Source organism: Tachypleus tridentatus, chromosome 7 (genome assembly GCF_004210375.1).
Source record: "Tachypleus tridentatus isolate NWPU-2018 chromosome 7, ASM421037v1, whole genome shotgun sequence".
Lineage (NCBI taxonomy): Eukaryota > Metazoa > Arthropoda > Merostomata > Xiphosura > Limulidae > Tachypleus > Tachypleus tridentatus.
This window is the reverse complement of record NC_134831.1, coordinates 134,783,515-135,071,872: the sequence shown is the minus strand read 5'-3', so window position 1 is coordinate 135,071,872 and position 288,358 is coordinate 134,783,515. Positions and strand designations below refer to the sequence as shown.

At 32.6% G+C, this 288,358-nt stretch overlaps 7 protein-coding genes and 1 long non-coding RNA gene across 19 annotated transcripts; 5 read left to right on the top strand and 3 right to left on the bottom strand.

Moving 5' to 3' along the window:
- Nucleotides 1–89,351: 89,351 nt before the first annotated feature.
- Nucleotides 89,352–99,293, top strand: LOC143256657 (metallo-beta-lactamase domain-containing protein 1-like). Of its 2 annotated transcripts, none has more exons than XM_076514155.1 (5): nucleotides 89,352–89,646; nucleotides 92,492–92,677; nucleotides 93,868–94,031; nucleotides 96,791–96,905; nucleotides 97,422–99,293. In XM_076514155.1, the coding sequence occupies exons 2-5, from the start codon at nucleotides 92,518–92,520 to the stop codon at nucleotides 97,643–97,645; spliced, it is 663 nt and encodes a 220-aa protein (XP_076370270.1). In that variant the 5' UTR covers nucleotides 89,352–89,646; nucleotides 92,492–92,517; the 3' UTR covers nucleotides 97,646–99,293. The 2 variants fall into 2 exon arrangements, with proteins under 2 accessions (XP_076370270.1, XP_076370269.1); XM_076514154.1 differs by having other exon boundaries at nucleotides 89,504–89,641.
- Nucleotides 99,294–101,745: 2,452 nt separating this feature from the next.
- On the bottom strand, nucleotides 101,746–139,571 carry LOC143256656 (LIM and senescent cell antigen-like-containing domain protein 1). Of its 4 annotated transcripts, XM_076514149.1 has the most exons (12): nucleotides 139,469–139,515; nucleotides 138,021–138,168; nucleotides 134,952–134,991; nucleotides 127,216–127,341; nucleotides 124,740–124,785; nucleotides 123,633–123,820; nucleotides 120,505–120,576; nucleotides 118,327–118,404; nucleotides 116,735–116,885; nucleotides 113,720–113,861; nucleotides 109,478–109,553; nucleotides 101,746–106,848 (listed from the first exon to the last, which is right to left on the bottom strand). In XM_076514149.1, the coding sequence occupies exons 2-12, from the start codon at nucleotides 138,055–138,057 to the stop codon at nucleotides 106,716–106,718; spliced, it is 1,089 nt and encodes a 362-aa protein (XP_076370264.1). In that variant the 5' UTR covers nucleotides 138,058–138,168; nucleotides 139,469–139,515; the 3' UTR covers nucleotides 101,746–106,715. The 4 variants fall into 4 exon arrangements, with proteins under 4 accessions (XP_076370264.1, XP_076370267.1, XP_076370266.1 ...); XM_076514152.1 differs by lacking the exon at nucleotides 138,021–138,168 and having other exon boundaries at nucleotides 139,469–139,520; XM_076514151.1 differs by lacking the exon at nucleotides 134,952–134,991 and having other exon boundaries at nucleotides 139,469–139,509.
- On the top strand, nucleotides 134,573–183,595 carry LOC143256655 (sodium/hydrogen exchanger 6-like). Of its 4 annotated transcripts, none has more exons than XM_076514146.1 (19): nucleotides 145,894–146,160; nucleotides 147,124–147,368; nucleotides 155,036–155,113; nucleotides 155,859–155,935; nucleotides 158,577–158,674; nucleotides 160,623–160,728; nucleotides 161,365–161,506; nucleotides 162,764–162,869; nucleotides 165,747–165,835; nucleotides 167,419–167,532; nucleotides 169,824–169,935; nucleotides 170,501–170,654; nucleotides 171,708–171,759; nucleotides 176,451–176,563; nucleotides 176,857–176,965; nucleotides 177,873–177,977; nucleotides 178,528–178,578; nucleotides 181,847–181,956; nucleotides 183,459–183,595. In XM_076514146.1, exons 1-18 carry the CDS (start codon nucleotides 145,920–145,922, stop codon nucleotides 181,946–181,948), a joined length of 2,094 nt encoding a protein of 697 aa, XP_076370261.1. In that variant the 5' UTR covers nucleotides 145,894–145,919; the 3' UTR covers nucleotides 181,949–181,956; nucleotides 183,459–183,595. The 4 variants fall into 4 exon arrangements, with proteins under 4 accessions (XP_076370263.1, XP_076370261.1, XP_076370262.1 ...); XM_076514147.1 differs by lacking the exon at nucleotides 183,459–183,595 and adding an exon at nucleotides 178,688–178,748 and having other exon boundaries at nucleotides 181,847–181,967; XM_076514148.1 differs by lacking the exons at nucleotides 145,894–146,160; nucleotides 183,459–183,595 and adding an exon at nucleotides 134,573–134,660 and having other exon boundaries at nucleotides 181,847–182,664.
- A 4,911-nt stretch (nucleotides 183,596–188,506) lies between these two features.
- On the top strand, nucleotides 188,507–218,998 carry LOC143256658 (eukaryotic translation initiation factor 4E type 2-like). 4 transcript variants are annotated; one of them, XM_076514157.1, is made up of 6 exons: nucleotides 188,507–188,573; nucleotides 204,137–204,206; nucleotides 209,010–209,141; nucleotides 212,883–212,987; nucleotides 213,894–214,046; nucleotides 215,361–218,998. In XM_076514157.1, coding segments are annotated over exons 1-6 (612 nt in total). In that variant the 5' UTR covers nucleotides 188,507–188,571; the 3' UTR covers nucleotides 215,511–218,998. The 4 variants fall into 4 exon arrangements, with proteins under 4 accessions (XP_076370272.1, XP_076370273.1, XP_076370271.1 ...); XM_076514158.1 differs by lacking the exon at nucleotides 188,507–188,573 and adding an exon at nucleotides 199,754–199,807; XM_076514156.1 differs by lacking the exon at nucleotides 188,507–188,573 and adding an exon at nucleotides 199,769–199,895.
- Nucleotides 191,981–192,868, top strand: LOC143256659 (uncharacterized). The gene is made up of 2 exons (XM_076514160.1): nucleotides 191,981–192,331; nucleotides 192,527–192,868. Exons 1-2 carry the CDS (start codon nucleotides 192,127–192,129, stop codon nucleotides 192,724–192,726), a joined length of 405 nt encoding a protein of 134 aa, XP_076370275.1. The 5' UTR covers nucleotides 191,981–192,126; the 3' UTR covers nucleotides 192,727–192,868.
- On the bottom strand, nucleotides 218,197–236,055 carry LOC143256660 (dynein light chain Tctex-type protein 2B-like). The gene is made up of 5 exons (XM_076514161.1): nucleotides 235,870–236,055; nucleotides 232,589–232,687; nucleotides 229,508–229,579; nucleotides 228,553–228,616; nucleotides 218,197–224,530 (listed from the first exon to the last, which is right to left on the bottom strand). Exons 1-5 carry the CDS (start codon nucleotides 235,938–235,940, stop codon nucleotides 224,483–224,485), a joined length of 354 nt encoding a protein of 117 aa, XP_076370276.1. The 5' UTR covers nucleotides 235,941–236,055; the 3' UTR covers nucleotides 218,197–224,482.
- Nucleotides 236,056–242,271: 6,216 nt separating this feature from the next.
- Nucleotides 242,272–271,042, top strand: LOC143256654 (ras-related protein Rab6). Of its 2 annotated transcripts, none has more exons than XM_076514144.1 (8): nucleotides 242,272–242,500; nucleotides 246,645–246,703; nucleotides 247,740–247,793; nucleotides 252,215–252,320; nucleotides 253,332–253,443; nucleotides 257,928–258,021; nucleotides 261,181–261,244; nucleotides 267,587–271,042. In XM_076514144.1, the coding sequence occupies exons 1-8, from the start codon at nucleotides 242,431–242,433 to the stop codon at nucleotides 267,652–267,654; spliced, it is 627 nt and encodes a 208-aa protein (XP_076370259.1). In that variant the 5' UTR covers nucleotides 242,272–242,430; the 3' UTR covers nucleotides 267,655–271,042. The 2 variants fall into 2 exon arrangements, with proteins under 2 accessions (XP_076370259.1, XP_076370257.1); XM_076514142.1 differs by having other exon boundaries at nucleotides 263,242–270,711.
- A 5,253-nt stretch (nucleotides 271,043–276,295) lies between these two features.
- LOC143256653 (uncharacterized) lies at nucleotides 276,296–282,168 on the bottom strand. Its single transcript, XR_013031430.1, has 2 exons — nucleotides 281,998–282,168; nucleotides 276,296–276,959 (listed from the first exon to the last, which is right to left on the bottom strand). It is a non-coding gene; the product is annotated as an uncharacterized LOC143256653 (long non-coding RNA).
- Between the last annotated feature and the right edge of the window lie 6,190 nt (nucleotides 282,169–288,358).

The window sequence follows — 288,358 nt, the reverse complement described above, 5'->3', positions numbered from 1 at the left end:
TGTCTGATATATTGACAATATAGTATTCAGAATATAACTATTAAATAGATAACCCAGCTATCTGATGTATTGACAATATAGTATTCAGAATATAACTATTAAATAGATAACCCAGCTGTCTGATAAATTGACAATATAGTATTCAGAATATAACTATTAAATAGATAACCCAGCTGTCTGATATATTGACAATATAGTATTCAGAATATAACTATTAAATAGATAACCCAGCTGCCTGATGTATTGGTAATATAGTATTTAGAATATAACTATTAAGTAGATAACCCAGCTGCCTGATGTATTGGTAATACAGTATTTAAAATATAACTATTAAATAGATAACCCAGCTATCTGATGTATTGGTAATACAGTATTTAGAATATAACTATTAAATAGATAACCCAGCTGTATGATATGTTGGTAATACAGTATTCAGAATACAACTATTAAACAGATAACCCAGCTATCTGATATATTGACAGTACAGTATGTTCATTTTTTATAAACTTTATTTCACAAAAACTCTAAAAGAACAAGCTGAAGCTGAATATTTAAAATATCATAAACAAGCTTTAAAGTTAAGATGAAACTATCAACAGGGCTTATTGACCGTTAATGTACGGTTATACATAACCTGTGATCTATGGCAAAATAGAATCTAAGCATTTTTTAACGTTGTGTCTTAATTTAATATTTATATAATGTGCAAAGGCCTTTTCCTTCTTTTAATGTAAAATCCTTTACATTAACTCACATTCCGATGTAAAATCAACGCTATTAACACCATTAAACACAAAATAACACATGCTGTGGTTTCTTGTTACACATTCTCCGGCGCTTCTTTTCAGATATCCTTTCACACTGTGTTCAATTCAATTGTTGTGTTATATACGCACATCACTTTTTATCGGTTACTTTTTATTAAAGATTCACATTTTTATTTTAAAATCACCTTGGCTAAAGACATTTAGCGGAGTCGTTTTCACTTCCGTATTATATTTTGGAACTCAATTCTATTTTAATTTCTTTTTTTTTAAAAATGATTACGATTTTACTGGATGTTTTATAGCCTTGTCGATTGCACTGTAATAAATATAGACATCTATCCGAATTGTTTGCTACAACATGAAACAAGTACAAAATAAAAACACATGTACTACAACAAGAATTTATCATACGTTTTTGGACGTGCTTACGAAAGAAAGACAACACAAAAGCGAAGAAGACACTACGTCTTCTACGAACGATCATAAACAAAGCCCACGTAGCGTGAAAACTAACCTGGCTCAACGAAACGGAACAACATGAATAGACTAAACAAATGTGCTTTACGATCCGTCATGTTGTTACCATTTCTATCCAGGATCATTAGTGAGGCTGGTATTAGATCAAAGGCTGTACGTTCGAAATTTAAGTGAAATGTACGGCATAAAGAAATCAATAAAATACGTACTTTCAACCTAATGGGTCACCCGCTGGTACAGCGGTAAGTCTACGGATTGTGTGTGTGTGTTTCCTTATAGCAAAGCCACATTGAGCTATCTGCTGAGCCCACCGAGAAAAATCGAACCTTTGATTTTAGCGTTGTAAATCCGTAGACTTACCGCTGTAACAGCGGGGAGCCATACAGAACCTAACGTACTCCTTGTGCGACAGAATAATAAGTGTGTCATTCTTGATTACGAGAAATCAACCTGAAATAAAAATGTATCTCAGAACGGCTGGTATGGGTATTAACACTTTTATTGATAAGGAGATAACAACGTTTCGACCTTCCTAGGTCATCTTTAGGTTAAGCGTATCAGTCATCTTCTGCTCTTACAATTTCCATCATTACTCTACTTCGAAATACATAAGCCACAGAGAAGACAGATGACTTAGCACACATGCAGCACATCTCGAAACGAGGGAAAAGATATGTATTGTTAAGTGTTATTTGTGTGTTAATATAAACGAGGGTGCTTTGTCGATACGAAATCACTTGTAGCTGACCTCTATGAAAAAAAAAAAAAGAAATTCATATCGTCACAGAAGCTTGCGGAAAATTGGATGAGGAAGAATCCGAAACTGGGTTTTAGTTATCGATATACCAATCTTCACACTGCGAAGAGATGATAGCACCGGTGAATTCTTTTACCACAGAATCTAGTTCCGTTCACAATAAGATTAGCTCTTGCTCTCCGGATAATTCTTTCCAGAAGAACCAATAAAAGTCTTGCTGGAGAGAGAATAATTGCCCGAGACTCGAAGTTAGAAATCATTGATACTGTTTATGATGCGTGTCGGTATTTTTGTTTGTTTGTGTCGATAGACCTTCTCTAGTAGGTTTGTTATCTACCTTCTCTAGTAGGTTTGTTATCTTACCCTCAGCTGAAGAACTTGTACATGTTCGATGTTTCAGTGGCTTCTTGGTGATACATATCAAACTTTTCATTAATATATAAAAACGTAATCACTCTTCACGTTTACTTCGTATAGATAACGAATTGTTACTACATTATTCTATGTACAGATGTAGGAAAAATCCTGTAGTTCTATACGGAAAAGCTTAAAAAACGATAAACAATATTATTAGGTAATACTCTGCTGGCCAAAATCTTAAGGCCAATGAACATAAAGAAAAAATATGCATTTTGCATTGTTAGATTCAACCTCTTATTTGAGTAGAGCTTCGAAAGATGAAAATAAGAAAAGGGAAAATAAAAAAAAGTTTTTTAGCATTTAATAGGGAAAATGTGAACACTATGAAATTAGTCTAAATACTAGCGGGTCAAAAGTTTAAAACCATACTGAAACGAAGCGTTAATCGGTAAACACATTCCGAAATTTAGTCATTTGTGTTCAAGCATTAGCGTTGTCAACATCTCCCACTGACATATTCTGTGTTATATTAGGTAACAACATGGCAAAGGCTAAAAAGTTGACAGAGTTTGAATGTGACAGAATTGTCGAGCTGCAAAAGCAAGGTCTCTCTCAACGTGCCATTGCTGGTGAGATTGGACATAGTAAAACTGCTGTTGCAAATTTCTTAAAAGACCCTGAGGGATACGGAACGAGAATTTCAAGTGGTCGGTCCAAGAAAATTTCGCCGGCATTGAGCAGGAGGATTTAAAGGAGTTGTACGGCAAGACACTAGCCGATCGTCGAATCAGATTAAGGCCCTTACAGAGGCATAATGCAGCTCAAGAACAATAAGACGGCATTTATGAGAGAAAGGCTTTAAAAACCGTAAACATATTTAAAGGCCACGCCTCCTTCCACACCACGAAACAGCTCGGTTAAGCTTTGCTGAGAAGCACCAAACATGGGACGTAGAAAAGTGGACGAAGCTTTTGTTCTCTGATGAGAAAAAAAAATAACCTGGATGGTCCAGATAACTTCCAACGTTACTGGCACGATAAGGATATCCCACCGGAGACATTTCCTACCAGACACAGTGGAGGAGGTTCCATCATGATCTGGGGTGCTTTCTCCTTCCATGGAACAATGGAGCTTCAGGTTATACAGGGGCGTCAAACAGCAGCTGGCTACATTGGCATGTTGGAGAGAGCATTCTTATTGACTGAAGACCCTCGCTTGTGTGGAAACGACTGAATCTTTCAGCAGGACAACACTGCAATCCACAATGCCCGCAGGACAAAGGACTTTTTGATGGTGAATAACGTGATTCTCTTGGAACATCCAGCGTGTTCGCCCGAACTGAACCCCATTGAAAATGTTTGGGGGTGGATGGCAAGGAAAGTCTATAGAAATGGACGTCAATTCCCAACTGTGCATGATCTTCGTGAAGCCATCTTCACCACTTGCAATAACATTCCAGCCAGCCTTCTGCAAACGCTAAAATCGACCATACCAAAGCAAATGTTTGAAGTTATTCGCAATGACGACCGTTCAACTCACTACTGACACCTCTTGTTGGGCATTTCCTACACTGTTTAGGACTTCTATTTTTATGGTATCAAACTTTTGACCAGCTAGTATTTAGGCTAATTTCATAGTGTTTACATTTGCCCCATTAAATGCTAAAAAGTTTTTTTTATTTTCCCTTTTCTTTTTTCATCTTTCAAAGCTCTACTCAAATAAGTGGTTGAGTCTAACAACGCAAAATGCATATTTTTTCTTTATGTTCATTGGCCTTAAGATTTTGGCCAGCAGTGTATAATACGCGGCCCGACATGCCCAGGTGGGTTAAGGCGTTTGACTCGTAAGCTGAGGGTCGCAGGTTCGAATCCCCGTCGCTCGCCCTTTCAGCTGTGAGAGCATTATAATGTGACGGTGAACCCCATTATTCGTTGGTAAAAGAGTAGTCCAAGAGTTGGCGGTGGGTGGTGATGACTAGCTGCCTTCTCTCTTGTCTTACACTGCTAAGTTAAGAACGGTTAGCGCAGATAGTTCTCGTGTAACTTTACCTTACGTACGATCTTATTACAGAGTTGAAAGAACTGTCTGTCAGACGGCAGTTTATGATACGTTCGTTAGTCTACAGGAATATTTCTACCATTTTATGAATTATATTGTTAAACTATTCAACTGGTTTTGGAGTCACAAAACTCTGGTCGGTAAAACATTATATAAATATACTTATTTCAGTAAAAATCATGATGACTTGTTTTCCGCTCAACTCAAGTGTGATATCACAATTTGTCTCCAAAAATAAAAACCATTTAGTCATATCACTTGGTTTTTCATCTCTTAGTTCGCCACTGTTGCCGTCCTTTTCTATCACTATAACGCTATCTAAACACCCATTTCTCATACTATTCATGACTTAGTTTGTTATTTTCTTCACGGAGTTACTGGTACGACTCATCTGTTCAACATTCCCCGACAATTAATTCGTGGCTTGGCGGAAAATGTCTGACATTAGGGAAGGCGCCCGGGAAAAAACGATAAGATTAATCCTTCAATAAAAACTTGTAAGGCGATGAAACTCCCAGCATCAAAAGCTTCCCAGGTTATTCGCAAAATTAAAAAGGATCTTTTGTAAAAGTTTAGTAGTTTCTTCACAAATACAGTTGTATTTAATTACTCAAAATGATTCAAGCCATCATCGAAAGTTTTTATTTTAATTTTAAGATTAATACCTTCGTAAAAAATAATAGATCTGAACCGACAAAAACTGTCAAAACTTTATCTATGGAAATCTCTCCTTAACAATTCTTGTCTTAAATATGACTATTTTTACGGTATTTCCTCCCACGTAAGTATGATGGTCTTTCAAACTACTTTCTCTCCGAAATTTCTACAACATTTCTCCTCCATTTTTCTCTGTATGTTTGTTTTGAATTTCGCGAAAAGTTACACGAGGAATATCTGCACTAGCCGTCCCTAATTTAGCAGTGTAAGATTAGAGGGAAGTCAGCTACTCATCACCACCCACCGCCAACTCTTAGGCTACTCTTTCACCAACGAATAGTGCGATTGACCGTAACATATAACGCCCCCACGGCTGAAAGGGCGAGTATGTTTAGTGCGACGGGAGATTTAAACCCGCGATTCTCATATCACGAGTCGAACGCCTTAACCCCACCTGGCCATGCCAGGGCCTCTTTTCTCTGTTACACGTTGTTATTTTTTTTTAAATAGACGTTGTTTTCGGATTGTATTTACTTATTCCTTACCTGCTACCTAGTGGCATAGCTGTATGCTTGCGGGCTTAGGACGCTAAAATCCGGGCAAAGCACTAATAGCCCTTTGTGTGACTTTATACTTAATTCGAAAACGTCTAATTTTAAACTGCACAAAACCACTAAAGAATGACTGAAACTTTAGAGATTATAACCACGACAGGTCAAACCCATTCATTGTTAAATCATTTCAATGACCTCGTTAGTTTCATTATGATTGAAATTAGGCATCTAATTATTAGTCATGCGGTTTGAAATGTAAATGACTTTCATTCAACTTATGCTGTATATAGTTATCTGACATAAGCTTGCATCATTTATTAATTTCAAGCAAATAACGAAAGCTAAAGCGCTTTAAACTATTCATAAATCATATTTAGACCTCAAAAATGGCATGTGGACGTTTCATATATGAGAAAACTCATAGAACAAATGGGAACTGAGAAATCACAATAGCTTGAAGGGAATTAACTACAAATGTTTTGGATGATCGTTAGCAGAATATAGAACAGATCTAAGCAAATAGTACAATTGCTTAGACATCAGTGAAAGATAAATCGACATCCACAACACAAAGCAGTAACTGCAATCTATCGATTCTAGATCGTTGCAATCGCAGAATACTTTCTCGGGGACTAAACCAAATGTTCGCAACCGCATCTAAATGCCATGTTAGCATAGAGGAGATTAGAAATAAACTTTAAAAGGGCTACTTACATGTCGGATATTTAATAAGAAGTATTTCGCTTAAAGCAATGCATAAATCGACTTCTTTGAAATGGAACAAGTTGTGGATAATACTATTCTCTAAACAGGTGAATTACCTTGTAGCCAGATAACAGACGTATATTTATTCAGAGACAGCCTGAAACCAGTTCGAAGTCCATTTTTATGCATGAAAGGGACACATACGGTGTCGTTCGAAGTGTGATTTTGGTAGAAAAACATAGTGGACTTATAAATCCCAAATAATACTATTCTTAATGCCACACATTATAAAGAACACATATCCTACGACTCCTTGTGTTTATTATATGCTGAAATGATAGGAGGCATATATAACCTAATGAACGATAACTTCCACCTAGTGCTTAACTAGTTGACACGTTCTTTGAAGAATAGTAAATTGAACACTTACAAGACGTTTTTTGGAAACTCGATGCGCTCTGTCAAGTGTCTGAGAAGTAAAGTCGAGGCCACTTTAGAATCTTACCAAAGGTTTTATTTTAAGCATGCCACATCGAAACCAGTATGTCCTTGCTGTTTATGTTTATCATACTCAGAATATAAATGAAATGTCAAGAATGCTATCAAATTACCTTTTACGAGCAGAGGCTACATGGCCAGTTACTTACATTTCAGATTGAATGATGAATTGTAAAATATCTGGTGTGTAGAAAACTACGCTACTGGGAGTAACGAATGCTATTCTACAACAGTGATTTTACATTGTCGTCGATAGAACATATGCGTAGAGGAGAGGCGTAATCAGAGGAAGGGTAAATGATCACACTAATATTTTAAAAAAGTCTAAAAAGATCCTATTTTCTGACCGCTCGGTGTGGATTTCTGTACGTGGTGAGGGTACCTCCCAGGAAAGGTTCTGTTCTTTATGGTTATCTCCTCTGGGATCTAAACACCCACTCACGAGTTTGCCGTGCGTGGCGACCCGTGAAGGGGAGGAGAGGATCCTGGTGGTTGAGGGGTCCAACCCTAACACACCACTTTGGCCTTGAATTACTGTAGACGGGCGGCCTTTGGGTGGCCCCCCTTGGGTCAATCGGCTGGTCCACTTGGGCTAGAGTTAACCATTTACGAGTGTTGGAAGTTCTCAACGGGTGTTGTGGACATTGCGTCTGATGCTAGTGTTTAGGTATAGTGCTCACGAAACTCTGGCGTTGCTGCAATGTTCTTGCATGACATTGTAGTGCGTCCCCTGGTAGGGCTCCATGGTGGGTGGGGTCAGTGAGTCCCAAATTTTCCTATTTTTCCTGTGGATCCTTCTACGAAAAATTTAAATAAAATAGTGAAAAAACAGTCAATAGGTAAACGACCACGCCTTGAAGACTCTAAGCAGCAATCTTCAATATCTGTAACACACGTACCTCATTTTCTTATATTACATTCTCTTTCAGAAAGACTTTTAGGGCAAATGTCCCCCTTTTTTATTCAGAAGGGGCTAGAGTGTCTTGCTGAGTCTCCAAAGTCAGTAAAATAGCTTCGATCTGGAGAAATATTGGTTGAAACATCCACATCCCAACACAGTAAACTCCTCTTGAATTCAAAGGCAATTGGGGATGTACCTATTGAGGTTACTCCTCATGCTACCTTGAATTCATTACGATGAGTTATTGTTGAGATGAATTTGAAGAATGTCCTCGAGTCAGAGATTCTCGCTGGTTTCTCCACCAAAGAAGTTTCTGCAGTGAGGCGCATCTCCACTCGCAAAGACGGAGTTACACTGCCGACAAATATCCTCGTTTTGACATTTACATCACCACGTGCATCTGCCATCATCAAGGCAGGTTATCTAATTTGCAGGGTACGGCCGTACATTCCAAACCCTCTCTGATGTTTCCAATGTCAGAGGTTCGGCCACTCAAAGACGGTTCCTTGACATGTGCTCCTTCTGGTGGCAAGGACCATGATGCCTATGAGTGTGACACGGACCCACATTGTGTCAACTGCAATGGTTCTCACCCTTCCTAATTTCGTTCTTGCTCAAAATGGTTGGAGGAAAAAGAGGTGCAGCGTTTGAAAACGACTCATAACATTAGTTATCCTGAGGCTCGAAAATTGCTGCTTCATCTCGGACATATGCTGCTGCACTTCGTTCCACAACTACAATGGGAGTGCAGACAGATCTCTCTGTGCCTCCAAGAGAATCGTTTTCAAAACAAATGAAAAGCCTTTTGACCTCCATGATTAAAAAGGTTAATGTATCAACTTCTACACCCATCTCTGTTCCTCCCATACATTCCAACAAACTCCAAGATCCACATCCTTAGGTCTCAAATACAGGCATTTCTTCAGATACATCTTTTTCTCCCACCCCAAGATGCAAAACAATCATTAGTTCGCGTCCTCAGTCACTGGAATCCCCTTCCAACAATAAAGACCTGCCAAATCGACCCATGGCAGGATCCATGGAGGTCGATAGACCTCCTCCGAATAAGGACAGTAAGGAAAAAGACGTGGTCGTAAACAGAAGGGTTCTCCAGCCACTTTGCCCGCCCGTCATTAAAAATGGCCACCTTGATACAATGGAACTGTCGAGGTTTACGTTCTAATCTGGATGACATCAAAACACTTATTGCTTCCTACCATCTGTATGTCTTTCCTTACAAGAAACATTTCTGAAACCTGCCGATACAGTCACCTTTCGGTAGTTTTCTCTGTACAGAAATGACAGGCTGTGTGATGGACGAGTAAATGGAGGGGTGGCACTGTTGGTTTATCAGCACGTGCCCACCCTGTCTTTGTCACTCAACACACCCTTGGAGGCCGCAGCCATCCGTGTTTCCCTGGGTCATACCATCACTGTTTGTTCTCTCTACTTGTCCCCTGGAGAGACATATAATCAATCGTACCTTGATGCTCTCGTTGAACAGTTGCTGTCTCCCTTTCTAATCCTGGAGGACTTCAATGGATATCATCCTCTCTGGGGAAGTGCTGTTATTGATAGGAAGGGTCGCTCTGTAGAACATATGCTCTTTGTTCACAATCTTTCTCTTTTTAATACTGGTTCTTCCACTTATTTTCACGCTCCTAGTCAATCCTTTACCACTGTTGATCTCTCGATTTGCTCCCATTCATTATTCTCCAATTTTTCATGGAGGGTTGACAATAATCCACTAGGCAGTGATCACTTTCCTCCACATTTGAGAGAGACTGGCTGTGGCCGATGCCACCCTACCCGCGTGCCCCATGGAAGCTGGATCAGGCAGACTGGTACACTTTGACTGCTGTCGCAGAACTTTATCGTGAGTCAGCCATCAATAGACGACTGTGTGGCAGCGGTAACTGACTGTATTATACAAGCAGCTATTCAGTGTATTCCTAAAACCTTGACACGTTTTCCACGATATCCTCGTCCGTGATGGAATCCTGCTTGCCACTTAGCACGAAAGGCTCAAAAACGGACCTGGGATACTTTCCGTAGATATCCCAAACTCTCAAACCGCATCGCTTTCCAACGGGCCCGTGCACATGCAGGGTTGGTAAGACGTCAAAGCCAGAAGGAATCTTGGATTAAGTTCACAACTAGCATATCTTCTACCACCAGTTCCAAGGTCATTTGGGACAGGATTCGAAAGGTCAGTGGGAACTACAATTCTGTCCCCTCTCGTTCTTACTCTCTGATGGCCAAGAGGTAGCTGATGTCCGGAGCATCGCCGATACTCTAGATGAAAGCTTTTGCCGGGTATCTGGCACTTCTGCTTGTTCCTCCACCTACTTGGCCATCAAGACTCGGGCAGAGCGTTCACCTCTTTCTTTTCAAAGTGACTGTCTCTTTTACTATAATCGTCCCTTTACACTGGTGGAACTGAAAATGGCCCTTCATCGGTCTGGCAGTACATCTGTTGGACCTGATGATGTACACTATGACATGCTGCGCTATCTCTCTCTCCTGCTTCTCTTGATATTCTTCTGATTGTTTTTAACTGGATCTGGCAAGAGAATGTTTTTCCTGATGCCTGGTGCCAGACTATTGTCCTACCTTTCGCTCAGCCTGGGAAGGATCCCAAGATTCCTTCAAACTACCGTCCAATTGCTTTGACCAGCTGTCTCTGTAAGACCTAAGAGAGGATGGTTAATGCTCTACTTGTTTGGTTCCTCGAATCAAACAACCTTCTCTCGCCCACCCAGTGGGTTCCGACAACAGCACTCTACCACGGACCACCTAATTCGACTTGAAACATCAATCAGAGAAGCTTTTCTCAAACGACAACATCTTGTATCGATATTCTTTGACATTGAGAACGCTTATGACACAGCATGAAGGTATGGCATTTTGCGAGACCTCCATGTATATGGGTTACGTGGCCATTTACCCATGTTTATTTAAAATATTTTAATCGACAGGCGATTCCAAGTTCGTGTTGATTCGACACTTTCCCGTTCTTTTCTACAGGAACTTGGGGTCCCTCAGGGCTGAGTTTTGAGTGTCACACTTTTCAGTATAAAGATAAATGCCATTATTAAACAACTCCGTCTCACTGTTGCAAACGGGCTCTATGTCAACGACTTTCACATCTCGTGTCAGTCGTCGAACATGAGATATATTGAGAGGCAACTACAAACTGCCCTCAATCGTGTACTGAAGTGGACCACGGCAAACGGCTTTAATTTCTCTCTCTCTAAAACCGTTTGCATGCACCTTTGCTGCCAACAGGGTATTCACCCTGATCCTGAACTCCGTATTGGTGAAGTTTCGCTGCCAGTGGTCCCTGAGACCAAGTTCTTGGGGTTTATCTTTGACCGTAAGCTGACCTTTATACCACACTTAAAGCAGCTGCGAGTCAAATGCACAAGAGCACTGAACATCCTCCGTGTCCTCTCTACCACCAGTTAGGGAGCGGATCGATGTTCTATGTTAAAGATATATCGTACTCTTATTCGATCGAAACTTGATTATGGATCAATGGTCTATGGCTCTGTCAGACCCTCGGCCTTAAAGATGCTGGACCCCATTCATCATCAAGAACTTCGACTCTGCACTGGGGCTTTCTGCACCTCTCCAGTTCAAAGATGATACGTAGAATCTCATGTACTTTCTCTACACCTTCTCCGTTTGCAACTGTCTTTACTATATTCTTCGAAATATCGTTCCTTACCAAAGCACCCCACCTGGGGATGTGGTTTCCTTCCTCTGTGGGCCATACTTTTTTCAGAACAGACAATCTGCCATTGCTCCTTTTGGCCTTTGCATCCAGGCACAATTGGATGAATTGGGCCTGTCCTTGGATAGCATTGCAGAATCCACTGATCAGCCCATCCCACCATGGCTTATTACAGTCCCCAAATGTGACCTTTCTTTAAGTCATCTGAGAAAGGCAGATACTTCTGATTGGAAGTCTTTTATTTAATGAACATCTTTCAAACAATCTTTCCATTCCAATTTTTACGGATGATTCCAAATCAGATAATTCTGCGGGCTCTTCCATGGTTTGTTGCGGTTCGGTGGTTGCGCGCAGAATCCCCTCTACAGCTTCTGTGTTTACTGTTGAACTGTACGCCATATCTCTTGCCCTGGATCATATTGAAGCAGTACTCCAACTGCACTATTTATATTGTCTCGCTTAGTTCTCTACTGGCCCTAGAATCACTTCACGTTGGTTCACACCCTGTTCTCACTGATATTCAAAACCGACTGGCCCATTTCTCATAAACATCTACTTCTATCCAGTTTTTCTGGATACCAGGCCATGTTGGTATTCACAGGAACGAGCTTGCAGACACGGTAGCTAAATCTATCTACTCTGGCACTATCACCACTGTGCCTATTCCGTACGTGGACTATGGTCCTGTATTCAAGGCTCGGCTCCGTAACAGCTGGCAGTCAACTTGGAGTGAGCAACACGAAAACAAGCTTTTCCAAATAAAACCCTATATTGGGCTTTAGCCATCCAGCTTCCGTAAGGTTCGGAAGGAGGAAGTTGTTCTGGCTAGACTACGCATTGGTCACAGTTTTTTAACTCATTCTTTTCTTTTATCCAGAACTGTTGCACCAGTGTGTAATTTGTGTAACACTCAGATCACTGTAAGCCTTGTTTTTGTTTGTTTGTTTTGGAATTTCGCACAAAGCTACTCGAGGGCTATCTGTGCTAGCCGTCCCTAATTTAGCAGTGTAAGACTAGAGGGAAGGCAGCTAGTCATCACCACCCACCGCCAACTCTTGGGCTACTCTTTTGCCAACGAATAGTGGGATTGACTATCACATTATACGCCCTCACGGCTGGGAGGGCGAGCATGTTTAGCGCGACGCGGGCGCGAACCCGCGACCCTCGGATTACGAATCGCACGCCTTACGCGCTTGGCCATGCCAGGCCCAGTGTGAGCCACATTTTACTTTCTTGCTATCGTTACGACTCTCAAGGACGGCACTATTTTAAACATGTTTTTTCCCAAGGTTTGTCCGTAACATGAGACAGTGTTATTGGTGACGGTGACACTGTCCACTTTGATATAGTTTTATTTTTTAATGGCCGTTAATCTTTTTAATCTCATTTAAGTGTTTGATATTTATTCATTACACCTTTTTAATTGTGGTTCCCTTTTAAAAGTTTCAAGCTCTCTAGTTCAATTTGACATTGTAAAATGGCCAGAACATTAAATAACTCGACACCAGGACTGGAAAGACCAACGTCAGGTGATTAACGCTGCTGTTTGAACTATCCATTTGAACTACCTGTTAGTCTTCCTGGCGGGTTATGATCATTACCATTTTGCTTGAGAAAGTCCTTTACAACTTCTCTTACTCTGCTTTTTCTCTTAACATTATAGACTAAGTGTCAACATTGGTTTTATGCTTTTTCTGTTTTTCAACGCTGTTTTGTTTTATCTTCATTTTCTTTTATGCATTTTACTACATTTAATTTATTTTTACCTTTTTTACCGGACGTTTGGCGCAGATAGCCTAGCTGCTTTGTGCCGTAAAACACTAAATCAACCAACCAACCAACTATCTTCTGATTTTACTTTTAAATAAACACTGGAATTTCATAAAAATGTCTTAAATTATTTGTATGAAAGAAAGTGTATACTAATTTTTGGAAGAGATCCCCACTCTGTAGTAACGGATGCATCCTTGCATCATATATGTAAATTAGGCAGACTTAAAGTAAGAAAATTCATAGATTCATATGACAAATTTTTATCACTTGTGTGAGTATCGACATTTCAAAATATGCCATTTATCTCACCTTCATCAGGTGACCCGAGAATATCAGAATAATTTACTTATTTATTTCAGATTTTAAATGCTAGACGAAATATATTAGGTCATTTTTATATATATAATATCCAAAACTGTTTAGTTTAAACTCCGTGGTTTAGCCAGTCAGATAACTTTCAAGATGGTTAGCTTTAGAAATATGATATTGTTTATAGGCACTCTATAAACTATTTAAAAAAGAAAACAATAAGGCATATTTTCCCAAAATTTAAATAACACAAAACGGTAGAAAAGAAAACTATTTATGATTCAATGGAATATTCCTGCTCGTCATTAGCAGTGAATGACTCTGCCCATATCACCATTTACGAAACTACTAGTTATTGTCTAATCTTCTGCATCTGCTCAAAATCCTATAAATCCTCTTGATTGAGTTAACAATCAGTAAGTCATTTTTATTGTTTAACTCCATTAGCGTAACTAAACTCACTTCCTAAGTCGTTCCAGGTTTTTCTCATTTTAATTTACTCTGCGTCTATAAATGATGATTCGTATACACATATACATAAAGACTTTTCAAATAAATATAAATAATTGCTTACAGAATTTATCCGCGTATAAACCATTTAAAAGAGGCCTAGGATCATTGGTAAATGCACTACTGCAAAATATTGTACATTTAAATTAAACTTTTAGAACTGTTAAGTCTTACTACTAGGTTTCATGTCTAGTAAAGATGGCTTGAATTAATGTTTGATACATTAAACAAAAATATTGTTCTGGCATTTCCATTCATTTCTAGGTGTTTTGTAAAGAGCTTGGCAATAGAGGCTTGAGATTCTTTGAGAAGTTTTGTAATATTTTATCTGACGTAAAGAAAACTCTCGAAGCTTTGCAACAGTGAGACGACGCTCAGGTCAAAAAAGAATTTTAAAATCTTCAAGAACGTAAGTGCGAAGAGACGACAAAACGTGTTTCTTAGCATTTCATTAGCTCAACACAAAAGGAACGTTTCAGTTGCTGTCAAAAATAGGAATAAAAGAAACGAAGTAAAAACATTCCTTTTTATAACTCTTACATTCTATTGAAGTGCGGATCTCAACTGGAGAGAAAAGTTCATAAAAGTTGTCTTCTAACAGAGACGATAATTTTTGACGAACTGGTGTGTTTCTTAATGTTTGTAAATGATTAACTATAGTACTTGGCAGTGATACAACCGGAGTTTCATACATAAAACATCTAGACAGACCGAAACCCACAGTTTATGAATAATAGAGAAAACAACAACTAGATTACGTTATTCCTTTTCTCTTTAAAATACTTCGTCAAAAAAGTTAAAATTTCCAAGTTTACTTTTATTGTTGTCAAAGAAACCATATTTCTTTGAAAAATGGAATAAAAATAATATATACATTTATTAACTTGTTGTGTGCTTGTTCTATTCTTAAATTAATTTTGCATTTGGATAAGAAGAAAAATATATATGTATATAATTATTGATTTTTATATAAGACAGTATTAAATAATATCTGCCCTTGGTATAGCGGTAAGTCTACGGATTTACAATGCTAAAATCAGGTATTCGATTCATTTCCGTGGACTTAGCAGATAGCTGTGCTTATTTATTTTATATTGAAATAACTTGTAAATGACAGAATACAAAAAAAATCAATATCTTTGTTCTACTTCTAGGAAGACCCGACATCGCCAGGTGGGTTAAGGTGTGCGACTCATAATCTGAGGGTCGCGGGTTCGCATCCCCGCCGCACCAAACATGCTCGCCTTTTCAGCTGTGGGGGCGTTATAATGTGACGGTTAGTCCCACTATTCGTTGGTAGAAGAGTAGCCCAAGAGTTGGCGGTGGGTGGTGATGACTAGCTGCCTCTAGTCTTACACTACTAAATTAGGAACGGCTAGCACAGATGGCCCTCGAGTAGCTTTGCGCGAAATTAAAAAACAAACAAAACTTCTACGATAGCGATTCAAATCAAAACACACCATACTTTCTATAGATTACCATAGATTTCCACTTTAAGTGCATTTTATAGTCTTCTTATAATGTTTTGTTATTTTGGCTTTACCACAAAAATCATAAGTAAAAGACATAAAGATGTTAATCGGTAAAAACTCGAAGAAATCAGCCTGTTCGATTTTTACCGAAATCACATCTCTCACGATTAAAGTAAAACCACATTTTTTAAAATAAATCATCATTATATAATAAAGGGCAATGTTTTATGTTCTTTATTTAATGGAACTATTTTCAAAAACAGTATAACCCCATTTTTATGTTGAGTTAACCCTAAACAGCATAATGTCGTCTTAAGCACTTTTGCTTTGATGCTGAAAAACATGAAGGAAGATAAACGATAAAAGTATCAGTATTTTAACCACTCTTATAAAACTCATGTCTTTCAAGCTATCACAGATATGATGTATTTTAATATAGTTATTGTTATTTTTAATTAGTGCACAGCTAAGTAATAAGATATATGTAGTCTATTTACCTTATGGAATCGCATCCTGGAGTTTAGTTTATAAACTTACCGCTGATCCACCAGGGCGCTTCAGTATAGTATATATAATTTATTACGTTAATAACATATAAGATAAGATTCCAAGCTAAATGTAATTCTAACTACAACCATCATGTATGCACTGTCTTAAGCAATTATGTCATTCCCTCATATTAGATTATCCATCTGTTTGGGATAGACTGTTCAACCACTGGCCTTAACCTAGTGGCTATGGAGAGCAATTTGCCAATAAGTTTATCAGAAATTATTAATGTATTTGCTACATTTATCAATGCTCTCTGGCTCAGGTCAATATTTAGCAGTGGCATTTTCGTTTCATGCTGGTCCTTCATTGTTTACTGCATTTCTTAATAACTCCTAGTTCAGGTTAACACATATCAGTGACATTTTCGTTTCGTGCTGGTCCTTCATTGTTAACTGCATTTCTTAATGACCCCTAGTTCAGGTTAACACATATAAGTGACATTTTCGTTTCGTGTTGGTCCTTCATTGTTAACTGCATTTCTTAATGACCCCTAGTTCAGGTTAACACACATCAGTGACATTTTTGTTTCGTGCTGGCATTCGTTGTTTACTTTATGTTGTCAACAAGGATAACAAAAAGAATGGTAATTTCTCGGTTCTTAACTATTATTCTTAATCTAAAATATATGAAGCTGTTGATTTTAATGTAAGAGGTTAGATGTGTACAGAAACAGTAATAGTACAATTCAGGTATTTGGAACTATTGTGTCAATACCCCAGATTTGGCCAAAGGTTCTATCTTATATATATCCTTACACATGAGGTATTCCATTCTGTTGGTGTATGTGGTGTATGGAACTGGATTCCTGCCTACTTATATCTGATGCTGTTGAATTTCCTTACTCTGTTACATCAATAAACATCAGTAAGATTCAACTAAAATATGAGAAAGCACTAAAATATCAGACTTTTCTCGTGTAATAATTTTTTGTCGGCTACGTGACTTTAAATGTCCTAAAGAATGTTTGTTTGTTTTGAATTTCGCGCAAAGCTACACGAGGGCTATCTGCGCTAGCCGTTCCTAATTTAGCAGTGTAAAACTAGAGTGAAGGCAGCTATTCATCACCACCCACCGCCAACTCTTGGGGTATTCTTTTACCAACGAGTAATTGGATTGACCGTCATGTTATAATGCCCCCACAGCTGAAAGGGCGAGCATGTTAGGTGTGACGGGAATTCAAACCCGCGACCCTCAGATTACGAGTCGAATGCCTTAACCACCTGGTCATACTTGGCCCCTAAAGAGTGAACTTTGAAGTCACTAAACCAATAGAATAAATCAATAAAAGCAAAGAAACAAAATATAATATTCCAGTGTTTTTTTATGTATTCATACGTTTCGAAAAGAAAACAGAACGAGAAGGTGATTAAAAGCTCAAGAAAAAAATAGGTGAGATAATTTCACAAAGTAAAAATGCTTAGTAGGTGGCGCTATTTGGAGGGCGTAGTAATAGATTTAGCCAAGGCTTAATAAAATCGTTTGGCCGAAACGTCGCCCAGTTAGTTTTGACTTTAGTCATTTAATGTCCTTATTCGTTCCTATTTGTAGAAGTGATATTCTCTGAACACTCGATACCAGGACTTATTCGTCCAACTTGCATGCCTTCCATTGCAGTATTAGAAAGCGGACACGTCACGACTCATATAATCTAAACAGTTATTAGGTATTCTTCAAATGGAGTAATAAATATCTTAACGACATTTGATATTGTTAACAACATAATTACGAGAAGAAATTATTTAGCAGCTTCGACATTAATCGTTAAACCTGAGTGATTTGTTTATTTGGTCAGATACGACAAATTTATGCAAATGATGCGTTTTTTTACCTGGAGTTCCGTGTTCGGTACACGTCCCCATTAATAATGCGTATAATGTCTTTGTCATTCAACAGAATAGCAAACGAACAAACAAAAACATACGAGGTGAGTTAACCATTATTGAATTCTCAGTTCAGTTGCCTGTTAATATAAATTTGTTTTTCAAAACTATAAAAACAATGCTATATGTAAATCATTGTTTTCAGTAAACTATATTATAAATCATACGTATTAGCAAAACCCTTTGTTGTATGTGTATGGTTAGCATGATTATATACGCATTAATATATCCAAAACACTACCAGTCATCTCAAGTAACCTCTTGCGTAACCTTTCGTACTAGCAATATATAGTTACTACTAAAGATATTTGTGTGTGTGTGTGTTTCTTATAGCAAAGCCACACCTGGCTATCTACTGTGTTCACAAGATATATGTTTGTTCGTGATTAAGCATAACGCTAAACAATTGGCTATCCGTACTCTGGTCACTACGGTTATCGAAACCCGATTTCTACGTTGTAAGTTGGCAGACATACCGTTGTACTTAAGAGGTACGGAAGATAAAAAGAATCATATAAAACGCAATTAAAAAGACAGTATTTGTGTACTGATTTGGTAGTGTATCTGTATTTAGAAATAATATTGCGTTTCTTAAACTTAGCTGACAGTTTCTTATAGAAGAAGGTTCGTTTCTGTTCATTGTGCATCTTTCTTAAACATGTGTACATATATATAGTTAGATTTAACTTTATGGAAAACAAAACTATAAAATAAACAAACATCCAACACCAGGATATAAACAATATGGCAGATCATTTTCTAATGCGCCTTAGTTTGTCTGTTGTTGCTATTTTAAATATTGGCGAGTGCAAGACCCAAATCACTGTAGCAGGAGTACCTCCTCTACTGGGTTTAATCTCAAGTTCGCTGCTCTCGCATGTTTATGAAAGAAAACAATACATCAATCGAGAGACAGTACAAATTTCGCCTTAAGTTGGCTTTCCTTCCGCTACTATGTTGTCTGGACATAAATACAAAATGTCATGATATTTATTGTTTTACATCCAACATTTTGCTTTTAGTATATCTTCACATTACTAGATTAGACAGGGTGTACAAGGTGCCTCATTTGAGTTTTACTTCGCCGGTACATTACATGATGACCTTATGATTTGTGACCTTTGATTAACATATGTTTTGTTACTGTGATTTAATTAATTTGTTTTTTTTCTACAAAATTAAATCTGTTTATACACGTAGAAATGTACGTGTTACATATATTACTTGCTGACCAATAAACAATATTCAGTTTTAAAAATTAACTGATTGCTATCTTCTCATTACTTAACTGGAGTTTATGTGCACATGATAATTATATGTATGTACATATACATGAATAAAAATATTGCACCTTCTTGTACACTATAAGATATACGTACTATCATATGCATTCTTCAATTTAGTGGTTAGAGCGTTCGATTCATAATCTGAGAGTCGTAGGCTGCAATCCCCATCACTGAACATGCTCGCCTCTAAAACCGTGGGACGTTATAACAATACGTACAATCCCGTTATTCGTTGTTAAAAGAATAGTCCAAGGGATGGTTGTGTGTGATGTTTACTAATTTCCTTCCTTCTAGTTCATCACTGCTAAATTAGAAACAGCTAACATAAGTAGACGTTGTATAGCTTTGCGAGAAATTTAAAAGAAACCAAACCTTCAGAGTAAGCAAGTGTATCAAACTGACAATGAATGGGTAAACGTCAACGTTTGTTCATCCTTCTCAAGCAAACATAGCTGTCTGGCGTATGTTAAAATACAAATAATATAATTCTAGCCAAAACATGATTTTGCTGCATTTGTCAGGCCAATACGGTGTAGAACTGCATCGTATTTGTTCTTTCATGTTGTGCTGAGAAATGAATCCGCTGATTGTAAACACGCTTGAATACAATATGTATATATTTAGGATAGTGGTTTCATTGGTTACCTACCAAACCCCCCTCTCCCCTGTTAGCGTACCAGTGACAACCATTTCTATCTCGAAGGAAAAGTTTCATTGAAAAACACATCAATTTTCTACGAGTTACAAAAATATAATACAGAACTATAGTAGTATAAGCTAGATAAATATTTAGATTTTCAATTTTTTTTACAAAATTATTAAACATGGGCAATACATTTGTTAAGAATTCGTGTATTTGTGCTTCGATTTGGATACAGCGTTATTTTGACTTGGTGTAAGTGTGTAACCAGTTTTCAGAATACGTCATAAACTCAACATTTCGATTCGAGCTTCATACCATTCGAAAAAGTGATATTGAATTTGTGATTTATTGGTCTTTCTGTTACAAACTTGTAATTCATTTCCTTCTGGCGCTAAACAAAGGTTTTAACAGGGTTGAACTTAAAGGTATGCATTACTAGTTTAAACTCAGTTAATTTGGGAAAAAAATTAAGCAAATGGGAACATTGCGTGCTTTAACCACCTGGCAAAGCCAGAACATAAGATATTTTCAAAGAGGTTTTTACCTAGATATGTATTTTAAGAGAGGTTTTTTTTTTACCTTGGTGTATATTTTTCAGCGAGATTATTACCTTAGTGTATAGTTTTAAAAAGGTTATTTACTTCGGTGTACAGTTTTAGTTTACGTTGAGACTCATTTCTCAACTCATGGTGGGTCAGGTGTTAGAATACCGAATTGTAAGTCTGAGAGATCAGAATTCGAGTCCTGTTGTCGCAAAAACGTCACCACACATTGGAACCTTGAGTGCGTCACAAAATCGACCGTCAAATCCAAACACTCGATTACAGACTCCCAAGTGTTGACTGTAAGAACTTATCACTCGCTACCTTCTCTCTACTCTATTACCTCAAAATGAAGAGCAGCTAGCTAACAGCCTTTGTGTGTCTCCGTTTTACGCTATTAAATGTTAAATATTGTTGCATTTTCTAATTTCTTTTATACATTTTGTATCTAATAGAGGTATCAGAACAATAGTATATTGTATTCTCAAGATGGCTGGTATAGGTATTAGCACTTTAATTAAAAAAAAAAAAGTACAGAACAACGTTTCAACCTTCCCAGGTCATCTTCAGGTTAACAAAAGGAGAATTTGCAATTGGTCGCTTTCAAGCACATGTCTTAGGAACGAGAGTGTAAACGGGTACGGGATTGTAGGGGGCGTTGCAGTTGGATGTTAGGTTATTAATTAGTATAGGTGTAAAGGTATTCCTTTACATTGGTTTAATTTTGGTTCAGTTGTTGTATAAGTAGAGCTTATTTGATTTTGCGTTTGTTTATATTTGTTTCCCTACTTAATATCTGGATGTTTTATATGGTTATGTTGTGTTTATTTGATTTGCAGCGTTCATAAACGTGTGAAGGTTTTGTGTGTGTGTGTGTGTATGTACGTTCTTTAAATCTGGTTTCCATTCTTTGCTTGTTTCTCCAATATAGAAGTCGTGGCAGTTTTTGCGTTATATTTTATAAATAATGTTGGTGTTGTGTTTGTCAGTGTAATTTTTACATAGTATGGACTATAGTTTTGTACCTAGTTTTTGAATAAATTTGGTGTTTACTGGAATGCTGTGTTTTGTTATAAGTTGTTTGTTTTTTTTCCAAATATTGGTTATGTCGGGAATATATGGTATGTAGAAGTGTAAGGAACACCTTTATACCTAGTGATGTCGAGAAAACCCACTTGTAGAGAAATATATATGTAAAAACGGCTCGTTTGGGTTGAGAAAATATTTTACATAGAGGAGCGAACAACGTTTTGACATTCTTCGGTTATCGTCAGGTTCACAAAGATTAATCAGTTACACAACCTCTTCCAAACATGTGGTCAGCTTTCGGTCAGTTACCTCTTTCTTTCTTTGTGAACCTGACGATGACCGAAGAAGGTCGAAACGTTGTTCGCTCTTTTACGTAAAATATTTTCTCAACCCAAACGAGCCGCTTTTGCATATATATACCTTTATACCTATACTAATTAATAAACTAGCATCTAACTGCAACGCCCCCTACAATCCTGTACCCCTTTATACTCTCGTTCCTAAGACACGTGCCCTGCAACGGTCAGTTGAAAACTCTCGCTTTTTTAACCTGGAGATGACCTAAAAAGGGCGAAACGTTGTTTTCTACTTTATTTTAATTAAAGTTTTAATACCCATACCAGCCCTCTTGAAAATACATTTTTGCTCTTAATACGAACGAACCATTAAATGAAGTCTTTACAAAGGGTCATCTCTTTGTTCTTCAACTTGGCAGCCTCCCAGTGGCTCACCGGTATGTCTCTGCACTTACAACGCTACATACCAGTGGTGGGCAAAGTACGGGCAGCTCCTTGTGTAGTTTTGCGCTCAACTACAAAAACAAGCAAACAACTAACGAGGCATTACCGCCACCTATAATGTATTTTTCTCAGCTGTAACCTTAATTTATTCTGTTCAAACTTCGTGAAAAAAATTTAATAAGCATTTGTAATATTGTATGTTATCTATTAATGTCAAGTTTTTGTTTGGTGGATGTATCATTTTTTTTAGTTTTCTTTTTATTAAATAAGGACATAAAATTATTTACAGCATGAATTAAACGTTACATTCACTAGTAACACTCTACGATTTTTTAATAAGTGAAAGTTTAGAATAGAAATATTCAAGATTTCTCTTTTGGCTATTTTCTATGTGTGCATGTATGTGTAGATATAACAAATGCTGAATATAAAAATATTCTCTTGCACCTAGAAACAAGTTATTTTGTTCATTGCTCTCCTTGGTGACTCAGCGATTAGTTTAAGGGCTTATAATGCTAAAATCTGAATTTTAGTACCAACAGTGAGTAGAACACAGATAGCCCATTGCGTAGCTTTCTGTTTAACAATAAATGAGGCCCTGTATGGCCAGGTGGTTAAGGCACTCGACTCGTAGTCTTAGGGTCGCGGGTTCGAATTCCAGTCACACCAAACATGTTCGCTCTTTAAGCTTTGGAGGCGTTGTAATGTTACGGTCAATCCCACTGTTCGTTGGTAAAAGAGTAGCTCAAGAGTTGGCGGTGGATAGTGATGGCTAGCTGCTTTCCCTCTATCCTTACACTGCTAAATTAAGGATGGCTAGCGCAGATAACTCTCATTATCTTTGCGTGAAAATCAAAACAAACCAAACAAGAAACGAGCCCATTGGTTTGCTTAAGTCTGTGTATCAATTCTGAGGTTCGCAATTCTCTCCTTACAGCCCGAACAATTAAATTATCAATTATGTCACATGTACAATCGATAAAAGGAAATGCGTCCATTTATGTGAAAAAATAACATTGATTTACTGAAGAGCTTTTCCAGGTGTAATTACATAGTAAAAACTACTAAATTCTTATTGGGCTTAAATATACCTGAATACAATAAAATGATAGGATACTTGAAGCTACTTCAGTTGTATTTATATTATGTGGAACAATGTTAAAGTGGTTTTGTGAAATCGATATACACGTGTATAAAATGTTTATTGTATATCACCATGAAATACATTTAAAACAAAAATATTAATAACAACTGTGATTGTGGATCGGTACTTATGTTACTTTATTAATAGTTAATGGGTTGGGCGTGGCTTACAGGTTAGCGTGCTCTAACTTTGAATCCAAATGTTATGGTTCGCTGTCTTTTGTAACAAAACACACGTTTCACAATTTGGGTTCGTACATGTGTCACAGGAGTGACGGTCATATTCGATCCCACAAAACTTAGCCTAAAGGTTAGCGATGAGTGCTGTTGACTAACTAATTTTCCTCTAGTTTATCAGTTCAAAATTGTGGACGACTTTGGGCTGATAGCTCTTTGTTTATCTTTGCACAAAAATTATAAAACAAACGAATTATTTTTTATAAATGGACTTTATAAGATACACCAACAAGTATTCTCCTAAACTGTTTTTATATCTTGTTTATTTATTTATTTAGGCAAACTCACAAAAGAAAATTATTTTAATAGAATTGGTCCATTTTTAAAGTCAAATGTAGAAGAAAAAAAAAAAGGCTTAGAAATGCCAATAACTTGTGCGCTGGAACTCAGCATGTAAACCGAGAGATGTGCTATATAATTAGACTGGTAGCGTCGAACTGTATTCGTTCTGAACACAGCATACGTACAGAAATATACCACATACGTAGACCGGTAGCGTCGAACTGTATTAACTCGGAACTCAACTAACATACAGGGACTCTCTTTACATACTTAGGTTAGTAGCTTTAAAGTGTATTCAGGATGGTAAATTGTCGTAAATTATGTTTAAGAAAGGAGAAATCATAGGCGGTTGGATGTGTGCAAAAATCGAGCCTTGAAATAGTGGCATTGCTTGAGCTCGTACGAGTTGAGACCATTCAACTGTATTAGTAACTTGGTAGTAAAAACCTATAAAAAAAGTTAAAGTGAATCAAAATTACTGTTAGAGCGTGAATTTCCTTGAAACAATCATTAAATCAAACACAAAAATGACTCTGCTGTGTTCGATTTGACCCCTGTGAACTTGTATACGACCTGGTAAATTGATTCCCTCTAGCGTTTTTAATGTGAACTTTGAAAACACTGGAACTCACAGATGGTGCATTAATAACCTTTATTTCACCAATAGCATGTTGTTACAGGTGTCAGTTTCCCAACAATATAAATGCTAATAGTGATTTTTTTTACACTCAGAATTTGATGAATGTCGAACTTATTGCAATAACATGAGCTCATATGAAGAAACTTTGATGATGCTGTCGATTGAGCACTTGAAAAATAAAAATGGTTGGTTTCCTTACCTCAGGACCAGAACAAATCATAGAACCTTTAATGCTGACATTAACTTGACTACACATTCGTGTTCTTTAGATTTTATTTAACCATACATGTGACATATAACATCCACCATCTGCTATAAGATTTGGTAAACGTGACAAACCTTAAGTAGATGCGAGCCATTGATCTAGAGACTATTACATGGTTAAGTGAATTCGAGAAAGGAAAGATAGGGCACGATGGGAAGAGGAAAAGCTTTGATGAATGAACCGTTACTTAGAGCTTACTTATACAAAGGTCGCTTCTAAAGGAAAGAACATTAACAAAAATAATAAAATATGCACTTGTCTACAATTTCATTCGAGAAAAAATGATAAAACATACAATTAAATATTGGGCATACTTAATGAAATATTTCCATATATTGTTAGTTGCAAAGATAACTTACAAACCACTTATTATACGATTTAGTAACACTTGTCAAGAATCATGTTTCAATAAGCGTTAAACTTATTTTATACAAGCCCCTAAAAACACGATGTATTATATAACTACTCAAAAAATTGACTAACACTAACAGATAAGATTGTGTTCTCAGTGCCTAACACTAAAAGACACTATGTGTTCTCAGTGACTAACACTAACAGATAAGATTGTGTTCTTAGTAACTAACACTAACAGAAGAGACTATTTGTTCCCAGTGACTAACACTAACAGAAGAGGGCCCGGCATAGTCAGGTGTATAAGGCACTCGACTCGTAATCTGAGGGTTGTGGGTTCAAGTCCTTATCACACCAAACATGCTCGCTCTTTCAGTCGTGCGGGCTTTATAATGTTACAGTCAGTCCCACAATTCATTGGTGAAAGAGTAGCCTACGAGTTGGTGGTGGGTGGTGATGACTGGCTGTTTTCCCTCTAGTCTTACACTGCTAAATCATGGACGGCTAGCGCAGATATCCGTTGTGTAGCTCTGCGCGAAATTCAAAACAAACCTACCAGAAGAGAATATATGTTCTCTGTCACTAACACAAACAGAAGAGACAACGTGTTCTCAGTGACTAGCACAAACAGGCAAGATTGTGTTCATAGTAACTAACACAAACAGAAGAGGGTCCGGCATAGCCAGATGGATAAGGCACTCTACTCGTAATCGGAGGGTCGCGGGTTCGAATCTCCGTTACACCAAACATGCTCGCTCTTTAAGCCGTGGGGCGTTATAATGTGACGCTCAATTCCACTATTCATTGTTAAAAGAGTAGCCCAACTGTTGGCAGTGAGTGGTGATGACTAGCTTCCTTCCCTCTAGTCTTTCACTGCTAAATTAGGGACGGCTAACGCAGATAGCTCTCGTGTAGCTTTACGCAAAATTCATAACAAGCCCCACACAAACCTAATAGGAGAAACTGTATCTTCTTTGTGACTAACAGAAGAGACTATATGCTCAAAGTGACTAACACTAATACAAGACACTATGTATTTTTAGCGGGAGAAGACAAATGCAAAATATTTGTATTAGGAGCTAAATTCGCCAAAAAGAAAATATCTATATGATGTATATATTCTTAAATACTGAGTTTTGTACGAGTAATTAGAAAATAAAAAACAGCGAATTACTTTTCAAAAACACTCTTGCAAAGAGACATGTAGTTCGGTCAGTAATAATGGCGCATAAATCAGAAGATTTGTTTTGATTTTCGCGCAAAGCTACACGAGGGCTATCTGCGCTAGTCGTCCCTCATTTAGCAGTGTAAGCCTAGAGGGGCGGTGTTTGTCATCACGAACACCGCTAACTCTTGGTTACCCTTTTTACCAACGTATAGTAGATTGACCTCACATTATAACACCTCCACTGCTGAAAAAACAAGCATTTGATGTAACAGAGATTAGAACCCGCGACCCTCAGATTGCGAATCGAGCGCCCCCTAATCACTTGGCCATGCCGGATATAGACAGGAGGATATAGAATTTATCACACAGGGGTTAACGAATAATATTATGATATTACTTCAATATTTGGCATGAGGTCTGAGTGGTAACAGTGTTGTTTACATTTAACAGTAAACAATGGGTAGGACTTGTTTTATTTAAACTTACAGTATTCAAACAACGACTACTTTTAACAAACAAACGCTGCGCTAACCAATCGATAATGCTACAAATTAAGAAACTGAATGCGTGTGTCACGCAACAAACTATAACATGTCGCAATAGTGACTTTCTCATTTTAATACAGAATTGTTACGGAAATGGTTCTAAGCCATTCTTTATACCAGAAATAACTGTTGAAATTAAAACACTGTATAAAAAGTTTTCAAAATTCCTTTTATTTAACCAAAGTCTACCACAATATGTAGTATAAAACTGACGCTTTATTGACAGGTTTATTTGTATGTAGAAAGACCTAATAAAAAACACAAAGTGTTAGTTAAACTTGTTTACGGAAGTGCATTATGCTAATATATTGACAAACAACGATTTATAAGCCTAATGGACATTATGTTATGTAAAGAACATTCTTCATGTTTCCACAAAACATTTCTTTTTTTTTGCTTATAAATCACTTATAAATTAATTTAGTATTTCTCAATCTTGTTTAGTTATTTCAAATATTGCTTTAAACACACAAGTGTATTACAAATGTGGAAAAAACTCGATTAATAAATTAATTAAAAGATAAATGGAACACTCCCCTATGTAATATATTTAGCAAAATTGAGCTAAACGTGACAAAAATATTCTTTATTCTTACTTTAACTTTATACATTGTGTATACAAGCAGAGCATCATAAAATATGGACCAGGCTTCATAGCACCATGACTAGTGCTCTAGAATCTCAGGTCCAATGTTCGCATCCCGTTACCGACAAATCGCACACTCTGAATTTAGTTTGTTTGTTTGTTTGTTTGTAATTAAGCACAAAGCTACACAATAACGAAAGCTTGAGTGATATTAATACCATAAAGTTATAAAATATATATATATATATCATTCAAACAGTATCTCGTACCCTCGTAAACCGTGGAACTGGTATTAAGTTATTAATTACGATAAATTTACATAGGTGTATAACTGTATTAAACGAAACAGTGTTTTATTGATTTTACAACGAAGAATAGCACTGTACCGAGAATCAATAAAATAAAACGTGAAGTAAAACGATTTTGTTTTCGAACGTTGCGTTCAAACTTTAGCCTAAACAAGCGTATGGAATATTGTGTTTTAAGTAGCTTGATTCTTCTAATTATCCTTGAAAACATCTAATCTGCAGAGTTTACGATAACACAAAGGTAAGTGTAGAGCATTAATACAAGTTTTGTTTTGAAAATGTATTCTTTAGTCCGAGCCTTGCTTCCAATATGCACGGGTGAAATAAGTTAATTATTGTTAATGCTATTCACAATAGAAACATAGTATGTGTTTTAATGCAGTTATACGGACTCTGTGTAAGAAATATATATATTTTACTGTCGTAGTGGAAGTTTCAACGCGTAAGATATTTCATACATACGTGGACTATTTGTTTCGGAGTTTGCGAAAAGTTATACAAGGGCTATCTGCATTAACCGTCTCTAATTTAGCAGTGAAAGACTAGAGGAAAAGAGCTGGTCATTACTATCCCCCACCAACTCTTGAGCTACTCTTTTACTAACAAATAGTGTGATTGACGGTAACTTATAGCGTCCTCATCGCTGAAATAACGAACAAGATTGGTATGACGGGGATTCGAACCTCAGATTGCGAGTTATTAAACTTAATGGCCAGCTTAGAGAACCCTAAGACTCAGGTATAACCGTTTCACTCATACGCACCTAACACACATGGCTGAAGAGACACGTGCTTCCAGTGTACCTTTTGTTTTTTCGGTTTGTGAACATACGCTCTACATTAACAACTACGTTAAACTGGCTTAGCTATCACCCCCATTCCTTCCCAGAAAAGGTAACCACACCATTTCTGATTTCAACATACCGATCAAATGGAAGGTAACTGGTGCTACTAGCGTTTTAAACCACTGTTAGCCCTTAATGATCGTATTGACTGTCACTCTTAAAACTCACCCACAGCTAAAAGTGCGGAACTTATTCACGTTTAAAACCCGAAACGAACCCTAAAAATTTCCAACAAACAAACTTTTATCATTTAATATTCGTATTTAGACTCCATCGAGATACGACATCATAACCAGATATTGTCGAATAATTATTGCTGTTGGCCATGTTTGTTTTTTATCGTGATTAACGACAATTGTTGTGTATGTTTGCTGATATTGTACTCATTCAGTTCGTAATTTTAACACTAATTTCTAAACGAGTATTTTTTTCTGTCTGCATCTGCCAGTTAATGTGAGCTGTTTGGCTTATTAAGGAGGCAACGTTGAAAACACGAACTTGGTGTAGCAACATTGCAACCACAATGTATATAATAACAGACAGTGTAAACGTGATCAGTGCAGAAGCAAATCGATTATTCGTGGCGAGAGCGTCATAATAACTTCAGCGCCTCACACGTGAAATAAATTTTGCCTGTGTATATAAATCTATTTTAATAACCTTCCTTCATATTTAATAGCACTATGCCGTGAGAATTTTATCGTTTGGACCATATTTCGTCTTATATTAGTCAAAGTCATTGATAATATAACAACCGTCCCGCCTTCTATTAATGTTTTCAAGCAATAAGTTTTTCTTATTTTGAATTACTAAAATGCTCTGTTTCTTTTACCCCCCCCCTTCCCAGAAGTAGATAAAGCATATATAGTTCGTTGGGTAATTTTTCGTTTAACAACAAACAAACTATTCGTTTAAAGTAAAATAAAGTCTGTCTTTAATTGTGTATACTCCTAGTTTAATTTTAAAAATTATACTTTTATGGTTTGTGCAAGAACGTTTATTATAGTTCTGTTTATATTTTAGTGATTTTCACTAAAATTACATTACTAGTACAGCGGTAAGTCTACGGATTTACAACGATAAAATCAGGGGTTCAGTTCCTCTCAGTGGGCTTAGTAGATAGCCCGATGTGGCTTTATTATAAAAAAACACACACACTACTGTTAAGGTATTTTGTCCCCACTAGTACAGCGGTAAGTCTACGGATTTACAACGAAAAAATCAGGGGTTCAATTCCTCTCAGTGGGCTTAGTAGATAGCCCGATGTGGCTTTAATATAAGAAAACACACACACACTAGTGTTAAGGTGCTGTACTTTGTCCCCTGTTGGTATTTACAACGCTAAAATCAGCGGTTCGATTCCCCTCGGTGGACTCAACATATAACCCGATGTTGCTTTGTTATAAGAAAAACATACCTTGAAGTTACACACATCGAAACGCTTGCATAATACTTATAACAAATAACAGGCTAAACAGACAACTAAAAATAATTAATTGCTTTTCCTTTCACCCATGTTTTTTCTTAAAAATCTCACGATGCATTCAAAAATCAGAGTGATTTGTTATCGAGTTATACCATATGAGTATATCCATATGGTACAAGGAATACGGAATTATTTCACCTAAGAATAAAACCCTGTGAGACGAAATGTTCTAATTAACAGTATCTAGTTCTTGTCACCAGATGGAAATCCGGCAGGATCACAACAACAAGATAGAACCCACGTGCAAGAAAGAGTATAACAAAATTCATTATATACAGGGGCCTGGCATGGCCAAACACGTAAGGCTTGCGACTCGTAATTTGAGAGTCGCAGGTTCGCGCCCACGTCGCGCCAAACATGCTCGCCCTCCCAGCCGTGGGGGCGTTATAATGTTACGGTCAATCCCACTATTCGTTGGTAAAAGAGTATCCCAAGAGTTGGCGGTGGGTGGTGATGACTAGCTGCCTTCCTTCTAGTCTTACACTGCTAAATTAGGGACGGCTAGCACAGATAGCCCTCGAGTAGCTTTGTGCGAAATTCCAAAAAAACAAACAAACAATTATATGTAGTTTAAAATTGTAGGGCGTGTTTTATTACCATGATATCTGCGGTGCACGTGACAGTGTAAACATGTAGGCGTAAGTATGTAAGAGGCAACTGTTTGTCTCTCTCACTTTAAGTACAAAAACTGCATAGTAGACTATTTGTAATGAGTGAACCCCCAATTTTAGTATTATAAGCCATGAGTATACAACTGAGTAAGATATGTTGTTGTCATTTTATTCATAACTTTCGTTTTATAATTGAATAGTTTTGGCTCACGCTGTACTACTTCCCTCCCGCTGGTACAGCGATAAGTGTACGGATTTACAACACTGAAATCAGGGGTTCGATTCCCCTCGGTGGACTTAGAAGATAGTCCGATGTGGCTTTGCTATAAAAAAAATACCCACCCACCCTCTGCTACTTCGATTAACGTTTACCAATTTCAAATATCTTTCTAATTTAATCTTTCATTTAACAATCTAGAAGCAAATGCATTAATTAAGTTATTTATATTAAAACATCTCATATTTTTAATTATTAGTAATAATAGCTGTTCATTTGATAAAAACAAACATTGACAAAAGGTAACCCTTAAGTATAGGTTTATAACTTAGGTAAAACTAGTTAACACACAATAGAAAAAAACGATGATCTTTTCTTAAGTTGGCTTTTTCTTATACCATTTAGAGTTGTTTGTCTACATACGGTTCTCGTTTCTTCAACTACTGTCATAATTCAGATTTGTGTACACAGATTAAATAAGATTTATGAAAACTAATATAGAAGAAGTGAACAAAATACTCTAGAAATAAGAGAGAGATCCATGATCCAGTTCTCTATTCCTGACAAAACATTCAAGCATTAACGTAACAAAAATGAAAAATTGACTCGTCTGCGCATGGAGACTATTAATTAACCAAGCTACGCCCCTGATGACGTCGTTACCCACTTAATTTACTCCTCTGACACATAAACCAGTTAGTTGTAATTTAAATGATACACTGCATTGAGAGCGTACACAGAGACACGAGAGAAAATAATGAGATTGGAAGAAATTCCAAATAAGCTATCTTAGTATACTCTTGATAAATTCGTCCACCGTCACACGCCATCTGTTTCACCATAGATACATACTTCTGTTACCATGACAACTATAACAAATATATACATTTTTTTTCTTTCCTGCGGTTTATTTCATCTAATACGTTTTCATCTTGAAGAGCAAAGTCGCCACTGATGCTTTTTTCTGCTGTGAGGAGATGGAAATGTTGTATGTCAATAATAGTTTACATGATTTTAAATGATACGAACATTTCAGTTACTGATTTCCTACGTACAAAAAAGTGATGTGCCCTTTAAGAAACTTAAAATATATGTTTGCTGTCGCTGCTTAAGGTGGTGTTTACTTTAAATAGTTATTAAAGACCGATCACTAGTTTCGGTGCTGTCAAAATAACGCGATAATTTTATGAAATAAACGCAACAGATAGAATGTTATGGAATATGCTTGTTAACAATAGCAGTTATGTTAAAAAACTGGTAAATCTTTAACGTATACGTTACTTACTTGTTAATAAAATAATAGCTTTTGTCTTCGTTACTAATATATAACAACGTTACTCACCTGTTAACAATAGCTTTTGTTTTCATTGTTGACATCTAACAACAATGCCGCTCACCTTTTAACAATAGCATTTGTTTTTATTATAAACGTATAACAACAACGATACTCACCTGTTAAAAATAGCTTTTGATTTCTTTATTAACATCTAACGATCGTGGAGTACTTGTTCCCTGGACGGAAGTTACGTAAATTCATGATTAATGAAAGGTTATCTCAAGACATGAAAAGTTGCTTTCCTTGTATGTAATTCTAAAAAAAAAAAGCCCGTCATAAAAATCGCAAAACATAAAACGTAAAATCGCAACTTTGTATGTACTCCCGCATGGTTATATTGAACCTCCACACCGATTTTGGTGAAGATCCACCCATACTCTGCGAAGTAGCCCCACCCAATGGCGCATTGGTATGTCTGCTGTTACTTCAACAGCATTCGACTGGTTGTCGACAAATCCAGACTTGTCTGTTGGATACATACGTTACATACCGCGATTTCTTCTGTAAGCGGTACACTGGGGAGGAGATTAGGGCGCTAGAATCGTAATCTGAGTGTCGCGGGTTTGAATCCCTATCACATCAAACATGCTCGCCCCTTCAGCTGCGGGGGGGCGTTATAATCCCACTATTCATTGCTTAAAGAGTAGCTTAAGCGTTGATGGTTGGTGGTGGTGACTAGCTGTTTCCTTCTAGTCTTACACTGTTAAATTAGGAACGGCTAGCTCAAATAGCCCTCATGAAGCTTCGCGAGAAATTAAAAACAAACAAACAAACCTTCTGCAGGTGATATATACCGTTCTCTTTCTTACAGACACCATTTCACTGGACTCTGTGCATTCAAGTTTAAAATATATGTCTCATTTGCAGCTCTCTCATATAAAACCTCACTCGTGCAGTTTCCATTGAATAGTAGCTCAACCCTCACACAACACAAGACAGTTCCAGTGTCTTCGTTGAGTCCTTCGATTGCGAGTTTAAAAATTAATGCCAAGTATGCGGTTACTGAACCACACGTTTTCCGGCTTTTCTGAGTCGCTCTGTTAATAATTTTTGCTTTCCTTCTCTAATTTTAACATTAGTATGACCTTTTTCCTGCTATACTTTAAGGACTTTACCCATAGCTTACTTCGGAAGGCTCGACTCGTATAGTGGAAATTAAGCGACAACTCATTCCACTCCATCTTCCACCAAACGTAAAACGTTAAAAAGGTGTGCATCAGCTACAGAAGCCATGAGGTAAACGTTAAAAAGGTGTGCATCAGCTACAGAAGCCATGAGGTAAACGTTAAAAAGGTGTGCATCAGCTACAGAAGCCATGAGGTAAACGTTAAAAAGGTGTGCATCAGCTACAGAAGCCATGAGGTAAACGTTAAAAAGGTGTGCATCAGCTACAGAAGCCATGAGATAAACGTTAAAAAGGTGTGCATCAGCAACAGAAGCCATGAGGTAAACGTTAAAAAGGTGTGCATCAGCTACAGAAGCCATGAGGTAAACGTTAAAAGGGTGTGCATCAGCTACAGAAGCCATGAAGTAAACGTTAAAAAAATGTGTATCTGCTACAGAAGCCATGAGGTAAACGTTAAAAAGGTGTACATCAGCTACAGAAGCCATGAGGTAAACGTTAAAAAGGTGTGCATCAGCTACAGAAGCCATGAGGTAAACGTTAAAAAGGTGTGCATCAGCTACAGAAGCCATGAAGTAAAAGTTTAAAAAAATGTGCATCATCTACAGAAGCCATGAGGTAAACGTTAAAAAGGTGTGCATCAGCTACAGAAGCCATGAGGTAAACGTTAAAAAGGTGTGCATCAGCTACAGAAGCCATGAGATAAACGTTAAAAAGGTGTGCATCAGCAACAGAAGCCATGAGGTAAACGTTAAAAAGGTGTGCATCAGCTACAGAAGCCATGAGGTAAACGTTAAAAGGGTGTGCATCAGCTACAGAAGCCATGAAGTAAACGTTAAAAAAATGTGTATCTGCTACAGAAGCCATGAGGTAAACGTTAAAAAGGTGTACATCAGCTACAGAAGCCATGAGGTAAACGTTAAAAATGTGTGCATCAGCTACAGAAGCCATGAGGTAAACGTTAAAAAGGTGTGCATCAGCTACAGAAGCCATGAAGTAAAAGTTTAAAAAATGTGCATCATCTACAGAAGCCATGAGGTAAACGTTAAAAAGGTGTGCATCAGCTACAGAAGCCATGAAGTAAAAGTTTAAAAAATGTGCATCATCTACAGAAGCCATGAGGTAAACGTTAAAAAGGTGTGCATCAGCTACAGAAGCCATGAGGTAAACGTTAAAAAGGTGTGCATCAGCTACAGAAGCCATGAGATAAACGTTAAAAAGGTGTGCATCAGCTACAGAAGCCATAAAGTAAAAGTTAGAAAAATGTGCATCATCTACAGAAGCCATGAGGTAAACGTTAAAAAGGTGTGCATCATCTACAGAAGCCATGAGGTAAACGTTAAAAAGGTGTGCATCAGCTACAGAAGCCATGAGGTAAACGTTAAAAAGGTGTGCATCAGCTACAGAAGCCATGAGGTAAACGTTAAAAAGGTGTGCATCAGCTACAGAAGCCATAAAGTAAAAGTTAACAAAATGTGCATCATCTACAGAAGCCATGAGGTAAACGTTAAAAAGTGTGCATCAGCTACAGAAGCCATGAGGTAAAGACATGACTGTCCTTTAAAGCACATACTGCGATGCATGTAGCAAAAAACATGTAAATACATTTTGTAAGACTTATTTTAAGTTTGGATGCACTGTACCAACACATTTCGTAATATTGTGTATGTTAGAAAACTATAATATTAAACACTGTGGTATTACAAGTCAGTATTGGAGTTTGTATAAGAAACTATAAACAACTAACGTCAGTGCTAATAAAGAGTATAATTTGAAGTATGTGTAAACCATTTACCTAATAGGGAATATCATGTTAAGTATGTGTAAACCGCTTAACTAATAGGGAATATCATGTTAAGTATGTGTAAACCATTCAACCAATAGGGAATATCATGTTAAGTATGTGTAAACCGCTTAACTAATCGGGAATATCATGTTAAGTATGTGTGAACCATTTACCTGATAGGGAATATCATGTTAAGTATGTGTAAACCATTCAACCAATAGGGAATATAATAAGTGTGTGTAAACCGCTTAACTAATAGGGAATATCATGTTACGTATGTGTAAACCGCTTATCTTGCGAACAAGGTAAAATAATGGGTCAAGAAAGGCATCTTTCACACACACACACAAATTCAAGAAAAGCTATTCTACTCTCATGTGTGTTAGAGTACTTGTTAGAGTATAGCATGTTCTAGTTTTTATTTACATACTACATTCTTTACGTTCTCTTTTCCTCCCTAGTACAGCGGTAAGTCTACGGATTTACAACGCTAAACTCAGGGATTCGAATCCCCTCGGTAGACTCAGCAGATAGCCCGATGTGGCTTTGCGAAAAGAAAAATACACACACATTCACACGTTCTATTTCGATGTGATTATAGAACTATTTCTTCCTTCCTTCTTTTATACCCTAAATTTTGTTTTGAACCACCGAACAACTACGTTCACGACAGTCGTAAATCTTTTTTTAGAAACCCTTGTCACTAACTTAACAGGCTAATGTTTGAACACAACATTCACTCAAGAAATATAGCTTCAATTCGGTCTTTTGTAACCGTTTCTCTGACAACGTTTATATTAACGTGTTACAACTGTGTGAAAAATGAAACGTATTGCTTGTTTGTTTTTTGAATTTCACACAAAGCTACACGAGGGTTATCTGCGCTATCTAAAGCAGCTAGTCATCACCACCCACCGCCAACTCTTGGGCTACTCGTTTATCACCAAATAGTGGAATTGACCATCACATTATAACATCCCACGGCTGAAAGGGCGAGCATGTTTGGTGCGAGGGGGATTCGAACCCGCGATCCTCGCATTACAAGTCGAACCCCTTAACCCACCTGTCCATGCTGGGCCAATGAAACCTATACCTTTCTCATATTGTTTTAACCTGCAATCTTTTACGTTATTTCGAGTTAATAATCGCTAATTATTTAGACAGTATTAGCTAGAGTTTAAAATTTCATATGCACAAATATGGTTTTTTTCTGAAAATAAGACCACTGATTTGAAAAATCGAAATAAATAAATGTGTTCGAACTAACTTTACTAAACGAAAGAATGGGGTCATGAGCTTACTTCTGACACGAGCTGAAAATATCCCCCAACCCCACCATTCTAAGACACTTAAGTGTTATATCTATTTTAATATTATTTCCAGATGAGTGGTCAGTTTGTTTGTTTGTTTTGAATTTTCGCACAAAGCTACTCGAGGGCTATCTGTGCTAGCTGTCCCTAATTTTGCAGTATAAGACTAGAGGGAAGGCAGCTAGTCATCACCACCCACCGCCAACTCTTGGGCTACTCTTTTACCAACGAAAAGTGGGATTGACCGTCACATAATAACGCCCCCACGGCTGGGAGGGCGAGCATGTTTAGCGCGACTCGGATGCGAACCCGCGACCCTCAGATTACGAACGCATGCCTTAACGCGCTCGGCCATGCCGAGTGGTCAGTAAGCGGAAAATGTTTCGTCAAGACAGGCTTAAACAGACTGAGTTGGAACAGTTTCAATTGCTCCTCGGAAGAGCTACTACACAAAGAGACCGAGTTAACCAGCTAATGAATAATACACAAACTTGTTCAGACTTGCGTCTATCTTATATAAGTTTATTCTTGTGTTAATGCCATAATTTTCATAAATATGTTTGTTCTAATTATTGTATGAAATAATGTTTAGCAATGTCACTGAACATACCCCACGCCTGTAGATACGGACGCATTAAACACGTGACAATTGGTTGCACTGTTCAGCTCAAATAGCTGGAAAAGTCTGTTTAGCCACAAATAAGATATTGTTTAAATATTTTAGTATGTACTTTTACACTTAATTAATATCTCAGATACTGTTTCACCTACATTCTTTTTTTTCCTAATTCAATTTGATACAATATCAACTTTTGGATTTTTTGTGTTTTGTCTTCAATGTTTGGACAGTAAAATATAATTGTTTTTCGTTTTTGTTTGGTAAACATATATAAGTTTGCTTTTTTTTTAATGTCATGCAGAGCTACACGAGGGCTGTCTGCTGAAGCCGTTCCTAATTTAGCAGTGTAAGAATAAAGGGAAGGCACCACCACCATCCACCTCCAACTCTTGGGCCACTATTTTATCAACAAATAGTGGGATGGACTGTTATTTTATAAAGTCCGCACGACTGAAAGGGCGAGCATGTTTTGGTGTGACAGTAATTCAAACATGCCAATCTCGGATTACGAGTCAAGTGATTTACCCATCTGGCTATGCCAGGCCTCAAATATATATAAGTATTAACATATTTTTGGCCAGGTTTATCTTGCTTCTAGTCCACTTTTTTGCCAATATTTCTGTAGCCTCGACATTGGATGTAGTGAAAAATTTATTAAATAAAGAATTTGTTGCGTGCTTTATACATATATATATATATATATATCAAGTTTAGCAAATTTGAAATGCGTGGAACTTTCAAGATGCTTTAAGTTGAAAACATTCAAACTGTCTCAAAATCTGACAAAGCAATCTTTGGAAGAAGAAAAATTACCTTTTTTTAAATATATATAGAAAAAACAAAACAAAATATAAACTCGCTTTGCTTCTAAGCTAACTCTGTGAGTTTAAAAAGTGTTGTTAACCTTACTTACTTCTGAAAAATAATAACTTCCCAGAATTCCATTTTTGTTACTGTTTTCTCATTTCATTCAAAATAAATATATACCTAGCATTAAAGAATATAGATAACATTTTATCTTTTAGTATCAGGATCATACCATCTGGTGTTTCTGGCTTTGGTTCAACAATAACCAGAGAAAAACTACATTATTTTCAAGTGATGCGTTCAAAGCGAGTGTACAGTTTTGTAGCCTAGGTCTTAAGAAACAGACTTTGGTTTTGAGCTGATGAAAATATTATATCGACAATGTACATCCTGAATCTCAAGGGGCTTTCTCTGAATTTCCTACAAACCAGTTTAAAATCATATTAAGATCACCATCATAAATCACATAAACATACTTAAACAAGGACTAACATTTTCTGAAATACTTGAAGCAATGGGCTAAAGTATTGACACCCGCATACTCTTAACGAATCTTCTAAGAAAATTATTTTTCAAAGTTCTGAAACGACGTTATATTTATAAAACAAATTCATGAGACAGATTTATCTGCATAAATTCTGACTGGAAAGCTCATATTGTGGTTAAACCACATCTAATACCTTTGTATCCGTCACTGCCACGTTTTTAAAAAAAAACACCACCACAACAATAGGTTGGTGCCACCACGAATAATGTCTAGAATGTGTTTAATGTAAATATAAAATTAACCAACTCTCATAAATCTTCTTACTATCGCTGTTTGGTAAAGTGTGTGTTTTCTTATAGCTAAACACATGGGGCTATCTGCTGTGTCCACCGAGGAGAATCGAACCACTGGTTTTAGCAATATAAATCCGAAAACTTACCGCTGTCCTAGCGGAGGATGTTTGGTATAGTAAGATGAAGAGAAAAAAGTGCGTTCTGCGCGTAGTAATACAAGCTAACTTTTAACGTGTTGAATTTATTTTCCCGTTGTTACAGTTAGCTAAACTTAAAGTCCTGGAAGCAGTCTCGCTTCTTGAGGCTAAAATATAAATTTCACTTATTATACGTCTTTGTTGCTGGCTGCAAATGGATCAAAGATACAGGCCACATTAGGCCTAGTGATTAATGTGTCGTGCTAAAAGCGTCACTCCATATCACTTAATATTTTTTGCAAGATAATGATACATTCTTTTTCTCCTTATATTTTCCTTAAATGAAAAGATTTCTTTTTAAAAACTGTTCAGTCATCGAAGATGTCTACAAGGAATTCCATGAAAGTGTGTGTGTGTGTTTGTTTTTTTTATAGCAAAGCCACATCGGGCTAGCTGCTGGATCTACTGAGGAGAACCGAACCCCCTGGTTTTAGTGATGTAAATCTTAAGACTTACAGCTGTACCAGCGGGGGTTCTCTCATGAAAGACAAACGGTAAAATGTGTAGGTCGCGATACTCTATCGATGACAGACGAGAAGGTCTTTATTTGGAATGACAATGTTACTGAAGTTTGGTACTTTGAATTAAATTACCGAATCTCCTGTCCAGATTTATCATAAATTCCCGGTGTGGTGTTGCTGTTGTATTCTTAACTATAAATGGTCACGACACATCGGTTTTTTTATAAGTTTTGCTTCTGTTATTTTACATTTTCCAATACCTATTTTTTTGTTATCGCTCTATTTCCTCAACTGTGCAAATAATTCACGGTCGCGAAAAGTTAATCAACTTTCGTTTAGTTTTTGTGATATTGAGCTGTTCTGTTTGTTCAGTGCTCTCCGTGTAATGGTTCAAATCAAAGACGTTCTTTGTTTCTATCTAGTCTTTTCACTCTTCAAATAACTTTTGTTTGCTTCTGACGATAATTTGTTTTCTCTAAAATCACTAAACGAGAATATTTTTCAGGAAAACAATCACTTTATAAAATTCAACTGATACAACATTTTCTACCAGTTATCGCTCTATAGGCACTCTAAAGAAATTCCTCGAAGTACTAGTGGTCTTTAGAAATAGCATTGGTTTTAGTGTAAATCAACAACAGTAACTTAACAAGAATAAGAAAATACATATATATCTATTAGTATTTCTTCACATCCACAATATCTTTTTCTTTTCTGACTGAAAGTTAAACATTTCTCCCATCTGAAACTATATCCATGCATTTCTCCAAGTTGAAAGCGTTTAGAACTGAGTTATTGTTGTAATCCCTGGTACAAGCAGTAAACAAACATCCACGCTGAGGATAAGGTCACCTCCATATGATTACCCGTGACAGTAACGTACCAGTGTAGACTGTTACGGCCGAGACCTCAGCTAACAATAATTTACCGCCTTATTCGCAGTTGTCTGGCTGTTTGAGCAGGTGGAGAAATGTTTATGTGTTATTAACATATACTCATACATCTAAAGTAAACTATTAGCACTATTTTCATACAACTGAGAAAATGTGATTCTGATGAGCACTTAAGACTGTTGTTTTGTTTTTCCTTTGAGTGGTTTAAAGTAGCATGCGTAAACAAATATTTCATTGAAATATTAACGATGTAATTTTATCAAAAATATTCAGTACGAGTTTCTTTTACTTATCTAGATTTTATGAATTTCTAACAATAGTTATTTCCATACTCTGTTTTTCCTAAACACACTTTAACGATAAACTATAATTCCAAAACAATTATTGTTTTAAGCAGTCGAATAATGTGAAAAATAAGTGATGAAGAAATATGACACTTACATACTGAAAAGAAAATAAGCCGTTTAGTATTATACAAATATGAATATGGTATTATCTTACCAGCGTTAAATTCAAAAGCCAATATATGCGTAAAACTGATACTGTCGGGTACGTTAGTTGTCAACAGGCGTTTAAATCGATATTACAAAACAATAATTAACTTAATATGAAACAAACGTTACAATAGAACTAGAATTAAACAATTATTTCCCATTATTAATCTTAGTTATCAACATTAAATCGTAACGGATAATATACGTAGTCATAGAAACCAAACGTGTTGGGAATGTTCCATCCATCACACAAAGTCCAGACGATGATGTTCAACTGGTCAACAGCTATTGAAAATCAGTTTAGGGTTAGGAGCTGAGCGTTTAAAGTACGAAACTAAGTAGTATATATACAACAGCTATAAGAAAACAGTCAGGACAGCGTTAAAATGTGTGTGTTTAAAAGCATCGAATTATTTCACTATGGAAAGACATGTTTTAAGCTACAACACTATTCCCCTCAGAATAGTTTTAGTACTTATATGATTGCCTTTTTTAGCAGAACTAATAAAAGATTTTTAAGAAAACATTCCTAGTAACATGTATAGTCGTATCCATCGTAAAGTTTCGGCTTCAATCGTGTACGTTTTTTACTAAAGAAAATTGAACGCTGCTGACAAAACAAAATGTTGATAGAAAAACATATAAACTGACCTAATACGGCCGTAAACAACGCTCATAAAGTTCGAAGTTGTGTAGAACTAATTTAATTGAGGAATGTTTTGTCATTTAGCGCCGAGTTTGTTTGTTTTTTGTTTTTATTAAAGTGCAAATCTCTATTTTACTGTTTTTGTCTAAACCCCTTTAAGAAATGTTTATTTCCTCAAAAAAATGTTAGTAGTCAACACAAGCACATAGAAAATATAATAAAAATTAACCATACTGAATATATATGTTTAAAAAAACCTTCACAACTATTCTAAAAAAATATATCTTTGAATGAGTACAGATTAAAAAAAAACATTGACACAAATGTAATAAAATTATCTGTGACTAAATACATATCAAAAAAGAGTTTCTGTGTATTTTCTTATAACAAAGCCACATCAGACTATCTGCTGGGTTTACTAAGGGGATTCGAACCCCTGATTTTAACGCTGTAAATCCGTAGACCTACCAGCGGGGGACGTTTAAAAAAAAAAGAGTCTTCTAAACAAATGTAATAAAATTATCCTTGACTGTATACAGAATTTTATTAAGACCCTTCACAACAAAAGTAATACAAAATTATCCTTGACTGCATACAGAATTTTATTAAGACCCTTCACAACAAAAGTAATACAAAATTATCCTTGACTGTATACAGAATTTTATTAAGACCCTTCACAACAAAAGTAATACAAAATTATCCTTGACTGTATACAGAATTTTATTAAGACCCTTCACAACAAAAGTAATACAAAATTATCCTTGAATGTATACAGAATTTTATTAAGACCCTTCACAACAAAAGTAATACAAAATTATCCTTGACTGTATACATAATTTTATTAAGACCCTTCACAACAAAAGCAATACAAAATTATCCTTGACTGTATACAGAATTTTAAACAAATCTTTCACAACCAGTGTAATAAAAATTGTCATTGACTGAAAACGTATTAAAAAGAGACACTTCACGACTAATTGGTGGTTAAGACACTCGACTCATAATCCGAGGGTCGCGGGTTTGAATCACCGTCACACCAAACATACTCGCCTTTTCAACTGTGGGGGCGTTATAATGTGACAGTGAGTTCCACTATTCATTAGCAAAAGAATAGCCCAAGAGTTGACGGTGTTGACTAGCTGCCTTCCCTCCAGTCTTACACTGCTAAATTAGAGATGACTAGCTCAGCTAGCCCTCGTGTAGCTTTGCGCGAAATTAAAAACAAACAAACTATCACAACTAATTTAATTGTATTAAGGATCATTTCTAATTGTTATAAATATTACTATTTGTAAATTGTCCAAAATATCTTTAAGATGTATCTTGTCATATTTTAAAGTTTCTGCAGAAACAATAACATAACTAACTTGAAACTAATCTAACTTAGATGTTTCTTTTTTCACCAACTCAACCCTGTATTACTGATCTTTTTTTCCAGTTTAAACGTTTCGAAGTTCTGGGCTCGTATGCTGTTCTCAAGAAAATTTTAGTTGTACACAATTTGAAAACGTAACACCATCTAGCGGATATCATAATAATTAGTATATTGCTCTACGCCCTCGAAGTCAAAACACGACATAAAATGAATTGGAATGTTGTCCATGTCATCAGTTTACCAGGTAAGGTGCTCATTTCAGCAACTATTCCATTCAACTACGAATTTCAAAGAAATTACATTTGTAACGACTGAACAAGAAAGAAAACCGGGTTAAAACTTTTCCCAATCTTCACCGACTTCCTCAAGATTTGGTTCTAAATATAATTGTTTCATTCGTTCATCATTTTTTTTTTTTTCAAGTGTGTTAAGCCACTAGTTTTTACAGCCATACACTGTGATAAAAAGACAAATATGTGTCGACGTGCTACCTTTTGTTCTTGTTACTGCTGTTATTATTGTTAATTTTAGTCATTTTGTTGTATATACTGCTGGAAACTGTTTCGATACTTGTGATGGGCAGAACATGGATAGCCCTTTGTTTGTGCGTTATAACAAATAACAACTATATTTTAATAAGTAAAAGAAAAAGAAGAGAGATTTATTCATTTTAAGTGCCCGAATAAGTAAATCTTTCTCACGGGGATAAATAACATAAAAGAAGTAACATGAAATATGCCAGATTTTAAAATGAACGCTACAGTAAGTTCTGAACGCAGGTCTATAAGTCCTCAATCATTTGTAAAAAGGTAGGCAATATAAACTACGTTTTACTCACAAGTAACTCATCTCAACTTCCGTTGTTAACTTCATAACTGATCAACAAGTTGCAATAGAATTAGTACATCAAGAAATAACTAAACAACAAAAACAGCGTAACTATAGTGGTCGTAAGTTAATACAAAAGAGTGATTTTGGATGTCCGTAGTTAAAATAAAATCCAATGAATCAATTAAAATCTCCTATTTAACACTGTGTATTGCGCATCAACTGAAAAATAAGAGCAAATCTCTTTCTCACCCTTTATTGACTACCGACCTCTACTCTAAGAAGTAGGACTTTTACGATAATTGGATGTGGGCTAAACTATCACGTCAGAGTCCTTTCTTATTTAATTACAGCTGGTGTGTTTAATTCTAAGTTATTAACAGAGAGAAAATAGCCAGTAACATCTTTCACCATAAGAAATATGTCCCGTTTTTTTTAAACTAAATAATTGAAATGGTTGCCATTTTATAGCGTACCCATAGCATGACATGTTAATCATGAGACCATGCCCAATCTATCTATTGTACAAATAAAAATAGTAAATCTAAGTTCCTTTGCTATGTTATTTTAAAGCCCTTTCAGTCATGGGGACGTTATGATAGGATGGCCAATCCAACTCCTCGTTAGAAAAGAAACAAAATAAGAGTTGGCAATAAGTACTTTTGGCAAGCTGTCTTTTTTATTTAGTCTGTCAATTCAAAATTAGGGACAGTTGTGCGTACATAGCCCTTTGTGTAACTTTCTAAGCAACGTATAGGGCCTATAAACAGGCACGTCATTATTTCTGATTGCGTGTGATATTGATAAATATCTGGCAAACTATATGGTTCCACATAGTGGAGTATTATTAATACTTAACAAAGAACGGGCACTTATTCCTCCAGTTATAGACTTTTATCACCATCCATAATTTTAAACCATCAACCACATGGGCATCTAATATTGATTGAAAACTAATAAGGGGAAAATTTATATTTTTCTAAAAGGGCGAGAATGTTTGGTAGGGTGGGACGGGGAATCGAACCCACATATCTCTAATTGCGAGCAGTGGAGGCGCCAAAGGGGGTTTGGGGGGCTCAAATGAGCCAAGCTCCCCTCAACCCCTCCAATATTGTTACCTACACATATTCATAAAATATGGAATACACAATCGTCGTTGTTGCTTAACAATTAACATCAAAGAGACATAGATCTGTAAAATTCAACGTCTTCATTAAGACGGAAGTATGTGTCATGCGTCCCATAGCAATGTACTGAATGTACTGAAACTCATGCACTGTATTGCCGCTCCCTGTGTAATGCCATTCTATCTTGAGCTTTGACGAAGATTAGACAACCACATTAATTTCAAGTTACAACAGAACAGGCGCATTGTTTTAAAGTAATATTAACTATAAACACAACAAGCTGAAAGATAATTAGCCTGATAGTGACCTTACTTTACCTCAGAGTGTATTGACTTTACATGAGATAATTCGTTTCTGCTATGTAAACTATGTCTTTATGTTATATTTCTTTTGATTTGTAGCTTTACTCTTAATGGTATGGCCCGGCATGGCCAAGCGCGTAAGGCGTGCGACTCGTAATTCGAGGGTCGCGGGTTCGAATCCCGGTCACGCCAAACATGCTCGCCCTTTCAGCCGTAGGGGCGTTATAATGTTACTGTTAATCCTACTATTCGTTGGTAAAAGAGTAGCCCAAGAGTTGGCGGTGGGTGGTGAAGACTAGCTGCCTTCCCTCTAGTCTTACACTGCTAAATTAGGGACGGGTAGCACAGATAGCCCTCGAGTAGCTTTGTGCGAAATTTCAAAACAAACAAACTTAATGGTATAGTAAATGTTCAATCTCAGCTAATCTTGATTTTCTTTATTATTATGTATTACCTTAGGTGGAATTTAGGTGAGCTTCCACTTTTACATATACTCATATTTTCATAAACAGATTATTTCTAATTTGTAATAATGACTTATTAATCAGAGTATGAGTTTCCAATGAAAACTGCATTGAAAACACAGTTCAAAATAGCACACCTTTCTGAAATATACCTTGGTATTTACATTATTATAATTTACCACTAATCACTTGGCTCTACCAAACCTCAACCATATAGAAATATAATAAACAAACATCAGGCTAATTCACAAAACACTGCACTATCCAAGTAAACTGAACCAATTTGATCATTTTATTATCAAAATGACTTCGATTTAATTCGGATATTTATAGTAAATTAAGAATAATATGCTTTTAATTAAAAATTAATAATCAATCGTCATTACTCTCTAGTGCTTTCTCGCTAAAATTTAATTTTAAAAACTTATATTAGTTTGGTTTGTTTTGAATTTCGCGCAAAGCTTCACGAGGGATATCTGTGCTAGCCGTCCATAATTTAGTAGTGTAAGACTAGAGAGAAGGCATCACCACCTACTGCCTACTCTTTTATCAAAGAATAGTGGGATTGACCGTAACATTATAATGCTCTCACAGCTTAAAGGTCGAGCAAGTTCGGTGTGATTGGGAAGTTTGTTTGTTTTTAATTTTGCGCAAAGCTACACAATTGCTATCTGCACTAGCCGTCCCTAATTTAGCAGTGTAAGACTAGAAGGAAGACAGCTAGTCATTACTGCCTAACACCAACTCTTGGGCTACTCTTTTTATATTGGAATAGTGGGATTGATCGTTACATTATAATGCCCCCACGGCTAAAAGAGCAAGCATGTTTGATGTAACGGGCTGATATTAGTAAAAAAGACATTATTGTCGTTATATAAGTGCCTTTCCTTAAAGATGTATGTTAAGACACTAGGTAACATCAAGATTTCTGAAGTTGGTTTATCTTCCATAACCATCAATGTTTGTGTGTTAAGAAGTAACATGGAAAAAGATGTTTTTTTTATAATCATTGCTATTTGTGATAATGTTTTCAAACTACATAAAAAAATAAAAAATAGAGAAATCTCACTCGTATTAAACCATTCTTTATATCCTTTTATTTCTGAATATCTAAATACTTAATAACATAGAAAAATCCTTCTTCCAATTTCTGTTGTCGACTCACCGTCAAGGTTTAATCTTCACTCCACACCATGCAAGATTTCCAAAAGTATTTTCTGCCATCAAAATAAATCTAGGGATTAATTCCTTCCCGAAATGCTTCATCTCGCCTCCAAACACAAAGCTTGCTGTTTGAAAAAAAAAATAGTCTTCAGAAATCCACTTCTGATGCCTCTTAGGAATTAGAATTTGATTTAAATTGATCCACTTAGATGCTGAGTTTGGAGGAAGAAATAACTCAAGAACTTGGTAAAATCTCACGTTTTCAGAACGCTATTTATTCTATCATTGGTAATAAAAATGCTTTAGGAAATGAATAAAACAACAAAAGTGATACCGACTCTCTTATAATTAACTCCTTTGTGGCTATTTTTTAGTTATTGTAGCGATATTCCTATTCACTCTTTTTCCATGTGTTACGTAACTTAAGCCTAAAAAACACCTAAACAAAGTTAGGCTTAAACATGCTTTTGCATAGATTAATAGATTATTAATGTAAATCGAAATATAACGATTACAAATATAAAATAAAGTATACATTAAATAATAAAAATAATTGATAACAATCCAAATTAATGCAATGAAGTACACTTAGGTGTAGTTTATCATACTATAATCCTGCTACACTGCATTAAGTGTTAAAATTTACTGCAATATGATATGACGTAACAAGTTGTGGTTTGTTTATATGTATATTTCATTGTAGGCTTTTTACTTTTATTTTTTGTTTGTTATTAAGGTGCTAGAAATTACTGTCACAAATCATTTAGAAAAACATTTACAAAATTAGCTTTTAATTATTGATTCTTAATGTGGTTTCAGAAAATGGTTCCCTTACCTTAGAAATCTTTAGTTTGTTTATTTTCATAGATCTCTTCAGACGAGGGCATCAGGTCGACCTTGTTTGCCATGGCTTTCAGAAAGTCTTCAGTGAGATATTTCATCAAAGGAAAAGCCAATAAATGGAGTAAGGAAGAAGGTAACAGTAATATTTGATTCTTCTAATGAAAAGAAAGTAGCTAGTGGAATTCCTGGGGTTGTGTTTTAGGACTTTTATTTTCGTTTTTATATTAATAACTTGAATGAATTTTCAAACACTAATATTTTCTAAATCTCTAGAAAAGTGTAGAACCATGCGCATGAGTTAGGGAAATTTTGAATTTCTTCCATCTTAAGTAAGAGAAAGATCGGAATTATGTGATAAAGAGAAGGACTTAAATGTGATTACTGATAAGTCTTTAAAACCTATCTTGATTGTTTAGTTGTGATGGAACTGGAAACCGATGTTTTAGTTGTGTTTTATAGGAATCCTAGATTTAAGAAAACTAAGGTTATTGTTGTCTCGTACAAGACCCTGATGAGGCTTCATTTGAAGCGCTCTTCGTAGACTTGCTCCAATTTCTCTAGGGAGGGTACCTACATGTTGGAAATAGTGAAGAAACGAACTACTAGAATTATACCCGATTTAATTTATTTGACCAGGGATTGAGAGGCTTCACTTTTTGGACTTTAGGGAAGTAAACTTGAATCCCGTGTTAGAAATTATTAAACATTTCATCATTCATTTTAGGGGTTGCGTGTTTGAGCGATGGAACATAAAGGATTTAGCTTTGGAAACCTAGATACAGATTAAACCTTATGGAATTGTTTACCTGATGGTGAAGTATGTTTCCTTAGTCCAATTTTTATGAATATGTGGGTGTAAAAGAGCTATTTATACAAAATTTTAATTTATGAAACTAATAATAGGTACTTGTTTTGTTTCACGAAGGACTGTCTTGACTAGCTAGCTGGTCGACTGTCTGTCATCTCGTCTTGCCACTCATCTTTTAATCTATGACACTACACATCTGTCTGTGCAGATACGATATATTTCCCGTATGGTTTTAAGTGCTGTCAAAGTTATGCTGATTATGAACAAAAGTAATTAATAGTTTATGGTATCATTTATGTTTTTGTCTCCTGCTGGAAATATATGGAAAGACAATGAGTTCTGCTTATATCAAAGAGCTGATATATCCGAGGACTATATATTTAAAACATTGGAGAAAAGCGGATTTTAACTTATTATTGATACAAAAATTAAACAAAACTCGGAGTTGTTTTGGTAGTTTGCATTTTGTAATGTTCGTAATAAAATTGAAAACTGCATCCACTAGGAAAATTGCATCTATGAGATTACATTTTCATTATCCTGTAACTTTGCCATATTATACAAGTGAAAGGAATAACCGAAGTTTTGCTGCTATAATATCTATGCTACAACTACATATATTAACTTTCGTATTGTCTTTCCTCAAAATTAAATTTTTATTTGCCTAAAGCTAAGGAAAGGTAATGAAAATGCAGTTAATTTTTGATCGTGATGTACATATATATATATAATGCGTTTTACAAACTATGTCACCTTTATCTTAACACAATTTATAAAGCTTAATAAAGTATATTAAAATGTTTATATGTGGACACTTAAACTTCAAGAAGCTTTCTTGTTTATTATTATTTATGTGTAATAACTTTCTTATCCACTGTTCTACATCGTTTGGTATGATTTGTTTAGAATTTAGCGCAAAACTTCACGAGGGCTATCTGCGCTACCCTTTTCTAATTTAGCAGTGTAAGACTAGAGGGAAGCCAGCTAGTCATCACCACCCACCGCCAGCTCTTGGGCTACTTGGGCTTACAACCAATAAGATAAATTTGTGGTGATTGCCAACTAGCAATAAATGGTTACAATGTCTTGATGTTATTTAATAATTATGTTTACTTTATGTTTCTAATTGATTTATAAGTGTATCTGGCTATTTTTGATGTTATTAAATTCTGAAAGAGAGAAATCTGGATCTTACGCGTCACGTGACGCAGAAAAAATGAAAGTCAAAAATCTTTTAAACACTTCCTTTTGAAACTAAAAACTTAAAACTTAGATTATATTGAAACCTGAATTAAAAATTTCGGTTTCATGCCAAGTTTATTGACAAACATTGATAATATAATTGTTTAATAAAGGTCCAGGTTGCAAAGAGTTAAAGTAATGATTGGTAGCCTAAAATACTTTCATCTTACAAACGATTTTGTCGTCAGTTTTTCGGTGTTTTAGTGGAAGAAAGTACGATCTTTCTTCTGGACGGAACACATCAATAACTTTCACTTTATTTGCCAGTGGTTGTCTAAAACTTTACTCTTCTGTTTCTTCCTGAAATAACTGTCAGACTTATGATTTATATTTTATATTTGTTTTCCATCTTCAAAGCTAATAAAGCAAGACGGTCTCTGTCTATTAATGTTTGTGTATGTTTGAATTATTACAAATACAGTTAACACCGTGCAAAGTTCAATTACCGCCCCATAAACGGATTTACAACGCTAAAATCAGGGGTTTGATTCCCCTCGGTGGATTCAGCAGATAGCCCGATGTGGCTTTGCTATGAGAAAACACCCCCCACACACACACACACACGCACTAAAAGTATGTTTTATGCTGAATGTTTGTCAACTTCCTTGTATGATGGCACGGTATTTGTATGAAAGTTACTGAGATATTCCCAAAAAAAAATTTGTCTGAAAATGTACATATTAAGATTATTTTTTTTCTAGCTACATCCGTTTTAACTTCGATTTTGAGCGACTGTAAATTTTATTTTTCACTGACACTTTACGCAACTCGACATCGGACACATACTCCCTGTAAAAATGTTACAGTATATTTTAGTGCGTAACAATGAAATATAAATAAATGAAAGACATTCATGTTTTCGATATCCATATGATATTTTAATCATTTGCATTTTTGCGTAATCTAAGTTAAATTTCGTAAAGTAAATTTTGAGCTCTCTGTGGCAAAGAATATATCTTGTGCCTTCACTTTGGTATTATTAGTAAAAACTGCTTAATATTAAAGACATTTTTTGGCAATTATAACGAAATTAAAATGTTATATACAAAATAAATCACTATGTGTGATAAAAAAGGATATGCAGTGGAAGTTAGTTTTATTCCCATACCTTCACACGTCTTCACAAACAAAATTTCGGGTTTGTGTGTTTTCTTATAGCAAAGCCACATCAGGCTATTTGCTGAGCCCACAGAGGGGAATCGAACCCCTAATTTTAGCGTTGTAAATTCGGAACATACCGCTCTACTAGGGAGAGCATAATTCGGGTTTCGAAACACCTGATGGGCAGAGCACAGATAGCCCACTGTATAGTTTTGTGCTTAATTAAAAACAAACAAACTGTTTTTTTTTCTTTATTTTGCAGCATCTGTTATGTTCAAAAACGTTTCTACTTCATGCATTCTGAAAAAATTAAATAATTATTGTTCGTAGGACTAAGTCTCTCAGCCTGTTAAATATTAAACATGAAGAACCAACTCCACAAACGTAGAGCCTTATTCTCACTACTAATTAAATATAAACTAGCTCCACAAACTTCGGATCTTAGTCGTTGTTATGTACTACAATTAATCTATGATGAATCTCCGATTTATTATGTTATGTATTACGATTTCAAATAGCCGAACATTTTAATTCAACTTTTGAACTTAATTGAACGTCGATATTATTCACGCCAACAAGATTGATATATACAGTTTTCTTTCTTGACACAAATATAATTTAATATACAAAAAACAATACAGTTTATAATAAAGGGTACAAATAGTTATTACAAATAATGGTTTATGAACAAGAGTTTACAAACTTACAAACTGTTCTGAGTCTTCTATATGGTCTAAAATTTAATATTTTATCGACCGTTTACGATGAGCGGATTAATTCTGTGTTGATACACAAATACCCTTTATTTGACAGAAAGCTAGATAGTGTCTTCACACGTGAGTTTTTCACCGACATATCTAATGTTCTCGTAGAAATACTAACGTCCGAAGTTAATACACTGAAGTTAAACGGATTGTAATGTTCGAAATATATAAACGTTCCTGGTCAAATTCTGTAGTTTTCCAATTAATAAGCGTTTATCACAGTTATAATTTCCAAGATTTATAGTATACGAACTATAGAAAACCAAGAATGTTATAAAACTTGTCTCTTGGCGAGTCGATTCATAAACTTTAGGCGATGTTCTCAGAAGTTCAGCTAACAAGAATATTTTACTTACACACGCAATACATTGTTGATTTTTTACGTTCAAAAATCTACAAATTTAGAGAATAGGCTGGAATTTTGCAACACGTATTTAACACTGTTAGTTACATGCATTTCTAAATATATACTAAACTAAAACAAACATCGATATTAAAATAAATATGTAATAGTCATATATTTGTCCAATTCTGTGTGTAACATTTAGATAGAAACTATATACAGAAATCATAAATGCTCACTGTATTCTCAAACAAATCTCCAACTGCAACTTAACATTTGCATTTCGAATTAATGTGATTAAATAGTCAATAGTTACAGTAAATCATCACGAACTGTATCAGCTAACCTCTAGTCATGTTTATTATCATTACAACCTATTAAGTTAAATGCCATATCAAATAAGCCGTTGCCATAGTTGAGCATAAAAAGCCACCAAACAAGATAAATAAAAAATCAAATGTAATTCTAGGCAATAGCACGTTGCCAAATTAGGGCTTTGTAGTTTGAATAAATAATGTCTACAGTATCTTCTCCAGCCTTGTTCGCTTACTTTTGTTTTCGCAATCCCTATTTGCAGGTTTTTAAATTCCCAATTCTTTTAATAATCTTGTTTTATTTAAGTTTAAAAGAGAAAAAATAGCAACCCTCTCCTACTGATTATTAACAGCTACTCACATTTGAAAACAATTGTTTGCAGCATTTTCACTTCTGGATGCATCAAAAAGTGGATCGAAATAATAAATTGCAATGAACGGCATGACTATCGTTTTGATAATGACCACCCACCGCCAACTCTTGGGATACTCTAACTGAATAGTGAGATTTAAACGTCACTTTTATAATGCACCAACAACCCCAAATGCGAGGGGTGAATTTGTGACAAAATGTATAGAAGCTTAGTTTAAAACGGTTCACAAGTTAATGTTCATTAAAATTAAACTATATACAAAATATTAACTGAAAATATTATGATCTTTATCATTTTTTTACAATCAAACATGTAAACATTTCGTTTTTGAATCACGAAAACATTGTCTAACATTTTAAAATATAAGCTTCCATTTAAGCCTTTCTATTGCCTGCCAGTAGTAAGTCTGAGGTTTCGTTGCTCGTAATGAATACAACACAAGTAGCTCCGAGCTTTACGGCAAACAAGCCTTCCACTGTTCAAAAATGTTAAAAAACCTGCAAGAAAACTCATCGCTACGTTAGATTAATCTTTGTAACAAACTTAAAACTCCCTGAAGTACATGAGAATTATACACATATAAACATCAATTTTAAGAGAAATCACATATTTTATCAATGTAGTGAAAATCTGATTTTTCAAACCGTTATTTAAATAATCTCAAAAGTTATATTTTGATCCTTAAAATCTTGTTCCTTTGGGTTTCTGCTTTAGTTGTTGATAGACTGTTTCGTTCTTCCAATGTTGTTATTTTTGTCAAAGTAATATAAAAAACACCGCATATGTAAATCTTTAAAAAGGTATCAAATATGAAGAAAGGCCTAACAAATTTTATATTATATGATGATAAGATCTATAGAAACAATAACAATGAAATCGCCGACTGCAACTTTGGGAAAACGATACACTTACTTTTATATTCTAAAGTATTACGGAGTCTTTTCTTTTTTAACTGCATGACTGAACGGTTGGTTAATATAATCAAACTAGGCCCGGCATGGTCAGGTGGTTAAGGCACTCAACTAGTATTCCGCGGGTTCGAATCCCTGTCACATCAAACAAGATCGCCTTTCAGCCGTGGGGGCGTTATAATGTTACGGTCAATCTCACTATTCGTTGGTAAAAAAGTAGCCCAAGAGTCGGCGGTGGGTGGTGATGACTAGCTGCCTTCCCTCTAATATTACAGTGCTAAATTAGGGACGGCTAGCGCATATATCCATCGTGTAGCTTTGTGCGAAATTCGAAACAAACCAAACCAAATGTTTCAAGTATAAATCCAAATGTTCATAACTCGTGGCTCATTACTGCAATAACGTGCTTTGGGGATGTAGGTGCGCTATATAAAAGTTATGACCAAATCCCATGATTGGATTAGACAAAACAACCCAAGAACTGACGTTTCGTGCTGCCTTCCAAAAATTCTACTACAAAGTTTTATTGCTCCATTTCTTATCCTTACAACGTTTAACTGCAAAAGTAAAATATTTATCCTAACTCTGCATTTTATGTATATCTGTTTATCATATTTCTGTATTATATAACACTTACATCCATTACATACAATTAACTAGTGCTTTTGTGAAATTCATTTTCGTGTTTGATTGTTTTTTTTTTAATTTTGCGCAAAATTACTCGAGGGCTATCTGCGCTAGCCGCCCCAAATTTAGCAGTGTAAGACTAGGGACACAGTAGCTAGTCATCACCGCCCACCGCCAACTCTTGGGCGACTCTTTTACCAACAAATAGTGGGATTGACCGTTACATTATAAGGACGAGTATGATTTATGTGACGAGGATTCGAACCAGTGAACCTCAAATTGCGACTCGAGTGCCCTAACCATCATGTCGGGACCAGAGCAACACGAATCACCAATCTTACCGGAATTTGTCACCAAGTACAATAACTATAACACACAAGTCAAAACTATGAAAAACCTTTATAGTTTTTCGTTTTATAGTCCGAACAGTGAATAATTTCAATTATTTTGGGATGAATAGAAACCCACTTGAAGTAAAAATGTATTCACAAGATGACTGTTTTGGGTATTAAACCTTTAATTAAAATAAAGTACAGAACAACATTTCGACCTTCTTAAGTCATCTTAAGAATACAATTTTAATTATTCTCATAATTATTATATCATATAAATTAAAAGTATCGAATCGCGAATACAAAATTTTTCCCTAGCGGGAAACATTGTAACAAAATAAAATCACTTGGAAGTTTGGAAATATAATTACCTCAAATTCTTCCTGGAAAGAACAATGTGGAAAGAGTGAATACAATTTGAGAAATACTTGCCATAGATTAATACAGTTTAATGGATTTATCCTCCCTTGAATATTATTAAGCATGACTATATAAGCACTGTTACGGGTATGTGATTGAACAGTCACTGTTGCCTGTATAGCAACGAAAGGGTGTTCAAAGAGTTTATAGTTTTGTCATGGAACAATGGAGTTGGGAATTTTTTCTTTGGTCCTGTTAACGTTATTTCAAGAATGAAAGTCGCCATTATACCAAATTAACACGCCTGAATAGTCCTGAATGAGTGAAGAAAAATTTCTACATCACATCTTTTTGTGATTGTACTTACCAGAGTTGATGCTGTATGCTTCTGGTCAACTTTATTACCGTGCGAATTTACAACTGGAATCGATTATACGTCATTGATAACTACAGAACCATATCAGAACAACTGAAGAATACGAATTCGTCGTAAGTTCGTTGTTCGCGTGCTATAAAGGGAAGAAATCTAACCAAGTCGACATCTAGTGGTGTGTTATAAAAAATTGTGATTGTACTTTGAAAATAGTTTTTTTACGGAGAAAAACACAGTAACTTACAATAGCGGTTTAAGTCACAGTTCACTATCGATTACACAGGCCTGCGAATTTAAATTTCACAAAAGTTATTTCGGTTTTAATAACGGATATTTCTATAATTCAGCTATGCAAATTTAGAAAATAATATTCCTTTTCTTATACGAGGTCTGTTCAAAAAATACGCGGACTGACATCATAAAACAAAATGTACTTTATTTAGAAGTTACAGGTCTGGGACCCCTTCAAAGCACTCTCCTCCCTAACGCACACACTTATCCCAACGGTGTTTCCACTTGTTGAAACAGTCCTGGTACGCTTCTTTTGTAATGTCCTCCAGCTCCTTCGTCGCATTTGCCTTAATCTCGGGAATCGTCTCAAATCTTCTTTCTTTCAAGGGTCTTTTGAGTTTGGGGAACAAGAAAAAATCGCAAGGAGCAAAGTCAGGTGAGTAGAGGGGGGAGAACAGTGATTGAGTGTTTGGGCAAAAACTCACGAGTTCTGAGGGCTGAATTTCGCAGCAACGCGGTGCATCTTCAATTTTTCGGTGAAAACCTCGTAACAAGATCCAACTGATATCCCATACTCTTCAGCAAGCTCCCTGACAGTCAGACGTCGATTTGCCCGCACCAGGGTGTTGATTATGTTGACGTGGAAGGACATCCAGGACGCTCATCATCTTCAATGGACTGTCGACCATCCTTAAAACGTTCATGCCACTTGAAACATGCCGTACGCTTCATAGCAACATCACCGTAAGCCGTGTTAAGCATAGCAAAAGTTTCAGTCGCAGATTTTCCAAGTGTAACACAAAATTTCACAGCAAGTCGTTGCTCCTTCAGGTCATTCATTCTGAAATCCGCCAAACGAAAAAATCGCACTTCACTTAAAACCGCGTAGCTAATACACAAATGAAGATATCTGCAATCGGAAAATGGCGTCGTAATCAGCTGATCTGTGCAAACCTAGCGACACCAAGCGGATATCCTGGAATCAACTGGAGCCGCGCAATTCAAACAGTCCGCGTATTTTTTGAACAGCCCTCGTATTATGTAATCTTTTTCTTGAGAAATTGGGAAGAAGAAAAAAAATCTCACTTAGATCAAATTATTATCTCATTTATCATAATGAACATTTTTTTATTATGTTTGTTTGTTCTGTTTGGATTCTAGAACGATTGGTAAGACTCTCACGTCGCGATTGGTCTGAAGAAATTTGTAACCAGTGATTGTCAATGTTTTAAACATAACAAAATGTGATCCGATTTCAATAACAAGGATTTACTTATGAAAAAGTAGATAGAAAGTTTTGCAAAAAACCTGCACGTGATGGAGAAAAATTGATATCATTTTTGGATTCAGCGTGCAGAAATTACTGTAGATGGAACATGAAAACTTTCGAGACAATAAAAACCATTGCAGGCTTATGTTGCTACAGTTTAATGTATTTTACTAAAACGTGGAGAAAAAAATTATACTTTGCATAATAAAGACTCTTAGAGAAATACAAACCTACTATGGTTTCAAATAAGAACCGCAAAATTTTCATATTGAATATCTAATTTTTAATGTGTCAAAATAAAATCTTTATTGATAAAATATCTCATTAGAATAACATATATCTAGTCTAAGCTGCTTCTTATTGTTTAAAACATTAATTGTGTATTTTTAAATATATTTTTATATTCACGAATTCCTGGTAAAAACAATGTCATTGATCAAATTATTGTTTGTTTTTTAATTATATCCATAGCTACTCGAGGATTATCTGCATCTGGTCTAGCCATCTCTAAATCATAACTAATAGACTAGAAAGGAATCAGCTAGTAACACAACCCATGCCAACTCTTGAGCAACTCTTTTACCAAGAAGAAATCGGATTGAGCGTAACATTATAATACCAAAACAACAGAAAAAACGAGCGTGTTTGATGATGGCACTCAAACTCACAACCCTCAGATTGCGAGGCGAGCATCCTAAGCACCAGACCAGGCCTCTTCGATCAATAAAACCTCTCTCTGTTCAATATCTTTACAGTGCTTACAATACAGATTAGGAATTACGTATATTTGAAAATCAGTTTCAACTGATACATTAGATTGGTTTTAAGTTTTCCGATAACTTTGTTTGATGGTAAATTTCAGTAGTTAAGTTTCATTATTTTTTGAAAGAAAAACTTAGCAACAAAATGAGGTTTCCTTGAATGGTAACAATTAAAATAATTAGTCCTAAGAACTTTCTTAAATGATAATGACTTCCACTGTAACCTGTAATTGTACCATGACCAGTAACATTTGATAAATTAATAGAGAAGCTAGATTATAAAAGTAAGTTTCTTGTGGCCAATAGTGTATTTGTGGTTGAACTTAATTCTATTGTATCAGACGTAATGTGCTTGAAATGTGTTAACTTTAATTGATTTGATACCCAGTTAAGAGTTTTTTGATCTTAATGTTGAATTCAGTGGGAAACTATTATCTAGTTAAACCGCTACCCATTACAGTAATGAAGCGAATAAAAGCTACTATTCATAATAATATATGTTTGTTTGTTTTATATTGTGGGTCGTTTTAAATAAAGAACTGATAAAATGTAAAGGTAGTTTGGGGGCATATAATAAAGTTTATATACTAATTTAAAAAGTTGTCACTGATTCATCAGCGGTATAGCGATAAGTCTACTGATTTACAACACAAAAATCAGAGGTTTGATTCCTCTCAGTGGACACATCCACAGCCCAATGTGGGTTTGCGATAAAAGAAAGACAACACGCAAACACAAAACACTAAAAACCTCTTTAACACGAATATTTCGGAATTATATTCAATTTTATCATCAGCGTTATAATTTTTTAAAAAGTTTGTTCATAATGTTCGAACTACAAAATAAAAAGGCTACTGAGCGAGTTTTCATATCCAATCGGAAGTTTAAAAACAACAGATTTAAATAGTAACAATATAATGGGATGTAAAATAAAAAGAACAACATCAGGGCCCGGCATGGCCAGGTGGGTTAAGGTGTTCGAGTTGTAATCTCAGGGTCGCGGGTTCGAATCCCCGTCAGACCAAACATGCTCGTCCTTTCAGCCGTGGGGACGTTATAATGTTACGGTCAATCCTACTATTCGTTTGTAAAAAAGTAACCCAAGAGTTGGCGGTGGGTGGTGATGACTAGCTGCCTTCCCTCTAGTCTTATACTGCTAAATTAGGGACGGCTAGCACAGATAGCCCTCTTACATTAGAGCAAGTAGCTTTGAAAATTAAACTAGAAATATATGTATCTAATTCAACATGTTTCTAAACACGCGTGTCAATCGTAAAGCTTCAGAAATTCCAGTAAACGTTAAAACAACCAAAACAACAATTACCTCGTTCGGAAACATGTGCTAGAGCTTCGTTGGAAGCCTACAACTATAAACACGTGCTGGAGCATTGTTGTAAACTTAAAACTATAAACATGTGTTAAAGTTTTAATGGGAATCTAAATTTATAAACGTTCATCAAAACAGAAATGTACCCAGAAGTATATGTTTCACAAGTGTTAAATATAGTCGAAAATATTTCTGTTTTGTTCTTTATCTATAAAAAAAAATATTGATCATACGTCACACATATAACAACATAAATGTGTCCTGTTTGATTACAAACCAAAAGAGAATATAATCTCTCCTTTAATAACATAAATTAAGAACTTACAACACCTCAGAAGTTTAGCAACAAAATCATTCTGTACAAAATGTGAAAACATACAAGATAAAATACTGAAGAGGTCATGTTATTCATAGATTTCACTTAAGAAATGTTAATGACGAATCAGGCAACGTTCATCGGCGGCGGACATGTTTCAAAGATGTGAATCTTTATACTTGTTATTCTCAAGTAATTTTCCTTATGTTGAGGTTATTTAAAAATCTTTAATCTAGTCGATAATTAAAAGAAAATAATATGTAAACCATACTTCAAAATACACTATTTTCTGTCTATTACTAATAAGTGATATCATTAGCCTTCCCTCTAGCCTTACACTGCTAGATTAGGGACGATTAACGCATTTCAACAGATAGCTCTCTTGTAGTTTTACGCGAAATTTAAAAATATATATATTTTTTACGTATTCTCCTTTAAACAACGATTCGTTTTCTCAATACAAAATAGTACCTCAAAAATCAATCTGCACATTCGCTACCGACAGAACGGTAAAACAACTGTTAACTATAGCTCGAAAATTATTTCTGTTACGTTTCTTATAAGCTCTTTTTTATTTTGCAGTTTTGCTTGTTTGCTACATTTTGTATAAAAATACTTAGACTACATGGCAATTGTGTGGTTTGGTTGAATACACTGGAGAGCAAAACAATGTCTTCTGACGAAAATTCGTGAGGATTTGATATCATCGAAATAATTGTAGTGAATTGGACCATTTTTGTTTCTTTCCCACGCTCACATGCTCCGCCCAGGAATCACGAAATCCTCAATTGTTCAGTTTGCTTCAACATTCGAGAAGTCCCTTGACTAACCTTATTGAGGCGGTGTCAGATGCCTCTCTCTCCTCTGCCTCTCACCAACTCAGTTGGTCACTTCGCCTCTCTCCTCGCACAGTAAAAACAAACTTCAATTTTTTTCTTCACATCATACCCGTGGTATAATCAAATTTTATAAAACTTTGTTTTTAATTTTTTAAACATTAGTTTTGTGAGCATGATTTTTTTTAGAAAAATCATTTGAAAGGCTAACTTCCTCCAGTTAAAATAAAGTCCAAAAGTGCAAAAATCACCCAGTTTCTGCTACATTTGTGAAAAAAAAATATTACAGTGTCACGAAGAAAGTCATCACACAAAAGTCAAAAGTAGCTTACTGCCACTATTGTGAGTGTGAAATTAGTGACCAAGAGAAAACATTGGGCTCTTCATATGTATTTCCTATAATACGACGAGAGTCAAAAGATCATCAAACTGACTGCTCTTTTTACGTAATTAATATTTTTAGATATTCAGGTAAAATTGAACAGTAAATTAATTATCCAGATTTTGCATCTTCAATGAAACTGGTACCTCATGGAGATGGTCTTCCAGTTCTCCGTCGACAAGCGAATTGGAAAACAGAATATTCATCTTGCAAAGAAAACAATGAATCATTTTCATTTTCTTCTTCTAGTAATCTGTTTGCTTTTGAAATTCGCGCAAAGTCATTCGAGGACTGTCTGGGCTAGCTATCCCTAGTGTAGCAGTGTAAGACTAGAGGTAAAGCAGTTTGACATCGAAACCCACCGCCAACTCTTGGGCTACTTTTTTACCAATGAATAATGGGATTAGCCATCCGATTATAACGCCCCCACGGTTGAAAGGGCGAGCAAGTTTGGTGTGACGTGGATTCCAATCCGTGACCCTCAGATTACACGTCAAGCGCCCTAACCACCTGGCTATGTTGGGTCACATCCAGTAATTCTTTGACACCTCAACATAAACCTCCTTACACGATCACACAAAAAAGCTAAATGTGATTCTTGACTTGTCTCTATCAAAGTAACATGGAAAACTTCTAGATTCTTGTTTACAACAATGTAATACATTAGCACCAGAAACAAGACTTCTAATTTACTGAAGGTGCCATCAAAGTATTTCTTATCAACAAAGTATGCAAGATATTTCGTGTTTTTGTAAAAAATGTTGATGCAATAACGAAAGGATTAGGTACTGACCATCATCCTCAAGAATGGAGATTGTTTTCGTAATTCATCTGAAGTTAACCTGAAAGCTGTACTTTTGGACAATGAGAACACTAAGCCATCGATTCCTGTTGCTCATGCTGTGAACATGAAATAAACTTATTAATGTACACAGATTATATTTGATGCCATCAGAAATTATCACCATAGGTGGAACATAAGTGGTGATCTAAAAGTTATTGCACTCCAGCTACGCCTGCAGAGTGGGTATAATAAACATTGTTGCTTTTTTATATGTCTGAAACATCCTAGATGATAAAAAGAGGAATGGCCAGTGACAGAGAATTACACACCAGGGAAACAGAATGTCGCATATTAATCTTTTATCCTTCAAATGTATTTTCGCTCCCACTTCATGTTAAAATGGGATTTATGAAGAATTTTGTAAAAGAAATTAACGAAAATAAAAATTGTTTCAGGTATCTGTCTGACAAGTTTCCAAAAATAAGTGAAGCAAAAACAAAAGGATGTCTCCTTGTTTGGGCCATATATTCAGGAAATGCTAATGAATGATGATTTTGAAACAGTACTCAATCAAAAAAATCATGAAAATCATTCAAATTTATTTTCAGAAAATCACAGAGATTAAAATTACTCTGTGATGATTGATGAAAACTGCAGGAATATGGGGCCTAGGATGTCATTAAAGATGTACTTTTTACACTCCTGTTTAGACTTCTTTCCAAATAATCTAGGTACAGTAGACGAAGAGCATGGTGAGCACTTCCATAATGATATTTCTTCAATGGAACAGCGATATCAAGGGTGGTATTATGCGTTGATGAGAGATTACTGTTGCTTCTTACACTGTAAAACTGAGAACATACACAAGTCAAGCAAGTATTTTGTAAACAAAAAACAGAACAACATAATACCATAATGAAAGTTTTGAACAGAACCTGAATGTATTTTCAGTATTTAGTCTTACTGTACTTTTCTAAACTGATGTTTCTATTATGTGTTTTTTTTTAATATTCTTGAATGCAATTCTCAATGACTAAATAAATACGTTGTTTTCATTATACATTTTGAACAAATCTATCATGACCTCGAAAGATAGAAGTGATCAGTAAGTTACAATAGAGTTTATAGAATCACCATCAACAAACTACGACACGATTTACAGAATCACCATCAAAAAAATAACAACTCGATTTACAGAATCACCATCAACAAACTACAACACGATTTATAGAATCACCATCAACAAACTACAATACGATTTATAGAATCAACATCAACAAACTACAACATGATTTATAGAATCACTATTAACAAACTACGACACGATTTATATAATCACCATCAACAAACTACAATACGATTTATAGAACCACCATCAACAAACTACAACATGATTTATAGAATCACTATTAACAAACTACGACACGATTTATATAATCACCATCAACAAACTACAATACGATTTATAGAATCACCATCAACAAACTACAACATGATTTATAGAATCACTATTAACAAACTACAACATGATTTATAGAATCACTATTAACAAACTACAACGTGATTTATAGAATCACTATTAACAAACTACATTAAGAGTTATATAATCACCATCAACAAACTACAATACGATTTATAGAATCACTATTAACAAACTACAATACGAGTTATATAATCACCATCAACAAACTACAATACGATTTATAGAATCACTATTAACAAACTACAACATGATTTATAGAATCACTATTAACAAACTACATGATTTATAGAATCACTATTAACAAACTACAACATGATTTATAGAATCACTATTAACAAACTACAACATGATTTATAGAATCACTATTAACAAACTACAACATGATTTATAGAATCACTATTAACAAACTACAACATGATTTATAGAATCACTATTAACAAACTACAACATGATTTATAGAATCACTATTAACAAACTACAACATGATTTATAGAATCACTATTAACAAACTACATGATTTATAGAATCACTATTAACAAACTACAACATGATTTATAGAATCACTATTAACAAACTACAACATGATTTATAGAATCACTATTAACAAACTACAACATGATTTATAGAATCACTATTAACAAACTACAACGTGATTTATAGAATCACTATTAACAAACTACAACATGATTTATAGAATCACTATTAACAAACTACAACATGATTTATAGAATTACTATTAATAAACTACAACATGATTTATAGAATCACTATTAACAAACTACAACATGATTTATAGAATCACTATTAACAAACTACAACATGATTTATAGAATCACTATTAACAAACTACAACATGATTTATAGAATCACTATTAACAAACTACAACGTGATTTATAGAATCACTATCAACAAACTACTCAGAAACAGTTACTTTTTTTTTCTAGCACTAGAAAATAAATTTATTTGTCCGGTGATAACAGCAAGTTACTTTTCTTTATGTATGTATCGATAAAGTTTCAAGAAGATAGAATTAAATTCAGCAGACTAAAACATTGTAACTAATTATTATATTATTATACACTTTAAACATTGTAACTAATTATTATATTATCATACACTTAAAATATTGTAACTAATTATTATATTATTATACACTTAAAACATTGTAACTAATTATTATATTATTATACACTTAAAATATTGTAACTAATTATTATATTATCATACACTTAAAACATTGTAACTAATTACTATATTATTATACACTTAAAACATTGTAACTAATTATTATATTATCATACACTTAAAACATTGTAACTAATTATTATATTATCATACACTTAAAACATTGTAACTAATTATTATATTATTATACACTTTAAACATTGTAACTAATTATTATATTATCATACACTTAAAATATTGTAACTAATTATTATATTATTATACACTTAAAATATTGTAACTAATTATTATATTATCATACACTTAAAACATTGTAACTAATTACTATATTATTATATACTTAAAACATTGTAACTAATTATTATATTATCATACACTTAAAACATTGTAACTAATTATTATATTATCATACACTTAAAACATTGTAACTAATTATTATATTATCATACACTTAAAACATTGTAACTAATTATTATATTATCATACACTTAAAACATTGTAACTAATTATTATATTATTATACACTTAAAACATTGTAACTAATTATCATATTATCATACACTTAAAACATTGTAACTAATTATTATATTATCATACACTTAAAACATTGTAACTAATTATTATATTATTATACACTTAAAACATTGTAACTAATTATCATATTATCATACACTTAAAACATTGTAACTAATTATTATATTATCATACACTTAAAACATTGTAACTAATTATTATATTATTATACACTTAAAATATTGTAACTAATTATTATATTATCATACACTTAAAACATTGTAACTAATTACTATATTATTATACACTTAAAACATTGTAACTAATTATTATATTATCATACACTTAAAACATTGTAACTAATTATTATATTATCATACACTTAAAACATTGTAACTAATTATTATATTATTATACACTTAAAACATTGTAACTAATTATCATATTATCATACACTTAAAACATTGTAACTAATTATTATATTATCATGCACTTAAAACATTGTAAATAATTATTATATTATCATACACTTAAAACATTGTAACTAATTATTATATTATTATACACTTAAAACATTGTAACTAATTATTATATAATCATACACTTAAAACATTGTAACTAATTATTATATTATCATACACTTAAAACATTGTAACTAATTATTGTATTATTATACACTTTCACAGTTTAGTTTATTTCATTTTTAGCTCTAAATATACTTTGAGAATTATTTTTTATATTTCTTTTGCCGTACCTCGCTAGGGTCTCCTGCTAGTACAACGGTAAGTCTACAGAGTTACAACGCTAAAATCAGGGGTCCGATTCCCCTCGGTGGACTTAGAAGATAGCTTGATGTGCTACAAGAAAACAAACACAAATCCACCTCTCGGACAGCGGTTAGTCTTCGGATTTACAACGTTAAAATTAGGGGCTCCATTCCCCTCGGTGGGCTCAAAAGGTAGCTCGATGTGGCTTTGCCATAAGAAAAAAATACCCACACACACATTTTTTATGCTGCCTAGCTTTAAGTGTACAGCCTTATAGTTTCTAATTTAAAAACTTGATGACCTGTTCTTTCATAAAATTAGCGAGTCTTTCACGTTGCCATTAAACTTGCGAACTACAGCCCAGCTTTCTCTAAATATTGTGATCTCTTCGTATAGTTTGTGCGTAGCACGTTGAATTAAACTACAAGTATTTTGTATAAGTTAACATCATTAAAGGTTCGACACTAACAAGAAATCATGTTATATTTAATTTGCAGCAACTGTTTTTGTCGTGTTTTGTTTCCCACAAAATAAGGTACGATATGTTGGTAGAGTAAAGAGGTTTTGTTTAGCATCACCCCACCTCCCCACCCCGCCAATACTTGGGATACTCTTTTACTAACAATCAGTGCGATTGACGGCTGAAAGGGCAGGCATGTTTGGTGTGAGTGAGATTCAAACTCTCAGCCCTCAGATTAGAAGATGAGCGCTCAAACCGCCTAACCAGGCCGGGCTTACTTAAAAAGAGTCAAAACTAACTGTAGAAGTTTTGCCTTTATTCCTCTAACGTTTATTCTGCTAATCGTATATAATTAACCATTATTTTCTCCAAGGCTCAGTTTGGTTTATCTTTGTTTAAGTATAATTTTCTTGTATTTATCTTTTTTTCATTAACAGCTCATCTGTTTCTAACTTTATCATAATGTAACAGTTAACCATTCCAACGATTGACCTTTGATCTTCTTCAGAAAATGAAACTTTTATTTCGATTCCAGTACTGGGTCATGTTTCTTTAATTTTACCTGTCCATTAACAAACAAATTCGTCGAATCTTTAATTGTTGCAGAGAAAAAAAAAAAAGTTAGATTTACCCTTTACTGCAAATACCATGTTGTTTGTCACCGTTATGAAACAGCGTATTGTTACGAATACAAACTCAGACACTATATAACAATAAAATATAAGGGTTATTAAAAGACAAGTGAGGATTTTACTTTGAGAAAGATTGATAAAAATATAAGTATAAATATCCATTTGAAATACGAAGATTAACAATATTACCATATCTTAATTTTACTTACAAAGTTGGTGTTAAAAGTTGCATGTGGCATAACCATCTAAGAAGTGGAACAATATATACAAACTACTAATGAAAATAATTTCATATAGGAGTCAGTCTACCTTCGAATACTTTTACCATATGACAACACACTCGTATTCTTATTGTTTGTTTTTTTAGTTTCGCAGAAAGCTACACGAGGGCTATCTGCGCTAGCCGTCCCTAATTTAGCAGTGAAGGAACACAGGGAAAGCACCTACCACCAACTCTTGGATTACTATTTTACCAACGAATAGTGGAATTGACCGTCACATTATAACGCCCCCACAACTGAAAGGGCGAGCATGTTTGGTGTGATGGGGATTCGAACCTCGGATTACGAGTCGAGCGCCTTAACCACCAGGCCATGCCGGGCCGTCGTATTCTGTAATGTAAAGATATTTATTCACGCTAGTATTGTAAAATAAATTTTATTATAGAGATGTGACTCCAACAATACACATAGTTAGCTCTCAGCTAACAGTAAATCACTGTAGGTTTAGTGACTTACGTTTACATTCGACGTTCAATTCCCTGTAGTGGAAAGAGCGCAGATAACACTCCGTAATTTTCAAACTAATTTCTACTATGTTCCTTTCCGAATTTTCTCGCAAAAGTACACAAAGAGCAAATTGCACATATCCATCCCTAATTTTAAACTAACAAACCAGATAGAAAGCAAGCTAGTCAACAGTACCCACTCTTGACATAATTTTGTCTGATTGAAAAATGAAATTTGAACATTACTTTCATAGTTCACCTATGGTCCGAAAGTGTTGAGCGCATTTTTGTGACAATATTCTAGCAACCATGAGCTCTCAGTTTTATATATACAGTCCGGTCACATTCACCACTGGAACATGTCCGACCTAATTATAAAGAAATTTATACTTTCTAAAGAGTGGAGTTCTCATCTTTGATTAAAGCCAAAAAAGATCATGATTTACCTCCATGTGGGCAGCCGTAATTTTACAATGTGACAACGCTAAAATCCGCAATTTGATTCTTTATGGTGGGCAGAACGCAGAAAGTCTATTGTGGAGCTTTGAGCTAAAAGAAGAAACGGTTCAGAATATGAGTTTCAGATTAAACCATTAACGAGCTAACTAAGAAAGAAGGTTTGATAAAAAGCTAGTTGAAATATTAGTAATTATTGACTTATACCTACCTGAATGTGTATGTTGATTAGTCAAAACTACTTTCTTAATTTTATTTCAAAAGCTGTATTAAATAAATTAATAATTGTTTTGTTTTGTTGTTTTTTTCATCTTTGTGACATAAAATACCCGCCCTCTACTGCTGGATTCAAAGACCCTTCATGACCTACAGTGGCCCTAATGTAATAATTCTAAATCCTCTGTTGTACCCAGTTACTTCTAAAGGTACAAAGTGAATCCCTACCCGAAGATAACTATGTTAGGACATCCATCCGTTATACCTGGGTAAGTGTACTAAGCTTGGTTCCACTGGCTTTTTAGTAGAGGCACGAAAGCAGTTTCACACATGGCGTCCCAGAATCCTGAATGGGACCGAGACACAATATTTAGTGTCATATTTGTGTTCACCAGCTTAAAAACCTACTTTCAGACCAATAGCTTCACTGTGTGACCTTAAGGGTGCGTTTTAGCCACCTTTGTAGCTATTTGATAAAAGACTACGCCATGTAAATAAGGGCACCCTCAGTAGACGCATTCGATAATCCATTATGGCTTTGCTTTAAAACATACAAAGAAACACTCCTGAAAGAAATAACGTTAAATTATAAGTACAAGATCAAGCAGGTATTTTCAATAATATATTTTAGCAATTCAAATTTTAAGGGAACACTTTAAAGTCCACTATCAGCTATTAAAGCAGCTTTGGCTCTGTCCTTAGCATTTAAAGATAGGTGTTAATATTCACTAAATAGATCCAGAGCACTGATACATGTTTCTGAAACCCTAAAATAATTTGTCATTTTCTTAGAAATAGGTACCGGAAAACGAAAAATGTTTCATCCACGTTTTCATGAAGCAGTTTGACTTAGGGGACAAATAACGATACGGTGGACTGAATATTGGTTTATCACTAGTACTTACAAGGCTTTGTTTGGCAACATTCGTAAGTAAACTCTTAACATTAAAAGTATCGCTACGATCAAAATCGGATTTGGAAAGCTGGGGAGAGCTTAAGAAAATACTAACTAACTTAAACCTGTTTGTGTTAGATAAAAACGAATTATTTCAAGAACTTTTCAGTAAATTTCAAATATAGGAAAGAGTGTATAGATGTTTATTTGGAAAACTGGAAAAATGCATCAGTTATGAAACCCTGAACACTGAACTATCAAAAGAGAACTATATAAGTGTTTGATATGTAAGTCAGATGTTCCATGAGGAGAGTACTTGAAGTTACATTATGTCATTTCTATTGCCATTAAATCTGGATTCACTGAGCAGCAAAAATAGGAGTAAACCAAAAGTTGCTCAGAGAGAAGTGTTCACTGGAAGTGAAAATCGTAGAAACAGCTTAAAATATTATAATTTACTAGAACAGGCCACTTATCTTGAAAATGTTGCATTAAGGCAGTGTATGTAAACAGATGGTGCACAGATAATAGACAACAATCAGAAAACGAGGAAAATATGTCAGAGAAAAGGGTTTAAATTCACCCTTAAGTAAAAATTGTTTCAAAATCACATTGGGACAATCAAACTAAAACCTAATTGCTGAATATAGCACATAAAATTAACGATACAGAAGCAGTGGGTTAAATAAACACTGGATCTGATTATTCTATTATAGATGAAAATACATGGTAACAAATTAAAATAAACGGCTCAACCTGGAATAAAGGATAATCGTGTCTTACTTATGGAATGACGAGTTGTCGACCTTCAATATAATTCATGGTTAAGGTACCATGGAAATGGTATTGTTGACTAAACCAAGTCTTATTAATTTAAATTTTTATCCAAGAAAAAGATTTCACTATGAACTTCTGACAAATTACTTTGAAATAAATGTACCTTCTTCACACCGTAAATTTAAAGCAACATTTATAATTGAAGTGCAGTGCTCGCATTTAAAAGGAAAAGGCATTATTGAAGTAACACTATTTTTTGTGATAACGCTGAATGTAAGAGATAGCTGCACTTGTTTACTTAGTGTAAAGCTACAAGGTGGGCTATATGCGCCCTTTCGTCGCTGGGGAATTCGAACCTTGGATTTTAGTGTTATAAATCTGTAAACTTACTGTTGATCCAGCAGAGGACCAGATACTATAAAACACAGCAATTGGTAAAATTTCGGTATTCAGTAAACCATATTGTCAGACACCTACTGAATTAAAGTGCTTCAAAAACAAGTGCATTAAATACTTTGTAATGGGTTGAATTCACTTCTTCTTGGGATTCTCAGTAATTGGCTTTAAGAACAGAGAAACAGTTTGAGGTTGTGGACTACAAAAAGTTCATATCTGCTACTTCTCTGTGATGTTTTAAGATAGGCAGTTGTTGTTGTTTCTGTTAGCCAATGTCTTAATGACGTAGGACTTTCCCGCCTCTTCACTTATATGTAGTTCTAAGTTGCATATGTGTAGTACAGTAAGGAAACAGTCTCATATTATTGATGTAATTTTCTTTCAATATAAGAGTCGAGGTTTTTCTCTACCAAGTAAGTTTTTGTATATTTTCAGTGATATCCTACAATAATCTTTCTTAAGGTTAAGTTGTCTTATTTTAATTTAATTTCACGGATTGTTTCATTTCAACATTTCCTTTTTCTTTTGAGATGGAGGTGAGAGTCACACTGCAATAGTAAGAGATTCCAGAACCATAAATCCACAGCAAATCTTTACCCTTGTTTTGTAACTATGTATCCTGTTCCTTCTTTGATTGTGTTTTGTGAATAAGTATTGTTAGGCTGTACATTTCGTCTATTGTCTCTTTCTTGTTGAAAAACTCAATTCGGGTTCTGAGAGAGACTCTTGGTGTCATATTCCTCGGTATGATATATTTCGAACCTTCAGTTAGTTGACCTAATTGACTGCTCTAAGTTGAAATCCAATGCAAACAATTTCTTTTGTACTTATGTTACAGAGCTTTATTTGAAGACTGAAACTACCTCCTTATTGGTTCATTATATTTTGCAAAACTCATTTATTTTATTTAATAAATCTCTGATTTTTCGTACCATAATAATAACGTGGTTGATTTGATAGTTACAAGTATTAAAAATATTATTATAAAATTGATGAGATAAATATCAGAAATTAAAAACCACATAATGTATATATATATATATATATATACATGTACCTCCACTCTGCGACTGCACTGTATGAATAGTGGAACATAATACATTCATGTTTCCACTCTGCTTGTGCACTGTATGAATAGTGGAACATAATACATTCATGTTTCCACTCTGCGACTGCACTGTATGAATAGTGGAACATAATACGTTCATTTCTCCACTCTGCGAGTGCGCTGCATGAGTAGTGGAACATAATACGTTCATGTTTCCACTCTGCAAGTGCACTGTATGAATAGTGGAATGCGGAAGTGAGTAATGCAGATTTTTCTTCCATCCTATTCATATATTTTTAATCTCTATATTCCATCAGTTTTAGAATATTTGTTGTTATTATTTTCTGTAGTTTTTTTACGAGTCAAAATAAATTTCAGGGGCTGTAACTTCTAGGTGGAAGGCACCATTTCACCAGCTTATTCAGTTCTGTTCTATAGGAAGCCATAAAATAATCTGTAGACGATACTTATTGAAGAAAGATGAGCAGGATACTGCGTGGCGCGGTATGGGGTATACAGTAGGCAGATTATCTACTTCATACAACACATGTAATGGTTTACTGATCAGAAACCGTCATTTAGTACCATAGGCTGCAATTAACACATATCTACACAGGGATCATTGCTGCGCTGCTTGATCAATGTTCAGTTACATGAAATAGTATATATTTAATACAGTGTGTCTTCATAGCCACGACATTAAAGTTTAATATTACGAGATATAAGCCTTTTCATCAAGTTAAAAGTTCTATATATTTTATTACTTCATTCCAAGTTAAATATTTATTTCATATCATAGTTACTTTTTACAACGTAGTTTTACCTTACAACGTTCGGTCTTTTCGACAAATTTCTTTCTCTTATCTTGTTTATTCTCTATTTGACTCTACTATAAGTTAATCCGGCATGACCAGGTGGGTTAAGGCGTTCGACTTGTAATCTGAGGGTCGAATCTCCGTGGCACGAAAAGTGCTCGCCCTTTCAGCCGTAGGGGCGTTATAATGTTATAGTCAATCCAACTATTCGTTGGTAAAAGAGTAGCCCAAGTGTTGGTGGTAGGCAGTAATGACTAGCTGCCTTCCTTCTAGTCTTACACTGCTAAATTAGGGACGGCTAATGCAAACAACCCTTGTGTAGCTTTGCGCAAAATTGAAAACAAACTTCCCACTCTCACCGATCTTGCTCGGCCTTTCAACTGTGGGAGCATCATAATGTAACGGTCAATCCCATTATTCTTTGGTAAAAAAGTTGGCAGTGGGTGGTGATGACTGCCTGCCTTCCCTCTAGTCTTACACTGCTAAATTATGGACGGCTAGCGCAGATAGCCCTTGTGTAGCTTTGCGCGAAATTCAAAGAAAAAATAAACAGACTCTAATATATCTGTCTAGTCATCAAAAATGGTTTCATCTCTCTTTCTTCTTCGATTGTGAGCAAGAGTAATATATTTCAAAACTCAAGAATTTTGTTAGACCCAGAACACAGACATAAATAAACGTAAGATCTCACGTGATTCGTGTTTGTCCTTCTAACACATAGAGGTCAAGTTCACGTCTTAAGCGACTGTATTTTATTTTTCTAATACACGAGGTCAACATTATATCTTAAGTAACTATATTTTGTTCTTCTAACAGCTGATGGTGAACATTACATCTTAAATGACTAGTGTCAGTAAAAACGCGGACAATAGAGTGAAATCTATGATGTAATTTTTATTCAGACACAAACAGAAATATGTGCTGACAGATTTCATAGATGTCCTTCTCGTGTTTGGTATCCGTATCTTTTTGAGCCGAACTATCAAAAACTCGATGAAATAAAACTTTCTACATGAGCAGAAATTTCTTAATACAAACGCACAACTTACATGTTTCTTAACTAGTCGAATGTGAGAAGATTGACCTTACCCGTAGCACTATCTATTGATATACGTGTTAAACAATCTGTATTATTTTATATATTTTGGGCTGCAATTAAACTCCCCGTGGATCATTTGAGGCTTTAGGTTTGAAAGGCAAATCCTAGGGAGCAGTGAAGTGTTTTGGTGTGTAGGTTGGAATTAAACACACTGTGATTTATGAGTCACAGCTGACAGAAAGATTATGAAGAAAGTCGAAGTATTTGCAGCCTTTTTTTTATATACATCAAGAAAGAGCAGCCGAACTTTATCTGCTGTTTTCTACTTAATTAGAGAATGACTTTTTTGTTGTTCCTTCGGCCATATTTTGTCGGTGTCCTAGCGTGCGTGCTGACATGTTCAAAATGTGCAGGTCTCTAGCTTCAACCATACTCTTCCTTACATAGAAATCGCTACCACAAAATAAGTAATGTATGAATTAAACATGTAATTACAAGGTATTTTTATATTGTTCCTAATTTTCAAATCTCCCATAGTGGGTGACAAAATTAAACATATATCAGAAATAATCAAAACAAAAGTATTGCAACATAACCAAGGAACTTGAATAAATTTTGTTACGTAAAAACGTGTCAGTACTGTTTTGTTGTTAAACAAAAGAATGCCCCCTCCCCTAGTACAGCGGTAAATCTAAGGATTTATAAAGCTAAAATCAGGGGTTCGATTCCCCTCGGTGTGCTCAGCAGATACCCTGATGTGGCTTTGCTATAAGAAAACACACACTCTATATTCAAATTTTTTTAAAAACTGATTTCATTCTTTTGTGTGTGTATGTTTTCTTATAGCAAAGCCACATCGGGCTATCTTCTGAGCCCACCGAGCGGATCGATCCCCTAATTTTAGCCTTGTAAATCCGTAGACTTACCGCTGTACTAGCGGGGGGCAAATTGAATTTGATATGATTGAACGTTATAATTGTAATAGTATTATGATTTTTGTTGTATTTTTCTGCGAAATTATATAGATTATTCAAAACTTACTTAATTGTAAAGAAATTGTGTTGTTATTTAAAGTGGTTTATAATAGAGATCGCACAGGAATTGCACAAACATACTTATTTATAGAACACACGGGCAAAACCCATCGTTAAAAGCAGACTTGTTCTCGAAACAACACTCAAGACCTTCTATCTCAATGGCTAAAACTGTTAATATATTGATAATAGCAAAAAATGTAATTTTCTTATTGTTAAAATTCATACATTTGTTCTTCATAGTGATATTGTTATACAAATGTAAAAAACACGGTTATAAATATGCTATTCAAAGCTTGACAAACCAATCAGCAAAACTCCTGTACAGGTTATAGAACTATCTTTTTGTTGTTGTTGATTTTTTGAAAGATATGGGGATATGTTTTCAGCTTTTCATTGGTACTGGCCAAGTTTTTCTTTGACGCCATTTAAGTGCCGAAGACTACAGTAGAAACGACTAGGTATATTACACCAACATTTGGTTGTTAAATTTCGCGCAAAGCTAAACAAGAGATATATACACCAGCCGTCCTTTATTTCGCAGTGTAAGACTGGAGGGAGGGCAGCTAGTCATCACCGCTCACTGCCAACTCTTGAGCTACTCTTTTACCTGCGTATAGTGAGATTGGCCGTCATATATAACGCCCCCACATCTGAAAGGGCAAGCATGTTTTGATATAACAGAGATTCGAACCCGCAACACTCAGTTTATGAGTCGAACGCTTTAACAATCTGACCATATCGGACCGATACTGCACCAAAATCTGTGTACAGTTACAAAATAAATTCCTACAAAAGTTGTTGGACTGTTTAAAAATTGATTCTTAAAAGTCAAAATTTCCACAGTCTAAAATTTTCTAATTTCTTCTTCGCTACTGATATAAGTTCTTCGAAGCTATTCAAACATCGCAGAAGTATAGACGCCATTTAAGCACCATTACACTAGTTGAAAACGCTTCGTTTTACTGGAGTAAGCGTTGTATATATTTATAAGTGTCTCCAGCGTCATTATTCTTGGTTAAACTTTTACAACCCGGTAAATTATAAATGGCTACAAATATTTCACTGAAACCTGAACAATGTTAATGAATGTGGTATTGACTATGTCATAGGGTAGCTTTAAAACTAATTCAAAGCCATCATGTTTTTGCTCCTAAGGAAATTCTCTAAGCCTTTCACTTTCCGTAATGCCCCCAGTAGCACAGCGGGATGTCTATGAACTCACACTGCTAAAAACCGGGTTTCGATACCCGTAGTAGGCAGAGCACAGATATCCCATTGTGCAGTTTTGTGCTTAATTCCAGACAAACAAAAAACTTTCCGCCATTTAAAAAATGTGATGTTTTAATCATGCGAATTGATTGAAATATAAATTGTTCAATTTATAGTTCATTAATTGGAAACTGTCATGTGGAGAATTCATCATTTCTTAGTTAAAATTTGTCTTCAGGTTATTTCTGGGACTATTTCAGTGAGTTTTAACAGCAGACGATTGCCATAGTAGATTTCTCTACCCTTGTGAATGGTGATTTAGTTTGCTGATTTCCGTATTTCGCTGAAATTGTGAGTGCGTATTTAAGTATTATAATTATGTATTATTTCCAGCCTAGTTTGTTCACTTTGGCCCGGCATGGCCAAGCGTGTTAAGGCGTGCGACTCGTAATCTGAGGGTCGCGGGTTCGCATCCCCGTCGCGCTAAACATGCTCGCTCTTTCAGCCGTGGGGGCGTTATAATGTGCGGTCAATCCCACTATTCGTTGGTAAAAGAGTAGCCCAAGAGTTGGCGGTGGGTGATGATGATTAGCTGCCTTCCCTCTAGTCTTACACTGCTAAATGAGGGACGGCTAACACAGATAGCCCTCGAGTAGCTTTGTGCGAAATTAAACAAAACAAACAAACAAATTGTTCACTTTATCAGAGTCCCTAGTTGTAGAGTTAAAAATATAGTCTTTGCATTCTGATTTAACTTGTTTCTGTACTTTTTGACAGTCCCTATTCACATTTTTAAACTAACAAGTTGAATTATCTTGTAATAAATAAATTTTATTTAATTAAAAGCTCAATATTGGATAACACAGACGTGATGACTTTGAAAAGTTTAATAAAAGTGGAGATATATATATACTCGAATTGCCGAATCTGGAAGATTTGATAGTTGTTTTCCCGTTCTGTTTGATATGCTCATATGTTCACAGTATAATAAGCGTATAGTTTCGCCAATGTAAGTGGTATTGCAGCCACCACATGCGTGCACCAATGTAAGTGCAACGGAGATCCGAACCCACGACCTTCGAATTACGAGTCGAGTGCCTTAACCACCTGGCCGTAGTTTAAATAAGCATAGGAATATATTTAAGTACACTATGGAACAAAGAGGTCACATGATTGGAGATTGCTTAACAGCATAGCCGAGGTATCTTGGCAATTTAATTAAATAAAATTTATTTATTACAAGATAATTCAACTTGTTAGTTTAAAAATATTTGTTTTCTTCAATTACGATAGTTTCCTTTACCTTACGCTTTTTCACCTTTGGTTCTTTATTTAAAATTACACTGATTTGTGTAAATATACTGTTGTTGTTTTTTTTAGTTATAAACATTGGAGTTTCTTTTCTATTATGTTTGGTAAAACTGTTTTTCAATTTTCTTCCGGTTTCTCCACTGTAAAAATGCTGAAGTTCTTGCGCATTACACATAATTTTTATTTAGTAATGATTTGAGTTTAGGGCCAGGATTTTGTGTGAATTTGAAATTGACAGGATTTTATGTTTAATGGTAAGTTTTCTCAAAGTGTAAATTAATTTTGAACTGGTTTCAGGAATGAACAGTAAATTTCGGTGTAACGTTGTGTTGTTTGGTGTACTAGTGTCAATGTTATTCGTAAGTTGAGTTTCGAGATTTTTGTGAAAATTGTTCAACAATAGTTGGTTGTAACTTGTTAGCGTGAATGAAGGATTGTTTTATAAGAGAAAAAAAAAGAAATCAGTTGTAAAAAGCTGTCAAGCTGTGTTTATAATATATTTTAGTATATATAATTTTTGTTTGTTTGTTTGGATTCATGGGTCAAAATCCAATGGAATTTGTGGGTGACTTTTCGGTAAATTTTGATTTTGAACTGTGTATCGAAATTAAGATTGTTTGTTTGTTTTGAATTTCTCGCAAAGCTACTCAAGGGCTATCTGCGCTAGCCGTACCTAATTCAGCAGTGTAAGACTAGAGGAAAGGCAGCTCGTGATCACCGCCCACCGCCAACTCTTGGGCTACTCTTTTATCAACGAACAGTGGGATTGACCGTCACATTATAACGCACCCACGACTAAAAAGGCGAGCATGTTTGGCGCGATGGGTTACGAGTCGCACGCCTTAACCCACCTGGCTATTCCGGACCTTCGAAATTAAGAAAAAATATAACTGCATGTTATTTTCTTCCTAAATGGAGTGAATGGAGTTTACATCTGTGAAGAAAGTGCATATGTATTCGATGAAAGTGAAATCAGCAAATGTGTCGATAAACATGTTTGTACCAGTATAGGGGGATCAGAGTGTGGAATGTTTCGATCGAGGTCATAAACATGTTGACGAATATACATGAAACAAGGTTACCCATGTTTAAACCATTTATTTCAACAAAGTCTTTGCTATTGAAAATTAGGTTAGTTTTTATTATTGCGAATCCTAAGAGGAAAACAGGAAGTGAACAAGTAAAAGATTAGGAGCATTATGGTAGAGTTCGAGTATAATGTTAGAAGCTTCCTTGACAAGACCTTGGTGGAAAGTGGCACAGCGTGAATGCTAGCCATTAACCAACAACAATTCAAGGAATTACCAAACAATCACTTTATCTTCAACGGTTAGCAACGTGACTAAGCAGGTGGCCTGAAAATGGGGTCACCTGTCAGCCCAACTCTCGCAGAGATATTTCGTTGTCACTATGGGGTTGAAGAGACGCCTGTCCAGCTGAGTACAAACTGGCCTAATGTAGAATGGACAGTAAAATAAACTCTGTTACTAAAACACAACGTTTCGATAGGTTTATGTTATTTCTTGGCAGGAGCTAATTTAGCACATAATTTGAAACTTATTAATTAAAATGGAGTAACGTTTATTTACTAAGTTAGAGTGGTTATGTAAGCTTATGTAATCATCTTGCACATTTTATAAGCAGTTTACATAAACATAGGAATATATTTAAATACGGTATGGAACAAAGAGGTCACATGACCGGAGATTGTTTAGCAGCTTAGCGACGGTATTGTGGCGGCCTAGAGTGTTGGTTTAACATTGAATTATTCAGTTGAGACGACTTCCTTTACTTAGTTCTTTGTTTACAATTACACTGATTTGTATAGATATATGATATTTTTTATTAGTCGCAATGGTGGTAAATATGGGAGTTTTTTATTATTATCATCATGTTCGGTAAATCTGGTTTTCAATTTTCTTCCTGTTTCTCCAATACAAAATTCTGGATATATATGTAAAAACGGCTGGTATGGGTAGAGAAAACTCTAGGAAGGTCGAAACGTTGTTCGCTTCTCTACATAGAGTATTCTCTTTCCATACCAGCCGTTCTTACATATATTTTTCTCTATAAGTGGGTTTCCTCACCATCACGGATTAGAATTCTGGATAGTTATTTTTTAACTATAAGTAATGCGTGATTCTACGTAATTTTTACTTAGTAGTGACTTTAGTTTACGGCCGGAATTTTGTATGAATTCGAAATCTACAGGAATTTTATGTTTAATGGTCAGATTTTCCCAAGTGTAAATTTATTTTGAATTGTTTATTTGTTTAAAATTAAACACAAAACTACACAATGATCTGTTCACCACGGGTATAGAAACCTGCTTTCTCGCCCACAGACATACCGCTGTGCCTATTTTGAATTGGTCTCAGGGATAAATACTAAATTTCAGTATAATGTTCTTTTTTTTTTTTGGTGTATTAGTGTCAGTTTTGTTTGTGAGTTCAATTTTGAGGTTTTAGTTCTTGTAATTATGTGAAAATGTTTCGATAATAATTGTTGCAAATGTATTAGTGTGAAAGAAGGATTGTTTTATAAAGTCGATTTCACCATTTATTATTCCCCCTCGAGAAACAGTAAAATTTTGCTAGAATCGTGAGATTAAAAGTAATTCCAAAGATAGTTCATATTTACTAGTTTGTTGTTAGAGAGTTTTGACTGATGTGCGGTGGTCCATGGGGCAGAGAGACGACCACAGCTGGTGACGACAGTGTTTGACAAAGCATGTTTCAATGAACGCCCTAAAAACAGGGTCACTTACTGGATCAGTTCCCCTCGGTGGACCCAACAGATAGCCCAATGTGCTTTTGCTATAAGAAAAAAACGCACACACCTAGTGGCTGGGATCAGAAAATACAAGAGTACTCTTCATAAACGTACTTAGTTCAGCAAAGACTTGATTCCGTATTTATAAGGTTGTTTTTTAATATATTGATTTTTTGTATAAATATATTCTTTGCTGTTTCCTGTTGAATGATAGATTGTTTCTTCTGTCTGAATTTCAATTTCAGTTCTGTTTCCAAAATACGACACAGATACGAATTCCTCACTTTAAATAACAACACAACTTTGCTACAATTAAGTATGTTTTGAATAACCTCAGTAAAGTCGCAAAAAACGTAACATTGTTACAATTGTAGCACTATCCTACTTTTCTTAATTAAATTAATTTTGTTATTCTACTTGTGTATGGTAATTTGTCTTTACAAAATGTTGGAACTTTAGACAATTTTTGCACCTAACATTTTACTTTATTCAATATAGTTTGTTGAATTTTTGTTTGTTTTTTAAATTTCGCCCAAAGTTACGCGAGAGCTATCTGCGCGCTAGCTGTCCCTAAAACAGCAATGTAAAACTATAGAGAAGGCAGCTAGTCATCACCACCCACCGCCAAATCTTGGGCTACTCCTTTACCCACGAATAATAGGACTTATCGTCAAGGTTGAAAGGGCAAGCATGTTTGGGACGGGAATTCCAACTCATATTCCTCGGCGCCTTAAACACTTTACCATGCCAGGCCCAGATTGTTGAAGATGGAATATGTATATTCTGAAACTTTCATGAAGTGAATATGTTTTTCACACATGTATCAAATGTTTGTTGTTATCGTCGTAATATCATTCATCACTAAACAGTCTGCCAATAAACAAAAATTTATGGGTCGCCTGAAGTTTAAAAAATACCCATTAAGACCTATTTAATCCAGCATCGGTTTCCATACTTCTAAGATCCATACTTATAAAGATCTTCGTTCCTGGCCTGACATGATTAGGTGATGCGGGTTTGAATCCTTGTCCCATCAAACATGCTCCTTCTATGGTTACTAAAAATGGAATAATTGTAGAAGTGGAATAATTCAATAATTTAACTTCTACGATCTTAAAAAATTATAAGCATAAAGCTTACAAACTGTAACTTTTTTCTTACATTCGTTCTTACAACCGTGGGGGCACTATAATGTAACGAACAATTCCACTATTTGTTGATAAAAGAATAACCGAATAGTTACCACTAGGTGTGGCCACCCGCTAGTACAGCGGTATGTCTCTGGATTTACAACGCTAAAATCAGGGGTTCGATTCCCCTCGGTGAGCTCAGCAGATAACCCGATGCGGGTTTGCTATAAGAAAAAACACAAAAAAAAACGCCAATGGGTGGTAAAAACTAACCGCCTTTCATTGTCAAACTAGGGACAGCTAACACAGATAGTTCTTGTGTAGCATTGGACGAAATTAAAACCTAGCCAATTCTTGTTCATATTCTAAATTTACTTACTTCTAACGAGTTCAAACTTTACCCAAAACATTTCTTAAATTACTAATGCTGATCAACATATACTTTCCAATTTCGACATTAAACTTTTAATAACTAATATCCCATTTGGGAAAACAATCAAATAATTCTAAAGAAAGTTTACCCAACAAAAATTAAAAATTTAAACAAGCTTTAACCGCCAACAGTTCAAAGTATTACTTTAATTTATTTATTTAAACGTGTTAGGAATTTTGTTTTAAAAGTTTGGTTTTTTGTTATTTTTTTTATTTTGCCCAAAGCTATACGAAGACTATCTGCGCTGATCGTGTAGGACTAGAGGGAAAGCAGCTAGTCATCATCACCTACCACTAACTCTTGGGCTATTCTTTTACCAATGAATAGTGGGTTTGACCGTCACCTTATAACATCCCCACGGCTGAAAGGACGAGCATGTTTGGTACGACAGGGATTCGAACCCGCAACCCTCAGATTACAAGTCAAACGCCTTAACTCACCTGGCCCTGTCAGAAAGAAAGACTCCTCAACGGGGATATTGATATCTCCATTCGTACGCTCGTGAAGTATCACATTCTGTGACAGTGACCCATCATTCAAGGTGAACTTTATCAAAATGAAGTTCGTAGAGTTATTTTTTTAGTAACTATGAATATTTTGAGGTAGAGATGGAGTTGAAAAAGCAGAGGCAAAGGTAAAAGGACCAGAAATCGACAACTTTCCACAAACCATTTGGTGGCCCGACCCTTTCGTAGGTTAGCATATTAGCAAACGTTATACACCTCGAAATTTTGTGCGAGGGGAAATGGGAGTAACCCGAGAAAACCTGTTTTCTTACTAGAAGGCGCGAAAAATTACTAAAACTTGTCCTTTGTCTTTAATGGTCAGCTACATGACCAAATAGATGGCGTGACAATGAGGTCACCTTTAGGGACTATTCTCGCAAACATATTCGTTTGTCACTAAGAGCATTCATGTTCAGATAGACAGTCTCCTGTTCTGCTGAGAACAAATCGGCTGTATACAGAAGGTATGTTGATGATACATTTTTATTCTTTAGAAACTCTAACAGTATGAACAATTCTTGGATTTTTTTTATTCGAAACACCCTTATATTACTCGTGAATTAAAATAAAATGGTAAATTTAGCTTTCTTGATATCCAGGTTGGTAGGTTAGATAATCAGTTTATGACATCTGCTTATCGTAAGAAAACATATACAGGCTTTCAAGTTCGTTTTTAGAGTTTTACTCCCGCCATTTTTTATATTCATTCTTAATATAGCACGTGACATCTGTTCTGACTATCTCTTTACATACCGAAATAACCATCTTACAAAAGAAACTAATAAACAACAACAATCGTTTGCATTTTATTCAATCTTTAATAAGTGAGTTCCTTTCTAACAAAATTGAGCCACCAAAAAGAAATGATATACTGTAGATAAATACATAAGACTGATCGTTTCTTTTTCAGATAAAGTTTCGTACTTAAACCAGAATAGTAATATTTTTATCCAACATGTTAAACTGCAACTGATATTTAAATCACCTCTTAAGTGTTCTAATAGTTCTAAAGACCTATTACTTAATCCAGGACCAGATTAAGGCGAGGAATGGTGGAGCTGCAACTCTAGGTTCCCCACGGTAAAAAACAAAATGGCGTACATTAGAAAATATACCCATTCTCACATTAATAATAGGTTTGAAGTTTAAACAAAAAATCTGAAAACACATGCAACCCTAGTCATTTGTGATAGGTCTACATTTATTACAGAAAAAAAAAAAAGTTACTAATTTGTATGCACAACTTCAAACGGTTCCTTAAATAAAATATTATTGATTGTTTGTTTGTTTGTTTTGGAATTTCGCACAAAGCTACTCGAGGGCTATCTGTGCTAGCCGTCCCTCATTTAGCAGTGTAAGACTAGAGGGAAGGCAGCTAGTCATCACCACCCACCGCCAGCTCTTGGACTACTCTTTCACCAACGAATAGTGGGATTGACCGTCACATTATAACGCCCTCACGACTGAAAGGGCGAGCGTGTTTGGCGCGACGAGGATGCGAACCCGCGACCCTCAGATTACGAGTCGCATACCTTAACACGCTTGGCCATGCCGGGCCCAAAAATGACGAAATCTTTCAGTAGTGGATACAGGAGTGGGGTTGCGGGGATTCGAACCCACCCTTTTCGATGCGAAGTACCCTTATTATGCAATATATTATTCAGTGTTTTTTCGATTTTCTAAAATCTGAGAAACTAATTATTATTGAAATTTTAAAACAGTTACTTTACACAGTGAAATTTAGTACAGTAATGCACTGTCTACATGTATATGGCTTTGGAAAAAGTCTGATGTACACGTGTTCGGGGTACAAGCCACGACACACACGTGGTAATAAACATAGTATTTTACCGTACTACAATACTGCACAGATTGTTCAGATACACGTAAAAATAGACTTAAATACCGATAAAGAATTGTAAAATTGCAAAATAAAATTCGCAATGGACAAAAACGAAAAGAAATATTAGGTTATTGGACAAACGAAAATTTTTCATGGATAGGCACTTTAAGAATAAACAACTATTAGATTTAAGGATAAGCAGTTGTTTCATATTACAATTTGACGCTCTGCTCGAAAGAGAAAAAGGTAATTTAGTTTATTTCGATTTGTGTGTATGTCTGTGTGTGGTTTCCAGGTCGGTCAATATGACCAATCTTGTATTGAGTTAAGGTAGATAAAATATAAAATTGTGCTGAAAAAAGTTTTAAATATACTTAGAATATTTTAAAAAATGCATAAATGACATGAGGGTTTGAAATGAAGAAAAGTATTGTTAATCTTAACATGGAATCACATTGCATTCGAATTGCTAAAAAACTCGATATATTCACGGCCAAATCTTCAGTAAAAAAATCCTTTCTTAAAAATACTGATGTTTGTGTATAAACGATTTATAACGTTTACTAAAAGTTTACAAATTTTGTGAAGATACATTTAGTGCATTAAAAGTTACAGTATTAAAAGTAAAGGCAAGTAAAAAAAATCACGTGGTCGATCCCTGAAAAGCTTAAACCCTTGCTCCCTAAGAATAAATAGATAAAGATACATATGTCACGGCCTTTTACAGTTACATTCAAAATGTAATGAAATTATTGCAAATATATATCAATAATAACGTTAGCATTAAATATAATTTATAGATCATCTCAATATGTATATATAAACACAAAACGTCGCTTTCTTTATACCGCATTCACTTTTCCTCCATCTAAACTATTTATTTCAACATTTCCTGATACTCTCTTAGGCATTGTACTTTTTCGTGAAATTTCACACTTACCTCATATATATCTTCGAATTAAACTCAATTTCCTGTGAGAACGTGCCATCCATAAATATTTTGCTTTCTGGAGATACCAACAATAAACTGCTGGTCAAATACCATCCCTTCCACTGAGCATCCTGTTTTTAAACCATGTCGTAAATTCTTCCTGTTGGTGGACACAGCAGATAGCCCGTTGTGGCTTTGCTATAAGAAAAAAGCACACACTTTTTGACGTTTGCTATCGTATTATTTATGAATAATAAAGCAGAAAGCTATAGCGTCCAAAGATCTGTGACAGTGGAATAATAATCTGTATATGTGATTGTCATTTTCTTCACTCTTAGGTCTAGCATGGCCAGGTGATTAGAGCGCTTGTCTCGTGGTGGCGTTATAATGTGACTGAAGGTCAGTCCCACTAATTGTTGTTAGAAGACTAGCTTAAGAATTGACGGTGGATAGTGATGAGTAGCTGCCTTCCCTCTAGTATTATACTACTAAATTATTGACAACTAGTGTAAATGTCCATCGTGTAGCTTTGTGCGAAATTCAAAACAAATTTATTCCTTTCAATCTATATTGTAATTCATTTTACAAATTGTTAAATGAAAACTTAAAATCAATTTCTAATTTGTCTTCAGTGAAAACTTTTCATGTTTGTTGTTGATAATTAGTGTGATTTTTCTGAAATATAAAGTTCATGATAGCTTGGTAGATTTAAAGCACGAATGACAACTTTATTTGCTTTGTATGTATGTGTTTTTTAAGCAAAGCCACATCGGGCTTTGTGTTGTGTCCACCGAGGGGGAATCGAATCCCTGATTTAAGCGTTGTAAATCCATAGACTTACCTGTGTCCCAGTGGAGGGCCTATATTTGCTTCTATTATAAACAAATGTGAGTAGCCCTAATGGAAGGCTTCACTTCAGGCCTCGTATACCCTTAATCCCAACCCTGACTTACTACTAGGTATTCTAGAATCATCTATAAATACGCACGTGATAATAAAGCTATACGCCAGTTCCACGTGTTAAAATACGAAAATTCAAGCAGAGCTGAAAAACAAATAAACTCACAATTGTATCTACCAACATCCGAGGTGCCCTGGCTTCCAAGAAACATGAGATTGAAGATATAATTTAACAAACTAATACATAAATTGTAATATTAAGTGGAACTTTATTATACAAAATCAATAGATTCAAAATACCATACTACACAACCATCAGGAAAGACAGATAGATAAGCAGGATAAAAACAAGAATGTTGCTGCTACACAAAACTAATCTACCAGTTACTGAAATTTAAATCAGCAGCAACAACGAACATGTAACTACCGATATCCTGTTAAATAATCGTTCTACCGTTACAATAATAATTTATTGCTCACCTACAAGACAAATAGACTTATATTTAAATAACATCTTTCCCCACACTCAAAACACCATTTTAATAGAAGATTTAAACAGTAGACACATCAATGTGAATGCAACTCCACAAAAGCAAATGGAAGACTCCTCTTCCAATTCATAGATGAATATAAGATAGCAAGCTCGTACAATATGAGCCAAAACCTAGTTACGTTTCATGTGGGAAACGATGTGGACAGTGATCACTTACCTGTATGGTGCATCTTCGATCTTACCCCACATAAAAATACAGTTTATCAAAAAGGAAAAATTGACTACAAAAAGGCAAATTGGAAGGAATACTCGCACAAAGCTCTGAGGATCTGTGCTAGCCCCCTAATTTAGCAGTGTAAGACTAGAGGGAAGGCAGCTAGTCATCACCACCCACCGCCAACTCTTGGGCTACTCTTTTACCAACGAATAGTGGGATTGAAATTATGCCCCCACGGCTACACGAAAGCGCGGATTAAATTAGGCCATGCCAGGAATACGAAAAAGAATTAGACCATCGGCTACCAAACAAAATTATGAAAACAGCTAAAGATAAAATAGATACCGATAATTACTTTCAAATAATCACGGAGTGTCTTCAAACAACAGCCAATAAAGCAATACCAAAACTACATAAAACCATAAACGATGCATAGAAACCGCATAAACAACTAATAACACTAATCAAGCTTAGACGTCAATTCATGAAGACAAGACATAGAGAATTAAAAACACAAATAAATAAGATAAGAAACCAAATCAGAGCAAAAGTAAAATTATTAAACCAAGAAAAATGGGACAATTTCTGCTCCCAACTAAATGAAAAAACAAATTCGAAACAATTTTGGATACCTAAAAGAAACTCACAAATGGAGACACAGCAACAAGAGAATGCCCTCCACTAGAATACAATAATACCACAGCACATACAAATAAAGAAAAGGCTGAAGAATTCAAACAACAACTTCAAAACACGTTTAAAACACACAACGACCCAGACATAAACACATACTTTTATAACAAGGTAAACAACTTTATAATGAATAACAGTGAATTATTTGAACCACTCTTCCCAGTCAACTTAAATAACTGTCAAATCAACAACACAAACACAATGCTAACAAGCACAATTTCAGTAAAAAAAAGTCATAGAAGCAATAACAAATACTAAAACTAAATCTCCAGGAGAAGATGGTATACAAGCCATCCTTCTTAAAAAAGGCACTCCAAAATTATTTAAACATTTAACAGCAATTTTTAACTTATCATTATACTCTGGTTTTATCCCAGTTTCTTGGAAGCATGCAAATGTATTAATGTTCCATAAAGAAGGAAAGCCAGCCAATAACCTAAATAGCTACTAACCAGCTGTGTAGGCAAAATTCTTGAGAGAATAATCAGTAACAGGCTCTCCACATTCCTGGAGACAACATCAAAATTACCAGATGAACAAAATGGTTTCAGAAAATTCAGACAAACAACAGGCCACTTAGTCAGATTAACCAAAGCAATTGTAAATAGATTTAATAAACGAGAATGCACTGTCGCTTGCTTTCTCGACATGAAGAAGGCTTTTGGCACTGTATGGCATAACGGTCTCCTGTTCCGAATGCAAGAAATGGGACTGCGGGAAATTATTCGCTGACTATCAAACTATCTGAAAACAGAATATGTAGAATCAATATTGAAGGGACCTTCTTAGAATGTTTTACTCCAGAAGTTGGCGTCCCTCAAGGAGCGGAGGTTAGCCCTATCCTATTCATCAACAACACAAAAAGATCCAAATAATGGATACTCCTTACAGTTCGCAAACGATGTGGCAATCTGAAAAAGTGCACCAACACCAGCAATAGCAGCCACAAACATACAACCACAGTTAAATAGAATAAGTGAATACTGTCAAAAATATTGAATCAAAATAAACACAACTAGTTAACTAAACACAAAAAAGCACAACTACCGATCTATATGAATGGAGCACTCCTCCAGACCCCTACATCTGTAAAATGTTTAGTACTAACATTTGGCTCTAAACTAACATGGATAAACCACACAAATAATATTAAAACAAAAATTTGGCGAAGAACAAACTGCTAGGAATCTAAATGGTAAAAATAGTTAAGCAACGGCAGATAACATCATAAAAATATATGAGACATACATTAGATCCGTTATTGACTATGCAGCCCCTGCATTGATAAATGTAAGTAAAAAAAAAACTACTACAAACAATACAAAACACATTACTTACAACAACTTATAAAGTACCCAGAACAACATCATTAGAATTCATGCATAAATACGCACACGTAAAAACAATAGAAGATAGACTCATAAATAGCACAATAAATTATTTTGATAATAATTGAAGAAAAAATGATGTTGTTTTGAAATAAGCACAAAGCTACACCATGGGTTATCTCGGCTCTACCCACCACGGGTATCGAAACCCGGTTTTTAGCATTGTAAATCCGCAGACATACTGCTGAGCCACTGGGGTGCAGGAGAAAAAAATGAACTAGTAAGCGAACTAAACACCTTTTCCCAATAAATATATATTTTCAAAATAAAATAAATAGGCCACCTATAAACTAGACTCCATATTAGTTTAGGGGTTAACTAATAAATTTTGAAAGGGTTTTATGTGAATGTTTTATAGTTTATAACTATCTAATGAAAGTGCAAATAATTATGGAACTATAAAGAGAAATGATTTATTTGCACCAAGTGTATGTGTACATAGTGCACGAACATTGCCCTGATAGGGGCCTGAGTAAGTGCGGACTATTCTGGCCCTCGTGTACAATATATAAATACACTTGACAGATGTTGAAACAAATATAAAGGAAGGAGGAACAGGTCGACGAAACCTGACCCTGGTGGGTATATAAACACAAATACCCAAGTAACTATGAGAGAGAGAGAACAAATGTCCATACTCCGCAATTCACATACTAGTGAAAACAGTAGACTCCCTTTCTTGAATAATATTTTATAAGTCCATTCATTTGGATCATCAAGTACTGAATCTCTAATTAAAGAGAAGTATATCTGTTATAAATGAGCTCCCAACTTTCAATAACAATAAAACTTCTATAATGTCAAGTCCCTTTTGAATAACATGTACAATTTCGCAAATAAAAGATGTTATACAGTCGTAAATGTAGTCCTATTCTATTTCATTCCGGCCCGACATAGGCAGGTAGTTTAGGTGCTCGACTCCTTATCTGGAGACACGAGTTCGAATCTCTCTCCCATACCAAACATGTTCGTCCTTTTAGTCTGGAGGTGTTATACCTTTACTACTAATCCCACTATTTTTTGACAGAAGAGAAGCCCAAGAGTTGGCAGTGGGAGATGATCAGTATCCTTTCCTGGAGACTTTCACTGTTAAATTAGGAATGGCTAGCACAGAGAGCCCTCGTCTAGCTTTGCTCGAAATTCAAAACAAACTTATTCCTTTTGTTTGTAATCCGTATTTTCATTCATTTTTATAAATTGTTAGAGGTGTTAAAAATTTATACTAAATATTTTATTTTGCTTTATATATATATATAATAATAGCTTGCTAAAGATAGATTATGTATATTTCAAAACATTCAAGAATTAAATATTGGTTACTGTCACACACGCATCATATGGCTATTATTGTTGCCATCCTACTATTTCTCATCATTAACAAAACACATGACAACAACAATCAAATTTTATATTTAACTTGAATCTCGGCGAACAAATCAAGTGATCTAAAAGGAAGAGTTTGAAATAAGTAAAAGTAACAAGAATGTTTTTAGTTCTTCATGGGGAGAAGCAATAACAGCAAATAATCATATTAAATCTTACTTGCCGTTGTAATTTATTCAGCAGATCTAAACACACCAGTTTTATAGGTTCTAGCATTTCCCCATGGTTTGTTTTGTTTGTTTTTGGAATTTCGCACAAAGCTACTCGAGGGCTATCTGTGCTAGCCGTCCATAATTTAGCAGTGTAAGACTAGAGGGAAGGCAGCTAGTCATCACCACTCACCGCCAACTCTTGGGCTACTCTTTTACCAACGAATAGTGGGATTGACCGTAACATTATACACCCCCACGGCGAGCATGTTTAGCGCGACGCGGGCGCGAACCCGCGACCCTCGGATTACGAGTCGCACGCCTTACGCGCTTGGCCATGCCAGGCCTCTCCAAGTGGTACAGAGGTATATTTACGGACTTATAACTCTAGAATCCAGGTTTCGATAACCGTGGTAGCAAAGCACAAATAGCCGATTGTATAGTTTTATGCTTAACTACAAATAAATAACATTTCTAGTACTCTGGCCTTACAGTAAAGAGAAAATCAAATAAATACCTGTTCTTAAACTTGTACTAAAATATTCTTTCACAGGGCCGTTCAAATGCTACTGAAAAAATAAGAAAAGAAACGTTAGACCCATTACACCATCATTTACTGTTTAAAGTTTGATGAGTTGTTTAAATTAGAGGACGCTTTTAAAGTATAGGTTGAACGTGGGGTGAGTTGTATTTTACTGAAATGTGTGAGAAGTGTAGCGTAAGATTAAGAAAGAAATATGTGTTTATGTATGCGACTTTTGTAGGATAAGAATTTATTTAGTATACATAAGTTGTGAGCTTTATAATTATGTGAACCGTTGTAATTTTTTTTTTGTACTTCGTTTGTTGAATTAGCAACGACAGATCAATCATCAAGCTATTTCAGTCTGAACTTTAAAATAGTTGGAAGTTCTAATCAGAACCTCTTCAGATTCGATAAGGTTTGTATAATAAATAATAATTGGTTTTGCTATAATATTTAATTCTTTATTATACTTAAAGTTCTAAGTTGCCTTTATTTGCTAATTAAATAGTTGCTTTTTTTGTATTATTAAAGACTACATAATTTGTAAATACTATCAGAAGAATCCTATGATTTAACATTAAAGGTGAAGATTATTTCTGAGATATGCAATTCAACGATATTTTATTTTTAATTTTAACACTGAGGTTGCAATATCTTTTGTATGGACACTTATCTACGACCATTTAAGTATAGAATAGGTAGCCCATTGTGTTGGTTTTTGCTGGACAACAGAATTTATCTAGAGAAAGTAAACGTCCCAGTTTGACCAAGACAATTTTGGGTTTTAGAATATTGGGCCAGTGCCCTGATAGATGTTTTTTTGGATACCTAAATATGGTCTTTAACATTCCTAGTAAATCAAAACCAAACTTGTGTTGTTTAATATAGCAAAGTGGTCTTAACCAACTCTGTTTTCTTGCTATGAACATCATTTTTCAAGTAGCATATACTGAACCTGTCTTATGTGTACATCTCCCAAGATTAGTATATTAAATGCATTAAACTGATCTAAATGTAAAGTAATAAAATTATCAATTATTATGAGAGTGATTAGAAATAAAATTACTAGTCTGAGAGCAACCAAATTTATGGGAAAGCATCCTATTCTCATCCAGGAAAACAAGGGAAGGGATAGATTTATTACCACTGCCACTCTCATTTCTTCTATATTCATTTTGTCTTCACCTCTGTATATTAGGACATTTTCTAGGGCAAAATGGGTTAAAAATGATTGGTGATGTAATCAAAGAACAACCTTCACGAGTTACTGAAAATCAATCTGATGCACAGTTGTTGCTTTGCACAAAAATTTTATTTCTATCCTGACACAGTTCAGTATGCCCATGATAGTCTTTGCATGTACTTCTGAAATTGGATGTAAGGCAAATTGCATCTGACAAAATATATATATCACTAACCACGTGATTTTGTACCAGCCAAAACAGAGTTGAATACAGTTATCAGATGCTGTTCATAGCCAATGTTTAATTTTCAAGTTGTGAAGCATTTAAAGCAACTCAAAAATGGACATTAATGGCATTTCATAATAAGAAAATGTTTGAAAAAATTCACTGTTCAAGGATGTATCTGTAACAACAATAATTCAAATAAAAATAATCTTTTCCCAGTTTTAAGAGTTGTTTTCCAGTCTTATAATTTGTAAATCTTGCCACTCTACAATTATCTATGCCCTCAAACTTATAAACTATTTAGTTTTAAATTTACCTTTTGATAACTGGTGGCTGTGTGAGATACTTTTATAGTATGACATTTTACAGTGTCAACAAATTATAAATGTATGAGTAGTAATATTGAACTTGTTTTATGTGAGATGTTTTAATGAAGTATGGTATGGAACATAATAATTTTAAAAATGGAATATGTAATTCATAGCTGATTATCACATATTGTTATATTAAGGAAGAAGAAAATTCTCCAATTAGCTGAATTATTAATACTAAAAAAAGTTTATGCTGTTATATACCATCAGAGCACAAGTCTATCAAATGATAAATTTAAACATAATGCTAAAAATCAAAAGTAAAAAATAAGACATTCTTGTCAGATTGTTACTAACACTATTGTTATTAATTTCTCCCTAATACCTAAATATATTAGCTTATTAGTGGTGAGTGAAGAACTACACATCAAAACTAATAAAATATTTGCAGTTCTTCAGAGAGTATTACAATCCATAAGACATTTATTGGTGTTTCTATGAACATTATTTATTTCGCACAAATTTTTGGATTTATTATCTATGTTGGCAATTTATAAAATTCTAAATCACCCATGTTTTTATTATTTTTTTTCTAGTCTTATTACCAAAGTGTCTGAAATCCCTCTAGTATATGTTACAAGACAAACTAATATAGCTGTAATGTTGTTTTAATTACTTTAAAATATTTTCCTTTGTATTGCTAGTTTGCCCAAATTATTCTTGATGATGAGAAACTCACTTGAAATAAAAATGTATCTCAGAATGGCTTTTACTGATAAGCAGAGAACAATATTTCGAACTTCCTAGGTTGTTCTCTGCTTATCAGTAAAAGCATTAACATCCACACCAGCCATTCTTAAATACATTGCCAAAATTATGTTAACACTTAAAATTAAAAAAAGAAAAATTGAATCTATCTTCTTTATGTTGAACAGAATATACAAAATTCAATTAAAATATTACTTGCAAATAAAGTCTAGTGTTTTTTTTGGTTTTAAAGAACATTAGGTTCAATTAATTCTTAATTTGACCAATTCGTGTATTTGTCATTTATGCTTATCTAAGTACAGTGTAGAAATTTTTGTGAGAATACTGTAATATATATTCATAGATTATATGTGCTACACTTACTGTTAGAAAAATTAAAATAGATTGTAGTTAATAACATAATCAAATTAATATTTGCAATAAGGCTGTTACACAAAGAGGTTTTATGAAATGGAAGCATTAACTATATATACATACAGTAGGAATTCATATGTAACAGTATGAAAAATATCACACACATAACTGCACTGAAGACAGTCCCTGTTATTTTTTTTTTTTTTTATCTACAATTAAATGTAAATTATGTAAAGTATGCATGTGTTGTGGGTTAAAGTGAGATTATTAATCTTATTTACAAAACTTCTTAATTCAAGATTGAAGTTGCTAATTATAAAAATGTATAATGAAAATATAGTTTTGTATTTTCTAATTTTAAAGGGAATAGTGTTATTATTTTATGATAACATGTTTTGAGGTACTAATTTATTTCTAGGCTTGTTTTTGCACATTACTGTCATAATGAACTACCATATTGAGGTCCTGAAAGAAGGGTATTCTTATCTGAGTCAAGATAAACAGTCCATGGTAGCAAATGGTACTTCAACACTTGTAAAAGGTCCTGGAGTCAATGTTCTGGTTGATACAATGAATGCTTGGAATAGCCAGTTTCTCATTGAAGGTACATATAGAGTTTGTTAAAATTAATTTGATTTAATCACTTGTTTTTGAAAAACAATTAACATGTTATTCCTCAGTGTATCTGTACTTTTATTGATACATACAGATACAAATATTCAGGAAATAGTTTAAAATATTCTAAATTTAAATATTGGATATTTAAAATTATCATCAGGAAAATTTTGATTTTACAGTAAAGTTTATGACATATCTTTCTAGTTTTCAAAATCATAAGTTGGCTTCACTAAAACAGAAAATATAAAGGTTATATACAAATTATTGAACCAGTTTACAAATTTAATAGAATGAGAACTACCTAAAATAAATGCTTGAGATTTTTAGCATAATGGAGAGTTATCCATGGCCAGTGGTGACATTGATGCACTTTGACATGGGTATCATTTATTCTATTGAAGGATGTCCAGGCTGTGAACAGTCTTTGTCCATGTATGTTCCAGTGTCTCTGGAGTAATCATTGTGGTTACATTACTTATTTAGGCACATGCACATTACCATTTGTGGCACCTTTGTCTTGCAGGCAGTGATCTTTACATACCCTCATATAATCTTGTTAAAAAAGAACTTCAGATATCAGTGTCTCATGTGCCAAAAACCACTTTTTATCTCTTGTTGTTCCTGTTCTTTTCATTTAAAAAAGTGGTTCAATAATTTTTAAATTCCCTTTATATTCTCAAAATAAAGAATCAGCAGTTCAGCTTTGAATTAAAATAAGATGACTTTTAAACCTGAGAATCTTTTGTAAATTTTCTTGAGTGTAGAATAATTTTGTTAAACACTATGAATGTGCATGGTACTTTATCATGTTCAATGTAGTGTATACATACACCTGAAAGATTTGGAAAGTATTGTGCATATACATGTGTATTTGAAAATTTGTAAAAAAGACAAGTGGTTTTCTGTCTTTTAGGTTATTTTATCCACAGCTTCTTGATAAAATATTTTGGTTTGTTAATTTAAACTTATTAAACCTTTTTTTTTACTAATGCTGTTATCCTCACTGTTTTAAAACAAATATTTCATAAACTTGAATTCATGCTCTGTGTTATAACAGTTTCAAAGAATATTTTCTTTAATTGACTACCCAGAGCCAAAAACAGTGTTAAGCCAACATGTGACAATTTACACTTGATTCTTTGTGTTATTTTGATACATTATTTAACACTTCCTTAGCCTTAAAAAGAAATGGATTAAGGTGCGAGAACATTCACTATGTTGTATGCAGTCATGGTCACTCTGACCATATTGGAAATCTCAACCTCTTTCAACGAGCAACACAGATTGTGGGCATGAGTGTTTCATCTGGTGATGTTTATCAGCTTCATCCTTTTGAAAAGGTATGGTTTCAGAATACATGGTTCATTTTAATGATAGTTTTGTGTTTGATTCAAGTTTGAAACAGTCATCAGTATTAAAAATGAAAGTTCTTTCACTTATTAAAATGTTTTATGTATCTTGTTAATTCTGTTAATGTACACATTTTCTTTATAAAATGTTTTTTGTTTGCTTTTCAAAAGTATATTCACAATTTCATTAAACACTATTTATCATGAAACCCCTTTCCAATACTAAGCTTTATACATTGGCCTCACTATCATTGTAACTTCTGTATTATTAGCCAGGCACAGTTTAAACGTTCATTTAACAATATATAAATATATAATGCTATGAGAGTTAAACTATTTAGTCTAAACAATTGTGTTTCTGTTTTAAATTTGTAGTAATTCTAGAACAGTTTTATATTATTGGAAAATGAGACAATTTATATTTATTTAACAATATATAAATATATAATGCTAAAATTTTTAAACAATTGTGGTGTAGTAATGCTAGAACAAAAAAGACAATTTATATTTATTTCCTAAAATTTTATGGTGGGTACGAAATCAGTCCAATTGACTGAACCCACACAGAGGTCACTGAAAATAACAGGTAAAATATACAATTTTTTTAAGAAACATTTGATAAATATTTAAACAAGGATTTTTAATATGAAATTTGAAAATTTTCTGATGCACAGAAGTATTATTAATGTAAAATAGGCAATATACAAAGAGAAAAACAAAAGGAACAAGAAAAATATTACATAACAATCCCTATGACTTAATAAAAAATAATTGATATTTTGCATATGAAACCATAATAATGTTTGCTAATAATCTAAAGGATTTTGTAAACTTGCAGTTACTAATTTAAAAGTAATAGTTTTAAATCTATGACAAGCACAAATTAGTTATGAGTTGGTCACAGGGAACAAGCCTATGCTGAAAGTTTGTTTTGGAATTTCTAATTGTTTACTTACATCTTGTTTTAAATTACATTAGCAAGACCTTTGAAAGTAATCATAATTTACAATTAATTGGACTCGAGCTTAAACAGACTAGTAAAATGGCAAAATATACATTGTTTGTTTGTTCGTTTTTGAATTTCGCGCAAAGCTACACGAGGGCTATCTGCACTAGCCATCCCTAATTTAGCAGTGTAAGACTAGAGGGAAGGCTGCTAGTCATCACCACCCACTGCCAACTCTTGGGATACTGTTTTACCAACGAATAGTGGGATTGACAGTAACATTATAACTCCCACAGCTGAAAGGGCGAACATGTTTGGTGCGACTAAGATTTCAACCTGCGACCCTCAGATTACGAGTCGAACACCTTAACCCACCTGGCTATACTGGGCCCTATGCTGAAATAGTTAAAAGGATGTGGAAGCCTTTAATAAGCATAACATTTAGAAAATTTTAAATCATACAATTAATTTGATGGTTTTTTAGCATACAACAACAAGTTGATTCATCATAAAATACCTAAATTAGAATACAGTTTTTTGTTTTGTTGTTTTTTTAAGTAACAAAGCTTAAGGTGTACAATTTTTTGTAGTAGAAAGGATTGTTATATTAGACTTGTTGCAATGATTACGAGATGTGATGTAACCATTTATCTTAGGGCATAAACATACTGAAACATAAATTCAGATTTTAGTTTTAGGAGGACAGTCAGTTATCTTGAAAGGTAAACTTGGATGTTGTTAGGTGCTACTGAACCTGTTAGAACTGGAACAAAATATAAGTAAGAGGCTTTGAAGTCTTCATCAAAGCAGTATATATAGCTCTTAAAATTTGAAATAGTATATCAGTTTCTGTTTGAAGAGAAAAGCTGGATAACTTCTTTGGGGTCAATTGTACTTTGTTGGAAGGATATTCTATATTCTCTGCTGCCCTTCGAACTATCGCTTCTATTGTCAGTTGTGCTCTCTTTCTGGTGACTTTTGTTATACACCATTGTGAACACTGTAACAAGTTTCTATCAATGATGGCAACATCAAACTCAGCATACAGACCTCTTTACTGTTCAGGTACAGTGGATTTTAAAAACACTAAGTAGACCAAAGACCATTGGAGCTGTGTCATGGAACTTGACAGATGTATGATTGAATATGATTCAGTTGTCTTTTATCATTTTTCTTACAGTAGCAGCCCTTGATTTATAAGTGTGGTTGGAAGCTTTTAACCTCTTCGTTTGTGATAAAACTATGCATATACTACTGGTATCATTACAAGATAATAACCAAGGATTTGAAGTTGAAGGGTTTACTTTACAAAAGATATTGTTAGCCTGATATGAATTGGGTGTTAAAATCTGTTTCAACTCTAAATGCTGTGTTGTACAGGTATTTTCTATGAGGAACACTGAAGTCTTTCTTCACAGTTCTGTGACATCCTTAAAATGGAATGTCATGACCTTTTAATGATGAGCATTATTGAATGTTTGAGATGTCACCATGAACTAATAATATGAGATAAAGTTAAGTGTGTTTTACATGGCATCACTGTTTAAGCTTATTAAAACAAAGTGCATTTAATATCCCTGTTCAAAGGTGTTAGTATAAGGAATTGTGAATATAGGTGATTGCGTGTCTTAAATATATCATAGTTTTTTGTACTATCTAAACTTATGTATTTGTCTTGGCTTTGTTGACCATTATTATTTTGGCAGTAATATATCTATTTTAACAATGCTATAGTTTGTCAAATAAAAGTGTATCTTGAGGTTATTTAACAATATTCACACAATTTGAAAACAAACTTTTTCAGGGTATACCATATAGAATAGCTAGAAATATTGAAGTAATTCCAACCCCAGGTCACACATTATCTGATGTTAGTGTAGTAGTCAAGTCAACTAATTGTGGAACAGTTGTTATAGCAGGTTGGTGTGATATTTGACATTTTTATTACCAACATTTAAATGTTGTGCTGAAATATAATTTGATTTGTGTTAACAAAGAATATTTTAGTGGGTTTTCTTTTTCAGTTTAAAAATATGGTATTTAAGTATAAATGAAATATGTGAAAACATGCATCACAATATTTTTTTCTTTGCTTTAATGTTTGTTTCTTGGATGGATGGTTTAATAAATTTCTTTGTTGGTTTTAGTATTGAACAAAATTTTAACCTTTCCAAAATTCATTACTGATTTATTGTTTGTTGTGGAACAACCATTTACTGTGTAGCAATTAAAATTATTTTCTTATCAACTACTTAAAATATCAGTTTTTCCAAATGCATTTGATCAGCAAATTGTGTCTCGTTATTTGTCTGTTGTTAATAATTGTAATTAACTTTTGAGTTTCATTCTTTTTTTTTAATACTATGCATGAAGCAGAAACTAATTTTATCTCCTTTGAAACAGGATATGTTTTATCTGTTTATATTCTGTGACAGGTGATTTATTTGAGCGTAAGGAAGATATTAAAGACATAAGTTTATGGAGAGATATTGCAGGAAGTGAAAACCCTACTCTGCAGCTACAGTCTCGAGAACATGTTCTGAGCTTTGCTGATTATATTATTCCTGGGCATGGACCGATGTTCAAGGTTACAAGTGAGCTTAGAGAAACACACACTTCTGTAGTGAAAACAGAGCTTGGAATAGCATTAAAAGCTTGATTACTTAGGATATAGTTATCTAATAAATCTTGTATATCTTCAGGTAGCTTGTAATGGACCTGGAACCAGGAAAAATTACTGTTCTTCCAGGTAAAACAATCCATAGCAACCAGGTATTAGAAACATTATTCTATATATGTTGTATTTAAATGTTGTTATTGTTATATAAAAACCCTATACAATACATTTTGATATTGTTGTTTTGAGCCTGAAACAAAATATCTTCCATACAGTGTTGTTTTTGTGTATTTTTTCAGCACTGTATTACAATTTCAGTTTTCTTTTTTCTCTGAAAAAGGCTTTTCATGAGACTTCAAGATATTTTGCAGAAGGTTTTTGTGGTGCTTTCAAAACTTGATTTTGCTCATAAAAATATTGTTAAGTTATTTTAAACTATTTAAAATAATGACACATTTATAGATTAACAGGAATATGACCTTATACTGGTGGTGTAGCACAAAAGTAATAAAATAATTAAACCACTGTGTCATATACATCACAGAAATGATACAATACTCTTCTCTTTTTCAAATAGTGCTTTATTATACAAAACTTAACATTTAGATTTTTCTAAATGTGGGTACGGCAATTATGCATTCAATACATACCAGTGATTGTATCAGAGGCATTTTACTATTACTGTCTTCTTTATATTGTGTATTACTTTTCTTCTTTATTTCTGGCAGCAGATATCAAGTATCTGAGATAGTTTTTGATACTTCAAAACAAAACTTGTCACACTTTCTGTACAGTTGGCCAGTGTAGTCATTTAGAGTACATATATATATTTTAATTCCTTTTATTTTAGAGTGAATGTTATAAACTTCGTCTTTTATTGTTAAGTTTTTCTTTTTCAGAGAAAAGTTTACATATTTTAAATTGCAAAACAATGTTACATTGTTACTTTGAAGGTTCAATATGAGACTTTAGTTTTGGGCCTAAGGTACTAAGAACATAAACAGTGATCTCTCTTTTCAGAAGTTTAAACATCTAATTTCTGTACCTATGTGTATAGGTAATTTATTAAGTTTATGCACCAAGGTTTAAGTATTAGCTTATCCATGTGCACTGTGTATGAAGAAATTATTTTAAGCAAGGATATACTTTTGTATAGTGTGAATAACCCACAACTAAATAATAATTATATAGGTATACTACACATTTTACTGAGGGAAACAAATTACCAATGTACCAGAAATTGTTACCACAATTAACTACAAGGAGATAAATAGGAACAATTGTCCTCTTATCTACCTTTAAAAACTTAGTTCCTAGGTCTATATAAAACGTTATGGAAAATGTAATAATGAATTGATTCTTCAATGTCCTTTTGTATTTTACCTTCCTAATAATACAAAATTAATGGCCTGCTAAAGTTACTTTCATTTTAGCACTGTGCAACTTCTGAAAGTATGTTTTTAAACAGGGTAGTATTGTTATTTTACCTCATTATGATGAATATGATTGTAGGACAGTGAACAGATTTTTTACTGAAGTATTGGGAGGGCTTGAATTGTCTCAGGTCAGTTGAAAAATATAGTTTGTGTTCCTCCCAGAGTTTGAGGTTTGTAACTCGTGTTTTTTCTGTCTTACCAGTAATCAGTTTTTGTAGTCGATAAATTTTTGTAATAAAAATGAAATAAACAGACTTCTTGTCCAGTATGTTTATAACCAATATTAGGCTAAGTAGTAGAAGGTAAAATTAAAAATTAATATACATAAATGACTTATGGCACCCTCATTTTTCAACAAAAACCAATATTCTCATTAGCCTAACAATTTTGTGCTGTATTCTTACTCAAGAAGGGTATATGGGTTAGTGAATGTATAAAAATTAATAAAAGGAAACAATGAAAAGAATACATCTTACTAAAGAAACACAAACACTAATGGTTTGAAGGTACATACCCTAACTCTTTCTTGTATTCTATACCTCTTAGCGGTGTGATAGCTTCCCAAAACTTAAGCAAAATTGTTTTTCCACAAAGTGCCCCATAATTATTTAAAACAGTCCACTTTTTGTATGACAAATATATTTGAGTTTATTCATCTAATTGTTTAATACTTAGAAATGAACTATTCGAAGTAAAAAGTAAAGAAGCTACAATTAAAGGGAGTTTTTCTTCTAAGGGCCAACTTTAAATTGTAGCACCATATTTAATAATCACTTAGTCATTTCCAGTCCATAAAATAAAGTTTGTTGTACATGTACTATTATGTGATGTGCAGAAGCTAACTACACGTAAAATGTGTTATTTCAACAGCTTGGTATCCTAACGGATACTGATCTCATGAGGTTCTATAACTAAAAGTTAAGTCCTAAATCTATATACTAAACTAACAGGGGCAGTGGTAAAAAAAAAAGTCATTAAGAACTGCAAACTGCAAATCTGAAAATATGTGTATTTCCCCATGGACCTACTGAACCTCCATGATAATTTTGGTGAAAATCTATCCACACCCTGCAAAATAGTTACATGGACATACAACAGACAGTATTACTACATTTATACAGATGGCACCAGTGTATAAGATCCATGTGTGATGTATTCATGACGTATGTGCATCCTGACAATGGAGGAAAATAGTTTACTGTAATGGGAAAGATGAGACACCTATTGCAAATCTACATACACACAGGATAAACATTTTACAAAGTTGGGAGTTGTACACTGCATAAAAGTTTCTCAAACATCACATAAGAGTTCATTTACTATATATATATACATTTATCACTCCAACAAGAGTTTGATAAAGTTTGGTTGAAAACAGAATACATAATGGGCCACATACTTGCAATATTTTAGTAAAAATACAACAGTTTAAAGTGGGGAACTGAACCCTTCATCATTACTTATTACTGTCTACAGATAAACACATTTATTTCATGTGACAATGATGAGGCAAAATGATCTTATAATTAAATAACTTCTGACCAAATGTAAGTTTGTGAAGCTGATCAGAATGAAAATAAGCTATAAATTACTGAGGCCTGTTCTGTAAAACAAACTAAGAAGTACTTAAAGCTGAAATCTTTAGTGTTTAGAATGAGCTGAATTACCTATTGGTCAAGTTCTGAGAGAGATATTGAAATTAACTTTTGGGAACTGACACCCTTGGTATTAGTTTGCCATCCAGGGTTCCCACCTGACATGTTGAAAACATACAAGATGGTCTTTAAGTTCTCTGAGGGATCTGTTGAACTTTAAGGTGGGGTAGAAGACCCCCTCGGCTTATAATTTCATGTATCAAGAATTATTTTCCTATATATTTTGAGGAAATGTCACAGGAAACTATACCAGTGGATAACAACTTACACTGGCATACCTAGTAAAATAAGTACCCATTCAAAAAGAGTTAAGACCACATACATGCAGTTAATTTAAAACTGAATAGTACACAATGTGCTTAAATATCTGAGGGGCAGGCTTTATCTAGATTTTTAATAGAGTTTTACACTCTATATTTAAAAATTAAATTATCAAAAAATACGAAACATGACACAGTAGGTTATTTATATATACTTGTACACTTAAAGGTATAATAACTGATTTTAAGCGTAGAAATTGTAATAGAAAAAAAACTAAACTCTCACACACAAAATGTTGTTTCAACATGTTTTCAACTCCTCTCCTACACAGAAGTATCAATAGCAAGGAACTTTGAATGTACTGCCTTTGGGATTTGCCTGAAATTTTCTACTGATATTTTTAAATAACTAATTTAATAAGGTGTGTGTTATAGCAAGTTACTGTTTTAAAAAATTAGAGCAACACCTTTACAAATAATTATATATTTTGTACAAGGATGATTACAAGTTATCCTGGCACTTTTTAATACTAACTGTTATATTGCAACTTAAATTCTTGAAGCAGCATAATGAAAGTAAGAGGTTGATAAACATTTGGTTCATACTTGTGGATTGCAGAGCTGCAGATCAGAATTATATAAAGTGCTATGTTTTTAAGTTGCACAACTCTATTTTTAATCTGTTAACAAACTAACAGTACCTCTACAATTTTCTTTCTGGTTGTATAAAATCACAAAACATTTTTTCCCCTAAATTTTGTCTTATTTTATTGATCAAAGAAAGCCAGACCTTTTTTTTTTTTTTACATTCATTTTAATTAAAAGTTTAGATTTTATTTCTTACAGAAGTTGTCAATAAATGGCTGTTAGAATGTAGGTCACTTATCAAAATGTGTATATATATATATATATATACACACACACATACAACATATAGAAAGCCCTGGTATATTTTGTAAAATGTCTAGTAAGAAACACCTTTTTTTGAAAGTTTCAAGAAATAAAAGGAAAAACTGTAGCATTTTTTTCTCTTTGGCACAAAGTTGACTTCTGATGCAAGTTGTACTGTTTTCAGCTGGATAATAGCCAATTACAAGTTTTTGTATAAATAAAAAAAAGACCTTAAGTGTTACAAAAATAGAAAATGCTTTGAAAAGTAGTTCAAGAATAATAGAAAATCAAAGCAAGCAAAGGTTTGTCCTGTGCTCATCCTTGAAAGCAGGAAACAGCTGCTATACTTAAAACTTTTATTTAAAATGTTCTTTCTTTTCTCTTATTATAAATCTCACTTTGGATAGACAAATTATAGTTGCATACAAAATGCTATAATATGGGCTTTTCTTCTCAAAATTAATTACAGGATGAATGGATACATATATATATATTCATAACAATAAGTAATGAAAAATATTTGCAACTTATTTGTTTATATTGTACACAAAGCATGAAACACCCATATCTGGGTGATAATAAGATAAAATTTGGTCATGTTTAAAAAAAAAGTTAAATACATATTAGTTCTCATAATATTGATAAACATTTAATATTAGGACCCCTGTTATATGAAGAGATATTTCTCTTTTCTGAAATTCAGAAAATTTTGCTTAGCATTGATGTATATAATTTTTCTCTATTAAAAGCACCAGTATTGTTTTTTTTATAAAAAGTTGCACTAATTTCCATGTATTATTCTTAGACTGAGATATAAAAAGCACAAAAAATGACACGTTATCAATATACTGAAATGCGTAAAACAAATTTCACAGAAGCAACAATTTCAGATCTTAACTTACAAAATAAAATGTAGATGTCAGCAATATAATAGTTTAAAATAAACTTAGAACCAGAGAAATACTCTTCTAATTATACTACTGAACATGTGACTTCATACAATATATTTTATTACATTTTAGCAATACTGGGAAGAAAAGGAACATGCTTTTGTCACATTATAATGGAATCTCAAACTTTAGATGTGAATTCAAACACAACAAAACTTTTTACACTTACAACTGACATCAAATACACAACAAAAATTTTTACATTTATAACAGATTTTCCAGTACCACACTGACTTCCAAACACAATAAAACTTCCTATACTTACACTAAAATCAAACTTCTTGCCCATCAAACAGTTTTTCATCTAACCTACTAACTATATGCTTTAGGTATTTCATTTCAAAACCTAAGCAGATTTATAAATCACCACCCTCAAACTAAATAAAATTCCATGCTTAATATTAACAATTTTTGTTAATTATTACAAATTTCCATACTAAAACTTAAACCTCTGAACAGAAAAAAAAAAAAATCAAAACATTTCTTCAAGCATTTCTTTTCACAAAAATACTGGAATTCCATCATGTTTCCAAAACTGTAGGAACTGACTTTAAAATTAGGAAAAAGAACACACCCTCAAGTCATATGACCATGTAAGCTCTTTGGTTATACATAAAAAAAAAAGGCTTTGGTTGTGTACTTAGTTATTTCATCACACACAAAACTGCACTTTGTATTTTGAACCTTAATTTTTTTTTAAGTGTCGACACATCGTTATATTCAAGTTACGCTAAGATGTAATTGTTTACATTCAAAAACACTTGTCTTTTGTTGACTATTCCAAATGCAGATTACAAAAAATAACTTTCTTTTTATCAAACTATATTGTTTGTATATAGAACTTTATTAATAACAGTATAGATGCCTGATAGAAATGTATTAAAAATTTATAATTCAAATGCTAGAATCTTCTATGAGCTAACCTTTGAGTTTATAGGTGGACAGTGTTTCAGTCTTTGCAGTGAAGTTTTCAGAAGAAAAAATTTTGCAAGTTTCAAGAGAGGAGCCCTCCACAGGAAACTAGTGACTAAAATCTTAAAGACAAACCACAAAACCTTTACTGTATCCAAATTCAAAGTAAAAAATGTACAACACACATCTAAAAAAACTGTTTGTATCTGCAAATATTCATAAAGGTTTTGTAATCCAACTTTTTGTTAATTATTATTATTAACTGAAGCCATACAGAACTAAAAACACACATCAATTATAAACTTGTTTTTTAGCATAAGTAGTTTTGGTCTTTTTTAAACACATGTAAATTAGGTCACACAGTCAGAGACTATCACAGAAGTCAATGACAGTAATATTTTTGGTGCAACTATGCTTCCCATAGTTATGGTTGAGTAAGCACTTTTTAAATTTAAGAACAGACTTTGCCATGACAAGAAGCTCAAGATGAATATATTAGAACTTAAAACTCAAAGCTATAATTCTGTTAAATATAACCACAAAGAGTTCTGCAGATTGAGGTTGAGTTAGTTTTTGTTTTTTAAACAAAAATTCATGCAAAACTAAGTATTTCTCGTGCACCAATACAACTTTGACATTTCATTAAGCATGCCTAACTTGAGCAATTCAATTAATATGCAGCAATATCATAAATTAATAATGTTCTTATTTTTGAAAAAAGTCACTAATAGTTCTAAGAAAATGTGTAAATACAAACAGGTGCACAGAAGTTTGTTGGACTTGAGTCACCATGCTATAAGCAGTTCTAAAATGATTATAACATATCTTTTAGAGTTTTGTCTGATGTTAAAATAGCAAATTATACAATTTTTAATTACGTGAGATTAGTCTAATATAGAACTAAACAAGATATCATTACAAAGATATGTGTAATACATAAACATGTGCATATAAGATTAATATGAACATACCTAAGATAATTTTTTATTAGAAAATATTCCATTAAATGAATAGACAGGGCCACAGCCAAATAAAACTAAGGATCAGGACAAGTCCTTTGAGATTGGACATCCAGCAGGTACACAGTGACAAGACTTGCACCGTTGACACTGAATTTTCGGGACTTGAAAACCACAAGTATTTTGTCAATATAACTTTTAAAAACATTAAAGTTTGTCCCAAAGCACAAGCCTAAGGCAACATTAGTTGTAGCTAATGGCACTCTTGTGTACAGTTTAAAAGAAAGGGCAAAATCAGGTATAGATTCTAGCACGTAATTATAGGTTTATTATATCATCAGTAGCAAAATAGTTGAATTAACTTCCTTCTCAGGAAAAGTTAACTTTCACACCTCTTCTTCACTAACATCTTATTAGAATAAAGTAGGTTAAAAGGCATTTTCTAACTTCTATCTTTCCCTACTCTTTTGGGAAAAATATGTTCAGGGAATTACCATCCCTCATCGACCATCGAAGGATAAAATGAAATGAGACACTGATCAAACCACAAGTTTAGGGAATTGCCATCCCTTACCAATAATTCTGTGACAAGATGAACCAAGACATGGACCAAGCCACAAGTTTAGGAAATTGCCATCCCTCACCAATAATTATGTGACAAGATGGAGACACAGATCAAGCTACGAGTTTAGGGAATTACCATCCCTCACCAATAATTATGTGACAAGATGAACCAAGACATAAATCAAACAACAAACTTACAGAATTGCCAACCCTCATCAATAATTCTGTGAGGAGATGAAATAAGACACAGATCAAGCCACAGAGTTAGGGAATTACCATCCCTCATCAAGAGTTGTGAGATAAAATGTAGCAAGAGATGAGTCAAGCCTTACTTTTAGCATCAAGGCAATAAAAACACCATCCACAGCCTAACTTGTGTACTTAAGTGCAGTATTAACCTGTCATGAAGTCTCAAAGATGGAATGTTCAAAAATTAAAAAACTTAGAACATTATCCAACAATAAGTACAATTAAAATGTATAAAATAGTTTTGAATTCATTTTTACAAGTGGAATGTCTCAAACTTAAACTGTAAAAAAAAATTAACATACCAGTAAGTACAGTATAAACACACTGACAAAATTAGCTCTCAAAATTACTGGAAACCTAATAAAAAGTTTGAACATATGTTCAGTATTTACTCAAGTTTTATCCCATCTGGTTAATGTTAAATATAGAACTTTGATAAACAGCTAACAATAAAAATTTTGGAATAGAAACTTTTTATCTACCATTAAATTTCAGTCTTTCACATGCTATCACAACAAAATACAAAAATCAATCTTTAGATAAGACAAATACAATAAGCAGTAAAACAAAAATGTAATTGTTCTTGCTTCTGAAAAACTCGCTTTTAAGTCAAGCAATCGTTACATCAGAATATCTTTCAAATTGTCTAAAACAAAGACTCCTAATTCTTCCAATATAAAAACACTAAAACATACAAAAACAGATTATTCAATTCTCATAATAAAAGTATTTTTTTAAACACATTAACATCATTCAAAGTCTCTTGACCACTCTTAAAATCTGAATTTCTTAAAACAAGAAACTTTAGGCATACTGAAATACAATGCCTGTACTCAATATGGGAAACATGCACATACACAGTACAATACAAACATGACAAAACAGAAGAAACACATTTTAGTGATGGTGTAGCTGCTAATAAAAACAATGAATCAACTCTAGACAGCTGCAACAACTTGCAAGCACTTTGCTTATTTGTTCTACACAGTTCTCCAATGATTTACACAAACATTTCTTTTACTTACAGAGCACAGTATATTCTCCAATTTAAGAAATTTATCATTCATTCCAACTTACTTTGAATAAACATTAAGGCAGCTTAAATAACAATATTTTTGAGCCACTAGTAATAATTTCTTCAAATGACAACAAGACAGACCTTTTACTTTTCTTCAAAGTATGAATACATTTTACAGAAATCTCATTCATGAAATAACCTATTAATGTTTAAGAATTTTAATTTTGTTTAAATTGCCTTTCCTGCAAATCCTTCTCATACTGTTTCTTCAGACGTTTTTTTAGTTCTGATGGAAATTTTTCAAAGCATTTCTTACAAAGAGGTTTCAAATCAAAATCAAAAAATCTCGACCTACAAATGGAATGAAAAATAATCAACCAGTGTAACAAGTGAAAACGAATTTAAACTAAAAAATTAAAATTTATTGTTTAATGGTTTAATCAACTTATATACAATAAAACGTTATACCTTGTACAAAATACTATCTTGTCAGACCCTTCTATGTCAGATTCCTTTGGATATGAGCTCTAAAAGTTCAGATAGCCTACACTTATATATTAATGAAACAAAAGTGTTTATCATTTATTATATTTATGCACAAAACATATTTGATAAATAAATGTTACATATCTACATGTATACATAATACACATTACATTGTTGAAACTACAGAACAGAATAGGAATCTTTATGACAAAATTCAAAAAGAATCTGACAGATCAGGTCAGCACAAACAAAATTTCCAATTTAATCTAGCGAGTGCTACTTGTAATTAAGGGCAACATGCATATAAGTTTGAGCAAATATTTTTTGAAACCTTCAGAGCAGCCAAGTTATCTCATATAAATCATAAAATTGTTCAAGTAATTTTTTAGAATTAACTTTCAGATATAATTTCCATCCTTCAGTCAATACTGCAACAATACATATATGTACAATGCTCGACAAAATCTTAAAGCCAATGAACATAAAGAAAAAAAATGCATTTTGCATTGTTAGACTAAACCACTTATTTGAGTAAGCTTCAAAAGATAAAAATAAAGGAATGGAAAATAAAAATAAAAAATATTTTAACATTTATTAGGGAAAATGTGAACATCATGAAATTAGCCTAAATACTAGCTGGTCAAACATTTAAGACCATACCAAAAAAAATCCTAAACAGGTTGGGAAATGCCCAACAAGAGGTCTCAGTAGTGAGTTGCACAGCAGTCATTGCGAATAACTGCAAAATTCACTTTGGCATGGTCGATATAAGCGTTTGCAGAAGGCTGGCTGGAATGTCATTCCAAGTGGTGAAGATGGCTTCACGAAGATCATGCACTGTTTGGAATTGATGTCCATTTCTATAGACTACCCTTGCCATCCACTCCCAAACATTTTAAATGGAGTTCAGCTCGGGCGAACATGCTAGATGGTCCAAACGAATCACATTATTTGCCATGAAAAAGTCCTTTGTCCTGCAGGTATTGTGGATTGCAGTGTTGTCCTGCTGAAAGATCCAGTCATTTCCACACAAGTGAGGGCTTTCAGTCAATAAGGATGCTCTCTTCAACATGCCAATGTAGTCAGTTGCTGTTTGACGCCCCTGTACAACCTGAAGCTCCATTGTTCCATGGAAGGAGAAAGCACCCCAGATCATAATGGAACCTCCTCCATTGTATTGTGTAGAAAGTGGCTCCAGTAGGATATCCTTATCGTGTCAGTAACATTGGAAACCATCTGGACCATCCAAGTTAAATTTTTTTTCATCAGAGAACAAAACCTTCTTCTACTTTTGTACGTCCCATGTTTGGTGCTTCTCAGCAAAATTTAATAGAGCTGTTTCGTGGTATGGAAGGAGATGTGGCCTTTGAAGACTCTTACAGTTTTTAAAGCTTTTCTTTCATAGATGCCGTCTTATTGTTCTTGAGCTGCATTCTGCGTCCGTAAGGGCCTTAATCTGGTTCAACGATCAAATGGTGTCTTGCTGGATAACCCGTTAAATTCTCCTGCTCAATGCCGGTGAAATTTTCTTGGGCCAATCACTTGAAATTCTCATTCCATATCCCTCAGGGTCTTTTAAGAAATTTGCAACAGCAGTTTTACTGTGCCCAATCTCACCAGCTATGGCATGTTGAGAGAGACCTTGCTTTTGCAGCTTGACAATTCTACCACATTCAATCAGTCAACTTTTTAGCCTTTGCCATGTTTTTACCTAATGTAACACAGGAGATATCAGTGGGAGATGTTGACAACGCTAATGCTTGAACACAAATGACTAAATTTCGTTACATGTTTACCGATTAACACTTTGTTTCAGTATGGTCTTAAACTTTTGACTAGCTAGTATTTAGGCTAATATCATAGTGTTCACATTTTCCCTATTAAATGCTAAAAAAGTTTATTTTTATTTTCCCTTTTCTTATTGTCATCTTTTGAAGCTCTACTCAATTAAGTTGTTGAGCCTAACAACACAAAATGCATATTTTTTTCTTTATGTTCATTGGCCTTAAAATTTTGGCCAGCAGTGTACTATGTTTTTTCAAAATATAATATGAAAAATGTCACACCAATGATGAATGAATTATTGGTAATCCACTAGTGCATTGCTGTTCAGGCCATAATGCCTGAAAAGCTGTTTAGATGAATTTGTAACCTTAGGAAAAACTAAAATTAAAGACACCACACTTTTAGATTTTTATAGGGATTTTTACACAGAAAATCTTTATTATTTATTTATCATTTCACAGTATACATGATCATTCACTATATTATTTATTTATCATTTCTACTTGGCTGAAGTTATGTACATTCAGTTATACATGATCATTCACAGTTGTGAAAAATGTCTGCAAAACACAAAATAAGGGAACTCAAATGTGCATAGACCCAATAAACCTTCACATCAAATTTGTCAAAGATACATCCATCTACAGGGAGTGAATTGGTGGTTAAGAAATATAAAAATGCCCATGAAAACCACAAAATGCAAACTTACTTGCTGGTGAGTTTTCCATCACAAAATGAACAGCTAAAGTGGTTGATACACCAGGCTTTTTTGAAAACTGTTATAGCTAAGAACAAAACAGAAATAGCAGAAAAATCATTAGGTCTGAGCTAGAATATTATAAACTATTACAATGTATTTTGTAGAACAAAATATTGTGCATTTCAGAACCACTTTATTATCATTACACATTTTTGTGACATTTATACATTTTAAAATGTCATAAATGTATTACTCAAACACAAATATGTACAACAAAACTCCATTTATTCCTATCCATACAGTTGAACAATTAATGATCTCTTTAGATAACTGAAATCAACTGACACTGTTAGAAATTCTTTATAAGTGCTTGTTATCTCTAATAATAAATGCATGCATTATTGAATTACACTGTGTAACAAAATTTTTACTTTTTCTTGTTCCTGGGCAGAAAGTGTTATTTTCCACTTGTTTATGCCTAAAGTAAATAGAAAAGACCTATTTTTCTCTTCAACTTTGCTTTTGTGACCAGAGTAATGAAATTTTCAAATTTACCCATTTTCCAGAACATTCCAGGTAGATTCAGTGTTGAGTAGCTGATAAAACATTTTCTCAAACTTATGAGAATTTTCAAGAACCTTTTAGAATTTTCTAAAAAATTCCACAGTAATGTATATATACAGGAGCTCACCACTCACCACTTCAGTTTAGTTCTAGCTGCCTAAGTAAACATATAGACCTATCTTGATAGAAGCTGCAAGCATTCTCCAGATGCATTCATGTATGTGGCCAATTTATCAAGACAAGATCAAAACAGTTCTCTGAGACAGCACTTGCTGAAATGTATGAAGCCTACAAGGCATATTTCAGCATGCCCGTCGAGGATCAAGACAAACCCTGGGCACCTCATTTTACCTGCGAGCACTGCAAAAAAACTCTAGAAGGTAAGACAAACAATTTTTGCTTACTTGAATAGCAAGATTTTATACAGGGTGTTCAGAAAGTCACTGTGCAGTCTTGTAATCATATTTTATTCAGTCTATTTCAACCCAGCAACTGATAGCAGTGTTTAGAAATAAAATAAGGCTCCAGGCCTGTATTGATGCCAACAGGGGTCACTTTCAACATTGTTTATAATTGTCATTCATATTTACTTCCTGTATTCTATATTGAAACATGTTTGTTAATAAATATATAAGTGCACAGTGACTTTCTGAACACCCTGTATTATACACATCTTAGACCTTTTAAAATTTAAATTTTTTTTTTAATTTCCAATAGTATAGATAAAATATCACAATATATTTTGCACGAACCTTTTACACATTAGTTGTGAATGAAATAAATTTATCCTTCGTGATAATTTTATTTTGCTCTTTTGCAGGATGGTACAGAGGGGAAAAGAGAGCCATGAAATTCACTATTCCAAGAATTTGGAGTGAACCCACTGACCACTCAAGCAATTGTTACAATTGTTACTTTTGGTGGACCCTTCCAAATGTCGGGCTTGCAAAAATGCATCTTCTATCATGTATCCAGACTTTCCATCATCCATTGCCCCAGTGCTACACTGCCCTGAGCTCCCTGTACCCACTCTGCCAGAGAGAAAGCAGCCATCCTCAGAAGAGAGCAACAAATCAGAGGAGGAGGTAGACATTGAATATCCAGATTACAATTTCAGACGTGCAGCTGGTGAGAGAAACCTGTACAACCCCAACCAAAGACATCTCAATGACTTGATCAGAGAGGAGCATATAACAAAAACATGATGGGAGACTATTTAGGGGCTGATACGTGAAAGTGATTTACATTACAGTTTCAAATCTCAAAAAACTACTCACTTTTAAGCATTTTTGTATAACTTTAGTGCAAATACATGTAAATCTTGATTCATATGTTGTTGTATTCAGACATTATGTAAATGAAAATGTGCAAATTTGCATGTTTTTACATAGAAAATAGGTTAATTTCTAAATTTCTTTATCCAGGTCACAAAAGCAAAGTTTAAAGGAAATAATGGCCATTTTCTGTACTTTTACAACAAAAGCAATTACAAAATAGCACATACTATCTAGGAACAAAATTTGTGTTACGGTGTTACACATGTAAAGCACATTAGGCCTAGGAATTACCATTTGTACTTATTCAAACAATAACATGTTTCCAACATTTCATTACTTGAGTCACTATGCAAGAAGGCTATGTCACCCTCCTATCGATGAATTGCTACTTTCACATGATTATGTCATCACATACTATCACAGTTCATGTTAGATGTACAATTTTGTGGTAGGATTTGATACTAATGGTATGCAAATATTATTAACAGATGTATGAGAGATGCAGCTATTACATATGAGAAGGTGAGGTATCGTCTGAGAAGATAAACTCTTTGTTAGTTAAAACTCTCAAGATACAACAGCACAATATGCCTCAAAATAAAATAATAAAATGTTTCACATTTTTTACAACTTAATACATGCAGTTCTAAGGCTTCTACTTGAATGAATCTTTGATTGTGCATCTGCAGTCTATAATATTGCTTTATTTCATGTTCATAAAAATTAACAGTAGTTAGCTTGCTGAAGATGTTTTGGTTTCAAAACTTGTGAAAACTCTTTCTTTCTATCCTAAACATATATATTTAGGTTTCAGTACATATAATACATGTGAAATATGTAATGACTGCCTAATGGAATGACTAGTATAATATGTAATTTAGCAGTCTAAGAAGAATGTTTACTTTCAGGTTTCTCCTTAAAATTTATTTTCATAAAGTAGATATAAGAAAGCTTACTATGCAAAATACAACTATTTATCAAAATATTTTACCCACAGGTCTTGTAATTATGTAATTTAAAAACTAAGCCTACACATCAGGCCTCACATATTTTTAAATATAGAGTAGTATTACTTTATACATATGTATCATATATATAAATATGTAGAAAGAATAATTAGAAAATACAATAAAATTGTAGCAAAGACCATGTACAAGTTTTTGTCTGCATGTTTCTTTCAAGTTAAGCACAAAGCTACACAAACCCAGTTTCTAGCATTATAAGTTTGCAATCATACTGATGTGCCATTGTGGGGTTGTAGGAGTTTAAAGTTATAAGTGAGACATACTGTTCACAACTGAGGTTTTAACATTAATTTTATAATAAAGAATTATAAAATCTATTAGCTTACCTGTACTTTGTGAATTTATTTTAAAAATTCCCATGTAATCTAAAAATAATAGTGTGATTCATCTCTAATATCTTGTGTAAAATAGCACATTTTTCTTTACATGTAGTGAATGTTGAATGAGCATCATTATTTTTGATCAATCATAGATCATAACTAAAAATATAAACACTTACTAATGAGCATAACTAACTAAAAAAGAGTTAGAGTTTACAATAATGTATTTAGAATAAAATCCAATCCAAAATAAACAATCATGTCTATGTTATGTTAAACAGCTTAATTATCTCGACATTTGGTGGAAGCCATATACTTATTTTAGCAGACTGCACATCATTCAGACCATAAATAAGCCATTCTATTGTAATATTATAACATATAATCACAGGTAACCCTAGTAAATTAATGAGTTATAATTAAGTTTTTTACTAATTTGAAAGTAAAACAATTGCATACACAAATTTTTCTTTTCCTAACAAATGATTAATGGATTCCACTCTAAAAACACCCAATATTGTATTAAGTTCTTCTGTTTCATATTTTTCACTGCCAACAAGTGTAAAAATGTTTTTGTTTTTTTTAAGTAAACATTTTAATGTGATACTGCAACAAAATATTTTCTTCAAGTAGTACCAGTACCAATACTTACATGGCTAATTTACTTACCTATCAAAAAATGATTTGACAGGTCACAAACAGACAAGTTATTCTACCCTAATCACTATTTTTTGATAAACAACACATACCAGTTCCTTTAATAATTACTAAATTGTATTCTTATATTACGGATATAACTGTCTTTATATGTCATATTACAATCTGTAATTGTTATTAACAATGTAACAAACAACTTCATCACTTTTCAATAAATAAAACCAAAAAAACGTTTTACCTCTACTTTTCTATTTATCTACTCACTGGACTGCTACCATACTGATGTCAACTATTTTTTATTTTTTTTAACAATCTCTCTACATATTCTTCAGTAAAGACAAATAAAAAAAAAAGACTGCATAGTGTTGTAAAATTACATATTAAATTGCAAACAAAATCTAGACTTACCATCACCTAATATTACATTATTGCAAACAAAACAAAGGTTTCCAAACAGCTGATGATAATGTGTTTCACAGTACGCAAGGCCTCTTTTTTCATAGTGACGATGACCCAAAAATGGTTTCTCACACTTGGCACATACAAAATGCTGAAATTGAAAAAAGCCATTTACAGTCTCTCTTTAAGAGTGAAATTAATATTACTCAACACTCAGAACAACAAGATCTGTCTGAGAAATAAAAGTTTTACCATTACACTTTACCTGTTGAACAAAGTTTGTTTTTTTTCTCATCAATTGTTCTATTTCTAGACAAACACTTCTAGTAAATTTCTACAGAACTGAGCAAATTCCTGAAAATTCTGAGCTGTGGAAGTCTAGCAAATAGACACAAACATTTAAAAAAAATGCATATCTCTAAGCCTCAAACCTATTTAATACATACAGCTAAATGTACTTCCACAGGGTCCCTGAAAGCATTATGTTTTAAGAGTAAATAAAACCAAAATTAAGAGTAATAAATATTTTTACTTCTTGCTTTTGAAGTTCATATGTCATCCTGTGTTGTAGCCTGAAAAGTGCATAATTCTTCTCATGATTCATGGTAAGTACATATTTTATTAATACCACAGCAGTACAAACTACAACATTTAGCATCCCTTATGTGATTCCATTTTAATGTCTGTTGACTGACAGGTAACACACTACTACACAGTGGTGCAAGTGGTTAAGATAGGAAACCCATCCATGTGACCATCCCCCTTTTGAAGATAATATGCATATGCCTTTAGTTTACAATCTAGTAAAAAATATTTAAATTAACACAACAATATTATTATACTGTTTTTTCTACAGAATAGAAGCCCAGACTGCTAGCTCTAGAAAGATTAGATAAACTATTTTATATACATATTACACATCACTTTAATTTGTGGCAATATTAATGAAAACCATGATTTTTGTTTATCAGTTTATATGTTACAGAGTATTGAGTTCACTTATTACATCAAAGTAAAATCCTACATTACATTCAGCTTTTTTGCCACCTCAACAAAACTGAGCTCCTAATGGCATTACATTGATTGTGTTCACTTAATAAATAAAACCAAAAATCCTAAACTACACTTTTCATGCATGCACTATGGAACAGTATGGAGGAAAGATTTTTTTATTCCAGAATTTTGTGCTTATGACAAGAAGGTTTTTTTTCACAAAACCCACAACTTTGCAAATAATGTTTTATCTTAACTGTAAACATGATAAATATACATTTTTGTGAATCCCAAAGAAGTTATAACATACCAATTTCCATTAGATGTTACAATTTTCATAATGTCAGACAGCAAAATCAAGTTTTCACATGAAGAACATGCTTAGCTACAATAATCATTGAAGGAATATTTAATGTGAAAATACATGGTTCTTTATGTTAAATAAATAACCAGAGTATTGCAAGTAAACAAATGTTTAACCTGCTTAGTTGGAATAATAACTGGAAATTTTCACACTGTAGACAGCTGTGATAGGATACAAAATGAGCAAAATTACAAAATCTATTTTAACAAGAAAAAGGCTTGTATCACAAAATTTAGTTTTAACCCAAATGGTATGTGTGTGTGTGTTTAATGAAACTTAGTTTTAACCACTAAATAAATTCATAGCTTAAACCAGTAAGAAGAATAATAAGTTTATATTTTGCAATACATTCTCTAATTTTTCATGCTATTGGAATGAACTACGAGGGTGTAGTTATAAATAAATGATCCCAACCAACAACTGGCCCAACAGTCTTATATGTTAATATTTTTAATATTTATAGTTACATATTTATAAAAACTAAATAAATTTAAGACATACATCTAGGAAATAGTTATGAAACAACAAATTTTTTATATATAAAGCTCAGGATTGATTTTGTCTATGTATATATATTTAATACAGCACATAATACAAGTTAATCAATTAATACCACTGTTTATCATGTAATTACACTCATTATCAATGTCTAACACATGCTGAATAAATGTTGATGGTCAATCACACAAGTATTAGAAGAAATCCATGGTTATTTAAAATCATTCATACATCGTATAATAATTTCAAAGTAATGGTGAGTGAGAAGATTGGGTTGTATGCTACATTAATAGTGCCAAATGTTCATACAGATTTATCTGTGACTATTTCAGGTCTCAACTGACCAATATGGGAATAATTTACAAAATATGTCACAGTGATAAAAAAATTTTTTAATATAATTCATTCAGTATTTAAAATAGTTTCATTACAAGCAATTATATTCTCATAAACTGCTGTAAAGACTGAAATTTAGATCTGCAGATAGATTACAAGATTGGGCATTCAAATAATATTCTCATTTTTTAAACAAAATTTATAATTCATTCCAGATATCAGCAAATAAAATGAGAAAAACTGATATTTAATGTGTAGAGACTATTCTTTTGTTCTTTCACTGAGCTATATTCTGTCATTCTCATGTATGGCTAAGATTTTAGCCTTTAGCTGTTGAAGGAAAAATTAAATACATCTACTTTTAAATTACATTATCTGATTGTTGTGTTTATTAAAACAGTGCTTTGTATCAACGTATGATACTTTAGAATTAGAAAAAAATTCTTCTTGTTACATATGAAATAAAATTGTGCTAAACAAGTCCACACAATTTTTCTTACTGTAATACCAACCTCATTTTACTTCCAACTAGATTCACATCCAATTAAAAAACAAACTATGCAAACAATTCAGGTTTATCTTCAAATAACCAATATTATAAAAATTAAAATACACTGCCTAATATTAAAATTGCTTTAAACTTACTTCCACGTAGAGTCTAATATAACAACAGAAATAATGACAAGAAACAAAGAACTAAGCCTTACAATGCCAACAGTTCAAGGCAAAATCCCTTGCAGGATGGAATATCATACTTTGGAAACTATCACAACATGTAATTTAAATGATGAAGTCACACTAAACTTCATATACGGTTGATAAAGACATCTTACTTCAACATGCCATTGTTTTCCCAAAGCATGCACAACTCTCTCTTCTATTGGTCGATGACAGGCACCACAGATGGGTATTCCCATGGTGTCATGACAACGTAAACAGTACAGCTCTTTCTTTACCATTCGGGCATCTGATGTCAATTCTACTCTGAAATATCAAAAAGAAAGAGCTTGGATTCAGTAACTCTTCATACAGCAATTAACTCATTCATCACACCTATACGTTACCTTCATTAAAATACTGGTATATAGTAAAGTGATTTTTGTGAATAAAAAAAAATGAACAAGTAAATAAAATTGTAAATAGAACTAACACTTTAAAATGTGCAGTAAATTTTTTATAGGCATTCAGAAACATTTTTTCTTGCTTTATTTGGTTTCTACAAGTTTTCTTAATTGAATTTCAACATTTCAAATGTGTATTTATCCCTTTTACTAAACATTCTACCCTTATATAAATTTCTTTTTATAAAAACACATACTTTTTTATTGTACCATATTGTTCCTTTCCTAGTAGTTTATTGAACTTCCAAAGATTTATCAGTGTTTGTTCAATAAAACCTATAATTTCAAATAGAGCCACTTTCAATTACAAGCTTTGCAGGTCTCCATGGTTGAATTTTTTGTAAGATTTGCTATTAGCTTATGTATACTGAGTGAGGTTTTAAGTTGAACTTTTCCAGCTAGTTTACATACATCATACAAGTCTGGTTAACTCTACTAGAAAGATTTTGGTTTGAGTAGAGGTCAGTGAGCACATTGTCACTTTTGTAGACTTACATTCAATATTTTACTGAAATGCAATTTTATCACTGTATGTCAATAAGTCTGGCATCAAAGTGTAGGTTATGTTTTATATTTTAGTATCATACGTTAATTTCTCAATTTAAAAGTAAATAATACAAAATACAAAATAATACAAAAAAAATCCTAAATATCAATTTTTATACATTAAATGCAGTTTTGGTTCAAATTTGATGTTTGTGATGTTTGTTCAAGTACACAGTTTATGATTTCATACAAGTTAGAAACTCAAATTACCAATATTACTATAAATGCAAGGAGGAAAATGCTTATGATAAGGAGAAACTACAAAACTGTATAAAATAAGAACTTACTCATTTTGCACACAATTAAGATTCATTTTTTAAATGGTAATAAAATTCTGTTGAGAAAAGTTGACATAACTGAATAATCATGTTTGAATAACAGAAAAAGAAATAACATAACAATGAAATACCAAAATACAAATACTTGATTTTATAACTATAATACACCAGGATATGTTAGTAATCATAATAAAATAGAAAGATCTTGCAATGGATTTACTAATTAAAACATTCAAATTACATCACACTATATGCAAATATAGTAAAATATGAAATTAAATATACAACTTTTAGTAATGAAATCTCATAAGTATTTCTAAGACCACATGTGTAGATAGTATCTTCACTTGTGAAATAACTTTTTATCAGGTAACAGGTTCAAATATATTACACTTAGAAAAGTCATAAGATCTTTGTTGTATATTTCTCCTCAAACACACACACACACAAAGTTAAGAAGATTAAAAACCTTGTACTTACCCACATTTGGAACAGTTAAAATGATATGGATGGTAAGTCTCATCTGATATTCGTAATGGATCTTCATCTATAACACCACTGAATAAAGTAAAAATAAACACATGAAAATAAAGACTGAATATCATATTACAACACAATAGAGTCAACTCTGGTATTCAAATACAACTTAAATGATTGAGATAGTAAATAGCATCAAAATAAATATAAGCCTAAGCAAAATGTTTATATTTCTTTTCATTTTATATCACATATATATTACAAACTTTTAAAACTCCTTAAAAAGTCATGATCTTAAATTGAAACAGAAAACAGTGTAAACTGAAAACTTAAATTTATTTAACTCTACTAATAAATTTTAAAATAAGAATATTTTTCAATTAATATTTTATGAAACCATCTGCCCCCTTGTGGAAAAATCATGTTCAGTCATTTTAATTACTTATAATTTTTCAATAAACTACATGTGCTAGTGATAATAACACGTAGATACCAAAATACAAATACTTTACATTAGAGTTACTAACTGTAATATACCATGGACGTGTCATTGGTCACAATGGCATATACAAAAATACAAACACTCTACACTGGATTTCCTAACTATAATATCACCTAGAGGTGCCAGTAGTTACAATAAATACCAAAATACAAATATTTTACATTAGAGTTACTAACTGTAATATACCATGGACGTGTCATTGGTCACAATGGCATATACAAAAATACAAACACTCTACACTGGATTTCCTAACTATAATATCACCTAGATGTGCCAGTAGTTACAAATAAATACCAAAATACAAATGCTCTACACTGGATTTTCTACCCATTATTACAAAATGCACAAGTGGGCATTTTAGTACACATTTTACAACAAAAACACTTGTATTCAAAAAACTTAAAAGAGGAAGACAACATGAATAGCTGGCAGGCCAACCCCATCAACTCTGAAAAAGGTGGGAACATCAAAACCATACCTGGCAGATGGAGGCTATAAAACCCAAAACAAAAGGATAGGAGCGTACACTTAGCATTCATAGAACAGATATACACGATTCTTTCCTTAAATTGAAATATCAGAATAATATTGCCTGAACATTCCTTTTCACACCAACTATTCACTTGTGTCTGCAAGACAGTAACCTAGCTGTCTACAGAGGCTTGCCCAAGTTTTACACCATCCAGCTTGTAAGAAATTTATAGCAGTGCAGGAAGAACATGTAAATGTCAAACAAAACAATTCTGGAGTAATTAGTGGAAAAAAGATGAATTTATGAATGGATGGGTGGGTGGCTAGATGGATCAGTCAAAAATAAGTAAAGAGCCATAGACAATATACAGACAGTTGCTCTTTATGCATTGCACACAACATAATCAGAAAACCATCAAACTTTATCCATTTCAGTTCAATATAGTTGGACACAGAAGATAAGAGTAAAAAGTTTTGTTTCACAGTTTTATATGCTTTAGATTAACTATTTCCCTTGAATGGATGTGTGATGAGAAAGAAATCTTATTCTCCTCTAAGGAAGATAGAACAGAATAACAGACTTAACAACAAAGTAACAGGCCTCGAACTGAGCATCAATCAGATGAAGCAAGTAAAATTCAGGAACAGAAGGTCTAATGATGGAGGTAACAAGAACAATTTTCCAACCACACTTTTGTGTAATAGATAGATATACCTTCATAATTGTAACACCTAAGAATGCTCAACATAAATTTTCAAAAGTGAATTTTTATGCCCTGAATCTGAAAGCTGTTTTCTTTACATGTATGGTGTTTTCACAGAGAGATTGAGAACTAAGACAGGAACTTTCACTGTTAAGTATGTATAGGAAAATCCCCACCATACTTGCAAATAAGCCAGAATGGTCCAGTGACAAAAGCCAACAGGAGTTTGTTATAAAAGTAAAAGGTTCACATTCAAAATCCATCGAATTACTTATTTTTATACATTTTTTGACAAAAATCTGTACAAAACTTACTGCATTGAACAAAATACTTTTGAAAATTATAAAAATTATTTTATTTGAGCTTTATAAACTAAAACATTTTCAAAACTTTTTCTTTAAGCTGAATAAAAATTAGTTGGTTTGCTTAAATGATAGAAAAACAGAACTGTCATTTCAGTAACAAATGTACATTGTTTTCACTGCAGGCACTTAATGTACTCACCGACATTTAACACAAATAACCTTTCCACTAAAAGCTGCCTTTTCTTTGGTATTGCAATCATGACACAGTGCTCTATAAGAAAGTAAGGGTAAAAACATTTTAACATAACTTCAAAGAAACTAAAAATTTAAAATTCTCTTCCAAAAAATGATAAAAGGCATTTCTTTCAGGCTACATAATTCACTGTACAAAACATCAAAGCTTCATTAGATGTCATTCATAATAACAATTACCAATGAACAATTGTACAAATATGCATACACACAAACACATCTCTCATAAAACACTGAAGAAAAGGACACAGGGGAAAGTCGAATATATTTTATAGTGTCAACACACAACACAGAAAAATAAAACAAACTAAGTTATGGGAAGAACTTGTCAGCTGAAAAATAATTTTACTTAACAATAAACAAATAAATATGGTTAAGAATTTTTTTAACCACTTAATTTTAACATTGTTAGATGTACAACTGTACAATTCCAATCAAAACTTGTCACCAGAGAATGCTAGGAATACAAATCCAAAGTACATTAAATATGTAAAGATTTTGAACAAGTGCATCTTTATTTTATAACTTATACAGGCATAGTATAGAAAAAACAGCAGAGTAAAATGTTATAAGTGTGGACAATAACTAGCAAACCACAATAACAAGGAAAATGCAAGCTTGGTATGTTGAGAAAATTCCAATAGTTAAATAAAATGAAGGACAAAAGGAACCAATGTCACAAAAAAAAGGCAATTAATGGAACAGTGAGAAACTGTTACAGTCTGGCATTACAAGTTAATTGTCTTAGACAATTTCACCAAAGATATTAGACAATGGAAAGAAACAAGGTCTGTAAAACCCAAAACAAAGTGGACTTTGGTTACAGTCTAATGGAATAATCCATTTGTTGCTAGAAGATCTCAGATTTAATACTTCTAACTTTCAATTTAGTGCGTATATCTTCATAAAATTTAGTAGTGTCTTTCGGCTGACAATGTAATTCTTTCACATACAAAAAAAATCATATATTTAGTGAAATATTTCTAATAAAATAAATATTTGTCCATGAATATTTTGAGTATTTGTTTTAAGTAGTCTGTATGAAAAGTAATTTTCATATTAAAATTAAAAATACTTTTCCTCATCTCAAATTTCCTTTCTATAATCCCTTAAACCTCCCTAAATACATTTCAAGTTTTTTTTCAGTAAAACTTTATATTTTACCTGTTATTTTCTCTATCCTATCTATATACATAGTCAATTTGACCAACCTCAATTATTTAAAAAAATTAAAAATAACGCTTTTTTCGTTTTTGAATGATTAAGTAATAACATGAAACTACGTTCATTTAAGTAGCTTTAAGGTCATAACAGTTATACACCTCTTTATAATTAAATTGTATTGTTTTATTAACCTTTTGATTGCCTTTTTAGCCATGTCTAACTAATATCCATGTCATTATAACTTGTAAATCACTCGAAGCACATACAATTCCCATAATGCTATTGAATTGCATTACACTCAAGTCACTACAAGTTGTTAGCATGTGTGTCTCACAAAACTTATATATTTAGTTTACCAATCTTAACTGAACTAAAAAGATCCCTACTTTAAATTTGTTACATTATAATAAATATAAAATAAACATTAAAAACAAAAAATAAAGTACTTACCAATCTTATTTTTTCTTGTTGTCGACTGTCAAAGACACTTAAGCCTATTTTTTTATACTAATGGTAGTAATGCACTAGATTTTTATTTAATTAAATAATGCACTAAAGAGCATAGACTAATAACATGCAGAAAAGCAGACAATTTTCTCAAACACTCTCAATTTGTCTGGCTTTAAAAACTAAGCAAAAAGAGCTGTTACAAATACATCCAAGATAGCCATTATGATTCTCATGGTAACCAAAGCTGTATTATAAAAGAAATTGATGCTCAGCTAATTAAAACACGATGTGATACACTGTGTCATTTGACAAATGAAAACCTCAACTTTTTATTGGTTATTAAATTAACAAATCCTGAAAGAGAAAATATGACAAGTAGATGTGACGATAGGTCTAATTTTATATTTCAGAGCTCTGTAAAGAAACAAAATTGAAGGTTATAAAAAAACTGGTTTGTCTGAGCAATAAAAATTTTTTAGTGAATAATTTACATTTAATGTAATATTTTTTTCAAGTGGTGGTGGATAAAATAGAGAAGATAAGATACCTATGTAAAGAGAAATACCTAAGAGAAAATATTTCAGACTAAAGGAAATTCAGGATTTTTTTAAATATTGCATTGCAAAATTAAGAATTCAAAACTATCTATCTATTAAAATATGGATTATTAGATAAGATTTTATGGTATAATAATTGGTAGTTTAATAAAATTTTGAATATAACATACTAAAACTGTGTGTTGTGCACAGTAAAGGATTCCTAAAGTGAGAAGGTTAAGAAGCTTATGAATTTTATATCATATTACACTTGTGCTGTAGTTCATGTACTAGAAACTTTCTAAAGATCCAAACAATAAAGAATTTTCCATATCTTGATCCTACATTTTTTCTTTTAATTAAGGAAAAATATATGCAAATTTTAAATAATCATAAAATTCCAAGTTGGTCATTCGGTCTAAAGGCTTTCAAGCTTTGTTAACTCAGACAAATTAATCAACAGCAACCTGTAGATAATTACAAATGCTTAACTGTTTAACCATATGTACATGGATATGGATCAAAACATGCATGCCATTACTATTAACAAAATTCCATTCAACATCACTGTGTAAAAATTATCAACTATTCATTTCACCCTATATGATTGACTTAACAACAGTTTTGAAGAGAGTTAATGGTAAATAAAACAAATATATTGAAAAACCTGTGGAAAGACATTTGGAGGTTCTAAAAGTTATTCAACTACAATATTCAAGATTTATAAAGAACAAAAATTTTTATTTTTCACTCTAATTTCTCAATAGACTTGTATATTTTACTAAAAGTTTCATGTTTTATGTATATATACTTAATAAATTTAGAATTATGGCTAACATTCCTTCACTAATACAAGGCTGGTTCAGTGGACATTTCATGCCAGACAATATGTATCAATGTGGCAAAAAGAGAGAACATGACATACCTCCCTGCATTACTAAAAAATCCTTGGTCTGACAGTGGAACTTGACACAGGTGGCAAAGAAAACAGTGAGGATGCCAGCTGTTCTTCAAAGCTTTAATAACACGTCCAGTAATGAATTCTCTGCATCTTCCACAACATGGTGCATATAGAACTTGGAAATCATATTCACAGTACTTTCTCCCATCAAACTGGAAAAAAAGAAAGTTTCAGACTTTTTATAATTTCTAATATATAGTGTGGTACGCTCTGTATTTCAGGTAAGCCTATACACATTGAATACTACACCATAACAAACTTCCACATTTTTTCTTGTTTATCAAACACATGTATGTGTTATGTGAAATTGCTAGGTTTATTTTAACAGCTATAATTTCTGAAATTAACATATGTACATCAATGTAAGAGAGAGTTTGCAGTTTATTTACCTTTCAAAATGCTGTTACTTACCCAGAATTTGCACAACATAAAAACATTTTTAATTACATTTATTAAAAACATTAAATTTTCCAATTTATATTTTATGAAATTCTTTTTATAATATATTTTTTTACAAAACCACCTGATTTTAGAACTGTTCGGAATATTGACTCTTACCTATATCTTTTAAACAATTTAAGTTACCACTTTAAAAAAGTATTATTAGATATTGAAAGTAGCAAATTATAAAATATTATATTTATCAAGATGGAATTTTCTTCATGACTGACCCAAATGAAAAAACTAAAAATAAAGAAAATATGTAATTATTCAGTATATGAGATGTAAATTCTGCTTGACACTAAACAGGTTCATACTTTCAAGATGTGTGCATATAAATTTAATCACTTCAGATCAAACCATTCATATTTATTCACCTACTCAACTCTAACTATACTCCTATGGATAAACAATAAAACTGCATCTTGTGAATAAAACAAAATTTAAGTACAATTATTAAACTTATGAGTGAAAATAACAAAACTGTAATACGATGTCAACAATACTATCTATATTTATCATTAATAGCAAATTTTGTTCAGTACTGTGATCTTCAAATAACCTCCACTGATTTTTACTTAATGCATTCAGGAGAACTTAAAAAAAACAAAACAGTATTTGTTTACTTACCTCAAAAAATATACCATTAGGAAAAGGTCTGAAGCATTGGCAACACCTATACATAATAATAAGTGAAGATTATTTATCAGTAGCATTTAGTTCTTTATAAGTGCATTAAAACAACTATACAACAATTAGTAAATGTTCCAAGACTGGCCATTCAAGAACTTAAAGTATTCAAACACCTTTACCATGTTATACATCCACTTATATGATATTTTTAACAGTGATCTTTAGTTATGACATGAAAGAACACTACAATCACTGAAAACTTCCTATGGTAATAAAAATTAGTTGTTCTGAGATGCATATCCTTACACTGATTACTGAAACTAAACCTTGCTTTATTATAAGCACAGAGTTAATACTTTCAGTGATCACTTCTCCATATTTATAATCTAGTCTACACATGAATATTTTGTGGTAAATTGAAGTGCACATCCATCACTAAAAAAAAGTGATTTAGGTTTTATAAAAATGCTATCTAATCAAATATAATTGTTTTGGGAGCTATTTCAGCAAACATATCGATATAATTTAAAATATTTTAACTAAGATATGCCATTGAAGGTTCTTGGTTGGGTTGATATTTGTTAATAACATTTTATTTACACTGATTTCAATTAAGATCAGCTTCTAGAATTTTGATCTGCTATAGAATGTTTTAGCTTATTTTTGCATTCTTTCTCTCCTCATACATGCTTTGACTGAATAAACACTCCTCACAAGTACCTACTGATGTGACAAATCTTATCTCAAGTGTTTATTAACACGTCCCACACACTTCTTTTTTTTTCTTGAGAAATTCTTCCAGAAAAATGTATTTCTGGGATAATGTTTAAATGCACATTATTCATGCCCCCCCCTTTTTTTTAACTGGTATTAGACTTGGATAATTGTTTAATCACAATTGTATCACATGTCCAGGAATGTTTTCACAATAATGTAGCAAAAAATCTTCATATATAATTTACAATTTAACAAAAAATGTTTACACTAATAATAAATGACATTTATGTAGTTCATAACTGGTACATCAAAATAATAAATAAAATAAACATTCCAGATGATGATTTGTATACATTGTGTTGTGTCAAACTTTATGTCTCAAGAAAACTCTTAAAAGGTCTAATGTCCAGATGAACTTTCTTATAATGTATACAAGGTCTTCATAAATTATGTTATTGGTTTCTTAGCCTCCTTTTCAGGAAATATTAAAATACTAGTTATTGATAATAAATAACACAAACCTTTCATGACACTGTTTTCCGAGCTTTTAAAAATTAACTATGGTCTTTTGTACAATCACTAACAAAAATTCTGAGATTCAAATAAATAACATTAAAAGTACAACCAGAACAACATTATTCAGTAAAAAATCCAAAACCTTGAGAAGTCGTTATTCCACAAGTACACTGTAAATAACATTAAGTGACAGAAACAAAGGAGAACAGACTATCAGAAATGATCCAGTATGTCAAAACTACAGTAACTCAATCTCTTAGCAGTCTTAACCAGCCTTCACATATCTGCTTTATAATGTAAAAGACAATGAAGTATAACTATTGCTGGTTTTTGAACAGAAATACCCTAAAGCAATGTCCACAGATGTTGCTGCAAAGATGATAAAGACCACTGAACACACGACAATGTGCATACATCACCGTCCTCTAAATTCTGCCTGAAAACTACCATTTTATTTACATAAATCATGAAACACATCACCTATATTTAAAACAATTAAGTTTAAAACACTAAAACACTTGCTATTTTATTAATTGTTTATTTTGTGAAAAGTCTATTAATGTAAACTGTGTGAAATGAAATTAAAATTTACTCCATCATCATTATACAGATTAATTTTAATTCTTCGTAAAGATTACCTGTTTGTTCAGGAATATCTTCAAAACAGAAAAAATACTAAACTGACTATATAAACTCTAGATTGGCAAGTAATCACACACACTAAAAGTCTGAAAAACAATATATAAAATATTAATCTTTTGCACTAGAAATTTATACCTTTTTTGTCAAAATACTCTGACATCTCTATCCTTCTATTTTGCCATTCTCAATCATTCTGTTTGTATATTAAATTTTATTTTAATTGAACACTTTATAATAGCAGTATATTAAATTTCTCAAACATACAGCCATACGTTCAATCTCCAAGATTAAAACATTAAAACTGCTTCAGTAGCTACACTGAAGATGCCTCTCCCTTACTTAATTTAAGTTTCAGATCAATATTTAACAAATGTTTCAATTCTTAACCACTCTTTACTGCTACATTATCCAAAATTTATATCACATTCTAATAAACTTTCATTTGATCAGTAAAGTTTATCAATAAGTTATATCATTCCCATTCTAAAGACCAAACTCACAAACTACTACAATGGAAACATTTTATAAAAATGAGTATGTCTTTATGTGAAAAATTGTATTTGATAAGAAAAGTACTTAAATACATCATACAACTTACACAAAGCATTCTTGATGCCAAACTTCACCTTGGGAATTCACAATTTGCTCTTGAGGTTGAAAACCTCCATGACATCGTGAACACACCATCAGTCCAAGGGACATTGCGAACTTTACATTACCTGTACTAAATTGCAATAATATTCTTCTATAATTGATGCAAGTATTGAAAAGAAATCAAAATGAATTTTATATGTTATCTTTTCTTTAAACAAAATTTGATTTACAAATAAAAATAGGTTCACCCCTATTTCACCTAACGATTTTCAATTAATATTTTACTCTAAAGAATGTAGTTTCAAAATTGCCAAATATCCAAATGATTAGTTATAATGGAGAAATTACAACAAATGGCTTTATAAATAATGCAAAAAATTAGTGAATAGATTTTAAAAACTACTTACACATTTAGTCACATTTTTTAAAACTTTACGTGACACTGAAGTTCACAAATATAATAAATTTAAATATATCAATAAAATCACCATAGAAACATAGCACTGAAACTGAAACAAAATTTAACTAGGAATGTTTCAAGGAACTGCTCTGTCTCAGGCTTAATATTAAAACTGAATGAATGACAGTCATATGTTCCTAACATTTACATTCCTCTGTGAATATACAACTAGAGAAAAAATTTTGTTTTTCATTCAAGAAATAGACAATTTACAAAATATTAGCAATACAACCATATGTATTTTTAGGCAGGAGAATGAAAAATACAAAACACCTGCTGAACTAGCCAGGAATTTGGTGCAACCTCACACAGAAGGGGCAAAAACCAAAATAATTCTAGAATATCAAAAATTACTTTTACACAATTTTTTTTTACAATTTTCTAATAATCATTCAAGACTTAGTAACTTAAAAAAGTTAATCTATTCATCAAGAAATGAAACTGGAAATTGTATAAAGGATATTTTCCATTTTGTAGTTTAAATTGTTCATGCATACTTAAAAGAGTAAAATTTATTCCAGCAAATTTCACACAACAAAAATATTCTCCTTACACCCTGTTGCAGAAATTTTGTACTTAAAATTGCAGCAATGTCAAGCAGCAAAATTAGTGATGTTTTAAAACAATTTCAACGCTCTGTGATGATATGAAACCCACTTAAAAGTAAAAATGTATTTCAGGATGGTTAGTACAGATAAACACTTTTATTGATAAGCAGAGAACAATATTAACATTCAGGTTAACCTGAAGATGACCCAAGAAGGTCAAAACATTGTTCTCTGCTTTATTGGTAAAAGTGTTGATACCCATACTAACTGTCCCTAGATACAATTTTAACACTTCCTACCCTTAAGAGCATAATATACTGATTTGTGACTACTATTTGTACTCATAAAACATATACTATAGGTGCCTATTAATGGTGTTGTTGACAACACCTTAGACCTAATCCACACAGTCCATAAATCAATACATGCCTCATTTATACAGTGGCAATTTTCAGAACTAAAATTTTCAACAAGGATACATCCTGATGACAATTATTTTTAACAGAATACATCCTGATGGAAGTTATTTTTAACAGGATACATTCTGATAATATTTATTTTTAACAGGATACATCCTGATGGTAGTTATTTTTAACAGGATACATCATGATGGTAGTTATTTTCAATAGATCTTCATCAATACCAAAAACTTGGTTAAAAAGTAATGAAATCCACTATCACAAGAAATATCCTCACATCTGTTTATTTCTCAGATACATCAATTCTTAAACACATGCACTAAAATACGTACAACATGCTAAAGCAGCATACAAAATATTTTCAAATGAACCATTAAGTCAGATAGCAGAACCACATACACTGAATAAGAATATCAGTGTGATTGTTAAAATACTCCAAATAGTTTCTTAAAAGTAACAAATTTTACAGTAAGATTTGTTTTTAAATCAGGCATGATGTTTTAATCACTTGTGCAATCATTCTCACTGATCTAGGCAATATATGAATATTTTGTGGCAAGTACGCCATCATTGACAAAAGTAATTTAAGTTCTATAAAAATGCTTTCTAATCAAAAATAATTGTTTTTGGAGCTATTTCAGCAAAAGTACTGACATAATTTTAAAAATTTTAACTCAGATACGCCATTATATCCAAGATATAATTGTTTAAAGAAAAATACTTTGCCTGTTTGTTACGACTTTCTCAGATAAATGCACCATCAGTGAGTTAAGCTAGTTTCTTTTACTCTTCTTTTTATTTATAAAAAAGCAGAAAATATATTCCTACTTTCAGGATGGTTTATTAGAAATTCAGATTTATATCCAGTTTCTCTTCTTCCTCTAATTAGTGTATTATATCTTCTCAAATGACTAGTCAGGATTCAAACCCTGTCAACTATAAGACTTCAGAGCTCAAGGAGTCTTCTCTGTGAATTCTTAAGTTCATCTCCCCTGGTATAACTGTTACTAATGAAGGATTAAAACTGCATCACTACACCAATCTCAGTCTCCCTTTACAGCTTTTCTTATCAACACAGAACAATGAGAAATTGGAGGTTGATCTCTATAAGTACTTTTCCACTTTTTTGGTGTCATTGTAAGTTCTGCTATCCATTGACAGCTAAGTATGTTGCACTTTGCTGTGAAGTTAGAACTCAGTACATTTATTGGGACCTCACTGATCCATTGTAGCTTGCACTCTTCAGGTTAAATTGACCTGTATTCTGCCATTTATACATAATGTAACATTCACTCTTCATTCCCACAATAAAGGATTGTGTTTCTTCATTCTCAGATTTCAGATATCTATACAGTAGCTGTTTCTTAAAACCCTACGTCATTTGGGTTATATCTCTGTATTATAAGCAGGTATATCAACTGCTCAGAAAGATGTCTACTTTTCTGTGATTATTTCAACATCAGGTTAGTTAAATCAGAATACACAAATTAATATGCTCTGTTCATGTCATCCACTGATTATACTGGCTCTCATAATATTAGACACTTTCTATTATTTTACTGTTAACTTTTCAGACCTTTACTTAGAAATTTCCTAAGCCACTTTTATTGTTTTTCTTCTATGGTATAAAACTGTCTTTGACTCTTGCCATTATATGTGTTATTTGAGGTCTGATAGCTGGTTTTCCTACATATTACAATAATCAGACTTTATAGAAGACATTCCCAAACTTCAATGTCCCTACTCTAGCTTTTTCCTTGAACTTTCTTCTGAATGATGAGAAAGGTCCTGGACAAGCATTCTACATCTTCCCTCTTCTCTCTTGATGAAAATAACTTATTACATTACAAACCACCATACTGGTTTCTCTTCTAACTTTTGTTACCCAATATATCATCATAGTTCATTCAAGTTTAATGTATAGAGCTTGGTAACTATCTTGATTAATTAAAATGATCAGTTATCTATGAGCATCATTAACATCACTTAGCATCATATAAAATAACTAAATTAAAATAAAAATTAAGTCAATTTTAACATTATAAAAATAATCTACAAGATTTTCCAACTATTATGGTTTTCAATACTTCCAAATATCACAGGCTTGCAAATTTAAACTTCATAGAAATTGTTTCAGTTTTAATAACAGATTATCCATAATAATAACTATACATTTTAAAAATATTAATTTTTTCTATCATGTAAGGATTTTGTAAAAATTGCAAAGAAAAACAAACTCTTACTTAGATTATTATTTCATTTGTTAACAAAAATACAAACTGATGAAATGGAAGAACACTGAAGTCAAACAAATATGCATCCTTGGTCCTGTTTTTTTTTAATCTACATCTTTCATGCTCAAAACATGTTGTAGTTTTTCTTTCATGTACTGCATTATAACATTTTGTGAAAAATCTGCACACAATGGAGTAAAATATATTTTCAAATTCAGCATACAGGACTTACTGTAGAACATATAAATTTTTCAAAACAATAAAACCACAGTAGGCCTGTATATCCAGTGAGTAACTATGATAAAATCAATTAATGGCAGAAACTTAATTAACTTAAAGTAAGGGTTTCTTTTTTATTATTCCAAGCATTTAAGTGATTGAAATATTATTATATTGCCATTATATTTATTTGTTGTTAAGCTCAAAGCTACACATTGGGCTATTTGTACTTTGTTTAACATGGGTATTGAAAACTAGATTTGTAGCGTTATAACTTGTTCTTTATTTTGGTTCTTGTTGTTATCGAATAGCAACTTCCATTAATTGCATGGCTCCGGTTATTATTAACTAGTTTATGGTTTGCTATGAGCCTTCCTTAGGTCTGACTGCATTCTCATGCCACACAAGTGACAGGTGGATTTCCTAATATGTGTATCATCCCACCTTACACTACTACACATTATTGTATCATATGCCTAAAACTTAAGTGATTCCTACTCAAGGACCCTATTTTGCTTTTCATTAATGGGTTCCAGTTAGACTGATTTATGTAGAACTTTACTGCAGTACTCAATAATTTAATCCTGTTCTGTGTTTGTATACCTGTGGTTAGACAGTATGTTTCAGGACATTCTCACTATCTTCTCTCTTTCTGATTTTACCATAATAAATAAAGGGACCATTTGGTCCTTGAAGACTGTCCTTGCACAAACACTCTTGAGAAATGTAAACCCACTGTTTGTTATTAAGGAAATCACTGATTCACCTCTTAAATTCATAAGTACTGGCCTTTACTCCTATAGACAAAAAATTATACTCCAAGTAAAGCACCCTTATACAAAACTGTCTTAATTTAAGAAAATCTCCTGTCCTCTCATCATCTAGAGCTTTAAATGATTCTATTTTACATCAAACATCCACACAGGATGATCCAATTACTTTTGAACCAAAATGACAAGATAGTTTCTTCTGTCTCTGTTCTTACAATAAAAGCTGTGAAACTCATCCTCAAAATTACCATTATAACTATTATTACTACAGTCATAACAGAACTTTAAATGTCTTCCTTTCAAAATCCATGCAGACAGATTCAATAATAATACCCTTTGATAAGATGAATTATTCTCCTCCACCTGCTATTACAATACACACTGTGAAACTTTCACTTCAGAAATTGCCCATTAAGGCTAAACTGACAACCATGCAATCTAACTTCACTTTTACTTTCACTAACTTCCTTTAGCTCCCATAGACTTCGAGATGTCACTTTTTTGGGATTTGACATCTTGCTAGCTCTTCTCTTGTGGTGACAGCAGATACTTCATCAATCCTCTTTCTGATTGGTTTCTTCAAACATCTACTACCTGGTATTTTTCCAATCACCAATTTGTAGATTATTGCCTTCATGCACCTGACTGTTAAGGTCTCCATTTATTTTGCAAGGGAAACTATCTGTCTCCAATCATTCATCACACACTGATGTGCCACATTTGTCTTCTGGTCATCAGAAACTAAACTGGTTCTCACTACTACACTACTGCACCCAGTGTCTCATAAAACTTTGTCCCCATCATAGCCTTCACCTATTGGTTTGTTGTGATTTGTTGGCCCCTCTTAATGTTTTTCACATGCTCCAATCACCACTGACACTACTGATCCATTCTCTAACTTGAGCTGACCCTCAGTTGTGCATTATTTAATCATGGAAATAACCCTTTTTTCTTGTGGTGAATTTCGCAAGTTCTACCTATTATGTTTCTTCTGGCAGCAGCAACCATGGTGATAGTTACTCTTTTCTTGTCAGTACAAACTCTAATTAGCTCCAACTGCTTTATTTAGGTATTTCTGTTGTTATTTATTGGTTACAGACTTTATTCATTTCCACTATGCCACATTTTATAATAAATATAGCATCTCTTCTCCCTTTTGCATACTGAATTCTTTTCACTTTTGATGGTATCCTTCTGGTCACTACACACCTGGTTTCAACTTTAACTGGCTATCCTTGGAATTGCCAGTTATGCTTCCTTTACGAGTTTCCACATACTGTTCTGCCAGGTTGATCACCACTTCTACATCTTTTGGTGCTCTCTCCTTTAGAAAGAGTAACATGTCAGTTGAACATGTGGTCATGAACTGTTCATGTATTAGTAGATCTACCAGTCCCCCAAAGCTATTGTCATGCTTGGCCATGCCAGTCCACCTTGTAAAATGTCTCTGTTAATATGTCATAAACGTAAATACATATTCTCCAGATTCACATTTGGCGTCTCTCAATTTCCACCAAAAACCTGCTTCAGTATGTTCATAACATTTCAACAAGACCACTTTTAACTTGTCATAGTCCATGGCATTTTCTGGCACCATGCCTCCATATACTTATAGGCCTTTTCCTGTGAGAAGTGGCCTGAGACAGATTGCCTAGTTGTCTATGTCTCAGTTTTGATTCTGGGCAAATTTTTTCATCTCTCTACAAAGCATCCATCCCATCTTTCCATTCATCAAATATGGGCAGCTTGAGTTAGCTGACCTTGACCCCATTTTCATTCTCAGTTTCTTCCTCTTTCTATTGGATGAGCTTGGAGATCTCAATTTGTGCTCTTGTTCTCTCCTCTCCTTTTCTTTTTCTCAATTTGTATTCTAAATGTTTTCTTCTTTTAGTCTTTCTTCTTCTCTTTCCAACTATTGATGATGTTTTACAAACTCTTATAGATCACCACCATTTAACCCAAGTCTCTCACCTATCTCTATCCATTCATCAAAATCAGTCAACATGACTGTAATCTCTTGACAGTTCTCCCATCACTGCATTTGTGCACATATAGGCCTACTTTCACTGTCTTTTACATCTTCTTTTACCGCTGTATAATCCAGGTCAGCTCACCAAATGTCATTTTGAATAGAGATCAAGATTCTTTACAGTAGGTTTCTGACTTGTTGGCAATAAATTTCAACAATAAATGAACAGTGCACAATCCACTAATTTTAATATGTATTCAAAACATGTCAAATGTGTGTATAAAAATTCATTATAGTCTCATTTACCATAGTTGAATCTAGAGCTTTATATAATTCTCTTCATACAAAATTAATTATTTGTTCTCTCCTCTCTTATCACAACAGAATCAGGGTCAAATATACTATTACCTCACTTATCATAAAACCTCCACATATTTACAACTTGTTTGATGCATGTCATAGCTAACTGACATGCAGTTTTCCTCATCTCTGTACATGAACAACACAAATATATTTAAAAAATCTACAAACAAAACCACTATTCCAAAAAAAAAAAATACATGTGCATTTGAAGTAAAAATAAACAAATAATAAAAGTCAAACATACAAAACAACTAATAACTGGTAGTGGTACAAGCAAATTATGAACTTTGCACTAAAAAAAAAACCTTTATCTTTTTATGCTTAACAGACTCATATCAAAGTACCTGTTTTCTAAACAAACATTCTTGGTAAAGATAAGTAAAACAGTGATACACATGTGAAACAACTAAAAGAACCACTTTTAAAGCTAGGAGAAGTAATTCAACAAAGCAAGCTATCTGAGTAGCGTAAGTACTTTAGCTTAAGTATTATACTAGTTTTCTCCTAATAATAGTTATATTTTTTATCACTATGAAAACAACATCCTGCATTTAATGAGTACATAAACAGGCAGTAGTATAGCCCTCATACATTCTAGATGTGCACACAAAAAATCTGAATTATTTCAATACCTACACATACTTCAATACAGAAAACTAACAATAAGAACAAAATCCCATGTATAAATGTTGCTTTCGTATCTGTGTGTGTGTGTATGAAACAAAACATTTAAAATGATTATCTTTACAACTACTTACCTTAGAAGAACACAAATTTCATACAGAGAATCAAAAGTTTCTATTGGGAGAAGTTTCAAAAAACATTTTATATTGAATACTCCATTGCTTTTCTCATAAACTATTTAAAACTACCATTGTTTTTATTTCTCTCAACACAAAGTTGGGAATTTAAATATGTACAAGAAATTGGAAATAGTAATAAATCTTCAGCAAATTATGTTAACAACAGCATCTTCATTCACAATTTGTGAAAAACCTCAGCTATAACTACTCCCCTAAATTAAAACTTTTAACATTTATTTCCCACTACGGTAAGTAATTTTTACGATATAATAATTTTAAACACAGGGCTATTAAAAGTTATGAATATTACTTTTGTAACAGTTTTACAATATTTTTTTAAATATGAACCTAAGGTTACAGTGTCAATAATAAAGAATATGCTAGCAATGAAAAACCATGATTACTGCTCGCATGTAACTTAATATGTTCAAAAACAGTAGAGATGTGGTCAAGATTTCTACTATCTTAACTTTGTACACTTAAGCATGAAGTTCAATAATAATTTTGAAGTTTGCAAAAAACTATATACTACATCAAGAGGTAAGAAATATAAAAAGGAAACTAAATTATGAAATACTTCTCTAATTCAGGCTTAAGCACTTATTCTAATTTTATTAAAGTTAAATGTTGTGAATCAGGAAAGGAGGTGGGGAGAAGACATAACTCTATATAAGCTCATCTTTAAACAATTACATTGTGGAACACCTGAGGTCCAACCAGACCCCAGCACAAAATTACCATTACAGTTACCTCTGGACTGAAATTCCAAAAACCAAAGGCACTGCAACTTTTATTAAGGTTACCATGCAATGTGAAGAACACCATAAAAATATATATATTCTTGAAAAAATATGTGAGCAAATCAAGAAACTACAAAATTACATTATTCACCAGTATACAAATAAACAGTGTTAAACCATTCCGTATACAAACAGTGTTACAAAAAATGCCCCAGTTTTATTATACTCCTGTATCAATGCTTTATCCACCAATACATAATGAGATTACCATAACACTACAAAATTAAACTCAAAGAAAAGGGTGGATCACCACGAGTCTAACCACACCCCCAAGACAAATGTATTCTTACAGCAGGCTATGGACTGAAAATCCAATAAGCAAGGTTTCTATAAAATAGGTCACCATAAGCAATCATCACAGAGAACTGTTACTGTGGAATGAGATGCACATACATGTTTACCAAAATGATGTTATAAACAGACGAGATGATACTGTACTACTTTAATGAATTATCATCTAAAACAGCTTACTCAGTGAAAAAAACATTTAGACATTTATTTCCTATGCTATAGGGTGAGCTGCATGCATAGTGATAGCCAATGATAGTATGGAGTCCACATGGGCCCCAGATAAACATTAGATACATACTTCATCTACCTGTTTTGAAAACAACTACATCATACTGATTCAGGGTTCCTGCTTGACAGTTACATGAATTTATTGATTGATTTAGTATTTTATGGCACAAAGCAGCGAGGCTATCTGCGCCAGACATTCGGTAAAAATGTAAAAAAAAATAAAAATAAATAAATAAATGTAGTAAAACAAAAAAGTATAAAACCAATGTTGACACCTAGTCTACAATGTTAAGATAGAAGGCAGAGTATAAGAAGTTGTTAGGTATTTACTCTAGCTAAATGATCATAACCCGCCAGGAAAACTAACAGGTAAGTTCAAGAACCACCGTCAGTCACCTGAAGTTGGCCTTTCCAGTCCTGGTTCTGGGTTATGTGTCATAGCAGCTATTATCAAAATGTAAAAGAATAAAAGTTTCAAAAGACACTCCGCAAAATCGTAATAATGAGTAGCCAAATGCCCAGTAAAAAGATAAAGTCAAGTAAATGGAGTAAAATTTGTAAAAGTAAATGCATGAATTTATATAAAGTTGCAATGATTATATAAAATAATAAAAATTAAATAGCAGCAATATCATTATTCTCCCTATTGTAGTTGGATATGTTATTTCTGTATATTTTGGTTATAATGGAAAGCAAGACAAAATGCTGAAACTTTTATTTACTATTTCTGACTTGTACAGTTTTATTGTGGTGCAAGTTTTATTAAAACTGAACTATTCACAATAGCTACTACAGTAATGATACAGGATTTATTATACAAAATATTTTAATTTTTCTGTGTATTAGAATGATTAATATGAATATGGTTTGCTTTTGGACTCCTAAGTTTCCAAACTACATTTGGTGTGGATAAGACAACTTGTTTAACAGGAGATGCATCCACAGACAAACAAACATTTCATTAACACTGAAACACACCATACTGGTATGGCTTAATACTTAGAGCATATGTGCAAAATATACCTTCACATAAATTTTTATGTTCAGCTTTGACCAGCATTACTGGATAAAAATTTAAATGCATGTAACAGCAGTTCACCATCAACAACAAAAAATGTAAATTCAGAACTCTCTCGGCAAAGTTGTGTCAGAACTATTAAGTTCTGGCATGTGGAAAAAGTTGATGAAAATTAAGTACACTAAACACTGTACAGTATTGAATAACACTTTAAAAATGATTATATTGATATATTTACATTTATAAAATATAGATTTGTACAAAATAACACAGTACAAGTTTCATTTTTTGTGTGTTTAAATAGTATCACATCTCTCAAGTATTGGATTGAAATCCCTTATTTAACATGTTATATGTTTAGGCTGTAATACAGACAAATAAAACAGGAAAAAATTTAAAAGCAGATAAAGTGCCTTAATTAAGGCTTTGTGGCATTTAAATAAATCAAATGGATATAAAAAATATGAAGCCTCATATTTTGGTTATTGAACCATAATCAATTTATATTTAGACCCATTGAAAATTACACATTCAACTCAAGGCTAAGTGTAATTTTTCATTGCAAAGTTTAACTGTATAGAGAATAAGAACTGCTCTGCAATTATAAGCCAGTTTATTGTCTTTCAGTAGTATAAAAAATTCTACATTGTTAAGTAAAGGAAGCTTCACACTTGATATATATCATACCTGAAAGTTCAAATAAAAATCTTGCCTTCCCAGTCATTTTTTTCAATGATGTTACTTGAGATATTGATGATGAAATGGATGTAGACTAAATGTACTTAAATTTTCAAAGAGCTCCAGAAACTTGATAATTTGATACACAAGAGATTAGCTATAAAAATCACATTTGTAGAGCTTAGAGCAAGACCAATTAATTGGATTGTGGTACAGTGGTTGAATAGTTAAGAGCAAAATATTGTTATTAACAGAATCCAGTCAAACAAGACCTTTGTTATTACTACTAGTAGAATACATCAAGGGTCAGTGCTTAGACCTTCACTTTATTAATGTTATGGTCACAATTAGTAAACTTGTTACATCTGCTGAGCTCATTAAAATCTTTGGTATTCCTAGTGGTATTCAGAGTTATAGAATCACTTGGATCAACTTGCAAGTTTAACAAATAGTTGGTACATAACCTTTAAATAAAAGTTTAATTATGTTAGGGCTTAAGACAGTTAAGTGCAAGTTAATGCATTAAAGTTATACTTACACAGATGGGAACCAACTCAACAACATAACTCTTCTAACATTTCTCTGATACTAATAGGTAATACTATGTTGATGACTTATTGAGTTGTTGGCAGTACTGGATGCCAGCACTTTACACTTATTTAAAAATACAGAAATATTGGCAATTTCCTGAAAAATAAAGATTTTTTGGGAAAGTGGATATGTAAAGTCCTACCTCCTGTCCTGATATGCACTGCTTTTGCCTCTTTTTAATTTTAAAGCCATATATTGTAATGTAGCTCAGCTGTTTAAACCTACATTATATATATATAAAAGCCATATTTTTGTAAAATTAAAAATTAATGCATAATTGAGAAAAAATATTAATATTAACTTCAAGGCAAATTAGAATTTATTACAAGACATTTCTATGAATATAAACAAACTCACGACCTATATCTTCACAATAGCTTTACGAGCTCAATATTTAGCTATTACAACTATGAATAAATGTTTAGAATTTATATATGTAACGTATTCTATTCTTAACCCAATGTTGTTAACAATAATGGTTTACTTGTTTACACGTTATTTATTTAACAATAACATTACTGATTTGATATCATAATAAAATAAATTCAAGAATGTTTGGTATTACTTTAATACAATATGAACTTTAAAAAACGTGTAGCAGTGTAAGTTTAAGAATCACAGTTCCACAATCCAGATTTCTTAAATTTAACTGTATTACTAGTGAACGTGCACCGAACAGTGTGCTGTAGTTGTACTAAACTGAAGGATATCGAAAGCTCCTACGAGAACTGTAAAAGAGAAATATTGAGCTAATAAAGTTGCAATTTGGATATATAGATCGTGATATTATCTCCCTTTTTAAAAAATATATAATACTTATTGACAATACTTTCAACCTGAGAGGAAAAAACAATTTTCTTACTTACCTTCCACACCACCATAACTCTACATTCCTGTAAGCGTTAAAGGCATAAAACTTAGAAGAATTCTGCCACCTAGTGTTTTCATAAAATTAACAGTAATCAGAGTATTCAATCCCCGCTTTTCTCGGGAGAAAGTAAATTGTAATTCACCACATTTGTAAGTTAAAAGGAGCAATAGAATATATAGAACAAAGCTAATAATTGAATTCAGTTCATTCTTAGAATAAAGATAGAAAAAAACTCGGATAAGCCGAAATTGAAATATTGAACAGATTCATCTCGATATACAGCAGTGAAGTATTTTTGAAAAATAATGAAAATCAGTTAGTTATCATAGAAAACTATTAATATCTTCTTGCAAAACGATTTTATTGCAGAAATATATGTTACACCTAAATAATTTTTATTGACAAGTAGGCATTTTTATTTGCAATAAAATAAAGATTTCACTCTACTTAAATGAGAGGAATTACAAAATGTTAGAGAAAATAGATGTTCGTTGCTCTGACTTTTAGGTGATTTCTGGATTTGCCAATGTAGAGACGTAATTAAACTCTACACGCGTAATGATATACAAGCGAAAAACAATAGCGAATTGAAAAGAAGTATTTAGTGTGTAAAACATTTTGTTTGTGTGACCGTGGGTTTGAGAACACGGTAATATTATTTATATTGTTTGTAACATTTTTCTTTATTAAGTGTATAAAAGTACAACAGTTAAATGTTATTTAGAGAAGAATGCTTTAAAACTTCGAATACACTAAACATGGAGAAAAAACATCATGATATAGCCCAATAACAATTATTCACACCACTTGAAATGCTTTGTTATTTTATCACACAGCTAAATTTTATTTAGAGAAGAATGCTTTAAAATTTCTACTACACTAAACTTGAAAAAAAACCACATCATAATATAGCTAATAACAATTATCCACGCAACTTGAAATGCTTTGTTATTTCTCTTTTTTACCAAATAACACAGCATTGTTTCGGTATATTTTTTGGCTGAGTACTCTTTGTTACATTTTATTGATATGTACTTAAGCTGTTTTGTTGATATTTTATTAAATCAGAAAAATGGCGAGATTTTATTCACAATAAGAGATAGAATACTATTTAACTAATTCGTTTAATGACAAAAGTTTTTACTTATGCAATAAGAACGAAGATCCATAATGTACAACAGCTATCTTATTTAAATGTATGTTTGTATTAGAAATTAGCGCAACGCAATAACAGAACCACATGCGCTGGCTAACTCTAACGTGAACTGATAAAGTAGAGTTGACAGATATAAGCTAACAAAATTTACTGCCAACTCTCGGACCACTGTAATCGAGTAGTGGTGGGTTTGATTGTCATTAGTAACATTCTCACAGCTTCAAACTACATGCGTGATTTTATGGCAATTGGGTACGAACTGTAAACACCAGGGGTCACAGTTTAATATGTTAACAACTTGTCAAGCTGGCCTGTTTATTAAATTAATGAAATAAGTCTATTTCTCACCCAATTATTATAACTCGTAAGTTAGAATAAATTATAAAATTAAAACCATTAGAAAATCAAAAATAATCCAGAGGCTACAGAAATTAAATAAAAAATCACAATAAATTTTAATTTGTTTGTTTTGTTGTCAAGTGCAAAGCTACACAATAGACTACCTGTGCTGTACCTACCACTGACACCGAAATATGGTTTGTTTGTTTGTTTGGAAATTTCGCACAAAGCTACTCGAGGGCTATCTGTGCTAGCCGTCCCTAATTTAGCAGTGTAAGACTAGAGGGAAGGCAGCTAGTCATCACCACCCACCGCCAACTCTTGGGCTACTCTTTACCAACGAATAGTGGGATTGACCATCACATTATACACCCCCACGGCTGGGAGGGCGAGCATGTTTAGCGCGATGCGGGCGCGAACCTGCGACCCTCGGATTACGAGTCGCACGCCTTACGCGCTAGGCCATGCCGGGCCTCCGAAATATGGTACTTAGTATTATAAGCTTTAAAACTTACTGCTGAGCCATTGGAGCCATTAAACTTCAATAATACCATATATTAATATTTTCTATATTTCTTCAAACTCTTTGAATAGAGACGATATAAAAAGGGAATAAAGCTGTAGGCTACCAACTGTGCTAAACAAGTTTTTACAGGTACAGTATTTAGTAATGTAAGCAATGACCAGGCACATGGGGTCATTATCATAAGTGAAAGTATGCAAAGTTTCTTGCAAGATCGAACTCCTATATTTCAGAATTCTACTTCTTTTTCCTCGTGCTTGATTCAACAAAAATCTGTCTTGAAAAAAAGAGAGCTGCTAACTCACTCCTGATACAGCAGAGGTGGTTTTCCCTTTATCTCAAGACTGCACATGTTGTTTCTTTGTTGTTTTGTCCATAATAAAAAATGTTTTCATTTTCTATCACATGTGTCCAATCTATTTATTTATCATAAAACGTAACGCTTAATCAAGTTTTATCAATTCTGTTTACTTTGTAACTTTCCTGTTATTTAACAAGTCTATCTAATAATTGAAAGGGAATTAGTTATTTGAGAATGCCAATTGTGTAGCTTTGTATAAAGAAAACAACAACAAAATCTATTAAAAACTTTTCCAAACTTTGTGTAACTATTTCTTTGTATTTGATAGTTTTCATTTATTTATTTGTTTGTTAATTAAATAACTATGTAATTTGTTCATTTATTCTTTTTACTTTATTTATTCACTATACCAGTAAAGAACTAATGGTGTTTGCCCGTCATTCTTGTAGTAATTTTATATGCATCTTTTTAACGCATTGTTGTATTTTCAGGAGAACTAACTTCTTTGTATGTATCAGAAAAATTCACAAGTAACAGCATATTCGATCATTAATGTGACTGAGGCTTAATTTACATGAGAAATAAACATTGGACACGTTTAAAGGAAAGTGGGATATTTTTTTATTCAATCACACACACGAAAATAGTTAATGTATGTGTGTACGCGCATATACAAATGAACAGTCGTCTCTACTAGACCCGTGAATAGCTCGTCAGTTTTCTCTCCCGCCTAGTTATGATGAGAACCAAGTAGAAGTGAACTAAGAAAACACGCCTGAATTCAACAGGTAAACTCAGTGCTATATATTACTAAAACATTCTCTCCGGCAGAATATAACATTATCAGCTAAATAGAACAGAGAAACAAAGTAACTGGAACAAGCCAATATCAACAACTCGCTGTACCACAATTAGCTGCCCTTACATGGAAACTAAATAGCAGATTTTTTTTTAAAATAATTAATGAAGCAGCTAAACATATATATAATACGCCTGCATATCTCGTTACAGCAACCAAAACCTATAAAAATAAATAAGTTTTATGTCAAATATTCAAATTTCCCATAACGATATTTATTTTAATGGTTATACCTGAAAATTGTTTACTTTTTGATGTAAAATGTTTTTTTAGTTCCTTTTCAGTGAGATTTCTAATAGCTCAGAGATAAGTCTGAAAAGTTTATATACTAAAAACCGGCTTTCGATACTTGTGGTGACACAGTACAAATGGCCGCCTTTTGCATAGTTTTGCGCTTTACAACAGATAAACAGACATTTATTATACCTAGGCGGGCATAAAATATTATTCATGTTTGAAGTTGAAATGTAGTCATTTACCCTGTATTAAATAACAAGAACATAATTCTTTGGTTTTAACAGTTTTCCAAAATATGAACTATTTTCACGATATGATATGGCCTATATGAGATTTGCCATAATTTCAGCGATTTGTGGCCATTTATTGGTGTTATTCGCTGAGGGTTTCAAGAGTAATACGTATTTGTACAGTAATAGTCTCTTGGTTCAGGTGCACCTGTCCTTAGATTTTGACGATTAACAGTGGTTTTCATGAATCATCAAAGAAATAAATCGCATGGGTTGATTTCGTTAATAAATACAATTATATATATGTATGGATGATAATAATTATAACGATGGCATTTCTTTTTTTTCCGTGGACACCTGCGTGTTTGAACTTTATGTTCTTTGTTTATATTATAATTGATACTGACAGTTACACAAACTTGTAATATGAGAAACGTGTTTCAGAAATTAAATACTTTGACTTCACATGTAAAATAACACCTTTTAACACTCCTACGAAAATTGGGGCCTAATAGGCCCCAGAGCAACTTGAAAGGTTATTAATATTAGGCTAATAATTTTGTATTTAAATGAAATTGCCATTAACTGACCCTATCCCTTTATATTTTAAGGATCAATAATATTTTGACTTTTCAGACATTTGCGAAATAATATTTAAAAATTTTTTAAAAACATCCACTAAGGGTATTTTGGGACCTATTAGGCCCCAGATCAAAAAACATAAAAATGACTTTATTTATTTCCTGAATAATTCTAGAACAGGCCTGGGCAACTGAAAAAAGCAAATTATAGTAAAAATATATTAATTTTACAACTTCTTTTCGAAAGATGGATATTTAGGATAATAACTCTACTCCAACAATAATTTTAGACGGTCCTGATTATTGCCTAGTTTGCCCACGCCTGTTCTAGAACATTCTAGAAACTTTACAGAAGTAGATAGAATAATCTAGAATATTCTTAAAGCTTCTAGAATATTCTAGAATAATCCACAAATCCTATATATATAGGAGCTGAAATCTTCAAACCGTGTCAAAAATGATATCTCTTGATGAAGCTGTGCATTTACTGACAAAACCATCCGCCGATGAAAGTGAACATGATAATGTCGAAGACTACTCTGAAAGTTGTGATGATGATCCTTCTGAAGCCAAAAATGATGAACAAATCGCGCTGTACCCTTCTGAAAGTGAAGAAAGTAATCAAGAAGATCTTACTACGATGCCAGTGAACGAACTTTTGTCCAAAGATAAGAATTTTAGTTATTCAACAACACCTTCAAGGATCAACAGGAGAACCGCAGCTCTCAATATATTCAAGAGTCGCTACACCATTCGAAAAATTCAAAATTTTCATTTCTGATAATATGATGGAACAGATCATTCACTCAACAAACACCGTCATGAAAGAACCAATTTTTGAAGAAGACCTCTGGAAATGGATCGCAGCTAATCTTTTCCTTGGAATAAGCAAATCCAAAAATGCATCGATAGACGAAATGTTTTCAACCGAATTCGGTTTGCCATTTTTGCGAAAACTGATTGCACAAGACAAATTCAAAAAAATGTGCTCAAAAATCAGATTTGACATCCACTCTCAAAGAAGTAGAGAAATCAAAGATGCCGCCATCTCTGGAGTCTGGAATTTTTTCATTGAAAATTGCAAAAACAGTTACAACCTAAGCGAATACCTGACAGTGGATGAACAACTATGTAGCTTCAAAGGAAGAGTTGGCTTCAGAACATACATTCCGACAAAGGCAGGCAAATACGGAATAAAGATTTGGTGCCTAACAGATGCAAAGACAAGTTACCTCCTCAACGCTCAAATTTATACTGGAAAGGTTGGAAATACGACAGAAACAAATCAAGGAGAAAGAATAGGCAGAGAACTGAGTCAGCCATTTCTTGGAAAAGGAAGGACAATAACGACAGATAATTTCTTCACAACAATGACACTTGCCAAGTACCTACGAACAAAAAGAACAGGACTTGTTGGAACCATACGGAAATCAAGAACCTTCCTGCCTCCTGAAATAAATGCAAAATCTAGAGAGTTATCACCAAAGTTTTTCTACCATGACGACATCACTCTTCTCAGGCACTCAGACAAACCAGGAAAATATGTGCTACTACTGAGTTCTCAGCATCAGTCTGGTGAAGTAGAAGAGAATGGAAAGCCCGAAATCGTCAATCTTTACAATGCAACGAAGGCAGGTGTCGACACTCTCGATCAACTGGTGAGATATTATACAACAAAGAGGCGATCAAAGCGCTGGTCAGTCTGCATATTCTATAACATTCTAGATCTTGCTGCGTACAATGCTTTCGTTCTATACTCGACAAAACATCCAGAATTTCTTCGTCAACATAAATCAAGAGCCAAAAGAGAATTTATCCGGCAATTGGTGCTTGAAATCAAAGATATTTACTGCAAAGATAATGACAAAACAACCTCATGTGAACCGCCTGCAAAGAGGGCAAAAAGAGGACGATGCCATTTGTGCGGCAGATCAAAAGATAGACAGTCGAAAATTGTTTGCTCAAATTGTAAAAAAAATGTTTGTCAGAGCCATTCTAAAATTGTTTGTAATGAATGTTGCTAAATCACTGTGTTTCAATTGGAAAAATATATGGGGCCTGATAAGCCCCAAAATCACTTTAGTGGATGTAAATATTTTTTTCGTAGGAGTGTTAATGCAGATTATAAGTTAGTAGAAGTAAATTATTTGTTTGACGATGTGAGATTATGATAGCAATATATTGGTGGCAGTGAAGTAACGATCGTCTTGAGTATCGAAGATGGTGACAATGTATACATGGTTATTCAGTGTTTTCTGTCTTATAGTAACTTTCAGTTATGTTCATGCAAATGCGCTTACAGATATTAAATTAGATGAAAAGGCGAGGGGAATTCATCGAATTGACTCGGAAAATATTCTTGCATATGTATGTTTGTTAATTTTAACAGTTTGTACAATTTGGCTTTTCAAGCGCAAACGAGCTCGCTTTCTTCATGAAACTGGCCTCGCCATAATCTATGGTGAGTTCCAGAATTTGCGTTTCTTTTTCTTTTACGAAAGCTACGCTACGTTACTTAGATTAACTCTGCAATTCGAATGTTGACACAGAGCGAGTTTCTTTATTAATTGTATCATGTGTGAATAATCATTAAATATGAACTGGCTGTAGAATCTTGTGTTTCGGTCTTTAGTCTATTAGTATTGACTGGTACTTAACATACTTGATATTATTTGTGTGATGTATCTTGAGTTATAGTAATGATGTGCGATTAATTTCACTCAATGTTTCACTGACGTATGTAATGAAATATATAAATTATTCCTAAACATCAGGTGAAATGTGTTCTAGTCTAACTTCCATTAACAGGTAGAATAATGAAAAATATACTTGAGCATTGAATAACGAATATTGTACTAACATAAATAATATTCTTTTCAACATTGTCTTTATTAAAACTAATTTTGTTTTTCTACAGTGTGACAATTTAATGTTGATAGCATATGAATACTGTTCTTGTAGTGTTTTTATTACATTTTTCTGTTATGCTTTTATCTATCTTTGTTGTATTTAGTATATATTTTTTAATACAAGTTTTATATTTCTGAGAGAAACAACCAGATATTACTGTTTGAAAGTGTTTCCTTGAAAAAAATAAACATGGTTGTTACATGTTAGTATGGAAATTTGATTTTAGCTAAAGTTGAATTATTGTTTTTTAGACAACATGTTAAAGAATAAAGAAAGTAGGTGCAAGAGTGATAAATTATAACTTTTTTTAGTTCTGAAAGTATACATGAATTCTGTTTCAGTGTTAAACTTATCTGTAAAATGAACATAAAATAACCACTTATAATCGTGAATCCATGTTTAGGAATTAAAACTGCTGATTATTTATTTCTGACTCTTGAGTTGTACAGTGACTAGTTAAGGCTGTCAGATATGGTGTTTTAATACTGTTATCAATGAATTAATATTTTTATAGGACTTGTGATTGGGGCGATCATTAGATATAGTGCCGAAGACACTGAAATTTCATTTGTCAATGTAAAGCCAACATTCAATAATGTGACTGTCATGGACTTGCCACCTGACAGTTTATTCTTCACAATGAAAGTGAGAACTGGTGAAGGAGATTTCAAAACGGAAACTGAAAGTGAGAATAAAACGTATGCATATGTGTTTCGTGGAGAAATAACTGATGTGGAGAGTCAGAATATTGATCAAAAGGTAGAAAGATTGTTTTCAATTTACTTCTAGCTTTAGTATTTTACAGCAGTTAATTTTATTTAGTATAATTGCCAAACAGATATTCATTTTACAATTTTTAAGAATTTAAGAAATTGCATGTATATCAGTATAAGCCTAACCAGAGCTTTGTGTGCTCTACTCTTCTAGAACTAACTAATTTGTACAGTATCAAAAATGAGGAATGCAAGTAATATGAAGTAATAACAATATAACAGTGGTACAGGTTTACAAATTCACATACTGGAATTAAAAGCTTGATAAGACAAGAGCACTTGTTTTTCATGATGTGGCACATATACAAATGCATACTTACTGTTCAAGTTAAACTTGATATTTTACTTATGTATGTGTGCATGTTTATTCATGTATTTTTGTGAGTGGTTGTATTTCTATGAAACATAAATGTATATGTAACACATAATACATCTTTCACTAAATATGATCATATTAATTAACAACATGTATAGGTTTGTTTTTATATCAAACTTATCAGATGTAAGCAATTTAAATCATTTACAAAGACAGTATTCTGCTTGTATTGTTTTACTAATGCAGAATATGATTTATTTATTATCATTTGCATAATTATTAATAATTTGTGAAGAAACATAATCTAACTGTAGAAACCAGACTGAAGAGTAACTTGTAAATTTATTAAATCTGTTATTTGTACCAAACTTCCTATAATTATTAGAAATTTCACAGAGCTACACATTATTAGAAAGGATTTTATTTTGCAGGAACCTATATTACCTTTGGTAATTATAGTTTGTTATAAATATTAGCATAAATATAATGCAAAACAGTACTTGCCTGGCCTGGCACAGCGAAGTGGTTAGGGCACTTGATTCGTAGTGTGAGGGTCATGGGATCAAATCACTGTCACACAAAACATGCTTGCCCTTTCAGCCATGGGGGTGTAAATACTGACAGTCAATTCCACTATTTTTTGGTAAAAAAAGTAGCCCGGTAGTTAGCAGTGGATGGTGATGACTAGCTGCCTTCACTCTCGTCTTACACTGCTAAATTATGGATGACTAGTTCAGACAGCCCTCATGCAGATTTGCACAAAATCCATAAAAGAAACAGTACTTACCTCTAAGGAATTCCAGAATAACTGAGTAATTGTTGAAAAATAGTCTTTAAAAAAGAATTTTTTTTATATATGTATATATAATCTTTCAAGTAATTTTTTTTATAATAATGTTTTTAACTATGATAGTTTTAATTCTATGTTGTTTATTGTCTTGAATTTTATTGGCTGTAGCACCTAAAACAAAAAAATACCAATATTGTAATTAATTCAACTTATTACTGCTGGAGTTCATATATGTAGTTTGTCAACTCATTAAACTTAGTGTTGTAACGCTTAGTCAAAAACATGAAATATATGATAGCCTGCTTATATGTCATGTTAAGTTATCCTTTTAGTGTGAAAGTCATTTCAAGAAGAAGTGGATAGGCTTACAATATTATGACTTACAGTAATTTGACAAATAATGATTGATAAGCATTATGAAGTAGTTTCATTTTGGAGAACTTACAACATTATGCTTGTAAATCATTGATTTACAATTTTGTAATTTACTGTTATGTTAGTGTAATACATTTCAGTATAAAAGTAACATAAAGACTATAAATAACTGAGATTAGATAACTTGAAAACATTCCCAAAGAGATACCAAGTCGACTAAGTATGCAAGAAGAAGTATTAACACAGAATTATCTGTAATCATTCTATTTATGAGGAGTGTTATGAAGGAAATACTAAAATGGATAAGCTGTGAAGAAGCTATAATGAAACAAATTGAGATTCTCATGAACAACAGGATTTCTTCTTTTTGTCTTGATGTAATAGATATTCTTTAACTTATGTACAATAAATCAATCAAATGGCTTTGAAACTAGCAGAGTGGTAGACCAGTGGCATATAATAAATTTCATAAAATTCTAATATGTTTTATTTGATAGTACTGAAAAATGAAGAAAAATTCAAATAAAGGAAAAATTATCCAGTAACAAGCACATCCAATGATTGGGTAGAATCTCTTCAACATAGTTATTTACTATGAGAAAATATGACCATTTATGAACAACTGGTCACTCTTTGTGGTAGATTTCCCTTTTAAACTATATTCTATGCAAACATGGATCAAACTTTGAGTTTGTTCTGATAAGTGACACTTCTTATGCTTATAATATGTAAGTGTATGCAGGAAAAGAACAACCGTGTATAGAGGGTTGTTATGAGAATGATACAAGAGTTAGTAAATTATGTTATGTAATTTATAATAAATTCTTTGTGAGTTTATATCAGGTCATGAAATTATTGGAAATGTACAACTACTGATACTTAGTGCAATAAGAAAAAAAATCAGGCAGACTTGAATCTGAAATACTGAAAGTTTTTCCTTGTTGACCTAGAACTCATGCTGTATCCAAAATGTGATTTAGGATTTCTGTATGTAATTTATGTAATGCATAGCATATGTCACTCTCTCATAATTCTCTGCTTTCTCATCTCAGATTTCTTTGTTAACAATCACGTTTCCTACATTGTGAGATCTTTTTTATTCCATGACGTATTCTGAAATTGATGCTACTTGTGAAGCAAATACTTCTATTTCTGCTTCATTCAATCCTCCATATGATTGTGTTTCTGATTTTGCTCTTTTTGTATCTGGTGAAACTCTATTTCAGCAGCCTTCCTAAGCCATTCATGGAATTCTTGTAACTAAATTGGTAGCATTTATCAGTCAATGTATTTGTGCCATTTGTCAAGTCTTTAGGATTTGACTTTGACAAGTAACAAGGTGTCTTGGATGCTAATAGTATGAATCAATACTCTCTTCTTTTATTCATGAACAAGCTAGTTTTTTTCAGCTCAGGCTTTCCCACTTTTATCTGAAAAGCAGGATTTACTAGCCAGCCCTACTCCTGATGAGGGTTCTGGTGAATTCATTTACATTTTCTTCCCAGGTATGTAACATTTGACATGTTGAACCTCTTTCTATTTCATTGAGGGATCCAGTGTGTTGTTACAGGATATCATATTGGTAGCATTTTCTTTCCCTCTTTTCCTGACATTCAAATTGCAGCTAATACTTTTAGAAATCAAGATGCTTCTGAATGACATCTTTTGCCATGTATTTCTTATTCTTCTTGCCTTTTAGTGGAATCCTTTTTATTTCATTTATATGCTGAAACTAAATCACAAATTGTGTTTGTAGGGAATTTGTCCACATAGTGTTCTTCTGTCATGTCAGTATTTGCATATTTGTTCTGCATGCCATAATTATGATGATTTTGTAGCTTTCTTCATCTGCTTAGTTATTGACTATATTGGCTGTAACCTGTTTTCATTCTCATCATTCCTTTTTATTTTTCAGGAGCAATTATCAGGTTACATGTTTTATTTGTTTGAAGCATTTACTGACTTGGTTTCTGTTTCTGCATGGCTTGCAGGTTTTTTGTGTGTTAGATCATAAGCTATTTTGAAGGGGATTCATCTCCTCCATGCTTGCATTGCTGATAACCACCTTTGGGTTACTTTCTGGAATCCTTTTGTTTTTTATGGCATTTCTCCTGAATTGGTTTCTCAGTCATGAAAACTCAAAAGTAGGAGTTGATTAAGGCTGTGATTTCATCTATTTCTTCATGACCTCATTCTACTGTTTGATATTCAGGTAGTACTAGTCATAACTCTGCATTGCACAATTCAGCTGCTGCTCATCTCTATACTTCTTATGTTTCTTGCTCCTTTCTATTGTAAAAAGGTGGTACAAGTAGGGAGGGAAATCACAACCCAAACAATGGTTTTCCTCCATTTCACACAACTTCTCATTTACATCTTTTAAGGAATGTGGACTTCTTGTTTTCAATTCAGTATCAAATATTGTGATTCACAAACCTTCACATCTATTTCTGTTCTGTAGATTGGGGAGTAATTTATTAATTCATAGCCCTTCCTTTTAGTCTGGCTTTAGATTGCATCTTTATGAATTCATTCAAAGCTACATATCAATTTTCATCATTACACAAATTATTGGTTTATATTTGCATAGTTCTATTAATAGCATTGACTCACACTCTTTGTACCACTCATTTTGTTTTCTCTGTATTGGATATTTCATATGTCCAAGTATAAGCTGGTGCCTACTCAGTATCACATATATCAAGGTACTATTCACCCATCAGCTTTGGTTTTACAATCCATAGGGTCTCAAGTGCTTCTACTTCTTTCAACTTGTCCTTCTGCCAGATATGTTGTATCTGTTTTGAAGATGGTAACTTCTTTCTGTGATGCAATTCTCACAATGTCATGCTATAAGAGACACATTTGATGGGTTCTTGTCTCTCAGTGGTGTCATACTATCTCAATAAGTTTTGCTATTTTAGACAACTCTTGAGTACCTTCAGGTGTGACTTAATCACAAATTTACCACAGTAGGTTCTCCTCCTTATTTCATTTATGTCATTCACAAATGCCTCAGTGTTATTCTGAGTAGGACTTAAGTCTGTTTTAGATTTCTAGCATCATTCCCTTTTGAACATTTTGCAGTGTGTTTACAATACCATCTTTACCTGAAGACATATTTTCTTCTTTTTTACTTCAGGAATAAATGGTCAAATATGTTTACCATTAATAGTTCTTGTCAAGTGTTTCTCTTTTCCTGGAGGACTCTTTATATTCCTATTTGGCCTTCCTCCAGAAAACTTGGGCAGTAAGAGAGGCCACAATTTTTTTTTCTTTTCCCTATTATACTACCTGTTGTGATTAACTCTGTTTCTCATTTCACAGGATGTTCATTATTATACTAGAGTTTTTCCTGTTATCTGGTATGAAGATAATATTTTTGAGGTATTTGTTATGGCAAACATTGCTGCTTGATTTTGTTCCATTCACATTAACAAATTGATTTATGCAGTTAATTTATTTTATTTTTCTTGATGTTTTCAAACACCTTTGGTGTGTTTTTTGGGTTAAATATAATCATATTTGCCATTTGGCTATTGTCTTTAACATTTCAATATCAATACCTTTCAGAGAACATTTTAAAGGCTAGCACATGGATGGATTATAATACTTTTTTTAGTCTCATCATCATCATATTCTTGTTTCTTCAGCTTTAGGGTTGCACTTGTTGGTGAGTTTTGTTTTTCTCTCTCTTTGCTCAGTATCTGTTTTTCATGAATTTTAGGATATACAGACTTGTCCTTATTTTCTTTTCATACTCTAAGTATATTAAAAAAACAATACAATAGCTCCTTCTATTAAGAGCTTCTTTTGTATTAATATGAATCAATCCAGTTAGGAATCTATATATGTTTTTCTTCCACACTACTCTCTCTGCACTGGGGCTTCATAAGAGGGCATGTTTTCCCTCTGTAAGTGGACTGATGGTGCCACCTAGTGGTTGATGATGCCTTAGCCAATCCCTTTTTCATTTCTGGCTGCATGTCCTTGCATGGTATTAGAGATTTAACTAGATGCCTCTGCTCCAACCAGAATGGTTTCATCTATATTTTTATTTTATGCTTTGATGTTCCCATTGCTTTTTTAAATTGTTTTAAATTTGAATAGTTAATTCTTTAGCAGCTGCATACATTTTTACGTTGTAAATGTGTATTTCACAGAAGGATACACAGTGTAAGGGTTATCTGTAACACTCATAACTTGAAAAGAAACTCAGAAATTACTGTAAATGATGAAGACAAACAAAACAAGTTTTTGGTATTGTATTACTGCATAATTTTTGTTGGAAGTTTGTTACTTATTGCATGGGAAACTTTGTATATATACTTGTGTAGTGTACGTGTATGTGTTTTATATTGTATTTCATTTGTGTTCATAACGTCTTGTGGAATGCATGCATTTTTTGTATTCCACAGAAGAAGAAAGTCAGAGAGCATTATTACTTGTTTTCATTTGTAAATATTGAGATGTTCAATTTGCCTGTACATCGTAAGTGCCAAAGCATAAAAAAAAACTACGTATTTGCATTGCTCCATAGTTCTACAACACTACCTGCTACATGTAAATGCAATTTTCTTATTTACTAGTGAACTTTTAAGGTTTTATATTAATTTTTTCTTAATTAAAATTATTCTTTAACTTGTATTTATGTTTCCACATTGTTTGTTTTTTAATTTTTTCAATATTGTTGTAATTTGGAAAAAAACAAAACAGTAGGTTTAAAGTACCCTCTTGCTACTGTGTGGTCATAAATATCACTAGTTGATTCAGTATATTAGGTCATCCCTAAAATAATGTTTGATTTTAGGTTCAGAAAAAGAGAAAGAATTATTGATTAAATAACATTAAAATCAATAATGTATGTTCCATTATTATTAATTACTTCCTGCCAATAATTCACAAGCTTCTGAATGCCTCTTCTATAAAAATTCTTGGGGTTTGGAAGAAAAGAAGGTAGAGAGGGTAGTTTTGACATCTTCATGTGTTCCAATCTCTTTTCCATCAAGATAATTCTGGAAACTTTGGAATAGATTAATCAGATGGAGCAAGATCTGGAGGATAAGGAGAATTTGGAAGTTTTTCCCACTCTAGCTCTTCAGTCTTTGCAGATGTGATCCTTGTATGGGGCCGTGCATTATTCTGGTGTAACACAACACCTTTACAATTGATCAAAGCGGGCCTCTTTTCTTTCAGTGCAACATTCAAGAGCTCTAACTGTTGACAATAGAAGTCTGATGTAATCATTACATTGAGTGGCAGCAACTCAAAGTGGATCACACCAACAGTATCCCACAAAACACTTAAGACTTTTCTAGGGTGGAGGTCCATTTTGGGCTGTGCTCTAGCCAGTTTACCTGTACTGAACCATTGTCTGCACTGCTTAACATTTTTATAAAATATCCACTTTTCATCTCCAGTCACTAACCTGTCCAAAAATATTCACTCTTGCTCTAAGGTTGGCTTTTGCCAAATCATGGAGAACCCATTTTCCAAGTTTTGACACCTTTTCAAGACATTCCAGATAACAATGAACTATTGAATGGGTTGAATTAAGCTTCTGTATTAGTTCTTCAACTGTTACAGCATAATCTTCATCAAGTACAACTAGCAGCAAGTCATCATTAAAATCAACAGGATGACCTGAATGTGACTCATCACTTAAGCTGTAGTTACCTGATCTGAACTTCTGAAACCACCTTCGACATTTTCTTTCATTGAGAGACTGCACCATAAACAGCTTGAATGTTGCTTGTAGTTTCTGCTGCACTATTGCCTTTTTTAAACTCATAAAAGATGATATGTCCAATGTGTTCTTCAGACACATCCATCTTCATAAGGATTTATTTTATTAATAATCTGAAAGAAGTGGAGTTGGGTTAATTTCTTTTATTTGTCTGAACATTTTTATACATGTCCTACTACATATTTTAGTCATTAAAGCCTTCTACAAAGACAGAAATGCTTATGCACTTTCTGTATTAAATTTTTGGACATGTGGGATGAACTGATATTTAAACAATATAAACTACATATAAGCTTTGAAAAAAGCATTACTTGACCTACTTTTACCTACAAGTAAAATAAATTAGTAAAAGCTCTGTAATCAAATGTGAACATTTGAACTTTTTTCTAATATATTATTACTGTTTTGTTGTCTTTTTTGTCTTAGGCAACTTTTGATCCAGAGATATTCTTCAACATAATTCTTCCCCCAATTATCTTCAATGCAGGATACAGTTTGAAGAGAGTGAGATAGTGTTTCATTACTTTTTTGTTGTTTTTAATAAATATTTCTAACTGACATGACATTCAGTTTTTATTCATCGTAATGCACAAATGATATTCTTTTAATTTACAACAGTGGTTCTCAGATATTTGTTGCATACATCCCACCAGACTTATTGATTTTAATATTGGCATAGCAAAATGTGGTCTACGTGCTATCCTGCTGTTTGCTCTTCATAATTATGCAATCTTTCTATCAATCATAGATTAAGAAGCATTGATATACAGTTTATTTTTTTGACAGTGTAGTATTTACTTTTTGTGGCTTTAACCTGTTCAGTGCTGTAGACGAGATAGATAACTCTTCCAAGTCGATCGGTAACAGAATGCCATGGACGAGTTAATTCGTTCTCAGTTATACATAACTTCAATGCTAGATGTCAGCACCATACATGCATTTGCCCTACTTACAAATTGTTTCACTTTCGATCCAAAATGGCGTCACGAAAAGAGTTACAAAATGAAGAAGCATTAGAGTTGTATTGTAGCAGCTGAAATACTTGGGAGTCAACAGGTTAAAGACTTAAGTGAAAAAATTGATGTATTACTGTTTGTAAGTCCAATGAGAAAATCATAATAATACAGCAAGGATGGCATGTCTTTCACTAATAATCAATGCAATCTTAATGTCTTACTTTATAACAACATAAGTTTATAGTTAAACTTAACTTAGTGCTGTATTGAATAATTTCTTTTGTTTTATTTAGAGATTTTTCTTTCGCAACCTTGGAGCTATAATGACTTTTGCTTTTATTGGAACAACAATATCTTGTTTTGTTGTTGGGTAAGTGTGACAATTACATGCATGTTTTGTTTGTCTCTCTGTTCCTTTTATGTGTGTGCATAAATTATATAAATTGTGTATAAAATATCCTAATAAATTATTTTTTTTATGTATGTGCATGTATCTTTAGAGGATCTTTCCCAAGTTACTCTTATATAGATTTAAAACATGAAAATACCTCCAAAATCTTCTATACTTTGTATAATGGAATGCAGTAAATAGTTTAGTTAAGTTTTTTTTCCATTTCATCCATTGAGGAATAACAAATAGATTGATTTCATGTTTGCTTCATAATGCTTTTATTTTCATCAGTTCCTAGTTTGGTTAAAGACAAAATGGGTGTATCAACACTACTGTTTGAAAGCCATTTGGTCCATGGGTAACCATTGACAACAACTTTTCTGAAATTTACCAAACCAAATAAACACCATCAATCAGTCATTCAGTATCCTTTTCCAAGATTTATGTTATTACCAGACAGTATAACTGCTTATACTTCTCTATTTATAAACACACAATGATGTGTAATAACACTTATTGTTCAACTAATTATCTGTAGTTAAGTAAAGAATTATGTAGTTTTTAAAAAAAAAAGTACCAAAACTAGTTGTTAAAACTTCAATACTGTTTAGCTTCATATTTTGAGTAAAAGATATTTATTTAATACATTCATCAAATAAGGTGTGACACTTTCTTTTCAATCACAACTAGGAATTTAAGATTTGGAACAAATATCTCTACTTTGTGCAAGTCTATTTTCATTATTACCAGTTGATGACTTCTTGACTTTTACGTGGTCATTCTCCTTTTCTTTCATCAGTTCTCAAGGACCTCTACCAACTTCTTTTGTTTTTTGTCACATTGTCTTTTTTATGTGGAATTTCCTTTTCATAACTTTCTCCTCCTATTGGTTGGTTTAAACAGATCATTTGTTACACTGTGGGAGATATTCCATAAATCTTTTTATTTCAACTCCCATTATCCTCATCATCTTTCCACTTCTTTTGTCCGTAGCCATCATCATCACATTGAGGTTTCTTCTGCTTCTGGGTTTTGTCTTTTATCCAGCTTCCATTCTCTGATCATCCCAAAGTCTCCAAATAGGACAGTGGGTGATTATTTCCTTTTCTTTCAGCTTCCATAAATACAACCATCTCAAAGTACAAAAACATATATATATATATATATATACTAGAGACAGTGGAACTTGCCAGAGAACCATTGATTCCTCATAGAAAATACTTCTTTCTCCCAAACTTTTTGTGAAATAGTGGTTACTTCTTCTCCTGCTGTTGAGATAAGGTTTTTTTCCCAAGTCTGCTTTGGCAGTTTATATTTTACCTTCTAAGCCATATTTCTACTTCAAAACAAGAAAAAAAACATGCCACAAGCTTTGGTTCCTTGTCCATATTCAGATGATAGATTATTTGATTTACACACCTCTTTGGTGTTCTTCCCTATTAAAATTCTTCTCTCTTTCTTATAGTAGAGTGTGAGAACTCTTGCTTCCCCAGTATCAAGCTTTTGGGTCAGTTGATATGGAGAGTTCCTTTCTGGGTTGGTGTAATCCCATTCATAGAGACTGAGTAGCTGCACTCCTTAATTGGAAGTAGGGCAGAGTTATCTTCTTGGAAGTGCAGTATAGGCCACTTCTAAACTAAGAACAGACCACTTCCTATGAGTGTGACCAGTCAGATGAGTTGGTGTTCACCTTTGGTTGCAGGTATGAATTGATTAATCTCTGCACACGTTTATTCTGGTAAATATATCACTGGTTAAAGTATCTGTAACATACTTTATGACTTGACTTGACTTGTTGTCATAACCTTAATGTATATACATAGTCTGTTGATCACTTGATGTATGTAGGCCAGTTGAGTAGCCTTTACATTCCATCCATGTGTGCAACATTTTAGTAGCACACGGGAAGTTCTTTTCACTGTAACTTTTCAAACAGCTACATGTTTTGGGCAAAGTGTATTTTTCTGCTTGAAATGGATGTGGACTTCCATCAGGTAGTGATCTCTCTATATCTGTCCCCAGTGGGTGGTACAGTTCATAGAATTTCAGTTTATATTGCCATATTATCAGAAAGAAGTGCATTTTTTTATTTCTTTCTCTTCATGTGTCTCCACTGTCTTCTTAATGTGGAATTCTAGCTATGTGTTTTGTAGGGAGTTTAATAGCATTTTTGAAATTAACATTTTTCTAACCTGAGAATGTAGTTCAGATAGATACATAACACTCCACAGAACCACTCATCCTTTCTTCTCACTTCTAGTGTGTTTCTTTTGTTTCATCAAGAGTGAGCTTCTGCTTGTAACAAAGTGCTCAAGTGGAGTATGGTGGATATCTTGCCTTTTTATTGGCAGAGGGGTATTGTTTAATGTTGATTGTGTAATAGACTGGCGCATTACACATTATTATGTGTAGGATTGAATGTTTCATTAAAACATGTTGTGCATGTGCAGAAACTTTCTAAGAATGATGTGCTTTGGCAGGTGCTTGATTTATGAATGGTGAATATCTTCAGACACATTTTCAGTTAAGGAAAATGTTAATGTTGCTGATGTTGATATACAAGTGTAAATACATAAAAGACCACTTTGTATTTAACAACATTTATTTTATCCTTATGTAGGGGTGTGGTGTATGGTTTTGTTCAGCTCATGCCACATTTAGAGTTTTCCTTCAATGACTCTTTATACTTTGGGGCCATAATATCAGCCACTGATCCAGGTAAGCACTGTTTTAAATTTGGATGAACATGCATATGTGAAGGAATACTTGTGTCTTTGTACAACATCTAGCTTTAATTTCAAACAAAAGTATTATTATATTTTATTCAGGTTTTTGTCTTGCAGATTAAATAGGCAAAATCTCCCATTTTGGAGAAATATTTTCCATTTTTTTACAAACAAAAATGTTTGGGAAACTTTATAAATGTGTACAAATCTACATGTTTATTTTTGAATCAAGAAATATATCATTACACGTAGTTCTGTTGGTTTTATTCTTGATACACATTTCAAGTATTTTGTCATCATTCTCAATTAACATTCTTCCACTAGAGACTCCATGTTCTATGAAGTTATGATCTACTATGTTGAATGATAAGTAGATATACTCTGTCTTATCTAAAGTGATTTGTATTTTACCTTTTAAAGATAACCACTTTTTTGTATAACTCTGCTTTTTCTAATTTACTGGAATGTATGCTTTTGAATGTTTTTAAAAATAATTATTTTTACTGCTTTTTAAATTTGTTAAGACTTCTTAGCACTTAAATTATAATAAATAGAACCTTGCATCAAGCCTAACTTAGTAAAGTTTCCACTAAACATCATGTAATATTTCAATATTTTCCTGTCACTGGTCATTGGCTGTACTTGAAATCTGATAGGTTAATCTGTGCCTATACCTTCTCAATTATAAATTATACCTTGTCCTAATAAAACAAGTTATCAACTTGTATGATTTTTATGAGATATAGAAGAACAAACTATTCTAAATAAACATCCATATTTTATAAGGACATGAGGCAGTTTTATTTGTGGCAACTAAAATATTAGAAATATATTGATTGTCTTCTCTTTCAATTTTTTTTAATGGAAATAGTTTGAATAAAAGGTCTTTTTTTTTTTTTTACTCAAAGATGGACAAAACTGTCTGACCTAAAGGTAGCTTTACTTCTCTATTTACTGCTCTACGTTTTAAGAAAAATGAGTTTAAGAATGCATTTATAAATATTAATCTATATACATATATTATGTATAATAATTGAAATATGACTGTATTTTACAAAATAACAGTCCACTAAAACATGGCCAAGACAGGTCACTTAGTAAAGACTAAGTGTCAATTTTATATTATTGGATACAGTAGCATGAGTGTACATATACTGCAACATTGTAACTTCTGTATTGTTAGCCAGGCCAAAATATCAGTATCGTAAAAATAATAAATATATATAAATGTATGGTGTTATGAAATTTAAGGTATTTAGATAAAAAAACTTGCATTTTCATGTGATAATTTGTAGTCATTCTAGAATGAAAAAAGCATGATTTGTATTTATCACCTAATTTTTTATGATGGTTACAAGATTGGTCAAATTGACCAAGCCCATACAGAAATTCATTAATGAATATAATAGATAAACTATATAATTCTTTTTAAAGAAACATTTGATAACTATGTAAACATTGCAAAGATTTCACATGTGAAATTTAAAAGTTTTTTGATGTATAAAAGTATGTTTAATCTTAAAATTAATATTACTTCACATGTTGTATATGCAACATGCAAAAATAAAACAGGCATGAGAAAAACATTGCTTAACAATCCTTAAATAAAAGAAATTGATATTTTGGTTATGAAAGCCTTGTAATGTTTACTGATAACCTGTCAAATTTCATGAATTTACACTCACTAATTTAAAAGTTACAGCATGAAAACTATAACTAGAACAAAATGGTTATGAGATTGGTCTCAGGAATTGAGCCTGTGCTGAAAGTGTTAATATTACTGGTACAGGATCATTAAACCAGTTTCAACAGCCACATATATTAGTTTAATCCCTTCCATGTATTTCAGAACTAATTAATGTTTCCATACTTAGATAACTTTTAGTAATTAATACTCAGTGAAGAATACAATGTTAACATACTGATGCTGTTTGTTTTAGTGACTGTTTTGGCTATTTTCCATGATCTACATGTTGATGTCAACTTATATGCTATGGTGTTTGGGGAGAGTATTTTGAATGATGCAGTAGCCATTGTTTTGTCAGGGTAGGTTTTTCATCTACATGATATTTGTATTACTGCACAAAAGAACAAGTTTGCATGATTTTCATCATAGGCTTTCTAATAAAGTTTGTAATTGTTTCTATGATTTTAAAAAGTATAAAACCCTTTATTTGTTGTCTTTAACTGGATCACTGATATTTCTGTTGATTTATGTTATTCTTTTTATTGATCATTGAAGAAATTATAATAAATTTCATTTATGAACTGAAAATGTTTAATGAAGAAATTAAAACAATAAATTACCATACACAGTTATTAAAAGATTACCAAAATAAACAGACCTTAAATATGTATCACATGATGCATAAAAATATGCACATAACCTTAAACTGCAATATGAGAAAACCACATTTGTAATGTTTATTGTATTTTACAAAGGGAAATTTATGCAATATTCTAGATCACATTTTGATCTCCAAGTATTATAAGTATAAAAACTTTTTTAAAAAGTGTAGCTTAGTACTCTAAAATAATTTTATAACATAATATTTAGGGACAACATATGTACTTTACTACTTTGTTCTTTTTAAAATTTATCTTTTGGAATGTTACACAGGTTATCACAGTGTGTTGAAGTATTTATTTCACCTATGATTTTTTTTATTTATTTATTTTCAGAGCTATCAACAATTATGAGGAACATTACCATACTGTGTCAGGTTTTGAAGTTGGTGCTGCATTTAAGTCACTTGGGAACTTTGTGTACATTTTTGTGTGCTCTTTTCTGATTGGTTCTGTAACAGGTTGCTGTACAGCACTGGTATCCTTTTATATTATTTTTAATGTGAATCACTGTACTTTAAACAAAACGATAATGTATTTTGTTGAAGGTAAATTATTTGGTAAAAATAACCATAGACATTTATACATATTTTTTTTTAAATTAATTTTTTTTTCACAAAATGATATCCAGTAAGTAAAAAGAGGTGACTTAAAACTACAAGTTTGTTTAAAAAATATATATATGTATATTTGAACATAGTTGTGTATAATTACAAATAGCTTTGATAAATAATATTTTGAAGTAGTTAAAAATTATACTGTAATGATTTTGAGTATTTCATTGTTGTGTTACTAATTTATTTGAAGAAATTCAATTAATTTTGTAAAAAAAAACATTAGTTGGAGATTCTTTATTATTATATTACTGATAATTGTTTCTTAGTACCTTTTGCTGTGCTTAATATAATATAATTTAATAAAAGTGTTCCACATGTTCATGAACAGAAATTTACCAGAATGTGTATTACAAAAAATATAATTAATTGTTTGTGAAATTTGTTGTTATCCTAGATCATTTTATTTCAAAATTATTCTGAGAATTATTTTCAGTGAAGTATGTATACAAACCCAGTGCTTAATTTACACAAGACTGAGATCCAGAAACTTCTGGAATTGTATTTTTACATCATTTGTTCTAGAATAAAGCATTGTATAAAACACCACCACAAGTCAAATCATATTAACTTTTATGGTTCACCTTATCAAGTGCCAGTTGAAAAGCTTAACTTTCAACAGTGTTTAATTACTTTTTGTTTTTCTTACCCAGTTTTAATATTTTATACTTAATAAATATTCAAGACATTTTTTCAAGATGAAGAGAGAATTTTTTTGGGAAAAAATTATTAAAAAAATAGTGAAGTTAACATTAGTATAACATGATGTAATGGTAGTAAATATTCTATATCTGGAATTAGTTGTTTAACCCAATATATTACCTAAAGTAATCCAGTTATTTTTAACAAATATCATAAAATCCTTTTTAACCAAGCTTTAAGTTATTGTTAATAAGTTACAAGGCTTTTACACTCCTCATAAACTTACAAGATTTTCTAAAAACTTGTATAATTTCAAAGCATATCTTTAAAGGTATCTTGTTATGCTGGTAAAACTACAAAATTTAGTGTTAAGTCAAACAGATATACCTGAACTCTTCATCTCCAGACAAAAGGTTATTTTTATTAATGTAAAACTTTTCCAATGTTGTTGTAGCTTATTAGTCTTGACTTTTCTTTAGCTGACAAAATTTACTCGTCTTTGTGACTTTTCTCTGCTAGAATCATCGTTATTTGTGCTGATGTCTTACAGCACGTTTCTGATGGCAGAATCTGCTGACTTAAGTGGTAAATTTAACCTAATCTAGATTGTACATTAATTTTATTTTATTGTTCTGGATATGTACAATCCTGGCCAGTTCCAGACTGATTTAGAGATCATTAAATGGACTTTTCAAAAAGGTAAAACAGTTGATAAATTTCGTAATCAAAAAATGTAATAGCAATTTAATGATATGCATATAAACTGTATCTAATGTTATTTAAAATGTTTACCTATTTTTTACAGATTGCTGTTAATACTAGAAGCTTCAGAATTCATTTGTGTGTGTATTTAAACCAATTAACATTAGTTTTTTAAAGTGGTTTCTGATACAATATCATACCCTCCCTCACAAAAAAGTTTTCCTCAAACAGCATTGCCCTCTGTCAAAACAAAGTTTTAATGCACAATATTAGGTTTCCATCTCTCACTTTTGCATCTCTACATGCAAATGGTATGCAGCAGTTCTCCACCAATAGAAGCAGAAAACTACTACTATCAGCTAGATTTTCTCAACCAGCATTGCCCTCTGTCAGTACAAAGTTTTCCTTCTTTCACCTTTGCATAACTACATGCAAATGGTTATGCAGCAGCTCTCCACCAATAGAAGCATGAAACTACTCCTATCTTAACCAGCATCCTCTTCATGTGCTCTCATTAACTGCTACTTCATTGACAGTAGTCATATTCAGACTTGTTGGTTTTTATGTACAGATTTGTCAATGTTTTCCATTTTACTATTAACTTGGGATTTTTTACTGTTTATTTAAATGTTCATGTTTAAGTATTGTAAAATGTTGCTTTTTTATTACATTTTTCATATTTTTTTCAGGAACCCTTTTGCTAGTGTATTGTGGATCCCATTTTGTAGCAGGTGGTTTTTTGACCAGGTATACTTTTTTTTTTAAATCTGCATTGTCTATCCTGTGATCATGCTGCTAGTGTCAGTTACGTTGTAGCCTTTCCTAATTCACACCTGATGTACAATTCCAAGTGCTGTCAGGTGTTGGTTGCATATCCCTGTTCTGTTGTCATCTATGCTTAAACAATTACACTGCAAGATTTGGTTATGAATACTGTAGATATGGGGGGTTCTGTGGGACTGCTAGTAGTTCTTTCTAGTGGTTTTTGTGTTGTAAACATGTTTTTCCCTGACTGTATGCTCATGGACAAAACAAGTAAAGCAGACAGAGATTGTTGTCCTTCTCTGATGCTCTGGGGTGATGAAATATGGAGGCCTGTCCTCCTTAGTGATAAATCGTACCACTTAGTTGAAAGTAGAGTTGTGGCATTCCACAGGTGTCACTGGCATATTACACTTCCTAATGTGGACCTGATGTACAATTCCAGATGCATCAGTTTTTGGTTCTAGCACTATGCTGTATTTCTATCTATATATCTGACAGATTGTTTTTCCCTCTGTGTCTTTCCTCTTTACTATGATCTTATGGATGTGTATTCTGGTTTTGGTTGTACATGGGCTGGGCACAGTTAATATAATATGCAGATAGTGTGATGCTCTTCCCATCATGGACTTGATGTACAATTCTAGATGCATCCAGGTTTTGTTTGATGCACTTTTCCATTTCATGAATTTTTATATATCTATTATTGCAGTTTGCTACTCGTATCTAAGATGTTGCTCCTCCCTACCATTCCTTGTATATGCATTCCCAGTGAGTGGGTCAAGTGTTGGTTGGAGTTGGCCAAATGTATGCTGGCCAGCATCCATCCTTGTACCATGGGTTGAATGTCAAATACTCACTGGCACAAGGACTTTGCTTGGAGATGCACTCAAGGTATGCAGTCTCTCTTCCTACCATCTGCTGAATGTCAATTCCTGGCAGATCTGGTGTTGGTTATATCTGGACACAGCTCATGTTTTACCACTTATGTATGGCTGGATATCCTCCTCCTACAACAGACTGGAAGTATCACACCAATTTCCATCAGGTTTTGGACAGGAAATTTAATCCTACCCAATCTTTCCACTTTCCTACCATCTGCTGGATGTTGGTTCCTGACAAATCTATTGTTGATTTGTGTTGGAAATGCATGCAAGTGGTCACAGATTTTGATATGGAAGCTTGTCTTCTCTGCAGATTCTCATTTTGAGGTGAAGGGTAGGTGACCCTCTACCTACAGCAGATCTGATGTACATTCAGATATTGCCTGGTACTGGATGAGATCTAACTAACACAACAGTTTGTCATGCCCTAGTCACTCAAAACCCAGGAGTTCCATTCATCATTTAAATGTTTTCTGGGATTTCTTCATATTTTTCCACCTTTTTTGTTCATGACACTGATATAAAAAAAGTGAAGAGTAGACCCGGATCAGAAGGGTGTGGGCTCCTGCCGAGGTGTTACGTTTTCTCTTTTGGCTTCACACCTCCTGGTCTCTCTTTGAGCACTTTTAAAAGGGGATCTTTTATATTTTTATTCAATACTCCACCAGTTCAGTGCAGGATTCTAGCTATTTTGTGAGTGGAAGTATCATATCAGAAATTAAAATTTTCCTGCACTGGAAATGTATTTCCAGTAGATACTTGTCTCCCTCACATTTCTCATCCAGTCTGCTCACTTCTGGTGATATATGGTGTAGGGACCAGTTTGATAGTGATGAACAAGTGTAGAGGGTGATGGTTACCATATGAGTGGTGTTGTACACCTATTGGTGGAAAGCTGGTGCATCATCATTTGCATGTGGGTTTGCAGAAGCAGGAGGTGGAAGGCTAGTAGCATGCATTGAAAATTTGTGCCAACAGAGGACCAGGGTTGGTCAAGAAAAGCTATTTTGTGAGAGGAGGTAAATCTCTATCAGAAATAGGTTTTCAGTGCAGGAAAATGTTAACTTCTGTTGTTGAATGGAGATTTAATTTTCAATGTGACTGTTTTATATAGGTATAGTTGCTGTTCTATTTTGTGGTATCTGTCAAGCTCATTACACCTTTAACAACTTATCTGATGAATCTAGGGTTCGAACCAAACAGGTAAGCTTGTTTAACTGAATTACATTTGAAACTGGACAAAACACTAGCTGTATGCTTTATGGTTGAATATTTTGATATTTACAGAAAACTTGTGAACGTTGTAACATTTCTGTGTAATAAGTAATGTAAAAATATACACAGTAGTGGGACAGTATGAATTTCTGATATGAAATGTTTCTTATAAGTTATTGCATATTATTTGATTAATAACTTTTACCCTATGCTTACAAGTATAACTGTATTTGACTTCTATTTGAGTATATGTTTGTATGTTTTACAGTTTTAATTATAATTTTGAGACATTGTAAATTTTAGTGATTAGTAGCTATATTCTCTGACTGATTTTCACTTTATATGTGTAACTACATCTACAGTAAACAAAATGCATTAGGGAAGTAGAGAAGGCTGATTGGAATCAACCTCCATTATCTTTCTCTAATCATATGAATTATGTAGTTATATAAAATAACAAACTAAAAAATTTAGAACCTTATCATATACAGTTCAGCAAAGCAAAATATAGACTAATTATGTAAATCATTAATAAATTATTTCTTTTCTTCATTCAAGTCATGTTTTAGTAAGGAAGGGAAAATTCACAATTGATTATAAAGTATGGTTGCATGCAGCATCTTCTCAGGACACAATAGAATCTCTTTTAGCTGTGTTAAGCTTAAAGGTACTTATACAATATCAGTGAAGTTCAGTATGGTTGCATATAATCATTTTATTTTCTTCAAGTTGTATTGTTGTCATTTTTTTATTTTTTTTTATTTATTTATCAACACCTACACATGTATGCATGTAAGTATTGTATAACATCCACTCAATGTAAACATCCTATAACATGATAATTTGCCATAAAATTAAAAATTAAATTATTAATGATTGTATATTGACAGTGTTGATGCAATGTGTGTTCAAACTATCACCTTGGGTGGAGCACTGCCCAGGATTGTGGAGCTGAGATCCCATGGTTCATGTTCTTTACTAATTCCCTCCTCCTTCCCCTATCAAATCTCATTTTGCATTTCAAAGCTTTGAGACCATTATAACTGTGTTGACTAAGTTGACTTTAGGGATGGCTAAATCACATAGTCCATGTATTAGTTTGTGTAAAATCCCTCAGAGTAAGAACATACAAAATATTGTCTTACTGGAAATGGCTACATAGTATTAACTTATGTGAAAGAATATAAAAATACCAAAAGAAGCTGGAATTATTAATTATAAATTACATATTTTGGACTGCAGGTCCTTATTCATGGTGCTATAGACAATAGATACATAAAATAGGAACATAAGAACCAACATAAATTACCATGTTTTGTTACTTTAGTAATTTTTTGCTTTTTAACCAAAAATGTTTTCTGGAAGGAGATGTATTTAGCTTCAGTTCAAACATTTCATCTTAATAAATATATTTAGAAATAACATTTACCTTTTTTCTATAGAAATTCACAATGAATTTACCACCTGTATTTATACCCATAAACTAATTTTACTCATGGACATTTTCAGCTCATTTTTAAAATGTTCTTTATTTTATGTTTTCTATAGAAACATTTTTTATTTTTTTCTAGTTTTTTGAACTTCTGAACTTTATTGCTGAAAGTTTTATATTTACTTACATTGGAGTGTCAATGTTCACCTATCAGAAACATCGTTGGGATGTGGGATTCATTCTTGTGTCTTTTGTATCCTTTTATTATTTATGGTATGTTATAGCATTTATAGACAAGTCATTTGTTTTCCACACTGATGTAGTATTCTTTTAAATCACATATATCTTCAGTTTATCAGCATATAATTGAAGTTCTTAACATTTTTAAATTGCCTTTTGAAAAAAGAAGTTTAGTACTTTTAAAACTTGTATAATCTGACGACCAATTGTAAACAAAACACCAGCCTTAGCAGTGACACTAAATTTAAACATGTATTGTAAAGAAATAAGAAAACTCACTTTAAAAAAAAGAAAAGAAAAAACTGTAATATGAAAATAAATGAAACATTTTAGTTTTTGTTTAATTTTTATATCTATGGCAGTAGCTACAAATTGTTTAAATGGGCACATCATTTCCCAGTGAATGGTAAGTAGTGTACTAAAGTTAAATTGGTGATAATGATTTTCTGTCACTTTTTATGCATATTTTTAGGTATGGAAATAAGCCAAAAATATATATAAGTATAGAAGAAAAGATGATAACATACACACTAGGTTACAAACTTTGTAACACTATCAGTTTGTAGGACAACTAAGGAAAGCTCTAACTGTTATTTAATTGTGTTATTCACCTTGTCTTACAAGTTTTTCTTTGCTTACAGTAATGACATTAATTACACATGATTTCATAGCTATGTTAGTTTGTAGAACAACCAACCCCACATAGGGAAGCTATATGTGTTCACTTGTTCATTATTTAAACTAAAGATGAGTGAGTTATTATTCTTGTGTGCATATTTTCTGAACTGTCTTTACATTTATGGTCTATTTAATCAGGCAGTTTTGTATATAGGTCTGTGGGCCATGCTACATTTACTCAAATTTTGTTATGATTCATCTGGTGACACTTTTCTGCTTTGCATTAAAACAACAACAAACTTTCAGTTTCATTATCAGTCATCAAACATTCTAAGAAATAGATGCTGAAAACCTAACTTAAATAGATTAGCCTTCCATCTTATAATGGTACTTCTAACTGGCTATTGAAAGTAAAAAAGGAAACCATTTAATTGCTAGGATTTTATAAAACAAAGGTTTCTCATTTAACAGTATAAACAACAGATTAAGATAATAAAAGTAATATTGTTGAACTTTCCACATAAACATTTACTTTTCTCTAAATGGCCAATCACTTATGTAAATGTCTTTTAAAATATGCTTAACTGAACACACAACTTTCATATCCTTTCAAACAAAACTTGCCCACACACACACACACACACCTCTGCAGAAGTAACAAAACCAAGAAATACATTATTTTATAATGCTTTATTCATTTTCTTTATGGTTAACATACAAACAAATTATTTAACACTTTTATTTCTTGCACACATGTTACTATCTATAAATTTCTGGATGCCAATCTTACAATGTATACAAGTTGTATATTTTTGGTGTTCTCATGCATTCAACTTCCTAAATTGTGCTGATGGTCTGTTCATTCCTACCATGGTGGCCATGATAAACAATTGTCATACTTAATTCCATCCACTTTATTGTTATGTTTGAAAATACTTTATTTTGATAGTATTGTGTTTTAGATACTAGCTAAAAGTTTCAGTATTATGATAGCTGCATGGCTTCTGTAACATTATTTGTGTTAACTGCTGTACAATTTCTGTGTTTGTTAGGCTTGAAGAAGACTGTTGTTAAAGGTATCTAAAACTAAAAAACAGAAATAACATTACATCAGCTTTTATATTGAAACATTAATAATTCTCAGATATTGGAGGGAAAAAAAGTCTATAAATCCATCTTTAATGCCCTTCTCCCAGCTTTTTCAGTCTCATTTTCTCACATATCTTGAAATTGTTGGCATTTTAAACAATTTTCAATGACTTGTCATGCAATCTTTTTTTATTATTATTACTGTAGATATCCTGTACATGCTGGTACCATTTTAACTTTACCAATTTCTCTATAAAATAAATCATGGGTAAATAAACAGTATCGAAAAACATCAGTAGAGAAGTTAAGTAAATACAGGTAGATAGCTTAGTAAAAAAAAAAAAAAAAAAAAACCTACTAAAATGTGAATGGGTACAAATAAAGTGGAAGTTATATTTTGAATGTGTCAGTGTATGTATACATTTTACATATCTGTAAGTATATGTCATATAAAATGAACTTCAAAATTGTGTCATTAATAAGTCAGTTTGTAGTTGTAAAAAAATAAACAACAAAGAAATCATATTTTTTCTCTTTGTATGTGTTTAAATGTATATAAATATAGCAATAAACTGTAGACTTTAACGTGTGTATTAGTTTGCCATTATAATTGGAAGAGCTGTGAATATCTATCCTTTGTCATTCCTTTTGAACTTGGGAAGGAACAATAAAATTCCCTGCAAGTTTCAACATATGCTGTTTTTCTCAGGTATGTATTTTTGTGTTAACTCAGACATAAGTCTGTAAAGTATAGGTAGCAGGTTTCCCAATTGCGTACATGTGATATTTTCCATGAGGCCATTTGAGGATATAAAGGAGGAAAATATGAAGTAACTTTTATATCTTTTACAGTTTACTATTAATGATGCTTGTATTGTTGAAAAGTGCATTTCTTTTACATTAGTCTGATGTTGATTTTGCTTGGCAGGTTAACATAATCACTTTTATACTACAAATGATATTACTGAGTGAGTTCTTAAACTTGTAATAAAGTATAGATTATACTAATTAATATGTCATAATAGGATATTTATTCCACTGGATAGTGAATCATAAAATAATTTTTGGGTAAGTTTTACTATATTTTTTTTAAGTTTGATATTTAAAAACTGCATGGAAGTGATTATAAGAAGTACATTAGTATGTTTTCTTCACTTAAGACATTATTCATGGATTATCATATGATGTACTTCCAAATCTGCTGAAATTATGTATGTAACTTTTTAATGTTTAATTGTGTATTGATTATAATTTTGTTTTTATAAAACATGCAGGCCTGAGAGGAGCCATGGCATTTGCTCTTGCCATCAGAAACACCATGTCAGAATCTCGTCACCTGATGCTAACTACAACTTCCTTAATTTCCACGGTAACTGTGATAATTTGTGGAGGTGGAACAACTCAACTTCTGAGCTGGTTAGGCATTCCGTAAGTGTTGATGTCTATTTAACTTTTATACACACACACACACACACACACACACACACACAGACAATTTATTTTTCAAAGTATTTTCAGTGTTTAATTATGAAATGTATTAAATACTGAGATGACAATGAACAGTAGTAAGCTTAAAAATAATGGTATGTCATATCTCTAAAATATTTCTGGTGAGTAAATAAATGAGCATATTTATTAAAAATAGAAATAGGTTAAATTTAGAAAAGTGTCTGAAAAAATATTGTATTTACAAATGATTAGTAGTAAAGAATATGTTAAATACAGTATTTGTATCTTATGAGTTAAGCAGTTGGATTAATAGATTAAGAATGTGTTAATAATGAAGTAATTTTTTTTATTTCTGTTACTCCTTGTCTACTCACAGGTGAATACAATTCTTAAGAGTTAAAGAAATCAAAACAGTGGTGATTTTAAAACATTTTTCAATGTTAACTAAATATGACCGTGAAAATTATAAGGAACTATTTTACTTTCCTGAAACATTTCTTGTTTTGTTACATTGCAAGCAGAAGTAGCTGCCCCTGGTGATGGGAAAAGTTAATTTATCAACTTAAATATTTTCATTGACATTAAAAAGGTTATTCATGTTATAGTCTTAACGTCACTCAGAGCCAAAGCTCTGAGCTATTTCTACTGCCCATTTCAAAAAATAATTGTTAAGTATTTCAGTCATGCTAAGAGCTGCTCAACAATAATGTATTGTAATTCCACTTGACATTCCTGATGTCATCTTGTACACTGTGTCAAGTATGGTGCTGATTGATCAAGAAATGTGGAAACGTATAAGGAACGGATACATACACTCGTATTGATGTTTATTTGTATAGATGAAAGCGCATGTAGTTACTCTGTATTTACTGCATAGAGTAACATATTTTGTCAAGAAACTTTTAATTAATCGAAGCATTTCTAATAGCTGAAATAGTTGTTATTACAACTTCTGATTCAAAAGTTTCTTGCTGTGGCTTGGAGAACCTTAATGCTTGCTGTGTTTCTATACATTTTTTTTTTCCATGTAAGGGTTGGAATAGAAGAAGAACAAGAATTGCATCCTTTCAGTAGCATTAAACAAGTAAGTAAAACATCTGTGGTAAAAACGTACACATTAAACAAGTAAGTAAAACATCTGTGGTAAAAACGTACACATTAAACAAGTAAGTAAAACATCTGTGGTAAAAACGTACACATTAAACAAGTAAGTAAAACATCTGTGGTAAAAACGTACACATTAAACAGGTAAGTAAAACATCTGCAGAGATGCCAACCATTACAATTTGAGTGTAATCATTACGATTTCGGTGTATACATTACGACTATACACTCATACAGACGAATATTACGACTTGTTGCAACTCCCAAGTTGTTATATATTATATAGGCCTATATAATAAAGTGATAAATTGTTCCTCCAGGGCTTGAAAGGGGTGAAAAGAAAATTTCTAGTGAGATGCAAATAAATTTTGATAATAAATAAAAGACATAGTTCAAATGGCTACTTGCAAAAATCATGTTTGTGCTTGAAATAATAAAAAATATTTGTATCTCCAATGTGTACCAATAGTTTGAGTGTGGTGCTTCTCCATACTGGGTACGTGGGGGAATCCATAGTTATGTCATCAATGTTCATCAGCCAATCAGCGCTCACATAGATGGGTATTTCTCGTTTTCTAAGAGGCATAGAAATACCAATGCGATCGTTCACAAGATGGAAAAAAAAGAGGCCTCGTTCACCAGATTGTCTTGTTTCTGGCAAATCTAATAGGACTTAAACTGTGAATCAAAAATTTAGGAAAGAGTATAGTGCAAAATGTCCGGTCATTGCATCAAAAGTCAGTGACAGTTGTGCGTTTTATACAGTTTGTCGCATCGATTTTTTTTCTGTGGCGCATGGCGGGATAAACGATTGTTCCAGACATAAAAATTGGCATCTCACCAACAAAAGGATGAGGCGAAGATAATGACATTTATGAGTAAGAATTCAGAATATGAAAGCATAAATGCAGAAGTGATCTTCACGCAATTCATCATTGCTCATAATTTACCCCTAGCTGTAGCCGATCATGCAGGACATCTATTCAGAAAAATGTTCCCAGACTCTGATACAGGGAAAAATATGGCTGTGCTAGAACCAAAACTATAGCCATTGTGCAAATGTTTGGTTGTGAAGATGACAAAATGATTTCAAGCATACTTACTAACAGTGTTTACAGTTTAGCCACAGATGGATCCACAGACATGAATGACTCAAAACTGTATCCAGGCTTTGTCTACACTCAGTCATTTGAAATAGTTGGCATCTCTGCATCTGTGGTAAAAAAGTACACATTTTCAGTTCTTATATTAAATTTAATTATTAAGTAACAAAACACCATGATTAACCTTTTACTCTATGAAAAGGTGATGCATGAAACTGATATGTTCAGATTTTTTGTTTGTATCAGTGTAATTTATCAGTATAAGATGACACTTTTTATTAATATCTGTTTTTAGCTTAAAGTATTATACTATTCATTTTGAATTGTAGTAAATGATAAAATAATTCCATTTTTTTTTCCTCTATAAAATCTTGAAGGCTAGCACATTGTTAAAAGCCCTAAATATAAAATTTTTGTACACGTGTACAAAAAGATTGGGTAAGTGTAGTATCACTCTGTTACTTAATTTTGTTTTAGACTGTCTGTTATATGTACATGAAACATTTATATCCAAGTAAGTATTGAAAGTAATGGAATTTGAATTATTTTCTCAAACTTATGCTTTAATCCCGTGATTGATTTCTAACCTTTTGATAGATTTGATTAATTTATAATTCCATTTCAGTCATGTGCTCCATTCTGAAGATTTTTATGTTTGTAGTTTGTTTTTTATTTACACTTTCTGTTGTGTTTAAGCACAGTGTGGGTGTCTTTATGTAATTTTGCATGATATGCTAAAGTAATTAATACGTTACTTACAGAAAGAAGTTATTTAGTACTTGTAGTATCATAACTTTATCAGTATATGCTATTTATACTTGTGTAATGTTACATAAAAAAAATTCCTTTTAAAAGTAAGTTACTGAACTACAAAGCAACATAAGTAAACTAAGGTATTGTGGGTTGTCTGCATAAGATGGTTGTAATAAAATAAATAAAGATAATATTTTATTCAGTTTTTTTTATAAATATATGAAGGATTGTCACAAACCTGGAAAAGCCAGAGAATTTTCATGAAAAGGCAAAAAGTCAAAGAAAAGTGTGGTTCCCTTTTTTCTTATATCAGAAGCTACATGCACATACAAACTATATTGTTTAACTATGCCAGTTATTGTTTTATTTCATCTGTATATATATTTTTCTCAAGTTATTTTATCTAGTAATAATTATCTAATACATTATATCTGATGATAGGTTAGCTCAAACATTCATTTATAAATAGAAATGAAACATTTATTTGTTACTTTATTATCATCAAATTTCAGTAGCTTTAATTTTTTTCTGTACCTCACAGTGGGTTATCAATAATTCTGCAGGCTATTGATGCTAAAGAACTGAGTTTTGATACCTGAAGTGGGCCTAACATTGGTATCTCATTGTGTAGGTTTGTACTTAAAAATTGAGAAACATACTTTTCCTGCAGTGTTATAGTTTGAAGTAGGTATGTTCTGAAGTTTTCATTACCCTCTATAAGCAGATTGAAAGCTAAAGTTACTAATTTATAAGAATAAAGTTACAGAAAAAAAAGTTGAAATGTTAGTATGTTATGATGTTGTAGAAAATTTAGAATTTTCCCTGATGAGTCGAGTGAAAAATAATTGAGGAGAATGTGTTTGCATGATGTAATAACTGGCTTAAATGTGGTATAAATAATTATTTTTGTGTTTAAGTTTTTGGTTCATAAAATAGATAAGTTGACGAGAAAGTAGGAAATCCATAAGATTCTTCTCGCAATGAATGTAAAGAATAATTATATGAAAGATATGTTTCCCTTTAGGAGACACACACAGTATTATATAACTACAGTGAATAAAATGAGAACCTTACTCTTCTTTTAATTAAAAGAATCAAGAATGGGAGTAAAGTTTAATTTTGATGATTAATGTTAAGTAATTAATTTTTTAATATTTTAAAGAACTTGTTCATGGTTTTATGTGCAAACTGAAAGGGGAAATGTAGATACCTTTATGATTTTTAATCTCAAGTTGGAAAATTGGATATAGCAAGAAAACAGCATTTAACATTAATTAATACAGATAACTGTTGAGTTTCAAAATTGGTCAATATATGTTCATCAGATTTAAGTATTGGTAAAAATTAATTAAAATAACTTACTAATAGAAAATCTTAAATTTTTGTAAGTGATTTCGTAAATGAGAGAGAAGGAAAACTGATGAGATTTCATGGTCATTTTCCTTTAATGACAAAATAATCACGTTATACCTTTGGATTCTGGGTTTTTTAATAGGATTTACTGTCAAATCCCACTATTCAATCTGGAAGAGGAGATCAAAAAGTGATAGGAAGGTAGTGTTAATTTGCTGCCTTTTCATTAGTTGACCCTAGTCTGCAGACCTGTGGTCGGCACAACACAAATATCCCATTGTATAACATTGTGCCTTACTACAAACAAAACAAACTTTTTTATAGCTTATCACTTCAAAATTAGATTTTGTTAACACAGATAGACCTCTTGTAGCTTTGCTTAAAATCCAGTAAACAAACATACACCATCTACCATTAATTGATGTTGGATACATAAATCATGAAACTTGTACTACCAATGCATTTATTTTGCTGGGCCTAATACTCTTACATTAAAAGCTAACTTAATTTTCAAAATGGATTTCCCTGATAAATTGTGCTTATTTTGCTATTTGTGAACTGTTTGTAACTGAACTTGTTGATTACTGCATGGCAAGTTTGATAAAGTTGTCATTGAGTCTGTATGTGGCATCGTTTTGTACACATTTTGTTTACATTATAAGCAATTTCTGCCATTCAAAAAGAAACCAATACAACTCTCCATTTCCCCCAGTGGCACGACGCTATGTCTGTCTACTTACAAAACTAAAATTCAGGTTTCGATACCCATGGTAGGCAGAGAACTAATAGCCCATTGTGTAACTTTGTGCTTAATTACAAACAACTCTTCACAAAGTATAGGTAAGCTATAGTTATCTGTCTAAAGGTAAAACTGAGAGAACTTCAACAGATTCATTATTCGGAACATTATCTGTCTGCTAAAACATTTCTTTTTTTTATTCATATTTTAGAGGGTTGAATTAGCATTTAAATAGTCTATATAATTAATTCATTATTAATTCAATCCTTGTGGTAAGGATTTTTGTCATCTTGTAAAATGCTGGTCATACCAAAATCATTGGATTTGGATGTAGAGGTGACTAAGAAACTTCTCATAATACTTAGACTGACTTGTATCAAATATTACCTGATGTATTATTCAGTTTTATATCATTATTACTTATAAGTAGGATACTGGGTTATATTGTAAAATGCATTTTTTACATAAGATATATTTAAGACTGTATTTTAGGAACAAATAAAAAGTTTTGTAAATAATTTTAAATTAACTTTTAATAGTAGTTTTGAGATTGGAGTAGAATATTACAGATAACCAACAAGTTAATTAGGTCAATTTCTGTTATATCTATTCTCACATGGAAGGATTAACTTCAGTTATTTGAGGAAGATATTGAAAAGAATTCTTATAGGTATTCACAAAAAAGTTTAAAGGATCTACATATTTCTGGGTTTTGTTTTTAAGACATCTGAAGTATCAACTCCAACTGATCTCAGAAGTCCGCCACCAGGAATGGAAATAAGAACACCACATGAAAAGGCTTGGTTAGTCAGAAAATGGTACAACTTTGATGTGATGTATCCTTTTCTTTTCTTGCTTTGTGTATTGGAAAATTTAACTACAAAGTTCTGAATTTTACAGTTGTCATTGTTTTTCAGGAAAATTATATATCTGTAATCTTCAAATTATCAATAAAGTTTTAGACTTGCAAATGCTCTTTTATATACTTCAATGTTTTCATGCAGTTTAATAAATACTAAATGATGCAATTTGTTTCTTAACATGAAACTCGTGTAGAATGTGTTTAAAGTCTGTTATTGTGTTATTAATTCCCATGAGAACATTTATAAATTCCTTAACAGTAATCTAGGTACATGAAACCTTTTCTGACGCATAGTCAGCCTACTCTTATAGAAACTCTACCTTCTTGCTGTCTCCCTTTGGCACGTATACTAACCACAACACAACAGTTGTCCCATGTAAGTTTTCATTAAGCAATGTCCACAATAAAAATATTTATAAGGTAAGTGTTAGTTATTCTCTTGCACAAGTAATATATGAAGCACAAAACAGCAGTGCCCCAAGCTAAATTCTTATTAACCAGAGGTTACTACAGAGTCATCAACAAAATGATATTCCAATAAAGTTTCAATCAGTCTGTTGTGACTATAAAAATCAAACCACAGTAATGTCCCAGACATGTTTTAAATTAACTTCAAATGACCAAACTGGTCCAACACACAGTAATACCTAAATTTTGATTACTTTGTAATTATTATAAACTATGATACTGTAGTTTATAGGCTATGATTAATATTAAGATTGTAATCCTTGTACAGAAGTGGTTCTGGGGCAACTTTAATACCAAAACTTGAAAATCCTCTTTTTGGAAAATGATTTTAAAGCCAATGTTGGTAATTTGGATTGAATTGAAAACTGATGGTTTTTGTTTTAAAATATCTAGAATTTTAAACAGATAAATATTGTAATTTGAAAGTTTTATCAAGAAAGTTCGAGAATGACACCATAAGAAAAGTCAGTCGATGTTAGTGATTTTTAACTTGTGTTATGCTAATTATAGTTTATTAGTTATATTTCTTAAGGTGTATTTTTATCACAGTTGCAGTTGATATAATGTAATAATCTCTGTGTTCTACTCACAAAGATTTAGTTCTAGAATAAATTGTGATAAAAGAATTAAAAAAAAGCAATTTTGTTTAGCTTCTCTGTTGTTTTGAATAAGTATTAATTTATGTCAATGTGAATGATCATGTACATTGAATACAAAAGTTGAAATGTGTATGTTTTTAAGAATTGTAATTTTAATGATGTTAGTTTAAAAATTATGGAGAAATAAATTTTCACACAGCTTGATTGTTTTTACAGGACATTACGAACAACACTGTTGAAGATTCTGATGTAGATGTGTGTATAGGTGATAATATTGATGTTTCAGGCAGTAGGAAGAATCATCAAAAGTCATCTGCCAAGGTTGGTCATTGATTTAATTATTAATTTGGTATCATGAAGTGAAAACAAAACTGATCAAATCTCCTTTGTCATCAAAATTTAAAATATATCTAATTAATACATATTTATGAATGGAAGGCTTTTTTTTTTTTCAAATTTGTAGCATTTTTTCCCAGGAAACAAGTGTTAAATGAAAATAGTTTTTTTCCAAAGAAATATAATTTTTGGCTAGTTCTAAATTATTGCTGTGTGTAACTTCATTATAAGAGTCTAATTAGTTTTATAATTCCCTGTTTAATATTTTAAAGGAAGTTTAGTAATATTATATCATTCATTTGATAGTTTAGAGGAAGTATATAACCTTTTATTTAGCTCATTTTATATTATTTTGTGGTGAAATGTTTTTAAAAATGTAATTATGATAATACATCGTGCAAGCAGGTAGGTGTTTACTAGAGCCATAATGTTTTTTTTAGTTATTATATTTCTAGTCTCATGTGCTTAATAAACCTAATGTGCAGATGTTTCTCCAACTGGTTAATGTTTTGAAAATATTTTCTTTTGCAACTAGTTTGAAATTGAAGGAACAAATGGTGCTGCCCCATATGGGCCTCCCCAAACAGTAAGACTCCAGTTTTATAATAATTTCTAGATGTATTAGGAGTATTTAACTTTGTTTATTTGTAGTGTATTTATACACTAACTGTTATATCACTTCTTCATGGTTAAAGGCCACATCAGTGGAAACGCAAAGTGTTGACAGCCAAAACTTCATATGAAGAAGTTGTGAAGGTTAGAAAGCATTAAATGTGCACTTTTATCACATGTTTACTCTTTATTTTGTACCAAAGCACAGAAATATTTTTCATATAGCTTAAATATGTTATCTAAGATTATTGAATATGAATATTTTTTGCATTGATTTTTCACCAGTTCTTTTTTAATAGACACATTTACTTGTCTGACTTGTACATGTAAGGTGTGCATTCTTCTGTCATTTCCTGTTTTAACAACTAAGTAAGTAAACCAAGGCCCAGCATGACCAGGTGGTTAAGGCATTAAACTTGTAATCTGAGGGTTGCAGGTTCAAATCCTAATTGCACTAAACATGCTTGCCCTTTCAGCCATGGTGGTGTTATAATGTGACAGTTAATCCCACTATTCGTTGGTAAAAGAGTAGCCCAAGAATTGGCGGTGAGTGGTGACGACCAGCTGCCTTTCCTTTGGTCTTATGCTGCTAAATTATGGACGGCTTGCACAGATAGCCCTAATGTAGCTTTGCTCAAAATTCAAAACAAACAAACAAGTAAATCAAACATACCTACTGCTACTATTTAAGATTCTTTTAAGTACAAAAATAAAATCTCGAAATTTAAGCAAAAAATGCAAAATTCCTATTTTTGATTTTTTTTTTTAATATTTTTTGAAGTTTTAAATTCTGCAATACCTTTTGAAGGATGTATTATAGATTATACAGAATTTATGTAAAGGTATATGAATAAAATATTCCAAAAGCAATTACCTTTTTTTTTTTGTAATTAGTGCATAGCGTTTATAATATTGAATGTGTGTTGACTTCATTTTTCTTGTTGATATAATCATTTTAACAGTCACATAAACAGCATTGGAAGTAACTGTGGAAACAAACAGACAGTACACATTACAAAGTTTAGAAAGAATGAGTAATTGCCAATAAATGGTTAATTTATTATTAGTACAACACATAAGATTGGCAACGTTTAATAGTGAAATATTCTTCGAAATGACTTGTGTTACTATCCGTAACTTAAGTAAAATGTGTTGTTAGCATTTTGACCCACTAATTTCCTGTATAAGCTCATGCAACCTTAATAATTTTGTTAATGTTTGCAGACCAAGCCATGATTGTGAGCATTATATTGGCCTTTTTTCCTTTCAGGTGTTGGTTTCCCACATTTTGTGCATGCTTAAGACCATTGTCTCACTAAAAGATGAATCCCTGTTTAATAAGTCTTGTTCCTGAGGGAATTATGCAATGGCTAAGATGTGCATCTAGCATCTACCCATCAGTAGTCAGTGTGACATCAGTTTTGTTTTGTATATCACTGCAAATGGGATTATTGTCTTGCTGGAAGATGAATCCCTGTTCAATAAGTCTTGTTCCTAAGGGAATTATATGATGGCGAAGAATGTGCATCTAACCATCAACAATCAGGGTGACATCAGTTTTTTTTCTGTACATCTCCAGCATCATTTGTTGAAACATAGCTCACACTTACATTGGTCCCTAAGTATTCTTCACCACATTGATTGTCAAACCATTCTTTTCTTTGGTATTGAAAAAACAATTGCTACCAGACAATTTCAATTTGAATTAATCTATAAAGAGCACCCTTTTCCACCTTTCTTAGCTCTTTGTTTCAAGACTGATACTCACTTCAATTTTTTGGTACAGTTTTCTGTCCTAAGCATAATTTCTTAACAGTTTCACATCCACAAAAAGAGCTTACCCACAGTTACTTGATGTAACTTCTGAATAATTTACACTTTCTTCCTCTACTGCTTCTGTCATCCATTTCACTAATTTCACATAACTTCTTCTGAGTTTTTATATAGTTTTTATATATTTTCAAAGTACTTCTTGAGTAAAATTTTACTCTAAACTTGTATATAATGTCATGTTGATACATTTGTTTATTGATTTGTTTTGGTCTGTTTTTCTACATACAGCTCTGGAGTTTTACAGCTTTTTCAGTCAATTTTTAACTTTCAAGTATTTATACTATTTTATAAAGTAACATGACTGTTTTTTGATCTTATTAATATAACTACATCATTCTCTCTTAGTTTAATATTTTCTCCATGTTGATAAACATACAATAATTGTCACTTGATCTAATTAAGAATGGAGAGTTAAGAATATATTCTATTAATTTCATTGTGTTTTGCTTTCACTGTTAAACTTTTTTTTTAATTTCAATGAATCGTACATTTTGCATTTTTATTTTAGCATAAAATATACACACATTTACAAATATGTTTTATCATGTCCAGCTGACCAGTTCTTGAGTAAGAAAAGATTGTTATTATTCATTGCAAAATGTAGCTTGGAGTTTCAATTAATTTTTCTATTATTATTATTATAAACATTAAAATACAATGATGCAACATTGTAATGCAAAACATTTTTCATGAGACAAGTCTATAAGTGAGCACCACTTTCCACTCTGTGAATTGAAAGTGTCTAGAAAGGCCTAAGAACGTAGTAGAGTAATTAGTCTTTAATCTGAACACTTTTATAAGATAGATTTTGTGAGGGAAGTTTTATCTTTTGAAAATGTTCTGGCTGTTTGGTTTCATATTTTGTGATTCTGACATAATTTTTTATTATCATTAATGGTTACAGATGTGATGCTACATCACAGTGAGATTAAGAACATCTTGTTTAGTAACCTGCTGGATCATCACTTTTACTTTAGAATATCAAAAGGTGTAATGTTGATTGCCCTAAATGGTGTTTATTAGTTTATAATTAATTAAATTTGTTAATTAAGCATTAAGTTTTCTTTCACTGATTTTAATAATAAATATGTAACTACATTATTTGTACACTTTATTCATCATTTGGTTAGATTATAAACAAAATAATAATTGTTGATTTAAAACAGTAATATTTCTTAAAAGGAAACTACAAAGATTTTTGTACCTAATTTTTTTCTGTTACTGTAATTTGTTTGACTGAATATATTTTCTTCTAGGTCACATAAAATTTGAAAATTTATAAATTTTGGATTCTAGTTGAGATGAGTATTCACATGTGAAATAAATATTTTTTGTAGTAGCTCGTAGATTCTTACAATATAATTGCTGATCATTTGAGTGCAAAACTAACACCAATCTTGTTCTTCTAGAACAATACTGTATATGACAGTGATCTTGGACTTGGAGGTGGCTTAGCTCAACTGAATACTACCAAGGCTAGAATTCCTGGTATTCAGGGAGACTTGGTTTGAAGAATTATGTACTAATCAGTATTTTCTTTTTGTTGTTTTTGTTTCTACACAGCTTTTTGTGTAACAGCTTCAAGATGCACTTCAGTTACATCTAAATTTAATCTCATGTACTCTAATCAAAACACGCTAAACATGCTCGCCCTCCCAGCCGTGGGGGTGTATAATGTTACGGTCAATCCCACTATTCGTTGGTAAAATAGTAGCCCAAGAGTTGGCGGTGGGTGGTGATGACTAGCTGCCTTCCCTCTAGTCTTACACTGCTAAATTAGGGACGGCTAGCACAAATAGCCCTCGAGTAGCTTTGTGCGAAATTCCAAAACAAACAAACAAAACAAATCTAATCAAAACACCAAAAGATTTATATAATAATTGTTAACCTGTCTGAAAAAAAGATATATGGTTATTGTATTAATGAGAGAATTCTTGGCTATATTGTGCACAGTTGTTTATCAAATACTTGATGGAATTCATAATTCCAAGAAGCACACATAAGCAAGCACTCTCCATTTCGGTGAAGTTGTAGTTGACAGCTATGTAGTTTAATGTATTATATAGATAAAATAAAACTCAATTCCTTTGATTTTGTTTAGTAACACCAAGATAAAGATAGTAAAGAAATGCATATCTTAAAAGGTTAAGTATCTTGCTCTTTCAATTTGTCATTTGACAAATAAATCAGTTGCATGTACTTAAAATAATAAATTCTTGTACTTATATTTTGATTAATTGTTTTCATTTTACAACTAAGATGATGGATAACTTCGGTAGTATAGTACAGTTTGCAGCTTATCAAGTATAGTTTTGAAAAGGAAATACTAATGTGAAGAGTATTTATTTATTTATTTATTTATTTTATATAAGCTCCAAGACTGTTGAAATCAAACTATAAAATTTTATATATAAATGCAAGCTTATGATCAAAGCTATGGAAAGCATGATTTTTATTAGCCTCAATTTAAGAAGTTTCTGTGATCATTAACTATTCATTAGAGTGAATTTCAGTAAACATTTAGATTAGTCATATTGTTGAACAGACCTATTCCTTTTTCAGATTACTTGCATGTTTCTTTTTACTTGTATATGTGTCTTAAAGACTTGAAAAAAAGTAGAGATAACATCTGATGTACGTGGATATGCCATTTGATTTGTGTAATGTCTGAAGTTCACTGAAGTTTGATCTTTAAAGCATAGTTTTTATTTTCCATTTAAAAACAGAAATAATATAACAAGTACACTTTTTAAAGCTAACTAAGGCAAGAGAAAGGTTCAAACTGTATGTTTCAAGTTCACAAATATCAAATAATAAAGTACAAAATTGTAGGCAGAATTAACATGCTTTTGTTAATGACCAAAATATTAATTTGTAGTAAATGATAAATTACCAAACTTTCTGTTAGTCAGAAGAATTGTTTGTTATTGAATAGATATTTCTGAAGTTATAATCTAAATATGTATGTTGCACTCATAGAAATGCAGCTATTATTTTATGATCTTATAAATTTTATTACAGAATTGAGTGAGCTGTGGCTTTAGACTGTTTATATGGAGGAACTACAGTGCTCATTAGATCTGGTCTGAATTTCAAAATAATGTAAACAAGTGATGACTATTTTCACCCTCATGCTTCATTACATCTTGTAATAGAATTGATGTAACCTTGTAATCACTAATGACATGTAAATTGGTAAATGACATTGTAAGTTGTATATGACAGTATGCATACAAATTAACTTTGGGTGTATATATGAATACATACTGTAAATGAGGAAACCTTTTTGTAATACAAACCCTGTAGGAGTAATACTGTTCACACACATTCTTTTTGTAATACAAAGCCTGTAGGAGTAATACTGTTCACACATATTCATTTTGTAATACAAAGCCTGTAGGAGTAATACTGTTCACACATATTCTTTTTGTAATACAAACCTTGTAGGAGTAATACTGTTCACACATATTCTTTTTGTAATACAAACCTTGTAGGAGTAATACTGTTCACACATATTCTTTTTGTAATACAAAGCCTGTAGGAGTAATACTGTTCACACATATTCTTTTTGTAACACAAAGCCTGTAGGAGTAATACTGTTCACACATATTCTTTTTGTACTTAACATTTTAGTTGCCTGGGGATCGTTTCCTTATTAGTGTAGCTACATATCATAACACCAGTAGAAAATCATCTCTCCTGAAGAACTTCCTCATATTATTATGACATTTAATGAAAAAATTATTTTGTACTTGCAATAAAATCATTAGTCAGTCCTCAGAAATTGTAGTATTTTTGGGAGCAACTTTGAACTAGAAAAACTCACTGGACCAATTCCTTTTATAAAACTTTCCATAAATGTAGGCTCTGGTCCTTTAGTTTAAATATTTTTTTTCATCTTGATTAATAGCCTTTTGCAACCAAAGCTAAATTTGCTCAAGTTCATTACCTTTTAATCTTGACTTGCATTGTATCTACAACACACTATTGACTTAGTGGAAACAACAATAAATGTTCTTCAACTGTATTTTATGACTTCTTGCTATTATGGCATGTTCATTTATATCTTGAGTTTGTAATCACTGAATGATTTAAAATAATGAAAATGCTTACAATGAAAAAAACAAAGTACCTCATTCTTACTATTCCTTCTACTTCACAGTATTCTTGTCCTCCTCTAATTGATTCTAATGTTTTTGAATGGCCTACATTGTTAACTGCTTTTGTTTCAACAAAAATCCCAGTATAACTGCATCTATAACTTTTGTGTTCGATGCAAATATTGACCATGCAACCTGGCACATATACGTGAGAGTAGGGTTAACAATGCACTGAAAACAGGTCTGCAGCCTGTAGATAAATTACTTTGCAAAAAGCTGTGGACTTTCACAAAAATCTTGATACAAATTGGGAAAAAGACGTTTACAAATGACAATTATTATGTAAGCAGTAAACTGGTGAGCACAAAAAATGTATTGTTTGAATGCTGTAATTCTAAATTATCTTTGAAATACAGTTTTATTGTTTTTTTCCCATCTTCTAAGTACTGTAATGACCAAACCAGTCACTAATTTTGATATTATTAACTTGTAATTTGAAGGTTAAATATTACTGGTACAAACTGTCAGAAGTAATGTATATGCTTGCAAATGTTTTTGCATTAGTTTCCACATTCAAATATACTATTTTTGTTGAGAATTAAGGCATCTCAGAAAATTAGTTTGATGGTATTGCTGATGTTTTGCTGTAAAAGTAATATAATTATGTTTACATTCAGGTAATCAAGTAACAGAAATGTCTTAATGATCTAAGCCTTACGAAAGTGTCATTGTTATAGTATAAGATTTTGAAAGATCCAAGACAATCTTACAAACATATTTATCATAAAAAAACATTAGGATAAATCAACTAGAAATGAAACTGACCTTTCCTTAATCTGCACTTACTGCATGTATTTGATCATATCAATTGTTCTTTTTCAGAATTAATAGACTATACAGTCATCTAGTAACAAAGTTAACAAGTTCTAAAGATACTTTCTTAGGAAATAGGTGTCCAGACATCTCAGTTTTTCTTGGAATGTCCAGTTTTTTTGATAGCTTGTCCCAGTGTTCCCCAGAAAAATTCTAGAGCTTCACAAAATGTCATGATTTTATGATAAATACATCAAACTGTCAGTCACATTGAATTACAACTGCAAAAGGTCTAATTAACTTGTTCATTGCTGTAACACATTCTGATTCCAAACTCTTTCAAACATTCCTCAGTGCATGGTGAGAAATCCAGATCTGAATGTGGAAACAGTTATAGCATTGCTTATCCTCAAAACACAATTTACACAGTGTGTACTGAGGTTTACAACAAAAAAAACCAAACTTCTAAGCTTCCTTCATTTTTCAGAAAAATATGTATGAAAAGCTTTAAAGTAATGCTAAAACCTAAAAGTAGTATATTTCGAAACGTTGTGGATATTTAAATAAATTTGGTTATAAAGTAGCCTCTTTAAAGAAAAATTGGATAAAGTGGATAACAAGAGATTTCTTAAATGTATAATTTGTCTGTTTTTGCTAATTTGTTTTGTGTCTATCACCAAAAAAAAAGTTGTCAAAATGATTTCAAAAACAATATCACTGTTAATATATTTGAGAATACTGTGAAACAGTTCAATATTTTTAAAGTTGAATTGTTTTAAATTTGTAATGACCATCTTGAAATTAGAAGCAAAGGCTGGGCTGTCCTGGTTTTCACTTTGGAAATCTGGTCATACTGTCAGGTACTCAAATATCATTTTCTACACCATGATGTACTGTTTCAGCAGTTAGCTGTATGACCTCTGTCGGAAGAATGTTAGCAAGGTAAATTTTTTATTCTTGTATTTCACATGAAAATTACAAACTGTCTAAGAGAATATTCATTATTAGATAAACAAATGTGTGAGTACTTGTAGGTAGCTGTTTATAACATTGCATAATGTTTAGGGACAAAAAGGACCTCTTGGCCCATCTTGGCTGTTCCATCCTCTAAGCCAAACTAAAAACTATTAAAAAACAAAATTTAAAACCAGCTCCTATCATTCACATATCTATCAAGCTTTCTTTTAAACTCGCACAAATTTACTTCCTCAACAACAACACTCAGGCCAACCACCCTATTTGAAATATAAAATTGTCTCAGCTGACAATGGCTTCTACCTTGCCTAAATCTATATTTGTGTCCCCTAATTCTGTAATTCTTGCTCTTAAGTATGAAAAATGTTGATCCATCAACATTACCAAGTCCTTTTACGATCTTAAACACTTCAATAAGATCCCCTCTTACTTTTCTTTATTCAAGAGAAAATTTTAAGGATCTCAATTTCTCCTCATATGACAACCCATTCATATGAGGTACCATCTTAGTAAACCTCCTCTGAATCCTTTCCTAAAGTAAGGAACCCAAGACCGAACACAGTACTCAAAATAACGTACCAACGACCTATACAATGATATTATAACCTTGGTGGACTTATGTTCAGTATTTCTGTAAATACAACCTAAAAATTCCTATTTGCCATACCACTAATAACAGCACAATGCTTGGATGGCTTAAAAGACTGATTAACTGTTACACCATATCCTTTTCTTTCATAACACTGTTAAAGTTACTCCCATCCATATTATACATGTAATTCAAATTATATGATAACCCATGTGCAATGTCTTGCATTTGTTGTAATTGAATTTCATCTGCCATTTATTTGCTTAACTCAATGAATGATCTGAGTCCTTTTGCAAAGTAGCAGTATCCTCTTAACAACCTGTAACACCCAAGACTTTGATATCATCAGCAAATTTAAGTAATTTATTGACCATTCCTTCATCTATATCATTAATGTAAATCAAAAAGAGCAATGGTCTTAAGACTGAGCCTTGAGGTTTGCCAAACGTTAATCCAGTTTTTGACTAAACTCCTTTTATTATAACCCTCTGCTTCCTTTGATTAAGCCATATTTCTCGCTGGTATAGCGGAAAGTACATGGATTTACAATGCTAGAATAGGGGTTTGATTCCCCTCGGTGGACTCAGCAGATAGCCCAATGTGGCTTTGCAATAAGAAAACACACACCATTAAGCCATTCATCTATCCAGTTAGTTAACTTATTTCCCACACCTATAGAGATGTATTTCTTTACAAACCTTTCATGTAGCACCTTTTCAAATGCTTTCTGAAAATCCATGTATACCAAATCTACACCTTCCCTCATCTAGATATGCAGTAACATTTTAAAAGCATGTCAAAATATTTGTAACACAAGATTTTCCCTTATTGAAACCATGTTGACCATCCAATAAAACGATAAACTTTGTTAAATGATTGTAAATTATCGTTTATCGAACTTTCTGAAACATTTCCCACAACTTTGAAGACTAATAGTTACTGGGACAACTACTGTTGCATCCTGTGATGATAGGAGCAGCCTTAGCTAGTTTCCAATCTGTTTTTACTTGTCTACTATTCAAGGACTTTACAAAACATTCTACAAAGTAGCTCATCTTTCCAAACCTTGACCTCCTTTAAAACTCTCAAAGAAATATTATCTGGCTCGAGAGCCTTATCATTCTTTAAACTTTCCAATTTTATTTTAACAAGCACAAAATTATTCTAACATTACTAGTCTAATGAGATAATATTCCTCATATACATTCACAACACACTTAAATTTATTGGATGACTGCATTCTGTTTACAGAACATCTTTAATTTCAGATAATATCTTTGTAACTAAGTTGCTTAGTTTAGGTAGAAGCATGATGTAGTTTTACAAGTTTGGTTTTTTTCACTTAGAATATTATCTGCTTTATTTTAGTTGTCATATTTGTCAGATATAGTTTTACTACATTCTTTACTGTATTTTATTACTGTATGCTCAGGTTTACTGAAAAATCTTTTAATATTTTGTGGTCTAACTTACTAACATTTGGTAGTCAGCATTCAGTATTATTATTAAAAGAAATCAAATCAATTAATGTATTTTTCAACCTGACATATACTGTTTGAAATTTCAAGAAATACTGCTTTTACAAAGTTGTGATGTGGATGTCAGTTGGCATGCTCTTCTTCACAAGATTTATTCTACTACAGTTTAGCACCAATTCATGTAAGTAAACATGCAACATTTATGATTATGGTTTAGAAAAAGTTGAGGTACTGACCCAGTGAAAATGTTTTAAAGTTGTAACTAGGACTGTTTTTGTCTCTGTTCAAAATAAATTCTGTTACCAGTAGACTAAGGCCACATCTCACCAACTCAACTCTACTGTGAATTTATATTACTTAAATGATAAGGTAATGCTACCTGTTTTCATGAAATTTAACAGTGGAAAGGTTAGTCAATAAGAATGCTATAAAGATGATAATTTTAAAAAAAATCGCTATATTTCCCAATTCTTTATATTACTCTTTGTAAACACATGATAATATAGTTTAGAGCTAAATAAGTGCTGTGAAACTTCTTAGTAGTTGTATCTTAACATGGAATTAATCCATGCATATTGTATTTATAGAATCTAGATATTTGGGTGGTATTTACAGTTTTGTTAACTATGATAATTACTACTTAACATTCATAAAGTACAAGAAAAAGGCTTAAAAACTTGTATCTCATTTTGTGAGAATTTATTTGAGATTGTTTATCTCTAATTTATCATTCTTGAGACAGTGAAAAGCAGAAAAATACACTTTATTTAAAAGCTGGCTGAATCACTTATTTCTTCAGAATTTATTTTTCTATGCATTTTTTGAAATTTTATTAGATTTACTATATTATTAGTTTTATGCTTTTACAGGTTGTCAGCATTTGTAGATTTTCAAAACTTAACACTGGTGGTATTTTGTGAAATGTTTAAACTCTGGGACCCCAACATGAGTACATTACTCACATATTAATGTTTCATGACATAAGTATAATTATTTCATTATGAAAATAATATTTTACAAATTTGTGTAGGAATTATAATATATTTACTGTTTCAAACTTTCCATGGATAACAACAAATTTGTGTACAAAATGCTCTAATGTTGGTTATATATGCATGTTTGAGATTTGTAAAGTGTTTTGATGTCTAGATTTTCCATTGAGCATGTTTTTGTAAGTTCAGTTCAATTGCAAAATATTAAGTATAGATCTGTGTTATCCATGGATAATGGGCTGATATAATTGTCTCAAATAATGAGGATACAATACGATAGAACCATATAAATATATGGTTTGTCAAGTGTGTCTAATAAATAAAAGAGGAGAACCAGTGTTCATTAAGAAAGTGTGCTAATTAAAAATATTTGTGCTTTAGTGTTATCTGTTATATTTATTTTATGTTGTAAGTTTTAATAAAAATGATTTAAATACTGAAAAGATATGTTTGTCAATGATCTGCTTCTAAAATTGCATGAAAATATATTAACTATATTTTAGAAAAAAACTAATATTGATTTTGGTTGAAAACAGTATTTCTTGTAATCTTCAAATTAAGGATTAACCAAAAAACTTGTTACCAGTTATAAATAACACTTGTTCTTTTTTTTTTGCCTAACCTTGATCACAAAAGGAATGGAGAGTGTAGAAACACTTCAGATATACACTTTTGTTTGTTGTGTAAAAATGTGAAGAAAGATTGCATAAATATTTTTATATGAATATCATGCACAGAACAAATTACAAAAAAAGCAACTGTCAAGGGCATACAAATTAAAAATTTATATTTAGTTGTTTTATAGCTGTTTTTAAATATTTATATATTTGACAACTAACACAGTTTATAGATGCTCTTTAAGACTATTTTCATAACAGCAGGCCCGGCATGACCAAGTGGTTAAGGCACTCGACTTGTAATCTGAGGGTCGAGGGTTCGAATCTCCGTCACACCAAACTGCTCGCCCTTTCAGTCATGGGGGCATTATAATGTTACAGTCAATCCCACTATTCATTGGTAAAAGAGTAGCCCATGAGTTGGCAGTGGGTGGTGATGACTAGCTGCCTTCCTTTTGGTCTTACACTGCTAAATTATTGATGGCTGGTGCAGATAGCCCTTGTGTAGCTTTGTGCAAAATTCAAACCAAACTAAACCCTCCCTCCTTATATGTTATAATGTATACTGCACCAAGCAATGGTGCAAACCAGCACTGGACTGCTCCTTCACTAATAGGAGGGCAACACATTCTCCATGTGCAGTATTTCTCTTGAGGTAAAAAAATAGAGAAAAAATTTGTTGCTGTCATTGTAGGATTCATCTGTGTGTGGCTTTTATTTTATAACGTACTCAGTTCTTTATATACGGTACCATACATGTGCTGTTATGTGTGTGAGGTTTTGTCAGTATCGGCAGTATGAGTACACGGTCTTGTGCACCAAGTTTTAGGTCCAAAAAGACAAGTTGGTAAAGTTATCTATAGGAATGTACACATTGAAATATTTCTTGAGCAAAATCAGCTGTAAGGGCATTATAATGCGAGAGTCAATCTCACTATTTGTTGGATAAAAGAGTTTGGCGATGTCTAACTGCTTCCCTCTAACCTTACACTGCTAAATTAGGAACGGCTAGTGCACATAGCCTTTGTGTAGCTTTGTGCAAAATTCAAAACGAACCAAACCATTTATTTTAATTTATTTTTTCATCTGTGTCTGTTATTGTTATCTGTAAGATTAATCAATGCACCTGAGGGAAAACAAAATGTCATAATAGTGTGATAAAAGCATAAGTAAGGTCAAAACATACTGTAATCAAGTTAAGCACAGATTGGTAAAATATGTATGTTGAAAACAAGTATGTGAACTTTCCTGACTTGGTGAACATTCCAGTTTTTACACTGAAATATAGTGAAGACGTTGTATATTTCCAAATGTTAAAATATACTATGAAGATTTAGGCATACAATTATCAAAGGAACTTGGTTTATTAGAATTAAATCTTCATTTGTAAATGATAAAGTTGTTTTGGACACGAAAAACTGTTTAGGATTATGATACGTGCAAGCAGGGTTCATAGAAAGACTTCAGTATAAAGTTAAAGCAAAAACTAAGTTATTTGTATTTATGGCTGGAATTATGAATGGAAAAGAAAATTTAGTCTGAAACTTGATTTGCTACTCTTTGAAGGAAACTGTTAGGGAGTTTTTTTGAAGGTGAACGATACTGAATGAGAAAGTTGTAAAATATAACCACATATAATGCCTCTTTTTTTTCAGTCTGTGATCCTTATGAATAAAGAGGAATGGCTCAGTTACCTAATGAAATGTTAAAAATATGTAGATATCAAACAGGAAAATCATTTCTTTACATAGAGGAAATAAATAAAATAATGATACAAGTTTCTTTTACATACGTTTGTTATTACACTATGTAACAATATTTGTACTTTTTCTTGTTCCTGGGCAGAAAGTGTTATTTCCCAATTGCTTATGCTTAAAGTAAATGAAAAAGACCTATTTTTCTTTTCAAACTTTGCTTTTGTGACCTGGATAATGAAATTTTCAAATTTACCAATTATCCAGAATGTTCCAGATAGATTCAGTACTGAATAGCTGATAGAGAATTTTCTCTAACTTACAAGAATTTTCAAGGACCTTTTAGAATTTTCTAGAAAATTCCATAGTAATATATATACAGGGGCTCACCACTTCAATTTAGTTCTAGCTGCCTAAGTGAACACAGCAGAATGAATCTGGAGAATGCTTGCAGCTTCTTAATGCCATCTCTGATAAAATCATTTATCAAGACAAGAGCAAAAACGTACTCTGTGACAGCATCTGCTAAAATGTGTGAAGCCTACAAAGCATATTTCAGCATGCCTACCAGGGATCAAGACAAACCATTGGGCACCTCATTTTATCTGCAAGCACTGCAAGAAAGAACTCTAGGAGGTAAGATGGACAATTTTTGCTTGCTTGAAGAGTAAGATTTTATATTATACAAATTTATACCTTTTAAAATGTAAATATCTTTTAGTTTTTAAATTTCCTATAGTATAGAAAAAATATCAATATTTTGCATAAACCTCTTACATGCTAGCTGTGGCTGAAACTTCTTAATAACAATTTTATTTTGCTCTTTTTCAGGATGGTACAGAAGGGAAAAGAGAGCCATTAAGTTTGCTATTCCAAGAATTTGGTGTGAACCCACAACCACTCAAGCAATTGCAACTTCTGCATGGTGGACCCTTCCAAATGTTGGGCTGACAAGAATGCATCTTCTATCATGTATCCAGACTTTCCATCATCCATTGCACCAGTGCTACACTGCCCTGAGCTCCCTGTAACCACTCTGCCAGAGAGAAAGCATCCATCTTCAGAAGAAAGCAGCAAATCAGAAGAGGAAGTAGATGTTGAAGATCCAAATTATAATTTCAGAGGTGCAGCTGGTGAGAGAAACCCATACTACCCCAACCAAAGAGACCTCAATGACTTGATCAGAGAGAAGTATATCAGGAAAACATGATGGAAGATTATATTTGGGGGCTGATACTTGAAAGTGATTTACATTACAGTAAATCTCGAAAACTACTCACTTCAAAACATTTTTGTTCATTTTTGTATAACTTTATTATAAATACATGTAAATCTTGATTTATATGTTGTTTTAATTCAGACCTTATGTAAATGAAAATGTGCAAATTTGCCTGTTTTTACATAGAAAATAGGTTAATTTCTAAATTTCATTATCCAGGTCACAAAAGCAAAGTTTGAAGGGAATAATGGCCATTTTCTGTACTTTTCCAACATAAGCAATTGAGAAATAACACATACTATCCAGGAACAAAATTTGTGTTATATATTGAATTATTTAATTTATCTATAGGGATATTGAGCTTCTAAATGTGCATCCATTGTTATTAATTGAAACAATAAGATGTTTTTTTATCCAGAGCATTTAAACCATTTTATTAGTAATTAACATTTCTGTGAATAAAGTTCTTTAGAGAGTAATGGTGAAGTGGTTATAGAACTTAATAATACAGCAATATGTGGACACATCATATTATTTTACTATTTTTAAAGGCATAGTAAGTAATTTACTGATTTGTCGCTCTGTCTTTATCTCTGCACTTTTGGTGTAAACATAGGATCCAATTGTCCCATTCATTTGCAGTTGTGCACTGTAAAAGCGAATATCTACTCTAGAGTATAAATTAGCAATTTAGAAGAGTGGCGAGGTGGAAGAAAGCAAGGGGTTATTGCAAATAGAGTTCATTCAAAGTGGGGTGCATTAGGTCTCAGCCTTAGGGCCCCCTTGCTCTATTTTTATTTAAATCAACAACAGAGATGAAGAAATGGTCACCAAGTTTGCTGATGCTGTCAAGGTCTTGGGTGTTGCTCACTATGAAGAGGACACTGTTGCTTCACAAAAGGATTCAGGTCATTTAATGAGTTGGGCAAATAAATGGCAGGTGGGTTTTAATTGTGATAAATGCAAAATGTTATATGTGAGTTATCATAATTTCAATTATAAGTATAACTTGGATGGGAATAATCTTTACAATGTCACAAATAAGAAAAGATCTTGGTGTAATGGTTGATCAGTTGCTAAAGCCATCCAAGGAGTGTTATTGCTAGTGATAGAGTGAACAGGATTGAAAGTTGTATGTACAGAAATAATGAATACAAGTCGAAAGAGATTATAATTTTCTTGTATGTGCCAGGAATGAGGCCACATTTGAAACATTTTGTTCAGTCTTAGGTTCTTTATCTTAGGAAGAACATTGAATTGTTGGAAAGAGTTCAGAGGAGGTTTGCAATAATAGCACCTGGGATGAAGGGGTTGTCATATAAAGAGAGGTTGAAATCTCTCAATTTTTTTACTCTTAGAAAACAAAAGAATAAATGGGAACCTGATTGAGGGGTTTAAGATTGTAAAGTGAATTGATGCGTCATATTTTTTCATATTTAACAGTGAGAATAACAGGACTATGAAACAAGTATATATTTTAGTAGGGTATGAGCCATTTTCAGATAAGACGGTTTTATTTTTCAAGCAGGGTGTTTGGCATTTGGAATGTAGTGCCTCTGGATATTGTGGAGATAGTAAATTTTAGTGCATTAAAAGAAAGTTTTGTGAGAATATGAATGAGAAGATCTGCCTTTAAAAATTTTTAAACAAATATTTATTAGTGGTATTAATAGTTTTAGTTTAGAGGATGAATTGTTTTGAAATTTGCGCAAAGCCACTTTAAAGCTATCTGCGCTAGCCGTCGCTAATTTAGCTGTGTTAAGACTAGAGAAAAGGCAGTTAGTCATCACTACCAACTGCCAACTCTTGGGCTACTCTTTTACCAACAAATATTGGGATTCACTGTAACATTATAACACCCCCACAACAGCTGAAAGGGCGAGCATGTTTGGTGTGACAGGGATTCGAACCCGCAACCCTTGGATTACGAGTCGAGCACCTTAACCATCTGGCCATGCCGGGCCTAGAAGATGAAACAACCAAAATGGACCAATAGGTGCCATGTTGTCCAAAATGCTACATTACGTTATATTTCAGTAAAGTTGTACATCCACATTGAAAGGGTCAACTACTTTAATTGGCCTTTGCTAGCCAAGTAAATGGTGTTCTGTGTGTTACAATTAATGAATGCTTGAGAGAATGAGCAGTCACATGGTGATGTTTCCATGATATAATGATCTCGGTGGATAAGAGCATCTTTACTTTCAGAATACTGCTTGGTCATTTAACATGAGTATTTCAATAGAGATCCATCTCGAGGGCAGAAATGTATCGATCATTTCACAGGTTCATTAGAGGTAATTATTCTTTTTTTTTATTTATGTATGCACACTATATATCGTGTCTTTAATAAAGATTGGTTTCACATTCCATCAACGTGGCCATGTTATTTATTTCTCACACAGTTTAAAATTTAGTCGATTTTTCAAATCCAGGCGACTCTGTAAATCTACTGTTCGATCCTATCTAATACTTGCAAGAAAATCAATTTACATGAGGCTATCACAAGGACGTAGAAAGGAGAAATTATTGAGTTTTCTGTTGTTTTTGTGTATACTGATTTTTGCTTGATTCCTTGATTTACTGGGTTTAAAGAAATGTTTTTACTGAAAAGGGCTTTTCAGTCAAGAAGTACTCACGACCAAGAGGATGAGTTCACCACCAGAAAGAAATAGCTTGAAAAATGTTTGTTGAATTTCAGGTAAAACTACTCGAGCATTATCTTCACCATGAATTCCTAATTTAGAAGTAATAGACTAGAGGAAAAGCAGCTAGTGAACACCAATAACCGTGAACTCTTGAGTTACTCTTTTTACCAACAAAAAGTAGGATTGCTGTCTCATTGTATCATTACCATGGCAAAAATGGCAAAATATGTTTACAGATGAGATTCAAACTCCCAGTCTCCAAATTAATAGTCGAGTACCCGAACTACCAGATATGCCAGACCCTACAAGAGAGAAAGAAGTCAAATCTAGTATATGTCCTCTTGTGGTCACAGAATTTTCATCTATGCTAAAAGATTCCTGATATCGATCAAACTACAAATGCAGATTAAAAAAGACCTGCTTGTATCTAGAGCACCAGACCAAAGTACCATATTTTGCCCTAATAGATATATTTCATCATAAAGGAAATGAAAACAACTAAGGATCATTGATATGGTTTGGCACCTGTCGAATCTTAGACCATTTGGTGATGCTTGTACAATACTCTCAAGCTGTTTCAAGCTAGAATGCTCCAGCTTTAGTCCAGACCATCGATAACCAGTTAAAAAGGACTAGATACTCCAATGGTGGACAGTTTCTGCTAGCTAGAGCTGTTTTTCTAGTACGTGAGGCAGTGACTAACCATGTGTAAGGATTAGGAGCCAGGAAGTACCTTGTAACATATACCATGACTTGTGATGAAATTCGTAATTGTGCAAGGTTATACAAATAGTTACCAAAGGCAACTAATCACTCTGCTTTCCAAGACAAATGATCGATTTCTCATCCAAGTATTGGGATTTTCAACATGTACAGTATCATGCACCTGTGATGTATGTCAACACGTTTGCCAAATATTGAAGTACAACCTTCAAAGAAGAGGTATTGGCCAACATCACAAGTCCCTGTTAATGAAGCCCAACAGATTTCATCGACAATGTTTAAAGGTGAGTCAAAGGAAGACTTGGATTATTTTCTAAAGCATTCCAGCAGGTAACTGCTTAGAATGGGTGCACTCAAAAACAGACCATCCAATTTCTATTTCTAAGATTGGATAGTTCCTAGGGCCGGCCTTAGGGAGAGATCACTGCCTCAGACTTCACACCTCAATAGCTGAGTTGATTGCTTACACCCTTGTGCAAATTAATTGAAACAAATGGTCATTTTACAATATGTTCAGCATGGCGGCTGGTGTAGGCTTGTTGGACCCGCTGATTTCCTTTAATAGTCATTTTTTCACACAGACGGCGTCATTAGCTGTGTTTTGCAGTACAGTAGATCTATTTCTGGGACATATGACAAAATTTTGAGGAATATTACGTCATTCGAAATTGCGTTAGAAGGGCAAGGAGACCAGTCAAAAAACAACTTACCATCTCAATGAAGAAAAACGGTACCAATAGGGTCTGAAATACAAGAACTGGATGCAAGAACAATGGAGGAAGGTGTTATTCAGTCACGAGACTCATTTCTTCGTACAGGGTCAAAGAAGTCTGGATGTTCACAGATCTCCAGGTGAGAAACTTCGAGAATATCATATCAATCAGTTCGTAACACATCCTTTGAAGAAGATATTTTTGGGCTTTTTCAGCTACTATGGCGTCGAAAGCTTACATATCGTAGAAGGTATGATGCGAGGACCACAGTACATCGAAGTTTTGCAGAGAAGAGTCGTTCCAGAATTGAAAAAGAGATTTCCAGATGGATCTGACATTTTTTCAGCAAGATCTGTCTCCGTGCCACACATCGAAACTTGTGAAGAAGTTTATGGCTACAACGCGAATAAAGGTGCTGAACTGGCCTGGAAACTATCCGGACTTAAATCCTATTGAAAAGGCTTGGCATGGCTAAGCGTGTTAAGGCGTGCGACTCGTAATCTGAGGGTCGCGGGTTCGCATCCCCTTCGCGCCAAACATGCTCGCCCTCCCAGCCGTGGGGGCGTTATAATGTTACGGTCAATCCCACTATTCGTTGGTAAAAGAGTTGGCGGTGGGTGGTGATGACTAGCTGCCTTCCCTCTAGTTTTACACTGCTAATTTAGGGACGCCTAGCACAGATAGCCCTCGAGTAGCTTTGTGCGAAATTTAAAAACAACCAAACAAACCTATTGAAAATCTTTGGGCGATTTGTAAAGAAAGACTTCGGGGAAAAGACTGTACTACGAAAAATAAACTAATTGAGGTGTGGTACCGCGATCAAGAAATTAGTAAAGATTGCAGTCAACTCGTGGACTCGATGCCAAAGCGGATTAATGATCTGAAAAATAAAGGCAGTCATATCATGTATTAATTTGTGAGTAATTTTCGGATTCTCAGAAATAAAACGCAAAAAATTAAAATAATTCGTAGTTTTCCGTCTTGTTTCAATTAATCTGCACAAGGGTGTACCTCTGGTATCCAAACTCTAGAGCCTAATCTCGAGTACTCTACTTAGGCCTCTCATCCTTCTAAGGCCAACCTTGGTGGTTTTACCGTTATTCTCATTAAATATCTAGTTCAAGAGGAGCAAATAATTTATATGGGAATACATTAAATATTGTGGTTGAAGAAAATATTTTGTTTATGTGATCTAAAAATCACTTATGTCGTCTAAACAGTGTATTGTAACTAGCAATAGGATTCGGGGTAGCCTCTTGAAATATTGAATACGTGTGTGTGTGTCTTTGATTATAGTAGAGCCACATCAGACTGTTTGCTGCATTCACCAATGGGGAAATAAAACACAGATTTTAACATTGTAAATTCGTAGACTTACCGCTATACCAACGGGGGTCATATTGAATACAAGACCAGAGGTATCATTGTTTCACTGTATAGATCACTTGTAAGACCTCATTTAGAATACTTTGTACAGTTTTGTGGCTCTCTTCCCGAAGAAAGACGTAGAATTATTGGAGAAAATTATGAGGAGAGTTCCTTGATTGATATCTGGGTTGATAAGATTATCCTATGAGGAGAAATTAAAATGTCTAAACTTCTTATTTCTGTAGAGGAGAAGAGTCAAAGGGGATTTATTTGAGGTGCTTAAGATTACTTAGGGTACTGATAATAAAATTCCACCGTACTTTTTTGTGTTTAGCAGTGAAAACAATAGGGCAAGGAAGCATAAGTTCAAATTTTGACAGCGTCAGAGTTGTTTGCAGTTTAAACTGTTTCACTTTTTAAATAGAGTAGTTGGCTTTTGGAATCAGCTGCTTTAAAGGATGGTAGAGACAGAAAATTTAACTGAGTTCAATAAAATACTTGATGAATATACCAGTAGTGATGAATGTTGGAAGCTGGAAGGAACATCCTTGATGGATTAATAAACTATTTTTTTCTCTCTCTGAAATTTTATGAAAAAAATAGGACTTCGAGATGTATCGCCTATGGAAAATTGATCAGTCTATCAGGTTAAGTTCCCTGCTCAAAAGAGGACTGGCACAGAGGGGAAGCTTTGTTTTTGAAACCATCTGAGCTAATTACATGGGAAGGCTTACCCAGCAATGGTATTTGTAGATTGGGAAGTTATATTAGTGGATAAATTCGTTGGGGGTCTCACCATTTAAATATTCAACCTAGATACATGAAACCTCGACTAGAGGTAGTTTTCGTCGTGAACTGGTAAGATGTGGTAACTTTGTGCCAGTCATCAGAGAGAAAAAAGCTTGTAGCAACAGTTTTCAAGGCTATCCCTCAAACAAGCTGACCTCAGAGACACCTCCAACGTATCAAACTAAAGTTGGTCCGATGGTTAACCAGCCACACACACATACTGACTGTATGATATATCCACACAAGTTTCCAGTCAATGGGCATGAATATCAATTCCATCAACTTGTTCAGTGTATTTATTCTTCACACAGCATAAAATAACATCGAATTTCCAAACTCATGTTGCTCTGTAGGTCTCTTGATAGAAGTTCCGGTTATTATGAAAGCCAATTTAATGTTTGCGAGAAAATCAGTGTTACTGAATTATCGAAAAGCAAACCATTAATTTGCGAATTTTATATCAGTAATATAATAGTAAATTATTTTTCAAATAATTTAAAGATCTTTATGCGATTCGATTAGCGTATAAGTTTAAATTATAAATTGAAATTTATTATTTAACAATTAAATATTATTATGAATTACGTGTTAATTATTCAGTTTTTGTACCGTTAGAGAGAGATACGTCATATTCTCGTTTAGGATAACCAAAGTAATTTACAAGTTCGTTTTGTTTTTGTTTTTTCTGTGACTTAAATAGTGTATTGCTGTTTTATTGTTATGAATAATAAGTTTGATGCGTAAGTTGGTTTATTCATAGTGTTATTGTTTTGGTTTGTACATTATAGTTTTAATGGAAGTAAAACTTAGCATCGATATGCCATAGGGATCATTAAGCGATAGAAGTTCATAAACCTTGATTTTTTTTTTTTTTTTTTTTCATACTCGCTTTTATTAAATAGTTAATTATACTTAATATTACAGTTATTAGGTCTGAAACTTGAACTCAGAAGAAAATAAGTGAAAACGCTGCGGTGTATTGTTAATATTGTTATTGCGCTTTACATTCCATTACACAAACACAGATTCTCACAGAATACGATTAACATCTTTCGGTTAACATATGTTCATATGAGAAAGTTCCGTACCTTAGTTCAACAGTCATTTGTACCAGTTTTTGTTAGTGTCGAAAAGTACTGTTTCGTACCCAAAATATAGTTTAATAAAATGAAGTAAAGAAATTGTTTGCATATTTTGTTATTCTTAGCTTAAGAATAATAATAAATAATATACTGTGTGATTTTGAAATATTCCTTGCTTAATTGTATGTAGAATGATGATTGCTGTTGGTACCAAGCTTAATTATTATGAAGCATTTTAAAAGTAAATTAAATAATACAAAAAAACAACACAAAAAACTATACTTTACAAGGGATAATGCATATACACAATTTAAGGACAGTAAGGGGCCTTTTGGTCCATCTAGACCTTTTCATTCACTAAACTTTAAAATTCAGAGCCATTTGTTATTTTAATATTTATTAAGCCTCTTCTTAAATTAACAGTTTCCACTGTATCTCAAGGCAACCCATTTCAAAGGCCAACCACTCTGTTGCAAAAATAATGCTGTCTTAGCTGAAGAACTCATATCTTGTCAGATTCATGTTCAGATCTCCTGGTCTTACCATTCTCACTATTAAGTACAGGGTGACCAGACATTACAGTTTTGCCAGGACAAGCCTGTTTTTTTGATAGTTTGTCTGTGTGTCCCAAGAAAAGTTCTTGAGAGGTACAAAATACCCTGGCTTTTGTATAATAAAGACAGACTGACAATTACATCTATTCATGAACGCAGTAGACCAACTTGACTTTTTCATTGTTGTGTTATATACTCTCCTTCTGCAAACTCTCAAAAGTTTTGTCAGTACAAGGTTTTGTAGTTAGTGGTTCTTTAGTGGAAATAGTATAGAACAGTTCAGTGAATAAAAGTTAAATTATTTCAAATTCAAAATAATTGAAATTATGGGTAAGGGCTGAACTGTCCCGGTTTTTCGGCTTGGAAATCTGGTCACTTAATTTAAGTATGAAAAAAAAAAAAAGATGATGCATCAACAACATCAATTCTCTAAAAATCATAAACTACCCTCAGTTAGGTCTGTAACTCTCCTTTTATTTCAAGAAAAATTTCACATTGTAATCTGACATTCCTTCCATCTTGCATATCATCTTAATGGCCAGGGCTGAACTTAGAGCTGTTGAGATTCTTAACACTGTTGAAACTCACAGTATTTTAGAAATAAAAAACAAGGCATATATGCATATTTTATCATACATGCTTATGGTATGAAAATAAAATAAACAGACGTAAATGTAATATTTGCATGCTTTTAAATTTGTAAATTAATGTATCTCACAAATCAAGACCATGAAATATATCACTTCTAATACACATTAAAGAAAGATGGTTCAGTTGTTTTTGAGTCATTATTACATGCAAATCTTTTTTGACATACTTCAGCTTTGAAAAAGACCTTTCACTTGAACAGTTGAATATTGAGTGACAGGTAGATCTGAAGAAGAATTTCAGTATTTAGAAAGGATTGTTTGAAATATTTCTTGTGAATAAGGAGATACATGAAATGAGTATTACTGATATCAACATGATTATTCCTTTCCTCTAAAAATAATTCCACAACCTTTCTAAATTGAACACACTCCTTACTGAGATGCCTTTCCAAATTAGCAAAATAAAGTTTCTGTTATCTATCTGACACTTCCTGAATTTTATCATCAGTTAAAGGAAACTACATCATCTAAGAAATCAGTATTTTCAGCCACATGAGAATGAGCCTCATTTCTCTTATCAACTACTTACACAAGACAATCACTGATGGATATGAAACTAGAAGTCCTAAAGTGTTTCTTGGAATCTGTTGTACTTCTCTACTTCTGCCATAATTTAATGGATCTAATATGACTTTATTATGACAAACATGCTTGTTCCATACATTGTATTCTGATGTGCCAGATTTTTAAATTCCTGATTGTTCAAAATCAATAAAATTTTTGCAATACTTGTGTATATTCCACTTATGATTTAAATAGCACAATAGCTGTATTTTGATCTACCTTGGGTCTTGAGGCTGCTTGCTGATCACATCAAATCTTTCAAGAATGGTGAGCTACAGATAACTGAAAAATTCCCATTTCTAGTTTACATATTATGTTCACCAAATCTTATATTTTGTTTCTACTTTGTTATGCTCATTAGTAGATATACCTTCAAGTATATCCATAATTTCAGCACAACCAGATTGTAATACATTAGTAGCATTTGCATAAGGTGGGACATCTAGTCTATGAGAACTCTTTTGGCATCATTAAACTGTGATTTTGAGCTTCTCTCATAAAAGTTGCCAGCAACCTAATGATCTTGGAAAAGAACAGGTAATGTATTTGCACAAAAGCTGAAAAAAAAATCTGCTACTTGAACACAACAATCTGCAGCAACCTGGTCCACAATATTTAATGAATTTGCAGAACATATAATGAATACTGCTAGTAGACATTTTTATCTAACAAGACTTTGCATCCCATGGGAGAATTCACTCAACTGCATTGTCATAGAACTGGCCACAACAGCTTTCTCTATCAATGCCAATCATTTCAAAGAAGGGAAAAAGCAATGATACTAACTGATGACCAGTGTATCCATGAATGTCTTTTTAAAGTCAGAAATCTTTCAGAAGGACCATTATCTTTCAAATATCTATCCTAACAAGTGAGATGATCACTGTTGTTATTATCCACAGTAGAATCAATAGATACAGAAAAATATTTTGATTATTTTATCTTGGGAATAATAGTGCTTAGAATAAAATTACCAGTTATTTCAGTGACTTCCTCAAAAGTGGTGGACAATAGGTAACTTGTAAATCCACTTTGTTCATATGGTGCTGTATATGTTCTGTTGGAAGAGTGTCATACTCTGCTATAACCTCTATCATACTCAAGAAATTTCCATTTTTGGTTGAACCTACTATTTCATTGTCACCACAGAAAAGAGGCCCACAGTTACCGAAGAACCTTACTATACTTACTACTATGGAGTATTTTTCTTTAATAATTTGTTAATTCACTAGCTTGTTTTACCAGATGCTTATCAATCCTAGACATTTTTGTCTTTCACAACATTTTATAAAGTTTTGAAAGTCCAAATTACAGCATCAGCCAGGATATTTTTTAAACTATGTTGAGATAAATTTATTAAATGTTTCTAACTTGCAATGTAAAATTATCTGTTATAGTAAATTCCATTGTGTCACTAATGGTTGAAGACAGTTAATAAACATACATTTTTTCCTGTTCTTTCATCAATCCATCTATTTTAATAGGAAAGATCACATTTTAATATTAGTTAAGCTTTAATATTTACAAATTTCTTGATTAGTAAGGAACTTTTGTTAAATTTTCATTAAGTTCTCCCAAATACTTTTCTTAATTTTTTTGAAAATGTAGAATGAATCTCACCTGGCTTAGGAGCTTTACTTTCTTTAAAATTTTCAAGAAAAAATTACCAGAAAAGATGGCAGTTGTTTTCCCTAAACTGAAAACAACTTGGACAGCAACAGTTATGCCACTGGTACTGTAATATAGGAATTTGATTTTAAGTTTTAACATTAACATTTGGACTTTAATTAGTGTCCAGTGTTGTTAATCTTACTTACTGATACTTAAAGCACCTGTGGATAATGTGCTGAAAAGTAAAGACAGTTTGAGCAATTAATATGGACATTTGCCCTGTGTGCCTAACATTAGTTACGGTGCTAGTTGAGATTCACGTATATTATTTATTTGACCAATTCTTTAAGTGCAATTTATTTCTTAATGGTTACAATACAGAATTTTTGTTGTTGAGATTCTGTTAAAGATTAATTCATCTCATTTGTGTATATATATAAATGTATCTGTGCTTTTTAAATATTAACACCTTATTAGGGTAAAATATCATGGTTATCTGAAGATTTTTGTTTGTAATTAGGTTAAAAAACGAAGACAGTGGTGAAGAAGATACTGTTCAACTTTCAACAGAAATGCCAGATATAAGTCAGGTAAAAATTATAATGTGATAAAACATTATATAAAAAGGTTATTTCTTAAAATCATGTAGGGCTGTCTTCAAAAGTTTGTTAGTTGGCCAGAAATTTGAAGATAGCTGTAAACATTCTAAGGTTCATTAGGTGTTATTCACATCACATTTTTTCTTTCATCATCAGAAACTGTTTCTAACGTTTGAATAGTAATCATATGTTAAATGTCACTTACATTGGAAAATCCACTTTTTTATTTGAGTAGTGCTCATTACTTGAGCAAAAGTTGTTGTATGAAAGATAAAATACACCAACAAAAATGTTATATATAGCATCCATCTCCTTCTGTAAATTGAAGTAGACCTTTGCAGTGAAGTACCAGATGTTATGTTTAACAGCTGCATTGCTTCAGTAAAAGGTACTGAATGCCTAATGTAAAAGATGTAAGCACAGTATTAAGTTATAATAAGTATAAATTATTTGATAACAAAGGAATTGTAATGTTTAATTAAACAACATCTTTATGTTTAAAAAACTGTTAGTTTTAATCTGCTTGGAATAGTAACTGTTAAATAAAGATTTATTTTAAGTCATCTGCAGTTCATTTAATAACTTACAATAGAATGTTCTTGTAATGCAAGCTTGCTGTACATTGTTATATAAGTACTGCATGTTTAGTCATGTTCATGTGCAATAATGTTCATTTTATTATTTATTTAAATTATAAAAGCATGATTACTGTTCTGTGCAATACATTTTTAAACTGCTTGTGAATATTTTATTTTATTTATGATTTATGTGAAGTGTCTGTAAAATAAAAAGATTTTCAGTTGAATATTAATTAGTTGTTATGGTGATGTCATCAGGAAGTTATGCAAATCAGTGCTGTTTAGGGTATAAATCTTTGTTCAGCAATGTGTTTCAAACCTTTGAAGGTGAAAATTCACTCTTCATCACAGCTTTAAAATAGAGTAATGTTTGTAATTGATATTGAACATTTACAGATGTTGAAAGTTTTGGGTTTTCCACCTATATATTTATGATGTAATTTCTTTATATAGTTTTATTAGCAAGTATATTTATTATTTAGATAAAAATCTTGTTGATATGGAATCATTTTTTCACAAAAATAAAATGTTGTAAATTTGTGTATAAAAATTAATATAAGTAAAGGATATTGACTTGTACCATGGAACAAGTTTTATTTTTTAGATATCTTGCCTTTGTTACTGAAGTCTTGGAAATGAAAATATTTTGGCAAATGTTGGTAATTAAAATGAAAATCAATTTTGAAATAAAGGTACTTCATAATTTCATCATTTAACAAGTGATTTCTGATGTAACTAGAGCACATTTATTTAACTATTCTAAGCCTTTCAAATCTACCATTTTGCTGTGTTTTTTGTAAGTTTCTCAGAATACAATTTATGGTGAATTGAATAGAATAGTAGAGGGAAGTCCTGAATTGGAGAAGTACTTACAACAATAAAATTACTTTTATTTAGGATGAGTGAGAGGAAATCTTTATGAAAAATTTGGCTTTTGGCTGTCAGACATTCTAGTGTGATTTCACTAAGTATGCACTACTTTTCTGTGAAATGCTTTTTCCATACAAATGTCAGGAGTTATAAAAAATGACTTGTACATCCAGGTGATAATAATGAAGATAAACAAACTTTTAATTTCAGCCAGCTTTTCAGTATTGCATCTTCATCAGGACTAGTAGTACAAGTAATTTTTATAGTATTAGCCCTGATGAATCTACAATGGTGCATTGTTGTCTAAAATAATAATAATATATATATTTTAATCTGAAACAGAAAGTTCATTTGTTTCTAACTTTATTGTCAAAATGTCTTAAATCCTTCCACTGTGCATTACAAATTCTGAAACAAACAACAGAATGTCAGAAGTTTTAGTTTGGAAATTGACCTGTAAATACAAAGTCGCATAATGTTTAGAATGCAGCAGTTGTGAATGTGATCACGATAGATACCTGATGATAGTGAGAAACTATGCTCATTTTTATGTAGAGCTTGTTTACAAAGAAAGTCTCAGTGCTTATAAAGCAGCTTTTTCAGATGACAATAAGAGGAAATTTCCTGTCAGTAGTCAAATCAAGAATAGGGTGAACAACCTAACACAGACAAGGAGGAAAGTAACAAAAAATAAACACTTTCTCTAGATCTGGATCCTGGTTGAAGTAAGAGGAGATTCATGATAATAGTAGCAGGACTACTTCCTAAAACATACAAAACTAAATATTATAGTATGATGACAAAAAATGTTGTGTAAATAATTTTATATTTTTTGAGAATGTCAAATCATCAAAAATCAGTGGCTTACTTGAGAAATCATACATGGTTGAAGAATGCATCTGTTGATTATTGCTGATTAAAATATTTCAGCAGAAATAAATTATAACTTGACAAGGAATCATCAACAGAAGACAAACAGTAAATGAATGATGTAGAGTTAAAAAAATTATTGTAATGAAAGATTGAAGTGACAGGAAGCAGGTTTTTAGACAGAGCCAACTAACAAGAAGAGCAAGGAAGATCACTGTCAGGGTTTATATAGGTGAGCATTGTTCGTCGTCATCCAAATCAGAGCAACCAAGATCACTGTCAGGGTTTATTAAGGTTGTGAGTATTGTTCGTCATCATCCAAATCAGAGCAACCAAGAAGATCACTGTCAGGGTTTATGTAGGTGAGCATTGTTCGTCATCATTCAAATCAGAGCAACCAAGATCACTGTCAGGGTTTATTAAGGTTGTGAGTATTGTTCGTCATCATCTAAATCAGAGCAACCAAGAAGATCACTGCTAGGGTTTATATAGGTGAGCATTGTTCATCATCATCTAAATCAGAGCAACCAAGAAGATCACTCTCAGGGTTTATATAGGTGAGCATTGTTTGTCATCATACAAATCAGCCTGATTTTGATGTAACTATTCTGTTGTACAGCTTTTAACCTTTCCAAGTGCAACAAAATCATCATGAGATTGTACCTTACCCATTCCTGTAACTTACATTGCTTCTCCACATTTGTTGGTACCCTGCCCACTAAGCAAATAACTGCAGTTTTCTCTAGTGAAGTGAGAGATTGCTTGTTAAAAGTAATACTAAGAAGTTTTGCATAGTAAATCTTCTTTCTCTTTATAACTGACTAAATCTAGTTTAGAGAAAATTTAAAAGTAATTTAATCATAGAAATATAACACTGAAATAAACTTTGATTGTATTCTATGTGGAATAGCTAACGAAGAATGATAAGCAGTATATACATGTCATTTGTAATATAGTTTTCTCGAATGCAGCATAAATTTGTCAGAAAAATGATATAGTTGGTTTTAGCATTGTTTAGAAATACACATAGATTTGAAATGCTTCTGGTACAAAGCTAATTTTTAAATATGTGATGCATACTATTGACAGAAAAATAAAAATTATCGAAATTTGCCTTGAATGGACTATATATGTTCTCTATTTATCTTTCCATTGGGTGAGAATTTGTTTCCTGTCTAACCATGTTATCAAAGATGAGTGAAAATGTTTTGAAATTAAAATTTATGTTGTATTTTAGGTGAGTAGAAAATTGAAAGAGAATATGTTAGTTAAAGGAAATAAAAATGTTATGATGTTTAATAGATGAAAGATTTCAGTCGGTAGTAAATTGTTAAAATGTATTGCTTTGGTTTGTTCACTGTAGATTTACTCCTTATAAATGTCAGTTAACTCTTGAGTTTTAAATGACTTTCCTTTTATTTCTTAACAAGTTGTAGGACATAGATTGAATGTACTGAAGAATAGCTCCAGTTTAGGTAGAAGCTTCTGTATAAAAAATAATTATAAGAAATGAAGGACAAGCAAAAATAGCTAATGTGATGTTAGTTCAAAGTACTGTTATTTTTTTTTTTTTTTGGCTATATTTTGAATACTAAAGTAATAAAATTAAGATTATTTTAACTTCAGTGTAAATAAACCTTATATAGGTATGAGTTATTACATTTATTTCTAATTAACTCATACTAGCAGATACTGTTCCCTTTCTGCTTGTGTTAGTAATTACTAATTGTAGTATTCATACCTCATTGGAAAAAAATTAAAAAAATTTCTGAAAAAGAATTTTTTGTGTGGAATATTGCACGAGAAAAGTGTTCATATTGTATTCTTTAATCATACATGACTCATTGCATCAAAATGAGCTCAAAATTTTCATGAATTTTACTGATATAAACTGATATAGAATGTTTTTATATTAAAAGTGGTGCTGTTTATGGAAAATTAATGTTTTTTTTAAGAACTCCAGTTACTCAATACTACATTTAAAAATTATTATGATAAAGATATAATCAAACTCACGTACAGTCTGAGTGAAAGCTGTGTTCTTGTAGTGAGGAGAGTACTGTTATTTCATATTGCTTTCTGGTTGTTACATGCACCAGTTATTTTTCTAATTGTCTGAATCTTGAATACCCAAGGGGAGGAATTTTTTTATGGATTTTTGTTTGTGGTGCCATTTGGTAGATTGTACATGATATATTGGTATGTTGAGAAATTAGTTATCAAAATGATTATACAAATGTGTAATCAAAGCAGGAAAACCTTGTTTTCATTCAAATTATTGTTTTCTCCTTTATACCATTTTCACATTTTACCCATCTGATACTGATAATTTGAAACTACGGCACATAAGCAGTGCCTCCTGAAAATAAGGATTTTGTAAACTAGAAATGGCTAATAAGTAATAGTGATTAAACAAAGGACATCAGTTAGTTGAAGTTCGCTGTTTATAACAAAATATGCACTTTATTTTCTAAAGATAAAAAAAGATCCACCACAACAAGAATCCGGTGAACACCATCTTCAGTTCAGCTATGCTTTTTGGTACTGTAGACAGCCTCGTTTACGAAGTTATGATCAAAACTTGAAAATGATTGGTACTTTTAACACTGTGAGTATTTGTCAGTGATTTCAACTAATCACCTAATATAATATGAACAACAAATACAACTATAACAAGATAATCTTAAAATGTAAAGAAATGGTTTAAGTTTTGGCAAAGGGAAAATAATTTAATAGTCACCATTTTAACTAACTGATTGTCATCATTTGAAAGAAGCATCGACCATATTGTTTTTTCTTCAGAAGATTTTTAACAATTCTTTGTATTAATGCCATATATATTTTGTAGATTTGATATTATAGGGTATGTTGTAATTTTGATCTAAAACACAAAAATAGCTCTGCATAGAATATCAGTACACACAATATAACAGGAATATTGTTTGAAATAGTAATGAACTGCAAAATGTATTTACCTATTTTTTAAACCCAAGGAATATTTTGAGATTTAAAAAGTAACATATCTAGGTCTTTGTAGATATTGCCTTACTTTGATAACATAATAAATTTATGTTAACCAAATTTTTATGTTTTGAAATGTTTTTTATTTTATGAAATGAATATTTCTGATAGTAAAGGAAGTTACATGACAGTTGGTAAAAAATGTAATGTCTGCCCTTTATGTTTTTGGTAGCTATGTAAAAAAATAAGTTCCTAATAAATTTTACTTTTTGTTGACAAACTGAATTAGTGTAGTGGCAATATTCAGTATTTAGGTATTGGTACTTTAATAATATTCAAGGTGTTTTTATGGTTCTTTTTGTGAATATTGTATGACAAAGATTATAATTATGACCATTGAACAGATGTATCGCTACTTTGGTATAGGAAAAAATAAATGGAGTATCATGTATGTGAGAGTATTTCAAAACAGTTTTTATATTCTCTTGTAGGAAACTATATTAAACATTTGTGAACTTCTAAAATGTTTTTTCACTCTTGTTAACAGTTTTTATAACAAAGCTACATTAACTCTACTAAAAGAAAGTTGGTAAAACAAGTGATAGAACATTCTAACTTAACACATTGCAGATTGGTCATGAGTGTGCTTGTATTTTGTGCAGATTGTCTTTGTGTACCATTTATTAAAACATTGAGTTTGAAAAGAGTCGTACACATTTTATTTTGTTCATAACTGAACTATATTTTTATTGCTTATTTGAAACTTACCAAGAATGTTCATGAAGACACCTAGTAAATTTTTAAAGAATGATATCTTGTAAAACATTTTATATGGAGAGAAACCACACAAAACTTGCATATGTATTGCTTTTCAATTCTTTTCACATGGGCATTACAAACTCTGCAGGCTCTGGTAGGTTATTTCTTTTTTCTTGTAGATGAAACGAACACAGAAATATGCAGCTTTATGTTACCAGACAGTCTTTCTAAGGGATCCTTATGTGGGGTTTTCCTTATACCTTCAGAAAATGAACTTGGTTCATTCCTTTCTAGTTCCAAAAAACTTCTTTTTCTTATTTAGTAATTCACTTGCTACAGTGGAACTTTATATATTTTATTTTTTCTGTTGATTCAGGGCTTTATAGATTATATATGAATTAAAAGGCTGCAATATATTAAATAAAGTACTACTTTTCTGTCCATTTCACTGTTTTTCTGAGAATGGGGTGGTATGAGAGGTACTGATTTTTATGACCAACACCTTTCATGTGGGCTTGTATTGAAGAAAACACACAGGTTGTTTTTATTTTTTCTCTAGTTATTCTATTTTTCTTTCCTGTGGTAAAAGCAGATGAGTCATGGACTGTTGAAACCATTTTCACTTCTTTCTTGTCTTTCTATGTGAAAACAAGTACAACACCTTTTCTACAGGAAGCTGTTTCGCTTGTTTCATTTTTGATAATACTTCAGGCTTGGCAGCAACCCTCAGTTCACTGTGATTTTCCTCAGGCTCTTGGTTTTTGTTCTAGGAGCAGGTTTACAATGGAAGTACTGTTGTAATAGTTGTTTTGGTATACGTGGTGCCACAATCCAAGATTGATAGCAAGAACTAAGATAATAGCTTTTTCCCCTTACCAGTGAGAAATCTTCATGTTGCAAATATAATCTCTGTTTCTCTTACACACCATTCTCATCAGTTAGCCATATTTCACAATTTTTACAGTGTTGTACAGTCAGACTTTTGGATGTCCTCTCTATATAATCATGCCCTCATAAAATGACAACTGTAGCTTTGGTTGATATAGTGTTCTGAATTTATTGAGGAAGTATTCCAGTACTGGTTGAATATTGAAGGATCTGCCTGAAGACTCATCCATTTCTGTTTATCATTGAAATGCCAGTTTGATCAAATCTGTTTTTGCTTATTATCTGTGAAAATATTGGGCTTATATAACAAAAGCAGATCTGTTGACCAATAATATTTCTAGTTATATTTCCTCATCTGTCCTGTTAAATATTAGGCTCTCGTTTTATTAAAAACCACATCATGACCAACTGACTTTTATTTTGAGTTACATCAGCCATCATTAATTAAGGTACACTCAGTGGCTACTTTATTACATACACCTATCTATTACTGGGTAGGACCCCCTTTTGCCTCCAAAACAGTCTAAATTCTTCATGGCATGAATTCAACAAGATGTTGGAAACATTCCTTAGGGATTTTGGTCCATGCTGACTTGCTAGCATCATGCAGTTCATGAACATTTGTCAGTCACTCATTCATGCTGCAAACCTCCCATTTCATCTCATCCCAAAGATGCTCTAGTGGATTGAGATTTGGGGATTGTGCAGGTTACTGGAGCACATTGAAGTCAATGTCATATTTGTGGAACCAGCTTAAGATGATGCATCCTTTGTGACATGGTGCATTATCCTACTGGAAGTAATAATTCAAAAATGGTAGACTGTGGCTGTAAAGGGTTGCACACTGTCAGAAACAATGTTTAGGTATACTGTGGCATTTAAATTATGTTCATTTGGTATTAAGGGACTTAATGTATGCCAAGAAATCATTCCCCACACCATTACACCACCACCACAATCCTGTACCATTGATACAAGGCAGGATGGATCCATGAATTCATGCTGCTTATACCAAATTTAGATCCTACCATCTGCATGTTACAGCAGAAATCAAGATTTGTCAGACCAGGTGATAATTTTCCATTCTTCTGTCATCCAGTTTTGGTGATCCTGTGACTACTGTAGCCCATTTGTTTCAAGGTTCATTGTGTTGTGCATTCAGAGATGTCCTTGTGCATACAACCATTGTAAAGAGTGATTATTTGAGTATTTGTGACCTTCCTGTCAGTTTGAATGAATCTGACCATTCTCCTCTGACCTCTTTCATTAACAAAGTGCTTTCACCCACAGAACTGCTGCTCACTGGATATTTTTTGCACCAACCTCTGTAAACATTTAGAGACTGTAGTGAGTGAAAATCCCAGGAGATCAGCAGTTTCTGAGATTCTGGAACCATCACGTCAGACACCAACAATCATTCTATAGTCAAAGTCACCTAGATCATGCATTTTCCCCATTCTAATGTTTGGCCGAACAACAACTGAACCTCTTGTATATGTCTGCATGCTTTATATATTGAGTTGCAGCCACATGATTCACTGTTTGGCTACTTGCATTAAAGAGCAGGTGTACCTAATAAAGTGGCCACTGAGTGTATATTGATGGTAAAGAATGTCACTTAGTGAAGTTTTTATGACATTAATGAGTGGTTACATAGGAACCAATAAACTTAATTCATTTGTAATCTTTGTGACAAATAAGGAAAGTGAATTCATCAATATTTCCTGTCGTATTTTTACAGGTTGGAAAGTTTTGGTCCTTTTACAGCCATCTTGTCAGACCTTCAGAGCTGACTGGACAGATTGATTTTCATCTCTTCAAGGAAGGAATCAGGCCTATGTGGGAGGCTAGTAGTAAATTTCCTATTGAAGTTATAGTTATGTGCAACAAAATTTATATTTTAAGACTGTAAACACAACTATTATATAATACGTTTTACTGCTATTCATCCAAAGTACACTTGTATGAGCTAAATGATTTGAGGGATTAACTTATTTCTTTCATTTATGTATGTTCTCTTGTGGCAATTTGTCATTTTGTCTTGAAAATTTAATTTATGGGCATAAAAAATGATTAAAGTTATGTACAAAGAAACACATAAGAAAAAAAGATGCGATAAATCACAGCAAGAAATCTAATAACTGTAATGCTTTTGTATTCATGAAGCTTTTAAATATAGTTTAATTTTTGCTTATAATTACATGATTATAACATAATTGTTGTATTTCTCTGTAATTAGCATAGATATTTCAAGACTTAAGAAACTCGTTAAATTCAAATCAGTATTAAAACTAAATTTTGAAGATGTATATTGTAATGGATATTAAGACAAACTTAACACTGTTTAATCCATAAATTGGGACTTGTAGGTGTATAACTATATAAACAGTATTTTTGTGAAATTATGGCAATTCCTTCATTGTTGGCTGCACATTATGAAATTGACATCATAATCCCATAGAAGAGGTAATTTGTTTTATTGTAAATATTTTTACTTCATTTGATCGAAATCACTTTTAATAAGTTAAAATGAGAGTTACAAAAGAAACTCATTCTGTTAAATTTATTTTAAAAAAATTATGTTAATCTGTAACTCATATATACAAAAAATATAACACTGAGGTTTTGACAAGTAATAGTTTCATTGGGATATTTTATGCATGAATTTTGTAATGAGTAAAATATGAAACTGTGTACAAAAGTTTACTCGTAGGTTACAAAACCTGTACCTGTTAATTGTTTGAAACAAAAGGATGAAGCAAACAGAAATGGGGGTCGGTGGGTCTTACGGTTAAGAAAAGGCTTAGCTTCACGTTGTTGGGAAAACCTTATTCTAGCAATCTTGGGTGAGCAGTTCATGGTGGGAGAAGAAATATGTGGAGCTATGATAGCAGTGCGTTTCCAGGTAGTTTGTTTTTTCATTGTAAAAAGTAAATTTCACTTAACATTTTATTGTATCATATTTCTATATTTGATTTCTAATAGGCATAAATATAAATACCAAAACCACAGGTATTTTTCAGAAACCTGTTTTTGAGCTCTATGTTAAGAAATTATTTGCATTGTTATTTCACAACCTTTCTTTTAATTTTTCTTTGTATTTCAGGATTTTATTTTTCTTGAAGACTAGTTGTATGTTTAGAATATTAAGTGTAAAACTGTTCAGTTCTTTTTTTGTTTTGTTTTTGCAATTTAATGTGTGAAAGATATCAGATTTTAACTTGTTAATTTGTGTTATACAGTAAAAGCTTTATCATCTTGTTTTTGCCAGGCTTAAGCAGTACCAGATAGGTGAACATTCTGGTTACAAAAGCGTTTCCCTTATTGTATAGTAAAAATTTTAACACCTTATTAATATTTCAAAAGTATAGTATTTTTACATCATCTATAACAGTAAATGTTGTAAAAACTGTACAGTACAGTATTTTATATGAAATAATATATTGTTGGCTAACAAGTGTAAGTTACCAGTAGAAAAAAACATAACATTCACAGCAGCATCAGCTAAATACAGTCATGCATTTTCAAGGATCTTCAAGAGTCTTATGAAACATTTGAGATATACTTGTACTGAATGCTGTTTCCTACAATGAGTATTTGTAAATTAAGATATTGAAATTTCCTGTTATAGGAGCTTTTTAGATATAAAGATGCTTTTACTCTTTCTCCATGTATATATATACATATGTACAGTAAGAATATTGATAGTAGTAAAAGCTTTATTGTAGTAAATTGAAAACCCCTCAGCTGATGTAACAATAACAATATAGTATTTTTTGTGAATCTATATGCGTAGCAAACGTTAAAGCATAAGAAGGCCATGTAAGCAAATAAAATACAGCAATTTAATACTTAATGTATGATGAAGCATTACATGGCCTACATCCATATAAGCTGATGTACTTAATAGTGAGTTTAGTACAAATTTTGTGCCCCCAGTGGCAAATCAGTATGTCTGAGGACACACAGCTAAAAACCAAGTTTCGATACCCATGGTGAGCAGAGCACATATAGCCTATTTTGTAGCTTTGTGCTTAATTCTAAACAAACAAATACAAATTGTATTTTCAAGTTATAATTCAAAAACAACATTAAGTTATAGTGAAATGTGTATTTAAATTTGTTTACATTTCCCTATATGCTGAAAATATCTCTTGAAAAATTAAGGCTCAAAATATTTAAGATTTACTTAATCAAAGATTGTTTTTGTTTGTTCAAGGAGGATATCATATCATTATGGAACAAGACAGGCAGTGATAATGCCACCACCATCAAGATCCGAGATACTTTAAAGAGAGTGCTAAATTTGCCACCTAATACTTACATGGAATACAAGATGAACTGTGAGAGCCTTAGATGGAATTTGTGATGTTAGCTGAGAATAGTATCTGTACATTCACATAAGTATTTAAAATTACTGTTTATTAAATAAATTCATGAAGCCTGTAAAACACTTTATCATTATAAATTGCATCAACATGACTTTTGGAAGAGATAACAAATCTGATTTTTAATATTACATAATTTAACTACCGTTTTTCTTTTTGTTTTGTTTTTTAATATAAAACTAAGGAGGACTTAAACAGAACAATGCATTTACACTAGTTAAAGAAAAATATTGGGTAACAGAAATTGTTTCATCAGAAAGTGAAGAAACTTTGCTCTTACTTTATGAATTGTTTTGAGCTTGTAGTTGAACCTGATACCTCTCGCATACTAGTTGAATGCTTTACCAACTGAGATAATGTGTTAATTCACTAGCTCTCATAAGTAACATTTTTAAAAATTCCTAATATTGCATTAGTAAGCTCAAAGTTCTTCTGATTTGTGTTATTAGAAACATTTGGTTCTGAACAAAAAACTTGAATTGACTTCCTAAAACTAAATTTTTTTGGGAGAGGTAAACTAGGGTTATAGATGTTTAAAATTCTGCTATGTTTTTGAGTCTTTTAGCATAAAGTACTACATATTTGATGTGATTGCTTGAAGGCATAAAGAAGATATTTAAAATAGAATTATGTATTTGTAAACCTGGTTTAGCATAAATTGGATATTATTGTCTGAAGTTATAAAGTTGGGATTAGCTTAAGCTGGACAGTATTTTTTAAGATATAAAGTTATGGATAGTCACTGAACTTTCATTAATATAACATAAGGTCAACAAGGAACCATTTGGTCATTTAAGATATCCCTGTACAACCACTTATTGACAAAAAGTGAACATTTAAACCTACCCTTTATTTTTCAGGAAATTATCAAGTTTCCTTTTAAACACTTGTAAAGTACTAGCATCTGCTACTTCTGACAGAAATACATTCCATTAGACAGTCATCCTGTTTGAAAAACAAAACTTAAGTGGACACTAACTTGTTTTTTCTCTTTTGTGCTCTTGTTCTGTTATTTTCAGAACATAACACAAAGAAATCTGAGATCTTTATTCTGTTGATCTTTCTGAACATCTGGTAAACTCAATGAGATCACCTTTTACTTCCCTTTTTTTAAATTAAGAAATTGTAACCTATCCTCATACTGTAACCCTTCTACTTCTTGAACAACCTTAGTAGTCCTCCCTCAAATTGTTTCTGATAAGCCTTTATCCTTCTTACAGCAAAACTGTAAATAATATTCTAAGTGAGGCCTAACTAGTAATTTGTATAAAGAAACAGTTACTTCTTTTGACTTCTAATCAGTATATCTGCAAATACACTTTTAACACTATTAGCTTTGTTACTAGCAACAGAGCACTGCCTTTTCCCATCTGTATTAAATGTGTAATTCAAGTTTATGATAACCTAAGTGCATTTTCTTGGATTTTCTATAATTAAAGATCATTTTCAAAATATTTGTCCAACCAACCAATTTACCTTTCCAGCATTAAGTGATTGCTCCATGTATTTAAGTCATAGCTTACGTGTTTTTCTTGGGTTAAGTATTTAGTGGTAGTGTATTGGCTGTTAGGAAGATACAGTAACAGATATTTATAATGCTGGCAACAAACAATTATACAAACATATAAACAGTTAGTTCTCACTGTATTAATATAATTTTTCTCTAGAGTATGTGTGGTCACTTATTTATTTAGAATAATCAGTTCTGTTTTGTCTATTAAATAGATGCACTTGTGTCAATAATTTATTAATAATGTGCAATTTTAAAAGTGAAAGTATGTTTTAAGAAACTAAATTGCAGATCAGCTTTGTAAAAAAATTAACAAACTGTGTGTATAAATATTTTATTAGAAATATTTATGTATTCGTCACGTAAATTATAATGAATGACTAATTATTGTGTATAATGAATTACCAAGAAGTGACACTGGAGTGTTTGGTTTCTCTACTGATTTTGATTTTTTTCTTTTTAATCGTACTTAAAATACAGTAGTAGCAATTCATAATGAAAAGTAGTTTAAAATAATGACTGTAGTATTTGTGTAAAACAGTGCTATAGCCTATAACTAGCTCTATGATAGCACAGATAGTTGTTGAAAAGTTTATATTTTTTAAAATATTTTTGATTACCCTAAGAAACATTTATTTTAAATACATGAGGATTTCAGGTAGGAGAGTTATTTTGTTCAAAAGTTGATAACAGTTTTTATTTTTGAATGAATTTGAAGAAGATGCATTATTTTGAAGGTTTGATGATTATCTTTGAACAAATAATTATTGATCTTCTTGACAATTAGCTGAATGTGTCAACTTCCATCCCTTTTTACGGAACTTTTTTTTTCTCTCAAAAGGCAGGAAGAAAATGCCATCTTCAATCTGTTACAACAGATCTCTTTACCATGATACAATTAATATAGTAAAAGTCCACTTTTTATCATTAGTCCAAACTTAGATATTGTAAATGGATTTGCTAAAAAGGTGGAAGTAAGTTAACTTGTTCAACTTACTGAACCACGAGTATTCTTCCTGTCATGTAACACCTCAACACCATCAGTTCAGCTAGTTGAGTGTCATTTCCAGGGGATTGTGCTGATAATGCACTGCCCCCTCAAGTAGATGCTGGTTATCTCTCAGGAGGTAGAAAAAAAAAAGTTCCTTTACTGATGTTATCAGTAGCCTATTAATTCATCATCTTGTGCTATTCATAGCTGCACTGTGACACTTTATTGTATAATAAGTTACACCTTTTACAGTAAGGAAGATTTGTTTTTATAAGAGGTACAATAATTTAATCACTGGTGCAACCATTTAACTGTAAAAAAGTGTTTTAGCACTTAAATCAACATTCAACAATACATTTAAATTTTAGAATTGATAGTGGTTGTTTAAAGTATGTGTGTATCAGTCCATGTAAATTGATAGATTATTCATTTATGGCTGAACATAGAAAACAAATGAGAAGTGTGTAACATATAAAAAAAATGGAATATGAAAACCATTGAGTTAAGTGTGTAACTTTGTAATCAATGTTTTTGTTGTGTATAGTGTACAGTTAATTTAAAGGGCTTTTTAGAGTGCATAGCTTCTGCTGGATTAGAAAAGCAATTTATGTAATTTACATTGTAAGTGTTTTTTCTTTGAATTTTGATGGTGAAGCTTTGGGGTAGCTCAAGTGATGATGTTTTTAAAAAAATATGTTGTCTTCGTTTTTCACTATGTTTAATGTAGGTTATTTGGGTGCTAGTCTGTTCATCTTGAAAAACAAAGCTACAAAAAACATCATCTGCATATCTAAGCCAAAATGCAAGCTTATATGTGGAAGTGACTGTGATATGTTGTTCTATGTGATGTAAGAAAAATATGGACAAAGCACCTGATAATGGATTTCCTAGGGAATCCTGTGAAATTGAAGGAAGTATATTTTGTGTATTGAAAAAACAAATAAATGTAGCTAGTTGTAACAGTTCAATTGGGTATTCCTATTTTATATTGAATCTCTTTTTGGGGTATCGTGAAATAATGTTTGCAGCAGAAGAGGGGTTAGCCCAGTGTGACTTCTAAGAAGGATAATTATTGAAGTACCTAAAGTCTAGTTAGTCAGAAACCAGGTATACAGTGGAAATTGGTGATGAACTTCAGCCAAAGGTTACAAGGATTAAGGAACATCCCTCAAAGGTTTGGTCTGTAAGAAAATGAGGGCAAGATGGAAAATCACAGAGATATGATGGAAAGAATTGAAAACCCAAAAGGAAAGCATTCTTAATGAAGAGATCTCAAAAATAGAGAAACCAAGTCTAAACACAGTAGAGAAAGAAACAAAAGCCAAGGAAGGAAACAGGTAAGAATGGGTGTCGCCTAAAAATGTTTCTGGGTCACAAAAGAGAGTCTCAGTGAGGAGGTTAATGGGTTTGGTAAATGTAAATAAACTGATTTAAAGATGAAGCAAAGAGAAACATCCCATGCTGACAGAAGGAACTCAAGAAACTGGAATGTAATAAATATGGAAGTGTCACAACCATAAGTCATAGAAACAAAGAGGGAAATGTTGATTAATAAAAAAAGAGGGAGAAATTTAGACAATGGAGGCTCATGAAGTAAAGGAACTCGAAAGTCATCATGATTCACTGGTGAAAGTGATAATGTTATGTACCTGACTTGTAAACATAGTTGTAGGAGGTATCTGTCCCTCAGCAGGGAGAGAAGAATCAAAAGCAAAGGCAGGAGCTGATCAAATTTGCCCACAGATGATGCAGGCTAGACATAAGGCAAGGACAAAGAGTGATGAGGGGTCTAAACTGAGGAAGAAATAGACAGAAGTGAACCAACCATCTGTTGCAGTAACATCAATATCGTTGACATATAATGCATTTCCAGACCAGATACAGGTGTAAAATATCCTGAATGGAACATGTATTAATTTAATGCCAAATAAAGACTGTTGATCAATATAATTGAAAAATCACACCTGAACACAAGCAGTGCCAAGGAAAGAATTTGTGCTCATGGGGATTACTGTCTTATTCGTAGAAGGCTCCAGCATTATGAAACTTACCTTGTAAGTTGATGCAATGTACATAAACACGTGTAGGATGAGAGTTTGTCCAAGGTTTATGACATGTACAGCTTATTCCATGGCAGTTATATGCGAGGTAATAACTCAGAGGTGTAGAAGCAAGTAGCATTTCTGAAAGTTAGTGTGACCCATGCTTTTTCTATTTCTATTCTTCCAAGTTTCAGTATAGTCAATTAAGAATTCTCATGCTGTTCTATTTTTCATTCCAATTGAGCTTTGAATTTTCTAGTTAAACTAGAACATTTTTATTTTTTTTATCTCCTAAGAAGGTGTAAATAGTTACTTTTGTCACTACAGTCACCAACATCAGTGCCATGTTTTTATAATCCTTTTGTAACATTTCTCTGATTTCCTGCCCACTCTTTTTGCAGTAAAATCAACAATGAACTTGGGAAATCATTCAGAAATTTTCTAGTCTTCAACCATTTACATAAATACATTTTGTTCTGTGAGGGAGATGTCTGAAGTAGCACTATAAATCACAGAGAAACAAATACAGTTCCTCCCAATCAGGATCAAAGAATTTATTTTTACTTTAGTTATATGTAGAAAATGATTATAGTAAGATACAGGGTGAAGTGTTATCAAGAAAGTGCCATTATGAATATCATTAATTATGGAACTGCTTCATGAAAATCACAATTTCTAAATGCTAGAATCAATGTTGCATCAAAACGTTTATTTCTATTGTACTGATTTTGCTTTGTTGTTTTCTATTTCTCAAGCTGGCTGTTAATCCCTCTGAAGGTTTCTCTATTGCCAGCATGTATGCTAATGCTGACTATATCTTTTATGCTCAGGAAATTGTTTATATAGTTTGCACCACTATTACTAGTTATCACATTAAATCTTTCACTTTAGCATAGTGGACTATGCATTTTTTACTCATGCTTTTAAAGCATGAACCAAACTTTGGTTCATTTACATTTGTTTCACATTAACCAATCTCTCTTTATGTTCTCCAGACAATTTGGTACTTTAAATACAGAATACACTTAGAGATAGACTGACCTAATGGTACAGATTTTGCTAATCCTATAAGATCAATATTGCATATTTCACACATCTGAAGTTCCTCCTTTAAATGTATTTGTCTCTGTGTGTTTTGCCCAAGCTAAGAATTCCTTTCATTAAAACTGGGTAATTAGTGTAACTTGCTGATCAGTCAATCAATGTCTGTTGTAATAGAAAAAGCTTAACCCCAAAGGCATCACCTATGCCATAATGATTTTGTTTCTATACATATAAAAAGAAACATTTTGCTTACTTAAAACATACACATTTCTTAATCTTTTTAATAACGTTTTTTTTTAAATCACTGAGTTAGGGTAAAACTAATTAAAGAGCTTGTTTTGGTGCTGGGGGAATTTTACTTGTAAAATTCTGGTTCCCTCTATAAACTTTTCATAGTCCACATTAACCGTCTGCCAAATGAAGTGTCTCCTTTTGTAAGCCACAGCTCCAGTGATCATACAGCCATTATGTTGTTGCATTTACTATGTGTTCAAATATTTGTCTGCATTAACTTTTTTCTTTCTTCTTCTTCACCATCACCAGGAAGATTCATACAGGCTCTTTTTTAATCTGGGGATTGATAAACTTTTATACTGATTTTATGTTGCTTTTCTTATACTCAAAGTTTGTTTCCTTTTTAATTTTATTTCTTTTACTTCAGAGGAACATAATGAATTTCATGGTAATCTGTCTCCTCTTCCTCCAGATAGTTGTTGGCAAAATCCTTTCAGGTCAGACTATATTTTGACAAATGCTGTCAGTTTTTTCTAGGTATCATTTGTTGTTGTGTTTTTCTTCCTGGGGTGGCCTATCTCTAATTCTGTTACTTATAGGTACACCATTTAAGTTTTCTTATGTTTTCCTTTTCCAGCTAAATTATTTTAAACTTTATATTCTAATTTATTTCCAAGATTTTTCTGTTCACCAAGACCTTTAAATTAGGGATACATCTATTCAGTTTTTTCTTTTTTTGGTGACATTTTGCTTTTATCTTGACCTGAAACTTACTGTTGATTCATTTCCTATTTCTATTTTTATGCTGATATCCCTCTTTTTAGAGCATGTTTTTTGGTGCTCAGTTATTACTCGTGATGCTAACATTATCAAAGTTTCTCATTCTGTCATTACAACACTTCTAACTTAAGCACTGACCTCAGTGGTTATCAACTGAGTCACCATGACAAACAGCCCCATTAATGTTGAGAATGCTTCACTGAAGTAGTCCCTGAAATGTTGCAAAAACAATGCTGTAGCCAGAATGTTTTTATTGGTTGAAACTGTTCTCTAGGCCTAATGCCAGAAGCAATAAAAGATGTACTCACCTCATACCTACGTAAACACCTCTCAATATTTTTGTCACAAACATTGCTATTCTGTATAATTTCAATATTGTAGATAAACTAAATCTGGACTTGGGTTTCACATGACCAAAGCTGAGAATGAACAGTTTTTACCTGAGATTTTGAACCTTCCTATAATCTAAACATGATCAGTTTATTAACTGTATAAAATAAATTTGTCATTGAGTTATCTAATTCACTTTAGTTTACTATACTGGATTTTGAGTAATACAATTAAAATAAATTGATTACATAATGTTCTTGTAATTGCTGAAGACAAATAGCAAGCTGTTGAGCCAAGGAACTACTTAAAGTAGTGGTGTTCAAGTAAAGTAATAAATTTATTAAGTAGCTTTATGGTACTACTTTCTAAAAGTTAGTGTTTATTGCACAGTTCTTCAATTATTCACGTGGTTTGTTATTCCAGATGATAAGAGTGATGTCTAATATTTTTGCTACTGAACTGTAAACATGAAAGTATGATTAACCAGAGAATCTTGATATTGTTGTTACTGAATTCTAAAAAGGTCAGTTTGTTGATATCTTTCTCTCTCTCTCTCACAGGATAAATAGTCATTTTCATACAATATCTAATTCTTAAAATCATTTACTATAACTTTAAACAGAAGATATAAACAATGATATTATCAATTATCACCACAAAAATATTCCTTCAAAATGCTTTTCAACGAAGAAATACAATTGAGAAGGAATTACATAATGTAACAGTAACACTGAACAAATTTGCAGGTCATGTATTAGTGGTATAAAATACACCATCATGCACTCTCTTAATTACAATAATTTACAACTATTCTTAGCAAATTAAGTTAACAGTTATTCCTAGAGAAAGGTACTGATGGTTTGTTAAAGTATTTAGTATCAAAGTTAACAGCTTTCACATTAGTTTCCTATTTTACATTTTTCTAAATGTGTTACCAAACATTTTCACTCAGAATGTTATCAATCAAGCACAGTTGACAAGACTGGTTTACACAGATAAACAACTTGTTACTGATAAACTCTTCACATTTGGAAATGTGGATCATTTCACCATTTAAATATATTCAGTCTTTATAAAAAAAAAACTTCAGTGCAAACTGTGACATATCTTCTGTAATGGATATACTCAATATTTTATTCCCATGTCACTAGTTTCTTTTAGGAACAGAAAGAAACCATGAAACTCACAAACAATTTCTAAGAAATAATTTAATGTAATCTTAAAAAATATAAAACATGTTTAAGGTTAAACATTAAACTGGCTTATTTCCTGACAAAACTAGGCCATTTCTTCTACAAACTTCTAAACAGTAATGTTTTAAGAAACATTTACAACAATTTCTTAGGTTGAAAATCTATTTCAAAAGTCCTTCTTCTTCAGTGTTTAAAGAAATGTTATTAAAATATTTTTTGAGTAAATGATTGTACACAGACAAAATAGGTGTGTGGAATGTGTAACTAGTTAAAACTCATGCTGCAGTATGAATCTGAACAGGAAACACCTGTGATATTCTTTCTGACATGCACATCTTTTTGTAAAATATACATAACTGAGAATTAGAACAAGTTAAACAATTTAACGTATTATAAGTAATGCTTTTTAAAATAGTCATTTTCAGACAACATCACAGATTCTCAAGGCTGTAACTGGTTTAACAGGTATATTAAAACATGCTTAACCTTTTGATTGGATATAACTTGGCCAGATTATAAAAGGATTGGAGAATTTCTTATAGCATTATATTTACATACAAAATATTCATATGTTATTATACAAAAGTTCACCTCAAATGTATGTTGTTGTAGTTTTAAAAGGTTAAAACTCAGAAATCCTTTATCTAGAAATGTGTATTAATGTCTACATACAAAAGAGTAAACTGAACCAACAGGATTTCCTCAAGTGGCCTTACCTCACAACAGATTTTCAACTAAATATCTTAACTCTTACTAGAAAAGTACAAACACATGGGGGCATGACTAGAAAGATAATATTCTGATATGAAAAGAAAACAACCAGCAGTTGTTAATAGTAGTATGTAGCAAATGCTGTGGCCACACAAAACAGAGAATCCTGGAAAATACAAAAATAAAGATGTGAAATAAATGCTTAAGATATTTTTCTTCTAAATATAAAAAAGTCAACTATAAAATCAACATTCATGAATGATTTTACAAAAAAAATAGTGTACCTTTTGTATCTTTTCATGCAATATGTTAAGTGTTTGAGTGAACATCATTCAGCATTAGCTTTTCTTAACATTTCTTTATTTCACCCATCAGAGTAAGATGACTAAAATATGTCTACTAATATTAGTGTGAAGTTTTGTGTTCAATAAAAATTATACTGTTCCATTAATAATAAAAGAATTTCAGTAAATTTTTAATGTAAATTTTCAAAATATAATCCAGACCAATGATTGCGGTGTTTTAGTGTGTTAATATGTTGAGCTTAATCTTAAAGGAATGGTGTATTTCAACATGTAATTCAGAATTACCGGAATAGATCAAGAGAAATAACAATGTTTTGGGACAGCACTGGACCTATTAGCTGTTCCATTTTCTAAACTGAATTAATTTTCAAAAATTTTGAAGTCAGCCCTTATTCTTCATAAACTTATCAAGCTGCTTCTTAAACATAAATTTACTGCATTTGCAACATCCAAAAGCAATCCATTTCAAAGGCCAACCACTCTGTTAGAGAAGTGAAACTGTATCAGCTGAAGATGACTCATACCTTGACAAGATTTATATTTGCATTCCCTAGTCCCATCATTCTCACTGTTAAATATGAAACAAGATGATACATCAATACTATCAATTCCATTTACAATCTTAAATACCTCAATCAGATACCCTTAACTTCCTTTTTCATTAAAAGATAATACAAGAGGTTTCAGCCTCTTCTCGAATGACTCCCTCCATTCTAGTAACCCTTTGGAACAATTCAATGTCTTTCTTAAGGTAAAGAGCCAAGTACTGAACACAGTATTCCCAATATGGCCTAACCAATGCCTAGTATTCAATATTTCTGTAGATACAGTCTAAAATCGTATTTGCTCTACCACTAGCACAACAGCTTAAATGGCTTTAGAAACTGATCAACTCTTACACCAAGATCCCATTCTTTTGTGACATTATTAAGGTTACTGCAATCCAAATTAGACTTATAATCAAATTATAAAAACCTACATGAATTATCTTGCATTTATTATAACTGAAACCTATCTGCCATTTAATTGTTCAACTTACTGGATGATCTAAATTATTTTGTAAATCAGCAGCATCTTCTCCACAGCTAGCAACATCCAAAACCTTGATATCATCAGCAAACTTATTAACTGTTTCTATATATTGTTAATGTAAGTAAAAAAGAGTAAAGGTCCTAAGACTGGGCCCTAAGGTACCCCACTTGTGGCATTAATCCAGTTTGGCTGAACTCTATTTATAACGACCCTCTGCTTTGTTCCATTCATTCACTCTTCTATCCAATTAGTTAAGTTATCCCCCATACCTAGAGATAATTTTAACAAGCCTTTTTATGTACCACCTTGTCAAATACTTTCTGAAAATCCAGATACACCAAATCTACACCCTCACCCTTATCTACATAAGCAATAACCTTTTAAAAAAACGACAAAAGATTTGTAAACAATATTTCTCCCTTAGTGAAACCATGTTGACTATACTGCACAACAGTTTTTGCTTTTTGAACACTGTTGGGTGTTCTTTATAGATGTTTGGCTGCTGATCACAAAAATCGCATCCAAATTTGCCCATCACATACCATTTCGTCGAAATCTTCAGTTTTGCTACAATGGAAAAACGATATCAGAGCAACTGGAATCCATCAATGCACCGGACATTGAACACAAACGAAACACAGGAGCATAAACACTTTTAATTATGTTGAACTTCTTAGCATGTTGGAAACATAAACACAATTAAATACATTATTGCCAGTAAACATTTAACTTTCTATTTCTCAGAGTTCCTGAGAAAACTATATTTGTGCATATCCACCAGGTACCTGTCACAATCAGCAAAAGAAACTTTTCAAAAAAATTATTGTGCAGTGCTATCCAATAAATTACAAACTTTGTTAAATAATTTTGCAAAACGTATTTTAACAGATTTTCAAAACTTTTCCCACAACTAATGTAAGGCTAAAGGGTCTATAATTACTGGAACAATTTTTATCACTTCCCTTGAAAAGAGAAGTTACATTAGCTGATTTTGATTCACTGGTTCTTGCCACTATTCAAGGACTGACAAAAAAAATAGCAGTAACACATTAGCTAATTTCCAATTCTTTGGTACCTGCTCACTATTCAATGACTGACAAAAAAATGGTAGTAAGTGGCTTACATATCCAATCTTTATCCTCCTACACAACCCCGGGGGAAATATTATCTGGCCCAGGAGCCTTATTTTTTTAACCAGCTCAGAATTAATTAAGTCATTTTGTTTGGTGATGTTTTCAATTGTCAACTGTTCAGGATGTGGAATACTGTTTAAATCTTCTTTATTAAAACTGAAGAAAAAGCAAAATTTAATAACCCACTCATCTCATAATCATTAGGTACAAGTCTTCCTTTATCATCCTTCAATGGTCCTATCTCCAATGCTAACATTTTGTTTACCTTTAGTGTATTGTCAGTTATTACATTTTCAGCCGAACTTTTCTCATTCATCATTTTTGATGTTCTAATTTCCTGTTTCACCCTCTCCCTTAATATTCTATAATCTAAGTATCCTGTCATACTGATCAATTTAAATTTCTTTAATCTATTATTCTTTTCTTTAATTTTTATCTCTTAAACTCTTTGTGATCCAAACTAAATTTTTACTTGCAGCTACACTTTTCTTTCTGTAAAGAATATGTTTACCTTGAGTATTTAAAATTTTATCTTTAAAAATTGTCCACATCTGATCAATGTCTCCAAATAACTCAGCTGCTCAATTCACAACAGATAAGTCTTGTTGCATCTTTTCAAAATTTTATTTTTTTAAAATTGTAACCAAATTATGATTATTCCTTATTTCCATGTGCAGGAGAATATCAAACCTAATAGAACAATAATTATTTGCACCTAATTTGAAGTTAACAATACATCTAAAATAGCACTGTTTTTCAGTGTATTCCCTGACCAGTTGGTGAAGAAAGCCATCATGAACAGTTTCCAAAAACTTTTCTCACTATTGCTTTGACTCTAGCATTTCCCAGTATATATTCATGACATTAAAATCATCTATAATTATTACTTCATTAGCAGCTGCTATCTTAATCTCATTTTTAAGTTTCTCTCCTTCTCAGTCTTTAATACTCTATCCCTATTAAAGAGTCTGCAACTCTATATTTCAAAGAAAGTTGTGTTATTAAAATTATCTACATTTAACCATGTTTCAGCCTCTCCCATTATATCAAAATCTTCTGTTCATACAAGTGCTCTAAATTCATATATTTTAGTTATTAACTTTTAACATCACAATAATAATAATTAGGCCTTCTTTACTTATTTCTTATGCTAAACCTTTCTCTGTCTCTTATTCTTTTTGCACTTAGTCTTTACTGGCCTTCACCACTGTCTAGTACCAGTTTAAAACTTCCCTTACAGCTCAGCTAATGGCCTTAGCAAACAAGCCAGACCCTATCCTATTTAATTGTAAACCACCTGTTCTGCAAAGCTCCTTTCTTCCATTGAACTAATCCCACAAGCCCAACCAGCAAATCTGTTCGTCCTTACGTACTAAACTAAGCCTACCATTTAGCCCTAGTAACCTACTTGTACTTCATTCCCCCCAGTTAATTATGGGCAGTAAACCTGATAAAATTATGTTATGGCCTCTTTCTTTAAATGGTAGTTCTGATGACCAAGATCCATAATAAAAAGTTGGTGGTGATCTATTTGTGACTGTATGTACAGCATGAACAGTTCTACATTTTTAGAAATGTCTTAAGTTAGTAAACTGACAGAAAATGCAACTTTAAAATGTTGGACTTGTTAACTGAAATTAACTTGTTTCTTATCATTGCCAACTAAATATCAAGCCTGTAAGAAATTTAACAAATATTAAGATTTTGTTCAAACTTACATTCATAAAAATATCAGATGCATAGTTGTCTGTGTCAGAATCCCATAGACATCTACTTCCAATTCTAACAGAAAAGAATTGTTATTGAAACATTTTATAATAATATGGGTAAAAAATTTAACTATACATGTGGATATCTTTATTTTACTGTTTAATACATTCTGTTTTGTAAACATTTTTTTCTACAGGTCTTATACTACATCCTTTTTCAATAAACCATACAGTTGAGGTTGCCAAATAAACTTCAGAGTAATTAAGTCTCATAACTTACTCAAAATTCAGAAGTAACAAATACAATATTTACTTGGAGTTCTTGATTGGTGTGTTACTGGATGTTTTTTTTTTGTTTTTTTTTCAGTTCTTAGATAAACAGAACAATTTTTGCTGTTTTGAATACCTTTTGGTAATAATATTTACTTGGAGTTCTTGATTCATGTGTTACTGGTTTTTTCAGTTCCTACATAAACAGAACAATTGTTGTTTTGATAACAAAAAAGTGTGCTGTTTTTATTTCACTCATATTGGAGTTTTTTACGAACAAAGAAAATTTAGATTGTTATGCAGGAAGTTAGATGTGTGTATCTAAAGCCCAACAAAAACTTCTCAGTATTATGAAAATGATCAACAAAGAGAATCAGAAAATGATGTCTCAAAATGTATCAGATTTTCTCATTGTTTTTATATATTTCTTGTAACAATACAAAAAATACTTTAATTAGCATTCTAATGACTAAGAAAAAATGAAGAGAAAATAAATGGTACACAAAGAGAAAAGATGCATAATACCCGACTTTATAGACATTTCTACTAAGTTTCTCTACTGTTTAGTATAAAAAAACAACAAACACCTAAATAGTTACGTACAACTATCAAATACTAAATAGTAAACTGCTACATAAAGACTCATATGAAAGACAAATATCACCGGTATAAAAAATACCATATATCTATTTACCTAACTCCTTCTCCTCTCTGTTCACCAATAACAACTTGTACAACCATCTTGTACCGCTCAAAGCCTAGCTCTGTAAACATGAACATGCACATTTTATAACTATGCATATATCAAATAGCCACTTCATACAAACATCTTTAAATATTCCTGATAGAGAACATTTGTTTCTTAATGCCATACTTCTCAGAAAAAAACCAACAATGGGCATTTAGACTTATGAAGAAAAAGATTAGCTTTTAATAATAAAAAAAAACTTTAAATATACTAGCTAAGATAAATGAAATAAATCTTCAACCAAGAAGTAGTGTCATAGATGTCCTATCAGCAAAACAATTTATGTCTTCAAAGAAGATAATACAGCAAACAATATTTAAAAAGTAAGATTAAAACAGATGTTGTTCTAACAAGGTAATAAGCTGAACAAGTGACAGTTGTATACAGACTAAGCTAGATGTGAGGAAAACAACAGGTCTTTTGAATATGTTGAAAAATACAATGGAGTTAAGGAACTTCCTCCTTGCCTTTTACACATCAGACTTTTACATCTGATACTTACTATATTATAACCACTGTATAAACATTACAGAATGAAAAGTGAGAATTACTTTATGACTTCTTAACTCATTTCTACAAAGTCTATACACACACACACACACACACAACAGAAGTTTCAGAGGAACATACACAATGTACTTAACTACATTTAGCTCCAAGAATGACATATTTAATTTACACATCAACATTTTTGTCCCCATCTATTCAGCACTAAAATGATAAAATTTGTACCAATAAATGGACATAATGTTAAAAAATAAAGAAAGCATTCTAAAGATTTCTAATATTTAGTATTCTGCAGTACAAGTACTGGTGGGCTACTAGTGGAATTTCCTAACTGATTAATCATTGGGTTCAATAATTCAACTAATTAATTATTCTCATGATACTAGAATAAATAAAAATCTCAATCATGAAAAACACTAATTTCTTATTAGTTGATTTTCTGTGACATTAATCAGTTTAATCATAATTTCAATTGATTATATGACACTAACTGATTTACTGAGTTAATTGCCCATCTCTACTCTGCAGTAGTTTGGATAGGATAAGTTTAATGAACCTTAGACATAACTGTAACCATATCAGAAGTACATTCATAATTAGTAGAACATACCAAAAAAAAAAGAAGAAAAAAAATGTTTTAAAATTGCCTCCTACTAATTAATGGTATAGAAAAAGATTCATGATCATTCTGCAGTTCACTTTTTTCACACCAAAATGCAAAAATTGATAGCTGAATATAGATACAAAGCTTTGAAAGCTTTGCTGCCTATTGACAGGCTAATATACCTAAAATCAAGATGTACCATCTCTTGCTTCAGTAATAATTTTGCCTCACATATTCCAAATAATGATAAAAGTTTATTTCTCACCTGAAACCCATTTGTCAAGAACATGATCTACATTTGCTTAACAGATTATGAGTAGCAAATTTCATGTTTAATTTTATCTCACAGTTTCTGATGTGAAAGTTTATTGAAATTACTTTGAGCAGTTTTTGGACAATATAAGCATGGTAGATTGTTCTGTTATCTTGAAAGACCTTGTCCATCAGGAGAGAAGTGCAGTTTTGTGGAATGAACAGAACTGTCAACAATATTCAGGTGCACTGTATGCTATTCTTTCTTCTACAAAAATCATAGCATGTACAATCATCAAAATGTATATGTTCCCAATACAATTTCAATAACCTATTCTCAATTTCAGTTCCTCAAAAATAAATTCTAACTTCATATAATAGTCTGCTACCTTTAAAACTTCTGTTGTGAAGGAAAAGTTTACCAACACTTTAAAAAAAAAGTTTAATTTAAAACATTAAAACTAACTTCCTAGCTCTAGCTTTCTTTCAGTTCCTGTCATTAATAGCTAATTAAGTACATGTCAAAAGCATTCAAAAAGCAATAGCTTAGTTCACTCTGCTTTATCCTGATATGAAGAATTGTCAGTCAGTATATGATAGTTTTTATAAACAATTACAATGAATTGTTAATGTAATATTGAATAGCAAAAATATTAAGCAGCAGGATGTATTTTGCATGTTCATTAATAAAGTAACTTTAATTTTCATGTATTTGACCACATTTTTACATTTTAGAATTTATGCATGTTTCTACAGTGGACTACATCCAAGCATCAATACAATAACTGACAACAGAAATATATACTTTCAAACATTTGTGGTCATCAAATACAAAGAATATAATTCAATTTGTCACACACATATACCCATATACATGTATAGAATTAAGTTTTACTTCAAAATCCCCTTAAGTATCCAAGTAAAATAATAAAGACACAAATTTTCAAATTTTAAGTTTCTAGTTTAACAGTGGAAACACTTTTGTAACATTTAAATTGCTCTTCAGCTCATGACCAAACAAGGTTTTTAAACATGTTAACACAGTTTTTAATCAGACTTCTGACTTTATTAAAACCTAATACAGTATTCAGTCAATAGGCTGTACATAATGCCTGGATGTTGTGCCACACACACACATATATATATAAAAACTCAGTATGAAATGTTCCAACTAACGATATGAATTTAGAATAATATATTTAAGTTCTTAACTTACTTATATTTACACACACACACACACACACAATTATTTAATTCACAATTTTAAAACTTTTATGGGGCCTAGGTCACAATACTTTTCCCTTATACATATTTACAGGTTACAAATGTACATAATCACATACTAGCATGCCACATGGTTCAAATTATTTTGGTGACAAGAAATATACAAGGAAGAACAACTGCAACACAAAGAGAAATAAAGTAATTCATATATATTTAACATCATCAAACTAGGCACTTAAATTATTTTATAGTACAAAGTTAGTACACCGAACTTGCAGTTTTGATGAACCTCACTACTTTTACTCAGTATTCAGTTTTGATAATATAATGCTTGCCAAAAGTCAAAGAACAACTAAAGAGTAATGCAGAAATAGTAATAAAATTATTTTAAAAAATCCAAACAGACCTTTAATTTTGTCTCTTATTGCATCTGCTATACTTTTGTCCAGACTGGAACATCCTCAGCACGATAACTTTTATCTCCCAATTCTTCCATAAGAATTAACCTTATACATTCTTTAACTGGGGCAGATCGAAACCTGTCAAGAAAAGTTAAACATTTTACAACATTAAAAATATTGGATATTCCTAATTGTAATGAGGACAATCAAGTGATACAAAATGACTTAGGGCAGTTAGTAAGTTGTACAATTACCTGGAAAATAGGCTTTATATAAATGAATTGTCATAATGGACACACACAACTATAACATATGGTAATGCATTCAACACCTTGAATAAAGAAAAGGATCATAGTATAGAAATTGACAGTCATTCAAACTTATAAGAGAGTATTTTATTGCTAGTAATACAAGTAATAGAATTTCAGAACTTATCCATTTATCGATGAATAGATTATAAGTAAGAGGTAATTATCTCTTTACAGAAATCACTAGTTAGGCTTCAATTGGAATATTGTGTGCAATTTTTATCTCCTTATCAAGAAAAAGTATAAGTACTTTTGGATAGGGTTCAGAGGCTACTAGGATGATTCTGGGGTTGAAAAGGTTATCTTAAGGATTATGACGAGAGGTTAAAATTGCTTAAATTTCCTCTTGAAGAAAGAAAGAGAATGGGTAATGTTTATGAAGTTTATAGAATAATCTTTAGAATTGATAGAATAAGAACTCCTGGTTTCTTTATTGTATATTTTGAACTAAACACAATGAAGTAACACAAGTTAAAAATTAAGAAAGACAAGCTGTCTCCAGTCAAGTGTTTTAATTTTATAACAATGATTAGCACATGGAATGAATTACTAATGGTAGTAGAAGAGGCTAGTACCTTCTACAAGTCTGAGAGATCACTAATTTCAAGAAAAAAATTGGTAAATTTAAATGTATAGGGGTGGGTGTACAGAAACAGTCTTGATGGACCAAATGGTTTCTTCTTGTCAATAACATTACATTATGATACTTACATGAAATGTGTTGTATGTAATACACTTGTATTCTGTGAAACAAATTTCTAAGTGCAGTTTGTTAAAAACCAATACTAATAAAAGATGGCTTGTTTAGAAATATTAATATGTAATAACTTTTAAATTCATTCTCAGTTTTAATACAATATTATTCTGCAGTTACAATATTCCTTTATAACCATAAATAAATAAAAATAATAAGATTAAAGGCTTAATAGAAAACAACAAAATTTTTGAAATGTTTTTTTTTCTAACCTTTGAAGTTTTTTAAACACATGTACATAAGTAAAGTTTATGTACAATAGTTAAACAGATTCATGCATAGAAATTTTTACATAAATAATTTACATCAAAATTCAATTATGATTTAACTTTTTATCAAATATAATTTTGTTTTATATCAACACTGCATGCCAATTCTACTTAGCCCAGGAATTGTTTACTTATACACATATGGATATCATATGGTTACAAACAAAACCAAATATCATTAACTCTGCATACAAATAAACACATAAAAACATCCCACAGAATTATCAAAAAGTTCATTCTCCTTCCACTTGTAACTTTAGACAAACATATAATAACATATTTACTATCAGCCTTATACTTTTACAGTTATTTTGCTGGCATTAAAATTATAACCATAAGTCCAACAAACAAACATTTTGATAAACAAGAGCCTCTTGATTAAAATCTTTGAACTACTACACAAACTCCATGACCTGGGTACAGTTTGCACTATCACTACCTGTAATTTCATTAAATCAAATGAAATAGGAACATACTTTGGGAATTGTTTATATGTATACAAGTTGCAACATCTTTAGAAGTGGGGCCATTATAGCATTCTGTGTTTTTGATTTTAGTCTTTTTGAAGACTAAAAAATGCTCAGTTGTTAATGGTACATTAAAATGTTTAATTTGGACTTTAAATTTGCATAAAAACCTAAAAGTTCCAAACTTTTGAAAACTGAAATACTCTGTGTAGACTGCAACTGCTTGCATTTAATTTAAACATGAAGTACAATATTCCATAAATACTGTAAAATTACTGAAAAAAAACAATGAACTTTAAAATGTGTGACTATGTATTCTCAAGATGGCTAGTATGGATATTAGTACTTTAATTAAAATTAATTGCTAACACCCATGCCACCCATCTCCACAATATATTTTTACTCCAAGTGAGTTTCTCATCATCACAAATTATGTGCAACTTTGTTGTTTTTTTAAAGCCTTTTATCTATTAGTATTATTAGTTTATGTATTCTTGGAACTCATGGGTAAATAAATAGGGGACCTAAGGATACCTGGAAGATTGATAACAATTGATATAACAGTTTTACATTATGTGCACACATACAGACTTTTGTCAAATAATAGTTTAGAAACATAGGTCACTTAATGCTACAACTGTACTCAAATAATGCAGTAACAAAGATGAACTTCTCCACATTGCTTCAACAAGTTTTGATAATGAATGCAAGTTGTAACTTGCAGGGTTATGCTGACTTTAAAAAGTTAGTTTGTTTTCATGCAAAACTAAATGTGATGCACTAATCCAAATATCCTGTGTTGTTGTTTTGAATTAAGCACAAAGCTACACAATGGGCTATCTGTGCTCTGCCCGCCACGGGTATCGAAACCCAGTTTTTAGTGTTGTAAGTCCGCAGACATACCACTGAGCCACTGGGGGGAAATATCCTGCGATAATATTATCATTGGTAACATAGTGCTATAAGAAACCATGTCAATAACACTGATATTGGTGTAGAAAGGAGTTGCAAAGTGGGGTTGCTTAGCTAAGCATGCAGATTTTATAATGAAGGGTAAATGGCTGCTTCAAGTAGCTCCCTTGCTGCCTAAGACAGCTCAATTTAGGGAAGGTATGGGGGCATGCCACAAAAAATCGATATAACAACATAATTTACAGTGACTATATAACTTACAAGTCAGATATGTAAAATAGGAGATACTATATCACACTCGGTTCCGACATTTTCGACTGTGGCTGTAGTTCTTTTTTTATTCATTTAAATAGTAACATTACTGATCATTTGATCTCCTTATCCTGGAATATGTTAGTCCTTATTTTAAGCGCCGTAATGGAAATGAAGCCTAAGCTTAACAATATTTTATAAGTTGTAGTACTAATTCCTTACTCTACTAGTATTACTATTGCAATTATAGTTATTGGTGCACGAGACAATAGTACTAACAATACTCGCTTATCATTATATATTTATACTATATAGCATTTACATTTATTTATACAACTCACAAAGTATGTTAACCTACTTTTGATCAAGAGATGGTCGAATATTGTAAGTACTGACAGAATCATCACCATTTGGTTCGATTTTGGACATAATGTCAACCTACCAACTTAAAAATATACAATACACTCGCATAACAAGCTATATTAAAACTATCAAAATAAAACTAACCACATCTAAAACTTGCACATTGAACATAGCGACACCTATATACAATACATCTCTTGGTAACATGTAAAAAACAATCTGAGACATGTACATACATAATATATTGCATTCTCAGCAAAACTATGTATGAATGTCTATATATATATATAAAGTTATTTCCAAACTAAATCTTATCATTACGTGTTAAAATATATGTCGGTATAGGTGAGTTGAATATTTTTATTCCTTAACGAAGAAGTAAAACAACTGTTCACTGCAGTGCGATTTTCGAGACTGACATAAAATACAACATATGGCTCCAATTTTTAATAAAAGCTATAACGTTTAAGTTACTAGCTTTTTTACTTAGCAAACATACAATAGCTGAAATGTCTAGTCTTGCAATATCGACCAAAAAGGGGGAACATTCTTTTTTAATAAAAGTTCAACTCTTCAGTCCATACTTTTCGATTTTAAGAAATAAAGTGTACTGATAGTTTTATCTCAAGTCTTTCTTGTTACTATATCAATGCATTACCTATAAAACGAGGAAATATTACGGAATGTTGGGCCCAGCATGGCCAAGTATGTTAAGGCGTTCAACTCGTGCTCTGTGGGTCGCGGGTTCGAATCCTGGTCGCATCAAACATGCTCGTCCTTTCATCCGATAAATACCACTGTGAGGACGTTATAATGTTACGGTCAATTCCACTATTCGTTGTTAAAGAGTAGCTCAAGAGTTGGCGGTGGGTATTGATGACTAGCTGCCTTCCCTCTAGTCTTACACTGCTAAATTAGGGACGGCTAGTGCTGATAGCCCTAAAGAAGCTTTGCGCGAAATAAACAAACAAACAAACGTATATGGTGCTGTGTTTACTGAGACTAGAATAGGTCAACATAGAATGTTAAGTTCTCCAGAGACAATCAGAGTTGTGAAAGTATGAATGCATTTTCAAGGCAGCTGGTATGGGTATTGACACTTTAATTAAAATAAAGTACAGAACAACTCTCGTCATCACGAAAGTTGTGAAAGGTTCAGTAAAGGTGCATACCTCTGTTCAAATAATCACTGTTTCAGTGAAAGAAAAGATAATCCACTTTAGTTCTGCAAAACATTTTCTGTTGAATCTCTTGTTATTTTATGGATTTTACCCTATTACTTGGCAGTAAATTAGTGAATCTTAAGAGACAAAAAATAAGTATGACGTGGAAATGTTTGTATCTTGACCACAATATTTTTGTAGAGTTTTCTTTTTTCTCGCTAAGAACATTTCTTCAAAATCTCTTCTTTTACTACAGTGTTATTACTCTTTAAATGCACCATTCTTTAGGAAATGACACTTTTCACTAGTTAAAGGACGTATAATTCGGAAAAAGAGTTAGTTACTGGGGTTAGACAAATGTCAGAGAGTATAGTTAAGTCTCTGAGAAGTCTTTTCCTGGATTTCATACATTTATTGATGCTGTAATGTTGATCAATCTCAGTACAGAGGAGGCATGTGCGATTTAAAGTCGTTTTAGTGAATTAAGTCCAGTCCAATAAATTTGAAGTTGAACTAGGTAGTTTGTGTATGATCCCCCAGGCATTTGCCGACCGGAATTTACCAACCCTGGCTCTTGCCGATGCCGGTCAAGATCATCCAAGAGATATTGAAAATGTCGCTGATGGACAACTTCTACCGCCCCAAGATATTTTGACAAAGAGTTAAGAAACAACCATACTTCTGACGTTTTTGGTGTCTCAGCTTAACATTGGGTGATATTCCATGAAGAAATGTATGCCAACACTACGGATCTCTGTGAATGAGGCTAAATTTTTTTCTAATGTTTAGGTTTAGCTAAATAAGATTTGGACTGCCCTCTGAAAAAATTCAAGCAGATCACTGTTTGAAATAGATAGACTTAGGAACAACCAACATAGTACTTGATCTTGAGTTTAGATGATTCAATCCCTACCTCTTTTAAGCACTTGATTGAGAACAGCAGCTTTGGTAGTGACATACATTCATGACCGAGATGTGATAAAGTTTTGACCCAGTGGAGAGCAGGGCTGTCCTTCAGGCTGAATTCCAGGACTGAGGGAGCGGTCTCACTGAGAACTTGGCTTCTTATAGGAATGACCTGTGCTATTGCACAATATATCTTCGTATGCAAGTGACATACAACTTTGAAACCCATCACAATAAAAACTGTCTCCATCAGAATGGTAATGTTTCTCACACTTACGTTGTGTCTCATTACCTCGTTAAGAAAGTTCTCGACAAACTTGTAACTTTGAAAAAGCTGTAGAAAAGGTAGAAGTCCATAGTTGTAGCCACAATAGTTGTATCTAGTCAAGAACACCTACTTTAAGTAATTGTTTCATAGTGAAATGGAGTTTCACCAAGGAGTAAACAGAAACCAATAAATCACAACATTATAACACAGCCTCAATGGACACCATTGCGTGAGCAGAGCTCTTATGGGTCCCATAACACTTATGCTGCAACCATTGCAAATGATGTCTTCATTTGGACTTCACTTTGAAAAAGAGGGTCAAAGTACTTACTTTAAGGGTGAGCAACTGAGATATTTCAAAGTGAATTGTTTATATGTCACTTCGTAGGAAAACAGACAAGATTACTCGTTTTGTCCAATTGCACAACATGTGTGGGAGAGCTCATCAGCAAACTGTAGCTGCAGCTGCTTTGGTTCTAGGAACAAAAATATAATGGGTCTCAAATCAGATCTAACCGTAGGCATGAGGAAGTGCAACAGATGGCTTACAGCAAAAAATTGGTGGTCACTCTAGCTCTCTCAGAGTTGGATTGTGTCTGTTATGTATCAGTATAAGTATAATGGTGAAAGACAGTTTCTAGATGATATAAGAGCTGTCAAGAAACTGCTTGGTCAGTTATATCAGGATATCCGATTGAAGCCATCGATTTATACAACTAACACTGACTTTATTCAGGTAAATAGGTATGAATAAAGAGATATTCATGTCTCTAATCTAACTGATGAACAGTTTAATGAGAAGTTAACATTTTCCTTGTATAGTAATGTTCTGTATCACATCTGCATCCTGTTGTTGCCAGTTTATATTCTATGTTTCATCAATCATTATAGCAAATATTTCTATTGTTACTCGAGTTTCCTTATTAATATCAGCCCATTCTGATGTTTGTGTTTTACATAACTAAATGACTTCTTTCGCTTGTTTTAAAGAAACGTTCAATTAGTTGGTTGTTGTTTGTCCTAATTTTCGTTCTATGTAATCATATAGATTACAAAACCAAGCAGTGTCATCGTGATCACTCATTGCAATACTTGATCAGCCACGGAACAATTAAACTATGATATGTCATTTCAACATGTTGATGATTTGCAACAGCCTATTTAGCATTTTGTTCATTAATTTTGGTAGCAATGTTTTCCATCTTTTGGAACTTTCTAAGATCAAAATATTTAAAAAGTTGAAGGTAAATGTTTCCTCTTGCCCTCCTCTTATTCCACTAGTTCTTAAACCTCTGATCTTTAATAAATTGACCGTTAGTTCTTGAACATTTGTCTCTAGAACTTCAAAACCACCTTTGCCAATCAATATGTTATTACTAGCCCATATATTGAATTTCTGCAAACCTATTTTCACCAGCATCCTCCTGTATGGGTCTATATAAATAATTTTCACCTGCCTCTTACCAACATAGGTTCAAAGCGTTGCTAAATAAATTATATTCTAGGTTAGCAACTTTCTACTGTTACAATTCAATTTTAATTTGTAACTATGTTTTATTTGTTTTTTTCTCCAGGTTTTCATTTTAAACTTTCTAATACATGCTGATCCACATAACTGTTTCAACTAAAAACATTTCTGCAAATTTCTCACCATCGGATATTTCACTTTTAACAGCGGTCTTTTAGATTAAATAAGTGGGATATCTGTGGATTTCCTATTGGATCATCCTAAGCCAAGAGTATTTTTATTGCTGTGAACACATAGCCTACGTGATTTCTAATCATGCAATATAATATTATAAGCGTATACAACGAAAAAATATTTTTTCGCCTCTTGACCATGTTACAAAATTCCGAGAATACTTAAATACTCAGAATCTCAAAATTAAATTAAGTTCTGAACTTGAAAATGGATTGTTACTTTTTCCTGATATGAAGTGAACTGGAAAAAAGTAATAATTGTGCCACTTTTGCAAATTGTAAAATTACACTCCCTCGCTTGCTTCTGCTCTAACCACAAGCAGATAGTGGCTTTATGTCAGTAAAGTTCCCAAATATATTTTTCTCTTTTAATCTGTTTGCTGTTAATTGATTCTCAAAGTTCTACAGGTTGTGAAAAGAAATCTCTATATGGATAAAACACATATATTCCCATAACCAACTTACACTTTTTCTCTGGATTTAGTTTGTGTTTAAAACATTATTTTAGTATAAGGGCTAACTATAAGCACTCCTACGATCGTTAATGGCTCATATACAAACCCACATTGATAAAACTAAACGTCATTTGAAAACTAGTTTATAAGCAATTATATCAGTGTTTAATGGAACTGGCCTTTACTTATTAAACTCCTGCCACTTAGCAACCCAAACGAATGAATGACCCACAGATTATATAATATCGGTTAATGAATTATTGCAACTGGGGGAGCAGGCCATTAAATAAAATATAATCCAGAAAGATATTCCTACGCCCGGTATTGTCAGGCGATTAGGAAGCTCGATTCGCATTAATGTTACAATGGTCGGTCAATCTCACTATTCGTTCGTTGGTAAAAGAGTAGTCCAAGGGTTGGTGGTGGGTGGCGATGACTAGCTGTCTTCCCTCTAGTCTTACACTGCTAAATTAGAGGCGACTAGTGCAGATAGGCTCGTGCATCTTTAAGCAAAATGAAAAAAAACAACAAGATAATTTTGGTTGAAATAATCTCCTTTCAACCAAAAGTTTTCTAATTAGCATAACGATAATAAACCATCAATCGGTACTTTCAGCTATTATACAGATATATATAAACGAGTTTATCTTAGCTGTTTATTTGACAAAAACTGTAAAAGATTGTGCAATTTAATTTACTTTGCGGTTTATATGTATTTATTATGACTGCCAATTTCTTCTTAATGTTTCCTAGGCTTTACGTTCTCATACATTAGCCACCATAGTGGCTCAGCTGTAAGTATGAAGGCTTATAATACTAAAAACCGGGTTTTAATATTTGTGGTGGACACAGTACATCTATCCCATTTTGTACCTTTGTGTTTAATAACATACAAACAAACTGTCCCCTGCTGGTACAGTGGTAAGTCTATGGATTTACAACGATAAAAATCAGAAGCTTGATTCTCCTCTGTGGACTCAGCAGATAGCCCGATATGGCTTTGCTATAAAAACACACACACACACACACAACAAACAAACTCCAAATATTGTTCAGATTTTACATAACTTTTGTAAATATATTTCAGTACACCTTGGTTTGAGATTTCGGAATAAGTATCTTTTTTAAAAGTCTGACTTACGTAATGAATATTTTGTGATTGTGTGTTTGTTTGTTCGTTGAATTTCTCACAGAGATACTCGACGGTTAGTTGTACTAACCATCCTTAATTTAAAAGTGATAGTGTGTGCGTGCGTTTTCTTATAGTAAAGCTACATCAGGCTATCTGCTGAGTCCTATAGTCCTAGACTACAGTGAAGGCAGTGAAGTTAACATTATTCGCCACAAGCTATATGGCTTCTCTAACCATAGAGTGATATTAACTGTGACCTCATAATGCCCTTATCGTTAAAAGGTCGAGTATGTTCCATGATAGAATTTGGGCACGTTACTCCCAATAGTTTGCGAGTCGAGCTCTGCAACAATCAAGCTATGCCAGGCTGTGTTTCGTCGTAACCACTATTTCGGTCTATATTTGAATGCGTAACTGTGAGGGTGAGCTCATGTAATTTGTTTTAGCTCAAATCTACACAATGGGCTATTTGAGCTTTGTCCACGGTTGGGAATCGAACTCTGAATTTTAGCGTTAGAAAGTTTTTAAAATTACTGATGACCCACCAGAAGAACATTATTATGCCTGAAGAACTTTAAAAAAAACAACCGACATTTTGTTAATTTTTTTAATGTGTCTATCAATCAAACTATAAAATTAGTACGGTTTAATCAGTTTCATCGAAAACATTATAAAAAAATTTGTGATATTCTTTATTTGTTGTTGTTTTTCTTGTTATTTTCTTTATTGCTATAACAACTTCGTATAAAATGCTGTTGACGTGTAACTTATTAACGTAGATATGAGCTGGGGTCGAGAATAGAAAACATTGCAGATCATTCTCAGCTGAGGAAAGGGTGAGGTTATCGATTGTTTATTGGAATAGACGTGCTTAACGTTACTCATTCCTTAAATTACTAAATATTCAAACATTTACTTGATAACGTCAAACATGTCAACATCTGGAGATTTTGGGAATCCTTTACGAAAATTCAAGCTCGTATTTCTAGGAGAACAAAGCGGTAAAGTGCTGTTTCTGTTTAGTTTTTTCTTTTACATTTATCCTCTAATGAACCCTGTCAATGTATTTTGTCCTTTACAGTGTTTTATTTAATGTTGAAATTCTGAAATTTATTTATTTGATCTGTGATTTACAAATACCCAGTTAATATTTACCATTATCCTAGTGAAATCAACCGAATTTAAGTTTGTTAAATAGAATTGTTAATCAATGTGTGTTCCAGGAAGTGTATTTAAAAAAAATAAATTAAATTTTCGTTTTGATATCATGTATATGACTAAGTTATATTTTATTAACTAATAAAATGATATACCCAAGTAACTTGTCGATCTTTAGTATACTGATTTTGAACTGTTATTAGTAAATTAAAAAAAGTCAGTAATTTAAATGATACATTGGATCATTCACGTATTAATAACAATTATAAGCAGTCATGATTTACCATTAGAAAGTATAACGTGAAGAAAATTACTTCAGCCATGCAAATTTTGTAGACTTTGAGTTGATTATTAGTAGCTAATGTTGTGAAAGTTAGCATGAAGTAATGATTCAAATGAAGTTAATTGAAGGGACTAATAATTTAAAAAAAACAACTAAGATTTACAAATGCTATTAAAAGTTAGGTTAGTGGGTGCATACCATTAGATGAAATGTATAGTTCTTGAACTAAAAGTAATCTAATTTCAACCAACCTGTACAGTTGGAATCCTATTAGAAAAATTATAATGCTTCCTTAAAATTGAGAAATTAAGTGTATAGACTATATAAGAGTTGCAAATTTGCAATTAATAATTATGCCCTTGTGTTGGTATTTGTTGTTGTATTCCTGGCATGGTGACTTCCTTCTATTAATGAGTTTTATTTGAAACATATTTATTCAACATTTTTTAGATATTTTGTTACATAAAGGATATGAATGCATTATAATAAAAGGATTTTGGAGTCTTGCCACATTGTTATAGTTCATATCACCATATCCTATAATGATATATTTGGCATTGGCCTCGCATCATAGTTTACATTGCATAAGGCTCCAACATAAGAATTTTATGTCTAAAGCACATCATTCTTCCTTGCAATCCTTTCAGAATTTGTCTTCTGTGCAAGAACAACTTTTTCAGTGGCCACTTCAGTAGTGCAGTCACACTGAAATCTACATGTGCTGTGTCCAGCAGATTTATTGATATATCTTTAAATGAAATAACATGAATAACCATTTCAGTCTTTAGCTGTTTGAGATAGGATGCTCTGGAAAAGGTGTGGGAATTTAACATTTTACTATTCTAATGCATAAGGAAAGAAAAACAAAATAAAACTGTGTACAATATATATATATTTTTATGAAAAGTAAAACCTTATTCAGATAATCAAATTTATACACACTATATCTTAATGTAAATTAATAGAAAGTATGTTCACTCTTTTCCTTTAAATCATTGAAGTTCTTCTGGGGATACATTTGAATAATTCTATGATAAACTTCTGTGGAATGGTGTTTAACCATTTTATGAAGACCTTTCAAAGATCATTTAAGCTGCTTGGATTGCTGTTTTTCTCCATCTGTGAAGTCTTGTACAGTTTCCATGATATTGAGAAGGCCATTCTATATGTTGAAGGACTTCAGCTTGTTTTTTCTTTTGCAGATACACTTTAATTATCCCAGATGCATTTCTTTGGGTGATCATCTTGCTGCAGGATAAAGTTCTGACATATAACAGTTGTGATAGTATGGTGGGTTAAGATTTGTTTGTATCTGACTGCTGTCAATTTACCAGCAGTTTTCCAACACTCTGAGAATATTTCACTCTGTACATGTATTTAACCTGTTCCATGCTTGACTGTTGGCTTCATGTAAAGCATCTTAAAGCACCTTTTGATCATTGTCCTGTAATTGACTTTTTGTGTCCTTGTGCATATTTTAGCCTTTTAGTCTTGTCTCCTCTTTTTTTTTTAATTGATATTTTCTTACTGCAAAACATCCTTTAAGCCTTGACTTTCAAAATGACCTTCGGACTGTTGATGAATGGGTGATGTCATTTGAATTTTATGCTAATTCTGTTGTCAAATCAGTGCTTGTCTTCGTAGATTGTTCATCTTTAGTAGACAACATTTTGGGTCTTTCAGTTTGCATTTGTCAATTGTTGATGATGTTTATCTGTGCATGTTGATTATATTTTAGATACTACATCTTGAAAACTGACTGATGCAAGCTATTACACCCAATGTTGTTGTTTTTTTCTCTCTGTATTCTAACCCCTGAAGGTTTCTAAAACTTTTTCACAGTGATATATATGATGGTTGAAAAGGTGGTATGATTAGAATCCTTATCTTGGTGAATCTCTCTTCCATTGGCTTCATTTATAGAGGTTTTTCTTGATTGTATTGTGATTAACATGTAAATAGCTTTTGTCACTGATCATTGTGTTTGTGGAGTCTTTTTGCCTGTTACAAGATGTTTGTCTCTTTTTTTTTTTTTTTTTTTGTACTAGGGTCATTCCATGTCAAATCATCCAGATTTTGGAAAATTTTTGAGGTGACCCCCTCAGAATGCCTTGAAAAAATTCACATGTGCTTATCTACCCATATAATGAAAACTTGTCAAAGATTAGATCAATATCTCTAATAGTTTCTGATTTACAGCCCTGTAAAATTTATTTTTTTTATTTTTGGCAAATACATTTTTGGGCAACTTTGGCTGCTTAAAGCTGAAAGAGTAATGGTGGTAGAAAGCTGAAACTTGCTACACTGACTGAATTAATCTCACATAATACAAAAATGGTCTCAAACCATGTTTATCTTTCTTAGGATTTGCATAGTGAGGCAGTAACATCACCTGAAAACCCAAAATTGTAAAAAAACATTAGTTTATGTAATAAGCTATAGCTCTAAGACTTAATATGATACAAAGATGAATTTTGTTTTCTACTTTCCATGACGAATCAGTAAAGTACGAGTTATTGTAACTAGCACAATGTAATTTTTTTCCCCCTTCATATGCATGTTTTGAACATCTGTGCTGTTAGTTTCTATAAATAAAATTGATTGACACTCTTGACTATACTTAGTATATTTAATGAAGCTATCTGAAAATTATGGGCATATTTTGTCAATATTAATTCTGCTTGATATTTGTTATTTTATAATGGCACATAATTTATAATTTTAATCCTTAAGTCATGTATTTAAACAACCATATCTTTAGCTTAACTTCCAAGAGAATTTTGGAGCAAATCAAGCTTCAGAAGAACTTTTACATTGAATAACATGGGAAAACATAAAATGGAGCTTTTCAGGGTTTTTACCAAAACTTTTATAAGACACTGAGCTAAAATTAAAACTAAACTTCATTATTAAAGTTCTGTCAGTTTATCAGTTAGACTGTGGACTTTTTAACTTGAATATTTGTTATTGTGCTTTGCCCTATGATCCAACAGATCATTTGGAATTTACTGTCAGTTGTCTTTTTCTTTATTTTTTTGTCACTTAGGTTACAAAACAATCTGTAGTAAAGTTTAGTTACTTTAATATTCATTATACATTTCACCAAATAATATTTGATCAATCCTTAAAGGATATGGATATGGACTTCTGCTTTTGCTTTGGTCAGAGGATGGACTTCTGTTAAAATAATGTTATTCTAGTCTGCTCTGTTTCTTGTTACTTGGTGGGTCTTTGGGTGAGCTCAGTTTGCTTTAATAAAATCTACAAACATCTTGCACTTTATTGAAGTGAGACATGATAGGTGTTGTTTTTTTTCTTTAAATTCTGTCATTTTTAATATAAATAATCATGATTGCTGAAAGTATGTTAATTTCTAAGCCAATAATAATATATATATCTGAAGCAAACTATTAGTTCATACTGTTATATAACAAATACAACAAGCAGTATAGGGTTTTGCTTTACATTCTATTAATGTTTTTGAAAGACTGATATAATTTGTGGAAGAGGATGCTCTTTAATGTCTGATCATTGGTAAGTAAAATAATCTGTTTCAACTAAAAAATGCAAATGTAGATTTTTTAATCAGTCATATTTTTGGGGTTAAAATTTGTTCTTCGGATAATTTAAAAATAATACATTAATTTTTTTTCAGTGTTTTGTTATAAAGATAAATAATTATTAGTGTTGTGCTTTATTTACAGTTGGGAAAACATCACTGATTACAAGATTTATGTATGACAGTTTTGACAATACTTACCAGGTGAGTTTGTCTATTCATTTATTATCATTTTGGTTAAGAAGATATGCATTACATCAGTTTCAACATAAGAGAAAAGGTTTATAAATTATCAGTATTTTTACGAGGGAACATATTCTGAACGTATATATGGAGGCGTAATTTAATTTTAAGTATGTTGATTATATGCTGTGAAAACCTTCCAAAACAATGTACATGTCCGGAAGCTTTAAATAAATTGTGGTTTATTGGAAATCGGTATAAGGTGTTACATTCAAGAGACCTTACATTCCAAGTTATGCGCATACAGACTGAAATGTTTCATTTATATAAGTTTTAAAGATTTTAATTTCCTTATATTTAGATATTTGTGAAATAATGAAATAAGCCAGATTCAATGCAGTCTTAGCTATCCAATATGGTATTTAAATATAATATTTTGTTAAATATGTAACAAAAATTAATGAAGTACAGGGTGTTTGGAAAGTCACTGTGCAGTTGTCTGTTAATAAATATATAAGTGCACAATGACTTTCCAAACACCCTGTAGTTTGTCAGAAATTTTATTTTAATGAAAAAGAATATATATATATGTTTATGTATGTATGTGTATGAAATACAACTATTGAAATATTATTGAAAATATGAACAACTAAAAGGCATTACAGATAGTACCACCTATTTTGTCATTGTTAGTTAATGCATGCAAATGTGCAGGACTACTGTTGTACTGTGGCTTAAACTGGCTAATGTACATGTTGAAATAATAGGTTAGTTCTTGTGAAACCAGTTTTTGCTAGTGTTTTATTGGATATAAAAGTGAAATAAATTGGTTTGATATATTATATGTGAAAGATGCAGTACAAAAGTAAAAACAGTTTTTGAAAATGTATGAACATGTTTAATATTTGAGTTTTTATTGTTTTAGTACAATAAATGTAGTATGGTATCATGCATGTAATATTCAGTTACTTAAAAGTAATATATATTGAAATGCTAAGAAAAGGTATTGCTAAATACTTGAAGTGCATATAATTTTTCTTACTGTTTTTCTTCTCAGGCAACAATAGGAATAGATTTTCTTTCCAAAACAATGTATTTAGAGGATCGAACGGTAGGTGGGATTACGTTCTTTTGTTACCATACAGTTAGAACAGTATGTATGTTAACATGTGTTTATTTATAAGAATTTCAATTATCACTCTAAAGGAAATATTTTTATAATTGCACATGATAAAGGCTATAACAACCTTATATGTATTATAAATGTTTTGTTTAAGTCTAAGCCAGTCAGCTTGATGAATAGAAAACAAAACAAAAAACACACTATCACATTTTAAAGCACAATTCTGATGTGATATCTTTACCTCTACTCACAGAATATCTTTCCACAACTTTTTCTGCCCACTGTATGTTCAGATTTTCACTTGCTGCTAACCTTGGCACTCCCACCTATCCTCATGTTTTCACACGAGGCAGTTGCTTGATAGTATGCAAATAAGCATACGACAATGCTCCACCAGTAGGAGTACAACAAAGTTCCTAGTGCAGCTTATCCCAAAATTACTTCTCAATTGCAATTAAGATGTTTGCAATTTTTTTATTCATGCATTCATCTAAGGAATTTAAATCATTTCCTTATTTTCTTTATGAGAACTTGTATTTACTTTACATTTGGTACAACTGTGTTCTGAAATCTTAGTTCAAATATGCATTGTATTTTTATTATAATATGTGATTTTTTGGAGCTCCCTGTTTGAACATTTCAACTTCCATTTTTTGTTGAAATGGATTGAGTTTTACAATACAGCTACTATCACTGCTGTTACTTTTACAAGTGACCTTGTTTTAAAGAACCAAGAAATGGATTCTCATGGCTTCAGGCCTACAGTTTTCAGTGGGAAATGTTATAGCATTGGTCTACTAGGAGTTGGCTACCTTTGTGCAGGCTCCTGATTTGCCTGTGGATTTTGATATTGTAGTTCATTCCAATAGGTTTGTGGATCTGTTACAATCTGGAGTCTGATCCCTTAACCCCCATGTCATATGGAAGACCATGATCTGGCTTAACACAAATCTACTTTTAATTTTTTCGACTCCCTGTATTTGGGTTCACTCCTGCCTCTTATCCTACTACTTTGGTGATATGTTTCAACATTAATTTTCCTGTATCTTCCTCATGTTATCCACTCTCCTTTGTTCCCTTTCTTCAATTCATCTCCGACAGGTCAGGACTGTTTTGTCTCGTGTGTTTTTTCCTCAACCTATTTTCAGGACTTCGTGGCTCTTTTTAAGGCAAAATGGTTTTGATGGTCTTCCTCACTCATTGAAGTCTAGAATTGAGTTTGCAAGTTTGCACATCTCTCTTTTCATTGGCTTTCTGTTTGTTTTGACCTTGTCCAGCACCTGTTTCTATTGTTCCTCTCCTTCCCAAGTGACTTCTCAGTTAGTTTGCTTGTCAATGCCTTTAACATTTTCTGCATTCCTGGTAGCTATGTTGTGAGTATAGGTCTGGTGGAGGTCAGGTTTTTCGGCTTGGCCTCAGAACTCCATTTGTAGCCAGAGGTTTTTTGAGGAAGTTCTGAATCTTTGCTAGGATATTATACAACAGAGATCCTTCTCAGCCAGGTTTCTATTCCCATTTGTTCCCACTTTGTGGGCTTTACAAGATAAGTAGAACCTCATTTTGTGGTCTTTGTCTGATGGTTAGACAGGGATAACTCCACAATGGGTGTTTTTCTTCCTTCTTATTCCAGGGTGCACCTCTTAATGGATGCTTCTCTTTTGGATTGGACTGTGTATCTGAACATGCTGTTGATTTGTCATTTGGTTATCTCTACATACTAATCTGTTGGAATTGCTCACTGTTGGTTATGTTCCATTTGAACAACAAAATGGTTGTCTCCTCCTTCACTGAACAAGGGGGTATTTAGTCGAGATTTTTTTTTTGTTTTAGACCCACAGCCATCACAATCACTTGTTGGCATATCATACACCTGACACCCTGAATCTGGTGGATATTCTGGAACTGAATGCATTTGCTACCCAACTGCATTCCAAGCTTCCTAGGTTTTGGTCCCCATTTCCCCATCTTTATCTTAGTCAGGATTAGGAGGTCCCTTTCCCTCTATGTTTATCTCCCATTCATCTACTTCTGCATATTCTCTCCATTATTTATGCCACTGTTTCTTGCATCCTCTTGGGGCACCACTTTGCCCAATAAAGTTGTGGTTTCCATTTCTGCATTCACTTCTACTGACACTTCCTCTTCCCTTGTCACCCATCCTTCTCAGGCTTGCTATGTTCTTCAATTGTGACTTTTGTCTGGTCCCTTTCCAGGTGAGTTGGACTTTCACTTTGGGTTGATTTGTAACTTCATTTGCTCTTCCTTCATGTTAGCTTACATGCCACCACCATTATGAATTTTTAGTTGATGTATTTTTCAATTTTAAATTATATCTGTTTTATGTTATTTAAGCTCCGCCTATGGGTTGCTACTTTTTCATATTTTCCTATTGTAAAAGCATCCTTAAAGGCAAAGTGTTTGTTACTCAAAAAATTCTTTAGAATGAACAAACAAACAACTTAAGTGACTTATTCCTGATGCTAGAAAAACTTGTAGGTTCAAGAAGTTTTGATGTAACTGAATAAAAACCCCATCATCTGAACACTTTTAGAGGTTGGTATTTTTTCTTGCAGGGGCAATCTGAAAATCAAGTGATTGATTCATGTTTTACATAATAATTACCTTAAATGTAAATTATCTTTTGTTAGTTTCTACTCTCTTGTGCTTGCCCATTTAGGTTTGATGTTGTGCTGGCTATTTTAAAATAATTGATTTTTTTTTATTTATTTTTTTTCAATCATAAATTTTTTTGAAAACTAAACACTATGTAACACAAATTTTGTTCCTGGGTAGTATCTAGTTTTTAATTGCTTATGTTGTAAAATTACAGAAAATGTCCATTATTCTCTTCAAACTCTGCTTTTGTGACCTGGATAATGAAATTTAAAAATTAACCTATTTTCTATGTAAAAAGAGCAAATTTGCACAATTTCATTTACATAAGGTCTGAATTCAACATGTGAATTAAAGTTTACATGTATTTGTACTAAAGTTATACAAAAATGCTTAAAAGTGAGTAGGTTTTTTGAGAATTGCAACTGTAATGTAAATAACTTTCATGTATCAGCTCCCAAATAGTCTCTCATCATGTTTTAATTATATGCTACACTCTGATCAAGTTGTTGAGGTCTCTTTGGTTGGGGTAGTATGGGTTTCTCTTCTGAGGATGGATGCTTCTCTCTGGCAGAGTGGTTACAGGGAGCTCAGGGCAGCGTGGCACTGGGGCGATGGATGATGGAAGGTCTGGATACATGATAGCAGATGCATTCTTACCAGCTCAACATTTGGAAGGGTCCACCATGCAGAAGTAGCAATTGCTTGAGTGTTCAGTGGGTTCACACCAAATTCTTGGAATAGCGAACTTAATGGCTCTCTTTTCCCCTCTGTACCATCCTGCAAAAGAGCAAAATAAAATTGTTATTAAGAAGAATAAATTTTTCAGCCACAGCTAGCATGTAAGAGGTTTATGCAAAATATTTTGATATTTTTTCTATACTATTGGAAATTAAAAAAAGATATTTAAATTTTAAAAGGTCTAAAATTTGTATACTATAAAATCTTACTATTCGAGCAAGCAAAAATTGTCTATCTTACATTCTAGAGTTTTTTTGCAGTGCTTGCAGGTAAAATGAGGTGCCCAGGGTTTGTCTTGATCCTCAACAAGCATGCTGAAATATGCCTTGCAGACTTCACACATTTTAGCAGATGCTGTCAGAGTACGTTTTTGCCCTTGTCTTGATAAATTGGCCACATAAATAGCAGAATGCATCTGAAGAATGCTTGCAGATTCTTGATGCCATCTCTGATAAAATCAGAAAGGTCTATATGTTCACTTAGGCAGCTAGACCTAAACTGAAGTGGTGAGTGGTGAGCCCCTGTGTATATATATTACTATGGAAAATCTAGAAAATTCTAGAAAGTTCTTAAATTCTTGTAAGTTCGAAAAAATTCTCTATCAGCTACTCAGCACTTAATCTACCTGGAATGTTCTGGAAAATGGATAAACTTGAATTTTAATACCCAGGTCACAAAAGCAAAGCTTGAAGAGAAAAGCAGGTCTTTTCCATTTGCTTTAGGTGTAAGCAATTAGCAAATAATGCTTTCTGCCCAGGAACAAGAAAATGTAAAAAATATTGTTACATAGTGTAATATAATAACATTTTGATTGGAAATTCTGGTTCTGTTTGTTTTGCCAGTAATCTGGTAATGTAGGGATTTTAGTCTCAATCTAAAGTGCCCAGTCTGCTATTTGACCATTGGTCAATCAAGTAATACATCTACTTCCATCACTGTTTCATTTGTTTCCTTTTATCAAGTTCAGTAACCAGCCCTACATAGCTTTTGTATTTAGTGATAAATGTTTTTCCTTATACTTGTATATTGGAATATTGTATAATGTAATTCAAAAGGTGAGACTTCAGTTGTGGGATACTGCTGGTCAAGAAAGATTTCGAAGTTTGATACCAAGCTACATCAGAGATTCTACAGTTGCTGTTGTAGTATATGATATTACAAGTAAGTGAAAGTTTCTGCATTTTTTTCTGTAAAATGTTTTTTAATATTAAATAATATATTTAGATTATGTTGTGTGTGTGGTTCTGTTAAAAAGGAGAAAGTTGAATACCAAGGGCAGCAAGAAAAATTGTTTGACTTTTTTTACTAGTAAAAACTAATCACATATAATTAGTATAGTTTTTAAGAAATACAGTTCAGCACTTCGTCTTTTAATCCTGGACAACACGAACTCTTTGCTTGCATAATTCATACATTCCACAAACTAGATAACTTTACATCATAATTTAATAAAACTGACCAGATTACGTGACACCAACTTTCAATATTTATGATATTTACTAGAAAATATCACGGTATTTATTGAAAATAGATTGGTATTTGAGATAAATGGTTATTTCTAAATTGAAGTCTTATTGTTCTAAACTGTAGATTGGAAAGTCCAATGTTGATACCACAGTATTTCACAAAAACACTTCATATTTATGACTGAGGCTGCATAACTGTAACAATCATTCCTGTTATTCTGTTAGAAGTAACTACATCATAGATAGCAGGTGCTACTGACTGATTTCACTTTTTCTTCTGTCCATTTTACAGCATAGTTTATGCTGAGTGCTTAAATTAGTAAAAATATAAAAAATATTCTATATGATGCAATACATTTACCTTATTGGTACTGAATAGTGTAAAAACAAGTCTGATATGGGAGATACTGATTGTTCTTTCTCTGGTCAGTAGGTCCTAAATCAGGGATGGTCACACTTGAACCTTAGGTGTCCAAGGTGACTTGTCTGTTTTAGGCCATGTATTGCAAAAGATGGCATTTAGATTTTATAAATAATAGTGATACATGGAAGTACCTAATTTGTATAAATTAATTTGTTAAAAAACACAAACAGTCCATCAATTTACACCACTTAGGAAATCATTATTTATATGAACTGTATTCCAGGTGTAAATCCTATTGACTTGAAGTAAGTGTATCATTTAAAAATTCAAATTATTTTATAGATGCAAACTCTTTTCATCAAACCTCTAAGTGGATTGATGATGTTAGAACAGAGAGAGGAAATGATGTGATTATCATGTTAGTTGGAAATAAGACAGATTTGGCTGACAAAAGGTAAGGATTTTGACAGTTTGTTGATCATTTGGTTGCTGTTTTCTAAACAATACAAATGTGTTATTTTTCCTTAAAAAATCTTAAATATACAATTTTTTTTTAGTAACTTCAGTAATAATTTTACAATTCATAATCTTGATTCATTAAAATAAGTATAAGTAAATGTACATTTATTTTAATTTTTCTTAAAATATTAATTTTAGATTTTTCAACAAATGAATTCTAATTCGACCTTAGAAAATTATAGTAGTTTACTATGTGGGTATGATCCCTAACAAATCTTAAAACCCTACCCAGTGGTATGTCTGTGGACTTGCAACACTAGAAACTGGATTTTGATACTCGTGGTGGGCAGGGCACAGATATCTCACTATATAGCTTTGTGCTTAATTTCAAAAAAATAAGTGCAGAGATCTGGAAAATCATAGATGAATTATAGGGATGGATAGGATGTGACCTGGCAAGCATTTTCCTACAGGTGGAATGGTTGAAAGTTGTACAGGTTGAAGAGACACAGGGTACTAAAATGTAGTTTTGGATGATGGTCATAAGTGATATGGTGTGCAGTAGTCACTTTAGTAACTCTGAAAATGACTTTCTTCTGTCATCTTTTGTTTGTCACTTCAGTCTTTCCTGCTAATTTTTTCTCTTATCATTCGTTTACTGTCTTTCTTCCTTTCCATTCTACCATCTGTCTTTTTTTGATGACTTTTTGTGTCATCGCTACTTATCTTATTTCATTTATTTCAAAATGTTCTGTTTGCAATAATCAGTGTTATCAACCAAAAATACTGTCTTGAGCTGCTGAATGTTGATGTTTTGTTTAAAGCCCCTGGAGTATGTACATGTTTGTTAATTGTAGTTTTGTTCTATGTGTTTTAGTAGGTAGTATTTTGACCCTGTTGCAGAGTTAAAGGAACTATTTTGCTTTTAATGCATTTACGTATATTTAAGGTTATTTACCCTGTTCTTGATTTAACTATTGAAAGAAACTCCCCCCCCTATTGTTATTTGAAAACTGCTTTAAATACTTTGAGACCATCTTTGGGATGAATAATAGACTATTGGGCAACAACCTTTGCTAAAACATGAGCATACCTTGCCTCTGCTATAATCTTTCTGCTGGTTCTTGTTGCAGTTTTCATTGCCTGGTTGCTTAGTTTTGTCTTTACTGTAAGGGATAAAACCTGTTCGGGTATCTTCTGCACAACTCTTGAAGTGTCCACTCTGGTCTCTTCTCTAATTTATCAGCTTCTCTGAGATTGAACATCCCTTTAGTATCTTTGCAAATTGATGCTGTATAGTTTTATTCAGACATTTCTCCTTTCTTCTGCTGCCTAGTCCAATCCATTGGAAAAGTATGAGGCACCATATTGGCACCAGGAAACTTTCATGTTGATCACTTTACTCTCTTGAAGATTCCACACCAAACCTTACCATTTTACTGTGCTTCTTCAACAGATGTGTCCTTAATGCCTATTTCTACTAGAACTGTCTCCTTATTTGACCTTGGAGTGTGTCAGTACTACCCCTGATGTTAAACTCGTACAACGTCGAACATTAATAATTTTTTTACACTTTTACCTGTCTGAATTGCCATTATAATCTTCTGCACTGTTTTCAACATCTTTTAGGTCTTCATCATTTTAACCAAGCTTGTTCTGCTTTTTTTCATTATCTTTGTCAACAACAATCAACTACAAACAACAGCTGTGTTTTAATGAGGCTTCAAATCAACAAGTACTCCATCATTTACCTTCAAGTATTGAAAAGCCCTCAGGGAAAAATTAGGGCAAGAGAATGCAATTTATGTCACTGAACAGTTCCTGAAATCCTTGCACAGGAATTTTGAAGCCTATGAATACTTCATTTGCTTTTCCTAGAGTCTTTCAACTGTGTCTCAGCTTTGGTAGAAGTCTATATTCTTTTGTCTGTGTCCAGTTACCTTCACAATAAAATGAAGAAGACTGCCATTTGACTGGAGATCAACAACTACCTGCTTTGGCAACTCAATTATTGTTTTCCATAAGACGAGACTTGGAGGTTTCCATTCCTCTTGCAAACTGAGAATCATGCACTAACCTTTATTTTGAGTTTCCATGTGAATAAATCTCAAGATCTCTATGCAATGAGTGTTAGCTGGAACAGCTAGTAATGAGTGACTGGAATGATTTTGATAGCATATTATTTTAACTTTGGAAAATAACCTCTTTAAGGTTAGGACAATCTTTCTTTATGCATAGCAGCACTCTGTTATCTTTGGCAGGTAGATGATCAAAATACACCTTCTGCGGCTGGAAATTCTTCCATTTCTCAGTGTAAACAATAATGCCATGCCAGCGAATGTCTCTTGTTCCAAATTGCTTCACCTTTTTTTTTATGTGATATATTAGTTACAGCTTTATTTTGAAGTCCATGACAACATGAATCTCATAAGATGACCTGTTTGCTATACATCTTTCATTGCATTTGAGATGTCTTTTGGTTGCAAGTTGATGGTTCACTATTCTAAAACAATGAACTGTGAAGAGCTTTACTTTCCTGCAGCAATTATTCAGTATTTCTACTATAGATGAGTCACAGTTGAAGCCCAGCAGAAGAAATTTTAGCCTTGTAAATACATCGTTGCCACTATTACCATCACTCTGTAATAACAAACCATGAAAGATCTGCAAGCAATATTGTTGAAGAGTCTAAGGTTCTAATCAAAGCCATTTTTTTCAAGAGATCTTGTCAGTCATCACTAGATAATTACTAAATCAGTAATCTGCTTAACCCTTAAATAGCAGAATGTTGTAGATAGCAGTATCAACTGTCCATGTCCACCATTTAAGAGTTAAGAAGTTTAAAACTGGTGTTCTACTCATTATTACGATTTTGTGGAGTGTCTTTTAAAACTTTTATTCTTTTACATTTTGATAATAGCTGCTATGACACATAACCCGGAACCAGGACTGGAAAGGCCAACTTCAGGTGATTGACGGTGGTTCTTGAACTTACCTGTTAGTCTTCCTGGTGGGTTATGATCATTACCTTTTTGCTAGAGTAAATACCTTACAACTTCTTATACTCTGCCTTCTATCTTAACATTGTAGACTAGGTGTCAACATTGGTTTTATATTTTTTTGTGTTACCTTCATTTCCATTTATGTCTATTACTACATTTATTTTTTTTATTTATTTTTTTACATTTTTACCAAATGTCTGGCGCAGATAGCCTCGCTGCTTTGTGCCATAAAACACTAAATCAATCAATCAATCAAAACTGGTGTTGATGAGAAATATTTTTATATTGCTCACTGAGTTGTGCATCAGTGTGTGAGCTTGGACACGTAGTGGAAGGAAGCCCATGAACAATGTTTTGCACAGTTTGAAGAAGCAGGACGATTGAAATAAGAATCGTACATGTGAACTTTTAATTGTTTTCTCCCAGTTGCCAGAAGGATTTGGGTATCTGTAGCAAGAACTGCCTTTTGTTTTTCATAACAGATTCAAAATGATAATGGAGGATAAGAGAAATGGAATAGCAAAGTAATTAGCCTCTGTATTGAACCTTTGGATGTTTTAGCTTTTCTCTCTAGCATTTTTACCAATGTTTAGCTTATCAAAATTACTGTGACCCTTCTCTCTCTACATTCAATATGTAGGATCACAAAAGTGAGGGGAGTTGCAAAAGAAGACTTGAATTATGCACTTCTCAATGATATTCTTTTATGCACTTATTAAATTAGCAAGGAATTACCAAATAGTGTTCTTTACATTTGCAAGATCCAATGTATTGCATTCATTCTTGTAAAGATGTTTCATAAAAGCCTCAAAAAACTCTTTTGTGGTACCACAACAAGTAACTGTTGATGTTTCCTGAAGGATAATTTTCATTACAGTAATCCCACTACCAAAGTGATTTTGATTTGGCAAGCTGGACATGGTGAGCATCAATTCAGTTTATTGCTCATCAACTATTGTTGTTTCCCATACTCTTCTCTAATTATTTAGGAACCTCTTCTGGAATCTCCCTTGGGCAGTTATTTGCATCATCACCTTTGTCAGAGATAAGCCTTATTTGATCTGTTTTGGAGGCTTAGGTTTTGGTCATAAGTGATTACATCAGTAATTGCTGCACTGATAACATTCTGGGCATTTTGTGACCTTGCATGTGCAAGTCAGTTTTGACGTTTTGTAGATAATTCAAAATAATTGGTTTAAATAATCTTGAGGAAAAGCAGTGAGTTCTCAGTGACATTGCATTAGAACAACTTATGGCCAGAAGCCAAGTGTTTGAAAACAGTGGGGAAATTTATGGCAAATTAAAAGAAAGGTTAATTGCACTGTTTGTATTTTATGTAAATTTATTTTTTTACATATAATTAATTGATGATGTAGATACTGTATTCCACAAAAATTTAATTTGAAAGATTTATAAAACCTTTAGAACAGAAACAAATTGTCTATCACCATGCCAAATAGTTTTTTTCTTTTCATAGACAAGTCACAACAGAAGAGGGTGAAAGAAAGGCCAAGGAACTTAATGTGATGTTTATTGAAACCAGTGCTAAGTCTGGGTATAATGTCAAACAGGTAGAATGTTTTTTGGGTTTTTTTAATATAATGATATTCTGTATTGAATTTATATTTCTCTAACAAAAAAAAAATTATTGTTTTTCTTTAACCTAATTTTTCTTTTATTTGGCTTAAATTTGAAGAATGTAGTTGCAGACACAGATTTTTTAACTGATAAGAGATTGAGTAGTCCCATTTAATGATCTGAAGATAAAGGAGACAGATTTAAAGTTGTTACAGCTTCATTTGTTTAGTAGCTAGATTTAGTTTTAGTTTGGGTTTTATATACTTAATATTCTACAAACTAGTTAACTAATAAAAGCTAGACACTTGTATAAGACTTTTCAGTATTTTGTCATGAAACGATAGTTTAATGATATAATGTTTGAGAAATTAAAAATATGTAGACTGATTTTTTTTAAGTGTATTTGAAGCAGTTACTTGTATCTTTTTCCTACATGTATTTGGTCTCCTGGTGCAGTTGTTAAGTTTCCAAGGAAATGTTTCAGCCTGTATAGTTTTTCTTTCAGATTTATCACATTTGATTGTTCACACAGTTATCAGCTGTTAGTAATGTTAAATATTTTGTATGTGCTTGAGAATTGTATAATTATACATTTTCAGTATGTTTTACAAATTGCTTCTGGTGTATTAATTTCATGACAATCCAAGTTATTTTGTGTTTTCATGAAAAGGCATCTATATGTAGGGTGTAGCTGGGGTGGTGGACTGTGGAGGCTTCTGAGTGCATGCTCAGTTCCACTTGGTTGAGAGCAGGGTAGTGGTGTTCTGCTGGTGTAGGCTATGTATAGATGTTCCTCCTGTTGCAGAACTTGCATATTATTTGAGATGATGCTTGGTTGTGGACTAGATGATTTCAGCCTAAATGCACTTCTCTGTCTGGGCACCTGAGTGATGACAGGTAGGAGGGTCTAGTCCACAACCAAGCATCAAGAAGTACTGGTGTTGGTTGAAACTGGACCAGTCACATAAGTCCTCATATGTGATTGGTCCTGATTCTGGACTGCCATGTTGTTGTCCACCTCCATACTGTCATCTGAATGTTGGTTCCTGAGGAGGGGTTTAACCATTAAACAGCAGGAATGTTGGAGTTAGTATCAATTAACATCTTCAATAATTTAGAGATAGTAAGTTGCCATATTTAGGTCATGTTACACAAGACTCTCCACCAGGTCGCTTTGGAATTCTAGCTATTCTGTAAGTGTGGGTTAGATATTGTATTGAAATTTAACATATTCCTGCACTGAAAATGTATTTCTGACAGATTATTATCACCCTTCCTTCCCACATTTGGTCTTTTCCTTTGTTGTTAATCTCAAAGTGATTTTATTTAAGTGCCATAGAGGGAGCTAGCTGGGAGTTGTGTAGCACTCCTGTTGGTGGTTTGCCACATGCTCATTTTTACTCTGTCATGCACCTGCTTCCCATGAAAACATGCAAAGATGTGGGAGTATCAAGACTAGTGGTAAACAAACATTTGCACATACAGAAAGTTAGTTATTCTGTAAGTGAAGGGAAGAATCTATCAGAAATATGTTTTTCATTGTAAGAAAATATTAACTTCAGAAATACACCATAAAGTTTTTTTGTATTTTAACAGTTTACTAAAATACTTTGAAACTTTTTCTGTGTTTTTAATGTAAGATTTGCAGATTTACAGTACTAAGATGTGGAGTTTGATTTCCTATAATGGACAGAGTGCTTAGAAAAGATACAACATACAGTGTTATGAGAACTTCTGCTATAAATGATAATGCCATATATTGTTAAGTTAAGTAGTATATTCACCTTCTCTATTATCAAATGTTTTAAAGTTTCTCATTTAGGCAAAGGCAAAAAATGTATACCTCTGTTTAATAATAGTATACTTATATTTTTGACTGGCATATGCTTGCACTCTGGACTTGCCATACCCAATAATTTATTGTGACTTCCTATTTTTCTTTCAAAAATAATATCATAGTTTTGACATTTTAATCTATTGTTTTCATCAGTGTTCCTAATCTTAATGGAATACATGTATTAAAATTTGATCCAGTTGTCCTAAAATTAAGGAAACTTCATAACTAATTGCTGAAAATAATTTCTTATACTTTCCTGTGTCAAACCAAACATTTTATTGCAATACATTGTATACTACATAGATATACAATACATTGTATACTACATAGATATACAATACATTGTATACTACATAGATATTACATAGATATACAATACATTGTATACTACATAGATATACAATACATTGTATACTACATAGATATTACCTAAGTATAAAATAATTAACATCTAAATAATTTAGAGATAAGTTACCATATATTTTTGCGTATAATATGCCATTCTCCCCCTGCCCCAAAAAGGGAGGTCTCAAACCCTTCATCCTGCATCCTATACAATGAAGGTAAAAACCTTTATGCCTCTCTAGGCATACAGTACCTTGTACAGCAAGGACTATAAACTAGCACAATCAACCTTTACACTTCCTTGAGCTTGTTTGTTTTGTTTTTCTCATAGGTTAACTAAAGTAGGTTACTATGGGAAATGACTTATAGAACAGTGTTTCATTAGGAAGACCTTTCTTTAACTTAGATATTGTACTTACAATACTAGTCATTCAAAAAGAACACAATAAACATGTTTGGAAACTGATACATTAAACAATATTTTGATGTAAATGTACAAATCAACCATATTTTATTTTATTATGGACAATACTTTTGAAGTATTTTAAAGAATAATAAAATATTATGCTGATGCTGAACAAATAGATAAATGATAATTGTGAAAATATTTTTTCTCTGGAGATAGCCTTGAAAATAGGGGTGTGTCTTATATACTGAACAGTACAGTATTGTTAATAGAATGTTACTTCATATGAATGAAATGATTATGAACAACAGTGTTACATTTGTGTTGCACAGAATAGAAGTTGTTATTACATGTAATTCATGTTACACGGGAATTTAAAAATTAATAATAAAAGTGTTTGTATACTAACAATATTTGGTTACCAGCAACTGGAGATTTTAACAAGATTGTTTGTAAACAATGTGCAGTGTTTATTAAAAGCATAACAGATTAGTTTATGAATTGAGCATAAACACACTACCATGCTGTGATGTACTTGAGTATTAATATAGAAAATATTATTAGTTATTTAGACGAGTTGCTGCAGCCCTTCCTGGAATGGAAAATGCAGAGAAAACAAAAGAAGACAGTATCCTTTTTACTTTGTGTTGTAATATTTATTTTTGCAGTTCTATCTCTTGTATATTGTATCTAAGTTGTTCCAGCATAGAATAAGAAATACCAAAAATTTTATGGTTAAATTTGGAAGAGCAAAGAAAGATAAATTTAGTTTTAACTTTCTCCAGTATTTCATCTGTCACTTTGAGGGTTTAATTTGTTTTCTCGAGTTTTCACTCCTTTATACGTTTATATTAAACTTGAAACAACATGTATATACATACATATAAAAATATCTATATACATATATCTGAAATTTAATGTTTCAGTTTTTCATTTTTAGATAATAAACAGCTGTTACTAAACTTACTGAGTATTTTTATAAAGAATAATTCAATTATTAGCTTAAGCCCAAATATTTTATTACTTGTCCTCAACCTTGCTCTATATCTTATTTGTAATCAATAGATAATTTGTCTTTGAAAATAAAACTTCTACATAATAACATTTTTATTATGTTTCACATTTTTGTGCAGTGTCAGTTTCAACACAGGATCTCTCATTTAACCAAAGGTGCTTCAGTGGCAGGAATTGAACAAAAAACTCTAAAATCAGATAAATCTTGGAGTTAAGGATGTAGCACACAATGAGGTACAACAACTACACTTTACAGTTTCCAAGTTGGACAAAATTTGACTGAATTATGACTGGCCTCATCATCAGAAATTCCATAGTTAAGGACAGTACTTCTTGTTGTGATGTTGTTTTTTCTTTGCCTGTTTTTCTAGAACAGAGCCCAATAGATCTTCAGAAGATAGCTCCAAGCATTGCTAACTGTAATTGAAACTTTTATAATCTTTGGCATGTCAGCATCAATCATCATTAATTCCTTAATTACTTGCACAAGAAGGTTTATATGCTTACACTTGCATAATAATATTAAATAATGCTTGTTTTGGGTTCAAAACCTTCACATTCTGTGTCACAGCAAGTTTCTAGAAATTGTATTTATGTTTATAGATTTACCAATTTAGTCTAAAAGTTTGTTGTTTTTTTTAAGTTTAGCTCTGCTCTTTCACAAATAGAAACCTTATTTTTAAATACCTGTAATACCAGTACATTAGATCCACATGTGACTTATTCATGATGTCATATTTGCACCCTGAAAATGGAAAATAATAGTTTTCCATTATGGGAAATGGAAGCAAAATGGGGAAAATTGACACCTATTGCAAATCTGCATGTATACAGGATAAACTTTTTGCATAGTTAAAAGATGCACATTCCATTATTTAAAAAATAAAAGTTTTTCTGGTATTATATAAGCATGATTATAGTATGATGTGCAACCTGTGTATATGCAGTTATAATGGACTTTTTTAACAGCCTTTGTTGAGGCAAATCCATCTATCAAGCCTGAAGATGCTATGGCAGCACTCCAAAATAGTTTTGGTGCGACAAGAATAGTAGTTATAGATAAGAAAATCAAATACAAATACAAGATTTCCACCCTCAACTAAAGTATGAAAATAGGTTGCATAATTTGGCTTGTGAGTGAAGAAGAGATACTTGGTTAATGTATGTGACTGTTTCTGAAAAGATAGCTAATCTCAAACCCTGTATCTCTTTGACTGCTCATAAATTCTAACTTGGAAAAAAAAGTTACAGATGGGTACAGCATATTCAAGGCTTTCCAGTGGTGTATGCTACAACTCCAAGAAAGAGTTACAAGAATTTTTTGTTCTTTGCTGTGCCACCAAAAAACAAAATCAATTTCTCCTCTGACTGAGAGAGAAATCCTGTGATAAATAAGTTTGATAGTGTTTTGGTAAAAAGTTGCATCAACTTTCCTTTGCTGTTTTTCAGAAATGTTCCTTGTCTTTATATTTTCTTTGTTTTTGTAATTGTTCTTTGTCATAAAGTATTTAAGAAGTTGCATGAATATTTTCAAAACTGATTGGTTGTATTCATTCTATCTCATCCCTAATGAGCCTTGCATGTTGGTTATTTCCTTGACCCTTGTCTCAGTTGTTGACGTTGACCTGAAAGATGCTCCGATTGAGCCACAGAAACAAGAGGGTGGGTGCTGGTGCTAGGAATGCCTGGCATGTGAGGGTTGGTGCTGGTGTTTGGAGGGTGGTTGATACCAGGACCACCCAGTATAAGAGGGATAGGTGGCATGGAAGAATCATACAACATGTGCTAGCATGTGGGACATGGTTCTGTTTGGGTTTGAGAATGCCAGATTTGTTATATAAAGTTGAAGTATCATAATATGTTAACAAGGAGGGTTTTTAGTTGTTACTTTGCATTTATTATGCAGTTAAAATTGTGTTTCCTGAACTGCATGCTCAGTTGTTATTAAAAATTTAATTATTTTTACAGTAAAAGAAAACATTTGATTTTTCCAAATGAAAAATGTCAGCTATGAGTAACATTTTGGTGTGTACTATTTTAACATGTATGCTGGCCTTGTATGAAGGACAAGCTACTAATCCACTTTGACATGTGTATTCCTGATTTTCCTCAAATAGTGGAAAAAATGGCATTCTGTAAACTTGTACTAAACTTTTCCTGACTGTTTGTGTGGTTTTATGTATTTAAGTACCCTAGTGTGTTTTTTTTGTCAGTACAAAACTAGATTTTATTATTAAAAGTTTGTTTTTGCACTTAAGTCTCTCTCTGCATTTTAACTGTTTGTACACCTTTATTCAACTGTCACTCCTTTGCAGTGTGTGTCATACAATGTAAAAAGTTGTAGTGTTTCACATCTTATGTATTATACATATTTATGGTGAAATATATAATTATTTAATTTTTTAGATGCAATTGTAAATAAATGTTAACTTGTGGGAAGAATTAATAACTATTATAATACAAACAAAGAGAGAGAGAGAAATGATTTAAATCTCTGATCAGTACTACTAGTTATGTTTTATTATAAAATTGCTTAATTTAATGTTTATTCTTTTCACACTAAGTTTTTCTCTATGTAGACAAACTTTGGTCAAAATTTTTGGGAAAATTCTTTTTTTACACATTTTGTACAGTTCAGCAGCTGAATTTGTGCAACATTTATGGGCTTTAGTTATAAATTCATTAAGCTTTTAACAGTAATGGAAATGTTTTGTTAATTTTTATATATGAGTAGAGTAATGCGTGATGAAAATGGCAAGTTATCTTTGACTTCTTAATATTGACTAACAGTATTTCTAGAATATGAACAAGTCTTATGTAAGTCAGATAAATCATGCAATAAATACAGTACATGTTGCTTTACTGATGTATTAATCAACTGTTTTGGCAAGAACATTTAAATAAATGTCAGAATTCAATGTTTTTTTAATAATTTTAACTCTATCTTTAGTATACATAGGATTGTAACAACAACTTTGAGAAAACTTTGTTACACTGTGTTGTAGAATAAAAGTAAAATTTTCATTTTTTAAGTCTTTCTCTATGGTTAGTGAAATCGTATTTAGGGATGAATCAAAAATAGTTTCATTTTCAATTCTAATTCTTAACTTTTCTGATTTTGTTGTAATTGATTTGTACTTATAAATTTTGCTTCTTGTTTGTGTATAAAACAACAACAACAACAAACTTGTGTTGTTGTCTGTTACAATCAAAAGGGATAAAAGCTATTTATAGTTTGCACCTGCATGTTTTCCCCTTTCTACACTAATATTTAAATGTATTGTTGTAAGCTACATGTGTATGCTAACTCTACATTTTTGTAGATTGTTTTATGTTGAAAAATAGGGGTGTAAGCCAGCTTTACAAAATGTAGTTTGCCTAGAAAAAATTAGAAATTAAAAATTGATGTTTTTAATCTTAACATAAACCAAGTTGAAGAGTAGTAATTTTTCATGTCCATTTTCCATTTCTAAAGAGATAAATTAACAATAAGAAGGAGGAATGATTAAAAGTCTGTGAATCATCAGTTAGTTCTTATACACTTTTAAATTTAAAGTATTAAATATGATAATTATTTTACTATCTGTGATCCTTAAACTTTGTTTATTTCAAATTTATGAAAAACTACTTAATTCTAACTTGCTTGTAACAGGGAAGCATGTTTAGGTGATGTCAAAATATAGTCATTGTATTTTCTTTATAATTAATGCTTTTAGAATAAATGAACAGATTTTCTTGTAAACTTGTATATATATAAACTGAGCATGCTTGGTGAATTTCTGCAAGGATAACAGTTTGATTTTCACACAGAATCACTTTGTACACCTAAATCAATATGGATCATGCAGTTCATTGTAATGTGTCTGAAATACCTTCATTGTTAAAATTTATTATAATGATGCAGTTCATTATTGATGTCTCTGGATTATATCCATTGTTAAAACCTTTTTTGTTGGTGAACACAGTGATTATAATTGGATATGACACTCAATATTTTAATTTAAAAATACCTAACTACCCTAGTTTACATACATTCTTCAGCATCCCATTAAACTGAATCTTGAACTTAAATTAAATTTAGTGGCTTATCTAAGAGCTTTCTTGATCAAATCTTAATTACACATCTTGGAGAAAATGAAGACAAATTTAAGACCCAAAAATGATGCACTTTATCTGTCATTTTGTTTTCACTCTATGAAAATTCAAATGCGTGATAGTTTTAAAGTTTAGAGATCCTGCCTTTTGTGTGCGTATCATATAATGTTAGCAGTCACTTACCTGTTTGTATTAGAACTAGCATAGAGCTTTATTATTGAAGTGGGTTGATTGTAAGTTGATCATCAACTCTGCTAGATGTAGCAGGGACATTAGTTATTCATTTTTAATTTGAAAAATTAATAATTCTTCAGTTTTCTTTTAGTGGCCTCCATATGAGTTAACAGCAACAATTATTTCATATATCAAATGGAATGAAAAATAAAGGACTTGTATCATGTGAACACTTGAACAGTAAACACAAAAGCCCCCCCTGGTGGCACAGTGGTATGTCTGCAGATTCATGCTGCTTGAAACTGGATTTAGATACTGTGGTGGGCAGAGCACAGATAGCCCATTATGTAGCTTGGCGCATAATTTCAAACAATCTGTTAGTCAAAACACAGGAAAAGTTAACAAGTATAGTTCTGACAGGTCTTGCAGTAAACACTCAACAAGACTCTAATTTATTTTGTAAAGAATAGTGATTAACAAGCTGTCTGCACTTAACTATTTTGCTGGAATATACAAGTTTAATTCTAAGGTTAATAAGACATTTAGTGGCAGAAGCTTAGATAAAAGAATAGGTGCAGCAGTTTTACTAAAAGGTTTTGATGTACTAGAGTGTTATAAGCTGTGTTATTAATGCAAGATAAAATCATATAAATACTAGTTGTAATATTCATATTTAATACTATATACATTTTGCCATTGTAAAATGTGATTTGGGGTAAAACATTTGCAACCTCAGCTTTCAGTTGACAAGTTTGAAGTTATTTGCAAATTAAGAGGAAAATATGATTTTAAGTTAATTTTTAATGCATATATAATTGAGGTGTTGCAAGAAGTATCACTATAACCTATTAACTTGAAGTATTCAGTCCAAACGGTAATTTTTATTTTTCAGCAAGAGACGGTCTTGTTCCTTATATCATTGTGAACTTTAAACAGATACAAGAAACAGGATCGGCTCATGCTAGGGAATAAAACTGCCTTGTGAAACTATGGTCTCCCAGCATTATTATGTGTCAAAACTTTTGTCATTATGATAAAAGGTATATATTTTTGAAATCATTAGTTTAAGTAACACTGTTACAGATCTTGGTACAGTATGCATTTAGTGGTTACATACTTGTTGGGATAAAGCAGTAATATTTATGATAATTAATGCTGTATAAAAACCACTTAATTTATAGCTTTTATATGATATCTCAGTTTGGATAATAATTTGTGCCATGAAGACATTAGTAGGTGTTTGTTTTAAATTCCCATGACAGTTTTAAATTTGTTCCTTTCTATTTTATCAAACTGTTTACTTTTTAACCATGCCTATTTGTTTTTGCTCTTATGATTGCCACATTTATGTTTTAATAAATTTTGTTTTATTCTGCAAGTGCATGACTTGTTTTTTTTCAACTGTTTTGAATGTTACTGGGAAGTAGACATGAAGTGTGAAGAAAAGAATTGATGTTCAGCATTAAGATAAAACTGTAAGAGCATTATTCCATCTTTCCAGTCCCACAAGTTTTAACTGGGTATAGTTATGAATTACTGACTTCACATCAGTGGCATATTTGTCTTAAGCTTTTGTTAGCTAAATGAATTATGTTTTCTTTATAATCCAAGAACTACTTACAGAAGTTCATGTATTTGAGCAGTATGAACCTCTTTCAGAGCATAGAACCTCCTTAACTCTTCACAGCTGTACCTCTGAAACCACAGGAACCTCCTAAAGAACAAAAAGATGAAGAGGGAGGCTGTATTTGTTAAGGATATATTTTATTCCTATAATTTGTCTGCATAAGCTTGCCAGAAAGTCTAAATTATATATCGATCTGCTTAATTTGCTGGCCTTAGCCTGCCAAGACTTCAATGAAGAAAGTGGTACCACTCCTACACAAAGCTAATGAAAAACTACTTCAATCATGTAGTCACTTCACAGCTCAGCTTCTAGATCAACACTAATGCTCTGTTTTCATATTTCTTGCTGTATTTTTAGTCCTGAGATTATAGAGATGGTGAGAAAATGGTTAACTATAGGTTTCTCTAATCTTTTGTCATATAGAACATAACCAAATAGTTTAAATGTAAAGTATTCAGTGTCGAGTAGGCATTTGTTTTTGTGAATACATTAAGACATTTAAATAATCACTTGGTTGTCATACTTGCAATGCTGGCCTTAAATGTTATGTTGAAAGAATTGATTAACAATTGTTGTTCCATCTGAAAAAAGAAAAAATCGGAATCATTCCATTTTAAGTACATAAGGAATATGGATTTGATTTAAATTGGGAAGCAAAATAGATATTATTTTGGTGGGACTTTGCTGTTCGTAATTGATACTTTTTTCAAGTTTTTTTATGAATTTTGTTTAGGTTTTCTACTTAAATGATTTTGTTTGAATATTAATTTATAATTTTATAGGATCAAATGAGTGCATTTAAAATGTACAGTTTGTGGCACGAGTTTGTCCACAAATGAGAAATTTGGAACTTACTGAAGTTATAATTTAGTACTTACTATGCAATTATGTATAACTTATAATTCCTTGTAAGACAGTTTTAATTTGGAAAAAAAAAATTTAGATTTGACACATATAAAGAATATAAATTTTGTTTGGTGGATCAAATACCTAGCAGAACATTTCTGTTACATTTTCATAAAGTTGTGAATATCTGTATGCTATAAAATGTTGCTTCATTTTTCTGGTGCCTAATGTTATCTGTGAAATTTGTTAATTTTGGAGATTAGAAATCTTTATAGATTGGATGTGCATATTAAAATTTAAATTTGTTTCTGTTTATCAGCTCTGACACTAAAAAAAAAAATAGATATTCAAGTCACATAAGAAAAATCAGAGGTGTTCTTTTCACACTTCCAAATTTATTCATAGTATGTTACATATAACAAAGTGAAAGTCATAATTGTTAAAAACACTTAATACTAAAGACCAAGTAGTAATATTTAAGGATCAAGGGCTGGATTCTTAAGTGTCTGTTCACAAAGATTTATTTTTTGTGCAATTCAAATTAATAGTTAAAAAAACAGTAATATTTGTCTAGTGTGAAATACTCACTGTATATGAATAGAAATTTACACCAATTATTTGACCTCTTTTATGATCTAGTACATATAATCAACAGTGAAGCAATACAAGAATGAAGTTTGAGTTCTGAGTTTTAAAAATGCTGACTAATTTGTCTTTATCAATTTTAAAGCATCTTGTGTTTGTTATGCAACTACCACATAGTTTGAAAGCACACACTTTTCTTATAAAACTGGTAAACTTTTCATTAGAATGATAAATATAAGAACATAGGCAGCGTTGAAAATGCATGTTAAGTACTAACCCCAAATTAGCAGTAACATCTTTTGTGTTCCAAAAGGGACTATATATGGCAGTTACATGGTAGAAGAAAAACCAAATGCTGTATATCTATGAGGATCCAGACCCCCATTGCGTAGTAACATCACTCTAAAACATATCTTGTGCTTACTGCCATTATCATCTGCTTTGGTTTTCATGATTTAAACAAGTTTGTGTGTTAATAAATGAATCATTTCCTGTTGTCAAACTATTGTTTTGTTAGGACATTAAGATATGTAAGAGTTTGGTAATTTTATTGTGTAAAAGCTTGTGATCAGTATCATGAGTAAGCACTGTGAAAATTCCAAGGCCCTTTGAGCAGATTTGGATTTGTTGAATATGTTTTTTTACACATGTATGTTTGTGTTAAACATTGGGTTTATTAAGACGTTTGGTACCACATAGAAAGAAACGGACTTAAATTATCCGGTTCATGTGATAATCGAGGTTTGTTGTCACTAAGGCAACAAAAATATTTGACATTATATGATTTTTATTGCTCAGTTATATGTAAGCTTCACTTTAAACTAGCATTGAGTTTATATTGCAGTTGAGAATGTTGAAATATTAAGTTGGTAACTTTGTAAGGGCTTCTTCAGATACAAGCAGTTTGTAGTGATAATTTAGGTTGAACATATTGTAGCATTAAGGTAGGATTGTCATAATTGGTAATGCAAACTTTAGATGTCAATAAAACGTTGTCTGGTGCTAATTAACAAGGCTAAAACTAATAGAAATGAAAACCTGGATGGAAGTATGTAGCAAAAATGAACAAATTCACACACACACATACACACTAGTTTCTCCTTTACTGGTAAGCAACACTTGCTTCTAGGTATGTTTAAAGTAAATATTCAATTTATATTGTTAGAGAAGCAGTTGTATATTTATGTATGATATATAGATATGTAATGGTAATTTAATTTATTAACTCTTAACCCTCATCAAATACCAATGGTGTGTGTATATGTGATTTTTTTTTTTTCTTTACCATCTTAAAGTAATTTACTGCAGGGATCCTGAACATTTACCTCTACTGCCAGATAACTGAGCCAAATTAATAAATTTATCTTAACTTTCCAGATTATTTTTATGAAGTAAAACATTTTTAAAATTGTTTTATGAATATATTTTAGTGGTGAATACAAGTTTCAATGAACTATTAACCTATCTTATTTTGGTCAAGTTTTATTTCAGTGTTGAAAAAATGTATCAAAACTATGTTGAAGGACCAAATTCTGTTTATTCAGTGTTTGTTTATTATGATGATTGGACAGACTTGGTGAAGAAAACCTCAAAATATAAATATCATGGCTGATTGGCCACTAAAAGAAGATATGCAGGACTATTTTCACAGTTTTTGTTTTTAGTTTATTGTGTATATTCATCACTTGGTGCATGGAGATAGGCTTTTGTAAGAAAAGCAATGGTTGCATTAAAGTGTCAATGCCTAAGAACGATATTTTGAGCATTCCTTGGAAAGTTTAACACACATCAAGAAGCAGCATAATGAAATTCCAAAATAAAAAATAATTTTAAGAACAATGCACTCACTTTTAAATAATGTAGCAGCTTTACCACAAACCTAATTGGTCAATTTTTTACTTTCACAAAGAAAATTAAAATCTTTTTTTCTGCAGAACCAATACTTCAGGTAACAGTTATTAAAGAAATACTTGTGCATGGAGGCAATCTCAAATATTGCTCTTTTCCTTTTGAAATGTAAAGTTGTAAAGGCACTTTTACTTCTACAAGCCTGACTTTGAGTTATGAATAAAAGGATATCTAAAATGAAGTAGTGTTTCCTTCTTAACATTCTATATATATTAAAGAGAAAACAATAACAGAACAGATTTTATTTTTGTGAAAGTTAAATGCAAAATTATTACACTTTAACTCCAATATGATTCTAAAGGGCTCCTCTTAGTATATTATGCATTATAAATTAATCTTACTGATATGATACTGAAATTTAATTTTCTTTCTCTTGTTTGAAATGTGAATTTTATTTGTATTAAGAGCCAAAAGATATAACAGTGAAAACCATGCAGTTATTTATAAGTGGTATTAACTTTCATTAAAAAAAAAAAAAGATGGATCTATGAGATTTTGTTAATCAAAGGCTAGGTGTTTGATATTTATGTGTTGGAGATGTATATTTGAATTTGTCTTTAAACATAAGGACAGGTAAAGTTAATTCTACAACTGTTTCATTTTAAAGGTGGTTTAAAATAAATCTTATCAAAATTATTTTGAATTTGTCCATTTCTAGTCAACTATTACAGTAAGTTCCCTTTTTCTATTTCAATCAGCCTAATAGTTGTTAAAAAATAAAATTTACTGTTCATCAAAGGAAACAAGAATTAAAACAACAGAAGCTTCAAATACACAGATGTGGCAATAACTCTCTCCTGCTTATTGTTCACATTTACCTTTATATGGGTTATAAAGGAAGTGGAATACTAAGTCCCCATTTCATTTTCACTTCTGGGCCCTTTATTTCAATTGACGTTTACAAACTTAAGTGCATTGTGCATACACAAGACTATCTGAGGGTCTCATTAAGGAATCATATACTATATGAACAATCATTTTCCCTCTATCTCTTTTGCTATTAAGTCCCAAGTATGGTCTTATTGGATGGTTCTTCTGTTTTGTGGAAGTCAATAACTGACTCATTTAATTGTTTATGTAGTTGTATATTTAAATTCAAAGTCAGAAGCATTAGAAAGTAGAAATGTGTCGTATTTGCAGGTTTTATTTTTATTCTCCTTTTCAGGAAGAATTCTGAAACGAAATGACTCACGTACACTATTATTGTTACTGTACAACTTATAACTCTGAATTATGCAAGCCAAAAGTTATTACAGGAAATGACATTGTATGTCATATCACATCAGTGAACAAATATGCTAAGAAAAGCAAATAACCATCAATAATGTATTTTGTGTTCAACAGATGATGCAACAAATTCAACATGTCTATCAAATAGCATCTCTACTAGCACTAGTTTGTCTGCTTTCCACAGGTTAGGAGATTTAAAAATAGTTAGTAGATAAATATGCATTTTGCACTGGAATTAGAGCTACAAGATTTTAGTTTTATTTCAACATATACACTTTTTTTTTTAACATATAAATTCTATGGTCCTTCTTACACACTGGCCAAACACTATTTAAATGCTGTTATTTCATTTTAAACTGGCTTTATTAATTTTCTCTAAACCCTTCTCTCCTAACATGACAGTATCTTGTCCAGTACAAGTTTCCATTGTAACTTCTTAACAAAAACTAAACAGAAAAAAATTGGACATATTTGCTAATGATATATACCCTCATGCTAGTAGTAGTCAAATCACAAGTAAGAAATTAATGGTAAGAGCTCAAGCTCATGATTAAGAATTTTCTGAGATACTGTTTTTGAAGAGTTTAACTTTATCCTAAACTTCATTTACAACTTGGACTTTCACCAGAACTTGTTCTGAAGTATGACAGACAACACTAATACATACAGATTGTATTTTTTATTTTAGTTAATTACTCTATACATATAGATTGTATTTTTTATTTTAGTTAATTACTCTATACATATAGATTGTATTTTTTATTTTAGTTAATTACTCTATACATATAGATTGTATTTTTATTTTAGTTAATTACTCTATACATATAAATTGTATTTATTTTAGTTAATTACTCTATACATATAGATTGTATTTTTTATTTTAGTTAATTACTCTATACATATAAATTGTATTTTTTATTTTAGTTAATTACTCTATACATATAGATTGTATTTTTTATTTTAGTTAATTACTCTATACATATAGATTGTATTTTTTATTTTAGTTAATTACTCTATACATATAGATTGTATTTTTTATTTTAGTTAATTACTCTATACATATAGATTGTATTTATTTTAGTTAATTACTCTATACATATAGATTGTATTTATTTTAGTTAATTACTCTATACATATAGATTGTATTTTTTATTTTAGTTAATTACTCTTGAAAAATACACTTGAATTGACAGACTCTGTTTCGACACAATGAATCTGAAAACAAATTGTGTATGAACATCAAAATTCAACATACAAACTGTAAAGAAAAACAATACTTTGTGTCAAGAAACCAGTTTTTTCATGTTATTTCACTATAATGTTGAATAGTCTCTAAAAGGTGCTTGAACATAGAAAAGAACAACTTTAATATGTAATACATTTGTGTAAAACAAAGCAATAATGAAACCTAAGTGAAGAAAACTAATGAAAAACTTGTATATGTATTTTCCCATTTTGTACAGTATTTCATTTTTAAAAAAATGATCTGCACCAAAGACTGTTTAACCATAGGATTTCTTAAGACTTTTTTTTGCACATTAAAAGGAACATCTTTTCCAGGTGAACCATTTCAAAATGAACAATCTTACAATTTGCATTATGTAAAACCTCAGATGTTACTGGACTAATGAGAGGTTGTAATTATAATTGAAAAATAATGGTCACGTTTATTTGAAAATATAAAGAGACACCATAATCAGAACAAATTCTCCTTGAGATAGTGATTGCTACTCAAACTATATATGTATTTATGTATATTTTAATACTTTAGATTAAAATATCAAGTTTTATCAGAAGAATTGTCTAAGCATTTAATGTAAAACGGTACAGAGAGATATGAATAGGCACAGTAAAACCACATATTTTCTTTATGTTTCTGTTCACCCTGTTAGGTGTCATAGTTATGTGACATTGCCAGTTCTGGTCAAGTCTGGAATGTTGGAAGAAATATAACAATTGTAATTTCACTTACTTTAACTGTTCATTGCTTGTTTTAGTTAAGAACACAAAACTGTATATACCTTATCTAACATTTTAACAAAACAGACCAACAAATTATACAAGGAAAGAAAACAAAACCTAAGCATCAGGTAATGACAAAAACTAGTCTAATGGCATAAGAAAGGTATAGCAAAACATATTTGTAATATATACTCACCATTTTGCACAGAACAGCTTGATTTCTTTGTATATCTGCCTGTGAATATTTGCATGCCACTAGCTTTGAGTTATGTCCCATTTAAATAACACGTTGTTTTAGGTGGAGCGTACTAGTCATGATGAACTACCAGACGAAAATAGCCCTAAACCACAAGAAGGGTGACACAATTTCCTTGTGCAGTTGTTTCTCCAAAGCACTTGTACTTGAATTAACTTCAATCTTAGATGAGACAAGAAGAAAGTGCAACAGAAGTGAGAAGGTATGCAGAAGTATCTACTCACCGGTCTGGATTGGACAACAGAGTAATTTTAATAACAAAAGGATATATCTAATAGTCTTGTGGAACACCCTCCATCTCAACAGTGGGCACTGGTAAAGCCAGGGCAGATGGGTTTAGCACTTTGTTACCCTTGGCCTGATGCTGATATTAGGAAAAAAAGCATACCCTGGAAGTCAACACCAGTCACCTGGCAGGATTCTATAAAAGTTATGAAAATGTATTTACCCTTCTCAGACATGGTTGAGGAAATGTGACTTGTTGGAGTCAAAACTCTGCTGGAAATGAAACAACCAGATCATGAAGGTAATGGGAGCCAAACATGTGTAAAGTCATCCACATGACGGCCTGACGGATTTCAACCAATGGTTGGCTAATGTGAGATACAAGAAATTGAGACATGTTGTGAAGCTGTTGTGATGAAATGTGAAAGAACCTGGAAGTATCAATACCCATGGAAAAATACATATAGAGGAGAATGTGGATCCAACCAGTACATTGATGAAGAGGAGTTCCAAGGTAGAAACAAATAATGACAGAAACCAAAAAAAAGATGTGCCAAGTACCACTGAATTACTCAGAACCAGATACAGAAGACAATCCTGGTCAAAATAAGCAGACAGATGGAAGAGAAAAGATGAGCACATCCTAAGCAGCTGAAGTCTTAGGAAGAAAGGCTCGGTCACGACAGACAAGTACAGTGAAAAAGAGTGCAGGAAGCATTGATGGTAATATACACCTGAATGATAATGACTATAGGTGAGAAGGAGCAACAAAGGTCTTCAGACAAAGATGGCATATGGAACATGAAGCCAATGGCTTGATAACAGAATGTGTAAGTGTGTGTGTAAAACCACAGGTCACAGTCAAGCACAAGAGTAGGATGAAGGAGTCAGTGAAGAAGGAAGGAGCTGAATAAAATGAAGAGGATTAAGAAAAGGTAAATAAGACAATAATGGAAAATTTAGCTGATAAAGCCATTCAGTAACTAGCAATGGTGAAAATCAACAATCCATGGTCAAACAACAGTGTAAAAAAGGCTGAAAAGTGGGCCAATGCAGGACTGCCTGAAGGGAGCACTGATAAATCATGTTGAAAATTCAATTAAAGTCAAATATATACAAAAATGTGAGTACGTCAATTAAAATGTAACAGTCATCCAATGCATTTAAACCAACATACACTTAAGAAATACAAGTTTAAAAACTTGTTTACAGTGACAAAAGTAAAGATTTCTCTTATTGGTTACAATAGTAAAGAACAGTTACTAACATCACATTCTTTAGACTCAAACATTGACAGTGGCTTTATTAATTTCCTTTACATCCTTCTATCTTAACATGACAGTATCCATAATTGCAAGGCCCAGTACCCTGCTACAAAAAATCCACTTATTTTTCTAACTAACTTTAAATACCAGCAAATAGCATTAAAAGCAACATGTACTATAAAGTGCAATTAACCTGAAGATGACCTAGGAAGTTCGAAACGTTGTTCTCTCCTTATCAGTAAAAGTGTTAATACCCACACCAGCCATTCTGAGATACAAAGTGCAATTATGTTAAAACGTATATTAAACTGTTCAAGTACAAGGTTACATGAGCTAAAAAACACTCTAGATACAATATTTCATTTCTTGTCCTTTAGAAAACATAAATTAACAGATTTATGAGATATATAAATTAAGTGATAATCAAGAAAATATTTTTAAACCAAAAAAAAAAACGTTGTAATACAATCTGAGCAGTAAAAAATTTTAAGGATCATAACATATGATAAAAATACATCAACTAAAGTAACTATACAATTTACAGTAAAACCAACAATGAAATTGCAGTTCATACACACATGCAAATCAAATAAATAATTAATGTAATACAAAACAAGAGAGTGACAACTAGGAAACTTAATGAATAATCAATTTTTAAGTAACAGTACTTTTTGTCAGATCATCTTTACGATCTATGAACTAAACTTTTTATTTGCTATTTATACTGCAAGAGATTACTTCTACTTGTTTCAAAACAAACCTACAAAATAGGCTTTATGTGCTATCCCCACTATAGGAATAAAACCCTGAATTTTAGCACAAAAATTGCTGAAGCTTGCTACTGAGTTACCAGGAAGCTAAGAATAAATGACAAGTGAAGCCAATTTATACTGTTGCCTTTCACATATTTTCACACACTTTCTTCATCAACAATACAGAAAAGTATAATATAACTTTTATATCATTTGCAATAATTTGTTTTATACCTATGGCTTCAAAACATTATACGTTGCCTTCTAAGTTTTAAAGATTCCTTATTAGAAGTAGTGATTCAAAGTGTTTCAACTAATTATAGACAAAACTCTTTGCTCTATGTTTCATAGAGAAGAATAGATATTGATAATACTATGTTCTTCTTCATAAAAGGTCACCATAACTGTTAAAAAAACATAAACAAAATTTACAATTACAATATATAATTTATTACAATGTGATATAATGCAAAAAATCATAAAAGTGCATAATAACAAATTACAAAACTTAAAAGACGAACACAATAAGAATAATTAAAAGAACAAAATCATTAAGATATCCAGACAGCTAGTAGGGTATGTAATTATGAAAATATTAATTAAAACTTGGCAAGTAACCCTTCTTAAATATTTGAATATCATTTCAGTTCTTCATTATGCACACTTTCAAGTTGAAAACAGATATGTATTTACAAAACATTTAAATAAATATTACTGTTATTAATAAGGAATAGAGTTGTTTATTGGAAAGTTTTAGAGATAAATCATGAAACAGCTATGTTTGGAAAAAATAACTCTGACTTCTTCAGGCTTTTATCTATGTGTAACAGAAAATTGTAAGGTTTTCTGAATTTTAGTTTGTTTCTTAATTTTGCACAAAGGTACACAAGGGCTATCTACACCAGCTGTCCCTAATTTAGCAGCATAAGACTACAGGAACAGCAGCTAGTCATCACTACCCACTGCCAATTATTGGACTACTCTTTTACCACAGAATGTTGGGATTGACCGTCACATCATAATGACTCCACAGCTGAAAGAACGAGCATGTTTGGTGTAACAGGGATTAGCAAGAGAGGCAGGAGAAAAGATGGTACAGCATCTTGTAATGAATATAATCAGGTCTGACTGATGAAGACCAAACTTGAGTTCCACCAGTGTAAAGGAGTGATTATACTCATAGAGATTTTCAGTCTGAAAGGAAACAGATGATTGCTCTGCCTGAGTCTGGATGGTTAACAAATGGGGGATAAGGCAAGAGTATCAGTGATGCTCATGGCATCACAACTTCCTTGCCATCAGAGAGCAAGATTGAAAGGAGAGCAGAGGTATACTGCCCTCAGACCTTCCAAATCTTGTCCCATATGACTTTGGAACTGGTGTTAGAAGAGCTGCTAGTTGTGAACACTTAATCCAAGATTCCTTCTGGCTTTGATGTCCTACCTACAAAGCATGTGCATGGGCCAACTGGAAAGCAAAGCAAAGCAGTTTGAAAGTATGGGATATCTACGAAAGATTTCCCAGGCCCGTTTTTGAGCCTTCCGTGCCATATGGTAGGCAGGATTCTACCATGGAAGAGGACACAGTGAAAAATATGTCAAGGTTTTAGGAATAGACTGAGCAGCTGCTTGGACAATACAGTCAGTTACTACTGCTACACAGTCTTCTCTTAATGGTTTACAGACAACAGCAGGATTGGATTCCGAGAGAGCAGTGAAAGAGGGCCAGTTGGCTTGGTCCAGCTTCCGCTGTGGCATAGATCACAACCAGTCTCCCTCAGTATAATAGGAAAATGATCATTGCCCCATGGGTCACTGTCATCCCCCCAAAAGAAATGATAGAAAAGTGAAGAGGAGCAGACAGAGATCAATATCAGTAAAAGACTAAGTGCATGAAAATAAGCAGTAGAACCAGTATTGAAGAGAGAAAGGTTATGACATGAGAGCAACTACAGAACAACTCCTACCATCAATATTAGCACCACTCCAGAGGGGATTATGTCTAATAAAGTCCCCCAGGATTAAAAATGGAGATGGCAACTGTTCAATGAGAGCATCAAGATCTGTTTGATCATAGGTATTTTTAGAAGACAACTAGAGAGAACAATCAGTGACGGTATAACCCGAGGAAATATGGATGGCTACAGCCTTCAAGGGTGAATCAAGTGGCAAAAATTGTGTGGATACTTGCTGATCAATCAGCAATGTCAACACTCTATGCACCCATCCATCACACAACACAACCTGTTACTTCAGTACAAAGAAAACTGCTGAAAGGTGTCTGTATTGATAGGTTTCAGAAACGTTTCCTATAAGAAAAGACACACATGATGGTAAGAATCAATCAGCGCTTTGATGTCATTCAAATTAACATGAAAACCTCGACAGTTCCACTGTATTAAAGTGGCCATTTTTACCTACGTGAAGGAGGATTGGACAGAGAGTCCTTCTGTTTTCTACCATGTTGCTCTCTTTACTAGAAGGTCTATTAACTTCTGTAAATCTTGTACTGGATTGAGTGGACAGGTCTCTGTCAGTAGATGAAGATTCTAGTGATTGAGGGGGTGAACAAACAATCGTTCTGCATCTTGGGCCAAAGAAGATGTGTCTAAGGAAATGCCAAAACCAGAGCCAAAGGAAGTGGATCCAGAGAGCCACTGGAAGGAATGATGGGAATGGAGATACTTACTGGCACTGACTTGTCAACTCTCTTAACCAAGGAGGGCAAAAACTTCTCATTGTTTGAAAATGACTCTGTTAGAGATATGGAGAGATCTGTCTGTACTGCAACAGTATACATCAAAGATGAAGCGGTTGACAGTAGCTTTCGAGCATCTGGGCAAGAAATGTTGTTAACCATTTTCAAATGCTGTACCTATTTTGCTCCACCAACCTAAAGCAAGAACGAAAGTAGGAGGGGTGAGAGCCACTACAGTTAGAAGGATGAAGGTCCATTTTGCACTCATAGGCATCATGGTCCTTGCTAATGCAACAAATACATGTCAATGAACCACGATATGATGTCTTCGGGTGACTGAACTGCAGACATTGAAAACATCTGAGAAGGTTTGGAATATATAGCTGTGTTTTTGTGTGTTTTTCTTATAGCAAAGCCACATCAGGCTATCTGTTGAGCCCACCGAGGGGAATCGAACCCCTGATTTTAGCATTGTAAATCTGTAGACATACCACTGTACTAGTGGAGGGCTTATATAACTGTACCCTGCAATTTAGATAACCCACCTTAATGGTGGCAAGTGGAAGTGGTGATGTAAAGATCAAAATTAGGGCACTGGTCAGCATAACTCCATCTTTGCAAGTTGACGATATGCCTCACTGCAGAAACTCCCTGGGTGGAGAAAGCAGCGAGGATCTCTGACTCGGAAATGTTTTTCAAATCCCTCTCAACAATAACTCCTCATAATTAGTTTAAAATAGCATGGGGAGTAACCTCAAATGGTATATCCCTAATGGTCTTTGAATGCAAGAGGAGTTTAATCTATTTTAAAGTGGATGTTTCCACCAAGATGTCCCAGAATGTAGCTTTCTGACTGACTTAGGAGAGCCAGTAAGCTCCTCTGGTCCCTTCTGAATAAAAAAAAGGGAGGTATTTGCCCTAAAGATTTATCTGATAAAGAATGTAATATCAGAAAATGAGGTATAGGTGTTGAACATTGCTGTTCATAATCTTCAAAATGTGGTTATCTATTTGTGGTCTGTTTTTCATTATTTTTGAGTTGAGCAATCCATCATAAAGAAAGAATATGTCAGTGCCAACTGACCTCACCCACCATGGAGCCCTGTGAGGGGATGCATTACAATGCTAAACAAGGACATTGCAGCAATGCCACAGTTTCATGAGCACTATACTTAAATACCAGCATCAGACACAATGTCCACAACACCTGATGAGAATGTCCAATACTGGTATTTGGTTGACCATAGTTCAAGTGGACAGATGAATGACCCTAGTGGGACCACTCCAAGGCTGCTCATCTACAGGAATATGAGGCCAAAATTGTGTGTTAAGGTTAGAACCATCAACTACCAGGATTCTCTTCTTCCCTTCACAGGTTGCCACACATGGCAAACACTTGATGAATGTTTAGATCCAAGAGGAGGTAAATTGAAAGTACAGAAACCTTCTCTTGGAGGTCCCCTCACCACATAACAGAATGCACAAATACCACCACTAACTTGACTACTACCTCTTCCTACAAAGTCACCCTGACCATCCCAAAATGTATACCACATTTAAGTGTATACATAGTGAGTTCTTAAAACTTAGACATCTTTTGGTGAGGTAATACTGTAATAATATGCTATGTTATAAATGAACTGTGTGATAGTTAGGATTTTTGTGTTATTTATAATAACATCCACCCCCACACATTTTGGTTGAAGTTTGTAACCCAGACAAAAGATGGGTATTTCAGTGTCTACAAAATAAAGTTTTTTACACAGTTAATTGAATAATTACATAGCCTAAAAATCTTTTATTTTGCTCATTCAGTAACAGGTAAAATTAACAAGTACTTATGTACTGCTACTTTTATTTTATACAAAATCCTGAAAACAAACCAATTTCCATATATATTAACTTTTAATATATATCAAATTATACTTCTTTATATCTAAAACTGATAAAACTATACCAATAAAATGATTATCAGATTAAAAAGATTCACATCAAACTACATTAAGAAGCACAAGTTTTTGCTATTTTTCTAATCAATCATAAACATTTATATTTTTGTGTTTATACCACAAAATTTGTCTAATGCTTATTATTATAGTATTTATAGTTAGCAATTTATTTTTTATGTAAATAAAAATATTAGTGTATGTTATGTATGTTAAAGCATAGTTAATAAACTTTAGTTTCACATATTTTGCATATACATGGAAAAATTACATTGTATGTCTGTTTGTGAAAATATACAGTTCAATTTCAATAAATTTCTTGTTACTTAATGTTCTAGACAACAAATCTTCTGTAAGCAAGAGTTACTTCCAAACATTAAATAATAACAATGATTTCCTTTATATCATTTACTCCTTTGATTTAATATTTTAATTTTGTCTGAATTTTCATCTAAAGATGCCATTTCTCTAACACACTGATTTATTTACTAACGCAACAGGACTGTAATTTCGTTTAGTTTAGCCATCTAGAACAAAAGATAAACAAAGGTAAATTGCATTACACACATAAGGCAAACCTTCAGTTCTAGAATAAAGGATGAAAGCTAATGATAAGCAGTGATATAACCAATACAAACTACAATTGCAAATTACATATCGTCAATATACCGTACAACCAGCACTATCATAGTACTCACAAATATAGTATGAAAAATATTTACAACTTGTACAAATGAAAATTTACAATAACTTTGCTTTGTTAGCAGTATAAGAAGTTACAATTTTAAGTGTTACAAACCTATGTATTTTTCTCAGATACCTATTTAATTTTTGTGCTTCCTCTTACAAGTTTACCTCACATCCAACAAACCAATATGCACGTATAACAATTTAAAATCAGCTAATTACAACAAAAACTTAAAAGTTATACTGCAGAGTCCTCTTTTGGATAAGTATGTTAAAGTACAGTATTTACTCAGTTTACAAACTTTTATAAATGTTTTTTAAGTGAAACATTTGCTTACAAAAAAAGCTGCATAAACTGTGAAGCTTTTATCAGGAAAAGTACACGCGCGCTTTCACGTTGTAATACTGATACTAAATAATAAGACAAAATTAATCTTAGGTCTATGTGTTAATATGCAGCCCACCCCCTAGTACAGCGGAATGTCTATGAATTTACAACGCTAAAATCAAGAGTTCGATTCCCGTCGATGGGCTCAGCATATAGCCCGAGGTGGCTTTGCTATAAGAAAACACATATTAATATTCTGTTTTAACAATATGTTGCAATATGACACTTCATTTTTCATTAGAACTAAAAATATATAAAAAAATGATAATAACATAGCGACATGAGAAGGTGTAAAAATATTTAAATAAGGAATAACAGCCTTATCAGTTATATAAAATAAGGCCTGGCATGGCCGAGCGCGTAAGGCGTGCGACTCGTAACCCGAGGGTCGCGGGTTCGCGCCCGCGTCGCGCTAAACATGCTCGCCCTCCCAGCCATGGGGGTGTATAATGTGACGGTCAATCCCACTTTTCGTTGGTAAAAGAGTAGCCCAAGAGTTGGCGGTGGGTGGTGATGACTAGCTGCCTTCCCTCTAGTCTTACACTGCTAAATTAGGGACGGCTAGCACAGATAGCCCTTGAGTAGCTTTGTGCGAAATTCCAAAACAAACAAACAAACAAAATATATAAAATAAATATACTAACTCAAAAATGATGTTAAGAAACCTCTGTAAATATTGATATATATTAACTAACAACATTAGAAAACTCACATTTTTATTTCATATTTCTTTATACACATTTACAGTGAAAATATTATCCGTATTTTTCAGTTTTCCTTAAAACTGTGATTTTAATGTGAATCAATATTTTTTTCTTTGGATGTACATCTGGAAAGGTCTGTGTAAAATTGATTAAATGCTGTCTTCTCTCTTTGGCCTGGCATGGCCAGGTAGGTGGTTAAGGTACTCGACTCGTAATCTAAGGGTCGCGGGTTTGAATCCCCGGCACACCAAACATGCTCGCCCTTTCAGCCGTGTGGGCGTTATAATGTGACGGTCAATCCCACTATTCGTTGGTTAAAAGAGTAGTCCAAGAGTTGGCGGTGGGCGGTGATGACTAGCTGCCTTCCCTCTAGTCTTACAATGCTAAATTAGGGACAGCTAGTGCAAATAGTAGCTTTGCGCAAAATTAAAAAAAAAAAGCAAATTAACTTTCTTCTCGTGTTCTCACGAACAACAAAAATCAAAATATCCTTTGAACCCCATACCTTCGATAATGTCTATCACAATATTTACTCAGCTACAGTTTTGGTGGAAAAGTGAAAAAAAAAAAATGCTTTTAGAAAATTGATTTCGTGGTAGAACACAAAACAGCAAATATGCATTTCTCTTAAAAAGAGAAAGCGACAAATGGACACGATATTTGAGAAGAGTGATTTCATGTGAAATGTTTTGTGTGTGTTTTTTTAATTTACAAGTAATTCTTCAGATAAAACTCATCAAATTAGTTTCAATATCGATAAGTATAAAGTAACGCACTTTCAGTATTGATATTTGGAAGATACTTAATTCTTATCTGATGAATATACCAGTTTTAGAATGAAAACAAGAGGGAATCTTCAATGGCAGCGGCACCTGAAATTCTTTTAGGCTGGATTAGAGTAAATTAATCTATGAGATCTCACCTTAGCTGTATTTTTGTGTGCTAGAAATACCATGCGCGGGGTGCGCGTATACCCAATTAGATTTTACTATTCATCAATATTCCAACCTGCCTACCCTCAAATTAAAATTATTTTAGGCATGATTAGAATAAGTTTATCTATGACACCTCAGGCGTGGTCAAATACATCAATCGAAAAGGATTAACCCACTGAATTCAAAATTGTAATTAGATCTCAAATCGGTCAAAGTTGGCGGAGCTTTGTGTTAAAAGTTTGTACTTCTATGATTCGTTGTGCCGCGGCTAATAATGTCATTGCTATTATTAACAAATAACAGAAATATTCGGCTAATTGTTTAAATAGATGAAGTAGCTATTGTTCCATTTTTGAATTTAGGCTAAACATAAAAAAAAGGTAAATTTAAGTGAGGTCTTATGCATAATACTGTGAATACATATTTTATTCAATACAGGAAGAATTACAAACGCTTAGAAAGATGTTTGAATTTCGTGCAAAACTACACGACGGTTATGTGCGCTAGCGCTCCTTAATTTGCAGTGTAAGACTAGAGGGAGCTACTCATCATCACCCACCGCCAACTCTTGGACTACTCTTTTACCAACGAATAGTGGGATTGACCGTACATTATAACGTCCCCACGGCTGAAAGGGCAAGCATGTTCGGTGTAAATGGGATTTGAGCACGTTACCCTCGGATTACGAGTCAAGTGTCTTAACCGCCTGATCATGCCGGGCCGTATTGGAAGATAATTTACCATAAAGATGTATAGTTTTTTTTTAAAGTAAGCTCTACAAAAATATTTAAAGACTTCAACTTGTTTTTTGGTATTTATTTGTTATTTTAAACATCTAGAGGAGTGTGTGTGTTTTTTTCTAGCAAAGCCACATTGGGCTATCTGCTGAGTCCACCGAGGGGAATCGAACCCCTGATTTTAGCCTTGTAAATCCGTAGACCTACTGCTGTACTAGCAGGGGGTCGTATAGATGCAATTAGTTTCAAGTATTAAATATACTCTTCAAAAAAGAAACGCAAAAGGCAAAATATGAGACAAATTATTAACAAGTTTATTCCGGGTAGTTCTGTATGACATGTGTGAAACTTTGCACATTCACTGCTGAACATCCAAAGTCTGCAAAGGCGAAGTCCACGCTCACTAGATAAAGTTTAACGTAAATCAACGTCAATAACGAGTATGCCCCCTGTGAGCATCAATAACTGCTTGGCATCTCCCGCCCATGGAAGCGATGAGATGACGAATCACATCCTGTGGAATGGCTGTCCACTCAGTCTGCAAAGCTGCTGCAAGCTGAGGTAGAGTCTGCGGTTGAGGTTGTCGTCGTCGCAGACGTCGGTCCAACTCGTCCCAAAGATATTCGATGGGGTTTAAATCTGGTGATCTGGAGGGCCAGGGAAGAACGTTGATGTTGTGGTGTCTCAAGAAGACAGTGGTGAGTCGTGCTGTGTGAGGACGGGCGTTGTCATGTTGAAAAACGTCGTTGACGTTCACCATGATGGGTTGCAATGGGGCCTAAGAATCTCGTCGACGTATCGTTGAGCCGTAATATTCCCTCGAATGTGCAAAAGGTCTGTTCTGGCATTGTAGGGGATGGCAGCTCACATCATGACGCTGCCACCACCATATCTGTCAACATCCTGCACACAGTTTGCTGCAAAACGTTCACCTCAGCGACGGTAAACACGGGTCCTTCCATCCTGCCTACGAAGCATAAAACGTGATTCATCGCTGAACCAAACATGCCTCCATCGCCGATGAGGCCATACCCGATGTGCTCGAGCCAACTGCAGCCGTGCTTGACGATGTTGCTGGGTGAGAATGACGCCTCTGACTGGACATCGAGGTCGGATTCCTGCATCTCGTAGACGGTTGCGTACGGTCTGATCGGAAATCCTACGCAGCCCTGGTATGGTTGAGGCAGTAGACGTCGCAGTGGTGGTCCTATCCCGAAGGTGACGTAACCGGATGTTGCAATCTTGTGCGGGCGTGGTCACACGAGGTCTGCCAGATTTTGGACGGTCACGAGGTGATCCATGTTGTTGGTGACGATTCCATAGCCTTGTGATGGTGCTTGGGTGGACATTCACAGCTCTGGCAACATCTAATCGAGATTCGCCTGCTTCCAAGTGACCAATGGCGTTGTTGCGTTGTGCTTCAGTCAGTCTTGGCGTAACTGTATTGCGTGTCGGTGGTTTAACACTGAGCTGTGGAAACCGAGAACCCGTCACTTTTATAGGGATTTTGCACATGTTGCACTTGCAGAACATGCAGATCTCTCAAACAAATTTATTGGACACGCATGCATTTTGGCGAAAAATCCGATGTTTTCCTCCGTTTTCAAAGTGCACAACTTTTATTGTCATTTTGGTCTGACAATCAGTGCCTTAACACATACTCTGAAATTGTAACGTTATTACATATATTTCTCTTTTAAAATAACAAAAATATCCCTTTTGCGTTTCTTGTTTTGAAGAGTATATATTTAAGGGCATTAATATAGTGCCTATATGAGATTTGTCTATATGAAATATAAAATTTAAAACAAAAATATAGAAGAGTAGTACATATAAAATTTGAGGTTTTCTAATAAAAATTAAATATATAAATGATGTAGTTTTGGTTTCTTAAAACATTTGTGGTGTAATTTTGGTTTCAGATGTGCGAGTATTTTAAAAAAAAAAACATTCTTGAAAAATATATGGTGACGCTTCATTCACTTCTTTCATAAAAAATGGTGCATATGTTCGAATGTCTTAGCTACAGAGAGTCTTTTACAGATAATGAAAACTCACGTAAATTAATTACCGCTTCCCAATGATTGTTGGGATGGTCCTAGAACTACAATCAATTGACAAGCGTTTGTCCAGCATACAATAGCAAACCATGTTTGTCAGATTTGAGAAATACCTATATAATGTGATACTTATGTGACTGCTCTTTTTGAAAATAAATATTTATACTGAGATTTTGTTCAATGGAACAGAACCAATGGACAAAATTTCCAAGAAACAAGCCTTCATTATTTTCTATGAAAGCAGAAAAACTTGCACAGCGGAGTATATTTAGTCCAGCACCAGGGTTCGAAACCAAATCCCGCGCCAATCAAGAGTAATTTCTAATTTGCAAAATGATTAACTTGTTTACCAAGGTATGTCCTGGTACCGTTAATAAGATAAAAAAGAAGATTTTTAAGTTGATGAATGCTCTCACTAGGTTACAGACACGTTTTAAAATCAACAGCTGTTTTAATGTGAAAGACAGCTCAAAAAAACACACACCTACAAAAACAACGGAAACACAGCAATCTCATTTGGCCTAACAAGTTTCCCGAAATATTTCTGATTGAGTTATGTGCCTTTAGTCTACGTAAGAGCGCACTTTGAAACCGTAAACCTGAGCCACAATCCAGTTTATCAAAAATGCACAAGAGATAGAAGAATTTCCGAAATATTCAGATTGCTATTCTCTCAAAAAAGAAATTATGTAAACATTGTTGTATAGCCATTGTTAAGAAGCGGAGATAGAGAGCTCCAGAGATTATAAAATCTTCAGTAGTATTGTTTAAAATTTCATCATTGTTTCCCAAAAGTATTAACGAATTTGTGTACACTTAATTTGTGTTCATTGTTGTTGATGAACAAATGACTTCAGTTACCTTGTATACACTTATTGTAACGTTATAGTTCCTATAAGGTTTATAACGTGTCAGTATTAGTCAAAGAAAATTACACCATTTTTTAAATACTTAAAATAAATGTTTACGTGTTCTAAAATGTTTCTCAGTACCAATAAAGCAGAGAACAACGTTTCGACTTTCTTATTTCATCTTCAAGATAACAAATCAATTCAGAAGTTGATTCATACTTAAAAGACTGTTGTCAATAAATAAGTTAATGTTAAGAAAAACATTGTAAAACGATTAATTTATGTTAACTTACAATGAGGTTCATCGTACCACGTAATTGTGGTGACAGCATCCATGGGGGACATGCAACGCCATGATTATACATTTACTATCACAGTGTTTTGTTACAACATAGTTGTCTCTGATTGTTCAGCTCTATGTTTGTTTGTAGCAACTATTCATAATAATTGTTATTATAAATAGTATTGTTGTTTGTATATTAAAATATATTTTTGTTACGCCCCCCCGCTATTAAAGCGGTATGTCTACGGATTTACAACTCTAAAATCATGGGTTCGGTTCGATTCCCCTCGGTGGGCTCAGGAGATAGCCCGATGTGGCTTTGCAATAAGAAAGCACACACATTTTTATTACGAAAAAAATTGCGTGTATCAATTTTGTTGGCAAGTATAAGTTTGATACGATATTTAATTAACCTTTAAATTCAAATTGAAATTTTCTGATTATTTGGAATCGTAATACGTAACGTAATAAATCGGAGAATCGTCCCGAGATACGTTATAATAGGTAACAGTACC

Bases quoted from the DNA above. Each gene is read 5' to 3' on its own strand.
- LOC143256659 (XM_076514160.1), top strand. From the start codon at position 192,127: ATGAATCTGGAGAATGCTTGCAGCTTCTTAATGCCATCTCTGATAAAA. The intron at 192,332-192,526 runs GTAAGATGGACA...GCTCTTTTTCAG, and splicing joins GCAAGAAAGAACTCTAGGAG to GATGGTACAGAAGGGAAAAG.
- LOC143256658 (XM_076514156.1), top strand. From the start codon at position 199,876: ATGAATAATAAGTTTGATGC. The intron at 204,207-209,009 runs GTAAAAATTATA...TATTTTCTAAAG, and splicing joins AAATGCCAGATATAAGTCAG to ATAAAAAAAGATCCACCACA. The intron at 214,047-215,360 runs GTAGTTTGTTTT...TGTTTGTTCAAG, and splicing joins TGATAGCAGTGCGTTTCCAG to GAGGATATCATATCATTATG.
- LOC143256656 (XM_076514149.1), bottom strand. From the start codon at position 138,057: ATGACTGGGAAGGCAAGATTTTTATTTGAACTTTCAG. The intron at 134,992-138,020 runs GTATGATATATA...TTCTCCCAATAG, and splicing joins ATTTTTATTTGAACTTTCAG to AAACTTTTGATTCTCTGTAT. The intron at 120,577-123,632 runs GTATGTCATGTT...ACTTTCTTATAG, and splicing joins TTTTTTAGTAATGCAGGGAG to AGCACTGTGTCATGATTGCA.
- LOC143256655 (XM_076514146.1), top strand. From the start codon at position 145,920: ATGGTGACAATGTATACATGGTTATTCAGTGTTTTCTGTCTTATAGTA. The intron at 155,936-158,576 runs GTAAGTGTGACA...ATCCTTATGTAG, and splicing joins ATATCTTGTTTTGTTGTTGG to GGGTGTGGTGTATGGTTTTG. The intron at 169,936-170,500 runs GTATGTATTTTT...TAAAACATGCAG, and splicing joins ACATATGCTGTTTTTCTCAG to GCCTGAGAGGAGCCATGGCA.
- LOC143256660 (XM_076514161.1), bottom strand. From the start codon at position 235,940: ATGTCCAAAATCGAACCAAATGGTGATGATTCTGTCAGTACTTACAAT. The intron at 229,580-232,588 runs AGTATAGCAGAT...GTTCATGTTTAC, and splicing joins GATGTTCCAGTCTGGACAAA to AGAGCTAGGCTTTGAGCGGT. The intron at 224,531-228,552 runs GTAAGTTTGAAC...TGTATTTTCCAG, and splicing joins CATCTGATATTTTTATGAAT to GATTCTCTGTTTTGTGTGGC.
- LOC143256654 (XM_076514144.1), top strand. From the start codon at position 242,431: ATGTCAACATCTGGAGATTTTGGGAATCCTTTACGAAAATTCAAGCTC. The intron at 242,501-246,644 runs GTAAAGTGCTGT...CTTTATTTACAG, and splicing joins ATTTCTAGGAGAACAAAGCG to TTGGGAAAACATCACTGATT. The intron at 247,794-252,214 runs GTAGGTGGGATT...GTAATTCAAAAG, and splicing joins TGTATTTAGAGGATCGAACG to GTGAGACTTCAGTTGTGGGA.
- LOC143256657 (XM_076514155.1), top strand. From the start codon at position 92,518: ATGAACTACCATATTGAGGTCCTGAAAGAAGGGTATTCTTATCTGAGT. The intron at 92,678-93,867 runs GTACATATAGAG...ACACTTCCTTAG, and splicing joins TAGCCAGTTTCTCATTGAAG to CCTTAAAAAGAAATGGATTA. The intron at 94,032-96,790 runs GTATGGTTTCAG...AAACTTTTTCAG, and splicing joins AGCTTCATCCTTTTGAAAAG to GGTATACCATATAGAATAGC.